The following is a 288,358-nucleotide window of genomic DNA, read 5'->3' as shown; positions in this document are numbered from 1 at the left end:
ACAAGAGGAGACACTTGATTACCAAGATCCACTTGTCCTACCATACACCATATCGCCTCAAAACTGCTTACTTTATAGGACTTTAGAATGGCTTCTTAAAGATACTGTTAAGGCACAGATTAGAAATGATGGTCTGTGGGGACAGTGCTCCATTCTTCAGGTTAATGTATGTACTTTTCTGTGAACCAGTAGACATCGTGTAGTGGTGTGCCCCCAAGAAGTAGAACACATGGATCCAGGAACCAAGTGTCAAAATAGGAGTAGACCCCTCTTACCATCATGTTCAGTGCACTCGGGAAATTTCTGCTTCCATCCTTGCGATGTTAGGTTTAGTGTGTCTAGAGGCCATGGATACTGGGTTGAGGGTTAGGGGGAGAACATTTCCATCAGGGAAACAACAAGGGCTCCCCTAAACCTAAAGCTACAACTTTTAGGTCATTTTGGACCCCCTACTGCCAGCTGACAGATAAAGTAAGGAGTTGTTCCGGGGTCATGATCCTGATTATAAAAGGAAGGTAGAGTTGCTGCTACCTGAAGAGGCAGGAAGGTCATCTGGAACTCGGAGAATCCTCCTGGGCATTCCCTGATGGTCGTTTGCACAGTGTCAACCACAAACAGACAACTGGAGCAAAGGCAGAGTAATTGCGTCCCATTCCCCATGGGGATGCATATCTAGATCACCCACGAGGCTAGCCACCAGAGCTGCAGCAGTGTAGCCAAGGGTAGGGTAAGCTAGAATGGTTGGGATAGGAAGTGGGTCATTAATCTCCATCTACATCAGGAGAGGCTTTAGCTCATCCCACTAAACTTCCTCTTGAATGCCTCTTTTTTTTAATTTTCCTTAGGAACTATGATCAACCCTATCCTGAAGAATCTATGGAGTAAGATTAATGTGAAGCATGGGTAAATCTGTATGGCAGACGAATAGACTGAAACATATGCCATGAGTGCTCCATCCGTATCCCTTAGCATGCCTTCATCACTTTCATGCATAATGACTCCCAGTGTGCTCCCACCCCAACAGCTAGCATCCACGTCTCTTTGCCTGGCTGCTGCCCTCAGGCTGTGAAAACCCACTTAGTCTGCTGGCTAAGAGCCTGAATGGCCTAGGAATTTCTGTCTCCCCTGGGTGGCAGCCTTTAACCAAAGACTGATGGAAACGGAGTACAAAACATATCAGCTCCTCAGCCCCCTGATGGGGATACCCCCGCAGTCTTTCTCAACCAGGGCTCCTCATCTGAACCACAGAACACAAACATAATTTGAGCGACTATTTTCTCAATTCTTCCAAAGGTAGAACGCAATGGATACCATCCTAGATCAAGGGAGAAAAATTAATTCATTAAATTCAGTGGAAATTAGGACTTCTCTCTCAAAATTGTTGATAAAGTTTGTCTGAGGTGTGCCCTTCACTGATTTCAGACCTCCCCTGAGTAACTGAGCCAAAGTTATTTTCTGTGGGATGTTAGAAAGATGTTATACCCTCCTTCATCCTCCTTTCTTTCCTGGTCCCATCTCCTCCACTCCCCTACCAGGTTTTCCTGGAAACAGTTCCTAACAAATAACTTTTACATGGACCCTCATCATAAGATCTGCTTATGGGGAACCCAACTTGAGATGTTAACTTTCTAAGCCTCAATGTGGTTGTTGAAACAAAAATATATGCATAGCTGGAGCCCAGGAAGTGGCTTCTGTGCTTAAAGATGGCTAAACTTTCAGGAGTTAGCATAGTGGGACGCAGGAGAGGGTGGTTCTCTTTGTGAGTGCAGAAACTGAGGTGTACGGAGAGAGAGCCTGATTAAATATTGCTTAGAGTTACAGAATCTAAACTCAACACAAATCAGTTTTCTAAAGTAGCCCACAATGAAAAATTTGTCAGCAGTAAATTGCATAAAAGTAAAGGTGGCTAGTACAATATCAGTGTTAATTACAATCCAGTTAATGATCCAATTTAAAAATTTCCACTAGCAGCTTAAGCACTTGGTTTTCAACTTTTTTGTTCCTTTCCCCATTAATACACTGGATTGTTAATTTTGTGAGTTAACACTTAATAAGAATAGATTAATAAATAACAGTGAAATAGTACAAGGAAGGAAACTTTGCTTTCTTTTAACAAGTTCTGTTAACTTGTGGTTTTCTCCCAGAATGCTCAAAAATGCCAAAGGTTTACCTTTAAAGTACCAGAGTAAGAGTTTAATACAGACACTACAAAAAAAAAAAATCTTTGTATTTTTTGTATTAATCTTTTGAATTTTTTTTTTTTTTGGATTAAGAGTATAATACAAAGTTGTTTTTTTTTTTTTTGTAGTGTCTGTATTAAATTCTTATTTTCGGACTGTCTTACATCCAAGATCACGTTCTCACATCCATCTTGTGCCAGAGACTGGCATCTAGAGGTCCTTCATAAACAACAGTTCAGTAAATGAATAGATGATCCGACAGCAATAAAGAGGGAAAAAATCTGCCTATAGCAGATATGTCAATCCATGAATTTAGTTGTACAAGAAATAAACTGTCCTTATCTGTCTATATATCTTAATCTCTGTTTCAAGCCCCTCATTCCACTGGGTTTTTGAAAACTGAATGCTATTTTGGTTTGGGGCTCTCCTCTTCCTGAGGTCATGCTAAGTTCCGGCAGAGCATTGATGGGAGAGGGGAGAGAGGCAGTGCTCATGCTGTCTGTCTCCCCAGCATTTGCTGGCATATTCCTCATTCGTGGTCCTTGTGCTCAATCTTTATATATATCTGCTCCAGCAATGTTCTCATCTGCACTCCATATTCCTCTCTTATGGGGTTCCTCACCACTCCCAGGCCTTTCTCCGGAGTGAGGACATGGCAGCGCTCTTCCCATGCTACACTGAGGTCAGGACATTTTCTTGATGAAACTGTGTTAGGCCCCATCTGACACACACCTGACATTTCCCCCCAAGCCTTTGATACCAAGGAGCTTAAACCAAAAAATGAAAGGTGCTTCTGCTCTTAGATTCTACAGAATAGTCTGACCTTCCCGGCACTCAGACTGAGAGCCCTGGGGCTCAGGTCTCAAGTCTCTCTCCTCCCCTCACCCCCCGATCCCGACTCTCCCCGCAACCTTCTCTTTCCCCACCTCTCCCCCTACCCTGCCCAAGGCCCATGGGAATTTTTCTGGCAAGTATGTTTGAGGTGGCAGAGAGGTGTTAGGGTTAGGAAGAGGAGGTAATTTTGGAAACCTCTCATTCTTGGAGTGCTTTGTTTTTAAGAGCCAGATTCTGAAAATCAGAAACCAGGAGGAGATTCCTTTTTTCTTCTTTCTGTTAATACAACCTTTCCATGAAACATCAGCACAGAGTGCCCTAGATTAAGGATGGGGAGGTGAGAGACTAGGTTAGAAAACATCAGGAAGGAAAATCAATTAATATTGTTCAAATATTACTCCTCATCCTTCAAAGTCAGACAGAGATAGCACCACCTCTGAAGGCTTCTCCCTTTTTTCCTTCCAATCAAAATTATCCCTGCTTCTTTATTCTGTCCCTTTTGTGGCTCTTCTCCATCATGCTCCCTGCTAAACTCATTTGTTCTTTTATCTTCTGTAGTCCAGGAACTCTCAGAAGGAAGGGTCAAATCTTACTCATCTTTCAATTCCCAAGGCAAAAAATAAATGTTGGTTGAATGAGGAACATAACTTGTCTTTAAGTTTAGCAGAAGTATATTTCTAATCATAGCACAATGATTAGGTAGTGAAAACCCGCAGTGGTGGTCCATTGTACGTACTGGTGCTCATATGAAGTGCTGGTTCTTATTCCTGGCTTCACCTCTTCCTGTCTCAGGTCCTCATCTTTAAGAGCAGAGACGCTGGAGCCAGACTGCTGAATCTCAACATGGCTTCTCCCACGTTTGAGCCATGTGACTTTGGTGTGTGATTTATCCTCTCTGCACCTGTGATCCCCGACCTTTGCAGTGGGCATGACGATGGTACCCTCTCCTAACTGTGTGATGCAGATTACACACGTTTGTGTTTATACAGTGTTTACAACAATACCTAGTACATAGAAAATACCATTTAAAGTTATTGGTACATAAGTAAAATAAGCAGCTTTGGTTGATATTATTTCAGTCCCAATCTACGTATTTGGAAATTGATTAGTACATGAGTTTGTGAGGGTAGAAGAGGTCAAGGAGCTCTTGTGATCATTTGAAATCTATTGAGGAAAGGGGAAGAATGTATTTTAATCTATATTTAATGGGTATTTTAATCTATATTTAATGCTAAAGAATATGTGTGCCAATAATAGAGGCTAATTCATGGAGATTAATTGTATACTCAGCATGTACATAGATTTACAAGCATCAATTGCCTAAAACATTTATATTGGTTATCTAAGAAGTAAGAGTCAAGTATTATATGCTTCACATTACTCTTAAATAAGGAACTCTTCACGGTCTTACACTCTGACCTTTTGCCAGTCAGCATCCATAATAGACAATTTCCTAACTTGTAGTGCTAGCTAGAGGCTTTTGGGATTTAAGCCCAGGCTAAATGTAAAAGTCTGTATGTAGTATCGTGCTGGGGTATTAGAAACTGGGAGAAAATGTCAGCTTGGTTTTGCCAGGGAGAGGGGTTGCAACTCAGTTGCTCCCAGGAAACAAATCAATATAGAAATGAGTACAGTGGCATGTCCCCAGCAATTAAAAAAAAAATCAGAAACACAGCAGAAAGATAATTAGGTATGATCAGGTGGTGGCCATTGGCAGTGAGACGGATATTTCCATGAAATGAATTAATTACCTCTGTAGGGAGCTATTTAAATCATCCCATCTCTCTTATTGGGCTCCCTTGTGTTTGGGACCCCCACAAGGCACATAACCTATGTGAGCTTTCATCTAATCTCACCTCATCTCTCTGTCACTTTGCAGAAAGCTGTGTTTTTAGCAGTGAACTTTTCTGATGTATCTTCTTTACTTAATAGCATGTTTCTTCTCACTATGGAAGACAGTCATGTTACAATGGAAAGCCACCTTCTAAGGTGGAAAGGGCTTTAGTACAGGAATCAGGAAATTTTGGTCCTAGCCCCGGTTCGGCTGTTCACAAACTGTGTGACCTTGAAAAATTCACTTCATGTCTCTGGGCCTCAGACTCTTTCCCCACCTGATCTTTTTGCTTCCTTCCACCCTTAAGGGGCTATAATTCCACTCCAAGATTATTATGAGTATAGTAATAATAATAGTGGTAATAATAATAATAATCCACCATTTACCATTTTTTCAGTGTTTACTGCATGACACACACTATACCAAGTGTTCTGCACCGATTAACCAATTTACAGTCTCTAATATGCAGAGCCTCCTCGAGGCCGAGTCTCTTTGAATGGCCTATCCCAGGTCACACTGCTGCTAAGTGGATGGCAGAGAAATGATTTAAACCAGTGTCTGCTGAACTCCAAAGCTGATACTGAGTAGTGCTGTCTGGGAAGGATAGATGATGATATCAAAAAAAAAGAGAGATTGTCTAGTTTCAATAATTATGTTTCTCTCCAGAGGGCTAACAAGTTCTAGCCTGAGGCCACCAAAGAACAATACTAGGTGAATCACTCATTAGCCAATCAAGTAGTCCATCAGTAATGGAATTCAGTAATTTGTACAATGTGTTAACGAGGTCAAAGCCAAGGTCAGAAGGTGTGCAGAGCCCACAGAGTCAGAGCCTGTACTGAGCCCAATTTCAGGGTCAGGGAGAATGTGGGTTGCGTGGTCCCTACCCTCCAAAGTGCTGGTACCCTAACTTCAGGTACCCACGAAATGCATAAGGACAAGTGTAAGTGGGTTCCACGCAAACCTAGTCAACTCAGATTAGAGGACAGGAATCTAGGCTTCTGAAATAATTTTTTTTCATTAAAAAAAAAAACTTATATACATCTAGGGCAAAACATACCTGTAAATACTACCCCAAAAATGTGGCCCTTCAGCAGTTGCTGACATCCCAGCACAGTGAGCTGAACATATCAAGTATTATGGAAACTGGAAGAAGTTATCAAACAAGATTGGGTTTTGTCTCTTTTTTATTAGCCTTTAACATAAAAAAAATACTAGGATAAACATGTCAATGTGGGAGATTTGTTTTTCATTCACTGGGTTTGTAATTCTTTCCTGCATCTCTTCATAAAATTAGCATGGATTGGGTAACAGTTTCATTAACAATGTCCTTATTAGATTTTTGGGATGCCCCACCCAGAATGTGTAACTGGAGTCTGTGTATCTAAACCAGTCTACACAAAGAAGTCAGAAAATTATGAATTTTTAAATGTAATTAATCAGTATTTGAAAATGGCAAGGCATTCATTAGGGAACAATTAAGCTATGATGCAAGAAGATAATTAGTAAATTGGGGACAACATGGGTTCATTCATTACTTTAAAACTTAAATAATGCTGTTTCTGTTTTCCTATAACAGTGGCATTTTAAAAATTAACATTGAGATTTAAATAACCACATATTCTCTTTCTGTGCATGTCCATATGTAGCCCTTAGTTCATCTAGGAATAAATGTGATTGTTTTTATTTCTCCTAACCATCAACTTTCCCCACCCCTACATCTTTTCATCATGTTAGGATGTTTTTCTCAGAAAATAGAAGTGTTTTATATAGAGTAGGTACATGTTAAGTTGTAGCTTCTACCATGTTTTAGTCCTATTATTGTTGTTATTGTCTTTGTTATATTTAAGATTACCAATAAATAGTCCTTTGTTTCAGAGGACTGGACCTCAGCCAGGTAGCTTGTCTATTCTTCTATATTGAACACATTTTGTTTAGCTAAAAATACATGCCCTGAGTTGTAGAAGGCTAAGACTTTTAAAATTCAAAAGCCAAGGCCCTGATAAAAATAAAAATAAAAATAAAAGGCAAACAACCCAATAGAACAGTGGGCAAAAGACTTGAACAGAATCTTCAAAGAGGATATTATTCAAGTGGTCAATAAATATAGAAAAAGTTGATCGACTTCACAAGTCATCAGGGAAATGCAAAGCTATTGCATCCTCACTAGCATGGCCATTGGAGAAAAATAGTACTAAGTGTTGATGAGAACATATAAAAACTTAAACTCCTATATTCTGTTGATAGTCGTATAAATTGGTACAACCACTTGGAAAATTGATGATACCTATTAAGCTGAACCTATATTATCACCCTATGACCCAAAATTCCAGGTATAAATCTTCCTAGACCACAGATGTATGTTTACCAAAAAACATGTACAGGAATATTAACAGCAGCACTATTTATAATAGCCCCAAACTGAAAACGACCCAAACATCCATTTGCAGGGGAATGGATGTTATAGCATATATGTACCATGGCATGCTCCACAGCCATGAGAATGAGCAAACTGAAACCAAACCCAACATGGATAATTCTAACCAGTGTTAATATCGAACTGGTTACAAAAGGTACATTATATATGTTTTTACTGACATAAACTAATATGCAAAACTAATCTGTGGTGTTAGAAGTCATTATAACGAGTACCCTTGGGAAGGTGGGGGATGAAGGCGGCTTCTGAGGAGCTAGGGGTATTCTACTTCCTGATCTCGGTGCTACTTACGATGGTGTGTTTCCTTTATGAAAAATTTATGATTTGTACATATATATGTGTGTGTGTGTGTATATATATATTTCAATGAAATTCTATATAAAAAGAAGTCCAGGCTTCTGCAAATGAAGAGCCCTAGATTTTGAAATTCAAAAGTCTTTTGCTTTGCTGTTCTGCTGTCAGCATCTCCTGGAAGATAGTGATGCTGCTGGTAAGGGGGCCACATGTGAGAGCTACTGTTTTCAAGTTCATCTACCCTGGCTCTCACCACTTTCTCATTCCCCTTGATCCATACATACCATCTTCCATTCTCAAAACACTACTGAAACTGTCTTCTCCATGTACCCATGAGCCAGTTTCAAAAACCCTTTTCAGTTTTTCCCCCATTGACCTCCCTATATAGCATTTGACCATATGAAACCTCTTTGAAACCTTTCCCCTAGTTCCTGTGTTCAGGCTTTCCTAGTTTTGCCCCTACTTTTATGAACTCTTTCTTGCAGATTTTTCTTTATCCTCCACTAAATGTTGGTATTTCCCAATGCTTTCTTCTAAACCACCACTCTCTTCTTCCTGGTGATTTCACCCTCTTCCTTAACATTAATTACCACCTCTGTGCTGATGACTCTCAGTCTGAAACTTTAATTCACATTCTCCTCTGAGTTCTGGCCCCATATCCGTAAGTCTTCTGGACAGTTCTTCTTAGATATCCCTCACACACCTCAAGTTCATCATTTACATCCCCCTTTTCATGGCTCTCTGTCACTCAGGTACGATTTCTGCGTGTCATCCTAGTCTCCTCAATCTGCCCCACTCTCAAACCAGCATATTTTACAATTCTACTTCCCACCTCTGTATTCCACTGCCATAATTCAGCCTCTGCTCCTGTCCTGCCTAGGATATGGCAGCGGACTTTTCAACCAGTTCATTCCCACAGCCTATCCATCTGCAGTTCCTTTACACGGCAGCTGCCAACTCTTCTAAAACCTGAATATGATAACTTTAATCCTTTGCTTGAAGTGCAATGGGGTCCTCTTTATATATAGAGTAAAACCCAAACTCTAGTATCTGACCATTATACTCCCATTTTGGGGCACCTAGAAGCTTCTCAAACATCAAATTTCATATGAATGAAGAGTAAAGGGATCTTGTTAAAATAGAGATTTCTGGCGGTAGGTCTAGGGTGGGACCCCAAATTCTGCACTCTAACAAGCTCCCAGGTGATACTAACGCTGCTGGTGGGCCAGTGCAGACCACACTTGGAATAACAAGGCCCTCCACGCCCTCTTCCCTTCAGCTGCAATCATTTACTTACAGCTTCTCAGCCTGAGCTGTGGCTTCACAATCTCTCTGCTTTAAGCCTGTGGTCCTCTCTGCTTGTAATGCTCTTCCTCCCTTTCCAAGCTACCTAGTGTCACATTATGCTTCAAAACACAACTAAAACAGAAAGCCTGCCTCATCTTCCTTTCCCCCAGGCTAATTGCATACCTACATCTTTGTCCTTGTATCAATCAGCACCACCTTTACATTCAGACAAGCAGGCTCACATCCCAGGCCCTGTGCCTCTAGGGGCTTGAACTTTGTAGTGCCTTCCTTAAAATTTTCCAAATCACCTTCCAGCACCTGGAATGAGCTAGGGCCAGTAATATCATCTAGATGTGATGCCCTGAGGCTCGAGTTGGGTGTACAAAGTCCTTTGTCCCCATTTTTTTCTCTCCAAGTCACTCTCCCACCCACTGTCCCACAGATGGAGTTGACCACATGCCCTAAAGAACTCTGGAGTGCCCCTTGGCTGGGGCAGGAAGGAGGACTAGTGCAGAATGCTCCTGTTGACCAGTGCACTATTTCTTTCTCAAGATACCATGCAATTTAGCAGCCAGAATGCTGACATAATGATTTGGGGTGACTCTCACGCATATGGAAGCTACGACAATTTCAGGGGTCTGGAATTTTGACGATCCACCACCAACCCATGTGCTTTAGCCCTCTGTGTAGGCTCTTGTTTCTGTTGGCACTTATCTGTATTATAACCATGGTGGTGCCCCTGGTCTGTAGCACCTGAGGGTGGTAGAGGTGGCAGTAGGCATCCTTTATTCCATGTGCCACTTCCCAGCTACAGGCACCTAAGGAGTCACCTCACCCCCAAAACTTTATACCATGTGTCAGATAGTCCTCCAAGACCTAGCTCCTCTGTGGGCTTTCTTTGCTTCACAATATAAACATGTCCTCCTCATCAATGTTCACTCTTGCCTCTGATCAGTGTGTTGATGTCATGGTGTTTTGGGTCTTCTTAAAGTTGCTGAATGGGGAACATGAGAAACAGATATTCCTTGTGCCAATAGGATCATTCTTTTCTCTTACCTATGGGCCCCTTGCTCCTTTTATTCCACTATGTTTATACTATGAAAATCCTGAACAATAAATTTAAGATGATCAGAAAATGAATTATTATTCACATTTTTCTGCAAACTCTTGGTAATACTTGAACTTGCTGTTATCAGCAGTGAGTCACAGTAACAGCTTTTGGAAAGTAAGTCTTCATGGATGACATGGTAGTTGACAGAGCATCATGGTTACTGTTGTAACCAGCGTTAAATAATTTTACAAAAGTGGAGAAGCCAAAAAAAATCTATATTGTTTTAATACAAACAGCCCCTAACAGCCATGGCATTGTGAGTAATAACAATGTAGCTATCTATCTTTCCTCATTGTGGGACTATCAAATTAGTCAGAAATGGCACCTTTGACGATTAAAAAAACATCAAGAAATGGTGCCTGGACACTACAGGAATCCTCAAGTGCGCCGACTGGACACAAAACAAACACCTAAGTACTTCTCTTTCTGTTATTCTAGATCTTCACCGTAAGTCATATACCTCATATGGGCCCATGATTTTGTAATATAATTTTAATTAAATTATAATTGATCTGCAAAATCATGTTAGTTCCAGGTGTACAACATAGCGAGTTGATGTTTCTATACATTACAAAATGATCACACTGTACTACATTTTTTAGTCGAATTGTTTCTGTGGACTGGGTTCCCTGAACAAATATGTCCGTGGGGCCCTGGACATCCTGGAGTGATCCTAACCAGGTGTGCCCTGTGCAGAGTCACTGTCATAGCACACACCTCAGTCACTTCAATGGTTCATCGGCCCGCGCCTCCCCCTCCCCCTCCCCCACCCTCCCCCCGCAGCTGATTATGAGGACCCTGGAGGCAGAGGCTCATCTGTAACCCCTGTCCCTAGCATGGTGTCTAGAGCATGGGAAGTTCTCAAAATTAAGCTTGCACTGTACTACAAAAAAGTGTGCCCGTACCTTTTTAACAGAGTGATGTTGATCCATAACCATTCAAATTTAGTTAACATTGTCATCTCAGCTGGTTCATTTGTTAAGGGAAAGTCTACAAGCCCTTGTATACTTTGAACCCTTTTCATACCTGGGCCTCTACAAAGTGAAGAAGCATGGAGGAGAAATAAGCTTTGTTGTTGTTGATTTTCACAAGCAAATTCAACCACCTACACCTGGCATTCTGTGCACTGAAAGGTCAGACATTATAAAGGTTAAAAGAGAGGAAGTGGCATAGGAAGAAAGTAGGGCTGAAAAGGATATTTCACAATTTGTCAATTCGCGAATATTGGCATCCCCCTTTTGGCAGAACAAAGCACTGCCAGAAACTCTTGTCAGAAGTAAAATGTGCTGGCTCAGGCAAGATACACAAAAGACACAAGAAGTCCGTTGATTATTTTTGTTGTAAAATACACTTTTGATTTCCCTGTACTTTTTAAAAAGAGGTTTTAAACACCTTTTTTTCCCCAAAACATTCACTCTGATCCTTCTGATGCACAAAGTGGCAGCCACTAAAACTGAGGGATGATTCCAATGGAAACTTCATAGTCACGCTTAAAGCAAGAAGAATTAGTCACTTAACACAAACTCAAGAAGAGAAAATATATGGGATGTGTGCTGGCCTTTTGTCCTCGGTGACTGTCCACATGTGTAACTTTTCTGAGCTGATGTTCATGGCAAATTTGATTTAGTGATTTTATGTACTCTCACCCACTAAAGTAATACATATTTTAAATCAACTGTCAGTAACCTTCACAGAGTGAAGAGCATAAATGAGAAGGATTTAATGAAATGCTACAGTATGTATATTACTGCTCCCGAACAACATCATTTCACAAGGTATTTGCCTTGTTTTGAATGCAGAATAGGAAATTACTCTCAATAATCACTTTATGAATTTGCCCCTTAAGTGCTTCTGACCAAGGAGAGATAAAACAAGAGTTGGCAAGAGGGAAAGGGTCTTCTGTCTTGACTTTTATATAACCATTTTATGATTAAAAAGCCAGGGTAGAAATATGCTTAAAAATGGTAACTACCCTCGCTTTGATTAATGTAGAGAAAGCTTCCTGAATTCACTATTAGGTCATCAGGGAAGTATCACACAACCTCCTCCCTTTTTTTCCCCCCCAGAACGACTGCCTGCAGCAGAGGTGTTCCAGCTGCATTTCCTGGAGCCTGCTGATTCTTCTAAGCTGCCTGAGGGCCCAGGAGAGTTAAACTAAGGATTCAGCAGGCATACTGAGCTCCAAGCTTTCTGTGTACCTACCCTTCCCTGCCAGCACCTTCCCTCCAAGCTGCAGCTAGAGCCCTGTTTTCCCTTGTTTATGCATTGGGGTTCCAAGTAAGATTTCCTTCATAAGGATATTTTTGCTTCTAAATAGAAAATTTTTAAACTGCTCCCGTTTGACCGGAGAATTATTTATTTATTCATTTAATAAAAATGTATGAAACATTTACTCTGTGCAGAGAGCTCTGCTAATTCCTGAGGATTCAGAAAAGGAGGATAGTTGGGGATTGTGGAGGGGAAGGGCGAGGAAGGAACATTGTAGGCTTAGGGGACGGTAAGTGGTAAGATCCTGTGGCAGGAGGGGAGACTGTGTTCAAGGAATGTGAAGACAGCCACACATGAAAGGCTAAATAATAATATGAGACATTAAAGAAGCAAATAACAAATCAATAGTATTAACAATAAGAACATGGTAATTCCATGTTCAGTTGAAAACAATCATTTACTGTAACACACAAACTGATGCTCAGTGTGTGATGAAGTGTATTAAATACCATAATAAGGAATTTATTTATTTTTCTGTAGATAAGAGGAACCACCTAAGGTCTTTGAGTAGGATTATTGAGTGTGAGTTAAGATTGGAAAGATAGATGCCCCAGATAATAAAAGGTCTTAAATGCCATGATTAACTCAATAGGCAACAGGAAGCAATATGGGTTTTGGAATACGATTTTGAACACAATCAAACATGGGTTTTAGTTTTTAAAAACAACTCTAGCAGCAGTATGGAGAATATATTGTACATATTGGAGCCAGAGGCATCAGTTAAGAAGCCATTGCTAATAAAAAAGAAATGCTGTTTTAAGTTTCCTTTTAATGATAATAACAAAATTCTGATGAGAGAGCAGGGATCTAGGAGACTCAACCATTGTTGATGGCAGCATAAATTGCAACACCCTTTTGGAGAACACTGTAATTTATATCAAAAGCCTTAATACTTTTTAACCTATTAATGAGTTTCCTGAGGATTTATGCTTAAAATATAATCCAAAATGTACAAAAGGCAATAATAATTTTTTGTAATCTCTATAATTATTAAAATCAGAAGAAAATTGAACTCATGGTAAATCATTTCCATGTAATATTATTCAACTGTTGAAAGTCCCTATTAAGAAGAATAATGCCAGAGGCTCAAAAATTCTTAATCAGGATGAAGAGAGAGGACCAGAAGATCTGGCACTGCAGAAGCTCTGGTGACGTTTTCTCTAATGTGGCAGCCTTAGCAGCATGGTAGGAATAAAAATATTAACAAGAGGTGATGATTGGTTTGGGAACTGAGGCAGTGGTGGTGTCAGAAGACTCAAGGGAAACTTACAAGATAGAACTGATATGATATGGGCTGTGAGTGAAGAGATAATAATGATAATAAACATTCTAATGTGTGACTGGAGTGAGGGTACAGGCAGAGACTTAGAGAAAAACCGATCAATGTTGTTTTGGACATAGTAGACTTGAGGTCAATTGAAATTCCAAGTGGAGAGATTTAGCAGCCTTCTGGAAATACAGGCCCAGAATTCAGGAAACATGCAAGGCTGAAAATAGATGTTTGGTATTTGGAAACATCCAAGTTCATGAAATTATTACAAATAAGTATAAATTATTATACTAGAGATATAGTAGACACTCAGTAATTAGATATTTTAAATTAAACATAAGAAATGGGCCCATAAATGTCTACTAAAGTAATCATATTAAGTTCTCTTGCTAACCCACTAATATAAGTGACTTCCTCTTTATAAGAGGGCCACAAAATGTGGAGAAAAATAAAAAACACAAGGAGTATGTAAAGAAAATTGGAAAAGAATAATGACAAAGGCATTGACTCAAAGGAAAGAGCCGTTGGTATTAAGAAAACTACAAGAATGAAAGGGCTAGGAACTAAAAGCACAAGTCAAAAGAGGCATTTCATGCAGGAAAAATGTGAAAAGCAATGAAAAAAATCAAAAGGAATAATAAGAGAACATGGAAATAATTTGGGAAAATGTAAAAACTTGGAAGTTCTATGAACCTAAAAACATGTTCTTTTCATTATATAATACCTACAAAAATAGACTGATGAGGAAGGCTTCTAGCTGCCGCTTAGGATATAGAAAGCTAGAAAGAGTGTCACTCCCATTTTAACAACAAGAAAAAGTTGCGTAATCTAAACAAACCATAACTTGTCTTGAACTGTAAGAGAGCTGTGGTCTCAAGGTGACAAATCAGGCTGAAAATTCAGGAAAGACAGGTGCCCCTGAATAGAGCCAAGACATAGCACTGGCTGCCTGGAGTTGAGTGTGGGAGGAAAACAGGGTGCCATAGAAGGGGATAAGAAGATACCAGCTTAAAGTTTTTGATGAATCACTAAAGGTCCAGTGTAAACTAACAGGGAGGTATAGGTACAGAACCCCTGGGAGCCACGTACACAAGGGGAGTTTCATAGGGTCGTCTCCACAAACATCACTATGTGCCAATGAGAGAGAAAGGGACAGGACCAGAGAACTTCCCTCAGGGTGTATGCCGGGGAGGGAGGAGTAGCCTCTAATGCAGAAAAGGCAAAGAGCTGAGTCCAGATCCTCTTCCCTTCCTCATGTATGAAATAAAAGCCTAAGACCCTGGGGGAGAAACAGAAATCCCTGGCACCATCAGAACTTAGGTAAGGCCCATTACAGCCAGGAGAAGGAAACGGGGGAAAATCCTCCTAAGCCCTGGGGAGGGAAGAAGAGAACGTCCTGGGCCCAGAGCACTAGAAGGCCCTGCAACCAAGGGAGCGGCAGGACACTCTCCCACAAGCCCTGCCAAAGGCAGGCAGAGCGAGAACGCCACATGAAGGAGCGATAGGGCCACTGGGAAAGCACTGCTCCTGAGACCCAGGGACACAGGGCCTGTCCGAGAGTGGGACTGAAAAAGGACAACAGCAAATTCTCTTCTTACCTCAGCCCCCAACACCAGGCTAGCAAACATCAGGGATCAAAGAAAAGCATTGTGTCACTGGAGGAGAGGGCAAGAACATAGAAATCTATTTAAGATGTGCGCTCCTAGGGAAAGCCAAAAATCGAGGTAGAACATGATCATTGAGTAAAGCCTTTGAGTTCCTACAAGATAGCCCTGGAGGAATCTGAAGACTGTAGTGCAGTGAGAACACCCCAACAAAAAGCAAAAGCCAAACTCCGCTCAATTTCTGACCAGGCTGACTTAACCCACCGCACTCCAGCAATAAAAACCTAATAAAAGAGGAAGTATGACCATTTCTCAGGCATAAATATGATTCACCAGACTCTCTACTGTTCTATATATAATGTCTTTTTTCAATCCACCAAACATTATAAGATACATTTTTAAAAAATCACTGTTAAGGGACAAAGAAACAACAGAACAAGACTCAGATATGACTCACTTGTTGGAACAATCAGACAAGGAATTTTAAATAACTATTATTACATTAAAGGCTTTAGTAGAAAATGTTGACAACATGCATGAACAGATGGGAAATTTTAGCAGAGAGATGGAAACTGAAAGAAAAACATAAATGAAAGTGCTACAAATAAAAGTCACGGTAAGAAAAAAAGAATACCTTCCATCAGCTCTTCAGAGGCAGATTCCCAACCGCTGAGCACAGGAAAAAAGTGACTGCCCTTAGATTAATAGAAATTACCCAACCTGAAACATTCAAGCAAAAAAATAATGAAAACACAGAGCAAAGAACCTAAGACCTGCAGGACAATGTTGAGAGGTCTAACGCATATGCAATTGGAATCCCAGTGTAAGCAAAAAGAATGGGGTATGAGAAACATTTAATAAATAATGGCCAAGAATTTTCCCAGAATAATGAAAAACATCAAATCACAGAGCCAAGCTCAGAGAATACACTAAGTATGATATACACCACCTGCAATCCTAAAACAACGGCACACACCTGGATAAATCATATTCAGACAGCTCAAAAAAAAAAAGACAAAGAGAAAATCTTGAAATCAGTCAGAAAAAAAAAAAGATACACTACATACAAAATAAAGATAATAATTACAAAATATTTCCTGGCAGAAACTATGCAAGCTTCATAGAATGAGTTGGAAAGCATTCCCACCTCTTGTATGTTGTGGAAAGGTTTGTGTAGGATTGGTATTACTGTTTTAAATGTTTGACAGAATTCACCAGTGAAGCCGTCTGGGCCAGGAGGATCTTTAGATAAAAGGCTTTCAGTGAGTGGTTACAACTCAGTGGTGGAGCACATGCGAAGTCCTGGGTTCAATCCTCAGGACCTCCATTAAAAACAAATAAACAAACAAAAACAAGCCTCCCATCAAATTAAGATTTTTTTTTAAGGTTTTTAACTATGAACTCTATTTTTTAAAAATACATAGGACTATTCACGTTACCTATTTCTTCTTGAGTGAGCTTTGGTAATGTTTATCTATCAACAAATTTGTGCATTGCATCTAATTTGTCCAATTTATGTCCATAAAGTTCCTCATAAAATTTCTTTTTCTTCTTTAACATCTTCAAGAGCTGTAGTGTTCTTTCATTTCTGGTATTGATAATTTGATTCGTTTCTCTTTATTCATGGTCTGTCTTACTGCTTTTATTAATCTTCTCAAAACCCAGGTTTTAGATTTACTGAACCAGGATGTGTTAGAAGGGAGGGTGGAAAAGAAAGTCTACCCTGAAGAAATAACAATGAAGGTGAGACTTGAAAGAGACAGTGAGTACAAGTGTCCGAATGTAAACAGGACATAGGTGAGTTCTAGGAATAACAATTAAAAAAAACAAAACAGTGTGGTTGGAGTGTGGAAAACAGAGAGGAGGAGCCTGCTGCAATATGAAGTCTGAGAGAAAAACAGGCTGAACAACACAAAGCCAAATAGTCATAGGAAGAATTTATACGAGGACTTAAGCTAAAAGCAAATGGAAGCCGCTGGAGGCTGTTTCATCACAGAGTGACGTGGTCAATTTGTTCTGAAAAACTCCATCTGGCTGTAGTATGGAGAATAAACTGGGTCAGGGAGTCGAATCAAGAGAACAACTAGGTGATTATTACAGCAGTTCAGGTGGCAGTGAGGGCTTAGACTGGAAGATGGCAGAGAAGTGGAAAGACTAAATGATAAGTAATGAACGATTTAGAACTGATCTATTGATTGATGAATTTTTTTCTTGCTGGTAGTAAATAACACAATTATTTAGCGCTTACTATGTGCCTGCCAGGAACTAGTCTAAGCATTTTAAGAGACTTAACACAGGATCATGCAACTACTAAGAGAAAGAACAGGGTTTAAAAGCCAGACAGGGGCTGTTTTCTATGTCTTTGTTGTTGCAGAATCTTGGATGATAAGATTAAAGAAAAGAGAGGACACAAGGATAAATTCTCGATTTCTGGGTTAAACAACTGGGTACTATTTACTGAAATAAAAACATTAGAGGAAGCGTTTTGGAGAAAAATAGTGAATTCAGCTGTAGACAAAACAAAGAGAAACATATTTATCACAATCTTAGAAAGAAATCTAACTGCAGGAATAAATTAAGGAAGTCCTGTTATGGTATAATGGTAAAGGGCCCCTCCAAATTTAAAGCACATTTAGTTATGAATATATATATATTTTTTAATTTCCAAGGGTAAACTGAAGACACAAACAAAATACTTCTTTTACGTTCCAGTTCTGGTAGCTTGTATAGAACTAACCCTCTGCAGATAACAATGACCTCTGAACAAGATCTTAAAACTTTTTTGAAGGTAGTGGAGAGTGGCCAAAAGAAAACATAAATTGGAAAGAGCTTGACCCTTGAAAAAAGTGGAACCACACTGAGGGGAATATATACTTATTAGATTTATCATCTCAGGGCACTCCTCAGTTTATGCTACATGAGGGCTAGAAATAAAGCAGAGATATTCAGTTTTTTTAATATGAAGAAGTCAAGAAAAGGTGAATGGTTGGTGCTTTAAGAGCAGCTGTAAAAGATACAGGAAATCATATAAATAAGAGATAAACAGAAAGGGGAAATATAAAAATCTGCCTATAAATTTTCCTCCAATCTTGGCTGACCCCTAGTCTATGCATGCTCAGTTAAAACTCTGAGGAGTCCAAGAGGGAAACAATATCTGGAAGACTGAAAGATACGAGCAGGATTTTCACGTGCTGCCCAACACAGGGGAGACAAGGCTTAGATTCACATCATTCTAAGTGAGAGGGGCTTGGTAAACATTTCAGTCTCTCTATGGAAACCCCAGAAGGACCATGTCTTGGAATAAAAACTACTTCCCAAACTAAGATTCATTGTAAGACTAAAAAATACCAAAAACAGACCCACTTTAAAAAAAGAAAAACCTAACCTCCAAGGTAAGCTGCCAATAATTTTACTGCATACTACACCTTAACACTCTTCAGAGAACGATAGCAGCAAACAAAATCTGAATAACCCATCACGTCGAATACGCAAAAGAAAAATTGTTAAGCAGGATGATGTGAATGTAGTCCAGGGAAAAGTCAGTCAAAAGAAATTTACCAATAAATGCACAAGGAAGTTAAAATAATTATGATTAATATGTTAAAGAATGCACAGAGTATTATATAATGGGTGAAACTGTGGACATTTTCAGGAGTGATTTGAAAGTAAAACATAGGATTCTAACCCAAAAGTACAGTATCTGAAATAAAATAATTTTAAGTGGGATTAACAGCTGAACAGGATAAAAGAATGCATTAATGAACTTGAAGACAAAGCACAGAGAAAAACAAATTAGAAAAAAAAATATTGTATCGAAAGCCAATGAGAAAGTTTCAGGGAGTCTTATACATGTTATTGGAGCCAGAAAAGGAGAGGTGAGAGAGAGTCTGGGGAAGGAAAAAAAAAAAAAAAAGGAAATAATGGCAAAAAATTTGTCCACATTTGATTCATGCAAAATATCAACATACAGATTCAAAAAGCTCAAGAAATTCTAAGTGGTAAACCTCTAGCTTGAGTGCTCAAAAAAAAAAAAAAAAAAAAAGACATATCAATATCAGCAATAATAAAGATCCACCAGGTAGTAAAAAGATACTGAATAAATACTATAAACAATTTTTGCCAATAAACTCAGTAATCTAGATGAATGGAATATTTCCCAAAAAGACAAAAATTATCAAAACTGATACAAGAAAATTCAAAATATTTATTCATTTTATAATGAATAAAGATATCAAATATATAACTAAAAAGTTTTTAACAGAGAAAACTAAAGGCTCATACGGCCTCACTCATGAATTCTAATGATTAAGGAAGAAATAATACCAACGTCACACAAACTCTTTCAAAAATGAGAGAATAAGCGACCAGTTCTAAACTCATTTTATAAAGCTGCCATAATCCTTGTATCAAAACTGGACAAGGACATTACTAGAAAAGAAATTACAGACCAATATCTCTCATGAAAATTGATGCAAAAATTATTTTAAATATTATAAAATTAAATACATAAAATATACATGTGTATTGGTAGAATATTTTAAAACACTTATATGCATGTATGTTATATTTATATATAATGTACTAGATAATATTTATTAAGTAGATATATGATAATACATAATAACTGAGTAATTTAATCTGAGTGCAAGGTTGATGCAAAATTCAAAATAATTAATCATCTCAATAGATAAAAGAAAACTAACCCCAATTTTAATGCCCTTTTGTTATTAAAACTCTCAGCTAACTAGTTATAAAAGGAATTTCCTTAATCTGATAATGGGTGTCTGTGAAAAACGTACAGCTAACCCTATACTTGATGATTAAAGACTGAATACTTTTCCCCTTCTAAGATCAGAAACAAAGTAAGAATGTTCGCTTTCACTATTTCTATTCAACATTGCACTGGAGGTCATTGATAATACAATAGGGCAAGAGAAACAAATAAAATGCATAAACACTGGAATGGAAAAGGTAAAATTATCCTTATTTTGTAGGCAACATAATTGTGCATATAAGAGTTTCTAATAATAATCTAAAGAAAGCTAGAAATATACTAAGAAAACATTTATTTTCAGGATATAAAAGCAATATATAAAAATCTATTGTATTTCTATATACTAACCACAAATTAATAAAAAATATTTACTTGATGCTACGATAGTATCAAAAAACCAAAATAACATAAAACACAAAATGTAAAACACTTAGAGATAAATTGAATGACAGCTGTCTATGACATTTACATTGAAAACTACCAAACAATTATGAGAGAAAATAAATAAGTGGAGAGAGGAGCCATTTCAGTAGGTATAAACAGTATTATTAAGATGTAATTTCTCACCAAATTGGTCTTTAGATTCATACAGTTCCAATCAAAATCCTAACAGACCTCATCATTCCTTTTTCAACATCACACTGGAAGCTCTAGCTAATACAGTAAGATAAGAAAAGGAAATAAAAGTTACCTAATTTAAGGGAAAAATAAAACTGTCTTATTTGCAGATGGCATGATCATCTATATAAAAAATCTGAAAGAACCAACAACAAAAATTCCTGGAACTAATAAGCAATTATAGCAAGTTTTCAGGATACAAAATCAATATACAAAAGTCCATTGCTTTCCTACATACCAGCAATAAACAAGAGGAATTTGAAATTAAAAACACAATACCATTCATTAAACGCACCCCAATAATTGAAATATTTAGGTATAAATCTAACAAAACAGGTTCAAGATCTATTTGAGGAAAACTGCAAAACTGACAAATGAAATCAAATAAGAACTAAATAAATGGAGAGACATTCCTCGTTCATGGAGAAGAAGAATACTCAGTATTGACAAGATGTCAGTTCTTCTCAAGATGATCTATAGATCCAATGCAATCCCACTCAGAATTCCAGAAGGTTATTTTGTGGATATTAACAAACTGATTCTAAAGTTTATATGGAAGGCAAAGACCCAGAACTGCCAATGCAATATTGACAAGAACCAAGTTGGAGGACCAACAGTACCTGACTTCAAGATTTACTATAAAGTTACAGTAATCAAGACAGTGCAGTATTAGTGAAGCAACAGACAAATAGATCAATGAAATAGAATAGAGAGCCCAGAAATAGACTCATATAAATATAGTCAACTGAGTTTTGATGAAGGAGCAAAGACAGTCTTTTGAACAAATGATGCTAGGACAACTGACCATCTATATGCAAAAAAAAAAAAAAAAAATCTAAACACAGACCTTATACCTGACAAAAAAATTAACTCAAAATGAATCAAAGATCTAAATGCAAAACACATAGCTATAAAACTCCTAGAAGAAAACATAGAGAAAAATTTATGTGACTGTGGATATTTATTTTATGATCCAATGAAAGAATCCAATGAAAGAAATAATCAATAATCTGGACTTAAAGTTTAAAAACTTCTGCTCTTTGAGAAACAATGTCAAGAGAATGAGAACACAAGCCACAGATTGGGAGAAAATACCTACAAAAGACACATCAATTAAGGGCTGCTATCCAAAACATACAAAGAACACTTGAAACTCAACAATAAGAAAATAAACTACCTGATTAAAAAATGGAGGAAGAGCCTTAACAGACACCTCACCAAAGAAGACAGACAGATGGCAAATCAACATATTAAAAGATGCTCCACATCATGTCATCAGAGAAATGTATATTTAAACGAGGTACCGCTACATACCTATTAGAATGGCCAAAATTCAGAACACCAACAACATCAAATTCTGGCGGATGTGGATTACAGAAAGCCTCGTTCATTGCTGGTGGGAATACAAATAGCCACTTTGGAAGACGGTTTGGCGGTTTCTTACAAAACTAAATATACACTTAAAATATAATCCAGCAATTGTGCTCCTTGGTATTTAAGGACCTGAAAACGTATATCTACACAAAAATGTGCACACAGATGTTTATAGCAGCTTTAATTATAATTGCCAAAATTTGCTGAAGGACATCTTTGAATATTTGGCACAGAAAAAAGTTGGGGTAGGTGGCTATCAAGCCATGAAAAGACATGGAGGAACCTTAAATGCATGTTGCTAAATAGAAGAAGCTAGTCTGAAAAGGCCGCACACTGTATGATTCCAACTATATGACATTCTGGAAAAGACAGAACTATAGAGACAGGAAAATATGGTTGCCAGGGATTGGAGAGGAGGAAGAGATGAATATGCACAGCACAGGATTTTAAAGGCAGAGGAAATACTCTCTGTGATTCCATAGTGATGGATACAGCCATACATTTGTCCAAACCATGTAATGTACACCAAGAGTGAACTCCAACGTAAATTATGATTTGGGGTGAATATAATGTGTCAATGTAGGTTCATCAACTGTAATAAATGTACCACTCTGATAGGGGGTATTGATAATGGGGCAGTCTGTGCATGTGTGACCATTCTGTTAGGGGATGTTGATAATGGAGGAGCCTGCATGTGTGAAGACAGGAGTTATTGGGAAATCCCTCAATTTTTGCTGTGAATTTTAAACCACTCTTCTTGCTTTTTAAAAAATCTTATGAGGTTTTTATAGAAATTGACAAGCTGATTTTTTAAATTTATATGAAAATGACTAGAATAGGCAAAACAGTCTTGAAAAAGTAGAATAAAATTGGAGAGCTTATACTTCCTGATTTCAAGACTGACTATAAAACTATAATATCAAGTAAGTGTGGCATAAAAATAAGAATACATAATGAAACATAATAGATAGTAGACAAATACATAAGAATACATAATGGAACAGAAAACAAAGTCCAAAAATAGTCTCACAATTATACAGTAAATTGCTTTTTACAAATGTACCAAAGCAATCTATTGGTCAAACACAGGAAAGTCTTCCCTATAAATAGTGCTGAAACAACTGGATATCAGATGGGAAAAATAATTGAACCTTAACTCTTACCCCAAATTATACACACAAATTAAGTTGAGATGAATCACTGACCTAACATAAAAGGTAAAACCATAGTACTTCTAGAAAGGAAATTGCAGTATATCTTCACAAACTTAAGGCAGACAAATTTTGCCCAGGATTCAGAAACTATGAATCATAAAACAGAAAACTGATAAATAAGACATCATCAAAACTCAAATCTGCTCATCAAAAAACACCACTCATAATATAAAAAGGCCAACCACAGAAGACATTCACAACATATATGTGTATAAAAGACCATATCCAGAATATTTAAAGAACTTCTATAACTCAGTGATAAAATGGACAACCAAATAAAAATAGTAGGAAAAAGACACTTCATGTAAAAAATATAAAAATGACCAATATACATAAAGAATGCTCAATATTATTAGTTTTCAGGGAAATGCAAATTAAAACTATAAAAAGATACTACTACTCACATGCTACAATGTCTAAAATTAAAAAAGAGTTCATCCATCAAGTGTTGGTGATGATGTGGGACACTCGATACTCATGTATTGTAGGTAGGAGTGTGAAATGGTACAGCCACTTTGCAAAACTCTTTAGTATTTTCTTATAATGTCAAACATCTACAACTCTATGACCCAGCAATATCACTTCTAGGTATTTACCCAAAGGAAATAAAAACTTATTTCTACAAAGATTGTAATAGAATGTTTACAGCAACTTTATTTATAATAACCCAAACTAGAAACAACCCAAATGTCCATCAGCAAGTAAATGGTTAAACAAATTAATAAAATTCATGCAATAGAATACCACTCAGCAATAAAAAGAAACAAGTCACTGATGTGTGCAACATAGATGACTCTCAAAATTATGTTGAAAGAAAAAAGTCAAACACAAAGTAATTCCATTTATCTAAAGTTCTAGAAGAGGTAGTACAAAAGTCTGGTGATAGAATTCAGAATAACGGTTGCATGGGGTGGTTGGAAAGGAGAATGGAGAATGATGGGAAAAGGTCGTGGTGATGGAAATGTTCTAAATCATAATAGGGTTTTTTTTTAATGAGTATACATTTGTCAAAGTCTTCAAACTCTGTAATTAGTATCTGTACATTTTACTGTACGGTAAGTTATAAAAATCATAAACAACTAACATCTCTTTAAGTCACCACTAAACTGGGCCATTTTAGCCATGTTTATAATAAGTTCTGGTAACTTTTGCTAAATCTATCAGATTTACAAAAAAAAAGTCTAGAATTTACTGAACCTATTCAGACTTTCCTCTACAGTTTCAACAGAGAAAATTAATAGATGGTAGAATATAAACTTTAACTAAACAGAAGCAGCAGGACTTCAAGATCATTATGAGAAAGTACTTCCAATAAATAACTTCAATAGAACTAAATGTATATTCAGAAAAAAAAAGACTGAGATGAGTGCATCAGTTAAACAATGGCATTTCTAATCTGTCCATCAATTCTGTTATCATTTATTTATAGTATATCATGCTTTCTGTATTAATACTGTAAGAAGATTAAAATGATATGACTAGATCATTTAAATTTCTAGAAGAGCAGTTTGCTAATGAACTCTAGATGATTTGGCCAAGAGATCACTCTGCCTGTAGTCATATCTGGACAATCCAAAGAACCAATTACACCATATTTTCTTGGGTTTGCATAAAGCTGGGTTTATTTGCAACCCTCCTCCCCTCTTTCTGGGAGGTAAAGGCCAGGAAATGAAAGGTTATTTTCTGCTTGGAAGGTCTTGTAAGAAGAACTTGATAGTTTCACACAGAGGTGCCCCATTCATAATCACAACACCTAACAATGAACTGGCTGTTTAGAGCTGCTTTAAATTCAAATGGGAAGACTACCAAACATCTCCAAAGCATTTCTAACCCCCAATCTCTTTTAAAAATCAATTGTTTTCAAAACCCCTCCTTATGTTTCTATAGCAAACAGCTGCACAAGATAAACAAAGTGAAAGATCATACTGTATAGAAGCTCTGCGTGGAGCCTAGATAAAGGAAGCTACAAAATTAAAGAATTCTCTCACAATTTCTAACACACAATGCAGGAGAAGAGATTATACTGTGCGTTACACCACAAGGTCTCCTAACTGCGCAAATCATTAAAATTTGACTATAATTCCAAGGTCTTCCAGATCTTGTGATATAGGTATACCACCATATCACTCAAACTATCCTTATATATCCTATATATAAATTTTACACCATGTCCTCTTTGACAACTCATGCAAGGTATACTACAATAAATTCGAGGAACTGAATTGCAATTGAACATAACTGATACACAATTTCCTAATAAACTCAACTGAAGAGGTAATTTCCTGATATATTCTTTCTTTCTAAATCAGCAGTAAGAGAAGTCAATTTCTAATACATTCTAAATGAGGCATGTTATTACAGCTGAATTATTACGAAAGGCTTCTTTTCATGTAGTCATACTGGCTTGAGACAGCAAGGAATCTGTGGCTCACTAATAAATGCATGGTAATCGCATGTTTTCTTATTTTCTAGGTGACTTCATGGATTATTTAATTTTAAATGTCTTCTACACTTAAAGGTGATTGAAAGCCAAATACTGCAACAACCATGGAACAATGCATTCTATGGTTAATGTGCTGCGGTGACTTATAGAGGGATGTTTTGAAAGATCTGAGAAATCTAGAAAAAAGGAAACCTTAATGAAACTACGACTTCTTTAGTCTTGAAATAATCTGACCACAAAACCCAGTGCTATTTGAGGTAGTATAAGCTTAAATTGCCTTTCCCATCTCTAGTCATATAATGCCTACTTTTCTTTTTTCTTATTATTCTTTTTAACTTTTCATCTTCTACTTAATTTTGTTTAGATTTTTTAATTCATTTTTTTCTTCTTTTGTGTGTCTTAAGATTGCCTGCCTGAGAATTCTTAAGCATCATATTCTCTCTTGTGACCATCTCAACTAGAGAAGATGGTGAACTTCAAATATTTTGATCTTCTGCATCCTGATTCATTAATTCTTTTAATTCAAGTTTTCCAGCAAAACTCCACAATGACATAACAGTCATATAAAATGTAACTATTATCAGATAAATAAAATGACCTCAGTGATCTTACATAACTGGCTGTCTAGAAGGTCCAAAGGTCTAGTTGCTTGTCGATGGTCGCCGTCTTGTGTCTTCATGTGATCTTTCCTCTGTGCATCTTTAAGACAGGTTAGGTGTGTGAGTCAACTTTGCATTCCCCATATACCTCACATGGTGCCCAGCATACAGCTGTGGCAAACAAATTTATGTTAAATAAATAGATTTACACTTGTCTTGGATGCTTTTAATTTGACAGGCTCAGTAAAACCTAATAATTATTGTATCTTCCTCTTCCAGATGTTTTGTCTTTTAATTTAAAAAAATCTTCAGTTTTACCACATTGTAATTGTTAATTTGAGCTCCTTCTTTTATATCCTGTATTGACAAAGTAGTATCCATATTTTGCAAAGTCTGACAAAATTTTAAAACCTTTTCTTCTTTTTTACACACAAGTCAAATCTTTGGGTTTTTTTACTGGTGCTTTTATGTTGTTCTATTTTAGTGAGGACTCTGTTTTCATTTTTACCAAATATATACATATATTTACCAAAGATACAGATGTATGTCTAGGTATATATATGAATATTTAAAGATTGGAAGCAGTATGCAAATCTTTCTTTTCAGCATATATTGTAAATATTTGGCAGACAATATCCCAATCAGAATTCTTACATGAATTCAATAGCCATTGACCATTATAAATCCAGGACAATCATATTGTTCTATGTGCAGGTTGTTAGAAAGAGAGTTTTAACTAAGGGGCCAGGGACATTACTATGCATTTGTCTATTTAACCTTGATTCAAGCAATAAGAGCATTGTGAGCATTTCTATGGAAGCTCAACTACCCAACATAAAGCCTAGAAAGATAAGAATAAAAATCCTCATCCACCTCTACAGGCCTCTTAACACCTGCCACCCAGTGAAGATTCCTGTGGAACCCTGCTCCCAGCTTCCTCCTCACATGCCTGTTGTTACTTACGACAAGGTCCATGAACCATTCTGAAGATGCTGTCCACCCTTTAATATCCTGCACAACCCTAAATTATGCACAGCTGAGCCATCAGCAGCTAAGGGAAAGGTTCAGAGAATAGCTATTCACGGTACAGCTCAAGATACAACGTGAAAACCAAAGGGCATCAAAAGAATGAAGACTCAAAGAACAGAATGTTGGAGTGAGGCAGAGAGGCTCTTGAGAGAGAAGGAAACTTGGAGACGGCACTTTCACAAGGGGTTGAGACAAGTGACCCTGCTTACCAACCCAGAGCGCAGCGTCCTTTAATTAGTGTCTTGGCAGGAAGAATTTATGATTGAGGACATCACAAAGGGCAGGTAATATTCAGATACATCTCTTAAGCATCCTGAAAACCTTGGAGTATCCAACTAGAGAAGCAACTTTAAAAAAAAAAAAAAGAAAAAAAGAAAGAAAACCCTGACAGTTTGTCAGAGACTGACTTTCTGGCTGTTTGCATTCACTCAGAGGCAGCTGAAGTGTATTTAGGTCGTATTTTACCACATCTAGTCTGTTCCTATATTGAATACCAGGTAATATTTTGTTTTGGAGGGATACAAAGTAGTTTAATGATAATAGTATTAGAATTACACTCATCCTTCAAAAAATGTGCATGTTACACAAAACCTGAGTCTAAGTCAAGCACAGACCTAAATGTTTACGACTTGGCATGCAGTCCACTGAACACACAACTAATAGTCCCAGTGACAATAATAGGAATCTCTTTAATTTTTGTTATATTTTACAATTTAAAAAGCACTTTGAGTTTCATTTAAGCCACAATATTTGAAGAAATTTCACAAAATCTTACAATGATTACCTCTGACGATAAAAACACTTTGTAAAAAAAAAAAAAGAACGTGGATAAATTTAAATAAGATAATTAAAAGCGCTTTAATACCACACATGCAAACTGACAAAGCCGCTTGCTAAATTTCTTTTCAGATGTTCTTATAATATAAATAAGATATATGTATTATAAAACATACAGTATATACTTCGATTACCTAGTAATCCATAATAGTGAGAATTTAGACTCAATTATTTGCTACTTAGATAATACTGGGATAAACACATACTATACATCTAACTATATACCTGTCTCTGGTTATTTCTTTAGGAGTAATTTCTAGAAGTGGAAATGGGAGACTGAAAGCTATGAATATGTTTAAGTCTCTCCCAATATATTGCTGAAACAGTTGCCAAGAAATAATGGTATCAACGTACGCTTTCATCAGTAGATTATGAGCATATTCAACTTCATAGCTTCCTCAGTCTTACCAGTTTTTAAAATTTCTGCCGAGACAAGGAGCCAAAACAAAACACAACAACAACAACAACAACAAAATAGCTTGTTGTTCTCTTTGGCTTATCAGTTAAAAATTTAACAGATGTGAAAAGTAAATGATATTTGTAATTAATTTATGATGAGGTTTTTCATTTTGTTTTGTTTCATTTTGGTTTTGTGGTCTGTTTTCTCCTGTAGACTCTCAATTCTATATGGGCAGGCCATCAAGCCTGTTGGAGCTTAGCACAGGGCCTGGTACATAATTGGTGGTCAAAATGGTCCTTTAGATGCGTGAATGATTATATTTTTATTTACAGCCACTTTTGTACATCAGCATTTTTGCTTGACTTGAAATGATGAAGCTTCACTCCTTGACCGGACTCCAGTCGGGCTCCTCTGAGCCCTCTTCTTGACTAGGCCTCAACTTTGAGAATTGGGACTCTCAACACAAATTATTTCATCCATCCCTCTCCACTGACATCAAGTGACTTAAACAAACACTAAAATAGTTTCTAACAGTTCAAGGCTGCGTCCCTAGAACGATCCCACCCCCGACCCCACAAAGTACCTGCCTCAGAAAGTGCAAGGCTGCCAACAGAATTTAGTTTGTTCCAGCCAACACCTTATGGTGGGCCTCTAGCCACTTTTTCTTAGAACATTTTCCAAAAAGGGGCTTATAATTCTTAATTCTTCCTCTGTCACTTTCAGATGTGTACATTTCTCCTGTAACTCAGGAGTGTCTTTCTCAAGGATCTGAAAGCCATTCCTGTAAAATGTGATCATCAGGAAGGACAGGGCCTGTGTGTCGCAGCCTCTGTGACAGGATGGACTCCTAGCTTTAGTAGTTGCCAGCTAATACACAACTGGCCCAGTCAGCATTGACATTGGCCAACCCTCTGTAACTTTTCACTTCCCCTGCTCTGCAGGGCTCCCACTCACCCCTCTCCCTGCTCCATCATTCTCTCTCTAAAATACCCAGTCACCTCTGTACAGATCGAGTTCAGTTCCATCTGGACCCTCCTGCCTGTTGTGATAGTATATAACTGATTAAAATCTGTTCTTACCAATTTAACTAGTGTCCAGCTTCACTTATCTTTGAAGGAAGCTTATCTTTGTCTTCTCTACCATTTGAGCTAATATTAGTGAACCAAATATTCTAAGAAAATTAGTTGCAACATGTTTCTGCAGGGAGTTTTATGACAGTGGTACTAATCAACTGGCATTTTCTGTGTGGTTAGACACTTTTTTTTTTTGCTTCCATCCTACCAGAAGCATTGGGCTTATATATGATTATAATCTGAATAAAATGTTAGACAACTATTTCCAAGCACAAAATTCCATAGGCCATTAAAAGCTACAAAAATCTTTTAGCATGTGCTTAAAACTTTACTATCAGTCTTTTGGTTTGTGCCCCAAAATGTATTGTCTGTTCCAACTGAAAAAGTACCAAATCTCATGACCACATTTTTTTAAGGTTTTCCGTATTATAAATGTTTATTGTGTTCTACATCTGCCTCTGTGTTTCAGCAGTCCACGAGTAAAGTGTAATAATGGCCACCATCAGTGGGTGCTGATGGAGCATGAGGCCCTGCTCCAGATACCCTGCGGGCTTCCCCTCAAGACCTACCCACAGCACAAGGCTGACATTCTTACAGGTGAGGAAACCGAGACTCAAAGAGGTCCAACAAAGTACCAAAGATCACAGAGCCTGTAAATAGTGGAGCCATGATTTGAACCATAGACTGTTTGACTTCAAAGTCTTCTTTCTAACACACTTTACAACTTAAGTATATATAGTCCTATATGGATTTCTTTCATATTTCTCATTTTTAATAACGACATGTAGTCAAAACAAAAATAAACATGTGGGAAAATTATACCCAGAATAAATATTGTATTTATAAAGAAAGGAGAAAGAAAAAGAAGAAGACAGTCAGGCCGTGGCAAAGCAAACTCCGAGGCAATCGAGGGGCTTCTAAACCCCTCGTTTTCTTTAAAGGAGCTATATTCATTTCTCTGAAAACTCTAGCTTTGGAATGAAGGTGGCATACTGTGGGAAGACCAAGGAAATTAAACTTTTTTCATCTTATTGATTCCTATTTCTTTCATTCCATCTGTCTCCTTGGCATGGTGACGGGGGTGACGATCAACGCAGAGTAAGCTGGCTCTGTCAGTCAGAAGATGGGAACTGACAAACCAGACCCAGGCTTGGGAAGGCCTTCCACGAGGGAAGGAGTCTGTGCCAGATGACAGGACTCACGGAGAGTCTGACAAAATGTTGCAGACAATCAGAAAGTGTCTGATCCAGATTTCATAGATAATAAGCAGGCTCTTTCCCGTGTTCATGCGCATAGATTTGAATATTTCTGGTCAAGCGTTTCATTTTTGCATAGAACAGGAAGTACATCACAGTGAAAAATAAAATGAAAGAAGGCAAGAAGGGGGATCAAAAATAAAGGAAACGCGAACATCCGAGTCAGTAGTGCAGAAACCCTGAGAATTCTGAGTCCATGGAGTATAATATAATGCTGCGAGGGGAAAACGCTTCACAAGTTAATGTTTCTAATATCATTACTAGAGTGCAAATACACTGGAATTCTAGGATTTTCTATAGGTTAGAACCTTCGTTAAATCACACAGCATTCAGTTGCTGTTCCGCGGCAAAGAGGCCTATTTTGCAGTTTCTTTAAGGTTGTCTCCAACATAAGTAAACTCCAAAATAGACATAAAAATGATAATTTTTGTACGTGGAAGAATCTGAAGCAGGTCACTAGACAGTCTTGTGATTAAATTCTATTAAGAGAGATGAATCCCATTGTCCTTATTAAGAGGTTTTTGCAGGAGAGGTTTCTACTCTGGCAGAGAAAGACTAAGATGGAAAAGCAGTTCGTCAAAGGAAGCTCATTTTGTTGGGAGCCAAGAGACCCATATATGGCAAGGCTGGAAAATGAATCAATTTTACCATTTCATTGCTCTCCCCACCCCCTGCCATGAAGCTCCTATCATTCAGCAAAAAGCAAATATTTATGTCTTCATCTGCTTCTTTCTCCTGGACCTGAAGTTCTCACCAAAACCTCAGAAACTGACACATTGTAAACTGACTACAATTAAAAAAAACCCAAAAAACAGCAGTTGAGAAATGTCAAAAACTATAATCTTCTGAAAACACAAGACTGAGTTAGAAAATCCACGTGTGAAAAATTTGGTTGTAAAACCCTCTTGATTCAACCCTCAGAATTCAACTTTTATGGGTTGAGTTGTGTTCCTAAAAAAAAAAAAAAAAGAAGAAGAAGAAGTTGGCACCTCAACCCCCAGTACCTTAGAATGTAACCTTATTTGGAGATAGGGTTTTCACAAAAGTAATCAAAACGAGGTCCTCAGGGTGGGTCCTAATCTGGCATGACTGGCATCCTTATAAAAAGGAGAAACTGGGGCACAGAGAGAGGAGTCACATAGAGAAGATGCCGTATAGAGACAGAGAGTACACCAAGGAAACAGGCTTAGGAGACCTCTTTCCCTCACAGCCCTGAAGAATCAATACTGCCAGACACCTCAGTTTCAGGTTTCTGACCTTCAGAACAGTAAGAAAATAAATTTCTATTGTGTAAGCCGCCTAGTTTGTGGTACTTTGATATGACAACCCTAACAAATTAATACAGATGTTGGTATTGGGAAATGGGGTGCTGCTATAACAAATACCTTAAAATGTGGAAGTGCTTTGGAATTGGGTGTGGATGGAAGCTAGAAGACTTCTGAGGTACATGATAGAAAAAGCCAAAAATGCCTTGAAGAGAATGTTGCTAGAAATGTGATTTTTAAGAGTGCCTTTGGTGAAATCTCAGGTGGAAATGAAGAACATGTTATTGGAAACTGGAGGAAAGATGGCCCTTGTTATAAAGCAGTAGCAGACTTGGCTGAATTGTATTCTGTGTAATGGAAGGTAGAACTTAGAAGCGATGCACTTGGATATTTAGTCAGAGGTTTCCAGCCCAGCCTGGTTTCTCCTTACTGCTCTTAGTAAAATGCGAGAGGAGAGAGAGAAATTAAAGAGGCAGAAGAAACCACGACTTGAAGATTTGGAAAACACTCAGTCCATCCATGTTGCAAAAAATGAGAGCACACTCTAGAGAAAACTCCAAAGGTGTAGCTGGACAACCATTTGCTAAAGCAATTAGGCATGTGACTTGTGGATCTAGTCAACATCTCAGCAGAAACTGCCAATCTGGGCTGAAGGGGACAGAGCCATGACAAAATAAAGGAAGGCTATCAAACTTCTGGGACTCTACAGGCAGGAATCGGGCTGATAGGGTTATGTGGCTGCAAATGTGGGTTAATGTTCAAGAAAAAGAAGAATGACTGCAAAGACTGTTCAGATGCTAGTGGCCATTGCCACCATAGGCCCAGAGGACAGGCTCGGGGGGAGGGCTGTCTCGTCCTCAGTTCTGGAGGGCAGGGCCACCTCTTCCATTCAGCACGGCCTCACTGTCATTCTCAGCTCCCCACTCCTGGTTTCTCTGTTTCTATGGTCTCACTTCCAGTAACCCAAGTTCAAAATGTGTCATCAGTGACTCCTTTACTTTTACTCATATTTAATTAAGACCTGGTTCTGTTGATTCTCCCACTCTTCACAATCATTGCTGTGGCTAAGGTACGTTTTTGTACTTTTATTAACAAAAAGCATTCTTCACTAGTTTTATGATGTTATACTAAGAACTTTACATGGTTTTGCTTTTTAATATTTATAACAGTGCAATGGGAAGGCATGCTATTCATATTCATTTTACAGGTCAGGAAATTGAGGCTCAGAGAGGTACCGAATGACTATATTTGCTCGAGGACAAATAGTGATGAAGTGTCAGAGAAGGGAGTAGAACCAGATCTTCCTGAGCCCTAAACCACAGTCTTCCCTGACACGCTCCTTCCTTCAAAACATCCCAGTTTTGTTTCCTCCTTTCCATTCCCACTTTACCAACCTAGATTTCCTAATCCCTTGCTCTTTTATTATTGCAAAAATCTCCTGGCATTTCTCCCCAACTCCTCTCTCCCCTTCCAACCTTTTTCATCTCATCTAAAAACATAAAAATTGTCTAAAAGTCACTCCTCAGCTCAAAAACTTTTCTGCGATTTCTCATTGCCTGTAGGATAAAGACAAACTATCATAAATTGGCATTTCACAGTATCTTGACTCATGCTACGTGTTAAAATCTCACCCATCCTAAATGCCCCATCTCTTTGTGAAAAATGTATCTGTTAACCTTTTATCTGAGCCTTTCATTTAGAAAAATGTTTTCCCTCCTTAAAATTCTGTCTGTGATGTTCATCTAAACTGACCCCAGACTTGGTATGTCAACTACTGAGACTGGAATCATCATCTTGCCTCAAAAATTCCTCTCCCAGAGTTTGGCATTCTTTTTAAATTACACTTTGACTGTTATCACTGCTTCACTGGCATAGCTGTCTTCTCTGAACCCAGGTGGATATCTTTTCCAGCACTATCTTCTGTACAATTTAGTTCTCAAATGGCTATTAACACTACTTCTGTCTGACAGCGGCTCTGAAACAGTGGCTCCAGCCCATCATTCGTGGCTGCCCTCTGCCTCCCAGGCCCCCTCAATGGGCACCTCCAATAGCTTCTTTCTCCACATGTGTTCAACCATGCTCTTCTCCCTCTGAAGCTGCCTACCTCCCGCCTCTCAGAATCCTCTCTGTTCCTCAGAGTCTAACGGAAAGTGCCACTTTCTGATTCCCTCATCTGGAAGTGCTCTTGTTCCTTCCTTTGAACACAAACAATTCTTTTAAAAAAATATCTTTTTAACCCTGTTTCCTTTCTAATCCTCCTTGACTCAAACTGGAATATTCATCTGTCTTACCTTCTTACTAGAATGCACACAGCCCTGAAGATAAGGACCTAGGTTTGCTTATCTTGATACATCTAACCAATTATCTCACACAAGGTAGATACTCCATACATATTTACCAAAGCAAATGGCATTTATTCCCAATGGCCTTCCTTATTTTTGCCCCTAGTAGGCATTGAGATGAGTTGTCCACAAGGTTTTTGCATGAGAAAACTTCTCATGGAAAATCTTAGCCTCTTTGTTATAGATGAAGCATCAGTTAAAAAGCACAAAGTGACACAGTCTGAACCTAGAATATATCCTGAGGCCCAGACCAAAGAAAGAGACAAATTTAAAGTTGTACAAACCAACAGTGGGAGGACCATCTATACTTAGTGACTAGTCTGTCAGAGTGAAAAACCTCAAGTGGGTTGTAAATATAGGGTTGATTCTTGGGGAGACTTTTCTTCTATTTGCTGATTCAGCTCCTACAATCAAGAGATTTTGTTGTTGTTCAGTTTTACTTAAGGCAGACTAAATCAACTGATTTCATGTTTATTCCTGATTTTTTGTTTTTCTTACCTTGGCTAAACTCTGTGTTTTACAAGGCCCTTTCAGTTTCAGTGATCAGAAATATCCTTTTATCCTTTTTATTTTTTTTAAACCATTTACTTCTTTGCTTGTGTCTTCTAGGGAAAGCCAACTAACTTGCTACAAAATGTGAGTTTTTTTTTAATTTGTAGAAATCTACAGGACCCTTGACTTCCAATGTCTTGGTTGAGGATACTGATGGACTTTCTTCCAGCATTCATTAGGGCCCATTGTGAATTCATGTCTGCACAACATGTAGATCAAGGTGATTCACTATTGGGTACAAAATGGTTGTTTAACATTTTGCATTCCCAAATATACCAGTGTAACTCCTTTTGTGATTCTCGTTCTCTAGAAATAGAAGATAACATTGAAAGCATATCTTTCAAGGGACTGCTTATTTCAGAAAATCCAGACAACCCAGTGTTTACTTACTTATGATGACCTTAAATGGGGAAATTAGCAAAACAACAATGATTAAAGTTTCCCAAGCATTGATTGGGCAGAGGTTTCAAAAGGCTTTCTCCTAGAGCTACATGATATGGTCATTAGGCATTTGGGGGAATAACTAGAAGATTAGACAAAGCAGACCAGCACTACCCCACCACTCCCCACCCCCGCCAAAGTCCTCGGCGAAAAAAAGGGAGAAAAAGAAAGAGCCCTTTTGGACCCATTCTATATTAATTATCAGCAACTATGTTCTTCTTGAACAATTGCTGACTTCCCCACCTTTCATCCATCTCTCCAAATAACAGTCTTCCAAACCTAAGACTCTGGGGTTTGATAATTCATCTCCATTGTAGGCACTCACATATGGACACACATTCTCTCTCTCTCTCTCTCTCTCTCTCTCTCTCTCTCTCTCTCACACACACACACACACACACACACACACACAGACTTTTTCTTTCATATTTGGATTTGCAGAAGGGTCCAAGGCAAAGGGGAGGAAAGCCTTGGAAAAAAAAAAGAAAACTGCCAGTAAGTTTGATCTAAACAAAATGGTTATTCAAATGGGTCTCCGACTAATTTCACAAAGATGCGTGATAATATCCAACATATGGCTTTAACTACGTTTTTTTTAATATTAGAAATTGAATGCACATTTTAAGACACAAGTTTTGCTGATATGCTGTTGATAATATAGGAGAACTATTTTCCATTTGTTTCTAATTATCTTAAAGACAGCCTGGGGATCATTTACCCACGGTTTAAGAGCACTCAGATAAGTCCACAGATGCGACAGGCGGGCATGTATGTCAGCTACTGCAGTGGGGCTACGTGAGGGTGGCTTACCCAAGACTATCCTCTTATGTCTGAAACCACTAGATACGGTTCCTAAGGTCAACCAGTGCTAAAAAATAAAATCCTTTCTTTGTCAGCATTCTTAGGATGTGGGCTCTGGAGCCAGACTGCCTGGCTCCACCATTTAACTAGCTAGATGATATTGGGCAAGTTAGTTAACCTCTCCTTGCCTCAGTTTCCTCATCTGAGAAGTGGGGATGTGCCTACATCATATGGCCATCATGAAAATAAAAACATCCAGAATGGTACCCAAAACATAGAAAGTGCTTGATAATTGATCTGGCCCCAGCTTAACTCTCTGCTTCATCTCCCTCTCTGCCTTCCCAGCCCCAACTCTTTTCCCTGAATCTTGCCAGCAAGATTTCTTCCAATTCTTCCAACATGAGCTCCTTTACCACTCTGGGAACATTTCCTCCTCTTCTAGCTCACTAATGCTCTTCCTCCAGGTCTAGTGCAGACAGCACTCCCTCCAGTCTGAGTCACAGGGTCCTCACCTGTTTGCCCGCAGCTCCCTGGGTTTCCTGTTACAGGGTGAATAACATACCATTTTCATATTCACTGGTCTACCCCGACTGGACTCTAAGGTCTGAGGCAGGGACTGAATCTGTCTTGTTCATTGTTGCAATCTCACCTTGTGAAAAAAATACTTTGCCCTGGAATTAACTGGATTTTTTTCTTCGCAAAACAAACAAAAAAATCTTCCTTCAGTGTTCTCGTGTAAAATAGATAATAATGCAGAGCAGGTAGGGGAGAATGATATGCTTACTTGACAGCATTTTTAAATTTTAACCTATCTTGAGATTTGCTGAGCCCTTTCAATCTGAAAATTCAAGTGTTCTTCGGCTCAGGGATTCATTCATACACATACACACATGTATGGTCGTGTACATGCACACACTACCGTTCCTGCTTCACTTCTGTTTCTTCCTTTCTCTCCTTAGTGAATGGTTATTATTTGTTTATTAGATCTCCTGGAATTGTCTTCCTTGTTTCTTATCCCATCTTTTCACTTGAGATTTTCATTTCTTTCACTTCATTTCTTTGCTATGTGTTTGAAATTGTTCTTCCATTTGATCTTATCGGTCACTAATTTTATTTTCAGTGGTATGGATTCTCTTTTTTCTTCCACTAATGAATTATTTTTTTTTAAAGTATGATTTTACTGTTCTCATCATTTCCTAAACATTGCTAAAGCATTCTCAATTCTTTGTTTGTTTTTCAAGTTCTCTTCCACTTCTTTCTTTATCTCTTCCTCCATAGAGAAATCTCTTCTTCAAGTAATTGAGATCCCTTTGCTTTCTCCTGTCATGCTAATGTCATGGAGTGGGTCCATGAGTACCGCGCAGCTCAGACTTCTCGAGTCTGGGGCAGTGCTTGACTGGCCGGCTGTGAGTGAAAAGGTAGGGGTTCAGGGATTGGTCATGAAGTGCCAGCAGCCAGCTAGGGCCTCTGCACCCAGAGCAGGGACCCAGCCCAGCAGCTGCAGGACCCTTTCTCCTCTCCCCAGCCTCCAGCAGCAACGTGCCCCTCACCCCCTACGCGCCAGTGGCACGGGAGACATCAGCGCTCTGCACCTGCAGCCTCTCTCTGCCCTCCCTGAGGTCCTGACCTTCTTAGAGATCCCAAATCTGGGGAGATGGAGTTTCTTTCAACTTGAGTATATCCTGCAGGGTCCCCAGAGGTAGAAGGCAGTCATGGGCATGTGATCAGGCAACCATTTCCCAGTTTTCATTTTAAAATTATCTCAGGGGATGAGGGTAGTGGAAGGCTATGACAAAGCATTTTATAGTAAAGAAAAAAATTTACACTCAAAAAAGTTGAAATGCTCAAAGATAAAACAACCAATTAGTAGCAATTTCCAATTTTTGAGAGAAAACTACAAAATTAAAACTTCTCTGAAGTTTAGTAAGATATCCTGTAGGACACCCCTGTTCATATGGGAAAAATTAACCTCAAAGCTTGATGTACCCTTTGAAATACAGCATGGCTGTCCCCGAAGCACTGATAGAGTGGCAGCGTGGTGATTAAGAACATAAACTCAGGGTATGTTCCTTATCCTCATCGCCTCAGTTTCATGATCTGTAAGGGGCTTAAGATAGTAATTGCCCCATATAGTAATGTGAGGTCACTATTTGAAAAGTGCTTAGAATAGTACTGGCATATAATAAATGCTCCCAAAGTGTCTGTTACATAAAATAAAGCAAAATAAGATAAAATATAATAAGTACAAGATTAGTATTTAAAGCTGTGAACACTGTAGGAAATGTTTGGTACCCAGGATGTCATTAATTTTTTTTGGTCTTTTAAAAATATCTTTGCCACCAAACTGGGTTCGCTGCTGCCTATTCAAAAATGATCCTCTGATAGATACAGTAAGGACTATGGCACAGACAGTCCTGAAATGCCGAGTCTCCAGTGAGAGGAAAGAAGTGGAAATTTTTATTTTACAGTGTTTCCTCAAGGCGTATGTTCTGATTACTGTCCATTTTCAGCTTTATGGTAGAATAACAGTATCTCTATTATTTAGGTAACATTAGAAATGGCCTTAAGTTTCACAGTTTTAAAGATCACTCTTGAGACGCAGTGTATCTCTCAGGGTACCCATTTTTAAGCACGCTCCACACATCCATTCAGTTGCCTGTTAAATTCTAACAGAAATGTGTATGCAAATGAACCATCCGCTGTCCCCTTCCTGCTTATATAGCCACCAGGATTAGAGGAAAATGTCAGAACACTGACCAAAACACCAAAGGTCCTGGTGATTAAGTCTTCATCTAATAATAAATAATAAAAGCTTAGATTTGTCAAGGCATCTTGATTAAGCATGTTACATGTGTTATTTCCCTTGATTTTCTATTAGTTGGGGTTTAACATTTTACTTTGATTATTGCTCGGCTCTTTATTGTCTCAGGGTATCTGTATCTTTTCCATTCCTAAAAGCCAGGAAACAAAACAACTAAATCAAATTAATTTAGTTTTAATAATTTTGATGACCTAAATAACAACAAAGTTTTGGGATAAAAATGTGATTTTGATCTGTGCAGAGATGGGATGTTAAATGGCACGGCATAAATGATCGACTATGAACCACTGAATAAGCTTCAATCAGCTGTGTAATTCACGCAAAATATTCAGCTTGCTCCAGACAACCAAGGACAATGTGGGATTTATTCTCCTTGAGCCAGGGTGGAAGCACTGACTCACGACATTTATTGTCAGCCTTCTATGTTACTTAATGTCATATGGAACCCAGTTCAAAGATAGTCTTTTGGTAACATTTTTCTAAGAACAGCTGAGGCTTATGCATTCGAGAGAAAACAAATGTATGTGACACGCAGAGCCAGGGAGGAGGTCGAGTCAACCGCAAATTTGGATTTTCAAATCTACACCATTGCCCAGGTCTTGACCCTAACCTTCTGTCTCCCACTGGCAAAACCCAGAGTGTTCTGCCTCATGTAACATGAGAAGCCACTCTTCTGTGTGAAATCCCCCATCAATTTTGCAGAGGTTTTCTGCCATTATCATAGTCCAGGTAGGCAGTTGTCATGAAGCATTAGAGCTGAAAGAGGATGACAGCATAACTGCGGGCGAGCTCGGGGCTCAGCCCGGTCCAGCACCTGCCGCCTGCTCAGGCAGGAGTGTCCTCTGTCAAGACACTGCCTGGCAAGAGGCTTCAGGAATCATTTTGTATCAGTGCCCTTCATTGACAGCACGCTGGAGGGCAGCCTGTCTAGCAAAAGCAGGACAGAAACCTTTGCCAGCCACCTGCCTGCCCCCATATGGTGGCCATTTAAAAACCCGTCACTTTTATAAAGAAGCTCTCGAATTATTCATTCATCAAGTACAGTTTTTTTTTGTTTTTTTTTTTCATCAAGTACAGTTTTGACTGGCCCAACTGCTTCGCTGTATGATCACCTAATTGTGTGACTTGAAAAACTTTATTTTCATGGAACTTCATTTGGGTGAAGGAAGAGAATTATTTAAATCCTCTAAGGAAGGGATTGTTTAAATACACCTGGGTGAGCAAGTCAAGTCTATTCCCAGTGCTCCGAGGAGGGCATTCCTGGAGAGCAAGAGTGCTTTCACACCCTGGGATTCCAAACACAGCCCAGGAGCCCCCCTCCCCGCTCACAGAAGGAGGGTCTGAGAAGTCTTATAATGTCATACCTGGTTTCCTCACTCTCCAGATCCAGAGGCAGACAGTTCATAGTGGAGGAGAGATTGGGGGGTGGGGGGAATCTGTTCAGAAACAATAACAGAAAATGAAATGTACCTGAGTGTCCATCTTAGGGAATCAACAGATTCTAGAAAATTTAACCATAGAAATACACCATTAAGGGACTCAGAAATCCATTACTACTTACATGTCAAAATTCTACCAATATTTTTTCTCTTTTAAATTAGATTCATGAGTTAATAATGGCAATGTTTCAATGGGCATGCTAAAATTTTCTTCCTTATTTGTTTCTGTGTTTTCTGATGATCTCCCTTCACTAACATGTACACTCCACGAGATTAGAGGACCTTGCCAGTCTTATATACCACTAAAACTTCAGGGCCTGAACAGCGCTTCACACACGGGAGATGCTCAATTATATTTACTGGAAAAATGGACAAATAAATGCAAAACAGAATGAATGAGTGAATGAATGAATGGCATCTGGAGAAAGCACCAAATGTCTTATGACATGGCTTCCCAAATGTTTTGCAGGGGTTGTGATAGAAGAGATCGAGTTGAGTGATGAGAGTAATTAAGATTTTTTGAAAATTTTTAATTAGTTTGGTACATTTTGGTTGAAGATTTAAATTTTTTTTAAAAAATTGCTGAGGGAGGGTATAGTTCAGTGGTAGAGTCCATGCTTAGTGTGTACAAGGTCTTGAGTTCAACACCTAGTACCTCTATTAAAATAAATAAATAAATAAAACCTAACTACCCCCCCCCCAATTTTTTATAAAAATTGCAGTAATAAGGAATAAATGAACCAATCACCTGAGGGTTAGGTGAAATTCTCTGCTGTTGAACATAAGTCTGGTTGTGCATGCCCCATCCAACAAAGGAGCAGTTTGAAGAAGGCAGGTAGGTAAGAATTTATACCCTTTTTTCTAAAACCAGCCATTAATCACCAGGTTCTTTTTCCTCACTCTCTTCCTGCCAGTCTCACCATCTATTCCTCTTTCTTCACCTGACACCTGTGCTCAGAGGATCTCCATCCTGGGGCTGTCTTGTGAGAGAGGGCTCTTCTAGCTAACTGCTTCCTGGACCACTAGCTCCATATGGGGGTCCCACAGACCCTCAGATGCAACTATCCCAAACTGAACTCCTGACCGCCCTCCCACACAAGCTCTTCCTCCCCTGTCTTCTGTCTCAATGAAGAAGCACCAACATCAGCCACTCCAGAAATCCAGAGGTATCCAGGATCGCTCTCAGACTCCACCTCCCACACCATATCCAGTCAGCCACCAAGCCCAGTAGATTCTAAACCCTTAACCTCTCCCACTTCCATTCTCTCCTCTCCTTTGCTACAACCACTCACTCACTTCATGCTTTCATTATCTTCACTAGGATTACTGCAATACTCTCTCACTCGTTTCCCTGCCTCCCGTTTTGCCTGGGTGCGCTTTAAAATATGACAATATGCACATTACTCCGCCTCTCCACACAGCTTGGCTTCTAACCTCCCCATTGTCTCAGGAGATATGACTGAGCCTCTGTAGTATGGAGCTTTCATGATCTAGACATGGTCCTACTTCTCAGCGAGAACATTGCTCCCTCCCCTTCAGCCATTTGAGCGACAGAGTTTCTCAGTGGGTGGAGCTGTTTCATCCATGGGGCCTCGGTGCTCCCGGATGCATCTCACTGTAATCCAAAATTCCACCTCTGCCCCCAACACCAAACGAGTTAGGCTTTGTAAAGGGAAGGTGGCACCCCAGAACTAAATCATCTCCTCCCCTAAGGTGTTGGGATAGGAGAGGTCCTAAAAGAGAAACTTGGCCAGAATTGGGACCACTTACTAAGAAACCCCGTCTGGTACACTAATTCACAGAAGGTCTAAGTTATTCTCCTAAAATTTTTCTGTGAGAAAGTATCTGTCAGACCCTCATGACTTCTTGTTTGGACCAGCAAAATGCCTTTGAAATGTCTTCCCTTCACTCCTTCTCCTAATCCACTCTCCATACTGCTGTCAACCATCTTCCCAAACCTCAGATAAGTTCACATCACACCCCTGCTTAATGGGATATTAGCAGCTCCTAAGCTTCTAGCTGGTTCCTGAGAATGTCTTCCACATCCTTTCCCAGGGTGATACATGGCACACTCTACAACCTCCTGTTGAATGTAAGTAAGTATACCAGCCATTTTCAGACTGGTCCAACCAAATGTTTAATGTTCAAGGAAGAACAGACAGGCTTGAAACAAACAGTGAACATCAGCAAACATCAGCCTGTCAGAGGCCATCACTCTGCTGCTGGGTGTTTGGAACCTGTGGTTAAGGTCGCAAGCCTTGCTTCTTTGCCTCTCCCAACTGTGAACAGCAGGAGACAGCTAGAAAACTATAGGCTTTCAATGGTATGGACCTTGGTTCAAATCCTGGCCCCACCTACGTGAGATCACGTACAAGTGCCTTCCTCTTTGTGAGTCGTGGCTGCTCGTCTGTAGGTGGAGATCATAATTCCCGTATCATGGTAATTGTGAGGATGAGTGTTAGGTATTCCCTTTTCAAAAGAGACCTACCTCATCTTATTTAGTAATTCAATATGCCCACATGTTCTGCTTGCTTACTGCACATTTAAAAGGAATTCTAGTTTCTTTCTATTAAAAACTATTGTTAAAATGAAACAAATAAGCAAAAATAACAACAAAAATGTTCAGCCCACAACTGGAGGGAAGATTCTGAGTCTTTGAAGGATAGGCTGAGTTTTTTTTTTTTTTTTAATTTGTTTGTGTTTCCCTCTCTTGTACAGATGTTGGGTTGTGAGAGATTGGCTGAAATGGATGCTAGAAAGAGATCACGTGACAGAAGGAGTGGACTCCAAGGGAAGGAAACCCTGTTTTCAATTCTTTTAAATCCTTAAGGTCAGCTTCAAATAGGGATTCGGGATAACCTAGCCAAATTGGCAGTGACTAGGAAGTGACCCAAGCCAGGTAGCAAATTACTGGCTAATAGAACCAAGTCACCTTTATTGCGACCCCCAGCTGAGCTCCAAGTTTGTCTGCCTGCCATGGATGCATGGTGGAGAGTCTGCCCTCAGAGGGACCACCTCCCACAGAGGCCGGCTCCAGTTTAGAGTTTGAATGGAAGGTATTTAGATAAACTAATAATTGCACAGGGATGTGGTTTGCTCTGGAGAAGTCAAGACTGTGTTTAAATATCTGAAATTCCTGGTGTCGCTAATAATTGTAACCTCTGCTTCAATAAAACACACAAATAATGTTACTGAAACGTTTCCAATCACAAGGTATTATTTTTGGTCTAAAATAGATGCAGCCCTTGGTACTTAAAAGGAGGATGTCTGGATGGATTTACCTCTGCTTGAAGGGAAACAAAACTCCTGGAACTTTGGCCAAGGCCCTAAATCTGAGAAACATCTATTGGAGTGATGGCCGGTTAGCAGCGTGACTATGGTGTCATTCCCAGCACAACAAGTAAGGACCACATTGTGAGACCCATTTAAGGTGCTGGAGCCAGTAGAGCCAGTAGCTTGAAAGGAAATGAGCTGGCATTTCTGAACACTTAATAACTGTCAGGCTGGGTATTAATATAGATGATCTCATTCAGTCATCACAGCAACCCCATTTTACAGATGATGAAACTAAATCCCAGAAAGGTTAAATGATGGTCCCAAAGACACCTGCCTATTAAGAGCAGAATTGGGATTTGAACCCAGGACACACAAGGCCCATGCCTTTGCGTTCTATCTTACAGCCTGCTTAGTGAATCATAAAGAGCTAACTCCAAACAAAGGGGTACCTGGAATCAAACTGCCAGGGTTCAGATCTCTGCTCCATCACTTGCTATCTCTGTGACCAAGAAGGAGAAGGCATTTAACCTCACTTTCCTCAGAATAAAATGGGAGCAAATACTAGTATCCACCTAGTAGCGCTATGAGGCAAATGAAAAGAGGTGGCACCATAGAAGGCTCAGGACTGTGCCTTGACCATCATGCCCAATCCAGACTCTCAAACATCGAGCCAGCAGGCAAGCAAACTGGCTTCTGTCTTCAGCCCAGCCTGTTAGGCGGGACTTCTGAGTTAGCCCAGACACCACTCTCCTGAGCCTAACAGAGGACCCCCCCACCCACTAAACACCCTGCTGATGCTTCATCCACCACAGGGTAATAAGTCACCTCCCACAATTTACGTTGGGTTGTCCACCTCAGCATAGCCCGAAGAACAGTCCTCAGATGCTGCAAACTCTTAGCCCAGTTGCAGTAATTCACATTATTTCTTTATATTTCACATTGTGTTAGAGTACACCAATAAAGATTTGCTGGGCACATGTGGAAAACATTAGTTATTATGTGGATTCAGGCAAAAGGTAGTTAGTATCCAAATAAATCAGATTGATGTTTTATCTAACCACCATTAAAGCAAAGCCTGAGTGCAACATGTTCTGGCTGCGGACAAGGCTTAATATAAAAAAATAATTACCCCAACTGGCAAGAACTGAAGTCTTTAGGTATGGCAGTGCTTCCTTCTTAGCCAAAAATACATGTCACCAGTGTTGTAGAAGTTAATATCTTGCATGGGTTATATTAAACAAAGATAAGGTATATAGCAATTGTATGGAATTATGAAAAATTAGGCAGTGGAGGAAAAGAAATTCTTCCTTTTTCAAGTTAATCATTAACATTTCTCCAGGAAACAAACAACTGAGACTATTGTCTTATTTCCAAAGGTTGCCCAGGGGTGAGCAAAAAAGCTAATTTCATTAGACGCAATACATAATCTAAGGGTGGTCATACAATCATTGCATGCATATGTGCCTGACCATAAAAATACCTCAAGGACTAGGAAGTTTCAAAGTAAATGTAAAAATAAGATACACGAGGACATTTTCACACAGTGTTTAAATATGTATATGTTTCAATCAAGTGCACAAATAATGTGTTCATTGTTTAAAGACAGCCAATTGGCCATTATTCAATGCATGTCAGGTGTCATGAGGGCAGAAACTGACTTCCTTTTCAATGCTGTTTTTGGATTCTTAAAACAAGAAGTAAAGAAACTATACAAAAAATACATCAGACAAAGGAATTTTGAAGAAAGCAGCAAAGGGGGGGGGGGAAATCAAAATAAGTTTTTAAGTAAACAAGAATTTAAAAAGGGAGATCTCTCCATATTTATTCTCAGAGTTACACAGTCAATAAAGTTATGAGTTACACGTTTTCCACCACTAAATGTTATTAGATTCCATTAAATTTAACAACTCTCAGTAGAGAGCTTTTTAAGAACACTTAGCACAGTGCCTGGCACACGTAAGAACTTGTAATTATTATTAACTATTCTTCCCTTTTCCTGAAATTGATCTTAACAATAGAGTAGGTCCCAGATCTTCCTGTTCTGAATGTCTCTTCAGTGGAAAGCAAATATTAAAGGAAGATAGTTGCCTCCTTGGGCTAAATCCTAGAAAAAGAGATTCAAATCATGTGACATCATCAAGATACAGTTGACTCATGCTCAAAGGCCTTCTCTACTTTTATTTGTTGAGGTTACCAATGAAATAGAAATGCTACAACCAGATTACAAAACTTACAGTGAATTCTAAGTATTTACCTTCTGCAAATTTACATTTTTAATACACACACACACACACACACACACAAACAATGCAGTGTGCCATTCAGAACATAATGACAAGATTTACTTTTAAAAAATTGAAATGTATGGCCCTATGGTTGGAGAGAGATTTAAATTTGCCTGATAACTGTTGTCCTCCCTCACTTGCCATAATTTGATGTGTTCCTCAGAGACCCATCTAGTCTAAATAAGAGGATCCCTGGTGTTATGGGGTAAATGATGTCCCCTCATAAAAATTATTTTACCAAAGAGATGTTTCCATGTCTTGTCTATTGTAAATAATGCTGCTATGAACACTGGGGGCATGTATCTTTTTGGACTAGAGTTCCCTCTGCTTATATGCCCAGGAGTGGGATTGCTGGATCATATGCGAAGTCTATTTTTACTTTTTTAAGGAATCTCCTACTGCTTTCAATAATGGCTGCACCAAACTACATTCCCATCAACAGTGTAGGCAAGTTTCCTTTTCTCCACACCCTCTCCAACATGCACACCAGAAACTGGCATAACATTGTAAACTGACTATACTGCACTTAAAAAAAAGAAATTAAAAAGATTCATGAACTTAAAAAAAAAAGAGAGAGAGAGACAGTGAGAGATGTTGAAGCCCTCAGAATGTGGCCTTATTTAGAAACAGGGCCTTTCCAGAGATAATCAGGTTAAAACGAAGTCTCATTTGTGGGCCCCAACCCAGTATGACGGTGTCCTTGTAAAAGGGGCAAATTTGGACCTAGATACACACAGAAGGGAGACAATATGAAAAGACACAGGGAAAACGTTCTGTGAAGACAGAGAGTTAGACGATGTATCTACAAGACAAGGGACACCAAAGATTGCTGGCAAACCACCAAAACCTAGGCGGAGGCAAGTTTCAGAGGGAGAATGGCCCTGCTGACCCCTTGGGTTCAGAGCCCCGACCTCCAGAACTGTAAGACAACACACTCTGCTGTCTTAAGCCACTCAGTTTGTGGTACTTGTTACGCAGCCCTTGAAAACGAATACAATAAGGAGTAGGAGGTGTTCCTGGTGGCTGGCATGGTCTCCCGCCCCTGCTTCATTACTGACCTCAGGATTCCGCCCCTTAGACACGTGAGGTAGCATGTAAGAATTCCAGGCAATAGCCAGCCTGACTTCAGCAACTAGACTGGAATTTGTCTGCAGTGTTATAATGGTTTCTTCAGATGTGCTGTGCACCTAAGTAGAAAGACTCTCATGAGCGCATTTTTGCACGTCACAAGGTAAAGTTCCAAAAGGAAAGCAAGGAAAGGCAACAATCTGTTGCATGGTCATTTTAGTTACAGGGTTATAAGTCGTCCAGCTTTCTGTGATGATGAAACTTAACATAGTTTTCTAAGGTGACAGTAGTTGCTGGGGAAAAAAATGGCAAATGGAGAGTGTGGTCAAAAGTACAAAGGCACACATCCACGTCACAACCTGTACCAAACTAATATGCTAAGCGGGTTGGAGTATATTTTAGTATATGTTCAGCTCAGTTTTCTTCTTTTTGAATAATGTTTACATTTCCTTTTCCCTGAACGTCCTCTGCTCTAGAAAGAGTCCCTGGATCTAATCATAATAATGATTGTAACAACAATGATAATAGCTAACATGTATCCTCTGCCACCCATCGTGCCAGACCTTTAATGTACTTCACTTCATTTAAGCCTCATCCGGGTCTGTTAAAGCAGGTACTCTTATTTTGGGAGAGGAATAAACAAAATCAAAAGATATAAATAAGTTGCTCAAGATAAGAGGGTGAGAAAGAGGAACAGAGCTTGGGCCCTGGTTTGAGACCCCAAGGCCCCATGTTCTTCAGCACTGCACCATTCCCTCTCTGCTAGATGTTTCCACCTCTGGTTTAATTTTGGATAAGGCTGAATGCTGTGACAAAGATGCCTGGATACCTCCTGATTAGACTGACAGCTCTCGTTCTCAAGTCAGCCTTGAGCTCTGTGGGGTGACTAGTCAGTCCACACACATAAATACCAATAAAAATCTTGGTCGTCATTTGGTGGTGTTCATATTCTCTGCCTTGATTTGAAGTACTTCATTTTTAAACTCTTAGTGAGCCAGTCAGAAGTTATTTTCAACATCATTTGATAATTTATATATTCTTAAAAGGACCCAGATTTTGACTTCAGGCCAGCTATAGTTACTAGTCAGACTACTATTCTCCTTACGATAAAGGGCTCAAAATGAAACTTAGAACAAAAGCACATTTGCACAACAAATATCTTATGGTTCCAGGTCCCTGGTGATTCAAGACATCAGGTCAAATCTGGGTCTGTTTAACTCTGTCACACAAATACTACATCTGTTGGCAGTACAGCTTGATAAAAGATTCTTTAAATAGGAAGAAACAATTCAACAAAACAGCAGGGACACCTGGCATTGGTTGAACAGACACTCGGCCAGTGTGCCAGACCCAGTACTGGGCGCTCTGTATACAAAGCTGATCACGAGTTCCTCATTGAATGGATGAAGAACTCGATCCTGAGGTGATGTCAGTACTTGCTGGTGGCCCCACAGCCAGGAAAAAGAAGCACCAGGATTCCAGCAGAGAACAGTCTAACTCTTAACTGTTTCACTACCCTGATTCTCTAGGCACTTTGTCAGGGTGTTGACCTGGAAGGCACAAAAGAACAGTCTACTGACTTGGGCAGAGTCTGGAGTCCTGCCTCTGATTCCATTTAAATCGCTTTTTTTTGCCTGGAGACATTTTTTTTTTTTCTAGAGACAAAATGAAGAGAAGAGTTACTATCAAATTTAGCTATTCTGATTAAGTAACCCTGCCTCCAGAGAACTTGTGAGTTTTAAATCCAGATTACCCAAAAGACCAGAATGTCACTTACTTCTCCTTCATCATCTGCTGTAAACATATAGTGGAGATGGACTTTGAGGGAGTCCGGGAGCCCATCCCTTAGAAGGGGGTAACAGAAGTAGTACTTTGATGAGTCAAAAGCAAACATACTTGCTCCAAGGTGGTCTTTGGTGCTGTAATCACATACTGCGTGCTCACCAGTCATGTTGTGCGCACCACTGAACTCAGAGTCAGACTCAGTTATTCTCCTGTCAGCTGTTACTCTGGAAAAGGCCTGAGTGTCTCCGTACCCAGTCTACCAAAGGGTGATACAGTGAGAAGAGTATCTGCCTGTCAGGAGCACCAAGCAGTGCACACGATGACGCGCTAAGACCACCAGCACTTCCTTCTCCTTTTATTAGAGTCAATAGCAACATGTCCCCGGTCGTCCACCACCAAAGACTAGGACAGTTACCATCTACCTGGATATTCTCTCATTTACTTTCATGAGTAGTACCTCAATTAGAAAAACTCAGGGATCGATTTATTGTCCTGGACCCTCACCCTGAACTTGTTAGCAGCCAGCACAGCACCATCCATTAGCAATGTTCTAGCCCTACTCCTCTCTCTAGCTGGTCTACCTGGTAATACGTTCTACCTGCCATGGACACAGGATGTGTTCACACAGGGCCATTTGGGGCTTGCTAAACAATGTTATATGGCTGAATTTTAACTGCTCTTCACAGCCTCCCTGTTTCTTCCATTTAACACGACTGATGGACATTATTAATGAGAAGGAAAACCAGTTGGCTCACTTTCTGCTCAACATGTATTAAGTGCATTACAGGGTTTTTTTCACTGATAGGGTCAAATCCCTTTTGAGCCTACTTTTACTTTTTTCCCCTGTCTCTCAGATGGAAAAGTAAGAAAAGCTAGATCAGTTTCACCCTTTCACTCATCCTTCTTTACCCCAAGCAATTATTTTGGTATTGGCAACTGGCTGCCGAATATGAGGCTTATTAACCAGTTCCTTAGAACACCAGTTCTCAAGCTTGGCTGCCCATTGGCATCACTTGGAGAGCTTTAAAAATGCTAATGCCCAGATCCCATCCTCAGAAATTCTGATATAATTCATCTGGAGTGTGGCCTGAATGCTGGGATTTTTTAAAGCTCCCTGCGGGGTTCTAAATGCAGTCAAGTTTGAAAGCTACTGATTTAGAGCTTTGGGAAGGCTAGTTTGAATAGATTTAGCCAGTCAGGGGGAGAAAATTATAATAATAGGGATAAAGATATCTTGATTTCTCTTTGGTGAAGCAGACTTGCAACTGGCGATCCCTGATACACTCCAGTACACACTAGTACAAAGCGCAAGGGTTTACACTCCCTCTAGAATTTCCCTAGTAACCTCTTTCTTTTGGAGTTTACTCCTTAGCTTTCTTTGATTTTTATTTAGAGTAGAGGTATTTTTTAAAACATGACTGAAATCGATTATGATCTTTCTTTTGCAATGCCACAACTTTTAATAAAGGAGATCAACTTTCAGACAGAGTTGAAACAAACAAACCTTTCTGTTTGAAGTTGCTTAGTCAAAATTCTAAATACCAATCCCAGCAAAGTAAACAGAGAGGACAACCTGAGGGAGTGGAGATCATTTCTCCCTGAGCAGAGACTAAGTTGCTGAGTGTCAAAGTGACAAGCCAAGAAAACACCAGGTGAAGAAAGAATCCTGGTTGGTAACACGTCAGTGTGGCTAAAAAGGCAGTGTGGTCCTAAATATTTGGCCTTAATTTGGAATTTCCTTGTTTTAGTGAATTTAAATCCTTAGCCTAATATCATGCAGTTTATTTTTGTAGAGTCCATTTTCTTTCCCTTTTTGTCATGTAATATTCAAAATGATGTGAAATGTACATTCTTCATCACATAGAGAATGAATTCAGCAACAACTCAAGCACATAATTCTTCTCTGCATGGAAGATGCCGGACATCTGCTCACCCCAGACCTACAGAACAATGTGGTGCATTCACATGGAGTCACTGAGGGAGGAAGTCTCCTTTGAGGCTCTTCACGTACACCTCAAGAGAGATGCAAAAATATAAGCTTTATGAGAAGCAAGGAACCTAGAAATACCTTATTTATGAAAAAAGAAAATCTGTTTATTATTTGCTTGTCTGCCCCCTTGAGAATGAAGTCTCCATGAGACAGTATAGCCCATTCACATTGTATTCCTGAGCCTAAATAATGCCTGGCGTATAGTAGACACTCAATAAACACCTGTTAAATGAATGAAAGATTCTTCCTTCAAACACCAAAACATGAAGGTGAAGAAAAGTATAATGTATTTCCTTCTTAGTCTCAATGCAAAGAAATGGGATTAAAATGAGTGTTTTACTTTTAAACTCCATAGACAAGTTTTTGCATCTGTAAGGGCACACATTCTATCCTCTGAATACCTTCTGCAGGCATCCTCCCCAGGCCAGGCAAGCTCAACCACTCTAACGTCTCAGAGGGGTCTCGGAGCAGACAGGCACCCATGAAGAGCTCCGGCTTGTTCCTCACTCACACTGTCAGGGCGAGCCTGGCTCCAACTCTGGCTCTATTCCTTCACTCCCCATCAGTAGCCCCAGACAGTCGCTTGAGCATTAGTGCAAATCGAGATCACCTGGAAGTCTTGTTAAATTACAGTTTCTGGGACTCCACATCCACAACAGAATATACCTGTGTAATGAAAGTGCCTCTGCTTAGTTTCTTTAACTAAGCCCTGAATTTGCACTTGCATTAGGAAAACTGGGTCCTGGTTTTGAGCCTGTGGTCCTGAGTTCTTGTCAGGATAGCCTGCTTCCACTGCAGTTGCTCCCGCTTTGTTCTCCTCCTTCAGCATTGTTTTTGCTATTCTGGGTCTTTCTCCTTTCCATAAAGACTTCAGAATCAGTTTGTCAACATCTACAAAATAACTTTCTAGAATTTTGACTGGGACTGTGTTGAATCTATAGATCAGGTTGAGAAGAACTGACGTCTTGACAATATTGAACCTTCCTTGCCATGAACATGGACCATTTTTCCACTTATTGAGATCTTTTGTCTTTATTAAAAATGCTTTATTGAGATATGACTAACATCCGGGAAGCTGTACCTATTTAATGTGTACAACAGGGTGAGTTTAGAGATGTGTATACACCTGTGAAACCATCACCACAATCTATGGCAAAAATCTATCCATCACTTCCAAAAGTTTTCTCCAAAAGTTTTTCATATTATTTATGATAAGAACACCTAGCATAAGATGAACCCTCAACAAAATTTTAGGTATACAATACAGTATTGTTAACCATAGGCACTGTGCTGTACGGTAGACGTCTAGGGCTTATTCACGTTGTGTAATTGAGATTTTTGTGCCCTTTGGCTATTACCTCCTGCTTTCCCCTTTCCCACCTCCTGGCAACAATCATTCCATTCTTTGACTATTTTAGGTTCATCATATAAATATTTATAGTATTTGTCCTTCTGTGTCTGGTTTATTTCGCTCAGCATTATGCCCTCTGGGTTCATTCACGTTGCTGCAAATGGCAGGATTTCTTTCATTTTTAAGGCTGAATAATATTCCATTGTATGTTTATATTTCCTTCATTCACTCATTCACTGATGGACATTTAGGCTGCTTCCACATCTTGGCTGTTGTAAATAATGCCACAATGAGCATAGAAAAGATATATTTTTGAGATAAAGATATGGTGGTCAGGTGTGAGAGAGGGAATACATTCTATGATTTTATGATTAAATCTGCGAGTCCCTGAGGCTGTAACATTCAGAAGCATTTCTTGGCTTATTTTTCTCCCATCATGTGAGACAGGACCTTATGTTGTCTAATTACTCTTCCTCCCGGTCAGGTAAGACTCTAGAAATGTAGTTTCTCTTGAGGGGCCGGTCTCTGTTACGGAGACTGCTCTGGGCATATTTCGAAATGGCTACTTGTCCCCCCCTTCTGATGAGTGTTTAAGGGGATTTTTCCACTATCTTTACCATGAGAACCTGGTGGAGCTCTTGGATGTAAAATTCATAAAAGTGTGTGCTCTCTCTCCCAAGTCTGGGTCTCCAGGAGTTTTGAAATAATAAGCTGGTCCACACTCAGTGTCCAGCAGTTCATCAAGAACCATTCAAGTGTTCCCATCAGTTACTGGCTCTAGTTGCTTCTGTTCCTAGTAAGCTCTTCTGAGCTGTGATTTTCTGGTTTTTCCTCTCTTTCTAGTTTTTTAGTGTGGCAGTTTCTCCTGTGACCTCAATTTCCTGAGGAATCAGAAAAGTCATTGATTTTTAGTTTGTTTGGCTTTTTTTTTATTATTGTGAAGATTAGCCTGATGACTTCCAAGTTCTTTACATATTGGAGCTGAACTTGACATTTAATTCATAAGTTTATTGAGAAAACTAGATGGCATGTGTATATAAAATGCCTACCATGATGCCTATCAAGTAGCAAATAATAATAATTATGATAGTAGCTAATCATTTGCAGAAGTACTTTACATGTATTAATTCTCACAACAATCCTATAATGTAAGCAAAATTATTATTCCCATTTTACACTTGTGGAAACTGAGGTACATAGAGCTTTTATACCCCACTGAGGATTTGAACCTGAAAAGTCAAGCTCCAGGACACAGGCTGGCTTGTGCCTATCAAGCCCCCAATCCCGTCCCACCTTCACCAGACCCCGCCTTGTCCTGACCTGCTGTCCCAGGGACTGGACTCAGGCCTCTGCACCCTCTCATGGCTGAAGTCCTGCCACTGAAGCCAGATCTCCTCAACTCTGTGCAGCTTCTCAGCTGATGGATTTGGAGCCATTCAGCTATTTTAATTCACTAGTCTTTCTGGATCTGCCCATCAGGCACATCTGTCGCCGCCTAGTCTGTCTCACACCCCTGAGTGATGTTTTAGAGTTCCCATCCCGACCTCACTCAAGTTACAGACAGAAAATTTGAAGAAAGATATTGAAAAGATGAATTGTGGAATCGCTTCATGATTAACATTGTAAATCAACTATACTTCAATGAAAAAAAGAATTAAAAAAACGATGAGTTGTGGATTAACAACAACAACAAATTGTTTAACAAAAGGATACACGCCCACGCACACTCACTTAACAAAGTCTGTGAATAGTTCTCAGAGATCCCATCCTAATGAAGGGAGATGATCAGAGATTTGAAAACACTGTTCAATCACAGCTTTCCTGGGACCAGAAATGATAGAATGCGAATAAAGACAAAAAGGTAATTAATTTGACAGAGCGTTAAATTAAGAGTCTTAGTGTTCCTGTCTAGTAAAAGCCAGCTCTCCTTTCCGCAGTGAGAGGGAAGACACTCTGGTTCAGGGAGAGGCCCCAGGTGAGGGTGAGAGACCACAAGCTGCCCCCCGAGACCAGCTGCACAGATCTAATGGTTTCAGCCATTTTCTTGCTTCTGTCTGGGTGGAAAGCATGTGATTTCTCTGAATGTTTCTTTCCTGGGAACTAAGGCAGTGAATGGTGTGGAGGAACTCTGTTTGTGGTCACTCCAAACCTTCCCTGTCACCTCTCCCTGGTACATGCAGTTTTTAGGAAGAACCCTGGGAAACACAAACACAAAAACAAACACAAATCTTGATTTCCCATTAGTACCTCACCCATTGATCTAAGCAGCCCTGTTGAGGGATCAATTTACATCAGAAGATCAGTATTCTACCATTGCTGTTCATTAGAATTCATTAACAGCTAAAATCAATTTCCCATTCTGCGCATTTTACTGCCCTGAAATCATCTGTCCAGCATAGATTTTTAACATGTTTGGTTCAATTTAATAGCTACTATCCCACTTTTGCACTAACAAAAAGGATCAGCGTCCAATCAGTGGTGTACTGGTAAGTGTTTGACAACCAGCTCTTAAATACATACATACATACATACATACATACATACATACATACATACATACATAAAGGCGAGGGTGCTGATTTATAGCATTTGCCAGTTCATAGGCTACACGTACTGCCACCATGGCCAGTTTTGAGCCACCGGCTTGGCATCACCAAACGCAGAGCTGGGCAGAGATGCAGGGTAGCACGTCATTATGCAGTATTTGCATCACACACGGGTGCGAATTGCTTCAAGAGCATAAACGATAGTAAGTTGTTGGAAAATAATTACGTAGTGATAAGTTTTGAGTATTTACAATCTTTATTTTAATATAATTCACTTAATTCTAAGTTTATATGATTTAATGTTTAAAAATTAGCTCACAACATTCCCCGAAATGTAACAATCAGCAAGCTGGCTGGGGCGGGCTCCAGTAGGCTGTGGAAAGGCAGCCTGGTGGGGAAATGGAACGAGCACTGCACCCAAGATAGAGGGATTTTCGTTGAGACTGTAGGTGACCTATTGCACTTTTCCGGCTTCAGACGCTAGAGTAGGTCATCCTTAAGATACACCCTATTCGAGCTGCAGGGCTCTGATTTATTATTATTTCCATTGCCACCTCCAAGAATTCTACTCTGTTGCCCCTTGCAATTTACACTTGTAGATTCCTTTCTACCCAAACACAAGTGAAATAAATGGATAATTTTCCAATAATAACAGCTAACACTTATTGAGCACATACCACCTGCCTGGAATATATTAACTTATTAAATTCTCACAACTCAATGAAATTGATACTCTGATCATTGCCATTTCAAAGGTGTGTGAGTGAGTGCACAGAAAGGTTAAATAGTTGCTGACAGTCTCACACTTTGGCCCCTTTGCATTTAATCATTGCACTCTGAGTATAGAAACCATACATTTCCATTATAGAGGGGCCATTTTTAGGACTATTTGGAATTATGGTTTCTGAAGGAAAACCTGATAAAATGAGAAGTGTGTCTTTGGAAGCAGATATGCAAAAGAAATTTTTCCAGGGTAAAATTTTTTAATGGCTCAAATTTTGAAAAGTTTATTACAATGATGCATGGCCCCTTCCTTTTTAAATCTAATAGTGATAATAGTTCCTGACAAAGGAAAGAGTTCTTCATTAACTTTTAAAAATAGTCGCTCCCCTTGTAATGAGAAAGATGGCAGCATTCAGTAACACAAACTTCCATAAACAAATTAGATACTCCCTTACCCCCCAATAAAATCTTATAAGAAACCACCAATTACTGTGAGAATTATCTTCATTTTAACCATCTGGTTCTTCTGAATAGAGAGAGTGTATGCACATGAGCCTGAGATCAAGATAGAGAACTGCTGTTATCTTGGTGTATTGCAACATGTGAAAATAATTGCTTTCAGTGTGGTTAATACTCATATCACACACAACGTACAATACAACATTAGGGCAAAATTCTTGTCTGTGTTCCATATAAATAATTTGACTCCCACATTCAACTCTCCTTATATGTGCAAAACTGACCAGACATTCTAAGACTGATTGAATTTTGCATAAAATTTTCCAAACTAACTCAGTGACGAAAAGTCATACACAAAAAGAATAGGGAGTTAGTTTGTCTTTTCCCACGAACATGTGATCTGAGTTTTCAAGAAGATAACTGCTGGTTATTGTCTGGGTGGCCCTGGAATCTCTCCCTCCATTCTCTGCTCTGTGTCCAGGAGGCTGATCTCTTTTGTTTTCATCACCCAGCCCCCTTTGCCCTCTGGCTTCAGGTTGTTTAGGGCTAATGGGAGGAACAGAGCTGGCAGGAGATTACAATGTGGAGAGAAGAGATGGTTTTATGCCCCTATCCCGCTGTGGTTCTGAAGGACTTTGGTATTCTGAGGCCACAGATCGTGTCAAGCAGCCCCCCTTACCTTTCCGCCTCCTGGTGCCTTCCATCCTACGTGTGGTAACAGCTTCCACCGTTGCTAAATCTTTCGGTGCCCGGCATCTCTTCTTGGGTCCTTTACCACTAGCCACGCCTCCACAGACAGGCCCTTCATCAGCCTCGTTTTGGTAAACACTTTCCACCTGCCACCTGTTTCCTGCTCAGACATTCATGGAAACACCACACTTAAAAGAAATTAAATATGGATATGTTTTAGATGATGAGGCTGACTGTTTGTTACATATGATAACTTGACATACATACATATGTATATATTTCCCCCCTCAATGTTCTTTCAAACAGAGTAAGTCCTGAACTATTTGATTCAGGTAAAAGTGACTTAAAGCAACTTTTCAGGAGATACATCTGTTGTAAAAATCGAGGTATCCTGGCAATTGTCGTTTGATGCAGAAGGAAAGAAACGTTTGAGGATACCCTTGCGTGTCTAGCCGTGATTTTTGGCTACTAAATAGTGAAATCCAACAAAGTCCAGAAGAAAATAAGATCCGTTCTATTCCAAGTTGCTGGGCTTTGATTTCAGTTTCTTTTATCACCTGCAAAATCTTAATTTTGTTACCTTCTGTAATTCATACTATAGAGTCTTTTCCAGTCAAACACAAATGAAATGAATTAATAACAATTTTAATAACAATAGTACTAGCTAACATGTAATTGAGCCAAAGGTTGCACGGGGCATATGTATACTAAAATTGTCAGTTGTTTATCTGAAATTCCAATTTAACTGTATCTTGATTTTTAAATTTTGGGGGGGTTTGTTTCTGCTAAATCTGGCAGCTACACGTGTGAGGGGCGATTAGAGGACACAGATGTAGAACATTTCGATCACTGCAGAAAATTCTAATGGCGTTTTTTTTTTAGGTTATTATGAGCTCAGTTTACAGTATGTGCTGATTAGTAATGAAAACCAACAATAACGCAACTCAGCATGCTCTTGCTACCTGAAGGGCAACACATTTTGATAAAAACAGACGTTTGTGTAGTTGAAATCTTGAACCGTTACATTTATTTGTTTCCGAGGTGACAGACTGAGCCTCCTGACATGAGCTCTCAAGTTAACATTTCAGGGAGCTGGATGGTCATTTTTCCAGATAATGAACCCTTTGAGATTGAACTCCTTTTCAATATCGTACAAAGCATTGTTTTAAAAAAAACTTTTATTGCCAAATGCGATCTCCATACAGAAATGTTTAATACACATGTGTACTGTTTCAAAAACAACCGTAAGTCTTGACATCCCTTTGTTGTATGTTAGAAGTGGGTAACTTTCACGAGATCATTTCAATTTCTTCCCTTCTAATCTTCTGAATTTGGCCAGAAATATTTTTTTTTAATGTTGTAAATGCCTCTTCAATCAGCACCTGGTAAATTTGTAGTTATAATCCTCAATAAATACTTAGAAAATAAAGGACTAGATGACATTAAAGGAAGGTATTAAGAAAATTGACCTCTGTTTCTCTAATAAAAGTGGGAGAGACATCCTTACAGCCCAATCAATGCCATTAATTGGTTATTGGAGCAAATGAATGAGTCTCTTTACCTGTCCTCCTGCCGGTTTGGGGGGAAATAATCTGGGCAATTACCCTTTGGCATCACGGATTTGAAGCAATTTGGAGGAAAGCTATTTTTCATTTGCCTGGGCTCTCCTTTTGTCCCACACACTTTAAGAGAAAACTCTATCCAAGACATTCCAACAGATCCAGAAGGAAAAGTCCCGATTGCCCTGATGCTTCAGAAGTGAGAATCTCAAGCAGGCCGTGGGCCTTTATTTCTGGAGGGAGACAGCTGGAGCAAGCTCTCTCTGAGGGGCTAAGAGCATCTTGCTCTTTATGCAGCGTCTCTGATCAGGCCTTTCATTGGGCATCAGTTTACCCACTGGTAAGTGGAGTTGAATAATATATACTTACCACTCCATAGTAAATGAATATTGAAGATCTTTGGCTAAAGAGGGCTATGAATATGCAAAAGCACTGTGAATACAAATCAAGAATTCATGACTTAGTAAAAGCTCAATATGTTGATAAATCTTGAGTTTTTGCAAATGCTGAGATGTTTCGCTTTTATTCAGAATATATAACAGTCAGGGATTGAGGTTTAGCCAGCGAGGCTTTATGCAAAGGACACATATGTAACTGCATACAGTAAGAAGCTGTACAGCTGGCATGCTGGGGGAAACTGGAGGCACCAATCAGTCAAAAGTTCTGACTAACAATTTTTCATTGCTTTCGGTAGCTCTCTTATTTCTTGTCTTGGCCTCTTTACTAAGGCCTAGATGGGGGGAAAAAAAGTTGGAGATTTCACTTAGGCAAAACTGTTGTTTGCCCAGAGTCCACTGAAACAGAGATGTAGCTTGGCCTCACACTGCGCAAAGCCCAAGGCAGCCTAGGAGAGCTCCGTGTTCACAGATCGTGAGATCTTTACGTGAGGCGTTCTGACATCAGAGGAGCAAATACTGACATGGACTACATGTATGCAGATGAATTGTGCATGAGTGTGGGCAGAGACACTCCTGGCCCATTCTGCACCTTGGTGTTAATTAGAAAGAAGGACCCTGTTCAGGTCAGAAGCAGACCTCACACCAGAGCACATGATTTGGTAGCCTCCACTTGACCCATTCCCTGCACACCTGTGCTGTGAAGAATGGCACAGTCATATGAGGTGGCCTCAAAGATGAACTTGGGAGAGGCCTTTAGTTTCTTCAGAAGGATGGATTTGTCTGTGTGAAGACATTTTATTACGTTTAATTTTTAATGACTTGCTACTAAACACCCTGTACTTTCTAAACTCAGCTTTATGGGTAATTTGAAGTGCCACCTTTTTCCTGTTTAGGAGTACAGGGTTAATTCAGCAGCTATGAATACACATTAGAGTCAACTGAGCTTCCTAGTGGCCAGGGCAAAAAAAAAAAAAAAGGCAACTCAAGAAGGCCAATTGTTCTCATCAGAAAAAGTAAATAGCATACCCGTTGTCCTGGAGAGACAACGATCTTTTTTACTTGCAACTCGAAAAGAACTTTCTCAAGTGGAGTTTTGCTTGGGAGCCCCTGAGAGACATGAAAGGCAACAGCTACATCAAAAACTTAGGAGCAAATACAATAGCAAGGTCCATATGAGTGTTCCTGTAACAAACCTTGACACCAGCGGAGTGTGGTGGAGTCAGTTCTGAGAAGGCTGAGCTAAATTTGGCTTAAGTGTGGTGCTTTTTGATGTATGACTTAATCAAAAGATAGGGCTTATGATATCTGAGGAAGTAAATACCCAGCCTGATTCTCAGACCAGTGGTTCTCAAATGTCCACCAGCAGTTAACTTCTGGGCTGTGACAGTTTTCACTGCTCCCCTTGCAAAGTCTCCCTGCTGTTCCCAGTGCTAGGCCTCCTCCCTGCCATCAGGGCCTCAAGACTACCTGCAGGAAGCTACGTTAGCTGTGTGCAAGCATATTGGCACAAAATGATTGAAACCGCGTTGTTCCAATCGGAGTCTGGAGGCTTTCAGTGCTGCGTTATCTGTGGCCTGTCTTGGATGTAGAGAAGCTTCTCTTATATTTTGACCCTCCTTCTGATTACAAGCACCCCAACGTGATGTTTGCCCACCTTGGAATTAGTTACAAAATGTGTTCCCAGATAATCTAATGAGTTGGCCTGCCATCAGGAAATATTTACTAGATCCTACTAAATACAGAAAAGTGAAGAATGATTAATGGAGGTAATTGCACCTCTGACCAAGTTCACACGGAGTCACACTTATAGGAGTAAGATAGCAGGACTGAGCATGATTTCAGGCCACTCCGAGATTCTGCTAATTAAAGCAGGCATCAGTACCCTGGAGGACACTGACCTTTCCATCCACAGTAGATCTAAGTTGTTCCACCTTGGGTTTTAGTATTTTTGGGGTTTACATGTTACCTACCCACTGACATATTTTTCGTGAAGCCAAATACCATGCCTTCCACAAACATTCCCACATTTTAAAAAATTGACCACTGTGTACCAGGCTCCATCCTTGGTAATGGGGATATAAAGATACTGAGGGAAAACTATCATTTATAGACAGGCTCTGTGCTTTAGGTGTTTTAACCCTGATCCTTAAACACGAAAACAGTGAGAGGTAGGTATTATTTTCCTCTTTTTATAAAAGTGAAAACTGAGATCCAGGTTAAACAATAGCCCAAAGTCACAGAAAGCTAAACAGTGGAAGAGTCAAGCTTCGCACTAGATCTTTCTGATTTCAAACCAAACACCGTGTTGTCTGAATAAGACAGTGTCTTTCCTCAAAGGGCTCACAGTCTAGCAATCCCGTTGCTGTTGGCATCTGGCATGTTTTTGGGCCCTGAGTACCTCTGACTATTTCTCCTATGTTTAGAGAATTTCCTCCCTATGAATCCGTATTCCCCCAAGCCAGAGACAGAAGTTCCCTTTCCCAGCCCTCCTTGTGTATGACTTAGGCTACTTCTATCAGTCGCAGCTACACGGGACGTTGACTGGGAAGGAGGTGGGATGTAGGGAAATGTGCCGTGTGGATGGATCCCAGCCTGTCAAGGGCAGCAGCAGAGCCACCGGCCTTCAGGGGCAGCGTGGGTGGAGGTTCTCCTGTGTTATCCGTGGCGGGGTCAGGGGGCCGAGTCCTGATGCCTGTGGCTCGTGGGCACAGTGTGGCCTCCACTAGAGGAGTCTTAGGCCTTGATCCAAACCGTAAACGTGATTTTCTGACCCTCCCAGAAAATCCCTTTTTCTGCTTAACTGGCCAGAGTTAGTTCTGTTGTTGTCAACTAAAGATCTTCACTTTGTTTCCCTCACAGTGACGTCAATACAATAGACATTTCATGAATTTGGTTTGTTGGCTGATGAGTAAGAAAACGATTGAAAAGAATTAATTAATAGAAAATAAAGTTTCAAGGCCTTTCACCATCCTGATCACCCTCCGTCTTCTGAATATACCTCAGTGCATTTTCACAACGCGTCATCGGAACTGACAACAATGCCGCAATGCAGCCTGATTAGTTTGAAGCGGGTAGGATGATGGCTTCCCTTGACCTAGGCTGTCTCTCTGCACGCAGCCTGAACGGCATAAGCCCTCTTTGTAACTACATCCTGTAATTAATAAAAGCAACCTAAGAACTTCAGGGGTTTAGTGGTCAAAATCCAATACCAATTCAAATGTGTGAGTTACCAGACGAGCCAGTGCAGTCCTGGATGGCATCAGTGCCAGCTTAGGGACAGCAGAGCTGACCCAAGGTGGATCGGGCAGAGTTCCAAAGTCATAAGCTGCATGACAAAAGCTGCATGGCCTCCAGCCAAGGAGGCCTCCAGCCTGAAAAGGGATTTCTGCATTGAATAAGAGGATGTGCTAGACAACCAAATCCGTGGTTCAGGGCTTCTATCTCCCAAGATGGCACAGAATCCCAGACTACAAATTACCCCAGTGTGGGCTTACAGATGCCAGCCTTGGTGAGGCCTCAGGTGCCTTGGTGAGGCCTCAGGTACCTTGGTCCTGCACTAAAGAAATATTCAGATGAAGTTCATCTCTATAAAGTAAGGTAAATCCCTAATCCTGGCTGAAGGTGGGAAAACTGGAAAATCCAATGAGATGAAAACTGCTATGAAATGAAGGCCTCTTAAATATTTATTGATTAAAAAAAATTAGCCTTTGTGACCTCCTGGTGTGAGAGAGCTGACAAATAAAAACATGAAAAATAAGTAAATTACAGATGTTAGAAGCTACGGGAAAAAATTATATTGAAGTAGGGGAGGAGAAAAGGAATCCGAAGGTCAGAGTAGTTGTCCCTGAGGAGGCACCATCCGAGCAGACAGGAGGGAACGGGGGTGAGCGTGCGGCTCCCCGCGGGCAGCGCCCTCCCGGGGGGGTGAGGCGGGAGGCGAGGGAAGGCCCTCGGGCAAGAGGGAGCCTGTGCACTTCCGGGGACAGCAAGGAGGCCGGTGTGGCGGAGCCCAGCAGGCGGGCGACAGCGGAAGGGAAGGAGGTCAGAGGGGTCAGGTCAAGTAAGAGACACGGGCGGCTCTGACCAAGCTGGCAGCAGGATTGAAGGGGAGAGGCTGTAAGATAGCGAATGTATTTTTTTTTTTCCTTAGAATGTATTTTGAAGGTTGAGACAAAAGAACTTTGCTGACAGAAAAAGAATAAAGGATAAATTCAAGGTTTTAGGTCCAAGCCCCTGGAAGTTTAGAGTTGCCATCAGCTGGGTGGACCAAATCTGGGGAAGAAAAAAAAGATCATCTAGCGACACGTTCAGTGGAGGTGGTGAGTAGGCAGTAGAGCTGAACGGTTTGGAGATCTGGAAAAGGTTTGGAGATCTGGAAAAGGTCTGGGCTGCAGGTAGAAACTGGAGTGTTGTCGTTAGCACACAGGTCCACTTAGTATCACGATAGTGGATGAGGAAGGAGTGTTGGTCGGGCAAGAGGAGGACCAGAGAAGTCCCCGCAGCGCTGAGCATTCAGCCTGCAGGAGAGAAAAGAGGGGATCCAAAACACACCAGAAACGAGCAGGAATGAAAAAGGAGGAAAAGCAGAGAGTGGAGGGCATTCGTGTTGAAATGTCTAATATTGCAGACTTCAGAAGGCTGTTTTAGTAAATCATCTCTTTTTTTCCTTTCTTTCTAATTTAGAAGGAAAACCATATTATACCTCTAGACAGGAAGAAGGAAAGAGAGGAAGGGAGGGAGGGACAGAAAGAGATTGTAAGAAGAGTGGAAGAAAGAGAGGGACAAAGAGGGACAAAGAGGGACAAAGGCAGGAAACAACAGCACAGCAGCCCTTCAGACTCAAGTGCTTTCAATCATGTAAAACAACTTTCAAAAACATCAGACATAATCCTGCTCTAAAATTTATTGAAGCATTTTAAGTCCTTTATAACATTTTATTATATCCTGCTTCTCTTTCTCTCTTGAAAGGAAGGAAGAAAGGATTTATTCTAGGCGCTTCTACCTAGTTGATTTAATCATAACAACAGTTCTGAGATATATGAATTATTCACCCCATTTTATGAATAAAGAAACTGAGGATCTGAAAATAACTTAAGCTGCAAAACTGATACAAAATAGATACTAGGATAGCTCACTGCCTTCTCACAGTCAACTTGAGAGAGATTCAAGCTAGAAAGAACTTTCTCCTTAGCTTTTAATTAAGGTGGGCAAGGGTTCCTAGGACTGTACGGTGCAAAATTGCTACTGAGCCTCCCAGGACCCCCTTAGTGTGTGCTGTTTTGTGTTAAAATGGGATTATGCCTGCTAATGGGTAGTGAATAAATTATAGATCTCTCTTTAATTAATCATTTCTCTGCACTATCCAGTGCTAATGGAATATTTTTGTAATTATTTCTCCATATGTGAAGGTAACACTTTAAACCTCTTAAAATGTCACCAAAGAAGCTACTTCTAGATTCATTCTTCTGGGATGGTTTTGCTAGCAGACCATGGTGTTTTTTAAAATAGGTTTTTCCTTCAGAACCAAACTCCACTAGAAATGTCATACTCAGACAAGATTATGGAAAAGATTAAGAGAAGTCAAAAGGTCGTTTCATATAAAATATATTGGCCAATAAATTGATGTTCAGTTCATACAGTCTTTCTAGGACATTCTAGGACATAAAAAAAAGAGTTGGTGTGATACTGGGGGAAAATGTAAGCTTTGGAGTCATGCAGACTTGGCTTTAGAGGCTGGCTCTACTATCTCCCTGCAATAGAGTTGGCAGGATTCTAAGTCACCTGGACCTTGTGGCATTTCTCGTTCTTCATTTCTGTCTCTGACTCAATATGCCAGTCCTGGACATGCTCCTTCAGGGGAAACATCGTCACACCTACCTCTACCAGGCCTGTGCCACTCCCACCTGCCTACCCTGTTATTCTCTGCATGGATAGATGCAAAGATAGATTTCACACTTTCCCACTGAGCAAACACAGCAACCACAATATGCCTGCCTTGAGCATTGGGACAGCCCTGTGATGGTAGAATACTCTGGTTGCTATGTGAGCAGAGAAGGATTTGTACCCACACTGGCGGGGCAGATCAGTGGGGTTTCCCAGAAGAAATGATGTTTGGCCTGATTCTTAAAGTTAGCCAGAAAAAGGACTCAGGGTGGAGGAGGAAGAGTTGCAAGACACAGGGAGTAACAGCAGGGCAAATGTGCTGTTTCACTTATCTTCTGTCTACTATCCTCAACATCCTTCTTGATACCTTCTCTTGCAGAGGCTGTGAGTTGCCTACCAAATATCCACTTGCATTCAGGTGTAGGACTTGAGTACATCTCCATAAAAGAGATGGAGTATGCCATTCTTTACTCTTTTTCCATCCTGGTGTCTGAAAGGTGGGTGTGATGATGAGAAATCTGGCAATCATTTTAGACCACGAGGAAGAGAGAACACAGGCACACAGGAAGAATTGGAGCTGGGAAATAGAAGGAGTTTGAGTCCCTGACAACCATGTGAAGTCAGATTATCTCTACAATTTCTACTATGTAAGAAAAAGGTAAACTCTTCCCTTGTCTGGGTCATTACTACTTTGTATTATTTTTTTAAATTATATGCAGCCAGTCCTAAGTGATACACTTTTAAAGACCATTCTAGCTCACAAATAATGATAATTTCCTTCTCTAAATTATAGCACGTATTTTTACCACTCACTAAACAAATAAATATCTGCCTGGAAACAACCATTGTGTGACAATTTCACTTTTTCTAGATTTACATTATAACTTTTCAACAAGTTATTAGCTCTTGAGGGCAGAGTATCAGGTCACGCTTTTTCCTTGTCACCTCAGTTCTTAGCAAATTATCTGGCATATAGTACATGTTTACTAAATGTTTACTGTCTGATTATGCAATGATTGCCCTTTAGAAAAAAATGTGGGGACTTTCAAATCTTTTTCAAAAAGCTTTCAGAAAGGGAAATAACAGTACAAAGAAAAATATCTCCTCTAAGGAAGAAAAAGACAATGATGGTTCTGAGATGTCATGACTTAATGTATGGTCAAGACATCTCTGGCTTTGCTTTCTTAGAAATAAAAGTTGCTAGCACAGAGACCACCTTCTAGGCCTCCAATCCATCCGTGGGCAGAGCCTCCGTGAGTTTGTCACCTCCGGTAACATATGACCTCCCCAAAACACAACCTCATGCAGGTGGAAAGCACTTGTGCTAAAAGTCAGATTACCTCACACACAATTTACTTCCATGTCTTTATCCCAATGCAGAATTCCTTTACATTTGCATAACCCTCTATTGAATCTCTAATTTTTCTTTAAAAACCTTCAGCACTCTGTGTTTTGGGACTGTCTTTCTGCAAACACCCAGTTTCCACAGACTGCCCTTAAAACATATCTATACAGTCCGTGGGCTGTTAACTATCATGAGGGGAAAAAAAAAGCAAGTGAAACTGAGGAAGAAAGAAAAGAAAAGTTACATTTATATGTCTACCAAATGCAAAAAAACCAAAAAACAAAAAACAAAACCAGGAAAGACAATTTATAATATCAAAAGAAAATTAAATCACTTTTTAATTGACTTTCTCTTTGCTGGTTCTGAAACTAAGCACTTGTATTTTCCTTATTAACTTCAGTCTTTTGAGCAATTTTTTCCATTGTAAGCATTTTCTAAAAACTCATTTTCACACATTTCTCAGATACATCAATCCTTCCGGCATTCCTCTATGCACACATTATGGTACCCAGCTCTAAATATAAAAGACTTTTATTATGTCCATTAACCATGGACATATGTGCTCCAAAAGTTTCCTGACACGCAGTCATTTGTGGTTTTTTAATTATAAACAGAAAATACTCACTAGAAAAATAAGAAAGCCCATAAACATATCTTAATACATTGAGTTTTGTTTGTATACAACAAAACATTTAGATAAATGACTCCCCCAGTTCCAAGCTCCAGGATGTGAGCTTGCATATGTTTACAGACACACAGAGATGCACATGCATTCACATGTCCAGTGAAATTCTTGCACTGGACAGGACTCAAACGTCTGTAACTGCAGCTACTGCTGTCTTACTTTGTAAATCAGGGAATGGACTTTCCTTACACTCACCAGGTCTCACTCCACGTGAAAAATTAAATGGGAAAGATGGCAATGCCCAGTAAAACACCTGACAAACACAGTCACTTTTTTTGAATGCTTTTTATTTTAACAACCAAAAAATTCTAACAGCCTAACAATGCACATAAGTTAAAAATTAATTATCACTTAGTGATAACAAAGATAGTTGATTTACATGGAAAAAAGAACATTTACAATATGTTAATCCTTATTCACATTGTTGATACCGCAATAAAACACAATTTGTTTTTTCATTTCACACACAAAAAAAAAAAAAAAGGCGGGAAATTGTGCTTTGTCAAGAGGCACTACAAGAGAAAGTTTCTTCTTCCAAATAGATATTATATGACAGATATTGAATAAATAGACATATATGCATTGTAATTCGCAAAGATCTGGCAAGACCACAGGCTAAAATGCCCACAGATTCACTTAGAACCACTGCAAACTCGGCAGTGAAATTAAAAAATAAAAGGCAAGACTTAGCATTGAAAAATACCTAATAAATTTTTGGTTGAAGTGTAAAAGATACCAAATGCGGATGCCATCGATCGATGAACCACCTTGTAAGAGCTTGGCAAAATCAGTTTCCATTACGTGTACAGAGTGACCTTCAGCAACAGTGTAAGAAGACAATTTGGAAAGAGTAACTCGGAGATCAGGAAGCAGCAACCATGGACTTTCTGATTAAAGCTGCAGCATACTACAGAAATAGGAAGGATGGGCCCAGGGCTTCACTGCAAACCACCATCCTTTTGCAAAGGTATATGACGCTCATGTCAAGATAATTTTTTAAACATCGTTATTTGAAAAAGTACAGGAAAATGTCCCTTTAAAAACTCCAGAGGTTACTGAGCAGCTAGAATTAGCTTGTATTGCAACATGTCTTCTCCCTGTAAATGGTAAGTTCTGAGTTATTATCTACACATAGAGGTTTTTTTTTTTAACTCCGACCTTTTATACCTTTCAAATATATAAATAGTATTAACAGTTATATTACAATGTTTGTGTAGTAAACAGAAAATAACTTTCAAAGTGATATTGCATGAGGTCTTTGACAAGGTTGCATGAGAGCACAACTCAAAACAAAACAAAACAAAACAAAGATCCAACTGCGTGGAGTGTTTGGCAGCCACCTTGAAGCATGGATTCGGTTCTCTCGGCCAGTCCTGGAGGTGAGGTCTCCTCTTGCAATGACTAGGAGTGGATGTGGGAAGGGAGGCTACTGGTGCTCCTGCTGGGAAGCCAGGGGTGGCTGGGAGGACTATAGTAGATGTGCAGCTTTAATGCTCATTCCACTCAACAGCCAGACGGCATTAGTTCTGCTTTACGTAAGGTAATTGCTATGTAGGTAACTGGGAAAATGTTTCCGTTTATGATGAGTAGGTGATTCCACTGAAACTGCTTCGCTTACTCTATTGCCCAGAGCTGCACAATGATTCAAAACCAGGTTCCTGTTAGGGCTGCCCCTAGACCAGGGAAGGGGTGAGGCTCGTGAGAGCAGGGACCAAAAATGTCTGGTTAGGTGGATGGGAGGTGTGCGGAGAAGAGGAAGCCCAGAGTGAAACAGACATGAGAAACGTCTTTCGGGAGACGGAGGGAATGAGATTGATTTGAGAGGGAGCCCCATTAACTGGGCAGCAACTTCTTCTCTAACTTAACATTACATTGAACTATTTTCTATTAAAAAAAAAAAGAAAAAGAAAACAGCAACAATAAACAACTTTAAAATGAGCAGGCTTATTAATTTCAAGATTTGAAGCCACGAGCAGGTAAATAAATTTCACAATAAAATGTGGCTCACACTATGAATTCCATACGTCCAATGTCAAAATGTCATTTTAGCGAGACTGCACTAATGGACAAGTTTTCTCTGTACTGAATTTCAGTTTGACTCATTTGGAATTCCACAGAAATTCATCTGTTCACTACAGTAATGACAAGTTGAATAACGGACACATTGAATCATTTTAAGTGTGCATTGTGTCTTTAAGATTAATTTGACTTGTATCATTTTAAGGTGCCCTGATTTTTTTTTCACTTTACTTTCTTCTTTCTTTCATTCATTTTTTTTTTGGCAGTGTTGATTTATTTTGTTAAATACATACCTCAAAAATTACCCATCAAGCTGCCAGATAGGAAGCCATAGAATTAAAAAAAAATCAGGGACAAATACAGAAAATAAATAGGAATTCAAAAATAGTCACCCCACCCTGAGAGCAGGCCGCAGTTTATCAAAAAGCCAAAGCGACTCACTGTGAAGTGGTTTTTTTTTTAATACATAAACAAGTCTCTTCTTTAAGAACTCATTTCACAGTCTATTCTTTCGGATTGTAAAGTTCTCTGTCCCATGCAATTTAATATATATATGTAAATATATAGATATATACATATACATATACACACACACTTGTAGCTTCCTTCATTTACTTTGTAGGTCTTCTCATCCTGGAACTTGCCCGGTGTCTCTTCCATGAGTGCGAGGAAAATGAAGGCAGAGTCTCCCGTGATTTTAATTACTATGATCCAGTCAGTTGTAAAAGCGTAACACTTTAGTGTCTTTGCCAAGGCGATGTCTGATTCGGAAATACTGAACTCATTCAGTCTACAGGTGTATCCTGTGCAACAAAGAAATATCAAAAAAGGTAAGAAAAACAAAACAGACCAAAAAAAAAAAAAGACAAAAATAAAATAAAGCAAAAAAATAAGTTTTTAAAGAAACTAAAACAGAAAATCCTTGGACCGATGTATTGCTTTGCCTGGTAGGAGTTCACATTATCTCTGGTCGATCTCGGCAGGCGCGGCCTTGCTCTTCTCAGCATTTTCCTCCTCAGCCTCCACTTTGTACATCTCCTCCGAGCCTTCCTCACTGTCATTCTCCTCAGACTCCGTCAGCAGCTCCTCGTCCTTATACTCGGCCACGTCCACCGCCGAGCCCAGGTGCTCCTTGAGCTTCCCATGGTGCTTCACGTGGTACCGCTGGTTCTGGAAGAACTTGATGATGGTGTGTTTGGGGAGATCCAGCTGAGCAGAAAGCGTGTGGATCGCTTCCTGGTCGGGGTACAGGCCCACATCATGAATGAAGCTTTGGAGGATCCCGAGAGCTTCCAAAGAGATCTTTGTGCGAGACCGGGGCTTTTTGGCACAGCTGTCTTCAGTCGGCGGAGGCGGGGGAGGCGCTTCTTCTCTGGGAGGGGAGCTCTCCTTGGCTGGCTGAGACTGCTGCCGATGAAGGACCTGAGAATTAAAATTAAAAAAAAACAACACACACACACATTAACAGTTGATTCATTAGTTCACCTTTCAAAAGCCATCATCCCCCTGAAACACGTGGTATCTGTCTAGCACTGGAGTAACGCTGTACTCATTGCAAACTCAGGTCTTCTGAAAACTTAAAAGAATTTCTGGAGGCTCAGAATCCCATCTACAAAACAAGAGGTTAATAATAGTAATGTTTGCTAATGTTTCCATTCTGAAAGGTGAAGAAATTAAGTCATTTGTTGCCCAAAGTCATTCGAATTCAAAGGATCTGGCTCCAGAGTCTCCCTTGCAGTTAACCAGCATGATGCGCCACGTCTCTGAAGCCCAGTGACAAAGAAACTGGACCCAGAGGGAGTGTGCAGGCCCTACAAAAAAGATCTCATGGATTCAAGTCCAGACTCTTCCACTTAGCTGGGTGTCCTTGGGCAGGACACGAAACATCTTTAAGCCTCAGTGTCATCACCTGTGAAAGAAGGGTAGGACACTGATTTCTCAGAGATGCTCTAAGGATGAAATGACATAATGCATGTAGAAAACAGTGCTTACCTTAAATCAGAGGTTGACAAAACTTTTCAGCAAAGGTCCAGATAGGAAATATTTCAGCCTTAGCAGGGCCATACCATCTCTGTTACAATGCCTCAACTCTGCCTTTGTAGTGTGAATATAAACAAAAAGGCACGGCCATGTTCCAATAAACTTTATTTACAAAAACTGTGACCAACTGGCTTTGGCCCATGGTTTATAGTTGATTCACCTCTGGCTTAGGGTGAACATCCAATAAATGAGAGTCATTATTATGTCAGCCTCATAATTACTCAGAGTATATTTGGTCAGAAAATCAATTCTCCATAAAAATCGGAGCAACTTTTATTTTCTTTCAAGCCCCGTTCTTGATCCTTAAAAACTATTTTTTAAAAAAATACAAAAACTTCAAGTTAATTTAAAGATACACCTTCTTCTTAAATTATGAACTTTAAATGACCAGTTTATATGTAAATAAATGGACTTCCTCAATATCACTACAAACTATAAATCCTTTGTTTTGTAAAACACTTCCTATTTTTTTTTTGTTATCCTTCATGTCAAAGTCTTCTGGTTGTTGCAATTAATTTAAATTTCTCTCTCATTTTATCTATTTCTCACTCATTAAAAAAAAAAACCTCCAGTATTTAAATAAATTTCTGGACCCACGATGGAGCCACCCCTGCCTGGAGAGCCCCATCAGCAGACTGAACTTTCGTGTTGCTGTAAATGCTCTAGCTTGACCAGAAACACAGCATCCAGTCAGCCAGTCCCCAAATGCAAAGCCAGCTCTGGGCTCTATACTCATTTCCTCGTTCTTTGATTTTTCTAAGTAAGGGCAGATATGCAGTCACAACCAATCATGCTGTTTCCATGCTGCCACTTCTAATGCTCTAGAAAACCTGCCCAAAACCCTAGTGGCGAGCACCCTCTCAATCCATGGATTGTTTCCTTTGAATAAAGGACATTAGACTCATTGCTGCCCTCTTTCAGTTTTGTCATCTGACACGAGTTAGGCATGCTTATTCTTGATCTTCCTAACTGTCTCTTCCACATCATCTCTGCATGAAATAGTTTCCCATTTTAATATTTATTTATGAACATCCTCAATCTGACTAAAGGAAGAAAGCAATGCAGAGGAGATTGTCAGAACAACTTGCCCCTGTCCTCCTCTGAGGCCTCTGTGCGAAGGGCTTCTGGAGGGGGAGAGGGAGAGGGAGCAGGGACCCCGGAGAGGAACTCAGCCACTGCTCATGCCTTACACCCTCGGCGGCAGTTCTGTGTAACTAAAAGACTACTCTGAAGGGTCCCATTTACAAGTGTTACGTCAACTCTGAAGGCAAAGCCCACATTTCCTACATTCAGACCAGTGTCTAACTTCCTGGATCCTACCAAGACGTTTAAGAATAGTGAGTTCACTTTTTAAAGATCACACATTTCTCTTTAACCATTCTCTCCTATTTTATGTGGCTTTTTCCATGTTAGAGTAACAAATTAAACGTTTTCCAGAGTTCAGGGGGCAATCAGTCCATCAATGCAGAAGAAAACATGTCCAGTTACACTAAAGAATCACTGGTACCACCACTACTACCCCCACACACTACCCATATGACCCCTTTTTTTTTCTTTTTAACTGCAAAACATCAGCATCAAAGCAGGCATTTAAGGAAAAAATCTCTTTGCCATCTATCTTAGTCTCAGGGACTCTCTAATGAAAAACTAATTTCTCATCGATGTGGAAGTGTCAGTCTTTCCTGTAGAATTTAATAAACATTAGGGCAGATGAAACTGTTACTTAGGTAAGGAAGCAGAAAAGGATGAAACTTTCTAAATAATAATTCATAATGGAGTAACAATCAAAATAACAATAAAAGGATAATCAAATGCTGATAAGAAAATCCACCATAATACGCTGACGGCTGGTGGCAGAAAGAAATCTGAAACAGAGGATGGTAAAACAGTGGCACTGAGGTCCATATCATGTTGACCAATTAAAATGAATGTTCCTGGCATTTTCTTTACCACTTTCGACTACGAGTAAACTCATGTGGTCTGCCACGGTAAGCTGGCATCAGCAAAACAGTGAGAGCTCCATTACTTCAACGTCCTAATTATAGCCGGCGGGGAAAGGAGGCTGCACATGGGTCTGCCCTGCCCAGGGCAGCTTTGATGGCAGGAGGACATTTGCTCTGAGTTTGTAATCTGGGCAGCCTGAGCACTGTAATAAATGAAACTCTACGTCAACAGGTGAGGTGGTTTTTTTTTTTTTTTTTTTTTTTTTTGATGAGAGAGAGAGAAATTATGTATGGAATATGTACTCACAGAACATGTATCTTTAAGCTCCAGGACCCCCTTTTAGAGCAATTGTGTTAATTGGAAAACAAAAGAGAATTAAAATGCCCCATTTTCTAAATTATGCTTGCCTTCTGTAGTAAAAGTCAGCAGAACGGTTCCATTTAATTAAATAATTAGATTGGTTCTTAAGGGGTTTTCCATTGTGCGTTGGTTAGATTTAAAGAGATTTTCCAAAACTATACTTTGAAGTTACTACAATCTTTCTGCTTGATCAGGTCTGTTCTTTTCCTGAGGTCCCACCAATGGGCCTACTTCACCTCCCCTTCTTACTTAGAACGCAGCACTAGCAACTCATGCATACAGAGAAGCCACACGTGGAAAAGAGACAACAGTAACAGTAGCCCCCACTTACAGAACACTCACTCTGTGCCAGGCCGGCCTAGGACCTTTACATACATTAACTCATTTAATTCTCACAGTTCCTCGGGAAGGTGCTATCTGGACTAAGAACAGCCTGGAAACATAGAGCATCTCAGGAGAACTCTCAAAATCAGAAATCATAAACAGAGGGAGCTGTCAGTCTGAGAGAGTAGTTTCCAAGGATCAACAACAATGTCGCTGCCATCATAGGAGAGGAAAATGTTTCTCAGAGAAGTAACAGCAATAGAAATGATCAACAAAGTGAAACATCTTGTTTCAGGTCAAAGTTCTATAGTGAGTTGGGAGGCATGACGATATTTGCATGAGGAAGGTTAAACACTATTGCTTGCATCTTGAGCAGGTGAAGAAAGAGCAGTGCAAACAGAGAATAACAAAAGGGGCCGCTCTAGGGGGAGGGTAGAGCACATGCTTAGCATGCACGAGGTCCTGGGTTCAATCCCCAGTACCTCCATTAAAAACCAACAGCTCGTAAGTAAAACTGTCTCACAAGTTACCTACAAGGTCTGCTCGAGGTTTTTCGGCTACCCTACCGCTTTTCTTTGGCTATAATGCCCTTTCAATCACAACCTTTCAATCACAATATGCATAATATCTGAGATGAAAAGAGTCCCCAGGCTATCTGTCCCAACTATCTTCAATCCCCTGAAATGTTCTGATTACTCCCAGCAGAGAGTTTATTGTCTCTAGATAATTTTTAGCAAAAAGAACTGCATACATTTCCTCACTAGCCTACTGTACTAGCTTACTATTATGACAATCAAGGAACTCCTCTGCAGTGCAGCGCTTCTCCTGGCAGTGTGAGTACTCTGAACAGAGGCAGAGCAGATTCTGCTGCTTCTAAGACACTATTTCAGAGGCAGAGAGACCCATCCAAACCCTCTCCTAAAATCCTCCGCCTAACGGCAGGATCAAGCCGTCTTTTCTCACTTCCGCACATCTTGACTGCATAATGTCAACTCTCTTAGCCTCTTCTTCACAGCATAGGTTTCTGAAGTCCCACTGAACTGAATTTTAGTTTTTCTTGAAGTTCCTTGTTACTTAACTAGAATGACTCAAGTATGGTCCCTATTCCAAGCAAGTGCCCCTAGTAACTCCAGTATGAGGCCAAGTCACTGATTTCTGCTGGATGGACAACACGCCCTCCTGTTCCTCAGACCATCTGACAGTTCCGGCATAGATTTCTGGCTGATTGATTTTTTTTAAACCGCGAAATTTACAATGACTTCAACCAACACAGAGAACGTCCTGCCAACTGAACAGAGATACGTGCTTTCCTACCAAGTTCTTCCCACACCCAGATGACTGTTTTCTGATATTTTTTAAAAGTGTAATGGAGCAACTACCCAGATATTTATGTAAATCTGCCCAGGTCCTCAGATTTTCAGCCTCATCTTTTCCCCTCTTTTTCTAAACAGGCCCAGCAGTTGACCTTTCTGTTCAGAAGGTCCATCATCTCTCTTCACATGATTTTCCCAAATAACAGGATGTATCATTCTGCAAAGACAGCCATCCATCCATTTCCTCTTGACCTTTGTAAACTGAAGCCTGACAATTCATCCTAGCTCTGTCTTGGTTTGGATTTTCCTCCATCACAACTGAGCTGAAATTAATCTGGTCAGCAATTCATTTCTGATAATTTCTATAAAGAGAGTTTTAAAAGGTTTATTTAAGAGCCTCTTTCTTTTTGCAGCTTCTATTGTTGATTTTTCAGTATGACAATTAGGGTTCACAGCCGCGAAATATCTAAGTAGCTTCAATAATAATAATAATAATGGTATTAATATTAATAATAGGTGGTGGTATTTGTGTAAAGTTTATTATAAGCCTAACATTGACCTAAATGTTATATATTTTATTTTATTTTATTTTCACAGTAATCCTAGAGTAGGCATTTTTATCCAATTTTTTATGAGAAAACTGGGGTTCAGAGAGTGTAGGTAATTTGTTTGAAGCCACATAGCTTCTAAATAGCAAGACTGGGAATCTAAAACATATCTGTCTGATTTTAAATCCCATGCCCTTAAACATTATGTTCTCCCATCTTCTAGGAGAAGACCACATAGGAAAATGGGGCAAAGGCTCTAGCTAGAGCAGAGGAAACGGACCATAAGTATCAGGTAGTAATAAATCCTATAAGGAAAAATGGAGCAAAGCGCAAGGAGGAGAAGTGGGGGCAGAGGAAGTTGTTTCACTTGATGACCCTAAGGAGGCAGCACTCAAGCAGAGGCCTGAAGGAAGGGAGGACCAAGCCATGGGGGAGAGCATTCCAGAAAAGGGAAAAGAGCGAGCACAAAGGCCGGGAAGCAGAACACGCCGTGTTTCTGAAGACCATCAAGGAAGGCAGCACGGTAAGGGCCAAGCCACCCAATATTGCAGCTACTAGCCACATATGGCTATTCACATTTAAATTAATTAAAGCTGAAAAAAGAAAAAACTCAGTTCCCTCCATCACATGAGCCACATCTGCAACGTGGGATAACCTCACTGTGCAAGACCATGTCAGACGGCACAGATACAGCACGTTTCCACCACCATCATCATCACAGCAAGTAGTGTGGGACAGCCCTCCGCCAGACAGAGATGACAACTGAGGGGTGACCAGGCCAGAGCAGCAGGGCCTTGGCATTCTACTCTCAGGGTGGGGGCAACCTGCACAAGGACCTGCAACCATATAATCTGATCTAGCCCAAACCCTGCAGGGCTTGAAACCGCTACAATCACTAGAGAGAAGAGAAACATTCATGTATCCACATACCAAGTAAGGAAAACTCAGCTTGTAATGTATTACTGGACTTTCAAGGTAGCATCACAAACAGCAACACTATCATAAAAGCATCCAGAAGGATGCATCCGCACTCCCGTCCTCAAGAGAATGGTTAATGTACATTTAACTGATGTCTGCCCTCTTTCTCAGAAGTGCTTATCATGTCTAAAAGAAATTATGTTTAAAACAGTTGACCTTGGGTTAAAAGAGCAAAGAGAAGACAAATTCCATTTATCAAAGATTTATAGAGTGTTTATAGTAATCGGACCCATTAATTTACAAAGCTTTCTAAAAAGGAGTCCTGTTTCCAACAGTTAGGTGTTGATGAATAAGTTATGCGTAGGACATAATTAAATAGAAACTTAGAAGTTTGTTAAGTGTCTTCTTTATTTGCTGAAATCTCTTTGGGCTGAACTATGACATACATGTGTATAAATGAACACGAAGATGGAGATACAGAAAACAAAAGTAAATATATTCAAAAGAGACATCGACTTCCAAATAAAACCCAACACCTCTGTGCTCAGTGACAAAGCACAGTCATAATATGGATACATGTTGTTTCTCTGCCTTCAAAACTGAACATTTTGAAAACACAAGGACAAAATGGTACCATGACAAAAGTTGAGCCAGAAAGATAAAGCAACTCTTCTTAAACTGCTCAGTGTTCAAATAGATTTTGAAGGCTTCAATGAAAACCAGCTGGGATCCATGTGTAAAATATAATGGCTTTTGCCTGCAGGGAAGGAAGTGAGATCTTGAATGATTACGTTTAGGAAAGTATATAATTCACTGTATCATTATGGGGTGAACTGGATTACTTATAATATGCCAAGACTTTGTGGTCTTTTTTATATAGAGAAAATGAGAAATTATTAAGGAGGTGACTGTAGACGGTGGCTGATCCAGCGTGGGCATAGGTAATAGGTTAAAAGCATCTCCCCGGTGGCCGCACTCCCTCTCTCTGACGAGCCTCACCCGAGGAGCAAGCCCCACCAGAGCTTCAGGTCCTACGTGGTGCTGCACAGCGATAGGAGATGACGTTTGTCTGCATTTATTTTGAGTTAATGTCAGAATTATTTTGACTTATTTAATTTTGCCTCATCTATGACAACAGAATGTAAAATAGTTGATCCAAAGAAGGAAAGCATTCTTCCACTAAGAATTCTGACCAAATATACGTAACCGTCAATAAGCACAATTGGTTAGAACAATGGGAAAGCCCCTGTGCATAACTCAATTAGAATTTGTTACATGAATGCATAAGTGCCACTATTTTAAACATATACTATGTATAAAATATCATGTAACTGAGATATTTGTCTTAAGTTTCAATAAACCTAGCTCTCCCCTCTAATGGTAACCCCCACCTGTTTTTTTCAAAATCAGCATTTAAGACTACTAATTTCAGCTCAAAACCTCAGCGGGGGAGAACTTGGCATTAGTGGTTAATAAGTAATGTAAATACCAATGTAACTATTATATCTCTATCTCACCTATTGGACTGTGAGCTACATATTGGCACACAGCAAGTACTCAGTACATCTTTGTTCTGCTGCACTGGATTAATTTCATATTCTCTCTGCCTTTAATTTCAGACCAGTAACTATTCTTGTTCTGTGCAACTTGTTTATTCTTGCTGCTACTCATTTTTAGCAAAACTAGGTTTTAAAAGTAAAAAAGCTGTCACTCGTTATAGGAACTTACATCTAGTAGGTATCTGAGAGTAAACAGAATTTTTTTATGACTGTTTCTTGTGTTAAAAACAATTCCGGGGCATTGCCTAATCCTTAAGTTTGATTTTACATAGAAGTTGTTAGCAGGAGTTTTGGGGTCACAAAGTTCTGATTTTGAATCTAGTCCTTATCCGCCAAAGCAGCTCTGCTTCCTAGCCTTGCAACTCTGGGCAAGTTACTTTCTCAGAGCCAAAGTGTTTGTTAATCTGTAAAATCTTCCTTGCAGTTTTATGAGGATTAAGTGAGATAATGCATGCTAAGTACTCAGCAGAGTTCTTGTCATAAGTAAAGTTTCCATAAGTAGTTTCTATCATTAAAAAATGAGAGGATTTAAAAATCAGTAGTATAATGCCTCATGTAGTTTTCTATCAACTATACTTACTATAAAAATCAGCAACAAATTCAGAGATCTGTCTGTCCTTTTCACTCTAAAGATCTGCAGGTCTACAAAGAGCACGCCCACCAGTAAGGTGTCCTGTTTCTTTGACTCGTATACTGCACACATCTTTGTTCTTTCACATGGCACCGAGCACATGGAAGTCGCCTCTAAAGCATCTGTCACGTGGAATGATGCCTTATAGTCATTCATAACCCCGTTCCAGGTGACACCTTCTAAATGCACAGCCTGGGAGCCTCTTATGGGGACACCCTTTATCAATGGTTCTAGAAATGTGGATCAGGGACCCTCGGGGGAATCCTGTTGCCCTGTAAAGAGGTCCATGAATCAAAACTATTTTCACAGCAAAACTAAGGCATGAGCTGCCTTTTCAACTGTGCTAAAATTTGTACTGATGGTACAGAAGCAGTGGTGGGGGGGACCTGCTGGCCTGTTAATATAAATTAAGTCAGGGGCACCAAAGTTCACTAGCTGTTGTGTTCTTCACTGCCACATACACACAGTAAAAACGCCACTTTCACTTAAGAATGTCCTTGCAGAAGCAGTCATGCAGTGTTAATGACATGAAATCTCAGCCCACGGGGTATACCTCCTTCTAACATTCTGTGTGAGGAAATACACACATTGCACTCCTGCGGCATACACGTAAGACGGGTGTTGTGGGAAAGAGCCCTTGTGCCGCTGTTTGAGTTGAGAGCCGGGGGGAGCTAGCACCTTTGTCATGGGATAAATATCATTTTTACTTCTAAGAACAACCAATAGGCAAACTATGGTTATTCAGACTTGGGTATGTGGCAGGCATTTTCTTAAAAATGAAGTAAACCTGTCACTGAAAAAAAAAAAATCTGATAGTATTTGTTGCAAATGATTAAATTTTACCTTTCAGGGAAAACTGGAATTTTGGAAAACTTGTAGTTTCCACTAAATGCTTAATAGCTCCCCAGTACTCAAAGACTTTCCTGATGATATTGGTGGTGATTTAAGAAATTTTAAAAAAATATGACATACAATGAAATGTGTCAAGATTTGGAAGATCTGTATAACTTAATATAGCAATATTTTCCAAATGACCAATGTACAGTATTAAAAAATTATGAGTAGGTAAAAGATCCATTCAAAGTGCCAGGCAGACCAATGAACTATAATGTATGAAAGTACGAAAAGTTCATTGATATGATTTTAGATTCCACTTTGCAACTAACCTTTAAGAAACTACCACTTGGAGAGCTTTGCTCTAGTATCAAAGAAGAGTATCACAATTACCTGTAAAGACAATTAAAATATTCTTCCTTTTCTAATTCGATTTTCTTCCTTTATTTCAACCAAAACCACATAGAGTATCAGAATGAATGCAGAAGCAATTATGAGAATCCATTTGTCTTCCAGTAAGCCATTTAAAATATTTGCAAAAATACATGAAAAAAAGGGTACTCTCCTCATTTTTTTATTTTGAAGACATAGTTATTTTCACCAAAGTATGTCATTTACACATATGTACATATATTATTCATAATTATTTTCCAACTAATAAACGTTTTAAAAATTTCTCAGGATTAGTTCCCAATAAGGTAGATACTGACAGATATACACTTCCTTGGAGTCTTTAATAGTAAAAGTGAAGGGGGATCCCGACACAAAAAAGTTTGAAAAGTCTATACCACCTGAGTCACATTCAGTATACAGCCCTGCCTTTCCCCTGATGAAAACCAAGAGCTTTACTATAAAATTCAAAATGGACCTTACAATTAGAGACATCTTCACTTGATCACGTCACCTAGGAAGGTCTCAAAGAAGGGCAGGAGAAACCTCACATGTGTCATGATTCACCTCTTGACTTTATCTCTTGTAGACATTTTCACAGGCACAACATATTCGCCTAGCCAGACAACTCAGCACTATTTCTAACTTCAAATGATGTTACTTGAGTTGGCTCTTATGGTTGTAATTTCACATCCTAACATTATAAGACTTATTAAAAACCATGGTTTAGTTTTGTAGCTTTTTTTTGGATTACACAGTATCCTAAGGTCAAAACTCAGGAAATCTGTTATTAAAAATAAAAAAAAGTATCCATGAAGTGACGACAAATTGCAGACTACAGGTGTTAGATTACATTTTGACTCCAGGCAGGTTTAATATAAGTTGGTTTCCTTTTACAATTGCTCTTAGCACATACAGCTATGGGAAGGGGATTTAAAAGGGGAAAAGAGAGAGAGAATAAGAACAAAAAAGAGTAGTGTTCAATAAAAGAAGACCATGTCAGAAGAAATCAATACAAACAAGCAAAATGGTAGGAAGTCTGACATGGAAATATGTGTTCAATTTCATCCAGCCTTAGTCTGAGTTTCCTCTAATACTGTAACCAAGATGGTATTGGAACATCGTGTATGTTTTTAATGCAGTTTAATAATTGTTTCTCAAAATAAACACTTTGGTCAAAGATAAAAGCATAAAAACACTGTGACACAATAATCTGTTAAAATAAACTTGGGGGTTTGGAGGAAGCATAGTTCTTAAAACAGCCTTTGGCTTATATCATTTCCTCTTTGGTAACAAATTGAGAACAACTATACCAACAACTTTGGTATGGTTTGGGTAAAAAAAAAAAAATGTTGTAGTCATTAATTTGACGATGAGGAGGGGCCAGAATCTGCAAACTCTGAAGACATAAGCTGGGTGAGCTGCTTTTCCAATGTAAGGAGAGAAGCCAATCGTAAATTAAGCTGTGTCAAGACGAGTAACTGTATTTCAACCAAACAGACTCCATGACACTTAAGAAAAAATCGTCTCTCCTGTTAGAATGTCAGGGGGTAAAACATGGTCATATAGTGAATCTAGTGGCAATTATATCTTTCTCTTTATCAGGTTTATTTGATCATTTAGGACCTAACATGACCAAAATCATTCCACAAACAGAACAGACAGAATCCAGGAGAAGATTCAGGAAGAGGAGACCCTTCAGGATGGTCCAGGCCATGCCTGTGCGTCCTTCTGCCTAGAAGAAACCATCTCCCAGCCCATCCGCCCCAATCCCACTTGCCTGACACCCATGAGCGTTCACTGCCTCCCTGTTCCCATAAACCTCCACCTCTCGACAAGGTGTCATCTCAAAACACAAAACTGCCTAAAAATTCACAGAGAAGGCCTATCTTTTGAAGATCAGATTCAAGGTACAGATAATATTAAAGTCTTTAAAGACCTTATATTTGAGTTAAAATGAGTAAAGAGTAACATGGACATGACTGGAGCTGACAGTTACCTCTGGGATTCTGATTTCTAAGTGACTGCATGACTTGTTTCACTGATGTAGTTGAGAAAAGCGTGGCTTTTGCACAAGCATGGGTGAAAGAAGAGCTTTTAAGTCAAGTAAAGTTAAAGATAAAGAAGAGCACAAAAGGGTAGGATGATTTGAGTACCAGGAATTCATGATGGTATTAAAAGAACCAATCAGTAAATTATGTCATCAATGGCAAAAGGGTAAGAAAGATGTGCAAAGGATTCAGGATAAGAATGCTCCATTAGAATTCTTAAACAGTTAATCCAGTTGACTAACTCTCAAGTAAACTGTGAACCAAGCGAAAACAACTTCAAATGCCAGTGATACATGACCCAGTAAGTTCTGAAATTTGATTTTTCAAAACAGATCCAAGGTAAATTTAAAAGAACAGAATATGGGCACACCTTGCTTTATTGAGCTTCACTTTACTGCGCTTCTCAGATATTACCTTTTTTTTTTTTTTTTTAACAAATTGAAGTTTTGTGGCAACTGCATTGCCAGATTATGGCAGCATTTTTAGAAGTATTTTTTAATTAAGGTATGTACACTGTATTTTTAGACATAATGCTATTGCACACTTTAAATAGACTACAGTATAGTGTAAAAACATAACTTTCCTATGCACTGAAAAACCAGAAAAAGTTGTGTGACTTGCTTTATTGCTATATTCGCTTTATTGTGGTGGTTTGCAACTGAACCTGCAACGTCCCCAAGTTATGCTTGTACAGAGACTGCTTCAGATAAATTTCATCCAACAAGTTTAACCGGAGCAGAGTTTCAATTCCTTTTAAGTGAAAACATGTTAAGTTAAATAGAGGTAGGGAATATAGATACATTTTACAAGAATAGACGTAGCCAGCCAAGAACTGTGTCAGTGAAGACTTAAATGATAATCCCTAAGGTAAAGCACTAGAGTCAAAATTCAAACCACTTCCAAGTCTCTTACTATTTAGAAATCCAGTGACAAAAATAGTATTTTGAAAAGACCTCTTAAGTGAAAAAAAAAAAAAATGACTTAGTAACAAAGGTGATATGCAGAAAAAGAATATGTACAATTTAAGTCATAGGTTCTCAATAAATTATGCAAGTTTCATTGAACTAAAGCACCATTCTTTGTGATTTACACAACGATTATAGGATGTGACTTGGGGGTCATATGTGAAATTTAATTATTCAAATCTTATTAACTAGCATATATTTGAAGAGCTTTGTCATTCATCCTTTGGATTTCTTTCTTAAAAATAATAACAAACTAACCTCATAATGGCCATGGGTCCTGTGTATTTATTCTGCAGATGGGGAAATGAATACATGACATCAAGCTCTGATCCCCAAATCACAAACCGCTGAGTCTAACATGTAACAAACATCCCCTTACTGCTGTTTATTGAGAAAAATACAAAAATTGTTCTGTTTAAAAGTCTTGGGCAAAAAAAAAATCCATTTTAGTGGGAATAAACATCTTCCAATTAAAACATAAAAATAACACTAAAAATGACAGAGGATACTATTCAGTGTTTCAAATTTATGGTTAAAAGTGAAGACAAACATGTTAGGAAAAATTATAATACATTATGGAGTAAGTTCCTCTCTCAAATGTTAATTTGGAGTGGGTTATAAAGGGATTTTAACTTTTTCTATCTTTGGATACCATTAAAAAGATAATATGTCCAATTTAATCAAAAATTTGCCCACACAAAAAAGAGATGCTTTCTGACAAAGACTCAGCCAGGACTCAGTTTAAGAGGAAACACCCCCTCGTTGTGATGGCACTAGTGACACGGTAGTTATGCTGCAGTCCAGCGTCTTCAGGAAGAGGGTTTAAATTATCTGAGGAGAAAGGGCGTTTGGATTTGAGTCTTTGCTAGGGGGAAGAAAGAAGAAAGAAGGTAGCCCATGTGTTTGAGGTCTCACATGGGGCTGTTTAGAATCCCATGATAGGCCACATTTTCTGTATAATTTTTACAGCTGGGGCCCTCAGAAGTCAGAACAATCTGACAGTTATGGTTAGTGAAAATATTAGATGTTCACCAATAAAATACTACTTCAGCATATTTTTCGCTTTCTGGATGTAACCACTTAATAACAGGACTTGAGAAAACGGCACTGTGTGAATCAAACACATAAAAGTAGAAATATCCCTTTTATAGAAAGCAAGTTGTAGGCAGGACATTATAATCAACCATTCTGGTAAATGACAAAATATCTAGCATTACCACATCACGGACATATGATGGTTTATTATACCCGAGAGTCCAAACTGGGTAAACAAAGTCAAATGATCAAAGAAGGGTCTCCCCCCAGACTGTGAGGCAGAAGTCCTCCATCTCTAGGAAGTGCCAGCAAAGGTTCCTTGTGGTCTAGCAATGAAAAGGTGTCACATGAGAGCTTATCAAACATAGACGTTAGTTTTCAACTTCATTTAATTTTATCAGAGACTGGCTTCCTTGGTATTATTTTCTTTCAAGAGAAAAGAAATTAATCTTATGAAGTAAAACTTCTCAAAGGTTAATTCTAGAGTATTCTTTTCCATTTAAAACTACTTTTAATTCATTAGGAGGGTACTGGTTTTTACATTCTCCACATTAATGATGTTACTAACTGAAACCAGGCATGGAGAAACTTTTGCTTCTAAACTTTGTAGTAAGTACACCAGGTGAGGGACGGAAAGCAGACAGGGCCAGGCACTCTTATTCAGACAGTGGTTTCCTTAAGAAAAGAAATCTTTTTCTCCCAGGGTACCAACGGTGGTCACTGGGAAGAGAAATCTCAGTTCCTTATTCCCCGAGGCGAAGTAACTGTACTGACGATTCCTTTTCCCACAAGAAAGATTTCAGTCTCCCAGCTGCAGATGAACCATTATATTCCCATGAGGCCAGTCAGGCAGCATCCTTATCTACTCAGATTCACAGAGCAAGTCCAATTTTGTCTCTGCGCCACGCTGCCTTGGCTTTTCTAAGCACATTTGCTTATCCTGTGTAGGTCGTCTTCAGAAACTAGAACTGTCAAGTCATTATCCTTCCAAATGTGCATTTGCTTAGGGGTGGATTTAATTTAATAGCTGAAAACTCAGTACAAAACAAATATACTTACAAATGACATTAGCATGGGATTAATCATTAATGCTCTCAATTGCTGTTCCAGGACCCCCAGATCGCCCCTGCTAGGATCTGAGAGCTCTCACTGACTCCCTCCCCTCATCTGAACCTCACCAGCTAGCCAGTCCCATGTGCTGCTGATTATTCCTCTTAAATAGTTCTTGGATTAATTTTCCCCTCTCCACTGTACTTCCACTGCTGATACTCAGACCTGTATAATCTCTTGCCTGAATTAGTATACTTCCCAGCAGGCCTCTCTTCCACGGCCAGCAGAGCATTTTGCAAAGGCCTTCAGCGGTCTTGAGATGGGTCAAGGCCTCTCGCATGTCCGAGGGAGCTCTGCGACCTGACTGCAGCGTGTGCCCCTGTCCTGGTTGCTGCTCCTCAACTCTGCCTTTCAGACTGTGCTCCAGCACTCTAAAGTTGTGGTCCCTACCCTCATGCCATTTTGTCCCCTGATCTCAGTGCCTCTGCCCACTCTGTCCCCTCTACCCAGAAAGCTCCCCTCCTAAGGAATTCTGTGAGGGACCCTGAGCAGCACAATTTCCTGGAAGGCTTCTGGGCCCTCCATCCCACTAGCTTTTGGGCACATGCGCCCTTCTTTTGTGCTTTTCTTTCTCTGTACTTAACTTACATGCCGTATTATAGTCATCTGTCTGCACACCTGTCTCTCCATGAATCTGTGAGCTCCTCAGGGATAGATTCTTTGCTACCTTCTTCTCCATACACTCAGCACTTAGCACAGGGTCCAGCACTGCATTTCGAGTGAGTAGTTGAAATTTAAATTTATCCAAAAATTTCCAGAGTACTTCTGTATTGGTAATAACCATATTATATAGACCAACAGTCTTCTTAAAAATTAAAACATGTCTAATAAAAATTAAAACATGTCTTCCCCTGTAAGAGGGAAAAAGCAAGTTCACTTAGGCACTCTTTAAAAAGGACACCTCGTACCGAAAAGAGCTAAATTACACTGACTTATTAGATTCACACACACACACACACACACACACACACACTCTACATAGGCTAACAACACCACACAGCACCTCATGCAGTTCTTTAATTCTCCCCTAAATTATCTGACCAAAAGTTACTGACATCCAGAGACATAGGTTTAGGGTGTCCCTGTTCTCAGGGATAGAAACCGACATGTTCATCAGTTTGTTTCACTCTCCCCCTCCCTGATCTGCAGAAGTATTTCTCCTATCAACAGAATTCAAAAGGTCTGCAGCAGACAGTTTCTATGACACGAAAAGCTGCTGGAGGCAAAAAAGCAAAACAAATAACAGTGAGAGAATCCATGTAACACAAAGGAAGGGAATCTTTAAAAAATTATAAACACTAGACGTACTTGCTTAAAAATGGATCACAGGTAACACAGTAAAAGCCTGAGACAGGTATGTCTCTCATCGGAGTAAAATGTGAACGAATATGGAAAGCACTGGAGGTCTTTTCCAAAACAAATATTAAATGCTAAGTGATCATCCTTCGAGTAGAATGAATGACATTAACTCACGTGTGAGGAATCAACAAAGAAAGAAAGTTACAAAATTAATTCAGAATATGTATTTTTGCCCCCATTTTGATTCAATCACTGTAGTTCCAACACCACCCAGTCCAAAGAGGGTAAAGCTAATGGTTTAAAGTTCAAGCCAGAAACTGCCTTTGCTGCTTCCTGCATGCCTTGGTAGCTTATTTGGATTTTATTAATCTTTTAAAAAAATATTTAACTAAAATTAAATAAATCATGGGGGAAAAAATCCATGAAAAAAATCTAGAAACCAAATATAAGCCATCTCATTTATCCTTATGGAGACCAAAAAGCATTTCGGCACTAAAGAACATTTTTGTTCGAAGGTGCAGTACTTTTAAGGTATTACATAGTTACCCTTACTGAGAGTATAGTTTTTAGCTTTGTCAGGTTCTCTGTTGGATATATCATTCCAGACTGAGCAAAGAATTCTTTCCAAACTCTACTATCATATTAAAACACTTGATCGTGTGTTCCCTCAAGATTCCTAACTTTCTGTTTCTGAGAAGAGAACAGATTTAATGAGATATTTTCAGAGTAGAGCTAGTAAAGGGAATATTTGTGAAAAGCACTGCCAAAAAGACAATGCATTTAGTAGACACAGAAAAGGGAAATTTTACCATATATACTGGAGCAATGGGTATTAAATAATCATCTCTGAATAAACTCTACAGATCAATATGATCCTTTTGGTCTAAACGAAAGATGGCATTTCCTAAAGGAAATCTCTAAGGTCAACCAGTAATTAACTGAAAGGTTTTGATTGAAAATGTTATTGACTGCTTTCATATCAGACAGCTTCCTGGTTATTATACTTCACGGGCTAAGTAGGTGCCAAGACATTAAACTGTCAATAATCTATTAATACTGGATGGGTCCACTCACTCTCCTTGAATCTGCAGGCAAAGGTATTCAAGCCAAGTACTTGCTTGGAACTAATGCAAATTCCCCAACCCTGATATGGAAATCACATCTTTATCAACTCCCGGCTTAAGTGCCTAGGAGTGTTGACATAGTATAAGAAAAACATGCAGATAATAAATGCTTATTCAGATGAATTAAACTAACATTTGTGTTTTTTTAAGAAATTTCTAAAGGGATGGGGAACATGTCCTGGAATTTGACTTTCTTTCTAAGTCATATTTAACAGTTTCTAAATTGAATGTAATAAACATTTTACAAAGAAAAATGAGAAGTTACTTAAAGTGAGCCTCATAGGTCGCTGCCACTCAGTATCTGGAAAGCAGTTATACAAGTTGTGGGGTGGAGTGGGGGGTACTTTTAATGAATTTAATAGAGAAAAGCACTTTAATTAAATGCTGTCAAAGTGGATTGTATTAATGACTGTACACAGAGGAATTTAAAGCCAGCCAAGTTTATTTAGCAAATAGAAACGGGGCTTTCGAAGCCTGTGAGTATTTATGTTTCCGCAGCCGCAGTCCATCCAGAAGACGATGATGGTGCCAAATGGAACAGCTGAGTTATTAGATATGATTTTATTTATTGTGTATTATTCAAGTTTCAAAGGCCTCAGGGGAGTTAATTTCATTTTCAAAATGAAATACCACATCTGATCAGAAAGGGTTAAGGACAGAGAATATTGTCCCCCAATGCTTTCTGGGCCCTGGAATTCTGATGCAGCTGAGTGGTTAATGGGGACGACCTTTCCTAGGTCCACCCAGTCAGAATTCACATCATCACATAGCAGTGGCAAAGAGATCGATAACACTATTTCTTCTATGACTTTTTCTTCTCTTTTTTTTTCCCCCAGTGATTTGCCACTAGACATAATTCATTCTATTACACATAGCAATAAGCTGAAAAATGACCAAAGCTTCTAAAAATCTCCATGAAAATTTGCTTGCCATAACTTTTTTAATGAAAAACATGAGTAGCACTGACTTCTACAAAGGAAAAGGTATCAAATGTCTGACTTGGGGCAAATAGGGGAAAAGGGGGTCTTCCTCACTATCTTCTACTCAGAGGCTGGCCACAGAACAAACCTATTATTAGTGATAATATTTTAAAAATAAACAAAGAAAATATGAGCCTTAATGCATGAAAGCTGTAAAAGATTGAAAAGCTGGTCTGGCTGGAAACTACTATGTGTGTGTCAAAATGATTTTCTCTACCGTTTGTAAAAATGTAATTATCCATGATATGCTATTATCCATGATACGCTACAAGGGTGAGGGATTTCAAGTAAATCCACTGGAAGCTAAGGATTCGCCTTTGGTCTTCAGTCCCTGACACCACCATGCCTGTGAGATCACAAACCTCCACCATGATTTACCACGTGCTTTTTGCAGTTATATATACACTCTTTGCGTCTGTCTTTAGATTTTAATTCAAAACATGAGAAAGGGGGAGGAGAGAAATGTGAGGATGGGAGGAAAAAAAAAACAAAACAGAAAATCCAGCACCTATTTCCTAGCAAGAACAGAGACAGCAATCACAAATGGAGACATTCAACCTTCCAAATAAATAACCTAATTTTTAATTCTCCCCCTCTTCCCATCCGAGCTATTTATTAATATCATATGTTTGATCTGTGTCTTTGTAGTTCTGGAACTTACAAGCAACTCTGCTCTCCCCATCTGTGCCAAGATGTTTCAGACTAGTCTTTGAAATGCTGTAAATGCAGATGACTGTGACATAAAATAGGAACTGATTACGTACACATTCTATATGTGAGTAATGGCAACACAGAACACAGACGACATGACGTTCACAGAGTGTACTGTACAACTCTGCTTCACCTATGCAAATATGAAGCAATCATCGAAGGACAGCATGCCATCTCTAGCATATCTGTTCTAGGAGCTCAAAATAAATCGGTTGATTTCTTACAAATAATGTGACAAGAAAACTCCCCTGGTACAACAGTAGTTCTAAAATGAAGATATATCAAAGAATCATCAACTGATAGAACATACTGATGTACTTGATCCAGATTATGTTTTACAAGGAAAGAATCCGTCCATTTGCTTCTCTCCTTTCATTACTAAGGACATGACTGTATTAACTCACTACACACACCTTTCGACTATTTTAGCTCTGTCTCTCTGGGAGGCTTTCATTTCACATGAAGCACAGACTCAAATAAGGATTTCTCTCAAAAGTATACTCCTAAATTACATCTACGTGGAAATATTTGACATTTGTCGACCACAATTCCCTTTTCGCTCTTTGAGTACCACACTTTTGAGTTCACTGTTGATATGGATTGTCAAAAAACTGAAATGAGAAAAACTATATTTAAGAAATCATTTGCATGCATATACTGCACTTAAACAGTATATGTTCACTTTAGCACATTCTGTTCATTCAGATCATAATAGAAATAGGAAGACCTTTCCATATCCACATATACTTATCTTTAAGCATTCACATCATCATAGATTTTAGCTCCCTAAGTTTAGAGTACTTCTTAAAAAACAATAGACTCCTCATTTTGAAGTGCACTGTCTGGGTTCATTTTATCTTATCTAAGAAAAAACTCTGTTAAAATAACTTCCCCTGTTTTCTACACGAATCTGTTGGGTCATTGGCACTGGGAAATCACAGACTATGGACTCATTATGCTACACGGTTCTGATTCTGCAAAATAAATTTAACCAGATACATTTAAGTTAGCCTTGTATATTACATACAGAACGAAATACAAAAACAAATGTCACGAACATGAAGAAATAAATTTAAACTAAAGTAAAGTATGAAGGGGAAAGAGTGGAAACAACTACTGTTTAAACATATAACTAATTTTGATACTGGGGTGATCAAGCAATACCTATTAGCCATTCAGTTCTGGAAGCAACTAACCTTTCTTTCATACATTGGTTTTTGGCACGTCTTGATTATGAAAAATAAATTCATGGATATCCACAGAGCTTTAAAAAAAAAAGCTAATTGGAGTCTATTCAGTGTTGTGCTGGTAAATGTTTAACAACCGGCTCTCTAGAGAAAAAAGCCCCAATTGAATCATTTGCCAATTCTTGTAGTGTGGGTAATTCCACCATGGCCAGTTCCATTCTACTAACGGTGTTAACTGGCTTCCAAAATTCCTGAAACCTTAACCATCAGTTCCTGCTAGCTGGCGTAAGCTTACTCCAGCATACCCTGATCTGCTACAGAAAGTGATACATCCCTCCTAAGCTTTCCAGACTTGGCCACTGGAATTCCTTTGCCTGGCGCAACTTACCTGTCATTTTCCTAGCCCCAAAGGGATGAAGGATGACCCTGATGTGATATACAATTCCATAAGAGATTCCATATCTAAAGGTGAAGGGTTATATGATTCGCAGTGAATTAGATCTAGAAACAACTTGTGAGGAAATTGAACTTGTGACCTTAGAACTGTCAAATCTATCTAGTTTGCTTGATCTCCCATTTCTAGGGTTAAACCGAGTAATAATAAAATAAATGAATTTCAGAACTTTGGCAGTTTTCCTTTAATTGAAAGTGTGCTTTTCTATCATTACAAGGGGAAGTTCCAGACTTCAACTTAATAAAAATCAGCAGTAGTTTTCAGCTACATTAGATTTCCACACTAAACAGAAACAGCTGAGAAGCCACAGTAGGTAGGTTTGGCTGCAATAGTCTAAAACTCAGTGGCTGGCTTTCTCTTGTAATTGTCATAACTATCAATCATAAGAAAATCAACTGGATCTCTCTGAGCCCATCTAAGGTGTTCATAATCTGATATTCTATTGCCAATTTGTTTTTCCAAAATGCACTTAAACCTCCCAGGGGCAATGTGTTTTATTTATTTATTTATTTATTTTTTTGTTTTTTACATTTTCATTAAAATCTCAAATGGGGATCAGAAATAGATAAATCAACTCACAGAATGAGTGTTTCAGATAAAAAGAGTCTCTGAGATCACCTAACCCATTTTATAACAGTTACAAAACAGCAGAAGGAAACTCTAAGGGATAAAACCCCTTGTCCACGGTCACACGCCCGGTGACCAGAGTCAGTGTCACCAACAGGTCCCTTTTCTTAACCCCATCATCTTTTCTCCCATTTGGTCAAAGGTTCATTGAAAATAGAAACAGAAAGTAGTTTCTTTCTTTCTTTACAAGATGCGCTAGTTCCTGAAACACTGACTAGAAAGGCATAGGGGTTAACAAACACATACAGAAAAATTGTTAATATTTGAGAACTTTTCAACTTTTTAACTATACTCAGATTTAGGCAAATTCCAGCCATCTACTTTAAATGTGATTTAAAAAAACATAATCTGATGGCCTTGCCTTCTAAAGAAGCATTTATGTTTGCTTCTACTATCATGTAAATGAGACATCACAATTTTTCAAAATTAAAATCAAATAGTTACATTTACCAAGTTCTTAGCTTTGTGTCATTCAATCATGGAGCCACGACTTAAACATTTATTGTGAACTGCATTTTAAATAATTTGGTACCATCAACAGCAAAATTTGCAAATGTTTTACTTTTTTCCTCCTGTTTTTGCTAAATTAGAACTGATTCTATTCCTTCCACGATGACACTATTTCACTCCCCTTACCTGCATAGCTAGGAGGGAAAGAGGTAGAATTCCAGGTGGTGACACTCGGAATTGAGTCGCTTACATGAAACTCACCCATCATCATTTTCAGGACCCATTAAAGACTAAAATCTTAGCAAATTCTGCATCTTTGCTCAACCTACAAATACATTGCCTATTCTGCAAAAATCTGAATTTATTTCCCTGATAGCCTCCAAGCAACTTAAGACCAGAGAAAATTTCATTCCTCTTGTTTGAGTCCATCAAGAGGTCAGTACTGCTGATACTGTAGATGCTTATCTAACTCTGGACCAGAGAGACTCAAACATCATCACTGCATGGCATCTTGACAACTTTGGACTCTAATGAGTTGTGAAGACAGCAGAAGTCCCAGAGATTATCCAGAAGCTGAGTGGTCTTTTTGCCTTTTTGAAGCTAAAACCATCAAAAAAAAAAAAATAGTAACCCACTTTTGTCATATCCAATGGCATTTTATTATGCCCCACAGGGATTTTATTCAGAGCTGAGAAGTTCTCACTGACTTTTAAATAACTTACAGTAACTTGTAATGACTTTTCAGAGAGCTTGGAAATGTAGAAAGATCAGATGAAACCAGATAGCTCTGAGTTTCTCAATCTCAAAAAAAAATTGTACAACACATACACAAAGAGGCAAGACACACGCTCATAACTTGCCAGTTATACAATTATACGCTGATACCACCCTTGGTTTAACTCTGAGAATTATTCACTTTATCTCTAACATTAATACTAAAAATATTCAGATACTACTTATAATTTTTCAGGTGCCTTCCATGCAATCACCTTCTTATGTAAGCTTCTGTATAGATTTGAGATTATCATTATTTCCAGAAAATTTAAGTGGCCTCTGCAAGACCAGAGAGCTTTGATTGCAGGGGTGGCCCTGGAATTCCAACCCAAGTCTCCTGAAAGTCCAGTTCTTGTTCTTCTCTAGTCCTGCTCTTCCTCCTGCTTCTGGCAGAGCTACTGTCTCCATCTCCTAGAATAGCTCTTTGACAATTTATATCACTTACATTTAAAAAGGAAAGATGCAAGGTTAAAAGAAATCTAATTTTCATTTAAATATTTTACTTTCTATTGAAATATTTTTCAATCAGGCAGTCCAAAATTTTATAAAAATAGCTGTATTAATAAGTATTTGTGGATTGTCAGTTCAATCAGGTTCCCAACATGTAATCTCATTAAGTCTCAGAAAGGCAGCCAGGACCTGGCTTCCCAAGCTACCCTCATACTCTTTTTCAGCTGCAATCATCTCCCAGATTTATGAACTTGGTTGAGTGATAAGGCCTATATCAAAGTATGTGAAATTAGTATCCCTGCTCTGATCGACCAGTTGAACAATGAGAATGTCACCTATGTGGGGGAGCCCTTCTCTGCAGAGGTGCATTTCTGTTTTTTCTGCAAAGACAATGAATACCTTTCAAATCAACAATTACCTACGAATGAGAAGCATTCCAGTAGGAAATGTAAGGAGAAAATGAGAAGCAGTCTCCCATGGTCCTAGAACAACACGTATTTTTCTGCCACAACAGCTCATTATTAAGAAGGACTAGTTCACACAACTGACCCTCCAAAGGCCCCAGCTTATCAACACATGCCCAATGAACCAGGTGGTCCATTCAAGTACTAACAATGAATTAGCCCAAACCCCAGTGCCAGGTAATAAGGCTGGTGCTTAGAGAAATCACCTTGGGTGGAGAGAAAGAACACGACCAGGACAGAAAAAGAAGTGTCTGTCTGTGTGGTGAGGGTGAAATTAGGTGTGGAGTGGGCATCCTTATTATCCATCTGTTTTCCATCAAAACTGTCTTTAAAAATGTCACTCAGGTCACTAATCTACATATGCAACTCTTTGTAGAACTATGTAAATCACTTTGGAACCTTCAAATAGCCATTTTGGTAAGGTAATATCATCTCTGAGAGGCTCAACATGTTTTAAAGATACTATCCAGTACATTCTGGAAATAGCTAGAAAGACTGAAGCAAAGAGATGACACCCAAGGCCAGGATCGGAGAACCAAATGCCACCTATGGATCCCACTAAATCTTAGCCTGAATTCTAGGTGAAGGCAAGGCAGCCAGAGGGAGAATGAAGTCTGCTTAAAATTGCCATTCTATGTGAGTAAAGGGGAAAACTGCTCAATATATGTGTGAAGTTCTGTTTTATTTACTATATATACGTGGTGCCTAGAGTAGTACCTAGCCCACTAAAGGAGCTCAACCAACATTTGTTGAACAAGCAAGCAAAAATGTGAGAATAAAAACGGTCAACTCTCTCAATCTTGTTTGTAACTTGGGGCTTGAAAACATTTTTATCAATCAATTTTAATCATCTTTCCCAAAAGCCAGACTTTGCTAGGTACCTATGAAACTATAAAGGAATGTATTTTCCTTCTCACAGATGAAGTGTGATGAGACCCTTCTTTAGAACAATCATACATCAGTGTCTACAAGGGCCTTAATTTAAGTTTAAATGTATTGTTGTTGTTTTTGTGGGTGGAGGAGAAGGCAGGTGCATTGGACGCATTCTTAGTCTATTTTGCCTCTCTCTGTTTGCTCCATAATGCTCAGATTTAATCAGTTTGCCTCTCCACAAAACTTATTAGCCACTGCCCTCTGTTCTTTCAGCTTAAAAGAGTGTTTCAAATTATTGAAAAGAAAGAAAGGAGAGTGGAAGGAAGGAAGCAGGTACATAGAAAACAGCCACACTGAGTTGGCCAATGGAACAAGAAGCAAGAATATTCCCTAACAATTCCATAGCCATATATATATATATATATATATATTTTAAAGACAACCCAGCTTTATGTTCAGAAGTATTATGTTTAATCTCATTTTCCTATCATAACAGCAAGAAAAGTCCAAGGTACTAAAGGTTTTATAACATACCTACTTTCATTTAATATCACCAGAAGAAAAAGAGTATGACAATGAGGAGTACCCTGCTGTCCCAAAACTTTTAAAAGTAGACATAAAGGAACATAATTTACGTTAATGACTTTAGTGGTTCCCGAGCACTAAGCAGTACAGAAACTTGTATCAGTGAGGAGTATTTGTACTGATGTAAATGATAGCTAATTCTGTGTCTTCCCTTTACCTATAAAGTGGTGTTGGGCAAAGTGCCTTCCACGAAGTTTCAGGATCTAAAAAACATAGAGTGTTATCAGTAACCCACAGCATGAGCTGAAGGGATCGTGCTGCTTCTCAAAAAATGCAAAATATCAAAATCAGACCATTACTTAAAGAGCATAGCAATTATGGAAGAGCAAGCTACTCAAGAAACCAAAGCTCTCTCTGTTGCCCAGGACAGGAAAGACTGGGAGAGGTGGGACCCAGCTGCTTGACATTTCACTTCCAACCAATAGCTAATCCTGGATGTTTAATTTGGAAGATGGTGTGTTGTGCAGGTTTAGTTACTCACAGGCAAGCTCTGCTTGGCAAAAACACTGGAACAACCCCATGAAGGACGAGACATAGAAAGCTAACTCCAATTATTAAAATGATAAGCCTAGTAAAATGTCAAACCCACTTTAAAGCAATAAATAGGCAGACCTAGAACAGATTCCTGTAAAATTTTGAGTTTAATTTCTGTCAGGATCTAGAGCACAGTGCCAGAACACATGGACATTCAAGATAAATGTTAGAAAAGTTACAATAAAATAAAAAGGCATAATACTTTGGATACACACAAACTTAAAATCACTCTTAGGCATTCATTTCCTATTGCTTACCTGTCCACAGCACTTTATATTGAAAAGCCATATAAATCTCCCTTGATATGAAAACTTTATATCAGACTTGTTAATCACACCTGCTACCATCTGCCCTGATAAATGCAGGGTCCTAGGAGCCATGTTCTACTAAATGGCCCTAACTTTCCAGCCCAAGGACAGGCTATTCACAGGTTACCTTCATACATGTCTGCAGTCAGTTAGATTTCTATTTCCCATTCTCCTTGAGATTATTCTAACCTGGTGCCCAAGAAAGCTCTTCCTCTAAAATGCAGTGCCTTCCAAATTAAGCATTCACATTATTGGTTGGAAATTGTGTCAAGAAAGTTTGCCTTTTTGGGGATAAGGTGGACCAATCTCTCTCTTCTACAAATTTAAAGCAGTGAGTAAGGGGTGGGAAGCAGAAGCTGGATTTGATACAGGCATACAGAAAAGTTATGAGCAGGTGAATCCATGAACTGCACCTGCTGAATTCCCAGTTCCAGGTTCAGAGAAACCGAACTATATTCACAGGCCTACACTTGGATTTTCATGAAGTTCTATCACCCTCAACTTCTTTTAACATATCTCCAATAATTAAGCCAGAGTTTCCATGCCTTGCAAAAGAAAAAAAAAAAAAACCTTAAGAAACTTTAAATTTAAAAAGTAGGCAAGCAACTTGCCTAAATCTCTGGAGAAAACAAAGCCATAGTTAATCTATCACTACCAATTCTAAGGAATTTCTTCAGCTTTCTGACATCACCACCAAGAGAAATCTGTTCACTGCACTTTGGAAAAAGGGGAACCCAAAGTGGAAATGTCCATTTCTTAGAGTAAAAGGAATTAATTGTAAATGACCTCCACATCTTTCTATATTCCCAATGATAAATTAAAAAGTTTGGACGTGCTGAAAAGCTAACTGCTAACAAAGAAATGAGGAATGCTCTTCAAATTGAATAAATACATGTGGGATAACATAATATTAATATGAAAAAAAGCTAGTGTGGCTCCTCATTGACGGGCAGGGACTCCCAAAGATTTCCCGAGTGAGGACCTCTTTATACGCAACTGCTATAGTATTTCATTCAAAATGGCAAATGTCCATCTGCACACGCCCTCACGACTAGGGTAGGCTTTCAGAACTCTGGAGCCACATTCAGACAGCCATCTTTGAATGGGAACTTGGAATGAATCCAAAGTGGAAGAAATTCTAGTCACCTGGTAAGAGAATTTGCAAACATCCTTAATTGATTAATTAATTAGCTTATTTATCCTAGACGTTGTCCTTTTGGAAGCAAATTCACAAATCAAAATATACCCACAGCCGGAGCAGAAAGCCATGCTTGAATTCTCAGTGCTTACTCATAGATTTCAAATACCCTTAAACATCAGCAGTGAGAGTCACAGTCCAAGGCTATCTCAAAATGCCAAAGCAGCTCAACAAAAAGTGAAAAATTCAGTCATATCAGTTCTTTGACATCACACCAGTGAGTTACAGGTTCACTGTATTGAAAATCTTGTAAAAAAAAACCCAGAACTCACAAAACTAGATCTATTCAGTAGAATGAGTAAAAATTAAATAACATACATAAACAGCTTCACATAGTATCAGACAGCTAACAGCAAGTATCCAGGGAAGGCTGGCTCTGCATGTTTAGTGGTTCTTTCTAGCACAGAGAAAAAAGTCAGACACTGAAGGTAGACAAACATGGAGTTATAGGCTCATTCTGAACAGGTTACTTAACTTGTCTAAGCTTCAGTTTCTCATATGTGAAAGTGGATAAAAATCACCGCCCCACCTTGGTTTTTCATAAGGTTTGAGGAAGACAAGAGATGGAAAAATCTCACAGTTTGAAACCCTGGCTCCCTAAAAGGCCAGCTGCTTCCAGGGAAGAAGAAGAACCATCACCATTGTTACTGCTGTTATCATCACTGGATTTTGAACAGGAAAAACTCCGAGTCAGTCTCAGAGATACTGAAGATTCTGTATCTTATACTGTTAGGCAACCAGTAGTGTGTCTGTGGCAGCTTTCTCAGCCCCAGCACTACTGACATTGTAGAACAGGTAAGTGTTTGTTGGGATCCTGCCATGTACACGTGTTATGGGATATTTGACAGCATCCCTGGCCTCCACCGAGCAGATACCAGCAGCACCTTCAAGTTACAAGCAAAAACGTCTCCAGACACAGCCAAAGATCCCATGGGGGGGCAAAGTCACCCTTGGTTGAGGACCACTGGTTGATATCAATGACAAGGATTCAGTAGCTTAGAAAATGCTGAGAATCCCCTGAGTGGGCATCAACCCAAACGAGCCAAGGTCTAATGCTGGTGTCGGCTGTCATCCACCGGGTCTCACATTCTTACTCAGCATACGGCATGGAATTTTAAAACAAGTACTTGTCAGGAAACCACATAGCAGCAAGCTCAGAATTCCTGAACTTACAAAATAACCCATGGAAACACTGTGGTGGAAATATAATAAAGCAATAAAGCACAAACTACACAGACATGAACAATTTGGCAAATGCTCCCCAATCAGCCCCTCTCAGTGACCTAGTCATAGCATGAGCAATGTCCTTTCTCCTTTGCTGCATTAAGAGAGAAGTGTGGTCAGAGGAAAGACTGGATGCCAAAAACGCCTGTGTTTTCATTCAGCTGGCAATCCTGGCTTCAGGCAAAGCTCTACACTTCTGCTCCAGTTTTTCCAATTGTAAAATGGAGCTGGTAATAATGAATACCCTAACCTAACTAGTTTTTGATTCTAAGTTGAGGCTATCCACTCACTTCAGGGCCTTGGGTCGTAATAACCACTAGGGGGAAAATCGCTGCAACCACAAGAAACAATTTTGTCTCCAACCTTTTGGTGTGAAAACTGGAATTCATTTCATCTTTTTCATGGAATGTTTTAGTCTATCATACCATCTCATCTCACTTATGATGGTCTTCTTTGTATTATGTAGACATGCACTGGAAACTATGTATATTAGCATTTTGCAACATTTTTTTCATTATTATTCCCCAAAGGAGCCTTTTTAGGCATTTTTTCTTAATCATTTCCCCCACGTCATGCAATTTTAATATCGGATATACAGAATATCCCTTTATGTACTATGTCCCTTTGGAGGCCCATAAACAACTGGAAACTGACGATTATTATGCTCCCCAAGAATCAGTTTTTACTCCCTGGGGCAGTATGGCCCCACTGAGAATCCACAGTGTAGGCGGATCTAGTTTACAAGGTGCGTTCAGAGCCTGCAAAGTCACCTCCCAGACAGCAGGGACTTAAATGGGGGTTTCTGAAGAAGCTGAGAATACCAGAAAGAAAACTGGAGAAACCGGATAATTCAATATGGCATCAAATCTATATCAGCTGGAGAGATTTGAATTCATAAGGAAAAAAATGTGTCTTTCTTCCAGGACCCCCAAGTCTCTGCGGCTGACAATACCTCTTAGGGGCCCCAAACCCAACTATAACCTAGCTTCACCTCTGAAGGGAAATGCCTTCACGTGTGCACTTCTTGGTAAGCATGGGAAGGATTCTGTCAGGTGTTAGAATTATAAAAATAGATGGCACACAGTGGCTACCATGGAAGAAATCAGAACCACAGGGCAAAGGCATGTATGGCTTTGGTGTGGCAGCTTCGGATGCAGGAGTCTCGGGGCCAGCTGGCCTCACCAGGACAGAATGATGTGACAGGAGTGGCCTAAGTGAACTAAGTGGATGGGTGCAGAAACAGCACGTGGGGCTCTTGCAGAGGATGGCGAGTGTGTGCCTTGCACAGAGAGTGTCAGCCCCGCCGTGTGGCCCAGCGGGTCACATCTTCTGATTTTCTGGATTGTTATCTGAAATCTGGATTTTAAGCGAAATCTTCTAATTTCTAAATGTGGGCTTAAATTTTTCAAAACTTTCATGGACTTAAAAAAAGAAACATCTGCATGCAATATAAGACTACCAATTAATAAACTATTTGCAAAGAGAAGGCAAGAATAATTTCCTTCCTTGGGTGAGGAAAGAGGTTCTGACTCTAAGCGGCATCTTGACATCACAGAAAGCACCAAATGGTGAGGGGGTGATTCCAAGCTCCTTTTGTCCAGTGGAGCTGTAATTTGACAGACCGACGTGGTGGGTAATTATGTGCAAAGGTCACTGCTTCATATCTTTATACTTTAAGAAACATTGGGGAATAGTGTACCCTAACTACTTAAAGAAATTTAAATGGCACTCTTCTATGACCACAAATGGGATGGACTTCTGTGCATATACCAGAGATTCTTAATAACCACTGATTTCACCTATACTTAACAGTTTAATAATGCCGCATTTTCTGCCTTATTAGACAAAATGTAACATCACCAAACTAACATTACCAACATGCAAATTTTTAAATTCTTAAAACACATAAGCAATTACATCTTCCTAAAATTTTAGTGGATGTGAGTGCACAGTGAATCCCAACCCTGAGTCCAGAGCCTTAACTTTTGGACAGCTGCAGACGTATTTTAGTAGTCTGGGATTTTTTCTAAATACAGTCCTTCCCAAGTCACAGAGGCCGTGACAGCTCTACTCCAGTCTGATGGCTAGTTCAAGTTCTCTTCATTTTTCGTATCACAATTGTAATAAAGAATTAACCCAAAGCTTTGTATTTTACCAAGAAACATAAATGCAGCATTCAAAGGGGTATCACTGAGAGATAGGCACAATGTTTATAAAAAGAAAAAAAAAAAGGGAATGTACTGAAGAGTTTCACAGTAGTTGTGGGATCAAGGTCAATGGCTAAGACAAAGTCAATGAAGAGAAAATTACCTTATTTGTAAACTCTTTAGCTAAGAGCTGAGTGATAGAAGTAACCTTTTATAAAACAAGTGAATTCTCTTAGTGATGTCAGAAGTTAATGTTAATAGCCACAAAGTGCTTAAAACTGAAAAGGAAAATTACAGACTGACTCTTTCTTAGCCATTAAATATTGTTAGCACACTCTAGTTCTGACATACTAACATAAAAGATAATAAAAATCATAAATAAACTGGCTGTCTGCTTCTAAGATTTACTTTACTCAGACTGGTCAGTTGAAAGGCAAAATACTCAAAATACTATGTTGAACATCCTTCTAGCTCCCTAAACGCAGGGACCTCACAGAGATGAGAATTTCTGGACAAAGAGTGGAGACACAAATATACAGGAGTCATCATCCAGATGAAGGGAGGTCCTCATTTTAATGAAGAATTAGGTATTAGTATTCTTATCTCAAACTTCTCTAAATTGTCAACTCTGTCATCATCCTATAATGAAAAAGAAATGCTATTAATGTCTATAATAAATCAGCGTTTCACTTCTGCTCTGTTTCTACCTTGCCTGGATTGACTAAGATGGACCCTGAATGAAAAGTCCACACAGAGTCAGTGGTTCCCTGAAGCTAGTTGTTGGCCCTGTGTTGGTTCAACACAGAAGTTCTGACCAATTCACATCAAAATGAGAAAAACAGGGGTGATAGTGAGTTTTTTCATAGGACTGAATGTATATGTTTGCAAGACGTTTTTTTGTCTAGGTTTTCCTTTTCATTAATCTGTTTGTTATTAAAGAATATTTTATCATATGAAACATGAATAATAAATGGGAGCCTCCCTTGAATTTTTTGAATAAATTTATTTTCTAAAATAAAAGGTTGGTGAACCTATAATGGGCCCCCTTTGTAATTTTAATTTTTACTAAATCTCAAAATCCATATGACTCAGCATATGCTGACCTAATTGTCTGTAGAGAGGTGCCCTGGTGTTTGGATGTGGCCCTAGCCAGGAAAGGACAAGAGACGGAAGAGAGAGGCTGATCCTAAAGCGTAAGACTTGGGCTCACCTCTGGGAAATGAGTCACCCAAGCACTAGCCCAGAGCCAGGAGAGCGGGCTCTGCCACTTATTAACCAAGTACCCTTTGTCACCCCCACACTCTGAGTTCACTGTGTATATTATAAGAGACTCCTGGAGGTGCTTATAGCTCTACCAACTCATGAGTCTGATCTGGGTGATTCACTCTGTGACTTTGGAAAGTACCCAACGAGAGCATTGACTGAGATGTCAATATCTGGATAAAAAGTGATATAATGGACCCACTGACTTCTGACTTTTCCACCAAGGCATGTGAGGGTAGAGCAAGGGGCCAGGAGACAGGACAGCTCAAAGAGAGGATTTCACCCGTCCTTCACCACCTCTCCTGATATCTGATCAAGAAACCACGGCCCCATCCTTCCCTCATTCTCATCTCCCTTCTTCACCCTCACACGCACACAGACCTGCACTCCTGCCTCACCTTTCCTCTTCTTGCTACACAAAAGGAGATTCAGACAGGGCCCTAAAGGATCGCCCTCGGTGGCAGTTGGGATTGGTGATGTTGGGCAGTAGGACAAATTTCGTGGCCTACCGAAACAATTTGCGGCACAGCTCAAAGGGGCATAACCTTAGAAACCCTCCTTAATACTTCTTCCCTAAAGTAACTGATTTTACAGCAAGAGTCAGTAGTTAGGCTCAGTCACTCTTAGAAAGAAATATTATTTCTCTCAATGATATCAAATCTAAGCAGAATCTACACAACCCAAATGAAGACAGATTTCTAAAAGAGAGAGAATCCAAAACAGCAAGAGCTCATCTTAAAATTCTAAGACTCCATCACACTTTCTCTCAAAGGTTCAACTGAGATTCAATGGTATTCCCTAGTTCATGTGGATATTTCTTTTTCCTCAGCCTAGTGAAATATTCCTTGAGGAATATTGTATCAATTCATTGGCTACTTCAGAGTTTTTCCTTCAGAAAATGAACTGATGGGAACTATGAACTAGATTTTCTAATTGGTAGATTTAATTCTCCATGAAGTCTCTGGCTTCACAGCCCCACAAGTAAAATGCTCTCAGGAAAGCAGCTGCCTTCAGAATCGATGCCTCAGTCATTTGTGTGTGTGTGTGTGTGTGTGTGTGCACGTGCACACATGCATACATATACACACATAAACACACACACACATAAACACACACACACACACAATATGCCCACTGTGAAAACGGGGCCCTCTGTCCCTGGGGACATGGCATGAGATATCTTCTGAGGGGAGACGGTGTGGTGTGCCCCTCTGACCCTCAACAGTTGCTGGCACCAACAGCCCAGCTCAGTTTCCGAGGACAAGGGGATGCTTACCTGCACCGGCTCAGGGGGAAGCTGGACCACATGTTGCATGCGCTCACTGTGATGATGCCTTGATTCCTCCTCGTAAATCACATCCCTCTCGTGCTGGGGAAGGTTCAGGAAGCGACGGATGGTACAGAGGTTCTCCCAGAGGGTGCGGTTTTCTGGGCTGGGGTTCTCCTTCCAGCGGAGCAGTTCACACAGCCAGCCCTGGAAACAGACACGGTCACTTGAGTCAAACTGCTGAGTGCAGAGCAGCAGCAGGGGCTTCAGTGCAGTCAGGTACCATCCCAGTTTATCATATTTTTATGTCAAAATTATTCCCACCAAACTGGGGAGATACTGAGGCAGCCTGACAACTGTGAAAACAAACCAACGGCCATGCAAGTAGGTACACCAACGCCTGAGAGTCGTCAGTCTAGTGGTTATCTTGTCACCCTTCCTATTGAACATACTCTCAATTAATTTACAGTTCCTTTGTAAAAGATACTCAAGGAAGATGGTAGCTGTCCAATCCTCAGAAAAATTAATTCATGTTGGTCAGCTACAATTTTTAAAAATTACCCAATTGGATAGCAGTCTATTCCAAGACAGAGGTGAAGATGGACAAACAGGGATTACAAAGTGGTCAATTCTAAAGAAGAAGAAAAATGCCTATGTATAAACAGCACTGAATTCTCCAGGGAGGAAACAGCCTCACAGTTATCAATAACCCCTCCAGAACAACCTTAGCTAGAATGAGGAAAAGTGTCGATCTGCTCAATCTCTGAATGCCTCGGGCTCTGGGCCCTCCTAAACCATCACCTTCCCGCCACAGCCACACCTGCAGGAAGGTAGGCACTTGGACGGGTCACACCTGCAAATGTGTGCCTCCCAACTCTGGCATCCGGATGTTCTCTCGCTCGCGACTGCACGAGAAAGAAAATGTAATGCAAATAATGATGGATTATATGAAAATAATACAGAGGATGCTGTCAACATCGCTCACTGACTCATGTCAAAATATTTTACCCAGTAGCTTTCTAACCCATCATTTCCAAGCTACGTTAATTTTAAAAACAAGAACTGTCCCACATCACGCCTCCTGCAAAAACGAGTAAGAATTTTTCTAGAAAAGGTGCATAAGTAAACACAAATGACTTTGTAAAAAATAAATCCCGAACCTCAACAAATTCCGTATCATAACTTGTAAGCCAACGAAAGTTCCTGACATGCATTATAAAATCCCCTTATAATATCAGAAGCTGTTGTTTGTCTAACTCTCCACTGTGTCTTCTGCCTTTCCCCCAAAAAAGGCAAGATTTGATTATCTCCGCTGCATCAGCCAAGACAGCAACACCAGCTGTTCTCATTGTGCAGCCTCTTCCTCGCGGCCTCCATGTTAATAACCTGATCATTCCATTTTCTCCTTCAACTGCCGGCTGCAGCACCGCGAAGAGACAAAAACCCAGGCCCATCTGCAGCAGCTGTAGGCACTGAACTGTGAAGCCACTGGGGATTTATAAACTAATCTGTAACACAACACTGCCTTGTTTTTACAAGTGAGAGGCCACATTTGCGCAGACCTGATCTTTTCTTGCAATAAACTGGGAGCTGGGGAGAGTTAGAGGGTTAGGAAGAATGAAAACAAGATATCTCATCATTTGCTTGGAAATGTTTTTCTAAGTATTTTCATAGCTTTTTTTTTCCAGTTCAACTGAGAGACAGGTAATGGTTGATTTTTCAAGGTGCAAGCTATATGAAAACTGAAGATGATTGATTTTTTTTATCCCTATCAGATAGCAAATAATATTAAAAACAAAACAAAACAAAAAACTCCTAGTCCCCAAGTGTTCCCTCAAGGGTTTCTTTGTACAGAGCAAAGAATTCTTGAAATGGAAAATAAACCATCTGTGGAAAAAATAAGCTCCTATTTCTCTGTCTTTTCGCAGATCTGAATAAGTCTCCAACTGAACTCTTTCAGATGTTTCAAACAGGTATGTTTAACATCTCCCAGGGGAGGCTACAGCACGGCGGCCAATCATTTAACAGAAAATAAAAACAAAAACCTACATCTGTTAAAAGATGACGTTCTGAGCTACTCAGACCTTAAGGAGGACAGCACCTGCTGTTCCGCATGAGGAGTGAACTGCATTGTGGGAAGCCGCAGCTTGAAAGGAGACAGGTGACAGCTGAGTGGGATCTCCACGTATGAAACTCGGAATGTCTCGCACAACATGCATTGCCGCATTTGATTTATATGCGCTGTTATAATCTGCACTCATTACAATCACTTAGAACAAACTACAGGCCTCGTTATGGACTGTGTGCTGTCTGCCATCAGTCTTTAAGCAGTCTAGTGCTCAATTTGCCCACTGACATGCAGGGTCCTGACCTTGAAGCTATTAGGGAGCGGATTAGACACAAGTGTGATCATGTGTGCAGACATAAGCAAACCAAATTAATTTCTGGCACAGGGAGGTAGCCAACAAGACCCTGTTCTTAGGGCACCAGAGAACTTCCTCAAATCCCTGATGGAGCTGAGCTAATAGCATGTTTAAGGGAACCCAGTTTTGAAGCTGAAGCACATTCATGGTATTTAGAGGGTTATTAATCTAGTTTCCCCACAAAGTGTTTGCTTGGCTGATCAGATTAAGGGATGGAGCCTTCAACAGTGCACCCCCACCACAGCAGGCCCCAAGAAATCTGTGATACTTCACAGCCTTGGACATATTGCACCATGTGTACCCAGCTGCTTCAATAATTAGCTTATGAATGTATCAGCTGGTTCTGTGATTTTTATAAATAATAACTAACCTACAGAGCAGAAATATTGTCGAGAGCCTTACAGTAGCACAAAGCTGCGAGGTGCTCCTGACTCTGACTTGCTCTTCTACTAAATGCCGATATTCCCTACTAGTGGAGCTCCCATGATGTCATTTATAAATATTTATTTTGCATCTGAAACGGCAATGTATTTTTGTCAGTTTGCTTCACGGCAGCCATGATTTGCTTTCCATTCTCTCAGACTCACTTGCTCACTCCGCACATTTGTGTGCTTATCTTGCGGAAATCTATTCTTCCACCTCACTTGCCATCTCGCCCTCCATCTTTTTCTTCACATGATCCTTCCCCCAGCCCATTTGGGATGCTTATCTCTGTTTTCTCAATAGGGTCTCTTACTAGCTTGTTTGGTGGCTAATGATTGTGTGAAAAAGTGCCACGCTGTTGCATGAACACACATGCAAGGAATTGGGAGTGAACCCATCACAGAAGAGATAGAGTCCCCACACTGGGATTTTTTTCATTTATATAATTTTTGCATGCCATCCAAGAAAGTTTTGCAGTATCAGGCAAAAAAAAAAAAAAGTGTAAATGTCAAATAAAACAGTGACAGATGACAGTATTCTCTATTGAATAGCACTGTTTCTGTCGTGCATGTTCAATGGGAACTCATGAATTATTAATAAACAAATCTCCTTTTTCTGTTAAAAATCTCAAGTAGGTTTTTTGTTGTTGCTCCCTATGTGTTATGTGGAGCATTCCAGGAGAATTATTTTCATTTCAGAGGTGTTGATACAGAGGTACATCTGATTTCCAGCTGCGGCCAGCCTTGTGAGCGGGCACCAGGAACTGTGGAGTACGTACCTAGCTGTGGTTGCTTTTAGTCTGGTTCTAAGTTTTGACCAAAAGTTCCCTGAATATTCATATAGTCAGTTTAGCTTTTTTATACAGTAAAACTGAGGCTAAGTGAATTTCATGTGCTGTGCACAGTTAGGGAGCACAGAATAGTCATTTTGGGGGCCTGAAACTGAACTGCTATGCTACTGCTCTGATATTAAGTAATCTGGTGACCTGTGGATAAGTGGTTACCCTCTTGGATCTTCTGGAAGCTTAACTATAAAAGGAGGGGTTCACAAAAGATGGTCTCTAAGTTACCTTCCAGCTCCCCATTTCATGCTCTGTTACCTTGTTATTTGTCAGAAACGAGAGATAATGATTAGCTATTGGGGTCAAAGTACAAAGGAAAAACCACCTTGGCCAAGTGATCAAGGTCAACATCACCAGCGATGACATGTTCACAACCATAAACCGTGTGATATGATTTCCAGCAAAGGACACGAGATAGTATGTGAGGTAGTCTTGCCAAAAATGCATAACCTCAGGTCCAATCATGACGAACTCTAAATGAGAGATGTTCAACAACATAACCAATCAGTCCTCTTCAAAAGTGGTAAGGTCATTACAAAGACAAAAAAAAAAAAAAAAAAAAGCAGACAAGAAAGAGAAAAGACAGAGGAATGGTCAAAGAGTGCCAGAAACTAATGATCAATAACTAAATGCAGTGTGGTTCCTGGCTGGGATTCTGGCACAAAAAATGGACATTAGTGGAAATACTACTAATATTTAGTATATATTAATAAATAAATATTAGTAAAATTAGAATAAAGTTTTTAGTTTAGTTAATAGTATGAAAACAATGCTAATTTCCTGGCTTTGACCACACTATGCTGATGCAGGCGTTAGTATTAGGGGAAGCGAGGTGAGAAATACATGGAAACTGTACTGTTTCGCAACATATCTGCGAGTCTAAAATGTGTTCAAAATTAAAAGTTAAAAAAATACAGAGAATACCTGGAACTTACATAGGAAAATGTACATGGAGCCAAAGTGTAATGATGCCAAGGAATTTGTAATTAAAACTCTTTTACCTTCAAATTCTGAACCCAGAGAAGGAATATAAGTTCAAAGCCTGCATCCTTGCAATCAGTAGTTAAAGAGTTCCCAAGCACTCAGCACATAAGCAAATAAGATCTATTAACATCTCATTTTAGCCATCTCATCAGCCTCTTAAACAAATATATTTCCCTCAGTAGAAAAAACACCTCTGGCCTCCCTTTCCCAACTATGCAGGTGAGGTGACACTCACACCAGTAAAGATATAGTTTGTTTACAATCCACGGGTTCCTGAAAAGTTGCACGTCAATCTGAATTTACAAAGCAAATAATGTTTTAAATGTATTAGGAATCCTTACTACTTGAAAAAATGTACTTTTATTTCTTTTTGAAAGATGAATAATAACCCCATAGTTTATCTCTCAGTAAATTGATGGTTTTGTTGAGAATTTACTTAAATGAGACACCTTTAAGTTCAAAATTCAAGAGCATTAGAAAAGGCAACAGTAAGAACCACAATTTGCCCCCGTTTTTCCTTCATGGTTTCATCTCCCATCAGTTCCCCCAAAGACCTTGTGCTCCGGCCACTGTGAATTACTCAGTCCCGAATAGGTTTGGTGTATCTTCATGCTTTTGCTCATGTTACTCCCTTTGCTGGAAAATCTCATACTCAACCCTCTGCCCCCTCCATGCAAGCTGTTACTTCAAGGCTCAGCTGACATGGTCTCACCTGATCTCTTGTAAGAACTAGTTGCTCACTTCTGCATGATTCCACAGCACTGTGCTTATAACCCTTTCACAATTTGATGATTATTACTGCTACTGGTGGGCATGCCTGCACCCCTGTCAGAACAGTCGGCTTCTTGATTGGGGTGGAGGGAAAAGGTGGATTTCTTACTCATGTTAGCCTTTTCAGAGCAAGGTATAGTTCCTTGCACATAACAGATGATCAATAAATGCTCAATTGAATTGGAATTATTAGAGTGCACAGAAATGAGCCCAGAAGAATGTTTTACCACCTCAAATTCAGAGTCACAGTTGGAGAGGAGCACAAATTTTTAGAAACAACACTGTCAATGTTCTGAGGGTTTTTTCCCCCATCTCCAACACATGAATATGATAAAGAACATGCAGTGATCCAAGGTACCCCATTATATAAGTACAAATAGTGACAGAGGTCTCTCAGAACATTAATTTAGTTTCTAATCTTGTACTGAACATTCACCTACTATGTGCCATGCAATGTGCTGGCACATTGCATATATCATTTAGCTTTCTTTTTTTTCCCCCAATTTTTAAAAGTTGGAGGATAATTGATTTACAATGTTGTGTTAATTTCTGGTGCACAGCATAGTGATTCATTTATATTTTTCCTTAAAAATAAATGAAATAAGAGAAAACATATTATGTATATATTTCTTTTCATAGTCTTTTTCATTGTAGGCCATTACAAGGTATTAATTTTCATTATTACTTATTACTTAAAAGGCTGATTGACTGAGAACAAGGAAGTAAGCAATTCTGATCATGAAGCTCAGGGGAAGTGTCCTCACAGAGAACAGGACTTATAAGGTGGACCTTGAAAGATAAAGATGGATTGCACCAGATGGGAAGAGGAAGTGATTAGATTCACATTCCAAGCATAGGTAACATTATCAGCAAATGCATGGACTTATAAAATTATCACATTCAAGGAATCAGAAGCAACTTTATGGAGGCAAAGCACAGGCTAGAAATGGAGGTGGGAGTCATGTTATAAAGGATTTTCATCCTGATCCTATGGTCCACAGGAGTCATTGAAGGCTTCCTAATTGCTATGACAAAGAATTCTTTTCTTTCTTCTCTCCTTTCCCTTCCTTTCTTTCCTCCTTTTTAATGAGCAATTCTTGAAGAAAAGACTATGATAAAGTCAAGAACACCACTTAACCTAGCCTTGACATCTTTTTTTTTTCCATAATAAAATCATGTTGCTGGGTATTAATCAGGGCCCACAATGGCCTGCAGTGGTAAAATCCATACGTCATAACCTTCATCATCCAAGAGTTTTAATTCTTAAAACAATGACTTTTGTCATAAGCACCAAACTGTATCAGTCATTCAAAAAATCCTTTCTTGTCATTTTAACCATTTTCTTTTCTTGCGTGTGTTTGTGTGCACATGTGTCATTGTTGTTGCTCAGACGAGGAGATTTAAAGCTTTCCCAGGTTGAAAACGAATGAGGAAGGGCCGTATCTATTTCACTTATAAAAAATTTTAAAGGTTTAAAAATTTCAAGTAGACAATAGATGAGTGTCATATTCTCCAAACTACACACTAAAAGCTCTTGAGACTATTCAAATGACCAGGGAGGGCTTTCAGAAACCAACAATACAGCCCAGTGTTTGAGTTTGCAGCCCATTGGCTATGAGTTTGAATCCTGTTTAAGTGATGGGGGAGGGGAAGGAGATGGGAAGAGTGGGGTTCCTGTCCGTGGTACTGAAACATCATTGTGTACTAAGTTACTTCTTTTCCTGCCGAGGGACACTGGTAATATACTCCAACTTCTCTCAGCTCCCATATTTTTTCCCTAAAAATAAAATAAAATAAAATAAAATAAAATAAAATAAAATAAAATAAAATAAAATAAAATAAAATAAAATAAAATAAAATAAAATAAAATAAAATAAAACAAAATAAAATGTTCTTTGTTGGTGACAAATTTCCTCATTTTTATAATATTTTAGAACAAATACAAACCAGCACTCTCTAAGAAACAAATGCAAGTTCACAGCCTGGTCTGATCAACAAGAGCAAAAGAGTAAAAACTTTGTTTGTGTTAAGTAAGGTTGTACTCGCCTTGAAGGCAAGGCCTTGACACAGTCTTTACTGTTCCCTCGATGTGCCTAACACAGAGCTGAAGAGTGAATTCAATCTACAAATAGTGAGAAGCCCCACCCTCTTTGCCCATCTAGGAACTCCAGTGAATGAATAAATCAGCAAATGAACAGTTCTTCAGGAGAATGACTCAAGGCTTCTTGCAACAGAAATGTAAAAGGCCATTTACTCACCCACATCTTCAATACAGAAATGTCAGCATATGTAACCAAAAGGAAATGTTTTCTGAGTGTCTCCAAAGAAAATTCATATTATTAACCACAGACAGTTCACTTTCTAAATGGAAGCACATGAAGTCCCCAAACAAACTTTTGTAACTGTGAAAGAATTTCTCTTCAGCTGGTTGAGACTCTTCTGAAGTGTGAAATGAGCCAGATAATATTCAGCTCTTGTTTCTTAGTCACCGAATTCTCTTTTCATGAATCCAATAAGTGTCTATTAAAATAAATAAACCCCCTAATGATTCAAGATAACCTAATCAAGAAAGCTGAAATGGATAAAAGGCTAAACTGCAAGGGAGACTTGTCAAGGGCTTCAATGAGCCCCTGATGAGGAGGTCATCTAAACCTGAAAAAAGATCTGTGCTGAGCATTTGGTTACAGTTCAAGGTTAATTATTTTATACCTTGAATGTGGTAAGTAAAAATGATCTGCTTCTTTTTTTATTTTTCAAAATTTTACTCTAAATTCCAAACTGTATTTTCATGGGGACCAATTTTCAGCTGTCTCTGGGCTTGTGTCTCACATTTCTATGGATGTGTTTGTAAAGATTGAATCTGTAATTGAGAGTAATGAAAATTTTATTTCAGAACAACTCCTTAAGCTCTGTTATAAAAGGCTCAAGTCAAGAGGGGATTTCATAAAATCTTTTTGCCTTCCTTACACAGAAATAAGGGCTACACCAGAGCTATATGATAGTACAGAGATTTGGTGTGACTTTATATAAATATGCACACATATACATATAGTCATATATGGAAACATGCACCTGAAAAAGCTATCCATGTTTGTCAAAAAGAAGAATGAATCTGCAATCTTCTCCACTTAAACACCAGAAAGATATTGACAACAAAATGTACTAGGCTAAAATATCAAAGAGAAAACAACCAAAATATTTCTAGTCCCTGACTTCAGGTCCAAGCTCCAGTACACCTATGACATAAGAGATTATAATATGCACACTGCCTCAAGAACTTAAAAGTACAGCAGAAAACCAGAAATGAGACTTGTTTGGAAGACCAGGGCTGGGGCCAGAGTGAGGCAAGCAGGCAACCAATGAGCACAATTTAAGGAGTGCAGCTCTGAAAGTGTGTGCCTCCTTAAATTTTGTACCCTAAGTCCTAGCTTGCCTCACCTTTGTCTTGGCCTATGAAAGGAAGAGATTCAACAGCCTTTAAAGCAAAGAGGTAGGAAGCATTCATAGGCACCAACATTCTCCATCAGTAAGAACCATGGTTTAACTCCGTATCCTCTTCGCAAGAGGTCTGGGAGAGTTCAGACAAATGGCTTTAATATGTCAACCTGATTTGCTTCAAAGTCATAAGCAAGTGTCTACAGGTGCCAGGTCACAAACAGGCAAAATAATGCAACTCAAAGGTTTCTGCAGTAGATAAAGGTGTGCTCACAACCAGTACAGAAACCTCAGCGATGGATGAAGGTATCTGACATTTAAGAAGTGCAAATGGACTCTGAATTTCACTGGTATCTAATTAAGGGTTTCCATAAAGGCTAGTTTGAGGGCACAAAAGTTTAACATAATTAATTATGGGAGTGGTAAAAAGAACCCAATTCCTCACTATAAGATTGATGTAAAAACCGAGATCTTGAGGGAATTTCTGTTGATAATCCCTCAACAGAATTTAATCCCTTGAGTTAAGCTGAGAGAAAAGAGAAGATGAAGGGCTTAACTTGACCCTTTGGCATCCTTGTGTTGACCGCCCTCTTAGTTTGGCATGTGCGAATATTGAGAAATCTAATTTTCTCACTACTTAGCACAGTAACTTTTTTTTTCAAATGGCAATTGTAGTAGAAATGCATTGATTTTTTTTTTTCATTTGAATTGGGTGGACAGTTGACATGAATAGAAACTGCTTTTTGATAGGCTGTCAAAATGATTGTGTTCCAAAGAAACCTGCCCATCACGAAGCAGCAGCCTCTCGGGCGAGGCCACATGCCTCATTTCAGCCTGGCTTCCACACTGGATTCAAGATGGTAAAAGCAAAAGCATTTGGAGTGAGACTGAGACCACCAACTCATTTTACATGGGGCATCCATCACATGACCAGTTTTTCCCATCACACTTGTTACCAGAGAGATCAGGGTAGCCAAACATTTACTTCCAGTAGCCTGAGCTATCCCAGTCCCAATAAGGCCATCCTCATAAAGGGAACTTAATAAATAAGGCAAGTGTCAAACCACTTTTTGGGCAAAGTGGCAAAACTTTGATCCTTGCACAATATTTTCCAAAGGCTAAGAAACTAGATAAGAAGACTAAAGACACTTCATGATTTTTAAATGTACTCTCCTACATGCAAAGTTGGCCTTGAAATAACTGTAGTTTTAACTTGTCTTATAGTTCTGTGTTATACAGTATGATCCCAATTAGGATGCAAATACACATGTGAAACTCATATACACACATACACATTAGAAGGACAAACTCTAAAATGTTATTAGTAACTGTCTTTGGATTGTGGAGTTATGTGTGATTCATGGTTTTGCCTTTATACTTTTCTTCATTTTCTGAATTTTCTAAAATGAGGATGCTATTACTTAAAGTCATCAAAAATAGAAGTTATTTCTTTAAAAAAGAAATATGTACAATTAACTTGTACCTGGGACATTTTTCAGAGGAGACACAAAAGCAATATGGTAACTCATGACGGAATGAAGAAAATATGTTAGCATATATACTGAATATGATATAAACTTCGACAGCAAAAAGCAATAAAAGGAAGGAAGCAAACCAAACAATATACCGATTATTTTACGTAAAGTTGACTGTCTTTATTTTTGCTTTTAAAAGAATCTGCTGTGTATGTTTTAAATCATTTAGCCTGTTAAGCAAATTAGATCATCTATAAAGGGATATTTGACAATAAAGGAGAATGTCCATAAAATCTGAGCTTGTAACCTACATCTAAAGCTTAAGTCACCTTCTACTTAGCAATACAATTTAAGTCAGTAGGTGCGGACATGGAATACATTTTTTTGGTGAAACAGTGATAAGGAATAAGGGCCAGTCAGTATGCAAGCTCTGCTTCATCCTAATGTGCATAAAGCACAGAACATACTGAAACCCAATCCCACGAAGAAGCCAGCTCCTATGGAGGAAATGATTTCAGAAGTGTGTGCTGGAGACCAGAAACTCATCTTCCGCAGGTGCAGTGGGATCACGAATATACCTCCCTCTTTCTTGTGCAGTGGCAGTAAGGGCTCTCCCACTCCTGATCCAAGTGGGAGCTCCTGCGGCTTGTGGGCCTGGGAAGGTGTGTGTGTTGGGGAGGTGCACTCAAGGGTTGGCAGGGGTCTTTAAATCTTGGTGAGATGAGGGTCTCATCAGAGACCCTTCTGGGTCCAATCATTCCCAGATCACTCCTTCTCTTTTACTCCAGCAGGCTCTGGGGTTGTCCCTTTCATTACCAGCATCTGAGGCTTACAACCACGTTGTCTGTTTCTCCTTTTGGCAGTGTCTCAGCTTTTCTCTACCTTCCTAATATAGAAAGCAAGATTCCCCTCCACCCCCCTCACCCACCCAAAAAACAAAAAGAAAAAAGAAAGCAAACCCAGTGACCTTCTAACATTTTTGTTCATTCATCTGTTTTTACTTTTTTTTAATAGGGGCAAGATAGAACAGCCCCTTCCCATCCCTCCACCTACTCTATTTTCACCCAAACCTAGTAGGAAAAGACAGTCACGTGTAGAGTTGGGTCTTTGGGCATACAAATAATAAAGATTCACTCTCCTTGCAAAGGAAAACCAACCTCAGATCATTCTCAGTATTCCATGAGCTGAATAAGCAACAAACAAAGAGAAGAGGGCAGGATACGAGAGAAATGGCGCATTAACGCTTGGGGAAAGGGGCAACTGATGTCAAGGGAAAGAAACGTGGCTGATGATGCTGTGACAAAGCACGTGGCCAGCCCTGGAGGACTGCAGAGGGGTGCCCACAGGTCACTGTGTTTGCTCCTTTCCCCCCTAGATTTCCATTTCCCAGGTCACACATCATAAGCTGCAGTTGAGGAGGAAAGGGGACAGTAACCCTACAGAATTTGAGTAAGAGGGGTAAGAGAGATTACAAGAAGCTATCAAGGAACAAGGAGTTCCTGTGGCCATTCAGATGGCATGCTGGGGCACTCATTCCCTGGTGGTCCTTTGTATGTAAGGGCCACCCTGAAGGTGTGCAGAAAATGTCCCACATACCTTTGCACTATGGCTCCTACTAAGCACCCCACACTCCTATTTCACAGAGAACAATCACTGACCATAGTACATCATATCCCAAACTCAAAATGAATGGAAAGTAAAAGATGAAATGTATAGAAGCATACCTTTTCCTCTACCCCTACCCCACCACCTGCCTACTTTTCCGTCTTTGACTCCTCTCCCATGAAGAAAGGGGCAAAAGTCAGATAGGAGGCACTCAGTGAAATCAGGTGATGGACTGGCCTGGCCATGACAAAGGAGCTGGAGCCGAACTAAAGGAACAGATGTTCCAGCACCCGACAAATGCACCCTGATGTAACCCACACACCAAGGAAACACACACTTTTCAGCCACGTATTTTCACCAACAGGACCATAGGTACAACTGCAAAGGTCTGTCACTCTTTCAGTTCCTTTTCTGAACCCTCCTCCAATTGTGCCTGTTCCCTAAACACTTAAACAGCCTGCAAGGACCACTCTGGCCCACTGCCCTTAATTTCTAAAGTCCTCCTACTCCTCATTCAAAGCTTGCTTAATACTCAGGCAGTGTTAAACATTATTCTCAATACGGTGACAGCAACTCACACGAAGGAGTGAATGAGACTTAATGGAGGGTTCCTTTCCATTTTAAAAGATATTTAAAATGGAAGGGGAGAGGTTACCCTGCATGGCTGAACTGGGCCTTTCAGACTCCAAACCCACTCCGGTTCACAAGAGTTTCTACTCAAGGTTCTCCTAATTTCACCTCCAAGACAATGAAGCACTCTTGCTATTTATTGGCCTCCTCAGTCACTCCAAGAACTTCTGATCTCTCCAAAGGAACATAACAGAGGGAAGAGGAAAGGGAATGCAGGAGAGAAGAAAACTTTTGTTCTTCTAGCCTCCCAATCCAGCGGAGAGGGTGTGGCCACATCCCACTGCAGCTTGGAGAGGTACTTCGGCCAATGTCCCATTCTATACACACACACCCCTTACAGATACGCACCAAATGCATGTGCGAGGTACCACTTCATGCAATTGATTTCACTAAATATGCTTTTTATCAAGCAAACTCTGGTAGTACTTACAAAATACAGTGAATATCTTATGTTAAATTGCCCTTGAAACTATCAGCTAAGTTCATTTTGTTTGGCGGCACCATTTTTAAAAAAACTTAACACCTGATTTGCGAATCTAGTCAGCTATTTACAAATAAGGTCCCCTATTCATAAACGAGGATGAAATCATTGTCCCAAAGGAAAAAAGAAAAAGTGCAAAGTATCTGATCCTCATTTAGGCTCAATCTTACCCTTTAGCACATTGATTCCCAGAACTAGGTTTTCCTCCGGATTCTACAAAGACAGGGCTACTGAGTTCTTCAGGAGGCAACACAAATTCAGAGAGCTAAGTTTGGGCCGAATGGGGAACACAGTTTTCAATCAGCCACCTGAATTATTTGGGGAGGCTAGAGGCATCACTATTTCCAGCAGCCATAGTGCCAAGTCAACAGGAAGATTACAAGCGTTTTGAATCAAGTTCTCAGACTGTGGTCTTTAGTTTTTCTTGAAAGCTGCTTATAAAAGGGGGACTGAGTGAAACTTTGATATTTACGTTAAGTCACGACTCAGGGGCAGGTTTGCAAAATCAATTGTGTAGCTTTATACTTACTGCACATTTACCACATATGTCCTTTATTACACAGTGGAAAACCATTAAATGCACAGTAGTTTTGCCAAGTGGCATTATGCATTTAACAGCTTTATTCGTTTAACAGTTCCAACTCTCATTATATTTTGCCATGTGGTACATGGGATTTTATGCATTTAACAGTTTAAGAAGGCTCTATGGCATTTTCTTTTCATGTATTTCATACTATGGTTGGACATCATATCTTAGCAAACTGTACTTCAATGATTTCATTGATGAGAGAGAGAATAATCTGGAAAAACAACTACACTGAAATTGAAAAGAGAAATATTTCAATCCTCTTCGAAGCTGCTTGATATTCTACTCCTCTCCCTTTATTAACATCTGAAAAATAACTTAAGGCAGGTTACTGCAAAACTACAGGTAAGAAAGGCTATTCCCCAAACCGTATGATCAGTTTAAATACAGCATTTAACTATACTATTTAAAAACCTTAATTTTTCTTAAAAACCATCTTGCTTAATACAGTATTCAGGAACTTCCTTTATTGCACACAACAGAAGATCTGTCAGGGAGATGATGGACCATTTTACCATTTACATATGTAGGGATGAAAACATTTGTCATGCCAGGCCACAGAGGAAATCAAGCTCAGAATCAAAGGACTCTCAGAATTAAGCTTCAACTAACTTTTGTTTCCTCTACTCTGCATTGGGTAATTGTTCAACCCAGGGATGAGTAAGTGAGCACCTCATCCTAACTCATTCTAGGCCAGGGAGGTAGTTGTCCCTTTAAATGAACTGAAACAGATAGTAGATCCCATCAACTGTTGCTGCTTTCAGAAATAAAAAACCCCAGCATCTGTCTACCCTTTTCCCCGGAGCATTCCATTCCCCACAATCCCAGCACTCTGAAAAACTGCACTGGGTAAGCGTCTATGTTTTCCTGTGAAAGATTTTAGCACTCATTCTGCCCTCCCCGATGTGTGTTTTCTCCTGGAAAAACAACTGTATTCTGTATGTGAAAGAAACACCTGACATGGCAAGGTGTCTCTGGGGCCGGGGAAAAGCAGTTATCATAACAAAGTCACCCGCTCCCCTGGTGGGAAGGAGAGGCGATGAGACCTGGTGAAAACCTGGTCTCAGGAAGATGCTGTTTTGTACACGCTAAGTTGTGCCCAAATATCAAAAAAAAAAAAAAAATGTACATAGCAGGATTCAGAATTAGGAGAGAAAGCATTCAAGGCTGATTCTTTCTGAAAAAAAAATTTTTCTTTACAAGAAAAAAATCTGGGTTTTGACTTAGTCTCTATTTTGAACTCTGAGGGGAGTAAAAGCACACCGCAGAGCCAATGGCAGAACGTGACAGGTTCCCTAGGGACTATTATTGTTATTATTGTTATAGGAACAGATGTATTTTTATTGGTGGGAGGAGGAGAAGGGTCTAATTCCAGCCCTCGTTCTTGCTCTTTTAAAAACCACTCACCTGACTTTTATTTGCAGCCACTTTGGCAAACAGGGCTTGAGACACCTTGGCCCTTTTCATCTCCTGTTGGATCTCGTCATAAATGGCAGCTGTGATGTTGACGTTGGCGCCGTCCACCTTAATGGGGAGGTCTGTTGTCGGTGTCGAGGTTTTGGCCTACCAAGAGACCATGAAAATAATAATTTAAAAAGTGCTGCATTCAGCCCAGCCATCTGTGCAGAAATTATCAAAGGATTTCAGTCAGCTGATGCCAAACTGCATTAGCTACAGAGGGACACTTCCTGTCCATTATTCTAATCAGGTTAATTGTGATTGGAAATAATTGCAGTGCATTCCTATAGGACATGCAGAGTCCTGTCAGCCCTGTTCTTTCCCTCACAGTAGCCGAGACAGTTCACAGGTAGGATAGCTTCTCTGGGCACCAAACTGTAAGCCATCACCTAGCTGCAAAACGAACATGCAGAACACACACACAGTTACCTTTTTCTTTCTGAAAATGGCACACCTTGGAGGAAGAGCCAATTCTTCCAGAAAAAATGAGTAAATGGGTAGAGGTCTCTAAATAATAAATTATTACTCAATTTAATGCACTCCCCTGAGTCGCTCTCATTCTTTATTAAAGCTTTATGTGTGTCATTCGAGTATGTATGGTTTCCCATCATTATCATCATTATGCTACCCAGACAGTCACCTAATTTCACCTAGGAAATCAGTGGAAATGAAACAAAATTTCATTTCATAAAACTAGGCTTCAGAATGCCTTTGATGCGCCGTTTTCATTTTCTTAAACTCATATTGTGGTTTTATGTATTCTGCCGTGCTCGTTTTAATTGAATGATTTCCCTTCAGCTTCAGAGACAAATGAAGGACAACATGGAAGGTGTCTGTACATCTTGGGGTTAAGATAACCCTAAAACATTTGAATCTACTTGATCGAAAGACTGTCAACGTATTTGCTCTGGTGTGGAATTAAGGCGCTGGGCAGGCTTCTAGGAACCCGGGGCCACAGGACTCCGCGAAAACTCTGCTCCAACCCTTGGATTCCCGAGCACGGCCAGCTGACTTGGTTTTTTTTTTTTTTTCTTTTTGTCCCCACCCCCCTAGAATCCTAAATCACTACTTTCCCTCTATGGATGCCCTGAGCTGTTCTCCCACTGGACTGAGCCGTATGCAGGTTTGGAGAAAGAAGGGCACGCAGTGTGGACATCGTGGGATCATTCTTGAAGCCGGAGCTAATGTCCTAAGTTTCCAAGAGGACTTTGAGTTCTGCGAGCGCTCAGTGACTTCTGCCACTCTCCTCTGACCTCCTTGTCCCATACTATTTTCTAACTACTACCAAGTAACAAAAAGGAGAATTGATGCTGTACTTTCGATGTGCCAGGCACTCCAGAAATGTTTTACTTCCTTTATTTCATTTAATTCTTCTAAGAACACGAGTCAGACATTATTCTTTTCACTTTACAGATGAGGACAACTGAAAATAAAAGAGGATACTTAAGTTGTGGGGAGGACACGCAGCAGCAAGTGAAACAACCATGATCTAAACTCAAGTCTCTGAGACTCCAAAGCACAGACTCAGGAACCACTGTGTGATTCTGCCTCCAAAACCTCCAGCCGATACCGGCGCTGTTTCACATGCTTCTTCTTGCCCTCCAGTCTGGGGTCTTCCCATAATAATCCAATCCTCTGTCACCTTTTTCTAGAAACCTCTTTCTCTTCTCAAAATTTTTAGTTAAGCCACAGTGCTTTTCCATTTAAGTATGTTTTAGCATACCATTTCTGCCTTTCTCAACTCAGGTTTCTTCCTAACCTCACTGACTACCCATCTTACTTGGCTGGCCAAATCTTCTCCAGAACCCTGATGGCTAAAGTGAAAATTCTCAAGGCACTGAGATATATGGTTGGGAGCCCACGCTTTGGAATCAGAATGGCCAGAGTTCAAATTCTAGCTACCAGTCAGCCATGTAACCTTACACAAGGTATTTAACCCAACTAAACCTCAGTTTCCTCATCTACAAAATGGGAACAACAATGCAAAAAATGCAAAATGCCCACAGTACCTGATACAGTAAGTGCTCAATAAATGATCCTTCTTATCCTTGTATCATCCTGTTATTATTAAGTATATCCAGGAATACTGGACAAGTGAAGGACTGGGATGAGACTCTGGGGGTTTAATTTGAAATTTTAAATGTCTTCAATTTGTTTCAAACCAATAATAAAGTTCTGATGGGGTCTGGCAAATCATCTCCATGCACCTACGCAAGGCTGCGTGCACGCCCTGCAGTGCTGGCTCCAGCTTGAAGGCTGAGTGAGTGTGGACCCTCTGACATTTGTTCTCACACTGAAAGCCTTACTGCCTGTAGATCTTCACTATTGAGACAGTTCTGCAAGGAATTCTGAGTAAGTAGGTAATCATGAAAATTTTAAAAGACTTCAATAACTTTCTCAGTGTGTAACCAACAGAAAAAGGAAAATGTTCCAGACATTTACAAGTATCAGTGCTATGATTGTATTCTCAAAAGAGAAAAATATTTTATTATCAGAAATCTCAAAAGTGTGAAATTAAATGACCAATCTCCCTGTTATACTTGTCCTTACACGACCCGTTTATCTAGGAATTCTCTAGATGGGATTTTCTGCTGTTCAAACAGCAAAATATTGACCTTAACTTATGTGGCCTTGTAAGCTGGTCAGGCTCTGAAAGCTACCAAGTCTTGGAAAAGATGCCTCAGATACAATCTTGTTAGAAAAATAGGAAGAAGGAGCAGAAAATAAAACACACCTGTGTGATTTTTCTAACAAGTAGGAGTGACTTTTGGAGAAGAGTCACCTGGTTAAACAGCCATGCAGTGTGGTTGGACTCTCCTGTAATAGTTTAATGGGCTTCAAAAGTGGGAAAAATGTTGGTGATTTTAAAAGAAGTAAATATTAGTGCAAATTAACAACTTGCACAACTCAATAGCTCAATGGGTATTCCCCAAAATTAAAAATAAAAATAAAAAAGCTTGGTTACACTTGTCCAAAGTAAGCAGTCAAGAGACTTATTTTTGGCTTAACAGTACTAAAACTCATAATTCACTGAAGTCTAAAGTCTAAGTATCAGAATTTGGCAGTGCACGACAGAAAATGGTCTTCAATTAAAAGTCTATTGCAGAGTGCAAAAATATAAAGAGTTAAGATATGTGGAAAAAATGGATGTATTTGAAAAAGCTCAAATATTTCTACTAGAATAAAATTCTGCTTCTATGCTTAATCAGTTCCTTAGAACTTACCAGAAAACAAATTCCTAAACCCAAAACTATAATATCTAAGCAAAAACAAAACAAAACAAAACAAACAAACAAAAAACAAAACACCTCTCTGGTTTCAAAGCACCCATTTTTCTGATTTGTATGGATGTGCACCCATTAAATATTTGTTTTGAAAACTATCACTCAAGATGGAACTTGCAGACACGCTAGCAACAGTGAATGAGATGGCTTTATCATAAATCTGCTGATCAGTAAAAGTTTAGGGGAAGTAGGGAGTAGGATGAAAATGAATGGGCTCAGATCTGAATTGGAAATTCCCTTCGGTTAGGATCTCTGAAGCACACGACATTAATAGATGTGTGCATCTGCAGGAGGATCTGAGAACAGAGTGCTTTTAAAGTGTGGAGAAAGGAGGGATTGAAAGCTGAGTCACCGCATGCTGTGGGGACACCACCCTGGGAAGGAAAGTAATTGAGGCCGCCCTTCCTACTACCATGTTCTAAGGGGTCAGGGAATGCTCTCCCAGTTGTTCTGACCTAGCCGCTGCAGATGCACACTTCCGTCACACACAGGTTTCTCCCGGGTTATGTCTTATTCATACTGCATCAAGCAGGACTTGGACTACTCTATCTGTCCCCTGCCCCCAACCACCTTACCCCTATCTAAATAAATACACACTTGAAGGAAAGCAGTGTGCTTGCCATGGAAATTCAGCTTCAACACAAGGACCCTAGCTGTATGGAGACCTTCAGAGCTCACTGTCCACCCTCTCCTGCCCTCCTGCCCCAAGTGGAAGAACAGTTCTTTCCCAAAGGGACAGGAATGGCATATGAGCCCGCTCCAGAGGCTCCTGTCCTCTGACCGACATGTTCAGTGGATTAAGAAATTCTTGCATTGTGTTTTCTCTTAATTTTTGAGGGAAAACCCAGTATCAGTGAGGCAAGATATCTCCAAGGCAGAGTGCAGTCAGTGGAGCGAACACCTCACCTGAGGGGTTCGGGAGGAGCTGGGGCTGCTGGAGGCCGACGAGACCATGCTCACATTGGGGTTCATGCTCCGCTCTCGCTCGTCCTGGTATATGCGATCCCGCTCCACTTCGGGCAGATTGAGGAAATTCTGCATGGCCCGCAGGTTTACTAAAAGAGACTGAGACGCTGTCCGAGGGTCTTCTTCCTTACGCAGAATCTCAGACAACAATCCCTGATTAAATGGAAAAAAAAACTAGGTCAAGTTATATCTCCAGGTATGGGTGTGTGGTTTCCGTCTTGCACCCCTCTCCCCCTTTATTTGTTTGGTGTAACCAGCTGGCTGCGATGTCAAAAGCCTCAGTCAAATTCCTGAGGGTTCTCCAGCAGGAAGATTTTGTGGGAATGTGCTTGCCTTCGAAGAGGGGTGGGGAGACAGGGAGGGCTGTGCCTTATTTTGGACCATTCTATTCTGACACTTTATCATCACTGCAATAATCATCAGTGTACAGAGATGCCAACTAGCAAGGTAGGCGCTCGAGAAGAATTGTGAAGCTGCAATTACCACCAGGTGCCTCCTACAAGTATTTCAGGAACTGTTAGAACTCTCTCTGCTTGAAACTGGGAACACTTGGCAGTCCTGCTCAGCCTTACAAATCTGCCAAGTTTGGTAAATTTAGTTCCGACATTTAAACAGCATGGGAGATTTACATCGACTTAAAAAAAAAAAGTTTGGCTGCATTTCTGTGTGACCGGCCACTGTTTTCAATATAGATGTTTCTTATGGCAAAAAAAAAAAAGTGGGGGGACACACAAAGTGAGTGGCTGTAACTTGTGTTAACCCTCTGATAGCTTCCCAACCATACACATAATAGATTTCCTTGCCTATGTACCAGGGGGCACCCAAATCTTTTTATGAGATGCCCTCACTGGGGCTGCTCCAATCCCCCCAGTCAAGGAATGGAAGTATAGTCACATCTGGTGAGGGATCACAGCACACCTCAGAGAATGTCACAGTAGGCTCAAATATTTCCTTAAATGTGTGATTCATCCAAATAGAATGCTTTAAATAGGACATTAGTGTTTTCATGTGCTCTGCAGACAGAGAATTCACAAAGGTAAGAAAAATGCTGACGAGTCTAGAGAAAAGTAGTATGGACTCAAGAAAAAGGCTGGAGACCTGAGCTGGGACACTGCAGAACTTGAGGCAAAAGCAGGTGCACTTCCATGCTGCAGGCTTGTTAGAGCATCACACAGAGGCATCACCTTACACTCCCAGCGAACACCCCTCCCCACGGCGGTATGAGATCAGGGCCTAGGGTTATCCCCCAGAAAAAGCTGTTAACCTTGTATTTTAGAACAGATGAGGGTAACCCTGAATCGTGAAAAGTAGATGCCAAAGACATTTCCACTTAGGGGAATATTAATGCAAAGAAACACTATCAGATTTGTAATATATGGCATAAATAGGCCAAAAGGGTGTTGGATACAAGAGAAATACACCATCTCTAGTTGGCCAAACATCTTCCAGGTAAGGTAGGCAATTTTTAAAAATAAAGCAACGCATTATAATACAGTGAAGCATATGTCACCCCCAGGACTGTGCATCACACAGTTGTCAGCACTCCAGGAGTAATCACAACTCGAAACATCATGTAAGACAATCTTACAAGTAACCTGCAAGAAGTAAGCCATCTGATAGTTCAGCCAGTTTGGGTGTCGTTACTTTGATTAGAGACGTCTTTACAAATGAGAATAAAATAGGCCAGGAAATGAAGCTACGAAAAACTGTTCACAAGCGTGTCTGTGTGTGCGTGCGTGCGTGCCCAAAGAACGGCCAAGGTAGGACGTGTATGTAAAAATATCCTACTTGTAAAATGATTCTAAGAAAATCCTGCTTTCCTGTCACGCTTTATAAGCAACAAATGAGATACTTGTCTTCCAGAAAATGTTATACAATCTAGGTACTGATTCTTTTTCTGAAATTAAAAGTCATTTCTGCCTTAAGTTACCCTACTTTCCACTTGCATTAAGCAAACTGACAGATTAATTGTGAATTTGTTTCTAAGATAAAAATCTCCAAAAATAATATGTGGAGAAGGAAGAGGGATGTGGATTTAAAATCAATACCAATTTCCAATTCTCATAAGGCACATCTAAGATTGATATTTTCTGAGCCTTCTTTGATGATGAACTCTGCACAGAAAGGATGAGTTGGTACCTGCCCTCCTCTCTCTCTCTCTCTCTTTCATAAGTAACTTTAGCATTTTAATAAATCTCAAATTACCAAGTTTGGAGAAGTTTTAGAGTCTACATGGATATATTCTTATCCTGGTCATTACAATTATACGTAAGATCCCTCAAAGGTAAAGTTTGTAAACTTCCCCTTCCCTGAAATTATTTTCACTAATTGTGGAGTACATCATAGCAAAGCTCTTGCATACAAAATAGTGAAACCACAAAAAGTATTGTTCTAATGGACCAGGCTCAAAATTGTAAGTCTGTTTATTTCTAATCAATTTTTAAAAATCACTTCGAAGGATAGAGTATTTCTGTTTTTTGTTTGGCTTGGTTTACCTTTTTTCCCCTACATTGAAATTGTGGAGTTCCTTCTCCTGCATTTTTTACGTGTTGGACAACCTTACAGGGAAATGAATCCATTGCTAAGAAAAATCAAGACAAAACATCCTTGTAAACGGCTGCTCATCAGCATCATTTCTGAAGTGAATGACACACAATATTTGCATTTTAAGGGGCCGGTGGAACATACTGTTGCCTCTGTTTCATTCGCCTAATTGAAGATAAAGTCTCAAACCAACAAGGTGGCCAGTGCCGCCTCCGTGTATTGCCCCAGAGAATGAGAACACTGTTCTAAATTATTTACTTAAAGTCTCATCTGTGTAGCCATGGTCCCAAAGCAGATTCTTTCTACCTCAGACATTTTCAATAACAAGTGGCTAACTGGTGGGCCCAAGAAGAGTTTTAGTTGTTTTGTTGAGTCTTTTTTTCATTTCGGTTATTTATGTCCTTTTAACTGTTTAAACTGGGATTTTGAAAAATATAGTCAAAATTCTGCAGGCTCATAAATGTAAAGCAAGTTTATTTAGTTAGTTTAAAATCACTCTAGGGGAACAGAAAAACAGACGAAAATGTATGGCATAACTTTAATATGCCACAAATCACCCCATCTAATTATCAAGATAAGGAAATGTTTATCATATTGAAGCTGTCTTGAATAGAACATAAATTAATCATTTATCTTACATAAATATTTCTAAAGCCCTTGCCACTCTTGTCTGGCATTTTAAATATCAACTAGCCAGGCAGGAGGTGTCACTTGGACACTCCCATTATGCAGCCTGAGATAGAGAGAACGTGGCATGGCACCTGGGCACCGAGAAAAGATGTACTTTTATGAACAGAAAGGTCATGAATATTGAGAGTGTGAAAATTGAGGGAAATTAATAAATTAACTAGGAGACGGCTTATTAAAATTTCATATCAGTAATCTTATTAAAACATATTGCAAGTATAGAGTAAAGTGGTCATTAAGCATTTTCCTCATCATAGGCAACAGAGCCTTCCCAAGGGAGAGCTCACACCAGTTTCCCTCGTGGCGTTAGCTGGGGTTATATACGACCAGGAAACGTGTTGACTGGAAAGGAGTAGACGGAACCTCTGCACAGGACAGAAAGACACCTTCCGCAATAGCTCTTGGCTTACAGGTTACTGAAAAGAGAAGAGGCTCGGGCAAAATGAGCCTCAAACTGGCCTTCTCCCTAGCCTCTTAATGGAAGATTTTGTAAGCTCCATGTTATTTCCAACATCAGCAAAGGACATACAAGGTTGGCTGAAAATTCAATAAAAGCAAAATATTTCAAAGCACAAGAGAGAATATAAAGCCATCTAGCTTGGTTGCTAATACAGGCTACCTCTATAGACAAAATTAAGAATTTGGGCTAATTTTTTAAATAAAAAATTCACATGCTTATTATTTCTAATACTTTCATAATATTTATTTGCAACAACTTAAATGACCTTAGAGTTTCTGAACCTGCAATTTCTGTTGATGAGCTTTCTTATTTACGTTATTATCATTCCCACATTTTTTTTAATAATTCACATCGTTCTCCCATCTAAGTACTAACCAGGCCTGACCTTGCTTAGCTTCCAAGATCAGATAAGATCGGGCGTGTTCAGGGTGGTATGGCTGTAGACAACAATTCATATCGTTTGTTCCAAATTGTTAATGTGCAAAATACACACTGATACTCTCAGACAAGTTTGGGAAACAATGTGACTGGCTCTATAAAACTGACTTCCAAGTTTCTGCACTAGCCCTTGAGGCCTCATCTGAGATGGGTGAGAAACTGCTTTTGATGGGCTCTTAATCCTTTAAGAGAGCAAGAAGAGAACCAAAGCCTTGGCCAGGTTTTAGGAACACTGAGCCTGAGCCCATCAGACCTCCCAGGCCTCTTTGGGGCTGAGAACAACTCATAAAGTGATTACTGTCTAGATTTAACAGGTACCTGCTCTTCACAGCTCTCAGATATTTGTAATTCTCTAAGATTAGGTTATATCTCCCACTGATTATCTAGAGGGCCCCCAAATGCAATATACCTATTACCAAAGAATGACAGATCAGTCTATTAATTCATTTCTTATTTACAACTTGGTACAAAGCTCAGAAAGGAATAGGAAGATTACTAAGACATAGATTCTGCTGCCAAGGAGTTTACTATATGATGGTTCATAGAAGCACAATGTAAAAGATGACAGGTGTCATAAATTTCAGATAAAACCAGTGCCATCTCAGTTTAAGAGAGGGTGAAATTATTGCTAACTATAGGACTCAGGGAAAACGTTTTGGAAGAAGTGGGACTTAACCTGGCTGAGATTCAAAATATACATAGTACATGGATATAGGGATAGTGGTGCGACCAGGCAAAGGGGAAGGGCGAACGAGTGATCGGACAGTACTGGAACACTGGAACAAAAAGAAAGAGCATGACTAATCCAGAATACCAAGAGAAGCTTCTGCTTCCTTAAGAGCTTAAAAAAAAAAAAGAAAAAGAGTGTAAAAACCGATAAAATGGTAGAAGACTTTTTGAAGTGAAAATAATACAGTCCACATTAATATAATTCTGAACTACTGGAGTATACACAAACTAACCAACAAACATTACCTCCCAAATGAAGTGATACTAGATAATCTGTTCAGCCTTTTTGTCACCTGCAACAAATTAGGCTTTCAATATGCAAAACATCTTCCTTCCAGAAAAACAAATGATCATGATTCCATTTAATTGTAATTTAATGAGGCATAATTTATTTTTTAAAGTGATATACACCAGGTGTGTATGGAAAAAAATGGCCCAGCAAACCCAGTGTTTCTCTTTGGAAAAAGCCTCAAACTAGCCAGAGACTGTTTTCATTTTGTAATGTCTGTTCACATATTTATTGTAACATATATCTCTGAAGTAACTTACCCCTAAAATACTCATTTATCATTTATATGTATATATATATATGTGTATATATATATATATGTCATTTATATATATATATATATATATATATATATATATATATATATGTATCTCATAGCATATTATAGTTTGAAAGTGTTAGGTTCCAATCTGAACAAAAGTGGATATTAGAAATAAAGTTACATCTCTTTAAGGATGTGTGAGTTGAAACATACTTACTTTGTAGTAGTCTGAAAATATACTTTAGTTCGTAATTATATACTGCTTTAAGCAAGTGATGTCATAATCAATCAGCAAGGTTAAAAGGCACATATACCCTCATTTTACAGATTAAAATCACAGGGGGTCAGAGGTGGAAGGGACTTTGGCATCCATATGGGCCACAGAGCATGACCTGTCTATCACACAGTTCCCTCTAAAAGCACTCTCCACGTTTCAGCATCCCTTTTGCAGGCTTATCGGTCAACCTAAACTTCTACACAATTCTGAAATGTCTGGTTCCTGCTGACCTGAGAGCCAAAAATTGGTATCCTCTTAAGAAAACCAGGTGATGCCAAATTCTTAAACTAATCATACAAAGTGAACTCTCTGATTTCAGTGGTGAATGCACAGTAAGTTGAAGCTGTGAATTCAGCTGCTTGGCTGAACAGACTATTGACATCCTACCACTGAAAGCTGTCCTAACAGAATCGGTTCTCTTCTAATCTCCAATCTCATTTCCTTCTAGGCACTCCTGAGAGGCATTTTCCCCCCTGCTCACGAATATAAACAGGTTTCCCTGGGTCCCCTATTCATAATGTACAACCCCACTATGAAGCTGACTGCTGAAATTCATTTGTGCTATGCTAAAAATACCCTTTCCCCCCGTCACCCCCCACAGCACTGCTTAGCCACGAAGCCAGAGTACTTAGTCTGATTTGAATAAAAGGTATACAGGGCACAACAATGACAATTTGATTTTTATTATTAAAAATGATGTGTTAAATCCTCAAAGAAAATGTCGTTATTGCATTAGTTTAATAAAAACCTCTCTTTTATTACAATATTTCTTTATTAGGAAAGACAGCCTATCTATATAGCACCTTTGTAGAATGGGGGTGGATGGAACTGAGCATCTTAAGGGAATTAATGTCCTCTGCAAATATAAACGCATATACAAAAGTAACATTTGCAGACAAATGCTGTTGTTGTAGAGATGTATTCTGCAAAGCACTATGAGACTGTGTATATATGTGTTCATATATACACACTGCAGCCGGCAATAGTTTCTCCCTCCTTTGAACAGAGACGACACTAGTTCTAGCTCATATCTATGACGCTTACCATCTTTTACTTTGTGTGACTATAAAACCCCTTTCTCCCATCATGTAGCAAACTCCTTGGGAGCAGAATCTGCACATTTGGTGCTAAGTGATTAGTTGTGGACATACAGGAACACAGGACTCTAAAAAAGCACCAAAGGCATATGTTTCATTTTTCTGGGAAGTGGGAGCCCTATCTTTGCTCAACAGCCATGAGCAGGCCCTGACAGACCACATATTAAAAGCCTGACTCACATTATACTCAACATCTTCTCATTCAACCTATTGAAAACAATAGGTTACAATACTGAAATCTGGGGCCATGTAAACTCTACTTTAGAACAAATATTCTACATACCCCAAATTTGCAATTTATTAAATGAAACACTTCCCTCACAGACTGCTTTCTTTCTAGTATATATAATAAAACTTCCCGTGTGCCACCTGACACATCAGAACACAGCAAGCATGCAGCACAAAGTGAGTAGGTGCAACAGAACATTCCTGAAACCAAAGCAGTCTGTGCTTTCGTAACTGCAGTCCCCCTGTCCAAACCACACGTGAGCATGCACAGTGGGGGCACTCAGCCCAAACCAGATTCCTGGCAACGTTACTCTTTTCACCTACCTAATCTATGCAATGAGAGATGCAATGAGATGAACAGTCCCATCTCATTTTCCTTCTTATCCCTCCTTCCTTGTCTTTAGGAAGTCTCAGGTACTGGAATGGGGATGCTGTGCACAATTTAAGTCAAAGTTTTCTAAACACACTAGCAACGAAAAGCAAAAGCAAATACATAATCGAACAGGTTCCTTTTGGAAGCATTTACCAGTGGTGTTCTCAGCTCTGGGCACATAGATGGTTTCTACTAACACCTCAGGAACCTGGCACCATGATTGGTGCATTCGCAAAGTGCTGGGCCCTGGCTATTCCTAGTTTCCATGAGTATTCTGTGAAACAACTGTTGGCAAACTTCCCCAAAAATTTACTAGCTTTGGCTACTTTGTCAAAACATTGGCAAAAATAGTGCTTTCAAAAAACAAAACAAAACAAAAACATACATTTATTGCCTATTTATATTACAAATGTATCAAATGTATTCAGATATAAGAAAAGTAATCTATTAACATATGAGTTGACTCTGTCTTAAAACAATTATAAAACATTATTTTTTCTTGCTGAACATTTTCTGCATTAACGTCAATCACGTCCAAGGTCAAAAGCATCTGTTCTCACACAGCACATGTGATATATCACAGTACTTATTATACCACAGTGGGATTACCAGTTTAAAAGTCTGTTCACTCCTTGTACCTCCTTGAAGGAGGGGTTATGTCTTTCATCTTCTGCTCAGTGATGGCAGAAATGATTGAGAATCAAGTGTTTATGAGTAAGAGTTCTGAAGTCAGAATTGCTGGGTTCAAACTTGGGCTTCAGTAGGACAAGGATTAATTAATCTCCCTATGGCACAGTTTCCTCACCTGTAAAATTAAGATAATTAATTGCACTTCCCGCAGAGGGTTCCCTAGAGAGCTTGTCACTGTACCTGATATATGTTAATTGTTCAATAAATGTTAGCCCTCATTATAAGCCTAGCATAGTCTCTGAATTCTTAATAAATATTTGTTAAGTGAACAGATAAATACAGAACTAACATCAAAGTATAATTCTTATTTTAAATTTGCAACTTCAAATACTCAAGGTCTTCTGCTTGTATTTTGCTAAATGTCTTCCCCTACAGAAGGCAAAAAAAAAAAAAAAACGAATAAATAAATTGTAGGAAGTAGAATAATTAAAGTTATTTGAGATAGCGGAGACAGCAAAGAAAAATTTAATAACTTATATAAAGTGAAATGACCATATGGATATTCAGGATAGCAGTAAACTAAGATATTCATTTACACTTCATGAAAGTAAAACCATTTTCCTTCCATAAATAACTTTAAGAATCAGCCTTAATCTGTATCATTGTTTAAACATGGGTCATAATTATTACTGGATGATAAAATCAATTTAGCACATTATAACTAGTTTTTTTATAACACAATGCAATTAAATAGATTAGAAGTTACCACAGTGCTTCATACTTGTATTGCTTCATGAAGGTTTTTTTTTCTTTCATGAAGAATATACAGATAATGCATGACTGGGACATTGTGCTGTACACCAGAAATCGATACACTGTAACTGACGGTACTTCAATTAAAAAAAAAAAAGAAAGAAATACACAGATAGATAAAGCTATAGTTGGAAATGAGATAGAGCTCAAGACAAAATACATACATATATGCACAAATGTGTGAGTGTGTATCAGCTCATGATGTAAAAATTATTTCTTACTGAGTGTTGCAGTTAGAGAAGTTTAAAAGTCACTACTGATGTCTACAGGAATAATTTTAGGCACAAAACTTGCAGGTAGAATTTAAACAACCTTGTCATTTCCATTTGGCTTCAAACTGATTCAGTTTTATTTTTCTCACAGAATATCTGGCCTTTAAACTTAATTCACTTTATTGGAACAAACATGCACTTAATCCCACGCCAAATGGTCATCACTTCAATCAATGGCCGTGAAGGGACTCCTCTATGTATTTTTTTATTATTATTTTGCATAAGCAACGGTGAAATGTATGTAAATAACGGGATCTAAAGCTAGTGTTTCCTTATATTTCTTCCATAAAAATTCTACCTTAAGTATAAATAACACTCAGGACTTGGAGAAACTAGTTAAGTCGTGAAACAGTAGGTTTCCCCACTAAAAGTGGAGGTCTCTGCTGAGACGCTCACTGGAGGTGAAATACCTTATTTAAGACAGAGACTTCTTGTCTGTGTGAAATGAGTCAACCACTGTTGTTAGAGCAGTGACAAAAGCTTGGAAAAACCATCATCAAAAGGCAGTCTTTTTCAGTAAAAATGGAAAAACTTGAATTTTCTATGATAGTCCAATAACTAATATTTAAGGACTTTTGCACATGGGCCAGGGATGAAAGGAACAGACAGAATGATGTTTGCTTCCTCTGATTCTTTGGTACAAGTACCGTGAAGGGGACAAAGGGAGTCTTTGTATTTTTTACACAAAATTTTCTGTTTCTGTTAGATTTAGGAACAGGAATAGGGTTATACACGCTCGACAGCTACTGAGTCAACCTACTCTTTACCCAGAACACAAACAGAGCCAGCATCTCCCCCACATCTTTTGGCTGAAATTGCCTAAAAGGTGCTAATTAACAATAGTCTTTACACGCACAGGAGGGACTAAATTGAGACCACTATCTAGAGGGCCCTCCTGAAGTCATTGAGTAACTTTGAGACACTGCCATCTTGGGACATATTAATATTATTATAATCTTTAAATCTATGAATTCAAGCCAGTGATTCTGAAATGAAAGAGTGCCTATTTTATGAAGCAAGCTGGGCCATCTTTTCCTACTTTATTAATTTAATGTTGAAATCAAAAGAGGGTATATTATTTGCTTCAAAACCCAATAACATGTTCATGCCTGATCTGCAGCATTTCATATTTACAGCCCATCTTTCGGTGGGTGGACTTCCTTTTTCTCACAGGTTTCCTTGTCATTTTATAACCAGTTCACTGGACCATGGAGTCAAGCCCCCTGGATTTACATTGTCTCCTATTCCTGCAAGAACTGCTGAGTGCCTAGAAATAATGACTGAGACCAGAGGTCAGCTGAGAAAGAATTCTGAGTATCTTGGAGGTCAAGATTTCTAAAAATGTAAACTGTACATGTAATTAAATCATGCCTACCTTTGGCTAACAATATGTATAAATCAAACACTAAGTTAAAAGTTTCTCCTCCCCAGCCCCCCCCCCCAAATAACTGGTAACACACTAAAGCCAGACTTCCAAATATTTTGGTTGCTAAAATTTTCATTTTATCGTCACACATCTCTTCCTAACTGTGCCACTTCGAAATACAATGTTTAGCAAGTCCTTAGACATTTTTAACCTTAATAACATGGGTGGGCATATACTATAAACACAATGCCAATAAAGCATAAAAGCAAAATCCATGTCATTTCACACAAAGACATTTACATTACTAGCTGTTGACCTTACTGCCAATTTTTCTGATACATCATTCAATTTAATTTTCCAATCTGTTGAAAACATTCTCCAGTTGCTGAGTGGCTTCATAAATTGTATTTATGACCCTGGCTTTAAAGTTTCTTCAAATGATGTAACTTTGATAAGTAAACAGCAAAGTCGCGTAAGAAATAAAAAGTAGTCAAATAAGGACAGGTCACCCAAATGAGTTTCCCAAGGATTAAAAAAAACCCTCTCCTCTATCAGATACGACCAGGATAAACAGCTTGCTCAAAAAAGGTCTTTGACAAAAGGTTGCAAATTGTGTACCTCTGATTTTTTCACCGAACTGAAGAAGGAGCAAGATACCAAATTAGAGATCTTACTGTTACAGAAGAACAGCACATTTTGAAAAATACATACGGCTTCTGCTGAAAACACGATTTGAAGAATTGGCTCAGGAGAGCTACCTGAGAGACAAAATGAGGCTGAACTTCCTGAGTTATGGCATAACCTGCCAGAGGGAAAAGAAAAACAACTATACTATGTAAATAATGAATGTGGCAAAGGTCTCGTTTTCAAATGATACACACTTCTTATTGCCAATTCCTTGTGTAAGGATGCTTCCTGAACCCCACCTTCAAGGTAAGGGGGCTAGCGGTGCAGAGACGGGGCAAGAATCACACCTGAATTCCCTTTCCTGGCATTCTAATGCTCCCGTTCACATGCGGCAGGGATTTAGCCTAGTTTGGATCAAAGCTTCCTCTACTTCATTTAACAGATTTGCTCAGATGGAAGGTCTCAAAGGAGAAACAATGTTAGTAAGTGGGGGATTTCTGAACATATGAATATGTAGGTCATTGGATTTTTAAATAAATTAGAGAATAGTTTATCTATTAAGGAAGATTCACTGTACATATTTCATGAAACCATTCTTATTATAGGTCAGTGGACATCCCACAACCCTCCCTTGGTAATATTAAGTCTTGTAAAATACTGTCATAAACCTTTTCATACTGTCATAAGCCTCCGATTAATTTTTTAAGTCCATAAAGTGACAAGGGGTAAAAGAATGCTTAGGGTCAGGATTTATAACCAAGCTGTCAAAATGCAAAGATGTAAACACAGTAAACAGCCAAGCAACTTATTTCATGTCTATAGGACTGATAAGTGAAAGTGTGCTAACACGAAAATAAATTCACGATAGAAGCAAGGGAAAATAACTATGCAAAAAAAAAATAATCCTGACAGAGCACTGGTCCTATTACTTCCAGAAATTATCAGTCTAACAGACCCACGTGCAGCACTGACAGAGCACTGGAGATGGGGCAGAGCCTAGAAGCAGAGCTACCCTGAAACTCACATAAATCACATAATTCACCTTTGGGACTCAGTAAGGATGGCTTTCACTTGAATCAAGTCTGAAAGATCTCATAGGGCCTCATATCCGATGTCTGTTTCCATCTCTCTGTCTCTCTGTCTCTCTCCCTCATCCCTTTAAACCCTCTGACCCCATATTCAATGTCCATAACTAAATCTGGCTAATACCAGTCTCAGCCCGTTGAACTCAGGGGACTCAGTTTAAAGTAACAGTAGTGACAATATTTTCAAGAGAAAGTACTACAGTAAAAAATTCTATACTGTTTCCCTAATAATATCTTGCTCATGATTTATGAACAATACTGATAATATTTTCAAAACAAAGTAGTACAATAAAAACTTCTACACTATTCCCATAATAACATCTTGCTTTAGATTTGTGAAGGTAGTAGGCAAAAACTGAAGACACGTTTTATCCAAGCTACTGTCCTGTGACATAATCAAATGCCAATTAGACTAGCAATGACCTTGGTCTGTGATCTGTCATAAAAAGCACATCCTGAGATAAAGATTCCCGTGCAAGTGATTTATCCAGGAAGTGCTTCTGAGGGAACCATGAGGGAGTGGGAGAAGCAGGCCAGAGGAGGGAAGAAATCCAAGCAAAGTCCCAGCCTCAGCATGATCCTGCAGGGAGCTCTGGAGTGGAAGTCACACTTCAGCGCTGGCCCTGCTACAGAAGGCAGGAGGCTGGGCTTCCACCCGCCTGCACCTATCGGACATCAACTGAGCATTTCCAGCTCTCTGCCAGTGCGAGCCAAGCAAAACCCAGTAGCCTGAGGCGAACGGAGAGCCAACCAGCAGACCCGCCGGCTTTTAGAAGTCATGAGGCAGTGGGTGGGGAGGGGAGGGGAGGGTCCTGGGGGAGGAGCGGGGCTTGGAAAACGGAGCATACTTCCTAACTGCCTCAGCCCCCTCTGGTGTATTGACCATTCCAAAACTCTTTGTGACCCTAGGTAATGGCAATGCTTAGAAATGTGTCATAGGATTGCCTGAATACTAATGACCAGGTCAGAAAATACCACTTTTATCTTTTTATTCTGATAGGGTCCCCTTTGTCATAAAAGTCTTCAGAGACATGAAAAGTAGGGCTAACCATTTCTTTCCAAAGAATAGCAAGGAAGAAAGTGATGGTGCTCAGAGAATATTTTATATAAGGTCATAATGACAATAATAGGCTCCTCCCCTGCTGAGGGCGCCGGCAGGATGTGACGCTCTGCAGCCCTCCCTGCATCTGGAACTACATCGGCCTCAGGCCCCTGCTGAAGATTCAGTATTCTGACATGGCATGATCTCAGATGCGCTGTTTCCCTTGTCCAACAAATGACTTCACTTCTGTTCTTAGCTTGGACAGTATGTGTTTGTATTGGCAAACCAACAGAAAAATGTAAAAGGAAAAATTAATAAATCAGATAGGCCAAAGGCTGTCTATCTCTGACTCCGGTGGAAGTTATGACTTTGTCGTGAAGTGTGGGTGGGTGATCACTGTATCAAACAAATGTATTTTATGTCTTTAAAAGACATATTAATCAAAATAAAAATTCATTAAAAAGTAAGTTCTTGGAAATACAGCTCTATTCCCTCAATTATGTTATTTTACATCACCAACTTATACACTTTTTTTCCCCAAGTGTAACTTTTTTTTTTAATCGAAGTATAGTTGATTTACGATGTTGTGTTAGTTTCTGGTGTACAGCATAGTGATTCAATTATACATATAGATATATATTATTTTTTATATTTTTTTCGTAAAATAGGTATTACAAGATATTAAGTATAATTCCCTGTGCTGTACAGTAGGATCTTGTTGTTTCTCTATTTTATGTATAGTAGTTTGTACCTGCAAATCCTGAACTCCTATATACTTACAGTGGCAATGGATAAGACATAGAAAGTAATTTTCTTTTTGAAGAACTGTTATTTTCAAATGCTATTTATTATGAATTTGAGTTTTTCATCTGGAAGTCTTAAACATGAAAAATGAGGCTTTTTTTTTTTACAGTTCTAGATTTGTTTATGACTGTTGTACATGCGATTTTGGTTCTGCAGCACACACAGACACACACAGTAACTAACTGTTAGGTTTGTTCCTTGTCCAATCATCAAGCACAAATCCAGGAATACATACTACAGCGTGACAAATCAAACTGCTTAGTATTGAATTTGACAGTAAGTGAATAACACAGATCATGAACTATTTCTGGAAAATATTCAGTGGACTGAGGATATGCTATGTATCCGTAAAGCAACTGGGAACAAGACTTAGGTGTCCATCTAAATAAATGGTTCTGATTCTGTTTGCTTTAAGGAAAGACAAATGTTGAGATTCTTTTCTATCTAAAGATTAACAACTCATTTACATATTATCTGTAAGGTTAATTTTTATTTGTTTGCTATGGCTGGCAAATTATTGTATCACCCATACATATCTGATTCCACTCAAAAAAAGCCTAACATTTGGAATAGACATGGTTGGTTTCATGGGGCAGAGTACTCCATATTTTCCACTTAATGCTGCTGGTGAAACCCAGCTGTCCAACCTTACCATCAGTGACTACAGTATACACAGCAGAAACAATCTGACTGTTGACCTCCAGCTTAAGTTCAAACTATGTCATTCCGTCAATACCATCTACCTTGATTAGGTTGGGCTTTATACACAACAGGTTATGATCCCAGAGGGATGAAAAGCTTTCCCAAATTAAAAGCAGAAATTTAAAAGGAAATACTCATACATTCCTACGCAGTTTCCATTTGATATCCTCAAGGCTGGCCCATGAACTCAAGTTCATGTTGATTGAAAGTGAATGTTTCTTTCTGGGTGTAGCCATCTTACAAATTTAATGGCAAGAGGAAAATAGTAAAATGTGTTCCATGTTTCAATTAGACCTTTTATAACTTGGCACTTGAAAGATGGCAATGCCAAAGAAAAATCATTAATCCAAAAAAATAGACAAAAAGGATTGTGCAGAAGAAGACAGACCTCCAGGAGTCTAAGGCCCTGGCAGAGCATTTCCTCACACCAACACGGCCTGCCTCTTGTCCAGCCTCATTGTGAGTCTTATCTCATGCTTCATGCTACTTGGATAAAATGTATGCTTTACTTGAGTCTAAAATCTGAAGTAATACAACCATACTTTCAATTTTATCCTTATCCAAAGGAGCTGTATAAATAACCAGCAATAAAATGTTGGCCAGCCTTGAAATGCCTGTTCATGCACATGAATGAGAGATGAAAGAACACATACACACACACACACACACACACACACAACTGCAAAACAGACTAAAAGATGCATCCTTCCACTTTGTTTTACGATAGTATGTAACAGACTTGCTCCAAAGGACCGGAGCTTTTCATAACCCTAGTCCAGATAACTGTGGACACAAAAAGGCTGCCTGAGGACTCTGAGTCACAAGAAAAAGTGGTGGAGTGATGTTTGGAACATGTGCAGACCTCTGCGAACCTCCAAACTCATTTCCAAATGATGTAAATAGACCCTGTCAATAATAGAATGCATAAATTAGTTAAGAGTCAAGGGAGCAAGAGATTCCATCCCTCTTGGTCTCCTGCCATACCTGATCTGTCAGCACCAAACCTCAGACAACCCCGCTGTGTTTCTTCCCTGCTCCTACTCCGGCAGCTCCAGTGTGGCCGAAGACAGTTACCAAACCACAGTGGTTGGTTCCATCACTAGTTCATGCTATTTGACTTTAGCTGAGGCCCCAAACTGCCTCACAAATTCTTCTGTCTCAAACTGACTCCCTATCACTTTCAAACTGTCAACCCACTTCTGACCCTCCTTTCAACACCAAGTTTTAGAAAGAGTAATTTGCAGCCACTGTTCCTGTATTCTCATCAGTTAATCACTCCTTAACTCCTAAATTCGGGCTCCTGCCTTCACCACTCTAATGAAATTATACCCTGAAGTTTGCCAAAGGTCTCTCCCAACAATCGCCAAATTTCATAACATGGTTCTATGCTTCCCCTTCCCAGACGTCTTAGCCTCCCACACATGGACAAGTCTCCTCCGGAAACTCTCCACCCTGTCCTCTATCCTCTGGCCAGCATCGCCCTCTTCTTCTACCTCCACCTGCCCCCATCTCTCCTGGGACTCCTCTGTCTCTTTTCCCGGTGAGAGCAGTCGTGGTGGTTTCGCCCCTCATTCCCCTGTCTCTTTAAATCCCAGGCTCTGTGAATAAATGCCTAATCTCTTCCCCAACCGTGACAACTCTTCTTAGCATTAACTCTTACTTTCAATGACTGCTGCACATCTTCACTTAAGAAGTCTGCTAGTTCTTCAAAGTCAAAATAGCCCGATCCAAAATAATCACTTTAAGCTTCCTCCAACCATCGAGTTATCTTTACTCGAGGTGGTTGCACTTTCTGTCGACTGTACTCTCATGAGGCTTTTTGACTGTAATCTCCACTCCATTGCCACCAGTCTTGTTCAAAACCTCTACACATTTCAGCTGGACACTTAAGGCAGCCTCCTAAATGTTATTCCTACCCTCTTGCTATCATCAAGGGGAGGAAAATCTTCCTAAGATCCAATTCTGATTATTGGATCATAGCATATCCCTGCAAAAAAACTTCAGTGGATTCCAGTGCCTATTAAATAGAGTTCTTAAGTTCTTGGCATGGCCCTAAGACCTATTCTGATCTGTTCCCACTCCACCTTCAAGTTTTATCACTAGCTTTGCTCTCAACTACCAACTATTTCTGTATTTTTCTGACTCAACTTTTCTTATGATTTTTTCAACCTAAAATTCCCTTCTTCTCCATCTCTGACTGTTTAGTTTTATTTATCCTTCAAAGTATAACTGCCCAGTAACCTCATATTCAAGTCAGTGGTTTACATATGGACTCACCCATGATCCTTCTCATCTTTGCATCTGCACAGAGCTTGGCTTCTTGCCTTACATTTAGTAGGATGGCTAAACTTAAACCCACTGTCCTCTGAAGACTTACCATACTCATTCTTCTGTAGGTATTCCTGACCCCCAAATCCTCATGAATGCCCACTACAATCATTGCTTACTTCATCCTACGTTATTCACCTTACTTCACATTTTACTTAGTTATCTGGGTACACATTTTTTCTCACTACTACATTGTTAGCTCCTTAAGTTTAGGTACTTTTACTTGTTTATCACTCATACAGTCGGCCCTCTGTATCTGTGGATTCTGCATCCACAGATAGAGAGGATTCACTGTACTGTGCCATTTTGTGTAAGGGATTTGGACACCTGCACGTGGATTTTGGTATTTGCACCTGTGGATTTTGGTATTAGCGGGGTCCTGGAACCAATCTCTCGTGGATACCAAGGGATGACTGTGTAAGAGCTAGATTAGTGGTTCTCAGAGTCTGGCCCTAGACCAGCAGCACCAAATCACCTGGGATCTGGTCAGACATGCAAGTTTCTGTGTCCCATCCTAGACCTAGTGAATCAGAAGCTCTGGGACTAGGCCCAGCAATCTGTGTTTTAACAGCCTTCCAGGTAATTCTGATGCACACTGATGTTTAAGCACTGGTAGCAAAGAACTTCTTATTTATAAGCAGCCTTCAATAGATTAAGACATACATAAATAAACTGTTTACCTTTTTATCATTTAATATTATACTGACATATAATTCTCTTGAGTGTAACAATGAGTAAACTATGTATTACCACTATCAATATCTTAAATCTAACTTGTATATTTTGAAGGGTTTATTAAAAATTACAGAAATGATGTATAGTGCTACTCTTTTCATAAAGTTAAAAAACAAGGTAAATGATAAATTGGGCATGAATAGTTTTAGTGCTACTTAAAAAGGAAAACAAGAATGATAACCACAAAATTCAAGATCAGGGTTACATCTGGGGGAAAGCAGATGGAGAAGATGCTGAGAGGAAGAACATATAAACAGACCCAAGTTATTGGTAACATTTTGGGTCCTGTGTTGGGTGGTGGGTTCACAGACGTTCATTACAGTACTGAAACTGATTAATTACAGCCAAGCATGATCAATGGTGACAGTATTTCATGAACTAAGGATTATTAATTAATCTAATAAAATGTGTTCTGAGATCCATAAAATGTGTTTAAAGAGATAAAAAAGAACTAAGATCTGTCACAAATCTGTCCCTAGTATTATTCTTAACCACTAGTTAGGATGTTCAACGTTAACTGTACCTGTGTGCGGTTGAAAGCCACTCTTGCAAAGACAGCTTGGGACACACTAGCCCTCTTCAGCTCATCTCTGACTTGCTGGTAGATATCTGGAGACACTTCCACAGAGGAGTTGGTGGGCTCCGGCTTGACTGCTCTGGGAATGGGTGGATGGTTCAGGAACTGCTGGTTGATGGCTTGAGGATGCTGGTGGGCCAGGAGCCGGCTAACGGCAATCTGTTGGTTTATCAGATGGGCCATGGCTATTTGTTGCCTGACAAGCTGCGGACTGAGTTGGGGAGAAAGAAGACCAGGGCTCATGATGGGCTGTAACGCGGGCACTTGGTTTCGGATTGGAGTACTGTGGTGGATTTGGCTATGAGGAGATTGTTCGTTGGATTTCCCCAGGGATGCCAGCTGGTTCATATTTGGTAAATGCATTGGACGCTGGCCCAGAACACAATAGTCTGAAAGGTTTTCTCGTTCCACTCTTTCCACTGTTAAGAGATGAAAACAAGAATTCATCATTATTATCACCTGTATAATTTATTGCCGATATATGTAGCACCAAATTATATTTTTGGTATTTTAACGACATAGACTTTTTTCATACAAAGCTGGAAGTCCCAGAGCAAGCGTGAGTTACTTTACTCTGTAAAATGTTACAATAATAGATTTTTCCATAGGTAATACAAATGTAAAAATATTTACCACTTCAATCTTCTTAAATTTCTAAGATTAGGCATTTTATTGAATAGCCAAGACAGAAACCACTAACCATTACAAATTCCAAATCTTCTCATATTCCCAAGCTCAATCATCTCCCTCATCACCCTCTGTGATAAAAACACCAGCTGTTTTCATCTTCTACAGTTTGTGGTTAATGGTGTAGTTCATGGTTATCAGGAAATGACAAGGACAATATCTCCTGCCAAAGTACCAGCTACCTCCTAATAAAAATTCCACATAAATACTATTACTCGACTATGGAAACATTTATGGAAAACGACTACCACAGAGTATATTCTTTTATCTTCTCATTCGCTATCTTTTTTATAGAAATATTTCTTTAAGAAATGGATATTTTAATGATTGTGACACGGATTAGGGTAAGAAAAAAGTCTCACAAAATGAACAACCTCACCTTGATTTGCCATTAAATAAGATTCTCCCCTTCTCCAGTGTCTACCTTATTATGCTTTGTTGCACTTTAGTAAAAATTTAAGAAATAATTGAAAGGGAGGGGGAAAAAGTATCATTTATGTTCAAATATGAAGCAGATTTTTTTCTTTCTTCAAGATTATTTCTCAGGAATGAGTCACGTCACAGTCAAATCCTTACCTAATTCCTGTATTACTTTATTATGTAAAACAAGTTTGTCTGGGGAAAACACATTAGGCTGAAACAACCTCGACTCTTACTAGCTTTAAATGCTTGTAGATATAAAAATCATTTTTTAAAGCAAAAACTTCAGACAGATTTAGTCATTTTTTTCTAACAGTTGCAAATGTTGAATATGATTATGCAAAAGCCTATTAATATAACTTTAAAGAACACTTCTCTGGGTGATTACATGATGGGGAACAAAAAAGTATCCACCTATAAGACAATTTTGTAAAATAACTGCTCCCCTCCCCCACCATACACTAATAATGCTTGTAAATTGGCATATGGTTTACAGTAACAGAATCATATTTGATCAAAAAAGTACTGAGTCTCAAAAAAATTTAGGCAGAAATGATGTGTTCTGAAAAACTGGGTAAGATAATTCAAAACAGGGGATTTAGTGATGACAAAGTCCTTAGTACCAAATCACACATGAAGAATTTTAATAAAATCAGTCAATGAACTGTAAAGATGGGGAAGTGATATTTCTAAATAGTTTATGTAATATGTGATTAATACACATGTGAAGGAAATGAATATATTAACAATGTAAATAGATATCTAATTGTTTTATCTGTATGTCTGAAGGTTTTATATATTTAAAACTTCTCATTGTAAAAATAGATCAACATCCATATCTTGGAATCACCATATATTCAGACATAGACAGTATTTTTTTATTGATTTTTAAAAAAACTAAATGATTGCTTAACTTTCCTATGAACCCTTAACTAAGTCAAAAGTTTACCTCAAACTTTTTAAGAGCTCAGTTTCTAACTTAATCCTTTCAGTGTAATTCATACAGTTTATATTCACCTTTCCTTCATAAGGGTCAAGGTGAACAAATTATTTTTACCTTATCCTCTAAAGGCAAACATTTTTCAGTCATTGTAATAATTAAACTTCACAGTACACAATCTTAAAACCAAACCAAGTAAATGGTTAAGAGTCTTCGAACAAGGCAATCTAACACAGTTTCCACAGAACAGATGTTACTATGATAATTTCCTTACTGAAAAAAGAGGTAGAGACCACAGACTCCTTCCAGAGTAAAGGTGTACTTTATAGGAAGAAATATTTGCACTCAGGTATACATTTGACTCACTTTTGTTTGTTTGTTTGTTTGCTTTTTTCCAGCCAAAATAAAGGCACATTCAAATATCAAATTATGTTTTCAGGTACTTAAGAAGCAGATGTTTTATTCATTTCTTCTTCTACTCAAAAAACAGAGAAACATCCTCTGAAAGCTTGCATTCTTTGACCAAAAGTTAATTTTCCCAAAGGTCATTATTTTCATTTTTCAGTGATTTAATTACATTTGAGTGAGTTACTTTCTTAAGATATATCTAAATCACATCATTAATTAAAAAAAAAACACAAGCAAACAAATGTCAGAGCTCCATGAAACCTACATGAAATTGTTGCAATAAGAACTGGAATAAAGTCAATCTATATTCCTTTAAGATTATACATAATAATTCTCCCTTTTCTTATGAGTTTCCATATCCTTATAATTCCATACAGAACAGTGAGTGAGGAAGCATCCTTAGAGACGTATAGTAACACCACAGTGCTCACTCATCAGTCAGCCGTGATGAGGGAATTGCAAACACAAATGTCTACACACCCAGGCAGAGAACAACAGCCAGAGAGGCCAGCCACAGAGATACCAGGGGAAGGCAGAGAAGGCCTGCCCAGTCCAAAGAAAGCAGCCACTCCCATGATTCTGCCAGCTGTCTTTCTCACATTGTCATTTCTTTAGATTTTTTTTCCAAAAAAATGAAAAATCTGGATTTTTACAATATAGCCCCTAATTTTTAACCTAATTCCATTTTCAAAACACAACTAAAGCCAAACGAAACATTTATGAAAACTAGATCCTGCCCATTCATGGGCTACCGATGTTAAAATTTTGCCTATAAGACTAAAGACACCTCCTATGTTGTTAAAGAAAAAAAAAAAATCAATGATCTTTGTTAAAGATGGTAAGGCAGATCTTATTCAGGACCATTGCAATAGATACAAGGATTTCACAGTGAGGGAGAGAAAATGGACCCAACTCCAAAGACAGCATGGGCAAGCGGGAATTTATAGTCAAGGAGCAGGGTGGAGGTCAGGGGGTGGAAAATTACTAAGAGGAAACTTCAGCAGTAAGGGGGATTCTAGCGAAACCGACCCAGCAGGATTCTTTGCTGAATACAGGCCAGGGTGATCAGACATCACCTGGGGGACGGTGGAGGATGAGGAATTGATGAGAATGAGATAGCGAGGGTGATCAGATATCAAGGCTGAGGGGTTCTGGTTAAACTGACTTAGCAGGGCCCTTGTAAAACTGGACTTTACAAAGACGTGCACAGATGGGCTTAGGAGAAGGTTCAGGAGCCTGCCTAAAGTTTGGTCAAGCAAAGAATCTTTGTCAATGTTTTGCAGTCCTGGACAGCTCCATCAATAGAAGCCAAGTTTTTTACTTCCAGTAATATAGAAAAAAAAAATCATCATCCCAACTTCAAGAGTGCCTAAAAATCAAATGCTTATCAACAGAATGAATCTCTACTGACCAAGGCAATGCATGGTTTCAGGAATGGTTTGCACAGATTTTGCCAAATGTGAAAAACTTCTTCAATTTTTTTCTGCTGCCATTCATATACAAAAAATATCAGAATAATATTTTAGCCTCTTTTGTCACAGCAGGTGAAATACACATGCTCAAAACAAACAAACAAACAAACAAACAAAAACAAAACTCAGAGGGGCACCACAATGTACCAGACTCAATATGAAAACTGAGCTTGGGCGTTCATTCTTTCTTTTTCCTTTTCTTTCCGGCTTGCCTTCCTTCTTCCTCCCCTCCCCCTTCCTCCCTTTTTCTCTTTCTTTTTAAATTACTTGAAAACAATCACAGGGACTGAAATGCAGAGCTAACAGTAGTGTGTGATTTTGTGTTTTGCTTCTTCATTCTAATAGAAAATATCACGTTAAGTCTATCCTAAACTAAACCAAAACCAAAGGTTAACACCCTGGCTCTGAGGGCCCATCTTATCTCTGCAATACTCAGCCACAGATCAGAAATCCTAAGAAACCTGAAGGATAAAAGGCAGTAGGCCTCTGATGAAAGCAAGGTTCACATTCACAACAGAAAATATGCTCAATAAAGCCAAAGTGCTTACTTAGTAAAGAGACATTAAAAATACATCTGCTTGTGTATGTTCATCCTCAGCTAAAAAAAAAAAAGTACCACTCTGGTAAATAAAAATAATGACTATGCATATGTGTGGAGAGGGGGTAATGGGAAAATTCTGTACCTTCCTGTCATTTTTATTTTGTAAATCTGAAACTGCTCAAAAAAAAAGTCTTAAAAATAGGAAAACTCAGGGTAGACATTTTTGGCAAAACTTTGGTTTCGGTTATATACATATATGTGTGTGTTTGTTGGATTGTGATGATGTAAAATGTACTTTTTTAGGTAAAAAAAATTTGTTAGCCACTGTAGTTAAGTTACACTGGCAAATAAAAGCAAAAATTAACCTCAACAACAACAACAACAACAACAACAAAACAGCTTCCAGGGCTTTATATCAAAGCTGCAATTTAACTCACAATGGATTTGATTCTACTGCTGCCAAAGTCCTACCGGTAATCTGGGGAGTGGGAAGTGCCTGGGAAAGAATGCTGTCCCCAGCTTCAAGTACAAGGCCCCTAACAGAAGGTGGCTGAGGCAAACGAGACTGAAGCATTTCTACGTCTAGTAGCTGAGCAGCTTTCTTTGCTATTTCAGCCTCTGGAGAAGGGTCCCAGTCCTGGGGCCTTGTGGGTGAACAGTTCACATCTGGAGTCTGCTCAGGTTTCTGAGAAACTCACAGATTCAGAAGGATCTTGCCAATTCTTCTGAGCTTTCTGAGATTGAGTGAAAATTGCAAAGAATGGAAAACCATTCTCTAACTACTCCCCCCACCACTGAGCTTCTGGGGTTCTAAGTAACTCCAAAGTAGAAGAGGACTTTGGAGCCCTGTATTAAATCCTAGGGGCTCCTGAAGCCTTCCCAAGTTCCCAGAGTTGATGTTCTAACCAACAGCACCCTGTGACTTCAGCTATTCAATGCCCCAAACTGCTGGCAGGGTGTTCACAGACAAGAGAGTTACACTCCTCTCCAGGGATTTATCTGCATTACAGTGAAAAGATATTTGGTTCAAAAATCTAATTTTATTTCATGCAACTGTATAGTACATCCAGTAAGTATTTATTTTAATAATCACAAATCCCTGATATAGACATATATTATTTAAGGTGGTTGCAAGAACATTTTCAATACTCAAAATATTATATGTATGTAATATATATGTATAAAATATATATGTGTGTATATATACATAAAAATCTTGTCTTATGTTCCTATCTGGCACTTAATTTTTTATTGTAATTTCTTTATTGCAATTTTGGGTAAGTATCTTTTCAGCTGTTGGGAAAGATGTATGGTGTAATAGTTAAAAAGCAGAGACTTCTAAGCCAGACTGCCAGAGTTTAAATCCCAGCTCCACCACTTGGTAGATGTGTGACCTTTAAGGTTCCTTAACTTTCCTCGTATATTTAATGTGGGTTAATAATTATGCCTACTCTGAAGGATTATTGTGCGGATTAAATGAGTTAATCTATGTTAACACTTAAAACAGTACTTGGCACTATGCAACGTTTAACATTACTAGTATATGCACCTCGTGTGTGTGTGTGTGTGTGTGTGTGTGTGTGCTGACATGGAGGGATGGATGTACACAGGTCTGTGCTGTGTCAGAGATACTCAAAGTATGGTCCCTTGAACCATCAATATCCGTATTGCCTAGAAGGCTGTTAGAAATACAAATTTGGGATCTCTTCAAGTTCTAATGTATACTGAAGTTTCAAAGATTCTCATGTACACAAGTTTGAGAATCAATGCCTGTATCCTTTTTGCTTTTACTTATTGTCTTTTGAGACTATACCAGATACTTACGGCTGCCAGGTGATTTTTTATGCATGTTAAAGTTGGAGAATCACTGTTCTATATTGTCTTCACTTTTATATTCTTGTCTTTTGAGATTATACCAGACATTTATAACTGTCTTACTCCTTTTTTTTTCTAATCCCTAATGACATTAAGGAATCAATCTTACTGAATGTTCACTATGTTATAAATATATCTAAGCATTTATAAATTTTTTTCTCTATGATATATCTTTAGTTTCTGTTGTTGATTATGTTATATTGAAGAAGCATCGATTGGACTTGGTATTAGAAAACTGTATTTAAATCCATATTCTAACTCCAACTAGCTGCAGGGCCTCCTTGAGCAAGCTGTAAATTCTCTGGGTCTCAGTCTTGCCATAGGGAAAATATTATTATCTTAGAATTGCAAGAGTAAATAAAATGATCAGTAGTTACGTGAAAGATCTTTGTTAAAGTGCTACTGGAAATTTCAGAAAATGACTGTGTAATTATGATTAACAGATTAAGCTTGCCATTTCAAAATTTCCTGATTGGGACATTCTGACCAGTGTCTGTTATTTTCCAAAGGTCATCTAAAGAATTGCAACCCTTCCTTTGGTTCAAGTAACTATGCCATATTGCAACATATTACTTCTTAAAATAAATCCCTACAGTTTAAAAGAATTCATTGTTAATTTAAAATCACATGCTTCATGGTATACGCAGGCATATGTTGTATTCAGCTTCTCAATATTTTGACCCTCAAATCAGGAGACAGAGAACAGATGAGAAATAAAATGACATAGGAATGTCATCTTTAAATTTATAGGAATGCTACACAAATATAGCTTTAAGTTTCAAAAATTATTATGAATTTAAAATATAGAAAGAAAACTTAAGGAATAAAATATGCTTTAAATGTATACATGTTACATTTACATTAACCAAAAGAAAGAAGAAAAGTGTCCTCCTATAGTATTTTTTTAATTAAAATAGTTGATTTACAATATTGTGTTAGTTTCAGGTGTACAGCAAATTGATTCAGTTACACATATATATGTATATATCTACATTCTTTTTTTTCTGATTCTTTTTCATTATAGTTTTTATAAGATATTGATATAGTTCCCTGAGCTATATAGTAAATCCTTGTTGTTTATCCCACAGTATTTTTAAAAAGCAAATGTTTAATGGCTGTTTTTATTTCCCAGGGAGTGAGTAGGCATCAAAAACGTTCTAACTAAAAGAAACACACATGTTTTTCTTCTTTAGCTTAGTGCTTCTCTGTTAGATTTCATTATTTTTATTACATCTATTTGCTATATATGCTGCGTAAATTAAACCCAGTAAAATTTCAATATTCCAACTAATATACTCCAGTGACTAAGTGCCCCAAAGTATACTTTCTAAAGAGAATTTATGAGCAAGAGGTGAAGCATCTGATTGGTAGAGATGTCTGCCAATCAAAGCAAGATGGTAAAGGATAGGTGGAAAGAAGAGCAAAGTGGGACTTTTAAAGCCTGAGTGCCAACTAACTACCTGGGAGATCTTGAGATTATCTGTAAAATGAGGACAATCACCTGTCAACTGGTTTTAAAGCAACCTTCCAAGTTACTTACCTAATCGCATTTTAAAGAGTTGTGTTGCTAGGATTTTAAAAACAATTCCCTTTCTCAGAATACCTGCTTCTGCTTTTTGACTCTTTGGCAAAAATTTAAGACTTTCCTAAGACATCTCTCCTTGTGGAACCCCTATTGCAACAAGAATAATGGTAGTTTATACAGTGGCAATGGCAGCAGTTGTAGTGTGGTTCTTGCACGTTGGTCTGTCAATACTGCTTAAAAGACTGATCATTTTTTCCAGAATTATGAACTTAGCGTTTCAATGTAAACCTTAACACAACTGCCCTTGTGAAATAAGCCCTGAGGTTTACCCATAGTTATAATGAGTGGAAAGCAATGAACTAGGTAAAAGGCATTGTGCTTAAAAATTTCTGGAATTTTTGGCCTATGGATTTTTTCCTTAAACCATTAAGATGCTTATGCAAATGTAAACAGATTAGCATGAATGAGTGTTAATGGATTCTTTAATAAGATACCACTCTAGTATTCCCCAGAACTAATCCCGGAAACCCTGGATAGTAGAATATAAGCCAAATAAAAAATAAAATAAAATAAAAAGATAGTGCATTTCTCTGTGACTCCTTCAGCCTCAGAAAATACTCTGGAAGTGATTCATTCTAAAAAGGTAAGACGTAGGCTGTCCATTTGGCACTCTTGGTAGAAAAGTTCCCAATGAAACAGATCATTTTGAATGGGTACCCAAACCTTTGAGCATAGGAAGAAGATATTCTTGAGCATTTAATTGCTTTGAACTTCCAAAGCTCCACCCCAAGGTCCTTGCTCCTCCAACCCTAACCCCAAAATCTTGGGTCCCAATTTTAAGGATAATGACCCTTTCTAATACCAGAGAAGTCAGATGACTTGATCGAGGTGGAATAGCAGTCCAAAGGTAGACAAATATTTAGGAAAATTCGAACTGATTAGGGCTACTGGCTCTAGCCTCATAAGCATAATAAACAAATCACAGGGCCAGTGAAAATGAGCATTTTTTTCTCTTCTGTGTAACTCAAAGCTAAGTTCTCAGGACTTAAATGTTTCACAAGAACTTCTACTATATTTACTTTAGAGAAAAGTGTTTTTATTTTAAGCATAGAAATTTTCATACTTTTCTTGCTAATACATCTCTTAAAATGTGTTAGCGTTGCAGGTAACAACAAGCCTTCTACCATTTATGTAGTAGCTGAGGCACTGGGCCAAACCGTGTATATATCACTGCCATTCAATTCTCACACAACGATTGTGTGGCATAGATATTAGCATGCTCACTTTATTGAAGAAGCTGAAGCTCAGGAAAAAAACCCAAAAAATCAATGTCACAAACCTATTAAAGGAAGTAACAGAATTCAAACCTGTCTTTAGGGCCTTAAAACCTTTGTTCCACTGCTTATGCTAAACTGCTCAGCTTGGGGAATGTGGTTGTTAATGATTTTAGTGTTTAGAGCCAGAACGAATCAGCTTTCCCACAGGTGAGTCCTGGTTTCTATTTTATGTGTGTGTGCACATGTGGTACGGATGTGCACAGGTGATGTGCTGTGTGCACATGTGTGCACATGTGGTACGGACGTGCACAGGTGATGTGCTGTGTGGAGGAGTTATCTGAGCAGTGACAGCTCAACCTGGTTCCTCCAGTCAAGGCCCTGTCAACCTTCCTGATGTGACAGACTGCAGAAGCTGGTCAGTTCTTAAAAGTGAAGAAATGACTGATTCCTCAACAATTGAACGAGTTAATCTCTGAAACAGATTATTCACTTTGGCTGTTTTTATTGTTTTAATTTGTATGCTAAATATTTATTAATCACCTATCACGTACCAGCAATGAGGCCAGCCCTACAGAGACTGTACTGAATAATACTAGCTTGAAAGAACTCCACCTATAGTTTTGCTTCAGACAATTTAACTGTTTGATATACACAGATGGGCCTGTAACATCCACCTATGATTTTCAATGCATTTCTACTTGATGATAAAACGTAGCTCCTTTTAATCCCTATTTTGTTGTGTATTAGCAGTTCATTCCAGTCATCTGGAACACAAATTCACACTCACTATATTTTTATGAATCCTTCCATTCTTTTATTTTTCTTGCAGCCAAAAAGCTTTGTCCCCAAATGAGTGTCATCAGCGTGGATTCCCACCCAACTGATGGAAGACACGAATCACACAACTGAGAGCTTTTGTAAGTACCCTTTATAAACGCTTTAAAATATGAAGTGTTTCTTTGAAACAGGTAACCAACAAAAAATAAAATGGTGTGTGCACACTCACATAACACTAATAACCTGAAACTCTCAGGCAATCACGGTAAATCATATAAGACTGAACTACCATATGATATTGGCAACACACAATTTTGACCCACCAAAGTGGCAATTTCATATGATTCAACCTGATATTTATTTTGACTCCTCTCTCTGAACTGGGCTACATATTAACACTAAACACCCTACTGTTCACCCAAAGTCTTTCACTGAGCTAACTTCTTTTTACAATGTAAACATAACACTAATTTTCCTGACAAACCAGAACAGCATCCTGTCTGCCAATACTGAGCATGCCCAATCACTAAAAATACTTCTGATTTATTCTCTCCTGGTCAATAACTGTAGGTCCAAAGTCAGTTTGTTATATAAAAATCATTTTTCTGTTAACACAAATATAGACAGACATGATTTTAAGAGCTAAAGCCAATATTCCATATATACCAGATATAAATCCCACACCATTGGAAATTAAAAACAAAACTATAACCAGAAGAGTTCACTAAGTATAATTAAAGAAAATATTAGGAGTCTGAAAGGGCTGAAGGGCAAAAGGGGGAAAAAAAGCTAAGCGAAGTCTTTTAGGACTATGAAACCTAAAGATTTTTTTTTTCCTCTAAATTTGTTAAAGAGAATCTGTCTCTGGGTTGAGAACTTGCTTGCAAAGCCTCTGCCTAGAGCAAGATATTCAGAGCCAACTTGTTAACTCCTAATAAAACAAGGCTTGGAAGGAAAATGCTTCCAGCCCCATAAGCGAAGTATAGCAGCAGGCACTGTGATAATACCATACGACTGTTTGTTTTTTTTTTAGGTATATTTTCCCTTATTATCAACTTCCTTTTTCCATCATATCAAGATCCACAAAAGCATATATATCTATCATAAAGCAACTCGAATCTGGACACCTTTGTTTTTTGACAATGAAAGCTCATAGGACCCATTATTTTCCACAGAAAACGTGAGCATTATCCACCTTTACTGCATCTGAACATTATTGTCTCTTTTGGTTTCAAACAATGCCTTATCATAATTTTGATAACACTGATCATTTCAAATATTCCTATAATTTTCTATATAGGTTAAAACTACTTATATCTAATAATATCTTACTTTTTATTCTGTGTTTTAATCTAAAACTATAATTTCAGGGGTGAATTCAGACATGATTAAAAAAATCACATTTCAGAAACTTAATATTATTGTTCAAGAGCATGCTATGTGTATTAGTTCTTTAATTCAACCTATTAAAGAAAAGTGAATCAAGGAAACCACTCATAAATCATTCTTTTTCGTTGGCCATTCTTTCTGATTTCATAGGACTTAAATATTTGGGGTCATTATTTCAAGGAAAATACTCAATAAACTAGCTGGAAAAACTTCAAAGAGATGTTTTTCTTAGGCTACATAAATGGTCTCTAATTTTTACTTAAGGAAGCTGTTACTGTCTCTTTTAGTGGAATTGACTAACAATTGCTAAATCTTTAGTTCAATAACTAATTAACAGAATAATTTTAACCGATTACTAAATTTGCTAAGGACATTTGTAATATGAATTAAACAAGCAAAGATTTTCTTTTTTCTCTCAGTTGAGACATCCAATAGCAGATAAGATTAGTCACAATATAATATGAGCAAAAATAAAACTGTTCTAAGTACATATGTTCAAATAAGTTCATGTATATTAAATTCAATTTTATTAACATTTACTAAGTATCTACAATATTTGAAGTCCTTTGTTCATAGGGCCCTAAAGTGGATGAAGGAGGGCACAAAATAGACAAGTCCCACAGAAGCTCTTTCAAGGAATTGTTGATCTAGTAGGGAGATTATTCAAGAGTCAAAATTACTATGGAATATGCAATTTAAAAGGTGACAGCCTGAAAGGTGGAACTAGTTTGACTTGTGCTCCGGCTGATTCTAGATTTATGTTTATTTCCTTGGGAGTTTAGGAGTCCAAGGTCAGATAATCTCAAATTCTTGCAAAGGGTGAAATGAAAGCCTCACACCAGTCAGGCAAACAGCTAGTTAAACACTGTCTACCAGAGACAATTACCATGTTAGTCCTAGCAACTTACATAGTACTGGTATTTAAGAGCTTCAAGCACCTTACAAACATAAGGGCTGTTCAGCTTTTAACTTTGTAAATCCTCTGAGGAAAAACCAGTAATAGCTTTTATTTAATTGATTAAGGAACTAGAGAATTCTCTGATTTTAACCTACTGATTTCCCTCAAATAAGAGGGTGTCACCACAGTCATACCAGATTTTAAATAAATTCCCTGGTCCACCGACAAAAGCTCTCATTTTGAAACTCTAGATTCTTCATCAGGCACCACGGGGGTCTATCTTTGGTTTTGAGTTCTTAATTTTGTTTTTCGGCAAGACAAAGGGAAATCTGAAACTAAGAGAAATCTAAAGCACATGGTTAGAAACAGCTAAGAACTACGGACCTGAACCACAACCCTTAACTATGTCACCTGAGCTCAACTCCCCGCTTTTCTCACTGGTTCCCAAACATAGTTGGTCCAGAACCCACTTTAGGGGGTTTCTTCACCAAGCCCCATCCCAACCACTCTCTCCTTCACTGCTAGATAATCACGACATCCCAGCCCACCCCTACCATGGGGCATGAGTTGCCTCGTTCTTTGCCACTCACTCCACCTCCAAAACCCATCTCCTTTTCCATCTCCCTTCCTTTCCTCCAGGTTCTGAAGAAGACACAGCTATTTCTCTTTCTTTCACGGGCAAAGCATCATCTGTGCCTCAGGTTCCACCCCTTCCTAGTTTGTGAACTCTTGTTCATCACCCCTCTTCCTCTGCAGAGACTTCAGGTGGATGGATGTATGTGTTAGACTTAAACTTAATGCTGCAGCCAGCGGTTTTTCTAGCCTTTCCTCCTAAGTCAGTATCTGCTACCCCCATTTCCTTGCCACTTTCCATCTCAGATGGACATAGTTGTCACGCTAAAGGGAAATAGCTTCCTCCAATCATTCCTCCATTCATTCCTCCAAGTCATTATGGTCCCTTTTAGCCAAAGCTAAGAGCCTCCAGTCACCTCTTCTCCTCCTGTCACCCCTGATAACATTTCTCCACTGATAACCCATGTTCCTTTGGCTTCCATGAAACCTCACTTTCTACCTAATCATGTCGTCTTACCTATATCCCTCTTACCTCTCAAAGCTTTCAGCCCCCTCCTGTTCTCACTCTCTCCTTCAGAGACTCCTCCTTTAGTAGCATTTTAACTATTTCGTCCAAAAAATTGGCTCCACAATCTATTCTTCAGTCCCGTCTTTTGGTCAGCTGGCTCCGCATCTTGAATGGCCTGGTGGATATCTCTACCCAGTTCACCAACTCTCACTGAAGCATCTGCAAATTCCTCTCAGTTTATATTGTCCTATTTCTGTCAAAACCATCAAGAGTCACTTAAGCTCAGAATCTTGGATTCTGCTTTGATTTTCCTTTCTCCTCCCACACACATATCGCATTAATCATTTCTCTCTTTCTCATTCCTGCCACCAAAGCCGAGGCCTCACCTCCCTCACCATCTTCCCTTCCACATATCACTGCAATAGACTCGATCTTACCTGCATCCTCCAGGGTGTACACACATCCCCCTTCTCCCTCCCACTTGTCTCCTCTCCTGTCATAAACACATTCACATCCATCTGTAGTTTTACATGGCTTCTAGGGGATGTTTAAAAAAAACCAAACACCATTTTCATTATTTCACTCCCTTGCTGAAAAGCCTTCAATGATTTTCAAAATGTCTCAACTGGCTTTCAGAGTTCCCTAAGGTGTGATCCCTACCTTCCCAACCTTATTTTTTGTCATTATAACACAAATGATCTCCACGGTCGGGTCCCAAACATTCCTGCTCATTCACCAATATTTGATGTAACCATCAACCCCACACCCAGCCATGCTCTATCTTTTCCTTTTTACCAATGAAAAATCTTGGCCCTTCTGGGCATGTTATATTATAGTATCGTGGTAAACACACAGTCATTCTAGACATACTGAACAACCACCCAAAATTTCCTAAACACATCCTGCTTCTGAACCTCTGCATCTATACTCATGAACTTGCAAGTTGCCTGAAACATTCTTTCTTTTCCTTTTGCTATTTAGAAAACTCTATTTGTCCTTAAGATATAACTCATGTGCTACTTCTATTCAAATTAACCCCCATCTACACCAAACCTGACACCCAGCAGGTAGAATTTATGGACCTTTCCACTGCAACAGTTTATACCACTGCTATGTATTTGCCAGATATACTCATAGGGCCACCTCCCTACCAGGTCGAGGGCCACACAACCAGAGGTGGGAACCAGATCTTACATGTTTCTGAATGTCTCTCACTGCTTCTAGCACTGACTATCCTGTAGTAGAGACACTCACTAAACATTCATTTAATTAAAATTATTCACTTAATTGTGCCTGTAACCTTCTTACAAGGAGGGACTGTGTAATGATCCCTACTTAAAATCTTGCCAGGTATACACAGTAGATGTTCAACTTAATTTTTGAATGATAATAAAATTATGTTATATTATTAGTTATTTCATAGAGAATATAGGCTTTTTGAAACCAGAAGCTGTGTCTTATACTTCTTTCAAATAGTAATTACATATAATGGATGGATGGATGGATGGATGGATGGATGGGTGGGTGGGTGGGTGGGTGGATGGATGGATGGATGGGTAGATGGATGGATGGATGGGTGGACGGATGGATGGATGGGTGGGTGGGTGGACAGATGGATGGATGGATGGATGGATGGATGGGTGGATGGGTGGGGAAAGAAAGGAAGGAGTCCGAAGAGCAGATCCTTTTTTCTTTTCCATCCTTTTTTAAAAAACATATATTTAAAACGGCTTATAAAGAGTATAAATGAGAAGACTGCAAGTTTGTTTCTTTTAATCTACAAACCACATTGTTGACAAATGATTGTTTTTAATTCTGTAAACATTTAGGAATAAACACATTCAAGCTAATGAATCAGCTACCAGAACAGCTAGAATGAGCTTCTCAAGATCCGAGTAAGGACTGAGTCCACACCTGAGCTTAGGGTCCAAGGCATTCCTCACTCACCAGTCTTCACTTGCTGACACTACCAATAAGCTTCTGATCAGAAGGCCAGGTAGCGTAAGGGGATCGATTGATAAATGTACATCACTGTAAATGTACAAGGCTCTTTCAAATGTTGGAAAACCAGTAAGATGGAAAGTGCTTGGTTGTGGAAATGATGTTTCTATTTCCATGAATCTAATATTTACATAAAATTCAAGGATTTGATGTTGTCAAAGCAAGGTACAATACAGGCAGAGGGCAGACAAACTTCCTTGCCAAACACCTTCATTTTGATCCAAAGCTGAAAGCAAATTTCTTTCGTGACTTGGAAGAATTCAGGAGACATAAGTTAAGTTACTTTTACCTCATCAGAGCTAAACAACAGCAGGGGCAGAGTAAGGGCAGTTGATTAAAGGCATTGTCCTGACCACCAAGGCTAAGCAAGGGCCGCCTTATGGAACCAGGTCAGGGGACACTGATTTCTCTATTCAACTTCGAGGCACCACTTTGTAAATGACACAATCATTTTTGGGTACAAGAGGTGCTTTAAATGTGGTAACATTATATCATTTCAGCTATAATGATCATAATTACTTATTTCTTTTAATCACAACCCACTTAACCACTTTAGTACAGAGGACTAGTTCAAGGAGTTTAATTTTCATTCAACATCTAATCTTTGTGTTTACTGAAACCCTTTCACAGGCTTTGTTTACTGTCTGCTTGCTGGCCTGGACGTTTGATCTTGCAAGACTAGATCAGACAGGGTCAGATAAAGTACTGATTACTAGAACAAACCAGGCTTGGGGAAGTAACACTGGTTTTTAAAATCCTCATTTCTCCCAGCTTTTTAATATTTTGCAAAATAAGCTCAAATAAACAAATAAAATTAAGACAACTAGCAATCAGGGGGCTCGAGCAATGATTGAGAAAAGGAAAGTGATGAAGATAATTTTGCTTTCTGGCCAAAATATGGGGTTTGGTTAGGTCGATTCACCCTAGTGGTATTATTTTACGACACAAATAATTTTGTGACATCCACTAGATTTTTGTGAACTTTCACTGACCCCTTAATTCTTGTGACATATTAAATGCTTGAGACTGACCTGACCAAAGGCGACAGTTCATTTTGCTTTTGGTGCCAAATGAAAAACAGTTTAAATGTAAAATTATTTGCTTTTACTTATTAGTTTTTAATTAAGAAACATTTAAAATATACGAGCCCTTCTTTTTTATGGTACTTTCTTATTCTTATAAGATCTCCTACAAAAGTAGATTGTGTAATAGTACAATTTCTAATAGTGTTGCACATAATTGCACTTAGTTTCATAAAAATAATGGGGCAAGTTTATGTCTAAATAGACTTAACACAAAAGAAGAGTTAGGTTAAAAAAATAAGTGTTTCATTAAAATGTGTAGAACTTATGAAAGAAAAATTGACGGGTAAATATCCCACATAATCCTCCAAATTCTTGCAAGTAATTCTGTAATAACTTGTACATTTCTAGGTTCCTGTGGATTATCCTTTTGTCTAACACAAAAACTCCTACATATTAAACAACTATTAATATTGGTCTTTTTTGGGTTTTTTGCTTTTCCACAAAATGTACATTTTCTTCTTAAATCTGGGAGTTTATGAGCTCTACATTGTAAAATTTAGGCCAGACACAATTATAGTATGAGAGAAACAGCGATTAAAAAAATGCCATCTAAACCAGCCAACTACCCCATCCAACCACTTCATTTTCTTCAATATCAAAAACTGCTGGGAAGCAGGTTCATGGTTCTGGACTTTAAAACCAGAGTATACAAGCTGTCTCCCCATCTATCCTGAATTAACACTAATGTTAACTTAAATATGTCTATGTCAACTATGATTGTCTTTGAAATTAAAGAAAAAAGGTAAACAGAATGTGCTTTGCTGTGATCATTGGGGAAAATAAAGTTAACATGCTAAGCCAAACCAACGTAGGACTTTTAAAGAATAAAGTATAAATAGTTTAGCTATAATAGCAACAAATTCAAAAAATGCACATTAAAATGTTTACTTCAAAACTTAGACAATTCCATTTGTATATAGTTTTTCCATCTGTTTCTAATGATATCAAATTATTGATTATTCATTTTTCTCATATTTGTTTAAGCATTAACTATAGAATTTGCAATCTGATCTTTTTTTTTTAATCCTTCCAGTAGACTTTTATTTTTGCCAGGTTTTAGTCATATTTACTTTGATCTTTCAGAGTATATAATTATTTTACTGTTTATTTATTTCTATGAAAAGAGAAAAAAAATTGACCTAGGAGATCTATATGTGGCAATTTGTAACAGAATCACATAGCTTATGTTTAGGAAATCATGGTTTTGATTAAGAAGCAACCATTTAGTTCCCACTGTTTTATTAAAACAGACATTAGGAGATAATAAGAAACATATTTAACAATGTAGCCAGAATTTAGTTTGGAACATCACTAAGTCAGCTTGAGATTTCTTCTACACTGAGTATCAGCAATGATACGTATAAATTGGTAACTTCAGAATGGAAACAAGGTGGGGAGTGAGGAGGCAGGAAAGGACACAGAACTGGCTCCCCAGCTCTCAGGAAGAGCCCTTAGGTAGGATTCCTGCTTTGCTACTCCTCATTTCCAGATTTGAAATCCATTACTTCTTTTTTTCATTTTGAAAATGGATGGACACAAATAGAAATTCTGCAAACAAAAATCACTGCTTTCTCATGAGAAATGGATTCTACTAGATACGTACTCCCACAGCGACATCTATTCATAGCATAAAGTTTCTATCATATGAAACGTGCCTGTATCGGTCCAACATTTCCTTTTCTCTGAGGTCGAAAGTTAATAAAACGCACTTCTCTGGGGTGTTTATTTTCTGTACACCACTATACCTGTCAAGAATTCTTTGTTTTTCCTCCCACTCCCTTGGCTGATGAATCAACACCATTTGAACTGTTTTACGGCAGCTTGTGTTTACTTCACACATACCTTAACCTTCCCTTTTCTCCTCCGACTGACACACACACACACATGCACACACACACTTTCCAGCAGCAATGACTAGCTCCATCTCTTTGAACAGTATGTGTGCACAGTGTCTGGCAGCCTCTTCAGGTGGGGATCCTTGACCTCCTTGATTGAAATCAAGGTCTCAGTCTGCTTTTATGGCACTTAAAGATTTAACTGTGCATTTACTATCTTGAAGAAAAAAATAGAGCTTGGAGAACTGAATCTCTAAGAAAGAAAGGAGAAAAGTAGAAGACATAAGTGCTAATGTGTGTGTGAACAGATACACACACACACACACACACACACACACACACACACACACACACACACACACACACATCCTGTAGTGGCAATTCTGAAAACACAATAGTGAAGGGTTTCCAGTTTTTCTGAATCTGGAATTATACTCCAGCCTATTATAAAAGGACTCTCTCTTCCTTACTCTTACAACACCAAGTAAATAGGATCTAACAGATGACCTTGAAGCTGTGAAATTCTTTTGATTTTAGCCGAAGAGGATACTAGTCAAGCACTTTAACAATCTAATCTTAAAAGAAAAACTTGGAGACAACACTCACAGAAAAGAAACACTTCTGAATCACACGATCATATCTTATAGTGAGAAGGAGTTATCCATCTTATCCTGTACAAGAGTTAATATTAGTAACATCCTAAAGCAAATATCCAAACCAGAAACTGGAGGTCCTAAGAATTTTAGAATATGCTGAAAAGAAATGGATCTTAATTCAGTTTTCAGTAAACTTAATTTCTTTTGGGTAGTTCAACACCTTGACTTTCCTTATAAATTATCTATTTAGCATAAAATGTCTTCATTCCTTTGTAACCAGAAATGTGCCACCAATGCATATAAAGCTCATTTCCTCAATAGGTAACCTCGTAAACCAACTCTCAAATATTCAACAGCCAAGAGGCATTACTTAGACACTCTGTCTCCCTAGAGGAAACCGGCAGGCAGCAAAACAAATAAATTCATCCTTTACTTTTACCTGCCCACCATAAATTGTCATTTAACCCTCTCAGACGGGGCAGTGAACTATTGGCAAGGCTCTAAATACCTATAATAAAACATGATGGATGATGTCATAATCATGCAAAATATGGACTTCGGAGGATCCTCAAACATCCTGTTACGTTACAAAAAATTCCCCAAATCCCCTCAGGGGCTGGTAGCATCTGAATTGAATAGCATTTGAATTGGGGTGGCAACAGCAGAATTTCTCCAACACTGGCAAATTTGCAAAGGCAAAATATCACTGATATATTTAAAGGGCTGGATGGCCTACATAGTATGCCATTTATTACGGAAGAGAATTATACATTTAGGACCAATATAATTTCGTATATAATGTAGCACTGCTAGCAGAACTACTACTGTTAATTATTGCTACAGTAGTATAGCCATTGTTAACTAAGAGACTACTTCGTGCCAGTATTAATGCATTTAGTCCTCACAGCTACCAGTGACTTACTCTTATTGCTTCCAATTTTCAGATGAGAAGACTGAGTCTTAATGAAGTTAAATAATTTGTTCAAGCTCACACAGCTAGCAAATGGAAGACCAAGATTTGAATGCAAGGCGGCCTGACTGCAGAGTCCCTCTGCTTTAACCACTGCTCTGGAACTGTCTCCAAATAAACACAAGAATCCATTTCTGACCAGAGATGTCCCGATACCACATAGTCATTTCAATTTGTTAATTGGCACGTAAAGTGCTGATTTAACCTAGAATGACTGCCTTTAAATATTCATTAATAAATTAAGGACAATGATTTATTGATTGAGCTTTTTAAATAGATATGCCTCTCTGAAATATACCACTTTAAAATATCTTTAAAGATCCTAGCCTTCACAAACAACTCTTGTGAAAACTATAAACTTCACACATTATGCTAAGAATTTTACTTTGGTTCTAATAATGTCTTAGTTTTAAGGGGGCCTATATATATATATATATATATATATATATATATATATATATGAATATTACTCAGCCATAAAACGAATGAAATACTGCCATTTGCAGCAACATGAATAAACCTAGAGATTATCATACTGAGTGAAATAAGTTGAACAAAGAAAGACAAATACTATATGATATCATTTATATGTGGAATCTAAAAAAATAAAATAAATGAATTTCTTTGCAAAACAGAACTCACAGACAGAAAACAAACATGGTTACCAAAGGAGAAAGAGGGGAGGAGATAAATTAGGAGTCTGGAATTAACAGACACACACCACTATATATAAAATAGATAAGCAACAAGAATTTACTCTATAGCACAGGGAACTATATTAATATCTTATAACAGCCTGCAATGGTAAATAATCTAAAAAAAGTATATGTGTATAACTGAGTCACTTTGATGTACACCTGAAACTAATACATAAATCAGCTAAACTCCAATTAAAAAAGAATCCTATCTTTATAAAAAATTATACAAAAACTTTATGAAAAATTATATCTAAATTAGTATACATTTCCAAGAATCAACAACTCATTGGCCTAAGGAACTGAAAATAGGCTTCAAAATTAAAAGTCGCTTTACCTTTAATCTTCTTGTACTTCTTATACCATCTCCCAAACTCCTGGCACTTGGTTGCTGACACGTTGGCATAATATGTGCTATTTACAATGGATGAAATCATACTCTGTAAAAGAAAAAAAAAGTTATTTTTCATAAATATGAGTATTCCTTTTTAGGGGCAAGAAAAGGCACATTATAATCCACACCAATCTCCTCTGTCTTTTAAATTTGAAGTAGTCACCCTCCTGCAAACTATTAAATAACAATTACCGAAGTTTACTAGTCTTTTAACTGATACTTGTGTGATGACAATGCTTTCTCCAAAAAAAAACAACCCTCGGGCAATGTCAAGAATGGAGGGAGCCGGGTGGGGAGGGTATAGCTCGGTGGTAGCGTGCATGCCTAGCATGCATGAGGTCCTGGGTTCAATTCCCAGTAAGTACCTCCATTAAATAAATAAATAAGTAAACCTAATTACCTCTCCTCATAAATAAAAAAAAAATTAAAAAAAAAAAGATTAAAAAAAAAAAAAAAAGAATGGAGGGAGCCGGGCATACAGACTGAATGCGAAGGGAAAGAACAATTGTGATTTAGGAACCAGAGCAAAAGGTGAGATCAGATGCTCATGCATCTGTTATCCAAATAATGCCTTTCAGATGTTTCTGTTCCGCTTCCAACTGCAACAAGCTTACACAGCCAAGAATCTGAGAACATCCGTGCTACACACTGCAGAACAACATTTAGGGAAATAAGTTAAATTAATATAATTTATAGAAACGTGTGATTAGCACTTGTGTGAAAATTCACCAAATGAAAAAAAAATTAACAGTGCTATTTTAGAGCAGGGGAAACTAAACATAACACTTGTACTGGGTTTCAACCAAAAATGAATCAATGCTAAAACTTCATGAGTGCTTATGTACCTGACTACTTCCTGCTCTCCATCCTCCTCTCTTGCCTGAGCTCAACTCCCTTAGCTGATTTGTTTATAATTGCAGTTAAAAGGAAAGAGAAGGGGAGCATAGCCTGACTTAACACAGAAAGATTAACAATTATAACTGCACAACTTAAATTAAATTTCATACAGAGATATGTTTTCAGTCAATACGGCACGTGTGGACCAACATTCGTGGCAGATGTTGACTTACACCTGAATGACTGGGCTAGGACATGTGTATGTTTTATACATAGGTTGTCTTTCTGCAAATTCTGTCTAAAAACAAATGGACATAAACAAGTCAAAGGCTCCAGATGACCAACATAAGGTTTTTTTATCCTGCCTGGAAATCTCATCTTTCTTAAAAAAGGAATCCCCAGATATGGAACAGTTGAGCGAAATCTTAGAACTTCTAATGGCATTTCGACAAAGTAGTCAAGATAAAAAGGATAACAATAAATCAAAGGTATTGGCAAGTTATTTACCAGGAGGTTCAAACGCAGTCAGACAGTCCTGCGTAGACTCACATTTAAGACAGGTCCCTCTGTGAGCCCACAGACTCTCTTTTTAAGTCACTACGCAGTACTGTTGAGGGAGGGGGTACTAATTCAATTCACAGAAACCTCTTTGGCCCTTTCTGCATAGCAGGTGGCTCTCCTCCCTCCAGTTGCTGCTCTCTAAATGAAAATTCTGTTCTCTAAGGGGAGACAGTAAGGAGAGCTATTTTAATCTGAGGATCTGAACATAGCCCGGAAACACAAAGAACCTGTATCACCTGAGTGTATCACAGAACTTTCAGAGTCTTGCCTGCTGCCTGGGAGGATCCATGGAACCCTAAGCTTCCTGAGGCAGGTTCTGCTTTATCTGTTAACAGAGGAGTAAAGAAGGCTCTTGGCTCGCTGGGCTAGTTCCTTCTGTCTCAGGGCTGAGCTTTTCTCTCTGTCCCAGTCTGTGAGACCCTTGAGGACAGTGATTATGTCTGTTTGGTTTTTTTTTTTTATCTCCCTCATATCTAACACAGTTCTGATGTGGGATATCTGAGTCACTAAAATGTAACAGATGAAAAGGGACAAAGATGAAAATTTAAAATGCCAAACTGAAATGTCATAATAATGAAAAATTTAACATGAAAGCAGCCTAATAACAGATGCATCCGCCACTCTGGTGTACGTGAATAATTACAAATGTACTTGTCATCTCTCTCTGCTGTTTGTATGAATGTTAGCCTCTGGAAAGACACAGAATATATAGCCATGGCAGGAGTCAGAGCTACACCTTCTATTGCAAAGTGGTCTAGAAAGCAGATTAAAATGGAAAGTGTTTCAAGTACTGCCTGGAGCTGTCCCTCAACTCTTCCTGATCCATAAGACAAGGAACAAACCCATATCACTCTAGCCCCAGATAATCCACATTTCCCTCACTCGGTGGACTCCCTATTCTGTCTTTGTTTCAGATACATCTTCATTAACACTAACATTGTGTTAGTGGCCAGTGTCCATCTATGTGGCAAGGAAATGAATATCTGGGCTTCTATTGGCTCCATCACCAGATGATCTTATACTAGAGTCAGGTTCATACTGATTTGAAAAATAGGAGTTGGTAGATGTGGTAAATATACACAGTGGAATACTACTCAGCCATAAAAATAATTAAATGCAGCCATTTGCCACAACTGGGATGGATTTTGAGGCTGTTATGCTAAGTGAAATGAATCAGAGAAGGACAAATGCTATATGATTTCACTCATATGTGGAATCTAAAAAAAAATACCCAAAACAAACAAAAGAAAATGAAAACAAACTCACAGATACAGAGATCAGATTAGTGGTTGCCAGAGGGGAAGAGGGTTGTGGGTCAGATGAAATGAGTGAAGGGAGTCAACTGTATGGTGTTGGATGGTAACTATACTCGTCATGGTGGTCACTTTGTAGGGTACACAGATGTTGAATAGTAATGTTGTTCATCTGAAACTTACATAAAATAAAAATAATAAAAAAGATAGGGGGAAAAAGGAGGAGTTGGCTACGCAGAGACTCAATCAGATTTGTTCTCTTCCGCATATTATTATAAATGACTTTTTACCTCACTAACCACAGAACAAAAACTAAACAGGTTTAAGCTATAAACTGAGCAAAGAAACTGGGTAGCGAATAAGATAGTTTCTTTAAAAATGAGCATCTTTAGTCACCAGAAAGGTCTCTTTGAATCTGTGACACCTTTTATTCATGTTAATTCCCTGCAAGTCTTTATACTTAGTTGACCCTCAAAATAGCTTTACTGATACAAATTTTTATAATTTAACTTGAGAGCTTTAAAAACAGAAGAGGTACATCTTGGGAATACTTTAGATGAAAGGTCATGTTATGTCTTATTATTCCAGTTTCAAATACGAATTCTCTCTATCTCTAAATTAGACTGCTTTATTCCCACAGACTGAGTCTAAATCACTAGACCTCACTGGACTACTCTGGACACATTCTACAAGATCATCTTAATGTTAGTATCAATTTATTTTTAAAATATCAAAGCTTAATTCATGCCAAACAAAACTGAAAGGGGCTAACACAGTGCCAGCAGATGCTGACTTTTACTCTACAAGAAATAATGTTCTCCAGAGGCCCTGGGGCACAGAGAATCTATATTTACATTTCACCCATTTGAGGCCACATTTTTTAAATACAATTGTTCCCACCACCTCCCCCACCCAAACCCTACCCCCTACCCCCTGTATCCACTTGTTCCACATCCATAGATTCAAACTGTGAATTGAAAATACTCAGAAAAAAAAAATTCTGGAGCGCTCCAAAGGAAAACTTGAATTTGCTGCAGAGACTCCAGCATCTATTTACATAGTTCTTATCTAGAGAGAACTTAAAGCATATGTATAGGTTATATGCAAATACTCCATCATTTTATACAAAGGACTTGAGCATCTGACGATTTTGGTATCTACGGGGGTCCTGGAATCAGTCTCCTTTGGATACCAAGGGATGACCATATTTTAATGTCACTGAAATTGAGATGCACCTTACAATCAAGAGAACCTTAGATCCGATGAGACACAGTTGCTACAAAATGGGATGAGTAATGATTAAAAATCTCTCCCACCTATGACCTTGCCAAAAAAATACCTAATTTCCATTTGCTGCTTTTAAAACTATGTGTATAATTTTGTAGTCTCATTGCTCTTTCATGTTTTCCAGTCATTCTAGAGCAGCTGTACAACTGGACTTTTTAGAATGCCCATATCTTTTTGATAAATGAACGAGATCTGAGTCACTTTTTCTATTCAGAATACAACCAACTTTCATGTAGCCATGTTAATATAAAGCAATACTGATACAAATAACCCAAAAGAGATGTGTATTGTTATTTTTAACACTTAAAGTATGTTTTATTAAACACTAATATACTAATATTATAATTAAACAGACTAATATAATTTAAGTGACTGCATTTACCGAGCATGCTCCATTTCACATGGTGGTGGGTTGTGAGAATGAAAGGGGGAAGACATGTGTGCGATGGGCAACCAAGGCAGCCCCCTCAGACGCTAAGTCACAGCCGTAAACACCACCTGGACAGTGACTGTAGACAAAGTGATTTTATGAAAAATATTATGTACTAAGATAAACAGGAAGGTTTAACATGTCTTCCTAACTACCAAAAACTTTTTGCCAGTTTCAGACTCCTTTGTAATTAATCATGAAATTTTAAATATGAAGATTGCAGGTGGGGGATAAAAATCTAAGTTTCCTCATCTGCAGTCACTCTGACACATTTGCCATTTATATTGGAATGTATTTTTTTTTATTAAAATAAGGTATTTGAGGACTCAAAATATATCAGAATTAGTTACTCCGAGGTTTACTAGCTGATTTGAATTTGCTCTAAGCCAACTGTAAGAGAGTATCATGGTATTGTTATTAACACTTATTTTAGCTAAATAGAAATTACAGCTAAGAAAAGTAAGTTTTCTTTTAGCTTCCTGAGACAAATGTTAAACTCACATGTTTGTTTTTTACTAGCTCAAAGGAGAGATATCACCTGTGATTATAAGTGTGGTACAGTTTTTCAAACTGAGGGCCCAGAAGCTCAGAACAAAGAAGCATCTTGTCTAACTGCAGCAGGAAGCACCACAAAGAGACACTACCATGGGGCCACACTATTTATGGGTCTGTTAAGAAGGGAAACTAATTAACGAAAGTAAGGAAATATTCACCACCACCGCCATCAGCTAGTACAAGTTCAAAGTGGGTGCTGCAACCAATTCTTTAGAAAGAGCAAGAAACAAGGTGACAAAAATATAAAACAAAAAGTTGTGGCATCTTATATGAGTTAATTACGGAGTTTAGAGTCTGAAAAAGCTAAGGAACCCAAAAGCTATTTAAAACTTTTTAGGAAAAGCAAAACACACAGGCTAAGATGATTTGTACAAAATATTTAGAAAGACAGTGATCTGAGCATCCCCTTTCCTCTCCCAAAAAAGAGTGATAAAATAACTGAATATCTTTTACCACATTCTCTTTGGCTTAGTGAGATTTATTTGTTTGAATAGGAACATTATACTGAGTGGCTAAGTTGCAGATACACAATACACTCGCTGCAGAAAGAACATTTTAAAACCAAAGTGAACAGTTACCCGGCCTGTCAGTGAGCAGGCTCTGTCTGAGCAAGAAGTAGGGAAGGAAGCCGACATCTCGTGGCTGCCCCTTCCACTTTAACACAGAGGCCAGAGCATGATGCAGGCAATGAAGGATATGTGCATTCTTCACTTGTTTTCAGCCTTTTCATTCTGCTCTGTGATATACTAAATAACATATTGAACATGAGATTATGATACTCCAATTAAGAATACAGTAAAGAAAAAACAAATGATTTGGAGGAATTACTTTATCATGAAAAATTTATTTAATCTTACTTGGTAGCCTTCTACTATCCCTTTCCATCCCCATTTCAGAGTTGCACTACCAGGATTGAAAGCTTTTGCCATTCTGGTTGAAAGAAACATTTCCTCTGGGCTGTGGAGTCTGGGGAGACTCAATTCAAGAGCTCCTTCCCTAGGGGGCTGCCACACGACTTGCTGGTCAGACAGGGGCACCCTCATCTGTGAAAGGGGAATATTGACATCACCTCAGAGGCTGTCAGGATTCAGAGAGATGATCTGTGTAAAACGCCTGGGACACAAGATGCAGAGTCAGCGAATGCCAGCTCTCTCCCCTCCGTGCAGTCAGTTCATATGGTTGTCACAGTCATTGTGTCGGGAATTATTTTGAAGTTGTCGCTTGTGAGCCCCCTTCAACAAGAGTCCCTGAGGCTGGGCCATGAACTAAAATACCCTTGCATGAAAACAACTGAAACAGACAGCTGGCACCTGGTTAACACAAGACACGATACATCCCCAATACGTATGTGAATTTAAGATTAAATGAAATGGATGGTTGGCAACTGGTTAAGACAAAACTGGTCCATGTAGCTGATCGGCCACTTGTCTACAGATGAGCACATGATTGATTTGTTTTTTTCCTATTGACCCAACTGGCTGCTTCATTTCACTGTCTGATTATTTTAGTATACTGTACATTTAAGTTGGTCCTTTAATGATCCCCCAATGGGCAAGACTTGCTTAGAGTGACAGTTATCACTATCCTACAGTAATGTCTTTAAAATACTGTATGAACTCTACATCACCATCATACTGGAAATCTAGTAACATTTTCACAGTTCAATAACTTCCATCAGTCATGTTATCCCTCAAATATTAGACTAGAGGTATGGGACTGAGCTGCTTTGAAAACATATCTAAATGCTAAGTGAATTAAGCCAGCACAAAAGGACAAATATTCTGATTCTTCTCTTATGAGACATCTAGAATAAGCAAATTCATAGAGACGGGGAACAGAATAGAGGTTACCAGGGACTGTTAGGGGAGAGAATAATGGGTAATTATTGCTTAATGGTTAGAGATTTTCTGTTTGGGGTGATAAAAACTTTTGGAAATAGATAGAGGTGATGGCTGCACAACATTGTGAATGTAATTAGTGCCACTAAATTGTAAACTCAGAAACTGTAAACTTAAAAATTGTTAAAATGATAAATTTCATGTTATGTATTTTTACCACACAAAAAAATTTTTTAGCATGTCTCCATTCACAGAGATAATGTTGGAAGGGGGAAACGGGATCATTGGAAAATTCCTGCATTTGCAAATGATCACTCCATTTGATCATCATAATAACCAAGGAGGTGGTCAAGGTTGGTATTGTTAGCTCCTCTTATGTTAATAGAGTGAAACCATGAGGACCTGGGGTTTTGTCTTTTAACTCTTCCTCGAGTAAAAAGTAAAAAGTAAGGAAGCCACAGAAAGATGTATTCATAACGTTTTCAAATTAGAACAGTTAGAGAAGACCATTTACTAAGAGAGACCTGTGCCTAAGGTATGGTAAATTAGGACACTTGGGACAGACTATGTGGCTAAGGGAAGAGGAGGGAGTGGTGACTCAGGGGGACATCGGAGGAAAAGGAAGAGGCTGTCAGCACTTAAACACATTTTGAAAGGTGAAATCAAAAATAAATACACAGACACACAAACACAACCTACACTTTCCAAGCATCTGGCCAGACAGAGAACAGCTAAATCATGACTTCCCTCCCTTTAAATACATACGCCTCAGCCTACAATTGTTGCCCTTTTATGGACTTTTCCACTCTTTTCTTCTGCCTTCAAGGCTGCTCTTTTGAAATGTAGACCACTGGGCTGGTCAAGAAAATATACACTAGCCACTGAATCATTCCTTTATGCAACTGCCAAACTTGAGTGAGGAAATAGCTAATATGGTTTGGCTTCAGGGTAATAAGGGAGAATTATTTTAAAAACAGGCATCTTTTACTCATGAACTGAACCTATTTTAAATAGCTCAACAATCTACCATTCTCCTTTGAGGTGAGTAGCATTGGGTGCTCCATTCTCTACTTCCTGGACCAAAAGCTTAACTCTCTCTCTCATCCTCACCACTGTGCCCCAGCCCATTGTAAGGTACCTGCCTCTTAACTGGGACTCTGTAATGCTGGTGAAATACATTTTTTAGTTACAGTTTCTCCTTGTTAGAACAAAAATTCATTCTTTTTGACACTACATAGGTTGATCTTCAAAAAAAATGTATGCACCTGTTCTATGACAAGCACCACCAAGATGAGTGAGCTGATCTCCACACTGAAATGCATCCAGCCGTGCAGTGTAAATGAATAATCTGGAATGTTTAAGGTAGTAGCCACATGATTAAGGCCGCTGCCCCACTACATGTCCATGCTGGCTGAGAAAGACTAACCCAGTGAGATTTTTCCATAATCACCCAGCATACCAAAAGCCTGAATCAAATCCTCCTCAAATCTAAGCAATAGAACTGAACTCCGGTTTGACTGAAAATGTATTGGGCATCAACCATCAAAACTGTACTCACTGTTTCTAGTTTAAAACATTTTAGAGCTGCCAAGAATACTGTAAAAATAATAAAACTTTACATTTTATAGCACTTTCTAAAATTTTTTTACATTTAATTGACTAAATACATTAAAGCAGTGTTTGTCAACCAAGAATGATTTTCTTCCCCTCACAGGACACTTGGCAATGTCTGGAGACATTCTGGTTGTCATGGGGAGGATGGGGAGATGGCATGCTACCAGCATCTAGAGGGTAGAGGCCAGGGATGCTGCTAAACACCCCACAGAGGACAGACCCCCATCCACAAAGAACATCTTGCCCAAAAGGGCAATAGGGCCAAAGTTTAGAACTGTTGCATTAGAGTAACAACTACATGCAGGATATGCATCGTGCTGAATGCTGAGGATAAGAGATAAGAGATGGCCTCTGCTATTGTGAGCAGTCCCTTAAGTGATGAGAACGGGCAGATAACACTCACAACAGGCTGTGAAAAGTGCTGTGACAAGTGCTGTGACAGGGATGTGTAACAAAGGCTACTAAGAGCAGGGGAAGCAACTACTTTTGCCAGAATGTCAGGGTTCGTCACCAGCAGTAACTTTCCAGCTGAAATTTGCAGGAAGATTTCATCCAGTAGAAGAGAGCAATGCATGCTGGCCAGGAGAAAACACACAGCAAAAGCAGACTAGTGTCCAACTGGAGGGCTCCGAGGTCGGCAGCATTGTGTGCAGGGGCCACCAAAGCCAGAGATTAACATGGTACACCTCCCTTGAGGGCCAGTCTCACATGGACAGGGAAGGTTAATAATTGAACAGGTACAGTGATTTGTACAGATTTTTAAAAGTACCCAAAACACAAGTATATGGAATAGAATACATACTTCACATGATTTTTAAAAATTACACAAGAAGTTGCTTTGTTAGGCTTGCAATGCAAAGGGTACTAGTTAGGTTGTAATTAGGAATATTGTGGTGAAGTTTAAGCAACAGCAAATGTTTCAAAATAATTAATTCCATGTGTCTGGAGTACACAGTGGTTGTAGCTTGAGGGAGGAAGGTGACTGATAGGAAATCAGGATGGACAGGGTCATCTTGCTGGTTCCCATAGGCAGTCTGTACTTCCTACAGGCTGAGCAGAAGGAGTCACTGGAGGCTTGGAGACGAGGAAATGGCACGATGTTAGCGATGGAGAAGCAGGTGGCAGGGGAAAGATTATGATGCAGGATGACTTAAAATATTTCATGAGAGAGGTGATGAAAGTCTAAACAAGGCAACAGCACAAAAGAGGAAGATTTTAGATACGGAGGTGGTAGAGTCCACAGGACCAAATATGAGAGTGACAGAGAAGAAACTTTTTAGATCGGGCAACTAGGTGGACAAGCAACGAGAACAGAAAATGGGGAAGCAAAGAGGACTTTTACAGAAGGGTAAAGATGCTCTCATTTGAACCTCAAGGCAACTTTGCAAATTCTGTGAAATATGTAGATACAATGGCGCTGGGCTGACAGACAAGTTTAAAGAGGCTCTGAGAGGGGATGGGCTTGCCCAGGGCCACACATCCCACATGAAGGGACTGAGAGCAGAGCTCAGGGCTCTCAGCTCCTAATGTGGGTTCTTTCTGCTAGGATGTCTCTCTAGGTCACGTCTGATAGTCATAACCAACCCTAGTAATCGTGATAGATCAATTCTGACCAAGTTCCCACAGACCTCAAAAGCCCTGGACAAAATTCTGATTTGGTGACGTGAAGTTAGGACTCGTCCACTTCCAGGCAAAGCCCATTTTGACTTCCATGTGAATCCAAGAGAAAATTAATTGTGACTAATTGTAACATTTAAGACAAATTGAATTTTTCCTAAATTGTTCTTTATCCAGTCCCCATATATCATCAAAAGAACTCAAAATACTTATTTTTAGAACTTCATAAGCAAATCAAAATTCTAGCAACAAGTTTTAGCCCCCAGGTACACACCTACAGGTAGGCACTGAAATGGCCTGTGTGAAAGTGGTAAGCACAAGAGCAGAGTTATAACTGATAGGCAAGAAATACTAGTGTGTCTTGCTGTCTACTCCCTACCACTCAGGTGCATGACTTCTTGATTTCTTGGAAGCAAAAATATTAACAGTAGGCTCTGCCTCCCCTCAGAGGATCTACATTCCAAACACTCTCGAAGACACACATAAGAAACATCCAGTTCACACCAACAATACCATGTCTTGATAACAACGGCTGGTACCATATGGAGCAACACTGTATGCCAGGTGCCAGACCAAGGGTCTATGTGATTGATCTCATTACTCCTCATTAGATTACTTAGAACTATCACTCTCCTGGTTTTACATATAAAGATGAGGTCCTAGAGGCTTAGGAGCCAGGACGTGAACCCAGATCTAGCTGATTCCACAATCACAAAGCTCCCTGCTTCCCCCAAAGAACATAGCTCAGAACACATCAAGTTTCTATGGTTCTTGTCACCTTCCTTTGAACTTGATAGACATGTAATTAGTCTATTATCTTAAATCAAGTGTAGCAACTCACACCAGAAAATGAATTTTCACCCATGGCTTTAAATAATGTCAACCTGAGTTCATTTCACTGCACTTCTAAGCCACTGCCTATAGCCACCAAAATATTGTCTTACCATTTGAAAAAGTGGGGCCCTCACTCGGGAACACAAACGGAAGCGGAAGCTCTTTCTTCTTCTGCCGCTCCTCCCTTTGATCCTGTCAGTCTCTTGTTGTGGCTTGTTTAGTTGATGATCAGCTCAGTAAAAACGGACAACCACTTTTCTCGTGATGCATTTTCACATGGTAAATACACTACACAATCTCTCCGAATGTGTATGATGCACAGATCACCTCTCTACTAGACCCAGAAAAGGCTCCGTAAATAAATAAAATAAATTAAGATGGGTTTGGCATGGCTGACTCGTTTCATCGGCCAAGTCATGTAATAACTGGAGCCTGAGCTTTAGCAGAGGAAGTCTGGATTAGGGTCTCAACCCATCACGTGACCAGCTGAGTAAGCTTAGGCAGGTAGAGTGTTTCTCTCAACCTTGTTTTCCTGATCCATAAAATGGAGACACGGATACCGACTTCCTATGACGTATGTGAGAAGCTGAAGACTGTGAGTGTAAAACGTTTTAATATGACTCCTACTACATCCAACCTCTCACTAAGTGATGAGTTCTACTCTACAACAAAAAGCACCACAATCTCCATATTTTTTTCCACCTAAAATGTAGTGTGACTGTAAATAAGAGAGTTGTCTGAGCAGGACTGCCCCTCCTGCCAGACAGCACACCCGTGGCTTCTCCGTTTCTCCGGAAGACACTGACCTGGGAGAGAGGGCATTCTTTGGCTAATGTGCTCTGGTTCATCTCTTTGAGCAGTTCCTTTAAGGCATTGCGGACCGTGGCATGGTTCCACTGCTCCGCAGGCAAGTCTTCCAACTTCGAACAACTGGAAAACAAAGCAAGAATGAACGACGTGCAAACTTTAATAATGCCACGTGCAGCAGTCTCCCCCAGTCCTGTGCCAGCATCAGGAGAACTGCCAAGGAATGGGTCACACGTGGGCCCAAAATGAGGGAAGGAGAGCAACACTGCTTCTCTAGGTCCTTGACAGAGCCCCTTCCAGTCTCTTTAAGGTAGTTATCACGCTAGACTAAGAGAAACAGTCACTTCAGGTATGAAGAAGAGCTGATTTTTAAAAATACGATTTCTCTAATCCACTGATGGAAATGGTATGGCAGTATGATTATAAACTTCCACAATACAAATTAAATCACTGAATATTCCTACGGTTAAATGTAAACAAATGCTTCATCAGATTTGAAGGCATACTAGCTTTCACCCTCATAGAACAATCCAAAGATGTGACTTTCTTAACCAAAACATAACTAAAGAGGAGACATTAAAGCATCCCAGACAAAGACGAGAATGTTGGGTTCCTATTTAAAGTGTAAATTCTCCAAAAGGGGCAATTTCAAAACCTTTACAGTAAAGGACAATTTTCCTTAAAACACATGACTTGCAGGCACTTTGCAATACAAGACTCTGCAGAGAAACTTTAGATTCTTTAGAGGCACAACTTGTTCTGGATGCTGTATCTGAAAAAAAGAAATCATTCCCAGAACTTCTGCAGGCCACCAGAGAGGAAAGCGGAAGACGTCCAGCACCAGCGCCTTCTTGGTAAGCCTGCTCCAGGGGCACCAAACTCGCCCCTCACAACACAAGCCTGAAACAGCAGGGGTGTTTATTCTTCAAATACTATGTGCTAAGCTTTCAACCAGGGGACTCATTAAATCAGGGGCTGTGGAAAGTTCCCCTTTAAGGGCTGCAGATTTTTAATGATTTATCAAGCTTCCTCTAGGTTACCACTTCACTGCTTCTGAAAACAAAACATAAAACAGTTGGAATGTGGACTATAAAGATGCCTGGTGCCCCTCCTTCCCTCTTTTTCTTCTTTTTTCCCCTCATTTCATCCAATGTCTAGAAATTAACAAAGACAGGATGAGCTGATCTCTGCAGCTCCGAGAGTGAGGAAGGGCAGATGTTCAGAGACACCCACCTTTGTAATTGGATTTTCAACGTCACAACGTGATAGACATCTTGCAGCATGTCGGCCACTGTCGCGTCGGGTGCATCTGTCACATAACTGAGGGGGAGAGGGTTCCACCGCCCCAGCTTGATTATTCCTGCACAGGGAAGAAAAACATAATAAACACATATCTGCTATTTATTAAACCTTCCCATGTTTGTTCAATGTTAAGAAGGTCATCCAATAGTCGACACTCAAGGCCCACTCAGAGATATTTTACAACCCAGTGCAATAACCTATTTCTTTCTGGCTGACAACTGAGTTAACTATACAGGAAGATGAGAATGAAAGGATGAGGTTTAATCACAGACAATCAGAGTTTTTTATGTTTTCCTGTTTCTTAAATTACCTAGAAAACCATACGGATACTTCCTTCCCCCAAAGTCTTGTTTCACATTCTAACTTAAGACTGATGCTAAGTATACCAAACTGCTGATTTCATAGACAAAAAAAAAAAAAAAAAAAAAAAAAGAAAGAAAGAAAGAAAGAAAAAGAAGAAGAAGAAGAAGCAAGCCTTAAGTAAATACAAGATTGGAGTTCGAATTGTACAAGAAAATTCCTGTGTGTGGACTCATCCTGACTGTGGTGCGATCCCCAGTGAGAATAGCATTTGGAGCTGATGATGCAGTTAGAATTCACTTCCAGATTCACGTTTCAGCCTGCAGAGGGGTTTGTTTTCCAACGGCACAATCATTGACCACAGATCAGAATAGCAGAGATGCCTTCGACTTCCTTTTATTTTTCTTTTTTAATTCCTCAGCTCTTTTTACAGTTTACGGTAGCAGCTACCCCTTTCCCTGTGGGTTTCCTGCTACATATGGTAAACACGGATGACAATGAAGAGAGAATTAAAAATCCCAGTCAAACCTGGGCAGATTTGTGGGACAGCGTCAGGAACACATGGTGAAAATGCTAAGTTATTCGTAAGATGGACCCATCTTACTTGGTGCATAGGGCACACATAACATTGATGAAGAAAAACAAAGAGAAACCAATTTTACAAACAACACAGACTAACAAAAATTATATTTGTATGCTATGAAAAATCCAATGGTCCCTAGGATGTCAGAAATTGTCACACATCAAAAACAGCTATGTTTTACTGATAGAAGAGAAACAGTATTTTTATTTTAATTTTTGACAATAACAGGTGAGTCCAATCATGCCATTCTTTCAAAAAATATATTTTATCATCAAAGAGAGAGATCACCTGTATACCCAAGTGAACTTTTAAAAGCTTCACAGAACGCTGCCTTGATAGTTATGGGGCGAAATTCCAATAATAGGAAATGAACTTTCTGGTCAGGGCACGTCCTGTCCAAGATGAAATAAATGAATGCGCAATGCTTGACATAATGCTTGAAAACAGGGAATAAACAGAACAAAAATATTAAAATGATGCACTGTTTCAGTATTAAGATTTAACAATCTGGTGCTGAATATGCTGCAGTATAAATAGTGCCTGGACTCGGATCCAATAAAGTAACACAGCTCTCATTCATAGTACCGTATGTCTCCAGTTCTGGCTCCTTAAGTCATATTTCACTTGCCAAGAAAAGCTGTTTTCTTGTGGGGATAGTTTTCCTAACGTTCTCTCATGACAATGAAAAGTGCACAGCACACAGCATGTCATAGTCACGAAATGAACATCCCGGGCCCACTGGACGGCCAACCAGGAGAGACTGGGTCGGCTTCCTTCCTTCTATTACCCCTTTACTCCTCTGACATTTGAAAGTACTAAAAAGACACCATGTAACATGTCTAACATATTTCTTTTTTTAAAAAGAGATTATAAATTCCATTAAAATTTTTTTAATTCCTTAAAAAAATTTTTTTTAATTCCACAATTTTAAATTCCTTTAAAGAAATCATTATTGTGATAGCCTATAAGTTGAATATAAATTGACAATCTTCTCAAGATGAGATTTTATTATAAGAGATTAGAGGGAGAAAACAGGAAGGCAGCAAGCGCACACTGAGATAGGCCAGAAGCCCATTGTGTGGGTCACTTTGGTTACCAGGAATACGAAGGTAGCACGAAGCACACGAGCCCTGCAAACTTCCAACGCGCAACTCTAAAGACGACTCATTGGTGCCGTTGCGTGTCATTGCTCGTTCTTGTTTATTGTCGAGGAGTGTAAGAATATATCACGATGCAGACACAGCAGAGTATCTTTGAGTGCTTTCACTGATATAAAACACAAGAACAGGCAAGGCTAATGCATCGGAATAGAGGTCAGAATGTGGTCCCCTCCAGACGGCAGGGTCATGACTGGAAAGGGACATACAGGGGATTTTCTAGTTTTGGCTGGTGGTTGCATGGGTATAAAAATTGTCAAAATTCGTGAAACTGAACACTTAATGTGCATACATTTTACTGTATGTAAATTATGCCTCCATTTTTAAAAAAAGGGTGGTGGGGGAGGAATCTCTACAGGGAATGATAGACAAATCACTCTACTGGAAATGATTATCTCCATTTAGGTAAATTCTGTCCCCATTTTGATGAGCCGGAAGGAGACTTGTTTGGGCTGGAATTAGACACACACAGGTGTCTTCACAACACTTAATGCCGCCACAGAGAGCAGCTGCTCTAGGTTGGTTTCTGCATCTTGGAAGAGAGCTGTTGACACGTGCTATTTTCAGGCAATGGGAAGCCGCGTGTGCTTTTCTTTTCCACACCATATTGATTAACCTGCACGGTCCTAGAAGTCATGTTCTTTGCTCAGCTATCTAGCAGGGTCTGCAGGTGCAAGGTCTGCTGGGGCAGCGCTGTCCAGAAGGCTGCTCTCCTCTTGCCGGGAGGAGGAGAGTAACTCTCCTCAACAAGGCCTTCCTCCAAACATGGTCTCTGTCTCTTTGGAAATACCTTCCTGAGATACGGTCTTCCTCCCCTGACATAAAACAGACAAAAATATGCCTTGGGCTAGTATCAAGTGTTACTTGAGGAAATCAAATTGGGACGCAGTTTATCATAGTGATTAAAAATGCCAGCTTCCAAGTCAAATTGCCTCTGTTCATATCCTGGCTCCTCCACTTACTAAGCATGTAACCCTAGCAAGTGACTTCATTTCTCCATACCTCAATCCTCTCACCTGTAAAATGGAATGATAAAGGTACTGACTGCTTAGGAATATTGTGTAGATTAAATGTAAAGCTCTTAGGACAGAGTCTGGATATAATTAATCTCAAAGATTAATCATTTACAGTAATTATTTAGACATTTGCAATGCTTCTTAAAAGGAAAATAAGTCAGTAGCTCACAGAGAAAAAAATGTGACAATGAATATATGTATGTTCATGTATAACTGAAAAATTGTGCTCTACACTGGAATTTGACACAACATTGTAAAATGACTACAACTCAATAAAAAAAGTTAAAAAAAAAAGGAAGACAAGTCAATTTTTTTCAAAAAATATTCACTGAAGGATGACTTCGTTATCATTCGATCTTTAATTCAGGCAAGTGCCTGTAAAAGGCTCTCATTAATTAAATCACAAAGGAGAACCAGGCATTAATTACGTCCCTCCTTCTGTTCCACCCCGTCCCCACTCTCTTCCCCTGTTCCATTCATTTCTTACATCCTTGCTCCTCAGTACCTCCTGTCCTCTTACCTGTAAGCAGGTTCAGAGCTTCCCTACTTTAAAACTAACAAAAACATTACAACAATCCTTTTCACCTCCATGTCTCATTTTTTTGTACCACAAAATGTACTGGAAGTGCACTTCTAATTTCTCCATCAGAACTTCACCCCTAGATATCTATTTTCAACTCTTTTCATGAGGAAATAGGGTTCAGAAGACTTTGGCTATCATAATTCCACTAAGAAATAAGAAAGCCCATAAAATGACTATAACTCAATTTAAAAAATGTTAAAAAAATTGCAAAAAAAAAAAAAAAAGAAATAACAGAGCCCAGATTCACTGCAAATGCCTTGCTTTCGCCCTTCGGAATAGCCTTAAGTCACACTGGTTCAAGTGTGAAGCACATCAGAAGAGAAGACTGGAAAAAGCTTGGCTCCACATTTGGAAAGCCTTGAATGCCCAACTCAGTAGCACACTGTTGGGTCAGAGGTCAGACACGAGGCCCAGATCGAAAGGGAGTGTATATCCAGCCTCCTCTGCTTGTCAGCTGTGAGACGTGGGGTGATTTCCTAGTCTCTCCAAGTCTTGGTTTTCATTATTTGTAAAATGGGGATCATAACAATGCCTATCCTTCAAGGTTGCCATGAAGCTTAAAATAAGAATGAGAATACAGCACTGGGATAGGCACAAGATGTAAGTGTTCAGTAAATGTTAGGGGAAAATAGGTCCTTGACAGTTCTTGAATGCAGATGTAACACCATCAAAGCAAGGTTTCAGGATGATTAACCTACACTGGAATTCAGGTGGATTAAAACAGGGAAGTATTTTGAGGGGAGAAAAAAAGAGCTGAAATAATCCATATAGGAGTATAATTACAAGCATCGGAGTCTCTTTCTGGTTCCCTCTATGGCGGGACACACACACACTGCAGTGCAGTGAAGGACAAAGAAGAAAGAACAGGCCATGTGCCCACTGGGGACATCTGTCTCTCAGTGTTGGAGAAATCTCAATAAAAACAGCATAACTATAAGTACACAGGTTATTTCTAATGCTTACATTCTTTGAGTAGGTTTTATAGCCCCAATCTGAAAAATGAGAAAAACTAATGGTCATTAAAGTAGATAGAACCCCCACACAGACACCCCAAGACCCACCAGGCACATAGTACATGCTCAATAAACGGCAATTCCCAATTCCTCTCTGAATACATATCACACTCTCTCTCTGTCTGAAGTGTTGATTCCATGCATTCACTTCGAGAAATCATACACATTCTTCAAATTCTGCCCCAAGAATAATTCCAACTCTGATCAACCCAGCCTGAAGTAATTTCTTTCTTTATACAGCTGCACAATAAATACTCTTGGTTGATTTCTTATAAGAAACTTACTTTGTCACGATATCCCTTTATGTTCCTTTACAGTTTACGAAGTGTTTTTTCCCACCAATCAGTTCATCCTCATGAGGGAAGCAGGGAAAGAGTATTATAGCCGGAAGCAGGCTGAAGGTCAGAGAAGAATGAGTTTTCAAGGATACCAGTGGGTGACAGCCAGGACGAGGCCCTGGGCTTCATCTGACAAGTTTTCTAAGTACTGGACCCACACCCTTCCCACCCAGCTCTGCCCACGTGCCAACGCCCAAACACACGGGCACACGTCGCACAGAGGCTTGATATCGAACACCAAACAAAGGAGTTTCTGAGGCCAACGAGCAAACAGAGGGTCCTGAAGAGCCCGCTGCACTTGAGACTTCTCTGGAAAGAACCGTCTCCTACAACAGGGCCCTTCGGACATACACATTGTTTCCCAAATCATCTTTCCTATTTCCAAAGAATTTATCACCTGCAAACATTTACAAAATGCCTGGTGCTGAGGACTGTTAGAGATGCAGTTTCAAGCTCTCTGAGTCGCAAATTATGGGCCTTTATTTGGAGGCTGAAATTCATACAAATGTAACATGATTGAATTGAGCATAATATAAATAAAATTGTTCATATCCAGACAACTCTGTTCACTAAAATACAGAAAGTCAATCCACTCTCTGTTACACTGTGTAATGCCTTTAGACCAAATAACAAAATGCAATTGTAGGTAAATTTCCCATTAGTGACATAAAATTAGGTTGGGAAGAGAGGCAATTTTTGTCTAAAATTAAAAAGATGCAATAATGGAAACCAATTTTTTACTCTCTCCATGCAGGATTCTGCCAGAGTCAAAGAGTGGACATATCACAAAAAGAAACAGCAACAGCTGTTTGTGTTCATATGTATTTGTTATTTTTATCAGTTTATGACTTATCTCAAAGAAACCAACTACTCTTCACAGAACTCTTCATATGAACTATACTCTGCATAGTTCATATCATTAGTATTATTTACCCTCTAACTATGTGAAAACAAGAGTGGTGATAATACACATTATAGTTCATCAATATTTGAGCCAAGTTTAGACGGTTGATCATTTCTGAGAATAAAATAAAATGTGCTGATCATACAATAAAATCAATAAAATATCAAAAGGGTCTGTATTAAGCATCAATCATTCATTCATTCAACAAATGTTACTTTTGCATCTCCAGCATAAGTCACTAAGATGCAAAGATAATCCAGTACACACTATCCCTGCAATTATGGAGCTCACAACGGAGTAGAGAAGCTTATTACTGCTAAACACATAGCTAAGTGAAACCATCCTTAAAATGCCCCCTGTACCACACAGATGAGAACTAATTACTTCGTAAAGGCCTGCAACTGATCACCTGTGAAGTACAAGGGAACAGTTCTCCCCGTTTGTGACGGCATAGAGACAGATGCTGATACAATAGGCACCTACTGGGTGCATTGTCCACTAAAGCCCACAAATCATGCTGTGAGGCAGAGAGGAACCCAGCCAGATATCAGCAGTATTCCTGCAGCACAGCTCAACGAATAATTTTCTTTTATTCCAACTACATTTTAACAATCAATTTTCAAAGCAAAATGAAAACTCAGCCTGGGAAAAAATGAGACATTAGCTTCAATTTCAAAAGGCTAGGATTTGTACACTTCATAACTCCCTGGAAAAGATCTCAGCAAAAGAGTATCAGTAGGAAACTCCAGCCTCAGAGTAAGTAAGCCTTGGGGCTTCTGGTTAGCGGTATTATTCCTCCAATGCACCAACCGCCCATGAGGCCCCTTTCAAAAATAGAACTCATGACACTGATCGCATCTGTTTATCCTCCTCAGAGTGGCCGTGTCCCTACCGTATAGCATATAATTTTCTGTTGTTCAGCTTATGCTTTGTTAAAGAAATTAAAAACTGTCTGTCCTATATAATAAGCACATAGAATTATTTATCCATAAATCAGTTCACAGGAAATCACTACCCAGCAGTCTGTAATAACTCAGCCTGTGTTTCTAACCTGTGGCCTGACTGTGGTATATCATCAAATTGTAGCAGCATAAAGGCATAAATCGTAGTTATTATTGTTAAACCAGTGGTAGGAACGACTTTTCAATGAGGAAAGAGAAAAAAGACAAAACAAAGACAATTTTGGAAGTGTACATATTTTCCTTTTCAATGCAGCACTTAGCAGCACCCCAGTGCAGCTCACTGAAACTCTCCTACACCTTCTGCTTTGATTTTACACACTGCCTGTATTTCAACTGTCTTACGTTGAAGTAAAAGTAAATGGTAAACGCAGTAGCATTCTTACAGCATTTTACATTATTCAAACGCCATTGTAACTTACACAAATGAATGAAACCTCAAAACATACTTGTCTGGGAACCTTATAAGACACTTCATCCTGTATTTATAACAATACAAAAGAAAATATCAGACAAAAATAAATAACTCAACAATTGGGAATAAGTGTTGAGGCTATACTGTTAAATGAATTTATCTAAAAATACACACACACACACGGGCATGCACAGAGAGAGAGAGAGAGAGAAGGAAAGCTCCACTTGCTTTCATAATTCAAGTGTTATCAACAAACACAAACGAGGTAGGTTTTTCGAATACTAACTGTCTTAAATCATATCTGTATCAGGAGATATTGTCATCAAGAACACTACCAGTACTGAAAAACTGAACTATGAATTTTAGAGCCCTCTCTGAATAAACTACAGTGATATACAGCTGTCTCCCAATCTTTTCTTGAGCTGACTACCCCCCTTACACTACAAAAATTTTCTACTTAAATATATATATATATATATATATATATATATATATATATATATACACACACACACACACACATACAGTACCATTTGGTGCCTTGTAATTCTATACATGGTTTTTACATTTTGCAGCATAAAGATTTTGTCTCATGTAATAGATGCTGCTTCACATTTGGGAAACGTTATGTTATAACTCTGACTTTTATTAGATTATTTAATATAAGTACTAAGTAACTAGACTAAATTAATAAAGACCCTATTGAAAAAAAAAAAAAAACAGACAGAGAGAACAAAATTATTCCACAAATTAAATAAAACTTTCTGAAGCTGGTATTTTAGAAACCTTTATTTAATTTTCAAAATTCCAATTCTTCTGAAAAACAGCCAAAATATTGGTCAGGATATGAAAAAAACATGGTTGGCGTTTAGTTATTCATTTCATAAGAGTGCCATTTAAAACTATTACATGCGGGAATAAGACAAATGAGAAAGAAAAGCGTTATGAGAAATTATTTGGGATCAGTTCTAAGCTTCTGCCACTGGTTAAAAGCTATTTCATCTGGTATATATTTTCTTATTATTGTTCTCAGTTTAATCATTATCTGAAAAGCGTTTCAAATTAAATGATTAATTTTTGGCAGGTAACACAAACAAACTTCTTTCTATTCAAAAATACATTTGCACGAAGAGATTTCCCGCTAACATTTGCCACCACCACCCTCAAAGTATCTTCAACAATCAAAGACACAAGGGAAACAGTATTTTGTAAACATACTATTAAAGATAAAAGTACTTTTTTAAGCACACTTTGCTGTGTTCTAGCAGATGCTCTTCATAACATGTTTAGCCAGTGTTTCTGCATCTTCTGGGGTAAGAAGTATCCACTGAAGATCTAAAACTACAGTTACATATTTCCCATCCTAATTAATTACATGTATTCCTTTCAGATGGAAGTTCAAATGTTGCAACAAGTTTCCCCAGGACCTAGTTTTCCAGGTACCCCATCACTGGGCTCAGCATCCTTGGAAACTCTTATCAGCTGCATGTCCCCAATTACATATAACAGAATTGTCCTTCAGGCGTATTCTGTTTCCTATAATTTAAGGTTACATAATATCTGATCATAAGGGCAATATTATGAGGGCATGTTGATTATCAAAGAAAATGTTGCCATATAATACAAAGGCCAAAGTATAGTTATTTATGTTGTACATTTATTCATGTCCCAACTAACCTGATTTCGCAGTAATTTGTTAAGAAACTAGAAGACATGGAAGCAACTGTGACTATTACAAAATGGCAACTGCTGTTAGTTTGAAGTTTTTTGTTTTGTTTAATTTTTTTTTTTTTTTGATTCCTTTAAGAACGTTTCAGTAATTTTTACCTTCGGTACATCTTCATATATACTCTACTACTAAACCTAATTATGTACATGGCTTGCAGGTTTCAGATGTTTTATATTCAAAGAAGTTCTGACGGTTTCTTGATTTCCTTTTTTTTTGGAAATGTCTTATTTAAAGTCAGCAAACCAAACTTTAAAATTTGGCACTACCATATTAATGATTATAATAAAGAAGCCAAAGGCCCAATACACAGGAGATGCACTCTCATTACATAAATGTTTCTTGAATTGAATAGAAGCTAGATCTATAGTTACAACATACATGGTGATGAATAATGACAATGGTTTCTTTGAGTACCTTAAAATATTCAGCCATGTCAGAAAAATGCCATATAAATCAAAGGGCAACTGAACTGTGGTAGAGACTTAGCAATTATTCCTTACAGGATGTCTAGTTTTCCCATGGTCACTGGGATGAACAGTTAGAGATGATCTGGAGGGTAGGAGATGGTCAGAAATGGATTCTCTTTCTCCCCATTCCCAGGAATTTGCAGTTTATAGAGACTGTGCTGTTGAGAGTGGTCATACTAAGTCAGTGGGCAGAGCATCCATCAAAACCAAGTTCATCCCTAGAGCAGCTGTGAGCCCCACCGGGGCTTGTGGAACAAAAGCTCCAGGGGTGGATCCTCGGAGACGCTGAGGCTGAGCCAGGTTTGGGACGCACTGCCCGGGTGTCCAGTGAAAAAGAACGTGGAGCATAGACAAGATCAACTCACTGGCTCTCCTCAAAAGAGGTACAGGAAACCAAGAGATTCTCAGATTTCTTTTTTCCAACCCACCAGCAGATATGCTCACTATGGCCAAGGAAGATAAGCAAAGAGAAAGGAAAAGGTTACAGCACAAGAGAAAGAAAACAGGGTTAGGAGTCACTGTAACAGTTTCAGTCCTTCTTAGGTTTGTGGGATTTGGCATGGGCTGAACAGGCAATAGAGCAGAAGAAAATGGTTTCCTGCATAGGCACGAACTTTACGTTACTTAGATTATAGGCCATGTCAGTTTAACTGTTTCATGCAACCCTAGCTACAGCTCCACACACATGAGGACACCTACAATACAGTGTGTGTCTGACAGTCAGGAAACAAGAAAGCCACTTTGTCTGAAAGTACAGCAGACTGGGAATCAGGATATCCAGGTCTGGGCTTGGAGCTGTCCCCTGTTGGCTGAAGCTCTGCACCTATGGGCAACTCACTTAACCTCTCTGGGCCCCTATTTTCTCTTCCATAAAATGGGGATTTAAAAGCAAAACCAGAATACAACCACTAATAACAAAAACTCCCCTGCCTGACTCACAAAACGGTAATTATAATAAAATAATATGAGCTAAACAGCACTGAAAATTATAAATGCTGTATAAACATATACTGGCATTCATGAATTGCAAGTTAACATAAAAGAGGTAAGCATTACATTTTTAGAAATGTTTTTACTTAAACAAAAACCTGAATCTTCTGAAATGTCACTGACCAACATGGCAAGTCACCTGATGTAGTCTTTAAAGCACCTGGGCTTGGAAACTGTTCTCTCAGTGACTGGGGCAAGTCACTGAATTTCTTTGAGACTCCATTTTACCATTTTTAGACGTCTGAGAGGAAATGTCAGGAACAGCACCTCAACAATCACCCTCTGCTGCAAAGCATCCCAGAGAGTCTCTGCACTTGTAAATACTTACTACTGTCTCTATTCCTCACTAGACTGTAAATGCCCCACAATAGCATAGTTCCTGGCAGATGGCAGAGGCACATAGCTGTGAGATGGAGAAAGGGAGGGAAGAAGGGAATAAAGAAGGAGGAAGGAAGGAAGGAGGAAGAAAGAATGGAAGGAATGAAGGAAGAAAGGAGAGCGGAGGAAGGTAGGAAGATGGGTGAGGCAGGAGGGAAGAAGGAAGGAGGGGAGGAAGCAGGCAGGGAGGAAGCTGAATGGAGGAGGGGAAAGGAGGAAGGAGAGAAGGGAAGGGAGGAAGGAGGGGACCTGCCACTCTGCCAGGGCCTGAGGGCAACACTAGCTCACTTGGCAGGTTCAGCTGATGTTTTCTACCCAGACTCCATCCCCAGCATCCTGTTAGCCCCCAACAAGCAGCAAATTGAGCTCCCACACTCTGGACATCCAGGAAGACCAGCAGAAGAAAGAGTCTAGACAGCTGTGAAGGCACAGAGAAAGGCCTGAGAGGCTGAAACCCTCGGATCAAATCTGCTCAAGGAATCTGGCCACCTCCAGAGACTTGCAGCTCTGATATTCTGAATCAAAACACTGCCCGAATACTTCTGGGCCCAGTAATGGCAGCTTTGATTCCTGTCATTTAGAAAACACATTAAGCCTTCAAAACTGTGAAAATAAACTCAACATTGAATTGGTGGATTGATTTTTCTTTCATTAAAATTCGACTTTTCTATTTAAAAAAATGGCAAGCACCCAGCTTTTTGTTTCTCAAGGAGGGCTCATTTTTAAACTTTCAAAGTATAGTAAACAACTTCTAAATTCAGGATAATTGAAGGTCTGCCAGTTGGTGAGCAAAACAACAATGGCTTTCATATCAACCAAAAAAGTGAACGTGGCTCAATCAGGATTTTTTTTTTAACTGAGTATCATTCTGCCAACGGTACTTCTTACTAAAATAACAAAAGCTGCTGCCTACAGACTACTAATGGCTTACTACCTGCATAAATATAACTGTGCTCATTACCGCTTTACATTAAAATTATTAGCTAAGAATGGCTTTCCCCAGGGATCCTTTTATGTGAATGAAAGACAATAACACAATTATTAGAAAAGTAAGATACTCTCAGATCAATTTTGCATTTCCATAGCACAAAATAGAAGAAACAAAGTGTTCATATGCCCCCACAAATAAGTAATTTCCTCTCCTTAAAGATGTATTTGTATTGAACTAAGCCCCTAGCATAACCCACATCAGTAAATAAGTCTAATTCATTCAGGAAGTATGATTCTGAAAATTAAGAAGAGTAATGTACTGAAGCCTCAAAATTATCTAATTATAAATATGAAAAATTCCCTAGGAATTATTGATATACAAGACCCTCAAAATGCAGACAAGACTTATTTTTATTCAGGGTATTAAAGAATTAAAAACTGGTCAGAAAGACAAGAAGACTGGGACTAGAGGAGAGCTAATACTATACATTTCTGTTGTGTTCCATTAGAAAAAAGTCTGGAAAGAAGCCTCCAGGGGCTAGATCAGGCGGATTTTTTTCAAATTCAATCATTCTTGAAACAACTTAAGTGGTTTTGATTTGAATATCAAGCTACCATCAGCTTCCCACCTCTAAAAGGAAGAAGAATCACAAATCTTAAAAACATACTCAGTCACTCAGGTCACTAAGTCAAACATTTAAAAAAAAATCAGTTTATTTCACTTTTTGTTATTTTATTTTGCTGTTTTAACATATATATTCTACAATATATGAGTGGGGCATAGAAAGTATTCATTACATGAAGATTTTCTTCACGTCTAATCTTTTATGTACTGATGAGCAGCATGTACCTTCATGGGCCCAAATTTTCCTGATACTCATTTTTAGTTGTTCAACAGTGTGTTATCACATTCAGTTTATAATGACCCATCAAGAAAAAATGCGTCTATTTTATGTTTATCCTGGTACTGCTGTGTTGTTATACTAGAAGAAAGCAGTTAACCAAGTTATCCAGTATCACATTACAATTAATTAGTACCAGAAACAAAGAATAAGTGACTATATTTTAAGTTATGATACAGCACTTTTCCACATGATTCACAGTTAGTTAAATGTACTAAATTAAAATGCCCATGGACATTTAATTATTAACTTATAGTTTTTACACACTTGGAAACATCTCTGAACCAGTCGTAATCAGAGATGACCACATTCATCTGAGTGCCTTCACCTGATGACTGACATTTAATAGTAGCTCAAAAAAAAAAAATGCTGGCACAATAATATTCAAACATGATTACATTCTAAAAACTATGAGCCAAAAATGATGGCAAATTTCTTCCCCAATCACATCTATATGACTATTAATTTTAGCATTTAATTTGCATTTTGCCAAGTAAAATAAAGAAAGCAGAAGCAAGGGCTTCGTAATTCTTGTCCCTGCTGCTCAATTACTGGATGGCAATTATTTAATTACTCAAAATATTGCGTTGGGGTGGTACATGTAATAATGCTTATAATAAACCAGAGTAAGAGCCCTAAAAAACACATTTTTTATTCATCCATAAACCATTCCATGCGAAGCAACCCCATGTAAAGAACTTATTATGGTATTTGGGCCACAGCTACTTCTCTCTTTGCTCTACTCATGGTGATGAATATGCCAACTGTTTAATATATTTCTTGCTCCTCCACTGGCAAAAAATAATTTGGGTTGCAAAATGACTTCACAGGAGATATTGCTCACATTAAATATCCAGCAATTTTTAATATGAGCTTGATTTAGACAACTGACAAAGCTGACTCTATTTTCTGTGACTCTTTATGCACCCAGACCTGGAGATATGGCTCCAATATTTTTATCCTTGAACTTTCCAGCCCCTGTTTGGCTCATATAAATTTTTTATTTTTTTTCTCCATAAAATGCAATCATTAATAGCAAAATGTTTTTTTTAAATCTGCTCTAATAAAATCATAAGATGCTTGAGATTTCCATATTTGCTGTCTCTTATCTTTTTGGAAGATAATTAATGCTTCACCCTGAGGCACTGGAAATAACTGTTGCAATAATCCAAAAACTCGATTGCCCAGAGTGGGTATACTTCAGCAGTCATTCTGGACAATTTAAGGTATTTTGCTTTTGCAAATATAAGGCCTACAGATGTGTTTTACCAAACAAAACAAAACAAAACAAAACAAAAACCAAAAAACATTTTGCATTTAGAATGCAAAAGAAAATGACCTTTCAAAGCCACCATAGCATGGTGAGAGGGTATAGCTCAATGGTACAGTGTGTGTCTAGGATGCACGAGGTCCTGGGCTCAAACCCCACTACCTCTGTTAAAAATAAATAGTTGAATAAATTACCTAATTACCTCCCTCTCCCCCCCAAAACAAAAGTATTTGGAAAAAAAAAAAAACAGTATTAAACAGAAAAACAAAGTCACTATGGCACTAAGGGAAGTCACGGTCCCACTAGTCTCTGGAAACCTCCAAGTCCTCCAGGAGTAGAAGCCAAGTGAGAGTGGAGGAAATTATAAACGCCCAGGCTAGTTTGCTTCATCTCCACTGAGAAACTGTCCAACTGTAATCTGACCCATGGTTGTCAGTAAAAGCATCACCTCTGTTGTTAACTTATTCCCAGCAAATACATTTCTATTTCAATGGAAAGGAAGATCTGGGTTCACACTAATCAGACCCAACTGGAAGGCCATATTAGCAATTTGGCAGGTGCCTGAGGGCCATACCTAATCTGCATAAAATGGAGCAGATTGCAACCGCCCTCATCTTTTTTATTTTTAAACTGGTTTTTGAAGCCGAGCATACATAAAATCTCAGAGGGAGAGACAAGGAGATGGTACTGCATACATTTTCCTTCATGCCTGTATTTTCATTCTTTTTGTACAAACCATCTTCCTGAATGGTTATTTACTGAAACAGAGATAACAAAATAAAAGGTGCTAGGAAAAGGAGTGGGTAGGGATCACAAACACTAAAAAAAAGTCTTATATCTTATAATAGATCTTCACAACCCTTATAGTATAATTTTAAATCAGTTTCAATTTGAATATAGCATTTTTATATTTTGTAAAGACATGCTAAATGGAAATATACCCTGACTGTGGGAAACAAGTTGCAGCTAGCAGAGATTCTAAGACTAATAATAATTTGTAAACCTATGATCTGCCTAATAGAGAAAAACATTATATTAAGTGTCACCATTATCATCTCAACACTGGTTTCTGCTGCTTGTAGAATAATTTAAAGTGACAGTGTTCTTTATAGCCTAAGAACTTAAAATCTAAGTCAATCAGTTCAAGTCTGAGTGAATCTGAAAAATGACTCTAGCAATAATGAATGGTGAGTAATGTAAACCAAACAAGATCCAGAAAAGAAGAATAAACCCACAAAGGTAAGTGTATCAGATTTTTTTTTTTTTTTACTAGAGTCAATGTTGACATGGAAGCCCCAAAAGAGAGCCATCATAGAAGAATTTGATTTCTGTGGTTTTAGAAAGACATATGGAAGGTGCTCAGCAGGGTGCTGAGGAGCCCACAGATGTTACAAGAAAAACGGCTCCACTGCAGAAAAGCCACATCTTAAGTACACTCCATATCTCAACAAGATGGTGGAATTAAGGTCAAGAAATGGAGAATGATGGGTGGTTTCAAGGGAGAAGATAAGAGGATCTTGAAGATGCTTCACAGGGCAATTCGAAGCCACTGTAGAGCATTAAGAAATGATGGAGAAATACCAATCTATCAATATCAACAAAAGGCAGGCAAAAGTCTTCCTAGAGCTACAGAATCTAGGTCATAGGAAATTGCTGCAAAACCCAGGTCATACAGAACTAAACAAGATGGCTGCAGTCTAAGGAAAAAGGAGGATGAATGCTGGCAACCTTAGAAGGAATACTGGAATCTGTAGACAGGCAAAACAGAAAAGCAGATATGGTGTCAAGTTAAAAGTACTGGATTAGAATCAGAAGACCAAGGCACTTACCTCTCGGAGCCTCTCCATCTGCCCCCCTGTAAATGAGATTATAATGGCCTCCATCTCAAGGGTTGTTGAGAGCACTAAACCAGGTAATATGAATTCAGGTTCTCTGTAAAGTCTAAACTGCTAACCAAAGTAAGCGGCCATTGTTGTTGGTGTTATAAAGAGTAAACACAATGACAAAGAGTTTAAAATTACTGATTCTTATTTAGACTCCTAGAGGAAGGAGGAAGTATTTTCTCTGACAGTGGGTAAGAGTGAAACCCCTAAAGAGCCAACAAACTGAGTTGGAAGTGGTGATGAACAGCCAATCTTTGAACTTTTAAAGACAAAGATATAAAAAAGATTTAACCAAATGAAAGAAATTCATGTTTGATCAGGTAAAGACATATAACTATGGGCTCTTGGGAGTGAAGATCATTTTGCAACTTCCTGTATATAGAAAAGAGGACAAAATTCCAAGCGACTGCAAGAATCCATATTTACAAGTCCTCCCTATGAGCTAGACATTTTCTCATTATATGAATTTTCATGAAAATCCTGTGACATAAATATGAGTGGCTCCATTTTTGTTTGTCTAAATTAATTTTTTTTGGAGGGGGGTAATTAGGTTTACTTATTCATGTATTTTTAGAGGAAGTACTGGGGATTGAACCCAGGACCTCATGCATGCTAAGCATGTACTCTACCACTTGAGCTATACCCTCCTCCTGAGTGGTTCCATTTTTAGATTAGGCTATTTAACTTGCCTAACATCACAAAGATGTTCAATAGCAAAGACTGGAGGCCAGGAATTACCTGACTCAAAAGCCCGTATTTTTCCCCAATTGTGGCACCTCTTACCTTTTGGAGAACTCTTGCTTAGCCTTTGAGATCCAACTGAAATACCTCCAGAGAGAATAGCACTTCTTCTACCTCCTCTAAGATAATTTGACTGCACTGTATTTATTGATGAGGTAAATTACTAAACAGTTTATGTGAAATTCCCTTTCCCCATCTGACTATAGGCTACTTAATGAAGCTTCATCTTAGTCACCTTTGTAGCTCCAGCACTGAGCTGAGTGAGCACCAGGCATAAAACAGACATCCAATAAATTTGTACTGAATGGATCAACAGAATTTAAAGACTCTAAACTGCCACTAATAACTTGATCCCAACTCTTTTATGCTATTATTTTTACTAACTACCCTTATCCATTTATTGAGAGTCAACTATGAGCCAGGTGGGATTGTTCTAGGTGTCCTACATCAATTCACTCGTACATTATATAATTTAATCCTTGAATTATTCCTACAAAGTAAGAATGATTCCCATTTTACAGATTAAGAAATAGTAGCAGAAAAAGATTAAGGAACTTGCTAGGGGCACATGGCTTCTAATAATAATAGTGATAATAATAATATCACAAATTAAGTGCCTATTTTGTGGGAAGCACAGTGGGGAGATTTAACATATATTACCTTCTTTGATCTTCACAACAAACCAATAAGGTAGATGTTATCACCACATTTTGTAGATGAGAACACCAGGGGACAAAAAGGTTAAGTAGTTTCCCAAGATTACACAGCTAACAAACAGCATAAGTACTATTTAAACGCAAGTTTTTATGACTCCAAAGCCCACATTCTTTCCATTATATCTAGATCACTTCTGCTATATTATGTTGCCTGAATCTTTCTATTTTAAATAACTGTGATAAGCACTTGAGATAAAATAAATCTCTAATGGGATATTTAAATCTAAATTGGTCACATTTAATAAATGGGTGAGTCAGAATTAAAAATAATATATTTACGCAAGCAAAAGGAGGTCTAGGAATGTAGGTCTGATTCAATGAACTGAATTAGTTGTATTTTGTTGAACCCAAAATAACACATATTACTTTTGAACATGAAAAGCTCTTTAATATTAATATTCTTTCCAAATGCATTAAAGTTTTTCATTCAATTTAACATTTATGGAGTAGAAGTATAGAGTGGTAACCAAGATAGGCATGGTGCCTATACTCAGGAAACTTGAAGTTCACTGGGTCTAACCAACAAGCAAAGACATAATCAAAAATTTTACAAGTGCCAAGCACAAAATAAAAGGATGCTACGAGAAAGAATTATCAGATAGGGAAAACGGCTGAGGGATGAAAAGGAAAATTTTCACCAAAGAGTGGTGAAAACTGGGTACTGAGCAAAAGACAGGGAAAGAATATTTGATGGTCATGGAGCAGGAAAGGTTTAGCGTGGCCTTCCGTAAAGAAGGCCCGCGTGGCTGAGAGCAGAAATGTGGAGAGCAAGTGGTTAAGGCTGGAGGCCAGGACAGATTAGAAAGAGCTTTGCAGGTCACAGTAAGTATTTGAATTTTACTCTAATTTAAACAGAAAACAGGGGAAAGGCTTTAGGCAGATGAATGGCATTATTCAGTTTTTGTATTTAAGCCATCACTCTGGCTTGGGGGAGGGGGTGGCGACTAGGGAGAGTGTTGAGGCCTTGAACTGAAATGCATAAGAAACGAAAGGCAGAGAAGCCAGTTTGGCGGCTGTTGCAACAGGTTAGGTGAAAAGGGAGGGTAGCCTGGACCAGGTGGAAGCAGTGGAAATAGAAAAAAAATCAGACGTTTAGAAATCTCAACCCAGTATCACGGGGGAAAAGCCACTACCACAAACAAACACAAACACCAGTTATACTGAGGAGGACATGAAGAAGTTTCAGACATACCGGGAATGTCCTATTTCCAAAGCAGAATGGTGAGTACAAGGGTGCTTGTTTTATCATTTACTCTTTGGTGTTGAGCATATACATGACATATTCTTGTGTAAGCATGGAATATTTCATAAGAAAACATTTAAAGATTACGAATGCTACACATTTTAAATGACATATCTTAGGACACTCAGATATAGCTGTCTTGTCATTTCAGGCATGCTTTATAAACTCTTCAGTTTGACCCTTAAATTAGGACAGTAAAGCACTACATCAGCTCAAATTCTACTGAAAGTATTTTCTAACTCCAGGTTATCTGTAATAACAACAAAACTTGTTAAATTTAAAGTCTAAAGTTTGATAATTTAGCATCTTAAATATCAGTGAAAATTAATCATGAATTTGTCACCTGGGAATATAGTCGAGGTTTTTAAAAAATTGTTGTCCATGAACCCAATTAGTCATAAACATAGAATGACAGCAAATACAAAAGAATCTATTAAAGAGTTATCTGTAAAAATATAAAAACTCTGAACAACCTAAATGCCTAAAACAAATGAGATGGTAAAGTAAATTATGGAATACCCAACATCACCAACCATTAGGAAGTCATTAAAAATGAATGCCATGGAAAATGTTCGCTATATTAAGTGAAAACAGTGTTATATAGATAAAGCACAGGGTCTATGAGGAGGGAAAGAAAAACAAACTAGGAGGGATGTAGAAAAGTCTTTATCAGCAAAATTTTTAAGGTAAGAAGGATATTGGATCACAGGTGACACCAAAGGGGAATTGGACTTTTATCTTTCATTCTGTTTTACATTTTTCAAACTTTCTAACAATGGGTGAATTTATTACTGTAAAAATGCTGTGCTTTCCTTGCAAATTATTAAGCAAAACAACCTACACACAAAAGGAAGCTATTTGCATTCAGAAATCTCTGTTCTATTACAAATTCTTGACTATTTTCAGATGAGAAACCCTTCAATTTAGAAACCTTTAGAAAGAAACATGAACAGCTCTGATGTTGCCTAAAAAGATACTAAGCAAGAAAGCCCTGATAGTCAAAGTGGCTGTGTAGGAACACCAACAAGTTAAACCAGTCTGGTCAGTTAGCAGGAATTAAATCCTCTCCAATCCTTCATCATCTATCCAGCCAGCATGTACGCAGTGCCTTCTAGGATGGCAGGATACCAAACCACAGCGGGGCACAGGGAGTCAGAAGACCACCTCTGTCAACAAGGGGCTTCTTATCACCTGGCTAGAGAAAGAGCAGGTAAGGCAAGGACACCAGGAACAAATGAGCAAGTAAATGAGCCCTCTGCAGACGCCGAGGGACGGCAAAGTGAGGGAAAGACCGGCCCCTGAGTGCTGGGCTGAGAAGCTGTGCTGGATGAGTAAGACCTTCCCTTCTGACATACTAAACAGGATTGCCAAACAGGACAAGCAGCCAAGGCCTACTCAGTGGAGGCCATGGTAAGACCATGACAAGGAAGGAGATCAGAACTTTCATACAAAAACAACCATCTTAAAGGCTAGAACTCCTGACTCCCGATGTGGACCTGCTCGCTCTGATATAGCTCACTTCCCTTTGTGCGCCGCCTAAAAAATGATTATTATGTTAAAGATAGCAGACAAAATGTAAGTGGCAGCTCTAACAGACATAACCAATAATTCTCAGTTGATGGTTACTTACCTTAATTAAAATAGTGCACATTATTTAGAAGAAAGTTTTAAAATACCATGGCAAACAGCAATACAGGATATAAAGTGGCTCAGTATAATTTGAGGTGAAACCACAAAAGAAAAATATGTCATTTAAGCCAGAGATTATTAATTTACCATGTATACTTAGCATAAAGAAAGTATATTCATTTAAGAAATACAAACACTGTGAATAGTGCTTTAATGCTATGTGAGTCTTTCTAGGCCTCCCAAAATAAATAACATTTATAAAAACACTCCTTTAAGCTAAAAGACATTTTAAATAAAATCATGCAAATCCCAAACATGTATTTTTTTAAAAAGTAATCCGGCATTGTTTATTTTTGCCTTTGAAGTATTATATTTCATCTACTAGAATATCGGACTATCCTTTTTTTTTCCCACCTTTTTGGTTATGCCCTTAAAATAACTGTGATGCTCGCATAGTTCAGAGCTTTAAACTTGTAAATAACCCCTCCCAGAAGCCCAAATCTCCATATCTTAATATCATGAAAGCTGGAACTGTAAAATAAAATCTGTTAGCAGCTGAAATCTTAATGAGGTTCTACAAAGAAGCGGCTTTTCTGCAATGACTCAATGCATGGAAACAGTTGAGTGATTATAAATGCATGGGCTGAATGTGAGTTGGCAAATATAATACCACAGAATGTACCCAGAACTAGGGTTGTCCCAGTTCAAATGAGACTATATTCCTTTACCAGTGCAGGCACACGACTAACCTGAAATGTCTTTGGCTGAGAGATAGGTGTGAGCCCATAAAATTATGTCCCTTGACACCCCATTTACATGGTGACAATCTGTTCTGGCCCACCAGCAGCCTGTTCTTCAACAACAAAGCACTTCAGAAGGAACACTGCATAATGTGGGTTTCATCCGACATAATAGAAGCCAGCGACAATTGGACTGGAGAGGTGGTTCTCAAAACTTAAGGACATGAGACCCCCCCAATCAAAAACAAAGAATTGAGGAAGATTCTGGGGTCTGCCACCACAGGATAGGATGCACCAGGTTGGGAGATACCCAGGAATCTGTACTTGAAGAAGTGGCTCGCAGCCAAGCAGGCCTCTCAGGGAAATACTAGCTGAGAGTGTGTCTCCCCAGGGAAAAGCGGAGGGAAAATGCAAATGGCAGGTGGGAGAGGGGGGCCACATTTTTTTAAAGTATTCCATCACTATCATTTTTTCAGGGAAAACGAAAGGAGTTTCCTCAAAAGTATTCTCTGAACCTTCGCACATATAACTGCAAACTTAGAACATGTCCTAGAAATATTTCAGTACAATTATTCATGGTAAAGAAATTAAACTCCACATGCTTATTTCTATATATAAATATATATTCTTAAAAAGGAAAAAAGAAGAAAAAAGCTCTCAGGGCCAAACACTCTCAAATCCATTCTTACTTAGGAATTCCAGAAATTTAGGAATGCTTAATTATATGAATATCGCATGGTCTGTGGTAAGTACTATTATTATTTATTCTCTGCATACTACAGATAAAAAGTAGGCAGAAGTCTATACAATTAACACACCTAACAAGGTAGGAAGCTAAAACGTAAACACGGTGAAACCCTGTATTTTCGTAATTATGTCTCCACAATTCTCACTTATTTTTCCCTAAGCCCATTAAATTCCAAGCCCTATATGCTAATAGTATGTTTAGTTTTCAGCATGTGCAGTCCTTTGTGAGAAAACTCAGGGAAATAACATCTTTGGCTAACAACCTGCCCCCCTTGAAGAACAGAGGTTTCCACAGTCTTCATAGTGCTTAGTTATCTTAAGAGCCGTGGGCTGCTCCCGTAAGTAAGTGGCTCATGGTACCCACCACAGAAAGTATATGGAACATCTTTATGAAGCTGAACTATGCTGAGCTGAAATCAAAAGAATGAACTTGAGAGATATAACATCATAGAAGTCTACAGGTACAAAAGTCCACATCTCCTACAACTAAGAAAGCAATGGCATTCTTAGAAGAGATACTTAGAAAAGCAGACATCAAAAAGTTGAAAGAAAATATGGGTGTGATTCTGCACATAGCACTGTTTTGAGGGAGATGGTTTAAAAAAGATGTGAGGCTGTAAAAATGCGAGGCTGTAAAAAATTGGTAAAGAATATGAGTGGATAATCAGCATGAGAAATAAGAGTAACATTGAGTATGATGCTACTTACTGGTCATTAAAATAGTATCTCACTTAATTCTTAAAACTGTCCTAAAGTAAGGAGGGCTTTTAACCCATTTTAGAGATGAAATGTAGAGAATTTAAAGAACTCTCCTAAGGTCTAGTAAGAAATGAGACCAGGATCTGAACACTATACTAAAAAGCCTTCTGTGTGACTGCTTAGGAAGTTCTCCAATGAGCCTAAAATGTTTATCATTTAATTATTTTATTTTGGCAGGGGCAGGGGAGGTAATTAGGTTTATTTATTTTTAGAGGAGGGACTGGGGATTGAACCCAGGACCTCATGCACTAAGCATGCACTCTACCACTTAAGCCATACCCTTCCCTCCTCCAACGAGCTTAAAATTCTAAGACTACCAAAAAAGTGTGGAAAGTAAAGTGAAGAAATCAGTGGGAATCTCTAGAAGAATCTTAACCAGGAACTCACAGTCCAGAAAGACTTGACACAAGTGAAACCTGCTAACTTTCACGAAGGTGTTAAGTGAAGTCAGGGGCCAAATAATGATCTAAGAAAAGGCAGGACAACTGTTTAAAGGAGATGACGTCATATAAAGATTGGGGGCAATACTACCCAATTACCCAATGGAGTAATTACAATTACTCCATTTCACCTGCTAAAGCAAAGGAAGCTTCAAACTGGAAATGCTAGAACAATGGCTGAGAAGGCCCTGAAAGCGAATACAGGAAACAAAGTCATAAAGAATACCGGGCAGCTGTAAATGAGTGTAAGTTTCCTGGCCCAGAGAATTCACATCCCAGGGTATAGCAGGAATTCGTAGAAGTGATATCCAATCATAAAAATAAATAAATACATACATACATAAATCATGAAGAAATAGAGGAATTACAAAGACTATGAAAAGGAATATGTGTGTATATATATATATATATATATGTATATATATATATATATATGCACACACACACACATATGTATAACTGAATCACTATGCTATACACCAAAAATTAACAGCATTGTAAATCAACTATACATCAATTAAATAAAAAATCCAGAACAAGTCAAATTGTTAACTCAAAATTCAAAATTACATTAAAAAAAAGTTCAGTTCAAAAATTAAAAAAAAAAAAAAATTCAGTCCACAAAGAAAGTATAAAGCCAAACTAAAATCATGTCCTTTGACCAGGCATACAGGAATGGCAGAAATATTTGAGAAAATCTTTCATGATACCTTAGAGGACCTGACAGACAGTGCAGTTAGGTAGTCTGCGCCTTGCTGAATAGTAATTAGTCTCCAAGTAAATAGCCATCTTTGAAGGTGTTCTTCAGGGCTATGACCCAGCACTATGTGTCTGGCCCTGCCCACTCAACATTTTGCCAATGATGTGGATGAAGATGCTTATCAAATGTTTAGATTTCACAAAGCCAATACAATGGATAACATAATTTAGACAAAAAGTTATCTCAATGGGCCATTAACACTTGAATAGATAAAGCAAAATGAAATTTACCAAGAAGGAGTACATTAATGTCTTTATTGTCTTTATATATATAAAATATATAAAATAATTGGCCCTTGATTATGTTAAGGTGATTTAATGAGCCACGACTGTGAACACCTGCCAAAAATAAGGCATCTATAGAAAGTCAAGATCACACGTGAAGTAATGAAGTGAGTTCATTTCAAAGGGATATGGACAACTAGAGAGCAACCAGACACAAGAAAATACAGAGAAAGGACAGAAAAGGGACCAAACGTGTGCGCAGACTTCTGTGGTTGCTTAACCTACAAAAGAGAAGGCTTAGAGACGGGACGATCATTACTTTTCAAGTATCTGAGCTCTCCCACAAACAAAGGAAGTAGTATTAGTGTACACTGTCTGAAGACTATTTCCTTCTTTCTTTTACAATCTTCAGAATGATAAAACTAGAGGAACTGGTGACAGACATCGATAGCCTCGAAAAGAAGTGAGTTCCCGGTCCCTGGAAGCAGCCAAGCACAGGCTAGATAATGCTGCCCCAGAGAAGTCCTGGAGGAGATTCCTGAATGTGGCGGGGGGGTAGGGGTGGGAAGAGATGATCTCTAGTCATGCTTTATGACTCAGCTGCAATCCTAATAGTCCGTTCCAGTTTGTTTCTTTCCATAGCCAGCCCTATACAATACTCAGCAACGTTATTTTAATAGGATCTACACTGCACTGGAAGGGAGAGAATTTATAGTAGATTTATTGATGTACAAAAGGAATTGAATAAAATAATAGGTAGTAGGCGGAATTTATATCATGTGTAAACTTTCAACATTTTACAGAGCAATATTTGGCTGTAAGACATTGCATAGTTACTATCACTTCCCTGAAGAATAGATTTTTCCATGGACAAGATGGTGAATTAACACATTTATTATGGCTAAATTAATCGGTGCCCTACAACTCTGCCTACTTTATATTTTCAATACCTTACTTTAAAAATCAAGACTAGATTTTTCTATACCATGGTGTCATAACACCACCTGCAACAAATGTCAAGTTTTATAAAGGAGGAATCTCTGCTTAGAATATGCATGCTGTTCAGCATTGTTTTGTTTTTAAAAGTCTGGCCACTGCAGTGCAAATGTTCTTTCTACTGCAGGCGGTAATGTTAGGAAATTCAGCTTCAAAAGAGTCTCCAGCTCATCTTCACAATGTAATGATACTGCTGCTAAGTCTGGATTTAATCACGGGAGCGCAGGAGTGCAAAGAATGAGGGAGAGAGGAAGTTTGTCAGCACGGCTCCCCCTCTCCATCACTGCCACCCTCCTTCACTGACTTTTTTCTTTTTGGTTTGTACACACTCTATAGGCCAGAGTCATTAATAACCTGTGCAAACAGACTATTATAGAGATTATGAACTGCCTCTTTCTGTGCGTGTTAGTTTAGCAGTTAAGGGTATTTGAGGGATTTTAAAAGCCCTGTAGAACAAAACCTTTGTTTGAAAAAGTATCAAGAGCAGGTTGTCTTCCCTGCTCCCTGAAACTTAACCAGGACTCCTTGAACTCTGACCTGAAAAGACACTTGGTCAGCCAGACCTAATCCCAGGCTCTGAGATTAGTTTAATGATGTTTGAGACAGCGAGGACCAACCACGCTGAATTTTGTGGCCACTTTGTAACATGAGCCATTGTTCCTCGGGCAGAGTACCCTCATCCCACTTGGTATTTGAGTTAAACTGCTATCACTGGTCACCCATTCCTCAGTGCAAATAACTTGACAATTGGAACAGGACCATATTCATGCCTCAACAATCGGAATTCAGTATTTTGCAGTATTATCATCTTCCCCCCAAAATTGTACAAAAGATGCTGGGAATTATAATCTTTACCCATTTCCAATCTGGAAGGGAGATTACAACTCTGAAAAACTGACCTCCTAGCGCACATTGCTACGGCTTTAACTACGGAGTATTTCAGGCTGCAGTTCAAGAAGAATGAATGCTCCATTATTTTAACCGACTGCTCAGGGTGGTCACTTACTTTTTTAATGCAATGTACTACACAAGAATGACATCATAGGGCTATCATAAAAGCAAGTGTTAAAACCTATGATGAATTTTCCTACTATAACTAAGCAGTTAATAAGTGTAAAAGTAGATCAAAACAAACACTCAGGGCCTGGTAAAACATTTACATTCACCTTTGTAAATACAAAAATAAAAAGTTTTTTAAAAAGTCATAAAAGTCCTTTGTGCCCCTTACTTCTAAAGCTCTCTGAGTGATCTTACATGCCTGGAGGCTTTTTCTAATTAAAGAAGCCCAAATGGTAATTGATAGTAAATGGCATTTACCAGTCATGTGCAGTTTCTTTCTTCTTATGATAAAGATCTCATCCTTACTGAGCAGAGGGTCACCCAGAAGCTCACGAAGGAATATGTATGTGTGACAACCCCCCTTTTCCTTGCTTATATTCACATTCAAACAAAAAAGTGAAAGAGAAGGTAGACTGTATTACCACCAAATCAGTATCGTCCTATTTATTGATATATTTTTTAACAAATATTCTTTAAATATGAATACCTATCATGCTAAGAACATTACTTGGATGTCTTATCCTCACAACGAGAGTAGATACTATTTTTACTGACAGATAAACGAGTTGAAGTTCACGAAGGTTTTCTCATTTTTCAATGTCCCAAAGCAAGCAAACGGCAGTTGACACACGAAATCTGGCAGTGTGACTGCAAAGCCAGTGTTTTAGCAATGAAAGTGGTTCTCGTGTAGTATGGACTGTACGGAAAGCAGTGGGTGTGGACAGGACATGGTCTCTAGACTAGAATCTCTCACAGATCAGGGAAGAAAAGATAAGTAAACAGATAAACTATAATCCATTGTATTAACTGCTGTTGGTGCTACAGGAACATGGAGAAGAAAGCCACTGGTGCCATCTGGATGATCCTCCCAGGATGATAACTACACTTGTAATGAGTCTTAAGTGTAGCGGGTAAACTGGACAGAGGGCAGGCATTTCAGACAACGCATAAAGACAAAGATTTAGGAAAGAACATGGTGCATCTGAGGAACAATGAGAAATTCAGCTCCAAATGAGGGCAGAAAATGCAAGTAGTCCTGTGATTGGAGGGGTCTGTAAAAGAAGGCTTAAATCAGACTGTAGGACCCCTCAGTTTGGTGATTAGAAAAGCACTGTTGATCTGAGAGTGAAAAAGCAACTTGAGATGGATGGGAGCTAGACATAAGAATGGAGTGATGTACACTTTGAATATATTTAACAAGGAAAAGATAAAATATGGTAGCAGTCTGAGTCAGGGAACAAACACTGAGAATCTCCGTTTCAGTTTGGGGCGGTGTTGGCTGAGCATTTCTGTAGACCAAACAGAATGAGCTGATGTGAAGGGAGAAACTGAAGCTTCAAGAACTCTGAGGACAATTGATGAAGCAATGTCCCCAAAAAGGTGAGAGTCAGCAAGTGAGGGAGCCAGGAGAGGACCCCTCCTCTAGCTGCAGCCCCCACTGACACTCCAGAGACCACAGCACCTGCCCCAGCACCTCATCTGTTTGTCTTTTGTGCTGTTCTGTTTGCTCTGTGAGTCTTTGTCCTCTCTTGCCAACTAAGTAATAAATTCCCCAAGGGTAGGGGTCAGACTTTCTATTTCTTTGTATCTCCCTCCATCCTTAAAACAATGTGGACACATCTGAGCCAGGCATATGTGCCTTGTCATGGTGGGTCGAGGAAGAAATCAGGGATGGAGCCAAAGAGACAACAAGGGGAACAAGTCACAGATGAAAAATAGAAACTGTGCATCTCCGCTTTGTATGGTATGAGCTGCCCCAGATGGAACTGTAAAATACATGGAGAATGTAATTGAGCTATTTATCAGGAAAAGACCGTGTAATAAATTGTCACATTATAAATAATCCTGTTAGAGCAGGGGCTTGAGAGAGAATCTGTTATCTCCTACTTCCCTTACAGTAACTAAATGCAAGTATAGTTGATAACAGAAAACACCAGTGCCAAGGAATATTACAGAGTGTTGTTTTAAAAAATGTATTTTAAATTAATACATGAAATACTTTTGCTAGCTCTTTGGTTCCTCAAATTAGGAGAAAACATTTCTAAACAAAATTTATATCTTCTTATAATCTGTATGTTTATTTTTATAACTTACTCAGTGTTTACTCAGAAAATAATATTCAAAAGCACATATGCAATCGTTTCTTAGCATCATAGGTTTTGGCTCACAGGTTTTGAAGTCCTCAATCTTATAGATTAAAAAAACTGAGGTTCAGAAAAGTGACTTCTTTAAACACGTACATGATTAATAATGATGCTGGATTTAAAGCCTAGTTTTCCTAACGCATTGCCCCATAGTCTGTCATTAAACAAACCTAAAATTGAAACTGAACTCTGAAGTTATTCTTTCTGAATCTAATCAGAAATCTTTGCTGGCACGAGTAGCTTTCTGCTCCTCTGCTCTCTGTCTTCCCTGATTTCCCACGATAGATTCACAGACAAGCTGCGGCCAACACTGCTACTTATCTACCCAATATCCACTCTCCCTTTCTTTCTTCCTAAAGAATCCCCCTTTTTTTTTCTTCTGAGAAGCATTGTGGCAAATAAAAAACTTGATTTCCCAGGCTCTCTAGACCTGAAATGGAGTTAAATGACAAAGTCCTAGGGGATGAAATCCCTTCCAGAATAATAAAGACAGACCTTCATGAGGAGAGGCATTTGGCCTTTTGCCCTTCTTTCCTCCCCCCTCTTCCTGCCTGGAATCTGCACTGGATGTCTGGAGGTACAGCAGCCATTTTGTAGCCATAAGAAGAGAAACCAGGAAGAGACCAGAGCCTGTGTCCCTGGCAGCATGGGGAAATACTGCATTATCCTGGCTTAGTTACTGTGTAAGACAAATAAAGCCCTTATCTGGTTAAACCATCACTGTAGAGTTTCTGCTACATGCAGTCACTTGCAATCCTAATTGACTAATACCTGAACCTTACCATGCACTGACATAATCCTAAAATATTACTGCCCATACTCAAAAACCTTTCCGTGGAGGTCTCAAGCAGGACACCACTGAGGAAAACATTAACTCTTTAACCTGGCATCCAAAGCTCTTTACGATAGATTCTTGAGTCCTGATACCTCCCCTAAACACATCCTGCCTACCAGCTAAACAGAACTCCCTGCCAACTGTCTCTCTCACCTCATCTCTGCCCATCAAAATCCTGCAGTCTTGTCAAGGCCCCTCTCACACTTCACTCCCCTCATTAGTCTAACGGGATCCCTCCATCCCTCCAACATGGAGAGATTCTCCCTCTCCTGAACTCTGGAAGTACTTCTGTTTCCCTGCGTTGAGGTTACTCTGCGACAGCCACCACACTAGTTTGCTCTCCGAGGCAAGAGGCACCTTGAGGGCAGGACCTTGTCACTCCAGTGCAGAAGCCCTGACTCCCCACCCCGGCCCAGAGCCTGACACACAGCAGATGATTAATAGCTCCTCTTAAATTGAATTAATAAACACTTCTGCCTCTCCTAATGCAGCTCTGACTGCTCCCGGAAAGGGTCCACGCCAACACTCTAATGACTTCTGAGGGAGCATGTGTGACAGCAGGAGTGAGCCTGAGCTGCACTTCAAACTGCGGTATTGTTTTGACACCAGAGCAAGTGATAATGGGCTGTTACTCGGTGTGTCAAAGCGCTCACTCAAGACTCCTGCGCCAGCCTCTCCTGCCTGTCACAAACCGCAGCCTGCAAAAGCCTTTCCACTCGAAACACCATGTGGCTTCTGCTGAAGAAAAGCCTCTGGCTGGTCACTCCTTTCCCCGTGGATCACAAATAAAACAGGATGATTCCTGCAGGAGCCGGGACTCGGTGGGCTCCGTCAGCACACACCTGTCCCTCCAGAAGCAAGCCCTGGCAGCAAGGGAGGGGCGAAGAGCAGGACGCGGTGGCAGGCACCCAGCCACAGCAGCAGAGCAGCGCGTCCTGACTCAGGCACGGCTACCGCGCGGCAGTGCCGAGGAAGCGCTCAGTTCAGGTGGCAAACAGTCGGGAACAATGAAAGGAGGAAAAATCTACAGGATGAGAGTCTGTGCAGTTTGAATACAATCTAAAAAACAAAATAGCTCAAATAAGAATGAGAGCCATAGCATTTACATATTAAAATACAGGGCCTGAAGTGGGAAACACACGGTCCACCCTCCCAGTACAGGGTTATAACTCCTACCAGCTCCCGGACCACAAGTCCCGAAAGAAACTGTCATCTTCAGTAACAGACTACTTCCGTCTGCCATCCGCCCAATGGCCAAGGTCGCAAATAAAGAAGCGTTCAAGATAACCTAAAACAAAACGACTGCTACATACACAGTTAATTGGAATGGAGACGAAGTCAATATTACTGTAAATCCCTGAGAAAAGATGCTAATCATTAGCCATATGAATCACTGACAGTGCTGTACAGTATTGTTTTAACTTAATAGAGACTCTGTACACTATAATTAAATGTGATAGTGCTTTAACAAGCATTTAATACTAATGATGCAGGCTGGTTAAAAAAATAACTGAGTGAACATTAGTAACAAACATTGATATTGAAACTGCATTAAAATGCTGTACATAAGTTATTTGACTTGAGGGGAAGGTGACTCCTGCATTGATGAGAAATTTGATTAAATGAATTCATCCCTCACTCCCCAAATGAAATTGGGCTTGTTAGGTGCTCAGTGACCCATTACTTCTTTAAAGCCTCCCCACACAGGTGTAAACCTTCATGGTTAGAAGCTGGTCCCATGGCACCTGCACTGTGCCCCTCCTGGTCTAGCCTGTCTCCTTCCCAACGTGATGCTCCATCCTACTCTCCACGGCCTCTGAGGGCAGCCTCCAGGCCCAGCACCACTCTCTGTGAGCTGTCCTTCTCTGCAGGGCTGCTCCCAGTGTCACCAAGCCTGTCTGCCTGCCCCCTGGTAGCATCACCATTCTCCCACTGCCCTGCAAATGGCCACGGGGTAAAGAGGTAGCTGTCATATACACAGGCCTCAGCAGGGGTGAGCCCTGGGGAAAGTTTAAAATAGAACAACTGGATCCAGAAGGGAGTGGGCACCAGGACTTGGCAGGAGTCACATCATAATATTTGGCAGAAGAAACATTATATTTCTATTTTAGTGTGTTTCAGTTATTTCGATATAGGTGTGGTTCTATTATACCAAAATGGGTTATTTTGCCTCAAATCTAGTGGATTATACTTTGTGGGAAATTGAATGAATTTTTAAAATATGCCATTTTAAAAACACTACCTTATGTATAAATCTATGAATGGATAATTATCAAATAGGAGACTATCCACTAATAATTATATTTGACTTTGAGGTACACCATGCAATTTTTGATACAGATTTACCTTCATAATTATACTTTTCTTAGAGTATTATTAGCTTTCAGTTGGTAATTCTAATATTAAAATAAACACATACCAAAACACAGTGGGACCACACATCTACTAGCTGGCAGGAAAAAGGTCTTCAAATGCTGTGTTTCCCCACAGGTAATTTATGCTTAATTTTTTTCTTTCAATAATAGAATATTGCTCAAAAAAGGGCACTGGGGAGACAGGAATATTTTAAATACTAAGAAAAGGGAGAGACATAGTGAGAATGGAAGACGACAAAGGTGAGAGGAAAGAAATTAATAAATTAAAATAAATTAAAACTGCTACTTTAGAGTTCACTGCTGTATCATTTCTCATTGCCCTTGTTTACAAGCTAACTGCATTATGCTACAATGTAACTGAATATAACACAACGTGACCTAATGTCTTCATCTAGTTGGATTTCTCCTCTTTAGTCACATAATATCACTATTTACTTTTTTTTTCCCCTTAATCTGTGATCATTTAGTCCAGGTAAAAGTGTACCAAAGTGAAGCTCTCTCCTGTGAGCTGCTCCAGGAAGGAGAATAAAAAGAAGAAGGAGCTGTGATTCAAAGGTGACATGACATTCAAATTTTCTGGGACACAAATACCTATTGACAATGTGTCCCCAGGGAAGACATTTACGTTCCTTCCACTCCACACGGCCCCAGATTTGCTTTGAGGCAGTTCCAGAAGTGGAACCACATCAGGAGAAGAGAAAAGATGTGAACAATCATTTTGGAAGAGGAATGAGAGGGAAAATAGCCTGTTTCTCAAAACAATTGTGGAAAAGTTGTGTTAAACTAAACGGCTTCACTGTAGTCAAGTTGCACTTATATTTAGGTAACTTGTTATTTAGAACTCCATAGAAGGAGAAGACTGAACAGATGCAAAGTGTTTGTCACCTGACTAAAAAACTAGCTCATTTGATTACAAAGCTGTTAGTGAAATTTTTAATTTTCATCTGTTATTAATAAAGACTATTTCATTTTTTAATACACAATTTCAACCAGATATGGGGAAGCAGATTTTATTACATTGTCAGTGTATATAAAATATATATTAAATGCTTTGAAAAAAAGTAGAGTCAATGTAGTATAGAACACTTTGTCTACAAAAAAAGGAATCAACTCTTTCCAAATTGTTGCAGAGCCATGAAATATGATTTTGTTGATCAAAATACAACGAATATCAGAGGATTTATTCTTCCTATACTGTAAGAAAATCAAAACGATTAAGGAAATAATATTGGTAGTTCACATCCAGTATCTCAGCATGAGGGACTATTTGTGAATGGAGACCACAGAAAACAAAAGAAATTAATGCTATTATATCTAGCTTCTGCTTTGTAAAGTAATAATAGCAACAACTGTAATTGTAACAACAACAAACATGTACAGCCCTTACACTGCATAAAGCACCTGATCTGGATTGTTTCATTTAATCTTCCTACCCTGCCCCATTAAGGAGGAGATTATTGCCACAGATGGGGACACTGAGGCAGAGTCACAGAGCTGGGATGTGGTAGCACCAAGATTAAAAGCCCAGCAGTCATATTTCCGAGTCCACCACACCTAACCACCACACTCTATTACCCCGTCCTCAACAAAAACAGGGCTGTGGAAGACAGAACAAGGGACCCAAGGCCCTGCCCCACCATGTTAAGTAGAGTTCAGCTGGTCTGACAGGAGATGGGCTAAGCCAGCATGATCAACTGCTCACCACGAGCCATTCCTAACAACGTCCTAGAGAAAAGAAACCAGCAAATCCACATGCTTTTAACCATTGACGTTCCTTATGTTGGAAATTAAATATTTTTTTAAACTCAATTACAACTGCGAAATATCATCAGTGACTTTGACTTTCAAGACAGCCTGGTTTACTTGTAAATCCTCACAATGTTTTACAATACTATTTGTTGTTCAGTTTGGTTTGTTTAATAAACTCTAACATCTAAATTGAATAACCATTTTCAACCAACTTTTTGTTACACATAATAGAAAATGTATCTAAAAAGAAAACATTAAATAAAGCATCTAATAAAATCCCAGGGATACAGAATAACATCTCCTGTCCATCTGAATTCATCCATAACCTGGAATCTGATACAAAATAGACCAAGATCTTCCTTACAGAGTTCTGATTTTTGTCTTTGACCCAAAGATCTGATCTCCCCTCCTGTTCCTGCCCACCCATCACAAATCAGCTGTCATGGATCACAAAAGGGACCAGGTGAGTGATTCTGGCAGACTCAGTGAAAAATCCAACACCGCCTCACAAAACCAATGCGAGGATCCAATGCTCCTGGCAATCAACCCGTATCGATCCCTCCCACACAGAAGACAACATTCTTATTTTCCCAGAATCCCTAGTACTACAGACAGAACTATTTTGGCTCCACACATTTCAAAGCCTTTTTTAAATTCTGGACAAACAAATGACTGTGGCAGCTTGGGGACACAGGTCCTTTGAGAAGCGCTTAAATTCATAACATCCATATTTTGAGTTTTTAGCCTTTCACCACCACAGAGACCTACAACACACTCTGTTTTTAGTCCAGTGGGAAGAAAAAAAATTCTTACTCAGTCTTACTATGAATAAATTACCCTCCAGAAGAAGTCAACACATACCTTCCAGGAAACTATTAAATGCACTTAAGGGAGAATTTTCTAAATGCCACCCCCCTCCCAGTGCCCTGAAAATGGTCCCTTCTCTTCACAGGATAAAACAACTTATTTCTGAAGAGTAAATTAATGTTAAAGAAGGTCAATTAGAAAGATATATCCGCATTCCACGACTTTAGAAGTTCCACCTGTGCTTTGTCTGGCAATGTGTTTTTAAAAAAATGTTTAGCATGGGTTGTAAATTACACCGGGATGCCCGTGTGAAAGCAGTGCCGCCTGGGAACGGCTCCTGTCTCATCGCAGCACCCCCGGCTGCTCCAGCCCCGCGAACGGCACTTGTCATGAAAACACTGCTATATATCTTGATTTGTCAGAGAACAAATCAGTTTTATCTGTTCATTTTGTGGTTTAGTGTCATAGGTATTTTAGAAAACATAATTTATAATTCCTCATGCAATTATATATGAAATTAAATCATCTCACTTTTCCAGAAGCATCAAAATATTTCAGATTAAGTAGAACACAGTCGTAATGTCTTTGAGGTTCTTCTCCCCCCATCTACTACAAGAAGAAAAGATAAATAAATAAAGGAAAAGAGGGGGGCGGTGGGCAGCATTTTTAGTGAGCTAGTCTAGTTGTCTTAGCTCAGGCCTCAGAGAGGCTTTTATTTACATTCACTGTCACAACAGTGTCTAATCATGCGTAGAGAGGCAGGGTGTAGGGACGAAGCCACTGCCTCAAGAAGCAGAAGGCCTGGGTTTGAACATTCAAATCTTGGCTCCATCAGTTACTTGCTGGGTGTCCTGGGGTTAACTCACTTAACCTTTCTGTGCCTTAGTTTCCTCAGCAGTAAAATGTAGATAATCATACCTAGGCCACACATGGTTTGTGAGCATTAAATAAGTCACCATATGCCTGGCACAGAGTAAGCTCTGTGTTCGCTAGCACTGTAATGAGCAACAATATGCACATGACTTTTTTTAAGGACTAAACATACATGAAAACATAACAAGACTATGTCTTATTGACTAATACTGAGGTATTCCAATGAAAGACACGAGAAAAATATCCTACTGGTGTGTCCTTGTTGGGGTGATGAATTGGTTATTTTAGTAAACTTCTAGACAATGCAGCCTAGATCCCTATCGAGTACTGAAGGACACCTCAATTTCTTGAGAACGCACCACACCCACAGCTGTTTTAATCCCCCTGATTTAAAACAGAGTTGGGCTATTCTTTTTGATTTACCTGGATGAATTAGTATCTGCTGAGAGACTCAAATTTGTGATGTTAGTATTAGTCACAACAGGAAATGTCCCTTTAATAGGTGAGACAAAAGAGCCGTTATTGGTATTAATTGTGTTAGTTTAAACTGCAAATGGCACATTTTAATATCCACTACAGGTTATAAGTAAAAAAAGAACATAGTAGCAAATTACAACTTAATGTGTTATATAAGATATCTCATGATAAAACACTGGTTTTTATCATTAAAACTCTTTGTTCATATGAATTGATATTTTTGGTCACGTGAGTACATTTTAACAGATAATTTGAGTTACATAAATCCTGACCAATCCTTGCTACACCCATTATGAAAACCCACCTAACTATTTATCAAAAGCAAATATTTCTATCCACGGATCACCAACGCAATCACACAGAAAGAGCGTGATCCCTCTGGGGACAGACCTCAGTGTGCGCTGAATGACTCCAGAAAAGCACACAGAAGGGAGATGATCAGAATGGCACCAATGGCGCTGTTAGGAAAAAGCGCAGTGTAGGTGGCCAAGTACATCCGACTTCTAACTAGGACCGTCCCATACTTGCTAAGCTCCAGTGAGGACTATGAAAAGAAGTTGGGTCAATCTTACTACTTTAAACTACAGAAGGGAGACGGAGAGACGTTCATCCCTTTCCCACGCCCAGCAGGATCCGAGGTCCCCGAGAAACAAACCACCAAAAAGGGATTACAACTCACTGCGCCTGCAAGCCTGGGAGCTTTCATAATTTGCCTGACAAATTCCCTACCTCTAATAGTGGGCTGTGATCAGTCAATTCAAACACAGGAAAAACCTTCCCTAAGAGTTTCCTCCAATGGCTCTTTCAGAAAATCTCCATCCGACTGCACACAGCAAAAACCAGAGGCTAAAAAACAGACAAACTGTCATCAGTTATTAATCCCTGGGCCAAGGGATATCTTTAACATAGAACTGTCATTGTGAAACTAGTAAGCACTCAGTAACTAACCCACACAATGCTACGTGTGTGTTTTTTAAAGAGGAGAAAGACCAAAATGCAGTAAGAACAAGACTATTGTAAAAACAAAATATGCAATCAATTAAAGTTTCCTGAATGACACAATGTCTTTTAACTCTTCTCTCACATTAAGAAAGTTAACTCTTTAGCAGAGGTAAGAAAGAAAGCAGGTCAATGCCAAAATTATTTTTTAAATAACTGGCCTTTCACCATCAATGAACTAAATGAGAAGGAACTTATTTTCTAAGGATAACTACATTCTCACATGAGTCAGTCACTCCGATCGTCTGTCATGGGCTGTCAGCACAGCATCTGTACTTAACACGTCCTAATTTACTGACCACTCCTAAGTCCTTCTAGATCATCAAAAGAAAACTAATCCTTCACATTTGATTTGAAAGCCAAAAACTTGAGTATTATGTAATATTAGAAATAATAATAAAGAATATGTAAATTATACATTATAATGTTAAGTAAAAAACCACAGATGAAAATACTGTATACATAACCTCAATTATGTAACAGAATGCCTAGCACTGTAACTAAAGAGAAATGAATGCCTTAAAATGCCACCTCTACACGTCTTCCCAGGCAGGTTGGTCCATGGAGGGGGAGGTTGTCTTCTTTCTACTTTTTCTCTGTTTTTTAGTTTTCTATCATTAACAAACATTGGCTTATTACTGGAAAAAGTTGTTTTTTAATGTATAAGTTTACAAGGAACTTAGATATACAAAAATGTGGGGTCTCATAAAATAAGTTCTCATAAAATGCCATCCCAAGACAGCAAGTTCAATTTTGTTATTTAAACTCAAAATAAGCTCCCCACTCAATTTAAACATATATATATGTTCAGTTGCCAATTCCAAAATGTCAATCTTTGGTTTATGCCTGTAAAATATAGTTACTATTAATTCGAATTTCAGGCTAAATTGACAGACATATATAAAGCGACTGAATGGGATATTGGTTAAATTTGCATTCTTTGGAGCCAGTTTTTGGTGTCGGCCAAGCTATTTATCTCTTTGAATCTGTTTCCTCACTGGTAAAATGTGGACAATTACATCATGTACTATGAGGAGTGAATGAGTGACTACATGTGAAGCACCTAGAACAGTACCTGGTGTATAAGAAGCACAAAATAAATATTAGTGCTTAATATTGTTAATTATTAATATTATCTTTATTAAATTTATTCACAACATGTTTATTATGAAAAATTTTTTCCCTCACTAAAACCAAACCTTGGTTTAATCTAAGCTAATTCTGACAACGTTACATTTATTCTATTCTAAACATGAAATAGTCCAAATAGGTAAATTTTTCAGAAAACTGAGGCTTACCCTGTAAAGTACCTACATCATTTCATTTTTAATCCTCAAACCCCATTCAAAACCTTCCATTTTGTTCAGGTTAAATGGCTCCTTTCCAGAACCCTAAATTTGCCAAAACCTCCTTCTAGACAAGTTGGAGAGAACAGGGTCAACATAAGCATAGTTTATTGCCAGGTCCTACCTGACATTCTGTTACATAATTATAATTTATTTTCCATCTCCCCTGCAGCAATGTATCTGGAGGGCAGGGTTATTATATGCTGGGTTCTTTGCTTTGTCCCCAACACCTAGAACAAAGCCTGGGACATAACAGGCACTCAAAAAATAGTTGTTAAGTGAGTGAATGATGTCATAGTGTGGGAGAGAACTAGAGAATTACGGTATAATCTTTAAAAGTGTCTCTGTAGTGTTCCTCTCCATAAAAAGGGGACAGTAAAACTAAACCACATTTCCTCCACTGATGCTCCAAAAGACTAAAGATCTTAATAGAGTACTTTCTTTCCAAATAATGCTCATACTTCTTCATTGTAGCATATCTAAAGCAGACCCCCATTCAAAGAAGCCTCCTCCTCCCATGAGGAACCACTGTATTCATAACAATAATAAAGCATGACACTTAGAATTGTTATTTATGACTCCAGAACCACCATCTTAAGTTGGTAAACCTGGTCAGAGCTTTTGATAAAGAACAGATGGATTGTGCTCTTATCTTGGCTCCCAGGATGGTGGGCCCAGTTTTGACCTGGGAGATTATCAGGCCTCATACAACCAAATCATAGAGGACAGAGGTTTGACTGTGCTATGAGTTCCCAGCATCTCATTCTTTGATTTACAAAACTGACAGAAAAAATATGTTGGCTGTATTTCTCTGCCGAGCTCGCTGGAAGCTGAGAGAAACCTCGGGCACTGCCTATTTGCATATAGCCTGCAGCGGTCTTTTCCAACCTGAGTAATGAGCTTGTAAAACAGGAGCGCAGATTTGCTGTTCTGTCCTGGGTGATATTTCTTCAAACCAAAAAGGGGCAGACAGATAGGGAAAAGCCTTTGTGTTTTCTCTCATTGACATAAAAAAAATTTTGCCAGTTACTGCTTCTGAGCAGCAGAACCTTGACGTAAGACCCTTCGGAGCTCTCAAAGCTACAGTCCAAGAAACAAAAATGGCTTTTCAAAGCACTGCTCATCACAATCCTGTGAAATCTATCTGGCATCTCGGAAACCAAACCAAGGTGCCTGCGAGTGACCAGCCAGCTGAATGCTCACTGTGCAAGCATGCAGTCTCCACCTCCCACAACCAACGCTAAGCCCTGACACACCACAGACAGAGAGGTCCCTGACACTGCAGGGCTCCCCTTCATGTGCCAAGCTACCTCAATAAGTCATAAATAAACTGCCCACTAACCGACACTCTGCAGGTGAAGGAATTATTATGGAGTTGATATCTCATAAAATATTTAAAATATAATAACATTGTATCTGAGAAAATTTGGACAAAGTATAAATGTAAAACGTCTACTAAGATCAGAAGTTAAAGATCTACAATTCTGAAATTTTATAACTTGGCAAAGAATTAACTGAAATTATAAGATTTAAGTGACAGAGCTCTTATCCATTTAAAAAAAGGAAAAAAAAAAAGAAGAAGAAGAAGCAGGGAGTTTTTAAAAAGCATTTTAACATTACAACATGCTCTATGGCCAGGAATGATTTACTGTCTATCATGAGTGTCAAAATAGACTATTCAGAGTTGGAATATGACTGGTACAGCACCAAGACTTAGAGTTGTATCAATGGGGAGCTTTAAGCGTAAAAAAATCTACCTAAAAGGTAACAGCACTGTCCACGGCAGCATTTATGAAGATGCTTTTTACCCAATGTGTTCCTTTAATGGAATCTCTACTGCATCTTCTTAAAGCACAAAAAGACCTGGGTCTTCAGCAAATGACTCTATTCTGCATTTAAAATCTATACATTAGTAAAAGACAGTTATACTTTTGCAGGGAATAGAATAAAAAATTTATCACAATATAAATTGTATCAGAGTATCACCAATTTTAGATGGTAGGTTTCCTAGTCATAACTCCTCAAAAGCTATATATTTTTAATGGACATACTTTAATTATTAAATAAAAGTTGTATATCACTGTGGGTCAATCTGTTTAACCTGGATCATTTTACACGAATGCCAAAAAGCAGAACTCAGCTCATTAGTCCCCTCCAGGTCATGGGCATTAATGCCTAAACTCCAAAAAGAAGGATTTTAAGCAGTTTAAAAACTACACCAAAGCTAATGGCCACCACAGCCAATTGCCCCAAACAAAATAGATAACTGTAAATGTCGCTAAAGACTCCCCTCATTATAGAAAAAATAATGAGCTAGTTTTTTTGTAATGAATTATTTCCACTGATAGGATTTTTTTCAACTGGATGTTCAGGTAGAAATTGTAAGGTTAAGTGCAAAGTGAGATCAAATTTTTTTCTTTTTTTAATTCACTGCCCTGAACACTTTTTATCAAGTACTTCCTACTTAACTGCTAGGCATCCTGCTAACAAACTGGATAGGGTCTTCATCCTCTACATACAGACAATAATTCCATCAGTTGGCCTTCATGTGAGCTATAATTACATACCAATATATTTTAAATAACACATATTTATGACAATATAAACAAAAATAAGGAATACAGAACTATAAACATTTCTATTAGCTATTCATTTTTAAGTATATATTAGACAAAGAAATAAGATGAGCAGTATTTTTCCCCTGGCATTCAGTTAAAAAGCAGTGTTTCAGATTTTGCTGTGTGTGAGTGAACAAATATATGTGCACACATACACATATGAACATTTAATTTTATATAGCAGAGGAGAGAAGAGTATGGGGGGCTTGTTAGAGATTTGTGTCAGCCCAGCCAGTGTTTTACATTTTGGCCCATCCAGCTCTAATGAGGGTTGAAACATGGTTAACAGCAATTTGGGGTAGCTTTTTTAGCTCTCTTTTGAGAGCCACAGAATTTTGTTAAAAGTAGCTTGTTTGTTAAAAGTTTGCTCCAAGGCCTAAAATTTCTAAATATGCACCTTTTTTTTACATTGCCCTTATAAAGAAAAAACTTCTGAGAGTCTCTCAAACATGAGAGTTTAATTAAAGAATAAAAAGTGGGGGAAAAAAGAGAAAGAACCAAAGAAAGAAACTAAGAAAGCAAGACAAGGCAAGAGATCATTTTAAACATTTTCAACAGGGACAATGCCAAACTTTCAGAGCATGAAAAACCTTTCAGCTCCAGACAACATATGTCGTTCAATCATCCTCTCTCAAAGAAAAAAAAGTGTGATTTTTCTGAATTTCTTTCCAAGGTTATGATTGAGCTTGTTAATTGTTTATTTTAAATCATAGTATCTGCAGGCTTTTATAGGATGAGGATTTTCATTAAGTTTAGCAAAACAAAAATAATTCTGAATTAAAGCAACAAATGTAAGTTTCAGAATTGTTTTAAATTTAAGAGGGTGGCAAACCCATAAATTCAAAGATAAGAGACATATCAACTGAAGTGCCATATATAGATTTGTATGGCTCCTGATCTGAATCAATGAACACACACATATATATATATGAAATAATTAGGAAAATTTGAAACTTGACTGGATATTTTATGATATTAAGGAATTATATTTTGTAGGAGCCCTGCTGATATTGTGGTTATGTTTCTAAAATAGTCTTAAGAGACACTTAGTAAAATATTTGTGAATTAAATATGAGGTCTAGGATATGCTTTTAAATGATCCAGTGAGTGAGAAGTGAGAAGTGGGTAGAGGCAGAGTTGAAACAAGATCGACTGTGAATTGCTCACTGCTGATCCTACATGATGAGTTCATGAGTATTTAATATGCTAATCCCTCTACTCTGTATATATTACATGTTCCCATAATAAAATATTTTAGAGAACTAATTTAAGAACAGAGAATTTCAAGCACTGAATTACTTAAAAAGAAAGTGTATTTATTTCTAATGTTGAAATTTATCTTAAAAGTAGCTCCTAGGTAAAATTCGTCCCAATATGTGGTATGGTATAGAGCTAGTCCACTGGAAATTATGTGATAATAAATAAATGAATAGAATATAAAACAATGATAAATAAATAATAAAGCCATTGCATTCCTTTGTATATAAATATTATCACTACTTTAGTTTTAAATCTTACTCTATTTATCCTTATCATTGTAGCTAGTTCACAGACCGAAATTATTCTCCCTACATACAATGCCTTCGAACAGATGAGCACTGACACAATATCTCTAAGGTTTGATCAGAAGAATTTGGATCCCAGCAATCCCCTAAGTTCCCTTTGAATAACTACCTCTTTGAGTCTAGAAGTTATTATTGGAGTGGTTTGCCACCATGGGCTTAGCCAAAACATCACTGACTGTGGAATGATGACATGGGATAATCTGGAAATGGTGATATCTGATCAACAAGGAGTCACATTATATTTCACTTCTGGTAAAAATAGCTAATTAATGAATGGGAGCCAATGTCACAGTGCTCCACAAAGAAAAAACAATTCTTCATGGATAAAGTTTAGCAAAAATGTACCTTAAAAACTATTTTCATTTAGTCAACATTTATTGAATTCCTGTAGAATTCACATTGCGCTGTTGTACCACTTAGTTATAGGGAGCAAATAGTTTCCTGCTCATGATTCTAAATCTAATCATTAAAGACAGTAAACTGGCAATTTTTAGGAATATTTCTCCATATTTCTCCAGGGTAATAAATATCTTCAGGTTCATTTGTTCATCCTGCTAACATTGACTAAACGCCCACAAGTGCCACCCTTGTGTTCTGAAGAAATGGGCCTCTGACAGCAGAGGAGTTTCACTAATAAAAATCAGAGCCAATGTCAGGGCCAGTTTTAAAATGGAGGCAACAGTGGACAGAAGTGGCAAATAAATAGCTTTCCTTTAATGAGGCAAAGCAAGGATATCCTAGAAATTTAAACCCATATTTCCCATCTTGTCATCTCCTGCTTAAAGCTAATAAGAGGAAGAGAAATTTTCGAGCGCTTTTCAGGAATAAAATGAACAGTTAGTCATAAATCAGCACCAAACTTGTCAACAAATTTTGTATGCATTTCTACTCTCTGAGACTCAATATTTGATGTTTCTGAGCTCTGAGTGCAAAAATCAACTAATAATCCACATTCTAAACTTTTCTGTGTAAACTCCATGAAAGCAAGATTTTTTTTCCCAGTTCTTCATCCCAGGACCTAGAACGGTTACTGACACACAGTAGGCATTTAATACTACTGAATTAATTAATTTGAAGATGAGAATTGCTAAGGAATATGCCTTATTTGCATATCAGGAATCATTTTGGCTTCATAAGCAAGAACTGTATATTTGAATTATTCAACCTACTATAGGCCCTCTTTTTAGTTTTGGGAGTTGGCTTCAATTAACAATTCTGTGAGGCTTGTCTTTTGTTTTTAATGAATTCTGTCTCAGGTACTTAAAAAAAAATCTCTATATATTTCATCATGGAAATGAAATATGTCTAATTTATCATTATTGAATTGAATATATATAATCATTATCAAATAAATAAAATCATTATGTATTTAGTAAGCACCAAATCCAAAAAAGTCCTGCCTTTTAGAGCTTCAGTCAAAAAATAAGAGAGCAAGCATTAAATAAGAATTGACTCCTACCCCAACTCTAAACTCCCGGTGATGAGGTCTGTCACAGAAGAGCCCTGTGCTTAATGACCCTGAATCTGGAGGCAGAAAACAAGGCTTCAGATCCCAGCTCCTCCACCCACCAGCCCTGTGCACCTGGGAAGATTCCTTCCTCCTCTTTATTTGCCTCAGTTTCCTCATCTATGAAAGGGGAAACATGTAACATCATGTTGTTACGAGAGCTGTTACGAGAATTAAATGAGTCAGTACATGTAAATCTCAGAATAGTTTCTGGCAGGTAGTAATTGTTCAATTAATACTACCTAGCACTATTAAAACTCTTATACATCAACTATACTTCAATTTTTTAAAACTCTAAGAAATCCCTTGGTTTATACATCACAGAGGCTCACTAATAACTTTTTTTAAATCTTAAACTGAAAAAACAACAGAAATGCATCTGTATCATGTACAAGATTTCATATTTACGGATAAACTTAGGGACAAAGTGAACTGCTTATCAAAATTGGGTAATAAGGTAGAAATAACAACTTCCCACTCATTCAGAGAATTCATGGGGGAGGCAGAATTTCATGCTTATACATTTTTTTTCGATTAGAAAAAGAAGAAAATTCCACATAATCCCACCACCCAGGCTGTTGGCATTTTAATATATTTCTTTTGTCTTTTTTTCAGTGCATATGTGTAGATTCTTAGATAATTGAGACTGTATTTGGCACTCTGCTTGATTCACATAACACTGTATTATTAAATGCATTTTGTGTCACTTTTTAAAAATATCATCTTAAATGACTGCATAAATTTAATTATTCTAATACAAATAAGAAAAAGTGGTGACTAATACACCTCGTTTTGAACCCATAATTTCTACATACTCATGACCCCCAAAATAACCAGCCAGAAATGACTTTTGGCTTATTTATTGTTCAGCATGTTTGTTTTTAAATAAAATTTTCTGGTCAAAAATAAATTTTAATATAAATTAAAAAAATTTTTTTTTTTTTGGTGGGAGAGGTAATTAGGTTTATTTATTTATTCTTAGAGGAAGTACTGGGGATTGAACCCAGGACCTCATGCATGCTAAGCATGTACTCTACCACTTGAACTATACCCTCCCCCCATAGAATAAATTTTTTATAGGAGGCTGAAGAGAGACAGGATGTCCACCTCCAAATTAAGTCCAATGTACACAGGGAGGAATCACATTGCCGTCACTGCCACCTCCCAAAGTCCACCCCAACCTTGGCCAGTACAACCAGCTACCTAATCAGTGGGATAAAGAGCTCTCGACAATGTGGAGGGGCCAATGGCTATTACCAAAAGTTTTCTAGGGCAAAACTGAAAGGATGAAAAGGAAGGAAGAAAGATGAATAAATGAGTGTAAAGGTGGGGTGGGGACTGTTACTGCACAGCAGTTCCCTAGGTTAACACTCCTCTTCCAAAAAGACTAGAAGACTTGTGATCCAGAGAGACTGACTCATAGTTCAACACATAAAGTAAAACATGCTTGTTGTTCATTAGACTTAGGCTAACTATTCTGGGAAAAGCAAAGAGCCTGTAATCTTTAGGCTTTTTGCATATGCAAAACAGCAGGTCAGATGAATGCTGCATCTCATATCTGAGAGAATCACAGAGAGTTAATGGTATGTGTTCTGGGAAATGGAGGGTTTGGGTCAGTTAAAAGCATAATGCTCGTGATTTATGACATTATCTTATACACTTTATCCTCTCTTGGTTCCCAATATCTGGCTTCAAATAAAGAAGGTTACTGTAAAATGTCAGGGGAGGGGGTAGAGGGGGATTGGAAATCCCTAAATTCCAATTTAGTGGAATTTCTATCATCTTTCTTAATGAAATCTCTTCAGCTCACCTGGAAGGAATGCCCTCTCAGAAAAGGAAATTGACTATCCTATGCTCACGAGAGCATGGGTATGCTGCCTTGTCATTGGAACGTGAGTACCACTCCAAAATAACGACATTGCTCATGTATTTTCTCTTTTAAAGGCAATCTGAACGCTATTCCAATTCAATTATTGAAGCTCTTTTCTGGTCATGTCAAAATGAAAAATCACATTTCAAGAGCCTCGATTTTCAAAATAGGCTCAAGAAACCAGCTATCCTTTCAGTTTAGTTTGGCCCAACTTTTCCAACACAGGAAGAAGAGATTCCAAAACACTCAGTTTCTCTGTTGCAAATGCATTTGCTAGGAGGTCACCCAATGATTTCCCCATTTGGGGGAATTATCTAAACAAACAAACAAAACCAAAACTAAAAAGAAAACTAAACACATAAAACCTCAGGCCTCGAATATGCAGTCACACTGTGTTCTGTTTCCTTTCCTAGCTTTCTCCCGCTCTGCTGTCTGTCCAACACGTGAATGACCTGTCTTATCACGCGTTCTGTTTGGTCTATAATAAACATGCAGCAAATTGCACACGTGTGATGATCCGAATGACAACAAAGATCTAATACATTCATTTCAAAATAAACAATTCTAAGTTTTCCACTTACCCAAAACAGGTCTGCAATCTAATTTAAAACAAAACAAACAAACTGATTTTTTCCTCCCTCTATGAAATTACAGTACAGGATCTAGTGATAAAACCTTTGTTTATCTACAAAATAAAATATATCTGTGATCTAGAGCACCTTCAGAATGTTGATTCAACTTTTTAAAAGTGTAATGCTTAGTCATTTTTAACCACAGTCTTCGAAAACCTAGGGGAAGAAAATATTCGCTTTCAACTTTTCTCCTGTCCAATCCACCACTGTAGACTACATTTCTTGCTAGTGGATCTCACCTTGGTGAGAACTCTCAGTCCACACAACTGAATGGAACAGTGTGGCTCCCTCGGGCACATTTCCTGAGAGCCCCTTCTCTGAGCATGTGCCAAGAATCAAATCTTGGCCACTTAGTGCTCTGGGCTCCACATGTGAGCTCACGGCGCGTTGAGCAGCAGTGCTAACTGAGATGGATAGCCCTGTCAAACAGGAAGCTGGCACACCAGGATGCAAGCAGTGGGATACAATGACCTTTACATTCAGAGGAAAATATCCCTAAAATGGCATGAAAAGTTTATGGAGGGGAATGGGGAGGAATTCTTTTATTTCATTTAGGCACATAGCATGAAATAAAAGCAATGGTGCCCAGTATGCAATTTGCTAGAGACCAAATCTTGAATCCCTCGCACAGAAGGGAAGTGGTAGGAGAAAGGAAATGAATCATCCTTTATCATGCTGCTTTGAAAGCAGCGGACTCTACGCGATTTAGCTGTATGTATTACTGCACCCGGCAGGCTGGGCGCTCTGATTCAGACTGCACTACAGCTCATAATAATCCATGGCTCTGGGTAAACATTCTTGACCCCCTGGTTCCAGATGGGTTGCTATCTTGGTAGAGCTAAGATATAATTTAAATACTTAATTAAAACATCTTTTAAAAAGTAATAATCCGCTTATAAGATCAGAATTAAGAGCTTGGGAATTTAATACCCATGTTCTTCATCAGCATATTTGTAACTTTGTATAAACTGCTTAACCTCTCATAGTTTCCTTATCTGAATATATAGAGGCTCTGACTGATAGTTCTTAGTAAGTATATGAAGAGGACTTCATTAAAAAAAAGTAGCAAAAATCCATGGCACATACACAAATGTTAAGCAAGGAGACTAATATAGGAAATTAACATATGGCACAAGACCTGGAAGCCACGTCTTTCTGTCCTTTAGTTATAACCATTATCATAAAATATACAATCCAATCATTTCAGCTAAAAAACAAAAGTAATCATTCCATTGGGTCAAAGATCTATTTTTCCATTCTTTGAGGTTTGAGGGTATTTTTGTTATTTGTTTTTCAGTTCTTTGGCGTGAAAGGACAATGAGCTGTGCTTCAGAGCGAAGCAACACAAGCTCACAGTGGGTTCCCCAGAGCCGTACCACACAGACTGAAATAATGATGCAACGTTAATATTCAGTTAAACAGGTAAAATGAACTGATCACAAAGACAATGAGCATTTTTTTTAATGAATGGACTACATCAAAACTACAGAGCAGTTTTCAAAGATACAAAAGTACAGTATGTTAAGAGGTCTACATTTTTTTCTATTTAACTAAAAGCTGATCATAAAGTGCAGAAGCTACAGGGCCAAAGCAATAAATAATTTAGAAAACTGAAAGCTTATGAATCATGCACTCGAGTTTGGGTAAGTTAGGAGTCAAATGTCTCAGCACTCTGAGAACACTGATTTGGGGACTTAAATAACAGAGTTATCAACGCAAAAAAACCTGTGATGATTACTTTGAAATGTAAGTTGATTTTGGTGGCTCTAGAGGTGCTGGTCAAATGCTTCCCAAAGCAACCAGAAAACAAGACTCTCCACGAAACATTCTGCTGCTCACTGTTTGGAAAAGATGCTAAATCTGACCATTCTCCTCCAATCCTTGTTTGGAGAAGTATTTCGGGGAACACATTCTTCCTCAAGTCATGACACACTCACGAGGCACAGGGAGGAGAGGGGGGGACGCATGAATACCTTGTGCTTGCGCCGCGGAGCTGTGGGAGTACCCCAGGGCCAGAAGCGCGGTCTCCACCAGCTGGCTGAAAAGCACGTCTTTTCGAACCAGGACAAACTCAGCATGTTCTTCCCTGTTGTCATATTCAAGAGAACCGTCCAACTGCTCCACCACACAAAAGACAGGAATCATCAAACCTGGAGGGACAAAATTCAAGAGCGAAACACAAACATTATAAAGCAAATCTCAGTCACCATGATGAGAAGGGAAGAGACAGTTATAAAAGTCATTCATCTGTGATCGACAGTGGTTTAGATAAAACAAGCCTCTTAGTCGGATGGGCCTAATGGGAAAGCTGTGGATTTTTTTTCCCCTCCATGATTACTATCAGACTGCAGCAGAATCGCCCCAAGCAGTGGCAGAAGCTCTCAGATTCCAGTCATCAAAAAGTTAGGGCACCAATCAGGGATGCCCTAACTGAGAGACCTCAAGTTCAAAGCCAGCACAGAGGTGAGATCAAAGTGACCTTCTAGACCCTTGTATCCTTGTGTCCATGGTTTTATCATTACCTGTTAATCAGGACTAGTATTTTCAGATCAGATCTGCTTTTGTCTAGAAATGTTGTAAGACACATAGTAGGAAGGCCTATTTGATTATTATGTGACTATGTACAAGAAAATCAGTAGGAATTTAAAAGGAGCCCCTCTTATACCTTTCATTGCTCTAAATCCTGGTAAATAGGTCATCAATTAACCTGAAAATGCCCTGCTCATGAAAGTCTTAACTTATGTTTATGTCAAAATACACATACAAATACAAAACTTTGTCTTTTAAAAATTTATTACTTTATGCATTAACAGCAGTTACCACTGGAAAGGAGTAGCTCTACTTATGTTTTCAAAGAAAAGAAGTAAACTGCCCCAAAAAACAAAGCAAATTAGTTGAGTTGAGAATCTGCTGAAATCTGTTGTCACTGAAATATTTCTCTGCTTTGTTTCAAAGTGTGAAAAGCTAAAAAATGTTTAATTCACCGAAGATTTTTTATAAACTAACTGTTTTTCATTTTTTAAAAAAGTCATACAGACATTTAAATCTAAACATAGCCACAGCAAAAGAAGATCAAAGTTTTACCAACATACAAGTAATAAACATGGACTCTGCCCTACGTAATTCACACAAATTAGTATGTTATGGAATAAGGATCTGCTCTGGGTCTTCTCTTTGTGCAAGAAAAATCAAAAGTTATAAAGGATGAGTGGGCCGGTGGAGAGATGGAGGAGGTGGAAGATGAGCTGGTCGTGATGATGACACTTCACAGTTTAACATGACATATGGGAGTATGGCCTCTGACACACACGCTGCACAGAGGTTTTCTACAAGCCCCTCCCTGTCGCCAGACCCTAGAAGCCTCCTGACTCACTCTGATCTGGAAAGCAGAGGGTGGGAGCAGACATCCTACAAACTACCAGGTCACAGATTCAGATTTTTGTTCTAAAGATAATACAATGGTGCAACTGGTTCCCATGTGCTAATTATTATTATTAAAGATAATAAGTATTGGGTGTAATTATTAAATATAATCATTATTAACAATAATAATACTCATTAAGAATTGTTATCATTAAAGATCATGATAATTATTATTAAGTCTGCACAACAGACTAACAAGTCACACCGTGCCGTACCCGGGACAACTATTAACTCAAGGTTCACGCTTAAGAGCAACAAAGCAGCATTACTGTCCATCACACACACTATCCATAGTAGAGATTTATGAAACATAGGAAATGCGGGTGGAGCAGACTGATTGGTTTAGACAAAGAAGAGAATTGAGCCTGGCCACATGGTACCATACAAAATACTTTAAAAAAAAAAAATTATGACCAGCACTGGCATATCAAATCCTGATTTATTTATGTCCAGTTTACTGCCAAATGCATGTGAGACATGCAATGAAAAATATAAACTAGATTTCCTCCAAATTATCTCTGTAGTCATTCATTTCTCCATCTTTTATTCCCTGAACACCTACTGTGTGCCTGGTATTCCCCATGGTTCCAGTGATACAGATGAAAACAAGTCTGAAGTTGCTCCTGCCCGCAATACAGTTGACAAGTGTTGTAAAGCCTTCTTCAGCGAGCATAATGGCATTTATAAGACTCGTTCACAAGAGTCCTGACCAGTGGGGAATAGACCCCGTTTAGACCTTTAAACTCTTACATACTGGTGTGTGATCTCTGTCCGAGGAAGCAGGTTGATGTCTGTTTTTAATGATTTCAGCGTACGCACGCACAGGGCCAGGTAGTCAGTGGTGCCATAAGCTCCTTCGCCACTAATACCTGTGTGTACATAAGTTTCAATGCTGAAAACCCATGTGCAGTTCCTAATGTCAACATCTGAGTGTCACACATCTGGGAATCACAGATAAGACCTTTAAATGAATCCAGTTGCTCCACAGGCTATCATGTATTCATTACTTAGGAGCCATAAATCTTCCTCAAGTCTATGATTAACTGAGAAAACTTAAGACCCCTGTAATTTTTTTAAAAAAACAATATTAAAAGTTCAATGAATTAAAGATGAAATACATTATTAAAGCACAAGGGTCTGTATCATGTAGGAATTTATGTTTTGAAAAATGCCAATGGCTGAAATATTTCCTAAACATTTTAGTTCAGTGATTAAAGGAAGCAATTGTTATCTGATATAACAGCAATTACTCCTCATAATCAAAAAGCAAGCACCCATCCCTCATAGGCATCGCCTACTTTCAAAAAAAAGAGGGAAAAAAGGACTTTAATGTCATTTATAAAATAAAACAGTAATAAATCAGAAGTGTGTGATAATAAAATTTGTTCTGAAGAACATATATATGAGATACCAAAGACTGTCATAAATAGATTACATTTACCCACCAGAAAACTGTACCTTTTCAATAGAATTTGATCAATCTAAACAATTATGAAATTTTTACAATGAAATGCAATTTTTACAAAAGAAGGGGAAGGCAGGAAAAATAGATGCAGTTACTAATGACAATGACAAGAGAAATGAAAACTAGTAAAATTGAGGTCAAGTCTAGGGAAGAAAATTAAAGCACAGAGTTTAAAGCCTTTAAACACAGCAAAACCCTGGGAAAGAAAACTACAAAATGGTAAATAGAGGTATACCTCAAAGATATTTACCCTTTTGGTCCCCACATTCTCTCCAAGCAAAAGAGGAAAAAAAAGAAAAAGAAAAAAGTGAAAATGGATGGAAGGATAGGGAAAGTGTTTGAAAAGCACTCAAAAAGTAAATTAAGAATTGGAAGAATTAAAAGATAAGTTCCAATAAACGAATAGCAAGATAAAACTAAAATGCATTCACAACAAAATCTGGAAATGATAAAGAAGAAAAAAGAAAGACACTCTCGTTTTAGCCCTATATCTAGATCTCATGGTAGTATTTTTCTTTTATTGTCACACAGACCCATCTCCAGATGATCAAGTAGAGAACTTTGAACCTTTTGATTATAAGCCTCACTAAGCCTTTTACAATTGCAGGAGGTAAGCAAGTGGTTTAATCTAGAGGACAGGCACACAGCTCCAGCCATTTGCTAAAAATTAAGAGCTGTTCTGACAATTGGGATAAATGGTAAATTCTATTGTCAGAGAGGTAAAATAAGCAATAGGACTCTCTCTACTAGAAAAGCGCATTTTCCCACTTGTCATTAGTTGCGATGCTCAAATTGTCATTTTCATTATGACATTATTTCTGAGTAAGTGTGCATAATTATAAAGAGTTAACCTGATCTTCACCACCACAGCCATGCAGACAGACACGTGTAGGGAGATGGTTAAATGTGGTGGTGACTAGCTCTCCGTCAGGAGATAGGCAACTCTTAGATGGAGTCCTGGCACTGTCATTACTAACATGTGCGAGTGACCTTGGATAATTTATTTGACCTCTATGAGGCTCAAATTCCTCCTAGCTAAAATGTAAATAATAACATCTGCATCCTAGAGTGGTCGTGAGGATTAAACAATGTAATAGTTAAATTGTCTGACAGCCCTCAAACATGAAACCCATTTGTATCGGTTTTCTTTTTTTTTTTCTTTACAAAATCAGTATTAATACCATTTTACACAGGGGAAAAAAAAGAGAGACCAATAATTTTTTTCCAGGTCCATAATCAATGCTCATGATACTTACTAGGAAGCATTACTTCAGAATAAAAATTATACTAATAATCATTGAATGGTCTAATTACTTAAGATGCAAATAATAAAGGTTTAAAATGTTCAGCGTGCCCCACAGGAAAAGGGTGAAAGTGTTAAAAGCACCACATTTTATATTCTAAAATTGCCTGTCCAGGAGGGGAAGGTTAGCTCAATGGTAGAGCACGTGCTTTGGCATGTATGAGGTCCTGGGTTCAATCCCCAGTGTCTCTGTTAAAGGAAAATGACAAAAAATTTTTTTTTAATTTTAAAAAATAAAAATAAATAAAAATAAAATTGCCGGTCCAACACAGTAGCCACTAGCTACATGTGGTGACCGAGCACTTGAATGCTGACTAGTCCTGAACTGAGATGTGCTGTGAGTATGACACACACATTCAATTTCAACAATACCAAAAAATAGTAAATAAAAATAAATACAACATGAAAAAAAAATTAACTGCATGTAGACATAATATTTTGGATACATTGATTTAAACAAAATGTATTATTAAAATTAATTTTATCTATTTCTTCACTTTTTTAAACACAGCTATAAGAAAATTTTAAATTATACACGTGACTCTTACTACATTTCTATCAGACAAAGCAGCTCTAAGCAATCTGCCAAAGACCAACATACACACAGGTTCTTCTGGCCCAGGATAGATACACCACAAACTGATAACCAGGACAATAGTGTGATTGTCCTGAGCATTTCTCAGATGCCCCTCACTTATCTTTCCTCTGTGTTCCAGATCTTGAGATCTGGATGTACTGAGGACAGATGTACTCTTGGTTAAACTCTAATATTTAACATGGTATCTTCTCTGCATCATGGAGCAAATGGTAGGCTATTGTTTTATTCCTAACTATATTAATCTGACTTCTTTAATAAAAGAAAGGCTTTTTTCCCTTTCCCTTCATTTTAAAGAACAACTACAGTGTTCAGGAGATGCCAAAGCAGTGGCATGAATGTGACCCAAGGAACAAGGACTCTTTAATGCAGTGGATGTCTAACTGTCAAAGATGAAGGAGGGTCCAGAGGCAGGGGTCTAGATGACAGGGTTCTACCACCTGCTGTCAAAGCCGGGACACAACACAACCCTCTCATTTGCACAGCCCCTCCTAACTCAGCACGTGCTCTAACACATGGGTACCTTTGTTTTCTCCCCACAATGACCCTGTGGGAGGGTTATTATTCTCATTTAGTAAATGAGGAAACTGAAACTATAGGAAAATAAGATGTTCAAGGAAACCAAGAGAGGCAACAGACAGCAGGTCACGGTAGCCAACTTGAAATCCCAAGCATGCAGCTTTCTTAGGGGAGGAAAACAACACTCCAAAACCCACATGCACAGAACGCTTAAAGACGTGGTCTTTTAGTAAAGAGCCCTTCACTTGCTATACCCAATGTGCGTCCTGCGTTGCATGTCAGTGAATTCACCTTGGGACGGCCTACCACGTGTCAGGCACTGTGCTGGGCACAGAGGAGGAATCACACACAGGTCGTGCCCTCCAGTCACTCAGACAAAGAAAGGCTCGATAACGGGTCCTTCCCTGGAGTGGGTGAGCCTGGCTCCAACCTCCTCTCCAGCCCCTTTGCCTCCAGGATCCACCCTCATTCCTGGTCCTGCCCCCTGAATGACAGGAGCCAGTCTGAGATGATAGGAGGCCAGCCTTTCCCCTCCCCTCTTTCAAAGCCTCTGTTTCCAGAAGAAGCAACTACGGGTCCACTCCCATCCCTGGGGCCGGCTGTAGATCTGGTTCTATTATCTGGGAAGGTCCCTGGGCTAATTGAAGATTGCAAAGGCTTGAGGGCAGAGCCTCTCATATCTGTTCTTTGTATAAAACTGAACCTGGAATAAAGCAACCACCACAATCAATAAATTACAGAACCCCGGAAACACTGAAACTAACTCTACCGTGGAAACTGAGTGAATACACTGTCTTCCAGAGGACTGGGAGAGAAAGAAGTCAGGGGTGGCAATTCTCTTACTGAAAATTTAGTAGAAAAACAAAACCATGTGCTTGCTCTACAAGCTCATACTCTCTCCTTCTCCATCTGTGTTCATCTCTCACACATGCACAAGCACACAGTCACACACACACCCTAAGTCAGAGACAAGAATAGAAGGAACTAGACGATCCTAACCTCTTGATGCTTCCTCCCATCCTAAAACAATAAAAGGAAGTTTGTGTGCCAAGAATTGCAACCAGAAACAGAAAGAAAAGATGGGGTGCCCCCCACCTCCTTCTTGGGGTCCCAGGCAAAATTTCAAAATGTATCAATCGTGTCTTTCCTACTCTCCTCTCTTCCGCCCCTGCAGGCCACTCCCAGGCACCAACCTCAGGAGCACTGGTAGCCCCAGGCTGCACATACCACTCCAGCCTCCCGGGCCCCCAGGGGCTGAGCTCAAAAATTCCAAAGAGATTCATAGATAAAAAGATGCTACACTTTGCTGTTGGAATGGTTTGGTAGTCCCTTAATCTCCTTAGCTATATTCTCATTGTAAAAGAAGTACACTGCATCCCACATTAACTTCTAATGGAAAGAATTTCAGGTACTGCGATTAAAAAAAAAAAATTAAAAGAATAAAAAAGGTTTTCACCAGTCTTGGGGCAGAGGGAGAGCAAAAACATTTGGGGATTCGGGGGGCAAGGGAGCTGCCCACAGGTGGTTCAGGGGTTCTCCAGGCTCCCCTAAACTGCTCTACTTTCTTAAGTTCTTTTCTGTCCTTTGCTTGTGAACTACAGATTCTCAAAAGGATTAATCTGTTTGTTTTGTTTTTTGTTGTTGTTGTTGGTTTTGTTTTTAACTCTTCCTGAAGTGGCAGCAGGAGCTGAGACAGAGGTGGGACAGCTGAAAAGTCCTGGGTCATTCACAGGTGGAGAAACAGTCAACCCTACAATTATGGGAAAGGCAAAATGCACTTCATAATTACTGTAAGGACAAACTAAGTCACATATGCAGACATCGGATTTCATGTTCATCCATGACCCAGTTGTTGAGAACTCGGAAGGAGACCTCCAGGTAAAGTTTCAACAATATAGCTCCCTGATGCCTCTTCCTCTCTAGGGAGGTGTTGGGGGTGTGTGTGTGGGGGTAAGATTATCAAGAAATGTTTTATTTTCAGAATTCTAAAACCAGACACTACTTTGCAGCCCCTGGGGCAGATCTTAACTTTGGAAGATAAGACAAATATGGGCCAGGGGTAGAGATGGCCGAGGAAAACTCTGGTCCCCTCTCACTTATCACCTCAAAGGCTCAAACTGGGTTTAAAAGTGGTAGGAAAGGGAGATGGGTTCTGGTCCTCCAGACCTCTGATTCCAGGCCTGTCCCCAAACTGAGAGGTCACAATTCAACCTGAAGTTGGATCCGAAGGCTGAAGGATAAACTCCAGGTCTCTCAATAGTCTTCAATCACAGAAATGCAGTGGCAGGATCCAGGCGGCCCGGCAGCTTGCAAAACAGGATTTCACAGGCACATAGGAGGCACAGTGTGGCTACTCATCTAAACAAAAAAGCCAGAGCTACACCTGGGAACTTAGCCATAGCAAGCCTGACCCAAGGAACTAAATTCCCAGATGTCAGGAATGTCTAGTTAGAGTGAACGAGAGGCTGGTCTTTTCCTTCGCCAACAGGGACGGGACTTAGGTAAGTTTTCACTCTTCCACTCCCTTTCTACCCCCAGGCTAACCTAGAGCAGGCCCCAAACTAATGTTCGTTTATTTTAATAAAATGCTCTTTACGCCTAAACATTAATAACCACCATTAATTGGCAGTGTCAGCTCTGGAAGTCCTGTGACTCCCCCGCTGCCTAACTTGTCCGCATCACTTTGGCCCTACGGCATGGCATTCAGCGTCGGCAGACAAGGAAAGCTTTCGAGGAAAGGATCCACAGAAGTGGATTCAGGCCCACACTCCATGTTCTCTGAGGGAAGTGCACCAGACCACTGGGCCCTGCACGATCACTGTTGGCAGAAATTGTTGGTTTATCTCCACGAAGGCATCACAGTCGATGTGCTCTGTGACTATACACACCCTGGAACCCTGGGCGTCTTATCTGCAGTCCTACCCACGTCCTGCACTAAAGGACTGCAGCATCTTTTCCAAATTTAGCAACTGCAGGGAGACAAAATGTTTACTGATCCCAGAGTCAAAAAAAATTTTTTTTAAAGGAAAAAGAAAAGAATGTGCAAGTTTGTGCATCACAGAAGAGTTCAAACATATGTCACATTGTGTAAGTAACCCCCAGCTCAGAACTGAATTCTTGAGGTTCTTTTCACAGTAGGTTGGAAATGCACATGCTGGTAAGCCTTGAGAATCAATGGCATGCTAAAATGACTACACCCTAATTCGTTAACATCAGGATTTCTGTCCTCCATTAGGTAAAACTTTATTCTAGGTTTCTGGGAGGATACTTTTTAAAGTAGTATTTAAGTAGAGATTTATTTGCAATTCCCTTCATTCTCATTATCCTCTCTGGAAAAGTGATTTGCAACTCAGAGCCCCTGGAGTCAAAAAAGGAGTCAATGAAAATTATCTTTATACTAACATTTGCTTCGTCATCTCAGGTTTTGAGCTCTGCCTAAATGTTATTTTACCTAATTTAACAACTAAAATAAAAACCCTTGATTAATTTCTCCAGTGTAGTGTTAAGGAAAGGTTAACTGTACTGAGGTTCTCTAGCAAGGAATTAATAAAGGAATCAAGCACTCGGCTCTCAATAAGACAAGACTACCCAGATTTCTAGTGGGAATATTTCACAGCACAAGCATGTTTTCTTTGGGGAGTTTAACTCACCAAAATTATTAAAAATTGAGATCAAACACTGGTGCAAAGCCCCAAAGGAAATCATACTAGAGTGGAGAGATTTTTATCAAATAAAAACCTGAAAAGGTGAAGTTTTTATAGTGAAAAATAGAAGGCTTCTCCCTCACAAGAGGAAATCCTACTGTCTATGTTTAGGGTTCAAACAGCAAAACGCATGGATATATAATAGATGTGTAAAAATTATCACTGTGAAATGAATGCAGACTCCACAAAGCCACGCTTAAACAGACATGCAGCCATTATTTCCTTTCCGACCACCAAAAGCCACTCTCATTCTTGTACCCAACAAATGCCTCCACGGAGATGTAATAGCAACCAGGTCCTTGAAATGGCTAACACTGGGAGGAGAAAAAGAAAAGAACAGGAGGAAAGAGCAAGAAAGTCAAAATCATACCGTGCATTCTGCAGTTCCCTGAGGGGACACTGAGATCTCTGGATTGCAATACATAGGATATTATTATTGTGACTGAGATGAAGTTAATAAAACCCAGCACACAGACTGGGGAAACTCGGGTCCCCACTGATAGAATACTTTCCAGACAAGACATTTTAAGCATATATGTACCTGTGTAATTTATAGCAATTACTTAAATAAGAAAAACAGAACAGAGAAAACTACTATATTATTTTTCACATTATGATTCTAAGACACCCTCTTTATAATTTATATTATTTCCAAAAGATAATATTAAATTTGATATTAAAAAAATCTAAGAGATCATTTCAGCCATGACCTGCAAATCTACTGAAACTCTTATTCACATTCTTAATATTATCCAAAGGATACATCCAACCAAAGGAGGAATGTTATTCCACTTCTGTCTTTAAGAAGTATCACTAAAGCCCAAAGTGATTTGTTTCTCGAGAAAAAAAAAAGTGATACATCTTTATCCTAAAGAAAATATGTTTCTACCTTCCTTACAGCACAAAAACCCTGCAAGAGCACCACATCGTTTTAAATTTGGGATAATCCCAGATATGAAATATCTCACCTCAGAAAGATTTCATTCTCCCTAGATTCTTAAGTTCTTTAACTCTAGAATAATTTCTGAGCCACAAAATGAAGCATATTAGTGTAGTTTCTCCCCGTCCCCCAAGAGGCCACAGCTTCAAAATTGTTCTAATCTCACAAGCTCAACACAAGATAACAGAAAGACAAGTCAAAGCCCGAATTAAAGGAGAAAGGGGCTCCTTTTGGGGTTAACCCAGAGGTGTAGTTTTCGGCTTGTGGATGAACTCCAGTGTGGCCAAGGAGGCCGTACTTGCCTGCCACGCTGACAGCGGCTGTTTTATCTAAACGCCATCACTGCCCAGATCTAGATGAAGATGATAAAAGAAACTATACCTAACAGTTTCCAGGAATATAAGTTCACTTCTTTATTTTGCTAACAGAAGTAGGATCGACAAGCAGATATGTTTTCAGAGAGCAAGCCTGTGTTTATTATATAGCTGAGAGGCTGGCTGTGAGAAAGACAACTTCACTGAGTCATATCAGAGGAAGAAAAGAGCTGCATCTCAGAAGCTTTCCTTGGTTAAAAAACTGTCTCCCTCAAACTGGCTTTCAAGCTATACATCAATCTTCAATATAATTATGTTTGACAGAATATAAGCTCTCGGCAGTTAACTTGTTTACAATAAATGCTTAGTTTGGGTACATGGACTTCATTTCAGTCTTATAAATATCAAACGCAAACCTACAACAGTCCCATTATGGGGCTGAGAATTATTTTGCTATAAATCTTTTTATTGGGGGGCTGAGGGAATTACTTTGCAGCTTGTTTTCCACTAACCACTTGGAACAGTGTGAAAAGAGGTGCATTTATACCCTGGCCCTTTGCTAATTGGAATTCTATACATTTCCACGGGAGACCGTGCGGTATCAATCCTGAAACAGGAAGGTCAGTCCCCAGACAGCTTTGCCATGGTGGCAAAAAAAATAGTTCTTACTAAAGTCACGGCATTTTCCTCCAGTTCTTTTTCTCCTCCAAGTCTCTTGGGAACTAACGACCATTTGTGACAGCATTGGCTAGCTTTCCACGGTAAGCTCCAGTTTGGGGGTGGTTTATAAGTTAGCTGTAAAAATATACTGAAGGCTCAAACTTACTATATGAATGGGCCTGTAAACGGAGTGAGTTTTGCTGAACGTTACCTGGAGATTCATTTGAGAAGGGGAAAAATCAGGATCGCCTTGTTTACCCTTGTAAAATGCCTTACTTGGGTCCTAAATGTATAATAACTTCCCTTTCAGTGAACAACTTGCTCCTCTCGTACTCTCTCCATAATGAAGGGTTTTGGTCCTTTAATACCGTATTGCCCAAATCTACAGGACAAAATCTTACTTATCTGCACAGAGCCTGGGAAGCTGAGAGCCGGCAAAGCCTCAGGAGGACCCTGGCTTAGCCCCATCTCCTCCACGAGCAGTCTCTCTGGGCATGCATTCTCCCTAGCGTTCTGAATACCTTCTGGTTTTCAGGTCTTGACAACTGATCGTCACAGGGTTTCCTCACTTGTTTCTTAATTTCACAGCTGCCTTGTAACCAGATTCCAATAATAGCTCAACTTTAACATAGCATTAATATACAGAAAAGATCATTTTAAGAATTCCAGTTTAAGTGCATTTTCCAAAGTAACTAACACAGGAAATTTAGTCCCTTTATTAATTTTAATAGTGAGATTTGTACTTCTTTCCTTCTAGTCAATGTTAAAATTTCAGGTGACATAAACGAAAGAATTTTTTGTCTCTCAGTTTCTAATAAAGGAGAAAAGTAACTGATTTATATGTTTCAAGGGCCCTCAAGTATGATTTTATTTTTAAAAAAGTTGCCACATGACTTTAGTATGAGAGAGAGAAAGGAGAAAAATATTTTCATTGCATTATCAGCCTCACGGATCTTTTTTTTATCAATATCAGAAGCACTAGTTCGCAATGTGAACTAATGGAAAATTGCTAAATTCACCTAAAATAATCACTTCTTTTTTTGAATTAAATAACCTCTTTTAAAACCTTGACCATTTAACTGCTGTTTACTTAGGGGAGGGGAGACATGGAGAAGGTGACTGTATGAAAAAAATAAGTTGTTTTTTTTTTTTATTGTACAACAAAAATTCCCTCCGAGGCAAAAAGATATTATGCCAAGTTCCACCCAGAATTAATGTTTAGATTTAAATTATAAAGCCCAGAAAAAACGGAACCACTAACAGACCCTTAAAGCTTGTGGCATTCGTCAATGATGTTAGGTTATGTAAATATTAAAACTGAAAAACCCTTTGCTGACAAAAGTATTTTAATGAAGGCACCATTAACTAGACTCTCTAAACTGAACTTTTTAAAAAAGCCTTTTGAGCTGTATGACATAAATTCCACTCTGAAAGGGATGCTGCATGGGACAGTTCTGGGATTATGAGACCTCCGCCAGGAAGGGTTTACTGCCTCTCCTGTTCTTTTCATTCTGCCACTCTCAGAAAGGTTTTTAAATACTGAACCCAAGAAAACTCTTAGCTACCGATCAAAGAAACATTCTCTAACTCTGTCAACTGAGTCCACCCTTGGACTCCAGCTGCTCTGACAGCCAACATTACTCGCGGTCTGACTATCCCCACAATGAACAGGGGTTAACTCCACTGTCTGGGCTAACTGTACTGTCATCACCCAAGTTTCCAGGGGCACACAATGCTGTGAATAGAGTAAGAAACACAGCCTAGAGTGAAAGAACACTAGCCACTGATTTCAGCTGCTGCCAACCGACTCGCTCCAAGTTGCTGAAAGCTCTGCCCTGGGGACTGAGGGCTGGAGTCTCTGCAGTGTGGAGGATTATCGATTCATTGGTTCCAGTGATCACAGATGGAGGCCAGAGCCTATGGTCTCAGCTGTCATTCTATGTCACCTAAGTGAACGTCAGGTGATGTGTCCATGTGGAACCTCAGGGTCCCCCATACCCCACGTGTGCTGAGAAAAAATAAGGGTGCTCATTATTCACCCTCAACTCTCTCCCTCCCCTTCAGCCAGAAGAGAAAGAACACCAGGCCCAGGGGCCAGACCTAACCCTTGCTGGGTAGGGTTTTGTAACAAGAGGAACATTCATTACTTTTGACTTCCATTTACGCAGGTGAAAAAAAGAGACAGAGTGAGAGAGAAGGTAGAATATAAGAAAATGTGATTTCCCTTCTTAAACCGTATACACGAAGACAAATCACTGAGCACTTTTAGTATCTCCTGAGCAACCACTTCCCAGGGGCTCCTCTTTGAACTTCCCAGGGAGGAGCAAGAACCAAATGGTCTCTCCCCAAAACAGATTTCAGCTAATAAACATGACAAAGTAAGTGAAAAGCACTTCAGTCATTCTGCATCTTCTCCAAGACTAAAAATTTGTACATTGTGTGACAGGTCCACCTCATTTTTCTTAATGATGTTTTTATTATTCTTTCACTCAATTAAAGCAGAAATGGATATTGCATCTTCTGACTGTATAATTGTTATTGTAATCTGTTTTCGATCACTGCTTGGGAAATGGGTCCAAAACAACATAAACTCTCCACTGCCTCAGAAGGCAAGTCATTTTCTTTTACTACGACACTTAAACAGACATTTATCATGCTGCTCTGTTAGCATCTTTGGGTTATGACTAAAGAAAGTTCTTGTTCTGTTAACCAAAACAATAATGTTTTGAAAACACTGCTATTTGAAGAGCTTTGATAAGAGTGCATTTTACTAATAAGCTATCAATTTTTCCTTTTCTTATAAATAATTGCAATAAATGCAATAGAAACACAATTTAAATACAGGGAACAATCAGGAAATTTAAAAGTCGATCTTATTCAGTTATAAAAGAACAGATGCATTTGCTTTCTAGACAAATTGAAAAAAAACAGTAAAAATATTTTTTAAAAGAATTAAAAGATATCTGTGTTTAATGTATGAAGTTTAAATTGTTACTACGAAAAAAATGTAAATCATCCCTGTCGGATCTTATTCTTTGGAAAACATTTGCTCTAACTAGAGTCTCTTATTAATTTTGCTCATATCGATGCAAGTCTTTAACAAAACAAAGAAAGTCACTGAGCTGCTGTACACATTCAGTAACTATGTCACCATCAGCAGGCACTGAATAGTTACTCTGGTGTGAAATGCACCCCTTTTCATAAATGGTAGCTTGCAGTGTTTCCCCGCAACTTTTTGATCTTTTTTGTTATATTATGCTGCAGTTTAACTGTCCACTGAGCTAAGATAAAACTCCATTCCAAAGATAAGGCAACTAGTTAAGGTTAGAACCAAATCTGCTTCGCACACTAGCAAATAGTAATAATACTGGGAGCAATTAAAATTGAAATATACATTCCCCAGAGAGTTTTACTATCCTAATGCATCGTAAACACAAATAAAGAATATTCTTACTATAATAATTTGCTCATAACTTTATTGCAAGTTTCAAATTCTTAAAATTTCTATTAATGCTTTTTTCTTCAAATGTTTGTCAAACTAGTAACTATAATATTAATTGGTTTATTTTTTAAAATGTTAAAGGCATATATACACAGCACTTAAAAATGGGAAAAATATACACCATAAGCCCAACTGCCGTAATACTATATATCTAAGGCACATTTACTCCATAATAGGTTATTTTTACCTAGTTAATAAAAAATCTGGAATAAGTAAAACTTTGCAAATGAGAAGCAAAAGACACAAGTTGTAGAAGACAATTTCTGATGCAGTCTTTCACTGCCTCTTGATTATACTGGTTCTACCACAATTTTTAAATCACTTGCTATTAAACAGCAAACAATTCTGTTAATTGAAAACAAAAAAAATTATATGTATAGATAAGAGTTCCATGAATTTGAAAACTCCACCATAGAACATTTTTACATAAACATTATGTAGCATGAAGGGCTTGTGGGGGTTGTTTCATGTAAAAGAAGAAAATAAATGTTTGGTTGGTCACTGACTTCAGAAATATAGAAAATAACACACTGTAAGGGCCTCATCTGTACTTTTTTTTTTTCAAATCTGTAAGTCCGAAACTGGCTTTTGCTTTAACTCATTCCTCAATTCCACTTAGGACTGTCTACTTTGACTTTGAAATATCTATTACGTTACCCGAAAGTAATAGGATGATGAATCCTTTGTATATAAAAATCCATTTTTAACACACAGACATTTCCAAACCACTACTGCACTTTAAAAGAAAAGGAATTCTGTCTCTCCACACTGGCACCCTAAATTAATGCTGGAGAGCAGTGGTGATTGGAAGTGAGCGAGGCCCAATACAAAGTCAGTAGAAGGAAATCACTCATTTTAAAATTGCTACAAAGAAAAGAATAGAAACAAAAAGGCAAACTCTCTCAATTTTTGAGCTAAGCATAAAGGTCTCCTACTTGAAACCATTTTATGTTCTTTCCCTTTCTTTCTTTCTTCCTTTCTTCTTTCTCTTCTTTCTTTTTTTCCAAAAAAATAATGAGTTAAAACGTATGGGTTAGTTCCAACATTTCACTGCTGTTCTTATTCTTGGGGAGTTAGTGGGGAGGAGGAACTTGCTGCCAAAGCTTCTTAAGAGTTTGGGCTGCTAATTTTCCGTTCACAAAATCTAAATTCCCCTTATGCATCTCACACAACTCATGAAATAATATGAAACAGTATTATATCACTGCAAATTGAGACATTTTTATCAAAATAAAGAGTGATGATGCCAACATTTCATTTGTCATTTCCCACTTGTCACTTTTCACTGACAAACTGTTACACATACAACTTTTGTCAAAAGCTCCATCCTTAAATATGTTCCAAAATGCCATTGTGTCTCAGCATTCATGTAAGGAAGATAGTAAAAACTACTGTGTTGCCACACATTAGTTATATAGGTTTAAAAAAAAAAGGCTACTTATTAGATAAAAAGAGTATCAATAACTTTTTATTTACTTACATGCTACACAAGATAAAGTTCGGCTTTCTAAAATAAAACTGTGCATATTTTATGTACCTAATGGGAAATTATTAATTATAAAAAAAATTTTTAATGGTGAGAAATTAGATCATTTTTATTTCAACAGAAAGCTAAAAATTCTAAAAAGATCAAAGAAAATAACACAATTTGAAATTCGTCCAACCCTATCAATTTGTCTTTTTTTATATACCATATAAACTGTCTCTAATTTGAATCTTTAAAAAAAAATAAGAGTTTTAAATTATCAAAGTAGAACCAACAAACTTGACTGCTTATCAGATATACCTTGCTAGATATACCAAATAATTACTGTGTCTTGCCTGGAATAAAATTGATTCCCATATTCTTAAAATAACTCATTCATAATCTTACATATCTAACAAATGATGATTAGTCTGTTTCCCTCCCAACAGAGATAGATGGGCAAAATACATACACATATTCACAAAAGGAGAGAAGAATTAACACAGGATATCGAAGATGTACAGGCAGATACTGTTAGTCACAACCCACTGGGAAAGATATTTCCTGCAGGGGTTAAAAAACAGATGCCTTAAGGGACATCCATGTAGTTCCAATACACACACATACACACATTTCACTGCAGATGATCTTGAATATATAATGGTCAGTGGGTTTCTGCTGATGGAATATAAGGCTTCCAAAATTACTCAAAACATCAAATTATGCTCAGGACTTTGAGGGGTGGATACCCTATGTTCTGTTTAATGTGTATGTTCCATTGCATATATTTTTTTTTAACCAAGTATATCTTTATTTTAATAACAGGCCAAGGACTAAAAACACTTTAGAGAGGGCTATTTTTCTACCTCAGCAAAACTACAGAGGACACGCTAGATTGTTGGATGACCCTAAAGCCTAAGTTCATTCTATTTAAAAGATCTTAAACCCTTAAAAAAAAAAAAAAAAAGTGGAGTGGAAGAGGGAAATACAATCTTTTCTCTTTTAAAGAAATAATGAATCTTCCATACAAGCATAATGGTGTTCATCCTTGGCTAAAATGAATTAAATGAGTTTTCTCCATTTTGCCCAAGTTGACAATATATTTCAAATTTCTAAACATTTTATACATTTCAATAGGTCAACACTTATACTCCTTCCTATCTGCACTTCTTTCACAAAGTAAAACATCTCTCGACAACTGCTAATACGGTGACAATACCTGACCTGAACTGCATTTCTTTTACTCTTAATCTAAATGTTCTACTTGCAGACAATTAAACTAACTGTTGTTGTAGACAATGTTCTGCTCTAAATGAGGCCCTGAACAATTATGATCACATTTGCTTCCCTATTTGAGTACATCAGTGTGTATTGCATGATTTTTTACCCCTTGCAATAAGACAGTTACGTTCTTGAAAGGGCTGCCTGGTGGCCGGAAGACTAGGTCTACTTTAGGTCAACTCGTTATAAGAAAACTTCAACAGACAATTCTTCAACAAAATTAAATTGTTATTTTAAAGGCTAATTCTTCTTCCAAAAAGGGCAAATTTTTTTTCAGAAAAAAAGTAAGACATCCCCAGTGTTTAAACGTTTTCCCCTGAACTCTTGAACATTTAAGACCAAAAAGAAAAAAATCAAAATTCATAGGAAAATGAAAAATATCAAAAAGATTTCTGATGTTTAATGCTTCCTATCAGCAAATACACCATCTGGTATACTCAAGCGCTGTTCATTCAGTTTAAATAAAGCTGTCTAAAAGTTCTTCTTTAAGCCAAACATTAAAAAATGAAAATGCTTATGTTAACAATGAATGAAGCAGAGTAATTTATTGCTATTAGAGCACAACTGGCCAGCGCCTTTCAGCAGTCCAGGAGAAAAGCAGGACGCCTTGCTTCTTTTGGAAACTTGATTGGCATCACTTTCATTTTATGCTGTAGGTTGCGTGGCTGAGGCATTACATACAGCAGAACATTTTAGGTACTTATGCTAATGGTGATAAAAGGATCATCTGATTCTTATTTTCATCATCCTTAATAATCTTTTCTTCTAATCTTCAAATAGATCTGTAAGTTTTAATCAACAATTTCACAAATATAAATTTCCCCACCATTAATCATCCTTTTTCAAAATCCTTATGGAGTGAATTACTAGCTGAGAGGGGATGCCAATTCTAGTAAGTGAATGTTACCCAGCAGGGATATAAAGCTGTCAACACCATGGTGCTCTTGCTTGCTCTAAACTCTCTCCCAGCCTTCATATGTTTTTTAAAGAGATATTAGCCTTTTTTTTTTCCTGACGACCTTCTATAAAAGCTGACTGTCATACACATCTGAGCACTTACATTTTATTACATACATGCTTTAAAACACACTGCTTAGATAAGAGCAAAATATCCTAGAAAGTGTTAGAAATACAAAGCAAAACTGATCTACTTTCTAATAATCGTCTAAAGCTAACCACATTGTAAACAACACACTAACTTTTAAGTCCCCTATTAAAAACACAACCCTGAAGACTGTGATAGTGTTTCTATCAACCTCAACTAGTTAAATCCAGACACTAAAAATAATATATTTTTTAATGAAAAAAAAAAACCTTTCTCTCCCCAAAAAAGCAGAACGGCAGCAACAGAATTACTACTGCAACCAATGCATTTAGAAACATTTATTCACCTACTTATCAAAAGCAGTAAGATAAATTGTCACTTTATTGGGCAACCAATTAACTTAATGATTCCCCCTATTTTAGGGGGAAAGCACTTAAAGAGAATCACTACAGAGTGACAAATACATCCTCCCAAATTTTGAGCTCTGTTTTTAAAATATATATTATAATAGCCATCTTTACAACATTGACAATACTGTGATATATCTGAAAATGGTAATAAATGATGCAGAGCTATAAATATTTTTGTAGTTATCTATGCATATCATATTGCTTCATAAAGAAAATTTAAACAAAAGGAGTTAGGGTAATAGAAATATGATCTATTTTATATTTACTCTATGTTACAAAAAAATTTCTTTCAATTATAAAAGGGTCACTAAATAGAAATATACTTTAAATTTAGAATGTGCATTTTTAAAAGGCTTTCCTTTCTCCAATCTATACACATGATTAAAAGAAAAAAAAATTAACATCTCAACATACATTTGGAAACTATATAAACTTAAACCCATAAAATAATCATTAACATTCAATATGAAAATTTGTACTAGCGAAATTTTATGTTCTTAGTTGTTATATTTTAAAGCTTTCTAAATTAAAATCTTTCCAAACAATCTAATACATTCTATAGAGTAAAACCTTTCTTTAAAAAAAATCTTTAAAAGTCCACCATATGTAAACTATTTTAACCACTTTATTACTAACCATTATAAAGGGTACTTACTGAGACAAAATAATGTCACCTTCATTTCCAGTTTGGGAAGCAGCTAATAAGACCTTTGATATTACTAAATTAAGTTAAAGCTTAGAAAAAATGACTAAACCAGCTTGTTGAAACAAATTTATTATTCCTCACCAAGACTTAATAATATTTGTCTATATCAAATTTACAGTAAGTGGTCAAGTGTTAATTATATTCTCAGAAAATATGAAAAGCAACTGTTTTACACTGAAAGTGTCCCTTGTCAAGAAAATTAGGCAGTTTCTTTCATAATTCTATACGGTATAGGGGGAAAAAAACCTTGTTTTAGGAAAGTACAATTGCTAACTATTACATCCTAAAACATTTAGGGACTTATTTCAATTTAGTGAGTTTTATGAGGTCCTCAGAAAGAAACCAAAATTTCAGTCCAGTTTTGTTCTTAATGCATAAGGCCAGTTTGAGAACATGTCCTCTCCAAGGATTTCCAAAAGTTTTTCAATCCAATATTACCAGCACTTATCATATCATCTCACATTTGGTTCCACCTTATTCACCACATATTTTTCTTTCTTATATGTATATGCCAAAAAATGATATGAAAAGTCCAAGGTTACTGCTTTAGTCTTGAGACAAGATACTAATAAACATCATTTCTAAAAAGTGGGTCACAGAACTACCAAGTTCTTTTGCTTTATTAAAGTATATCTTCAAGTCCCTAAAATGGAAGATATATAAGCCACAGTCTACAGCTAAATAATTTTGTTAAAGCTTTAAAATACTACGAGAATGAATGCTTCTCAAGGGAGATGATTAATGTAAGGGACTAAGGCAAACCATCCTCTGTGTCTATCATGAAGAAATAGTAATAGCAAAGTAAGTAAAAATAAAAACCTATTCTTTTGTAAAGTGTCCGCTGTCTATTTATAAAATGCTTTTACAAGGGAGTGGATATTTCGAGTTAAGACTTTACTTCAAAATACATTCTATGGCTATTTAGAACCTGGAATTGGAGCTGATCACTAACTTTTGCCAGGGCTTTGTTTCATCTCAGGCAGGCTAATATAAGAATTAAATTAAATAGTCTGTTAGTGAGAATATTAGGGAAAAAAAACCTTTAGAAGTCAAAGAAAATTAAACTAGTAATTTATCTCAAGCACACAAAAAAACTACATGCCATGTAGAACTGTGCATTTTTTATGTCAAAACAACTAAGCAAATTGCATGTAAACCTCAAAAATATTTTAATAAGGTTTACATTTCTTGCATATCTTTATTTTATAAAATTACTTTTCCTAGCCACTTTAAAAGAAAGTGATTTTTTAAGTAGTAAAAACTACAAGAGATTTTCTTTAAGTAATATTAAATTCCTGGAAAGGGAATCAGCATGTAGCCAGTAAGACCACTACACTACTTTTACCTGTAGTGCTATAATCCAAAACAAAGCTACGAATGCATATGACTTTAAGCTTTATTTTTTTTTTAAAGGTAGCCTTAAAGCCTCTAAGGCCCTGACAGATTCGTGGTGATTCTTAATTTCCCACTTGAAATGTGGCTGGAAATATTCTCAGTTGTTAATCATTTGTCTCGAAGCACTGTCCCAACTACAAAGTAACACCAACACTCTTTTGCTCCAGTACTAGGCTGAGCATTAAACATCAGTCCACAAAAGCGAACGCACCTAAACTTCATCCCTACAACAGATACTCTGAGGCAAGGCAAAATAGTTAAATCACTGAAAAGCTCTCTAGGAAAATCTAAAAACAGTTAGCTGGCTGTGACATAAACCTGCCAACACCTCAGCACACAGTGGCAAAGTGCCCAAAAAATGCCACCCTCCGGGTAAACCGCTTTCTTGTTTTAACTCGGGATGAAGCTACCAGTTGCAGATGAGAGGCGACGGGGGCATTATTTGGCAACCTGGAATTCACTTCCTGTAATCCTACACCGCGACAGCGACTAATCAACCTGAACCCTGACACCCGGCCTTTATCACCCGGCCGCGGGCTGCGCGCGCCTCCCTGCTCCGGGCTGTTACCTCCCACGGCCTTGGCCACGGCGCCGTTGGGCCTCCCGCGGGCTCCCATGGGGCTGCCGTTCTGCTCCAGCCGGGCCACCTTCACCGGGGGAGGCCCCTTGACGTCGGGGCTGCCGCTCCGCCGGTCGGGGCTGTCCCGCAGACACGGGCTCTCGCTCCGCCGCTCCATGCTGCTCCGACTCGGAGACAAAGTTCCCACCGGCAGGTCGCAATAAAACGCGCAGGGACCTAGGGAGGGGGCGGGGGGGGAGGGAAGGGGGAGGGAAAAAAAGAGGGAAAACCGCTCACACACGTGATAGACGTTCAGGCCAGTGGCAGAGCGCTACACCACTGCCACACAAACTTCCTCCCACGCTGCCCGAGGGGCCCGAACCGCGAAGCGGTCCCAATCTTACACTGGGCGGCTCAAAGGAAGCCCAGAACTTGGGGTGTTGAGACTCTGCCCATTCGCTGCTCCCCAAGAGAGCCCTCGGTGACGACGTCCGGCCTCTCGCCCGGGGCGCCCAGAAGTAGTCCATTCATTGGGACAGGGTTGGCATAAACCATTCTCGGGTACAACGGCCTTGCTGTCTAGGGGTCAGGGTTGCGGCAGAGAGAACTTTGTAAGAAGACATCTCATCCACTCGAGATGGGATGTACACAACTCGGTAAGAAATCGAATTAACCACGTGATAAATGCGCTGTGAATCGCGGGGCAGGAGGCAAAGGCCTGGCAAGAAGACCCCTTGAATCCCCGCTTTTTACCTTTACCAAGCACACACTGGGACACACAGACACTTTGCACAAAATCAATCCTAATTCCACATTAAATAGAATCCAGAAACACTTGGAAGTATTCATCAGAATAACCTCCAGAATAACCTTCCACAAGGGCGGGGGCTACAAGCGTTATTATTTTGGAACGTTCTTATCTTCATCCAATCTTAAGTGATTTTTTTTAAAAGCTCATCATCTCAAAACACAAAAGCAAAAGCATTTAAAATTATTAGGTGCAGGAGAAGCCTTCGTCAACCCCAAATTTTAAAATCTCTCCAAAAGTTTTCCTCTGGGTCGTTTGGCGGACAGCGCGCACCTCACGGAACCCGCAGATCTCGGCACCCTGGATTTTTGGGGGGTAGAGGAGGGGGAAACACCTGATGAAACGGCACTCACATTGTCACTGACATCCCTGAGAAGCAGGAACCCGGCACAACAAAGTGCGCTGGGAATCCTCGTGGGCGCTCTCGCTGTGGGAGAAGCCGCGTCGCCACGGGCCCAAGGCGACAAGGTGGGGGTGGCAGAGAAGAGGTGAGTAGAGAGATGTAAAGACGGAGCGGGAGGGCTGCGGGTGAAGGTTCTGCCCGCACTCCCTCGGCTGCGCTGTCCGAGAGGGCGAGAGCTGCAGGGAGGGAACTTAGCCGGACCCGGGGCTTCCCCGAACTCCCGAGCTTGGCGCGGGCGCCTTCGCCCTGCGTACTTACTGCTCACGGTTTTTCTGTAACTTGGCTGGCTGGGGCTCTGTCCATGGAGCAAAAGTAGAGAATCCAGGGTGGAAAGTTTCTGGTGCTTTGCCTTGCAGTGTTCTCCTAGTCTTCCTTTCTCTTTACTCCTTTCCCTTTCCTCTTCCCCAGGTCCTAACGTTTAAGGTCCTGGGTCAGGGTGTCTTCTTAGTGCGGAGATGGTTGTTATGATGATGATGGGGGGGGGGGGTAGGGGGAGGAGGAGGAGAGGAAAAGGAGGGCTCCTCTAAAGGGGCACCCGAGCGAGCGGGGGAGGAGGCGGCGGAGGAGGGGAGAAGAGAGAAGGAGGGCTGAAAAGCCTTTTCACACCTTCGGGAAGGAGACGGGTTCTGGAGAGAAAGGGCTGAGAACTGGGAGGCGGCAGAGGCGGGTCGGGGCTGCAGCTTCGCAGGGCTGCTAGCTCGCGAGGAAGCGCGGCCGGAGCCGTAGGGCCGGTGCCACCGAGAGTCGAGAAGGCGCAGGGACCTGGGACCGCACGCGGGATGAAAGCGTCGGCCGCCCAAGCCGTCACCTCCAGCCTCTCCCCTCTCGGCCGCCGCTGCTAGCAGCCGAGCCGGACTCACTGACAAGCCGCAGAGAGAGACACAGTGAGAGGGAGATGATTATTAGTTGCGTTGAGTCATCAGGCAAAGTGAGTCCTTTTGGGTTGTCCTCGGTTTCCGATTTCTCCCCCTCCCCCTTTCTGTCCCCAGATCTAGCGCCTTCAAAATAATAATTTGGGGTGGGGGTAGGGGAAGTCTCTGGGTTATTTCGGGATGGGGGTTGGGGGGGAAAGATCTAAACCCGAGCCAGACTGGTCCACCGCATTGAAGGGGGAGAGTGGGGAGCGGGGAGGAGGACTGGGGAGGTTGCGGGGGGAGGGGGGCCCCGCCTGGCAGGAAATTAAACATCAATCAATCAATCGCTGTGAGCCCGGCGACCCAACAGCGGCAGGGCTGCAGAGGAGGCAGAGGGACTGGCGAGGGGAGGGTGGGAAGCAGGGAGGAGGGAGGAAAAGGAAGAGGACAGTCGGCAGTGGGAGATCGGTGTGGCGAGGACCGCGCGCGCGGGGCGGCGGAGGACGGATGGCAAAGAACCGAGTGCCGCGCGAGGCGGTGGCTGCGGCTGGCAGATGGGTGCGCCCGGGAGCAGGCGGGCGCCGGGACCCGAGGTCTCGTCCTCCTCCTAGTGTCGGGTCCAGGGCGCGGCCGCCTCGCCCAGCCCCGAGGCGCACTCTTCTCGGCGCGGTGGCGGTGGCGACACGGCAGGCGCTGGTTGCCTGATCTCCCAGCGAAGGTGCAGACCCATACGCAGGAGGCAACCACGGTTGCCTCGGCTCCGGGTTCTGCTAACTGTGAGGAGTACTTTCGACTTTGGAGATAGGAGGGCTATCGCCTCCCCCACCCACCGCCTCCGCCCACCACCCACCGCCTCCGCCCCTCCGAACAACTTTTCCCGGTGCCTGCGAGCTCCCCCTCCGCACGGAGCCTGCCGTCCGGGCCCGCCGCGCCGCAGCAGTCCGGGGAAGGCCGTTTCTCCCTCAGAGCCGGCACGGCCGTGGGTCCAGAACAATAGGCCGGGCGTCCCGAATGGCAGGAGCACCAGCACTGTCCGCCGGGCTGCGGGTGGCACAGGAGAGGGGACTGCAGGGGGGGGCGAGGGGCGGGGGGCATCCCTGGACGACGTCCCTGGAGCGCTTGCAGCGCCGGCGACATCTCGAGCAGCGCAGCCCGGGCTGCCGGCAGGCCGTGACGCGGTGGCAGCGAGGGGCGGTAGGGCTGTCTGTCCTCTGGTTGCGTGGCTGGGACTCCTGGGACCCCAAGCCGCTCTGGCCCTGGACTGCGAGCGTGGGCAGAAATGTGCGGTGAGGACCTGGCCTCCCCGTCCCGGGGGGAGGCCGTGCGGGGGGGCGTCCCCAGCAGATCCCGCGAAGGCGTAACTGAGCCACAAACTTTTGCCGACTCCCGCGGCCGCGGCTGCAGCCGCCCGTAGCCCGGCTCCAGCCGCGGTGCTCATTTAAGGTGGCGCGGGCACTAGCGGAGCAGGCCAGGTTCTAGCCGCGCTTTTGTCCCTAAGATCCCTCTGGGACGCGGGGCCTCCTTAAAGAAAGCACGTGGGCAGGGGCCGCGGCCCCCGCGAGACGCCTAGGGAGCGGGCTGACATTCGTGGTCTTGACCTGCGGCGGGAAAATGCAGGCGCGTCCACGCCGCTCTTGAGTCCAGTGAAGTCCCCCTCAGCTAGCGGCACCTCTTGTCCCTCTCGCACACCTCGTTCTCCTCCCTAAGCCTCCGGACCCTGAAGACTCCCCACCAACTCGCCGCCTAAGCCGCCGGGTCCCCCTTAAGAAGCGTTGACTCTACGGCGGCGCCAGAAGGCCAAACTAAATTCAGTTTCGGGAAACGCACTCGGGGGGCAATTATGGAAATCCTGGTCTGGTGCACCCCAGGTGGGAAGCCGCGTCAGCCTAGTAGTGTACCCCGGCTAGGCCGCCATCCACGCGCCGCACCTAACCGATGGGCGGCGTGCGCGAGGCCATCCCCTCAAAGCAGGGGACTGGGAGGCGACGGAGGCTCTGGAAGAGAAAGGGTCCCAGAAGCGAAACCTGTCCCCGGCCTAAATCTCAGAACCCGGATCCCGGAGAACCCCGCACCCAGGCGCCGCCCACCAAGTTCCAAAGGAGCCCTAGGCGACCCGGGACGCGGTCGAAGCGGAGCCGGGAAAGGAAGCGAGAAGGATAGAAAACCTTCGGGGAGCCACCCTGGGAGTTTTAGGTAGCATTTCCTTTTCCCTGTTTTTTTTTTTTTTTCCTCCCCTTACAAACCCCATCCTCTCCTCACCATCTTCCCCCCAAATGAAAGAGTTAGAGAAAACGCACAACTTGAAGTCTGTGAGAACAAAGTGATTCAAGTAAACCAACTCGAGGTGATAGCTAAAAGGTTTGGGGCTGCAAAGAAACAAACTGTAAGTTCGATCGACAAACTTTTTTTTTAATCTGTAATATCAAGTTGGAATGAGAAGGAAGTGTTGCAAAAAACCAACTACTACCACTGTCCAAGTTTGAGCCCGTTTACAATATGGGGAAAGGCGCATTTCTTATTAATATCTTAACGATAATAATGCTGTTTCTTTCCTTACCTTGGTGTTGAACTGCAGAATCCTCCTACGGATCAATGTCCAGGAACTTAGAAGAATTGGTGATATTAGGACTTCAGTACTGCTGGAAAAAAATGCAAATGGTTTAGCCAGGATCTTTCCTGTCTGATTCGTCACTATTATTATATCTGATGATGTGAATGGTTGGAGCGATTCAATCTTAAGTCATTAATGAGCTATTTTATAAACACCACTGTCTGAAGATCTTCATTTACATTTTGCGAAGGATCACTTCGCTAACCTCACAGGCTTATGTCAACAGCATGATTACGGGACTTCAGTTACACTGTTATAAACAACACAGCCGTATTGTTAATCGGTTAATATTTTATAAAGTGTAAATATTTTATTATGTTTTGAAGGGAACTATTGATTCTAAATTATTAAACCCCTCAGAAGAGCGATTTAAATAAAGTTTAGAATTAAGTGCAATTAAATGTACATTATGGCTAGTTTTCAGATTTTGCACACTTTTAAATTCGTTGATTTTCTCTTTACTGGAGTTTACTCTTGTTCATATTTGATAGTGAACAAATATATCATTTTGGGCAAAAGAATGCAGAAATTTTAAATTGCATTTAACATAGAAGAAAATGTCAAATCTGTGAGTTATTACCGGAAATGTATTTTGAATGCTTGTGGATTTGTGTTTAGAGATTTTACACATTTATTTTGATTTAAAAAAAGGGAATTCTAGGAAGTTTTGTGATATATACCCGTTATGTTTTTTTCCTTACGTTTTTGTCCCTAATAAAGGCCTTTTCTGTTTCAAATTACATAAGCTTTTTACTGTGCAGTTTTTGTATTGACCTTATTTCAACTGAAGTGAGCAATTATTTCCAGCATGTTTAATTTTGACAATAAAATTTTAAATAACATTTTTACCTTTTGCTAGGATATTCGACTTTAAAACAAGAAATAAATTATGATTCGAAAGTTTTGTTTGGTTTTATTTTGTATTCCTCAAGTGGTTTACTTCCAAACATTTTAAAAACAAAATCACACTCAAGAAAAGAATTGGTTTTAATTACTTTTTTCCAAAATAATTTGATCCAAAACGTATTTTTGCACATTACGTGACAGTTTGCTCCAGTGGTCAAAGCATAAAGTTCACACTGGGGGACATTTTTATCCTTCAGATTGCTTCTCATTGACGTTTTTGTCGGGAATCTTCTCAGACTTTTCCCCCCTTCCTCCCCTACAACCAATTTTTTTTCATATGTTATTTAGTCAAAGGTCGCCTGTCTTTCATAATCACACTGAGATTTGTTATTTTAAAAATCAACGAGTCTTTATACGCTGGGCTTAAACATGCATGTTTTTCTCTTATTTCCACGTTCTCCCTTTTTCTCTCTTTTGTCAGGCCTTTCTTCTCCTTTCTTTATGGCCTGCACTTTTTAAGGACAACATTTCTTGATTTCTGCGTCTCACACCAAGTTTTGCTCTGTGCTGGCTACTCTGGCCAACCTTCCTCCCCCAATGCCCGTGCGGGATGTCCTAGGCCCCACTGCCCGGGATTGGGGTGTCGGGTGCGGGGCGTGGGATTCTGGCTCTGGGCCCGACCTCAGTGGCCTCTGAAGGCCCAGCAACTATCGCCAGGCTCCCAGGATTTCACGTCCGTCGGGTCACCCAAGCAAAGAGGCCCTCCTGGCCGTGCGCTGTCTCGTAGAGAACATGAGAAAGTTGTGCCGCGTTTTCCTTCCACTCCCGCAATCACAGGGAAAATTCAAAGGGAATTGCCAGCGTCTAAAGCCTTCGACGGCTCCTAGGAACCCACGCGGGCCTGCCTCTCCCCCACCCCCCGCCCGGGGCTTGCTCTGCTGGGGGTGAGAGGAGGCGGGAGGGAATCGTTCCTTTCACATGAAGCCCACACCAACTCTGAAGCCAATTTCCGCAGCTGACTGTCCGAGGAGAGTTGGGCGACAAACATTTTCGCGGACCGCATAAATGCCCGGGGCTTGGATTGGAAATTGGATGCGCAGAGGGGACAAGGGCCTGGGGCCAGAACGCCCCTTGAGGAACGCGCCTAGAAGGACCGATCAACTAGGGTGGGCTCCTGCCTTTTTCCCAGACTGCCCCGGGGCGTTTGGGGACTGGCCGGAGTGCAGGGGCGGGGGACACTTACTTAGTTATCCGCACGCCGCCTTGTTGGCATCAGAGCCGGACAAATCTCAACCCGCGCCAGGCAAAGATAAATTCCTCCTGGCTCCAGGGGCCTGGGCGGGGGCGGAACGGTGAGGAAGCCGTCGGGCCACCTAAGGTAGGGGGCAGTGGAGGTCCTGTTCCCACCCTCTAATGAACGAGTCCCTGCGGCCTGGACAGAGAGATGCGCCCCGGGAGACGGCTGACTGGGGAAAGGTGGTGGGCGACTAGCCCACCTAGCAGGCCAGAGGGCTGGGGGTCAGGGGAACGGACAATGCAGAGCCCCAGAGGGCGGGAGGGGGACTCAGGAAGGTCGGCCCAGGAGTTGCCTCAGGCGAAGACGGGGAGCTTTAGTCACCAGGGTCCCAAATGTAGGGGATGGGAGAGGGCATCGGGGGTGAGGCTGGCTGCCCCGAGCGAGGAAAGCGAGGAGATAGGTTTCCAAGCCAAGAAAAGTCTTTGGGTGGAAAGGTTTGGGCGTGCTTTTGCCGCGGCGCGGGCTGGGAGGCCTGGGAGGGCGGAAGGCCTGCGGGCTCTGAGCACTACTCTAGGGACACAAGACAACGCCCCCAGGGCTCCCAGATCCCACCATTCTTTTTCAGAGTCAAGAGCTTAATAGCTGGATCTCCTTCTACAGCCACGCAGCTAGAGGTTGACTGCCCTGCTAAGCTATTTATTTTTATTTGTTTGTTTGTTTTAATAGAAATCGACTTTCAGCCACGGGTAACAAGGCAAAGGGGGAAGAAAACGAAACGCCAAAGGAGCCGCCACTACCTCCCAGCCCCCACCCTGGGGGGCGGGGATTGGAGCCGAGAGTCGCGCTCCCGGACCTGCTGCTTTTTCTGTTGGGAAACATCGAACCAGGAAGAGAGGGGGCGATTTCATCTGCAAACCCCGGGCCCAAGGTGGCGGCTAAGAACCCCGCGGCCTCGACTTGTTATCACGGCCCCGTCACCCTCAAGCCCGGGTCACAGCCCGTGTCCCAGACAGGAGCTGAGGCGTCCTCTCCCGACAGCGCCACCTCGTGGGCTGCGGCTCGAACCTGCGGCGCTGCTTCAAACCGCCGCGTTCGGGAGCCGGTCTTCCGCGTTTGTCCCAAGTCCTGGGGTTCAGGATGCTTCGGGGAGGCGCAGGTCTCCGGCTCGGGGCACAACCGGACCACCCAACACTAAAGCGCGCCTCGCAGACAAATCATCGGCCCTCTCAGTTTGCCCCAACCCCTTATAATGAGAAGTAAACCTGGAAAGCCCAGGTCACGGCGCCCCACCTGCACCCCAAACTCCAGGCAGGCCGACCGGCACAGTCGAGCGCTGCGTCACCAGTAGCAAGGGCGCGAAATCCCAGGAAGCCGGGTCCGAGGCGGCCCTAGTACTAGTGGCTCCCTGAGCCTTTTGAGGTTCTGGGCCCGCGCCCGTCTCAAACCGCGCCCAAGAAAGCGAGAACGCCTACTATGGGACCCAAGGTCCCAGGCACTTACTGGGACCGAGGACCAAGCGAGTGTCGTTCTATTCGGCGGTCCAAAGCCGTCCGGAGTGGCGTGGAACCTGGAGGGCTTTCTGGACTGGCGACTCGCCTGTTCTCTTGATCTCACGAAGCCCAACTAACACCCTCTCAGTTCTCCCAGGCTTGACCCCCAGCTAAGGCTCAGGTGGCGTTGACACAGTGTCCTGGGGCTAAGTTCTTCCCCACCCGCGGTACCTTGCCTCCGAGCCCAGCGGCCAAGCCCCGCTGAGCTGGGCATCACCTGGCGCTGCCCCCGCTCCACATCAGGACTCGAGAGCCCCCATGTCGGCTTAGAGGACTTCAGTGGGTAGGTTGGGTCTTATTTTAAACAAATTCAACTGTCCCCCGTCGCGCGCACACGCACACACACATACACGTATTTTGGAACTGTCAGCTATGGAAAGGGACAATGAGGCAGAAAGGTGGAAATTCACCTGGTGCCCACCCAATTACGAAGCTCCCAGCCCCATACAGAACTGGAGAGAGCCCTGAACGCCCAAGCAGCCGCACAGCGGGCGGCCAGCAGCCGCACTTTCTCAGGGCGCCCGGCCAGCCGCGCCTGCTCGCGCTCTCCCGCCCGGCCGGTGCCCAGCGGCTCCCGAGGGGAACGGCGCGGGCTGGGCAGCCGAGTTCTGGCCCTCGGCGTCGGTCTGGCCTGCTCATCCACGCCTTATCACGGGCTGCGACCTGGCTCTAAATTCTAATTTCTTAATTCTAATCCCCGTAGGCCACGCGGAGCTGTCTCCGAGCGGGCCAGGCCCGGCAACCCTGCCAAGTGGCTCACCTCTGCTCGCGTCGCCTGCCTTTGCCCCCGGTGCCAAGGACCGAGCGAGGGGGCGGCGGGGTCAGGGCGCGGATGCCGTCTGCTCTCCTCCAGGAGCCGACAGCGGGTGCCTGCGGCGTCGCTCGTCCAGCCCTGGGGCTGATTTAAATAACTAATAAGCTCAGAGAAATTTTATGAGGGGAACTTTTCCTTTTAGTATCAATAAAGCCTAGTAATTGGGTTTGTTGGTTACCTAAGCTCGAGTTTCGCAGTCTCTCTCTCGCTCCCTCTTTTCCCTCTCTCTCTCTCTCTCTCTCTCTCTCTCTCTCTCTCTCTTTCTCTCCCCCCCCCCCCCTTCTCTCTCATTCAGAAGCTACGTTTTAAAAAACCAGCAACTGCGGGTGCCACGGTGCGTTTGTGCCGGGAGTGTGTGTGTGAAAGTTGTTTCAAAAGTCCTTCGCCTGGAGAACAATCATCATTGTCGCTCTGTGGTGAAGAGTTTTGAAGGGTGAACTGTTGTTATTTCAGAGAAGAAAAATGTTAACAACAATTCAAGTCTCATAATACAAGTGTAATATAAGGGAAGGGGGGTCCTTAAGATTTTTCCCTTTGGATGTGACAAAGACATTTGCAGTGCTTCCTTAATAGTTTGCATTTTAATTAAGTCTCACTATATTTTAACTTCAACTCCTAGATTGTAGTGATAGCTTTTGTTTTCAGTAAAAAAAACTTCTATACTATAATGCCTTCTAATTTTTTGTTTTGATTTTCTAATCTTTTTGAAAGCATGTTCTTAGTCATAAAGAATTTTTGCACCTGGGAACTATGCCTCAATTAAAAAATATAAAAGACCCTTCATGAATAATTGCAAATAGCCCATTCGTTCGTGTCCACAGTTGTTGGCACCTATACAAAATCTCAGAAATTTAAAGGCAATTTAAGCATGTTTCTCTACAATCACAGTGATATATAGTTTTTCATCTCAGTTGTATGGAAGTAAAAAAACATATATATTTTAAAGTACTTTAAAGAAAAGCGTTATGCTAAAATTTACCTGAACTTATATTCCCTACCAGATATAACATAGCTTGTGTCTGCCAATGTCAGCCTAACGAAATGAAGAGTATTTCTGAATCAGATTATTGTTGGGGGTCAGAAGCTGGTCAATGAAAAGCGATGAAAATTCAAGTTTGCAAACCAAGAGGGTGGGGGAGGGGGGATCAGCTCCTGAAGTTCCCAGGAACACACCTAAACCTGTGCACTCATATCTTCAGTGTTTACATATTGAGGAGAACTTTTCCTTTCCACTTTTAGTTTAAAAATTGATGCACTTTCCTTAGCTCGGCTTGTTTTAGTCTGTGAGACTCTAAGTCAGCCGAGGATTGCTTCTGCCAGGTAACTTCCGGAGGCCCAGAGTTATTTGTAGATAGAGCCCTTTGCATGTTCCCAGCAGAGATGGTGTCTTGCCGACCCTTCTCAGTGCTGCCACTTCCCCAGCTTCTCCTCCCTACCCATAGGTTTAGGGCATCAGAGCGTCCGACCCTCTTTTCCCTTTTCCAAATTACGCCCCAGTGTGCGCTTGGCTGCCAAGGGAGCGTACCTTGAGCTGTGGGTGTATACACCCCGTTCCTGCTTTCCCAGAGGGTTATAGTCAACTTTCCGTACCATCTGCTCCAGGCTAGGCTCCTGTTCCCACCCACCCTTCCCAAAGTTGCTAACTCCAAGCTCCTCATGCTCCTGCCACAGCGGCCAAGTTTTCAAGGCACTCACCCAGGTGGCCCATTGTCCCCCAAGCTGGTCATGTTAGGGAAGGACATGTTCTCTTGGTGCTAGCCTCTGAGTGACAGGGAGTCAAAAACAGTATCAGAGAAAGATGTAATGATTGGGAAGGAAACTGCAGGGCTAAATAATGTAGTTAAAACTCAGAGCCTTGTCAATGGGCAACTCAACCTCCCCAAAAAGCCTGGGGCCTCTCCTTCCCTACCCTCCCTTTCCTTGCACTCAGGTCCCACCCTGAGCTGCAGTACCCCTACAGAGCTGCTCTGTGAACCTAGGTTATCCCTAGGCTTTTAACTACCATAGTCCCATTACTTCCCTACAAGCCTGTGTTTTGGTTTCAGTTATGCTGTTTTCTGAGGTCGTGGAAACTCCGCTTTTTTCTTTTCTCTTTGACTCATTCACACTCTTTTTTTTAAAGAGCATCCCCCAATCCTGGCTCCTGCCAGACCCTGTGCCACCTCCTAGAGCTCTATGTCCAAGAGGAGAAGTGATTTGTCTGTTTATAGCAGGTTTAATTAAGATAGTTATATGCCATGAACTCTTTGGGCCCCAATCAATGCATTTTGATTTGGAAAGTCAAATAGAATCACATCTTACACTCCTGGGGCCCAGGTTGGGCCCCACCCAGGCTGGAGACAGACGTTGTTGTCTGTCTACACTAGCCTCATAGGACTTGGATGAGTCCCCCACAGCTTGTTACCCTGTTTGTCCCTGTGACTTCCAGTTGGGTTTTCCCACAAGATTGAGGCCTTTCTGGCAAGGATGTGAAAAGCTGAATACCCAGAGCACTCCTGGTGGCCCTTGGCTAAGGAGCCAGGAGCCTGACTTCTGTGGATCTGGCTTTCCAGCTGCAGAATTGCCTCCCCAGCCCCAGGCCTTAGTCCTCTGCCCTCCCTTGCCCCAACCCTGCAGTTTTAGGGATAGAGAAGCCAGAGAGGGCAAGTATCTCCTTTTTCTCCCAGTTCTGCATCTAGTAATATCCCTCCCCCGAACTCTCAGACTTAAGTGCTGAGCTGCAGCCGAAGTGTTTTTCTAATTTGTCATCATGGGAAACCTCAGACAACTGCAGTGTAAAACTTCAAGGGCTTCCAGGGATACGCTGACTTCAGACACTCAGTGGAAGGGGTGGGGGTGGGGGTGAGGGTCTGGGACAGGGAAGCCCACGACAGACATCCCAGCCTTCTCAGCTGGACTTTCCTCCCTCTGTAGCCCAGCTGCACCCGTGCACGCACTTGTCCACCCTTTCTTCCCTTCTACCGGGCCTTCAGAGGCATCCCTGCTACTTCTTCGGCCCTCAGAGAGGAAAGAGACTGATCGCCTCAAGGTGTCTCAGCCTGTTCCTTTACCCCAACTTTGTCCTGAAACCCAGAACTCAAGGGCCAGGGCTATGCTGCCTGAGGTGTTCCTTACGACGCCTCCTGCAGTGTGTGCACCTCTACTGTTCCTCTCAGACTTCCACTTACAGCCCCCAAGGCCAGCGCCCATATCCCCACCGCCCCTGCTCATCTGACCCCCGGAAGCTGCAGATCTGCCAGTAATTTCATCATACCATCTATAGTCGATTCTCTCGGTTTTTAGTAGATTTGAAATTTAACAAGGGTAACCTTATCTTTTATTTTAAGATTTCAGGCGCTTGAACAATTCTGAGCATGCCTGCAGGAGGTCTCAGAGGAGTTGTTCTGAAAGCTGCTGGGACAGCCACCTTGGCCTGACAGCTTCGGGTCTGGAGGACTGTGCGCGTTGTGGCTTCCGGGGCCTCTCCAGTCCCCACCTCACCCCCGCCCCTCCGTGGCCTCCGGCAACCGCGGTAGGAGGGTTGGGTTGGAGAATAGAGTTAGGGGAGCTCTCTTTTTTTTTAATCTGTCTTTATTTCTGTGGAGGACTAATCCCTGAACTATAAGGGTGCAGTACTTGGCCCCAAAGCGCCCTGTGACTCGCCCCTCCCCCGCGTGTCAGGCAGCAAGGAGTGACAGTCTGGCAGTAGCTCTGAGCACGCAGCCTGGCAGGGCATTGGGCCTCGGCGTCCAACTGAGGCCCAGTAGCCCTGCTCCCATGTGCATCTTGCCTGGGGTGTTTGTGCGTTGGTGTGGGTGTTGGGGAGAAGCTGGGCTGGTGCGGTACCCAGCCTCTCACCGCCTTCCCGCGGGGGCTCCAGTATGAATGCAGTGAATGAATTCATGAATCAGCTCCACAGCGGAGGGGTCGGAGGAACAGCCTTCTCGATTAAACGGGCTGTGGGCAGCTGTGGTCGTCTGCCCCCTCCTCTCCTTCGAGCAGGCGTGAGGTGGCCCGGGAGCCCCGCCAGCAGCCCCCGCCCCTCAGGCGGAGCTCGGGCCCTGGCAATCTCTGCACTTTGTCATCACGCCCGAGTATTTGACATTCGCAATTATCTGCAAATACCCTGATCGGTTTGTATATGAAACACTTTTTTTCCTGCCTAAAGTTTGGAATCTGGTAAGTTTCAGACAAGTGGTTGCGGGGGAGGTGACCCGGGGGACCGCGGGGGACCGGCCCGGTGAACCCTGCTTCGCGAGGTGGGCGACGAGAAGGGACGGCCCTGCGCACCACCCCCTCCTCTCCCAGCCCCGCTCAGAGGACAGGCCGCTCGGAGGTAAGGAAGGGCCCGTTCGCGACCCTTGGGTCCTCGTTTGAAAGGAGCGCCCCCTAATCCGTGTGAGGGGGAAGCTGACAGGGGAGCGGAGATCCCACCAGAGGCAAGGCCCGGCGGTTAAACATCTTGATAACCGGAAAGGGCGCTGCCCGGCCTGGTTGCCATCACCCAGAGTGTCAGTCACCTGCTCTCGACCCCGCCGCAGAATTACCTGCTCAAAGAGCCATCCCAGAGAGCCCTCTTCTCTGAGCTCTTCCCTGCGCCGTCTGGGGGAAGTAAACCGCGTCCTCGTTCAAAAGAAGCGGATGTTCCTTTGACCCTCCTCCGCCCCTAGACGATTCCTAAATCCAGAGGGCAATGCCAACCCCGGGATCGCTCACCACTCCTACGTCGCAGCTTCGGGCTACCTGCCTATTGCACAGCCCGTCTACAAAAAGAAAAAAAGAAAAGTGGTGGGGCGGGGGGAGGCGGGGGAGGATAAAGAAGCGAGATCACTTGTCTGATTCATCTGCTGCCTTAGGAACCTGATCCTGGCCCCTGGCTGAGCCTAGGGGCCTCGAGCCCGGGGACTGGACGGCCAGACCGTGCCCTGGAGAGGTGCACACAGCCACCTCACCCCACCCACCCCGGGGCTCGAGTTTTACTCGCCAACAAGCGGAACTCCTTTGCAAGCCATGTATCAGCAACTTTAGAAAGAACCATCTAACCTTTCGTTGAAGCCCCCTCCCCACTCACTAAGTTTGTGGCTGTGCTACACACACTGGGCTGAGCTGCCTTTCACACGTATTACTCACATTTTCTGCGAAAGTGGGAGGAGGAGCAGGTTAGAGAAAAGTGTGTGTGTGTGTGTGTGTGTGTGTGTGTGTGTGTGTGTGTGTGTGTGTGTGTGTGTCCTGGGGAGGTGGTGGATGTATTGCAACACCTTCAAGAAAAACTGGGAGGGGAAGGGGAGTTTAGAAAGTCTGTCTTCAGTAACAGCCCAACCGCCAAATCGCTGGCTTATTCTGAGAAGGAAGAGAGAAGAGAGAAACAGGCGGGAAACGAATCCCTTCCCCCTCCCCGCGGGCTCCCTCCCAGCGCCCTCAGCCTAGGTTCCCTGGGCTGAGAAACGAGTGTGTCCTGGGAAGGCCGTCAGCTCTCCCGGCTCTAGCTCGGCCCCAGGTGGGCAAGAAAGCGCGGGGGGGCTGGAGAAGGTCTTTACAGTCTCCCGTGGCGCCTCTGACACGTGGAAGCCCCACGCAGATAAGGTGGTTGAGGCGACTTCTCCACTCACCGCTCACGCGTTGAAGCCCCTGTCTGAGATTCCCCCAGCGGCAGCCCGCAGTGCCTGGAGTTTGAGCTTCCTTTCCCCAGACTCCTTGGAGCTTGGCCTGTCGTTTGAGTCGGGCAGCCGACACCCACCCAGGGCCTCGCTTCGGCAGGGGGATGCCTAGATGGGGTACAGGAACCCTTGGCTGCCCTGAGACTGGCGGGTTCCTGCCTGGATGGGGGGGTGGGGGTGGGCGGGGGGTCGCAATCTCAGCGCCACCGGGCGCGGTCCTGGGGACATTCACTGCACCTCGTGCTGCCTCCAGGGAGACCCTTGCTAGGCCAGCGGAGGGGACAAGGGCAAAATGACCCGTGCCGAGTGACACTTTCACCACTGTATTTCGTGTTGTTTTTTCATGTCCCTATCTTTGTTAGATAGGTGTGTGACTGCTATATTCCACCGGCTTACACATTATCCTACATAAAATGCCCCAACGATTGGGCTATGCTTTGCAAATCTGGCTTCCCAGGTGACCAGTCTTCTAGATTCTGTTCTCTACCCACCCACCTCGCCCTTGGGTACCCAGAGCAGCCCCCATTTTGGCAGAGTTGATGGCTGTTCTGGTCCAGCCGAGGGCGCATCGCTCAAATCTGTGCATCCGAAATGCACCTTCGCCGGAGCTCCCGCACCGCGCGGCTCCTAAACCAGCTGGCCTTCCCGAGCACGTGCAAGCATTCTCCCTCTTTGAAACGAGTTCGCCCCCTCGTCTTTCACTCCAAAAGGCTTTGCCTTCTGGGCGCTACTAGAACCCAAGACCCAAAAGAGAAGTACTGAAGGCGAGGGCCGGAGCTCGGGGACTCCTTTGCTCACCTGAACTTGAGACATTCGAAGGCCCCAGTTAACTACCGGTTGTATCAGGGCCGACGAGTGCAAAGTGTCTGCACCCCGGCGGAGGCCCTCGATCCCGAGGTCCGGGTCTCCGAGGGGATCTGGGGTCGGGATGGGCGGTGCTGACTAACTGCAGCGCTCGCGGATCCCAGGCCGGAGAAAAGGGCGCCGTGTAATGAGAACAGTCGGTTACCTCTCCAGGGATGGCCCTGGCTTAGTAATTTAAGAAGTGCCTCTGAACTCAGGGAGCGCGTGTTGGGGTACCTCCCTGCACACGCGTACACACACACACACAAACACACACACACACACACACACACACACACACACACACACACACACACACACCCCACACGCACGCACCTCCTTCCCGGGCCTCGCGTCTTTCCCTCCACTCTGCTGGCCTACGCCCTCCCCGCCTCCGTCCGCCCACCGCGGCCACACCAGTGAGAGGCGCAGGGCAGTCACTTGGTTTACAGAGCCATCGTTTCAGATGTTTATTCGCAGCTAATTGCTGATGCAGGAAAATGCTCGTTACCCGGGCCGAACGCTTCCGCCCTGCGCGGGCGGACCCAGCTGGCGGCAGCTCGATGATCCCACCCGCGAAGGCATGAAGGAGCCGGCTTCAGGGAGGCGGTTATGCCACCCTGGGCCCGGCCACCGGCGCTGCTCCAGATTCCCGGTAGAGGGAGCCGCCGCGGGCGCCAGGCCAGCCCGGGTCCAGGCCTCAACTTGGCCCTGCTGCCAGTGGCAAAACTAACGCGGAGCGCGTGCAGCCTTCTCACCTGCCCTCCAGGTGCGCGCTGCCAGCAGAGAAAGGATCACGGGGCCGAGCCACTAATCCCCGGTTGTTGCACAGCAAAGAACATAGGCGAGGCGGAAGTATATTCTTTAGGTCCAAATAGAGTTAAGGAACTTCGTAAGCGAGAAGATCACCTCCTTTGCCCATATCCGGTGAGAAATACACCCAATATATTTATTCCACCACCACTACCCGCCTGTCCCCTGCCAGTGGTTAAGAACTGCCCTTAGTTCCACAAATTTTGAGTCTTATTTTAGAAATTTTATGTGATCTAATCCCTTCTCATTGTTTCCAAGTCCTTTCCAGGAGCTTTAGACTGTCCCCGCACAAACTAGGAACTCAGAGGAGACCAGCTGGTTTTGCTGCAGTAATATCACAAGAGATTCTCTTTCATTCTGACTCCACATGCTTAAGTAAGGGTTTGGAAGCTTTCATTTTAAGACACGACCAATATTTAGAGAACAATCCTAATCTAGGGGCAAGCAGAAAGCAGTTAGCTGGACTGTGAACCCACAGACCACCCTACTGTGCCCAGTGTGGTTGCACACCAGTGCTACGGGGCCAGACTTCCTGGTCAATACTCCCACAGATAAAAACCTGCAAGCTCTTCTTTCACAAAAATCCATCCTTCCCACAGGAACCCACAACTCATAAGAGCTCTCCTAATGTCAGGTCCTCAAAGTCTCTTCAGAGAATCACAATAGCAAAGAATTTCACACTAATAAGGAAACTTAAAGACTGTCTATTCTAACAGCTGTAGTATACTGGTGAATACAGGCAAAGGATCAGAAGTCAGGTGAGGAAGCCCAAATGCCCAGTGGTGACTTCTGACCCTCAGTCCAGTACACTTTTGACTACAAGTCACTAGATACACATTTTACTGTTGTCATTATCCGTGTAATTATTATGTTCCCACATATTTTAGGGTTCTTAGGAAGGCATACTCCTTTAATAATATTATAATAGTAACAAAATCTACAAGTTCTGTGTGAAAAGAGAATTGGCTCAAAAGGAGGCTGAATTTTAGAAATGAAGTTACACATAGCTTTGAAGCGTTTGGGGAAAGACTAAACAAAAATAGTTGTATTGTTTTATCCCAATTTAAGAATATTTGATATGTTCAAATATATGTCTAAATGAATAAAACAACAAAAAAATGGGATTGTTGGTATTATAAAGGCATTCTTTCAAGTTGTATAGTTTTTCTCCAAAAATCAGAGCTAATTTAGTGCATTTAAGTGTTTGTTTATAGATTTTTAAATGTTACATTCTGGTGTCATTTTTAAGGACCAAGAGGAAAGAATATACATATTTCTAAAATCAGATTTGAAAATAAAAATCTAATTTCTAAGTTGCTTTAGCCACAGTAGGGAAATTTCTTGAATGAAATATTATCAGATAAGCCTACAGAAAACACTCCCAACTATTTTTATAATAAACCCTGAGATATAAATGATATTTTTATCACTTTCCATGATTACCCTCTTATTATTTTTTGATAAGGTCATTACAAAAATTATTATTTACAAGGACAGGCCACTATTCCTTTTTGTCTCTGGTTCACAAAGGCAAAAAGATGCATTATCAAATGGAAATGTCTCGGTCTCTTTCCGTAACTAATGTCGGATCTTTAGCAAATGGCGCTGTGATGTCATTGAAATGGGTATTGGACAAGGTACTAATTGATTTATTGATTTCCCTTCTTCAATGTCCTTTGGGAATTGGGGAGAAGAAGGAAAAGCATAGGTTGGCTGAGATGTGCAATACTTATTCTATCACATACATACACAAAAATTATATTTGGCTGATAAAATTGACAATTCAGAAGTATTGCTTATAGAAATTCATAATGGAATGACATTGAGGCTACTCAAGCTCATCAACCTGCTTCTCCCCACCGCCCCCCCCTCCGGCCATTTTATTTGCCCTCCCGAAGGCAACCGTTTAGAAGTCCAAAAGCACCAAGTTTTCGAGCAGCCTACATACAACAATGGGAGCAAGAGAAAAACAGGAGATTCTCTAGGAAAGAAACAGAATTGACATGTTTGCTTTCAAACACACAACCCCTGCTCTGGTTAGTCCTGCTCCAGGGCCCTGTGAGCTCCACCGGATCTCTGAAGACTGACACTCGCTGTGACTCTCACAAGGGGTCTCCGTGGTCCGTGGGCTGGAGTAACTTCCCACCTGGGGGGTCTGAGAGCTTCCTGTGGCCTAAACCTCTGATGGTTCACAGCAGACTCATGGCAGTAAAGAAAATAAGGCTGCTCTGATTGTCTTTGGTTTTGTAGAAGAGGATTTCAAAGCCAGACTTCTTTCAACCTCAATCACTGAACCGGTTTTTGAGGAGAAAGACTTTTAATCCAAGTCCTGTTAAAAATGCCAACTAAACCGCCTGGAGAAACTCTACATTGTAACATCTGCCTAGGAATTACCACACACAACAGTATCTACAGCAAAGCTGAAAATATATGAATAAAAACAAACCTCAGACTTCCTCTCCCTTGGCACTCCGTATGGGTGAGCTGCATTGAGTAACAGGGAAGATTTACTATGATGCATTCTCATCACAACTGCATATTACTTTGTTTTGCCTGCTCCCTCCCTTTATGCAAAGAAGAATTGAAACTCTGCCTTCCAGAGCTTTCTGTTCATTTAGCTCAGTTCTCTGGGTTTAGCACCATGATCTAGGAAATCCCTACACACTGAGTCCAATTTTCTCCACCTGTATCTGTGGGAGTGGGCAGAAAGCTATGGTGAAGAGAGTTTCTCTCTCCCGCCCCCTAGTAGAGGGGTGTGCTTCCAGAACAGGTGGTTCATTTCACGCCAGTCAGGCCCCTCTCTCCCTTCCTGAGGCTGGATTTTAGGCCTTCTCCAAGGGAAATTGGATGGGGATAAAGAAGGATCTGGAACACTTCCTGCACTCCTCTCCTCACCTGGAAGACTGGAGATGAATAAGATGTTGAGTAGGGAGTATGATGGAAAAGAAAGGAGAACTGAGATCATTCTTAGGGAGGTTAAGCCTGTGTGTGCCAGGAGCTAGTGCAAGAAGCAATTCTTTTTAAAAAGATTAAATGTACTTAAATAATAGTACCCATCTTCCTGCAATGGTAACCTTAATAACTATTATAAATTCTTAATATTAATGTAAATATTGGGAGTGGGGAGTGAAGCACTATGCTTCAGAATCTTAAATCTACAGTGTTCATCAATTCTGTCTTTGCCACCTAACTAGCAATGTAAACCTGGGGAAGTTAACTTACCTCTCCAAGCCTCATTTTTTAAAATTTTTCTTTTTTTTTTTTAATTGAAGTATAGTCAGTTTACAATGTTGTGTCAATTTCTGGGATACAGCATAATGTTTCTGTCATACATATAATACATATATTCCTTTTCATTATGGGTTACTACAAGATACTGAATATAGTTCCCTGTGCTCCACAGTATAAACTTGCTTTTTAAACTGTTTGTTTTTTTTTATTTGTTTTTGTTTGTTTGTTGGGGGAGAGGTAATTAAGTGTATTTATTTATTTATTAATGGAGGTACTAGGGTTTGAACCCAGGACCCAGTGCATGCTAAGCATGCAGTCTACCACTGCACCTCAGCTCCAAGCCTCATTTTCGTATCGATCAAATGGACATGATATCAACAGCTATCTCATAAAGTTGAGAGGATTAAATGAAGTATTATATGTAAGTTGTTTAAAACTGTTTTGGAAACATAGTAAACACTGAAAATATTCACTATATTATTATGGTATGGAAATTGCTAATCCAATTCATCCCCTCTCTTTTTCTCTCAATTCATACTGAAAAATCACTGAAAGTGAGTGAACAAGGAGTTGAAAGTTGAATCAGATTGTTCTCTTAGATCGATTTGTTTTAAAAGACAGACTAATGCAGAAGACCTTATACCACTTCATCACCAATGCAGTTTTTTCTGAATTTTATTGAGCATCTGTCTAGATCCTTTTCCTCGGCTGTTTTTGTACTCTTTCTTCTGCTACACCAGCTGCACCTCAGCTAGGCAAGATGGGCAGAGATAGCAGGACCATCTGCCGAGAGGTCATTTTAAAGTGTCCCATAGAGGACTATGCTCTGACAGGTCGGACTTTTCATCATACGGCCCCAGAGATGTGACGTTTTGTATTGGTTCAGGGGACAGAAAAAGAAACGCAAGAAACCATGTCTTTGATTCTTGCTACAGGGACACAGGGTATCATACAAAACGATGAGAAGACTTGAGAAACATCTCTTTCATCCTTCTGCATTAAATTTGCCCAGGGACCAAAACGGTTTTGTCTGGTGTTGAGAAAGAAAGAAAATATTGCCATTTTCCTTTCCATTACAATCATCTTGTTTTATAAAAGAAAATGGTTATATCATATTGGGTTGGGCAGAATTCTCCATCTAGTTTATAAATTCCTATACTGTTCTCACTGTGGTCAGATTCTTCTCCAGGTTGCTACGCTGAGACCACTGACAGCCCCAGAAGGGGGCAGTGAAAAAGCAGAGTACTCAGGAGCAGCAGTGCTAAGTCATTCTCCTCACTTACCTGAAAGACCAAGCACAAAACCGTGGGGACCATGCTTGAAGCCTCAAAGGAGCTGCCTCTCTGGCCTTTCTCAAAAGCCGAGCAGGTTGCAGGAGCTACCGCCAAAGACCTACTTCCTTCCTCCTGTGGCTTTATGTCTCTTTTCTTGAAGATTTCCTGAAGTCCAAACACTAGGCCAAATCAGCTTTCGGCAGGACAGGTTGGTTAGACACCTGGTCTACCACTGACTTGGCATGTAGGTGTTAAAATGCAGAGACAGAGCCGTGAAGCGCAGGAAGAGGCTTTCAGAAGGGAAACACCCATAACGCTGTTCTGGCTGGTTCTCTCTTGGATTTAATGTTTTGTCCTTTGTGAGCTCTGTCTAGATATTTACATCAGTTTGAAACATTCATACAATAAAATTTCAATGACCTTCCAGACGTTGATCCCTCCCACAAACCAAACACAAATGGATTGCTTTTTACCAGTCAATTCTCTACTGCAGCTTAAAGGAAGACACCACTTACACACTGGGAACCCTCGTCCAAAGATGAAAACCCTCAGGCTATTTGGAGTGGTTGAGTTATGATAAACCAAAGCCCAACTATGGAGCCTGAGGTAGCAACTCTCACTCTTTCCCTCCCCATCTGCATAACAGCCATTTGTTTTTATTGCTTCTTCATTGTTTCTCTTGTCAGTCCTGTCAGTCTTTTGATACAGTCACTAAACTACATTGGCTGAAAAGCTCAGGCCTCTGCTGACTTCAAAACACAGGACTCAGAACCATTTCAATTCAACAAATATACTGAGAAGCTACGGATTTGGACATTCTACTGCTCAGCTGTCTTCTCTCTCAAGGAATTATGGAAATGACTACAAAAACAGTAGCTATGAATGTTATTAGGCACTTTACGTGCATTATCTCATTTAATCCTTAAAACAATACCGTGAGATGGGTACTATTATCATCCGTATTTCACTTTCAAAAGAAAGGGGTGAAATAAATGGTACAAGGTCACGCTGCTAACAGTGGGGTTTACCTTGCAGCTCTGAGCTACTTAGACTTTCTATTTGGTTCTGTCATCAGCCTAGGAGTGAGAATTCAGACATGAGTTTTTACGCAGGTGACCTTGTTTAAAGGTACCACGTAACAATCATTTGGAAGGGTATTTTCAGGCCAGGAAATGCCTCAGGCGTGTTAAAAAATACATCACGTGAGCTCTCTAAGAACTGACAATCTAAGATCAATAATTAATAGAGCCACATCCTGCTTGACCCCGAGGATGATGGACAAAATAACTGGGTAAGCAAACAGATTTTACAGCCAAATGTACAGTGACACAAGTTCCTGCTTTTGAGTGACAACTGCAGAGGAGTACCTTATTTAGAAATTCAGGCTTACAGGAGGTGTGATCACTGATAGCATTTAAAGCCTGCTTCTTGGAGAAAGGGGCACTTCAGATGCTGATGGAATTGAGAAAAATGAGCCAACTCGTCCATATGGTGGGGGCAGGAACTTGTTGTAGACAGTGAAGTTCACAATCTGCTGAGGACATAAGATTGTCTCATCAGGGCAGTGGTCAGAACAGCCAAGAGTCACGTGGAGAGTGATTGGATTGCAAGTTAGGGCAAAGGTGATGTTTTCCAAGGCCACATAGTCACGCTGTTACTGATACCCCAAATCCCCCCATTAGCTTTTTATTCTTTTGTATTTGTGGTTACCGTCCCTATGAAATCCTCCTTCAAATATTTTGTGGGAAGTGGTCTGACACATGTTAAATCATTTAGCTAAGATGTGAATAAAGTTCTCAAAATATAATTATCAATGGATTACCTATTATGTATTTAGAACTATGCCAGATGGTGTGAGGAAAGCAAGGAGTTTACAAGAGCTCACCCTCGTCCTCACAGAACTTGGAATTCATATGGGAGACAAATGCAGGTAAAATAGTTGGCAACAATTAAAAGGGCATCTCCAATTTTCTACAGAGTGTGGGACAGGAACAAATAAAATGGCAAAGAAGTGATAGATAAGTTTTAGAATTAAAATAGTCCAGGAAGGTGAGATTTTAACTAGCTCTGTGGTCTGACCTTAAGTGGGCTGAGAAGACAGAGTTTGACAGTATAACATGAGGAAAGAATAACAGCCTATATTGAAGAACTGGGAGAGAGTATGTGTAGTAGCTAGAGTAGGACCACTTATGGAGGCCCCAAATGGTGCCCCAAAGAATATAGACTTGATAAATAAGAAATGAATGCCACAGTAGCTTCCAACTGCCCTCTTCTCAACTTTAAAAACAATTTTTTTCCCAGGCCTTTTTTCGGGGGGGAGTAATTAGGTTTATTTGTTTGTTTGTTTGTTTGTTTAATGGAGATACTGGGGATTAAACCCAGGACCTCATACATGCTAAGCATGCACTCTACCACTAGGCTATACCCACTACCCCCTTTTCCCAACTTTTGAGGCATTTAAAACTGACTTTGTCTTTTCATTATTACAAAAATTATACGTTTATTATAAAAGTACATGTAAAAAAAACTCCAGCTCAACAACAACAACAAAAGAACAGAGACAGAGAATGATGAAACAACCCTAATAACTCCTCCACTTGGTAAATTCTAAGTTACAGAAGGCTTATAACGAAAAGGATTTTACAGAATTATCATGGCAACAATATGCAGGTTGGCTTTGAGGAATGAAGGCTGAGCAGCAAGGAGACAAGTTAGACAGGATAACAAGCCTGTCACAGAATCCCGAGGGCCGAGCCTAGAGCACCAGCAGAGGGAATGGGGAGGAAAGGCTGAATCTGAGAGACCTTCCAGAGGAGGTCACCATCAGGCATTCTTCTGATAACTGAAATGGCACAGCAAGTCCCCCCGAGCCTATTAGAGGCCCAGCCCCAGGGCATAGCCTCTGGAATCCTTGCCTGGATTTTCCCATCTCAATCATTTTCTTCCAGAGCCTGAATCACCAAGCATCTCACAAACTGCTCTGTTCCTGGTTAGGTGGCCCCAAAGCAGGTCAAAAGGGTGTTTACGTTCTAGAAATCATCTGCTTGCGAGAGATATTGGAAACTATTATCTAGCATTTCAGAAAAATTTTCCTGGATCCAGACTCCTAGACTGGCCTCCAGAAGCCTTCTCCAGACTAAGCAGGTGTAGAAGGGGAATTGCTCTGGGTCGGCCATGCACTGGATGGGCACCTCCTTCCCAGAATAGAACGTAATCCTCTAACGGTTAAAGCAGCATCCGTATTTCATAACACAGCACATCACTTCCTTGTTTGTTCTCTCCTGCTCCAACAGCAAAACACATTTCTTGGTTGCTTCATGGCTTTTCCACTCCTTTTCCAGCTCTCCTTTACATTAGTAATCCTTTATCACTCTTTCTAGAACCACCAGCAAGTGCCTTGCTTCTAAATTACCTTTTGATCACAAACCAAGAATCAAACGATTTTGAGAGAAGAGACTTTCCTAGGCTCTGCTGTGAAAAGTAGGGTGGATAGATCTTCAGAGATATCAGCCCTTATTTCAGCAGCAATTTCCCTGGCTACAACAGTAAGGACCTTGGGACAAACTTCAGGTTTTAGCCTAATATTGTTCTTTTTCTCTATTACATTATTGCCCAGCAGAAGCCTCTATTTCCCAGCTACCCTTGCCATTAGGTGTGATCATGTGACTGAGTTTTGGGCATTTAAATGACAGAAGTGAGATGTTGGGGAGGATGTGGAGAAAAGGGAACCCTTGTGCACTGTTGGTAGGAATGAAATTTGGGGCAACCACTATAGAAAACAGTATGGAAGTTCCTCAAAAAACTAAAAATAGAACTACCTACCATATGACCTAGCATTTCCACTCCCTGAGTATATATCAAAAAAAAAAAAAGAAAAAGAAAAGAAAACCCTAATTCAAAAAGACACACACACCCTACTGTTCATAGCAGCACTGTTTACAATAGCCAAGATGTGGAAGCAACCTAAATGTCCATCAACAGACAAATAGATTAAAAAACAGTGGTATATACATAAATGGAATATTACTCAGCCATAAAAAGAATGAAATTCTGCTATTTGCAGCAACATGGGTGAACCTGGAGAATATTATGCTTAGTGAAATCAGACAGAGAAATACAAATGCTGTATGAGGTCACTTATACGTGGAATCTAAAAAATAATACAAATGAATATATATAGCAAAACAGAAACAGACTCACAGATACAGAGAAAAAACTAGTGGTTACCAGTGGGGAGAGGGGGGAGGGGAGGGGAAAGATAGGGGTAGGGGATTAGCAGATACAAACTACTATGTATAAAATAGATAAGCAACAAGGATGTATTATATAAGCACAGGGAATTATAGCCATTATCTTGTAATAATTCTTAACACAGTAAAAACTTAAAAACACTGAATCACTATGTTGCACACCTGAAACTAATAAAATATTGTAAATCAACTACATTTCAATAAAAAAATAAATGAGAGAAGTGGTGGGTGCTACTCCTGGTCATAATTTTGAAAGGATCAGGCAAATACCTTCTGGTCCCATTTGCCTGAGAAAATGTAAGAACTGGAGAAATCACTTTAAACCTAAAGATGAGATTCAAGTGTTGAGAATGGCAGACCATCCTACCAGTCCTGTATTGCCTACCTCTGGTGTGTTACATGAAGGAGAAACAAGCTCCTATCCTGCTTAAGCTACTCAGTTTGGGGGTCTTTTTGTTATATCATCTGACCTGAGCCCGTATGGTTTTCTCTTATTTTGTATATAAGGAAACTGTGAAGTCAAATAACTTCCTTAATATCATTCATACAATCTTCTACGAAGATGTCACAGCAGACATGTATAATCACTCCAAAGACTTGAGGAAGATTCTGGGAGTCTTCCTAATAAAGAGTGAATTCTGGCCTGAAAGTCATTAAAACTGATTATTATTAAATTAATATTATCCATAACCATTTATTGAATGTTTGCAAGGAGCACATACTATGTAAATACTTCACGTTTATTATACCACTTAATACCTTTGAGGTAGATACTTTTTTTAAAATCCTTATTGTTCAGATGAAGAAACTAAGATCAGAAAAGTTATATAACTTGCCAAATTACAGAACAAATAATTGTCAGATCCCAGATTTGAAGCCAGATCTGATTCTACAGCCTGCATTCCTGACCGTAATGTTGATACTTCACCGTGTCTAGTTCTCATTCAAGGTCACTACTAGCTATGCGACCTTCGGCAAGTTATTTCCCATCTCTGGATCTCATTTTCTTAATTATAAAATGAAGGCAATGGACATCACTTGGGTCCCTTTTGATTCCATCACTCTGTTGAATAACTGTGGTTCCAAGTTTGATTGTGCAATGATTTGTGAGGATCTGGATAAGTGGCTGAAACTATTTGCCCACCATGGAGCATGTCAGTGCTCATCGTGATCTCTAAAAATATCACAAAGGTGCAGTCAAGACCAGTGAAATAATCTGAGGCATTGACACAGGGATCATTTCTACTATTCCCCTCAGCTTTCTGATTCCATAACTTCTCTGCCTCACATTTCCTGGTGTTGTTGGCTGCCATCCTAGGACCAAGTGCTTTAACTCAAACACATGGTAGAAACTGAGTACTTGTTCCAGACCCCCTAACATTTTCAAGTCACACCACACCCAGGTGAATCCTGGCCACTACTTACATCATCATCATCATCACTACTATCACCATCGCTCTACTGGATAGAAAAGCTCTTATACCCATTGTTTCCTTAAGTTCTCTCCTCTTCCAGCATCCACCTCTGCAAAGTGGGCAGTTCTCGCGCCTTGTCTCACCCTGAAGCAGTAAGCTCTCAGCACCCTCTGCTGGGCTCTGCCTGCAGCTCAGAACCTCTCTCTGCAGAGGAACCAGCTAGGCCTTCTGGAGTGCTACCAGGGAGGTCGCCTGAGGGAATTAAACAGAGGCACTGACTTCAAAGGCATTCCTGCTGAGTGGAAGGCTGCGCTCCAATTAGGCTCCTTCCCTGGATTCCAAATGGCATCTTTCCAAATCTTGACGTGCAGGCTCTGTAAATTACTTTCCTGATCTTTAAGGGGGCAGAATTGCTTGAATTCAGGAAGCTGTCTACTACTCATGCCCTGGCCCACCTCAGTGGTCCTCTGTACACCAGGAGAAGCCACTTAAGTCCAGAAGCCAAGGTTTTCAATGAGGTCACCCATAGTCCATTCCTAACTCTGTCATTTAACAGCTTTCAAATGCTGGTCAAGGCAACCTTTTTTTTTTTTTTTTTTTGGTTTCTTAGCTATAACATATGGATAAAAATCTATACATGCCTTGCCTGCTTCACAAGATGTTGTGACAATAAAAAGTGATAATTTGCTGAAAAGGACATTCAAAACTGTAAACCACTATGAAAAATCCAGTTACTCCTGCTTGGATATCAATGTCTATGCACTGATCTGCAAAGTCAGTTTAGGAAAACAGTAAAAACAAGTCCTTATGATTAAAATATATTATTTGAAATTTTTAAATCAGTCGAATTATTGGTTTTCCCAAGCCTGATGGAAATATCAAGCTCGTAACTAACATTTCAGTAACCTACATGTAGAACCCAGAATCAGAAGGTAATCACCCCAGAGGCTAGTCCCAAGCCAAATCTGTTTAGAACCATAGCAATCAGCCCCTCCTTCTTACTCCATTCCCTGACTTAGGAGAGAAATCAGCCAACTGATTTAACGACTTTGGGATGGGAAGGGATGGAGAGAGTCCCTGTGTGCTTAGCCAGGCTGTCAACCAGATACACGCGAGTCTTTGTTCCTCCCCCTGCGTTGAGGCCACCCTTTCCCCCTAGTGACATTTCTGCCTTTGCAGGGCCTCATTCCACTGGCTCCTCTGCCCATGCACCGGACTTTAGCGCCCTCTAGAGTGGGTCTTTCCTTCTAGCCACTAGAGTGGTGCTGTTCATAGCAATACAATACCACGTATATCATTTTAAAATTTCCAGTAGCCATCTTTAAGAAAATAAAAAGAAACAGGTAGAATTACTTTAATAATAGATTTCATTTAGCCCATCTAGCCAAAGTACTTTCATCTCAGCATGTAATCAATATAAAAAATGACTAATGAGATATTTTATGTCCCCCCCCCCCCCATGCTAAGTCTTTGAAAACTGGTGTCCTTTTTATATTTACAGCACATCTCAAGTTGGACTACCGGAATTCTAAGGGCTGGTGGCTACCGGGTTAGGCAGTGCAGGACTCAAGTGCACCACCAGTGCCATTTGCTTTTTTTATGTCCACACAGCCAAGTTTCCAAGGCTTCCAAAGTGCTAATGAGATAACCTGACAGAAATAGTCTGTGGCTCAATGGTAATAAAAGGAATTAGAGACACCCAGCCTCCCCACTCTTCCTTTCCCTTAATAACCACCACACACCACACACGTGCATCCCTCCACATGTTTGAACCACATGTCCCTCCCACCCCTCCTAGTAATGTATTTGAATGGGAACAGTGGCTTAACCCCTCAAAGTGGTATTAGCTGAGACTTTCAGGTCAAGTTGGGGCGAGATGTTCTGGGAGTATGGGCAGCCCTTGTAGGGCTCCTTAGAACAAAAGGTATGGGCAGCCACCAACCTCTTTTGAGTGCAGTGGCCACGACAAGGACTGAGGGTTCTGGGCATTTCAGGACGGCCGAGTTGGGGAATATAATCACCTCCAGTGTTTCTTGGCTCTCAGTTTAATTCAACAAGCATGTGTTAAGTATTTACCAAGTATCCTGCTAGACAGTGAAATCTCTGAAAATAGGGCCATCTTTTCCTCATATCCTTATGGTCAACGTCTCAACTGGTGAGTTTGTGTAATTTCAGCCAAAAGCAAAAGATGTTTGATGTTTTCATTTTCCTGCGCAGCTTTATTTCAGATAACTAAACATTTGGGAGGCTTTCTGAAACATGAAATCCATTAGTGGACCCTTCATGCCTATATGGAGCTCTTCTGAGTGTGTGGGGAAGGGAATTCCAGGGTGAAGACCACAACTCAACCTCCATTGTCTAACAAAGGAGCAAACTGAGGTCATCAGATCTGGAATGTTCCTATAAAGAGATTTCTACAATCAGGTCATTTTCTTGGGGAGAAGGTGGGAGGGGGCAGTAGTGAGGCAATTGCTAGAATTTCAACAGAGCTTAGTTCACTACATCTTTAAAGATCCCAAGCAGAGCTCCAGGCTGGGCTGCAGGGGAGAGTAAGAGAAAAGGAGAAAATGAAGACCACCAACAACGCCCAGCAGGAGAACCTGGGGGGTTTACAGCCCAAGTGGCCAACGGGAATGTCTGTACTCTTAGAAATGCACGTTGAGCTTTCAATCCTTGCAAGCTGCCAAATTTCATGGGTCATTTTGTAAACTACAAAGTCACCAGCTTACAAAACAACATAATTTAGCCAGGCCAATCAAGAAGGCACCCCACATCCACAGAACGATGTAGCTTACTACAGAGTGACCTGGAAGAAAACACTCTCTGACCTGGGACACTTCCCAGGGAATCACAAACTGGAACTTCCTCGGAAAACAGAAACGTCTGGTCGTCTCATACGTGGTGCACGTGAACAGCGTTTAGTCGAGAATGGATCATACTCCAGACGTTCATCTGTGAATCCACTGCTGGAAACCCCAAAGTGTTTTCTCATAGAAACAGTATAACTGATTAGGCCCCCAGCCTACCCTGCAAAGACTGTTTAGCCCACAGTGCTGCTGAAATATGATACTTTAATGATGAAAAATAGTAAGGTGCAATGTCATTGCCACACTAGAAATCAAACACTAGAGGAAAATGAATTAATTGAAGACAAGCTTGAAATTCAGAATAAAACTGAGGTCAGAGAGAAAGCCCAGCTATCGCCTGCCTCCTCATCTCCACAGCAGGGTGTCTGTGACCCGGAGGCCCCGCCCCACTGAGTGCTTGGGTCCCTCCAGGCCCTCACTGCCTTTCGTCTCCTCCCCCAGATGGCAGAAGAATTTTCCCCCGTGTTTGCCACCTGACAAACGCTGTCCCTTCCCTAATACTGCCCCCTCCTGGAGAAGGGAGCTCTCTCCCCAAAGTGCTGTCCAAGTTGAACTTGCCTCCTTCCTGAAGAGGAGCAGAAAGGAACCCCCTTGGAAAGCCCCCTCCCCAAAAAGCCAGGGAAGGGAAAAAGGAAATTTCTGAATGAATCTCTTCCCTGAACGTGGGAAGGACAAGCCAAGAGGGCTGGCTCTGGTCCCTCCCCTAGGTCAGGGAGAGAACTCAGGAGAATTGCAGGGTGCTCGATAGGAAACATTTATGAATACTAAGTCCGCTATCACTGAAGTCAACACATGCTACATTTTATAATTATTTAGTAAATCTGTGTTTAACTCAATATTCTGTTTTTCTTTTCATATCTTGAAGCAATCAATTTTCTCAGATCTCAAACCTTTTGGCAGCCCCAGAAAAGCTATCAAGCCCTAAGAATGGTGCCTGGGGCCCAGGGTTCCTAGCCTTCTGGGCTCCTGCACAGCTGACAGCATGAGTGTTGGGCTTGTCCCCGGACTGATGTCGGCCTCAGCAAGAATCCTGTTAGGATATAACTGACATTACAGTCTCAGGAAGGTTTCTCTGGAAGCACTTAATAAGATGGAAAAGGAAAACTGGCAGCCTCCAGCAAAATTAAAATGGAATACCTTTAGGACTGCCCACCAATTCTACTTCCAGGTATCCACATTAGAGAAACATTTGCAAATGTACACAAAATAGAGTGTACAAAGATATTCATTGTAGCACTGTTTATAATCTTGCAAACTTGGAAGCAACCTATGAATCCGTGAGAAGGGGAATGATTAAATGACAAATATATACATCTCTGCCATGGAACACTATTCAGTAGTTTGAAAAGAAAGAAGCAGATTTATATTTACTGATGTGAAAACCTTTGAAGACACATATTTAAGTGAAAAAGTTTGCAATATAATCTGAGCCCAAATATAGCATACAAAACCATATATTATTTCTATATGTATATATGTATGTATGTATGTGTGTGTATATATATGGGGTGTGTGTGTGTGTGTGTGTGTGTATGTGTAATAAAGGACTGAAAAGAGACACATCTTACTCCGAAGAGGGGGAGTGTACTTTTTAAAATTTTTCAGTGAAAAGGAGCTCTCAAGTCTTTGTGTACTTCTGTATTGTCTGCATTTTTTAATAATGGGAAAGTATTCATGTATTACTTGTATGATTTAAAAATTGCATAAAATAATAACAGAGGTTCAATATTAAACACGTACTTTGAGTGGGTCTAAGCTCAAGCTTATGTCTTACCCACGTTGGGATTTGGCATGTCTGAGCACGTCTTGTGGGGCAGATTGCTTGGAATCTATTTTCCAGAGAAAGAGCCACCTGGGAGAGGTTTTGTCTCAAGGGAAGAGAGAGGCAGGCACACATGTATGACCTAACAACTGAGGCTCAGTGGGTGGAAGGGAGGAGCAGGGCTGGGGCCAGCCCTGTGCTGTTTGCTGCAAAACAGGGGCAGCTGGGCACCCCCACTAACTGGATGGCTGGAAAGTAACAAATGACTGCTGAGGGGCTTGGAGAGGAGGAACACTGGGCAGACGTGGGTGACAACTATTTCTTTTCCTTACTCCCCAAACTTGGGTTTCCTTCCAAGTTCCTTACCAGGATAAATGTCACCAAGTGGCTCAAATTTAAAAGCTTGTTCCCCTCTATCCCTTGTCCCCCATATCTAGGTCACCAAGACCCCCTCCATGCTCTCTCCAAATGCACCCCCGTAACCATCATTCCTGGCTAGGAGAACAGCAAAGCTTTCCTGCCTCACACTATCCACCACACAGCGGCCAAGAAACTGTGAACCACTGAAGATTATTTCATCTTCTTCAACTCCAGTGGCTCCTCCAAGTTCCTTGGAAAGTCATTTCTGGCTCTGAGCTGATCAATTCACCTCTGCCACTCTCTTTTCACATTTCCCTCTGCCACATGTTTGCACATTCTGCTTTCCAGGCACAATGAAACCACTAGCTTCCCCCCATGTTACGTTTTCACATCCAAGCCTTTGCATCCACTATTTCTTCTGCTTGAAATATCCTCTGCAGTCTTCTCCATCTGATGAACCCTTACTCATCCTTCAAGATCCAGGTGAAAAAACTCTGGCCCTGCCCTCCCTAAGCAGTCAGTGACTCAGTCCTCCCTGCTCCACAAATACCATGCACACGCAACTGTCACAGAGTAATCACATCGCATGCCCATGGCTGTATCCACGTTTGTCTTCCAGTGTAGATCCGAGCTCTGCCAGGATAGGTGCTCATTCATTCATGCATGCATTCACTCAACAAACACTTATTGAATATTTACTCTGGGGCAGGCAGTGTTCTAGGCATTGGGATGATTACAGTTAAAATTGACAAAGCTCTTGGAGTTTCATTTCAGTGAGGAAGGAAAACAAAGACAAAGATAAAGAGTTAATGTGAAGGGCTAGGAAGACAAAAAAAAATTCAGGGTAAGAGGACAGGGTGAGGAGATGGGAGTTTCTCCTGTTTTAGCTATGATATTTTAGGTCAGGGAAGGTCTCTCTGAGGAAGTGACATCTGAGTAGAGATCCAAATCCAGTGAATGTCTGGGGGCGGGACAAGTGGAGGAAGTTTCCAGGCAGAAGAAATAGCAGTGCAAAAGACCCAAACTGAACATGAACTAGGAGTGTTCAAAGTACAGCGATCTGGAGTGAACTAGCAGAAAGCAGGAGAGGTGAGGTAGGAGAGAGGCAGAGGTCTCGACCATGGTTAGGAGTTGGGACTTCATTCTGAGTGCTGGAGGAGCTATCTGATTTCATTTTTAAGGACACCCTGGCTGCTGAGAATAGACAGTATGGGGTGGGGTGGGGTGGAGTGGGGTAGAAGAAGGAAGAACGGCTAGGAGGCTCCTGCTCTAGTCCATGGCAGAGATGGTGGTGGCCTGGACCAGGAAGGCAGCTCAGGAGTTGGTGGGGTGCATCCAGATGCATCTGGATTAAACATATTCGGAATGATCGATTTTACAGCACTTACCTGCGGCTTTGAAAAGAAAGAAGCCAAACGGGAATTTAGGTTTTGGGCCCCAGCAACTGTGTAATAAGAAGTGAATTATCTTCTTTCTTTTCATACATCCTCCTCATATGTCCTCATATGGTGCTTAATATATAGCTTGTCAAGAAATTTTTGTTGAAATTTGGTCTGTGACTCATAAGACGTTAAGACTTTCATCTCAATAGTGCTACTAATTCAGGCAATCTTATAGAGCATTTTTTGTGAACGCTTTTATCTTGATATGGAGTTTTATGTCAGAAATCTGGTGCTGGGACTTAGCCTTCATCGGTGGCACTTGAGTTCTGAGTGGTAAGTTGTGTGTGTGTGTGTGTGTGTGTGTGTGTGTGTGCACGCGCTCGCGCCCATGTGTGTGTGCACATGTGTGTGGTTTTATTTCCACAGAGGATGTGGTTGGAGGAAAAGTCAATATCTTAGCTTCAGTTGTAAATGGGATTTGGTGTCTTTGCAGTGTTCTTGTGTTTCGAAAAGTACTTAACAAAAGGGTGATGAGGGGGCAAGTAGGCACAGAAAGAATTCAACAGACCTTCTGAATGACAGATTGGCCAGCCTCTCTCTCTCTCTCACAGACACACACACATACACGCGCACACACACACAAATTCCTCTGGGCATTATGCCAACTGAAGGCTTTACATGACTTCAGCTAAATTTCCATGTGATTCTCCATCATGCCACACGTATAACAAAGTGCTAAATGACTAAAACAGAAACAACAATAATCTGAAAAATCACTTTCCCAATTGCACCTTGAAGTCAATCTCCATCTTCTTCACAGAAGATCAGTTTTTATTACTGCCTCTTCTTGGCAGTTTCTGCTTGAAGAATGAGTCTTGTTTGATGTAACAATGCACTTCTGCATTGGGATCAAAGGTTAAAATAAGAAATTGGGGCTTCTTAAGAAATGCTGAGTCTAAGCTGAGGCTCGAAACACTCAGTTAAAACCCTAGGATGGTAAGCACACATATTTACAGGTGTTTCTGCTGTAATGGGGTGTATGCGATATATGTATTCCTGAAAATGCTGAGTTCTGTGAAATCTCGTACTCAAAACAACAAAGTTTGTGGACAAAATACAGTTGGCATAAACCATTCAAAATCTATAGACCTTGATAATTAGAGCACCACCAAAATAAATAACTAGCCCAATTAAAAAAGACATGGCAAATTCCTAATAAAAGGACTACAGTAAATATGGGATTAAAACAAGTCAAACTATTTTGATGAAAAGGACTTTTGATAAAATATGGTCACAGTTTTTTTTGTTATTCCTCCCATTGAGAAGTAGAATCTAGCTCCCTGTCCTTGAATCTCAGCTGGCCCTAGTAACTTGCTTGACCAACAGAATGCAGCAAAAGGGATGTTCTAGTACTTCTGAGGTTAGATCATAAGAAAACTTGGGGCTTCCACCACAGACTTTGGGAATGCAGCGGTTGAGAGACGTCAACTGCTCTGTATGAAGTTCCACCACCTTGAGATTAACATGCTATGAGGAAGCCTGAGCTATTCACATGGACAGAAAAGAGAGAAACAAAAAGAGTGAGAAATAGAGAAACCCCGCCAGTCCTCAGCTCTTCCAGCCCCCAGTCCACTGGAGTCATCTGAATTGAGGTCCCAGATACTGTGAGGCAGAGAGGAGATGTTCCTTCTAAGCCCCACCAAAATCACCAGAACAATGGCAAATTACATATTTATGTTGTTTTAAACCACTGAGTTTTGGGGTGGTTTGTTATTGCAGCAATAGATAAATGAAACATAGCTGAAAGGAAGACTTGTGATTGTTGAATTATGGCAAAGAATGCAAAATCCACAGTGATGGGGAGAAGCAGCCAATCAGATAAATGGAGCCAAGGAGAAGACTTTGGGAGGATTGTATCCACACCCATAGCTTTGCTGTCTTCCGCTATATTAAGTGTTTTACTTTCAGTTGATGTTACTTGTTGGCACAAAATATTAAAATGATAGGAAAAAAATCACATTTAACTGAACACAACTTCTGCATTATATTGATATCCTTGCTCTAATTACTAACAGTATATAAGCTACTTTCATCACACAGACCCCGCATGCTACCCCTTGATAGCCACAGCCACCATTCTCCTCCACTCTCCTGAAAGCTTGACAACCACGAATCTGTTCTGTATCTATAATTTTCTCATTTTGAGAATGTCATATAAATGGAGTCATGTAACTGTTTGAAACTGGCTTTTTTTTTTTGATTTAGCATAATTCCCTTGATATACACCAGAGTTGCTGCATGTATCAATAGTTTGCTCCTTTTTGCCTTTTTGTTGCTGAGCAGTATTCAATGGTATGAATTTACCGCAACTGGTTTAATCACTCACTTGCTGAAGAACATTTGAATTGTTTCCAGTTTTTGGAACATTTGGGCATGGGTTTTTGTATAAACATAAGCTTTCATTTCTGACCCATATAAATTATGAGATAATAAATGTTTGTTGTTTTGGCTACTAAGTTTTGGAGTAATCTTTTATACAATAATAGATAATTGTCTTTGTTAGTTTGGGCGGCTATAACAAAGATACTGTAGACAAGATGGCTAAAACAATAAATTTATTTCTCACAGTTTTGGGGGCTGAGAATTCCTGAGATCAAGGTGCCAGCAGATTTGGCATCTGGTGAGGGCCACTCCCTGTTGGCCATCTTCTTGCTATGTCCTCACATGGCAGAGAGAGAGAGAGACTGTGTGTGTGTGTGTGTGTGTGTGTGTGTGTGTGTGTGTGTGTGTGTGTGCGCTCTGGGCTCTTCCTTTTATTACAAGGGAACCAATTCCATCATGGGGCTCCACCCTCATGATCTCACCCAATCCTAAATACCTTCCATAGCCCCATCTCCAAATACTTTCACATTAGGGATTAGGCTTCAATATGTGAAGGGGGAAGCACCATTCAGTCCATAGCAGTAATTAATACTACTAGTTACACATTTCTCTAGGACATACTATACAGTATAATCAAATGGCTTTTTTCAGCAAATGGGCAATATGAGAGAGTTAAGCAGAAAATGATTTAAGTAACTTTTTCTGAAGCTACTAGGATGTATACCATATACATAGCTATTATTATTCCAGGTGCATAGGCGAGAAGGTGATTCATTAGGCACAATGGATGTCCTAGAGCACTAGGGTTTGATTCTCTCAGTGAACCCTGGGTGAGAAGAGCTGGAAAGTGCTTAATTGCACAGAAACTGGAGCTAGATTTTATAGGTTCAAATCCAGGCTTTACCTGTACTTCCTAAAAAACCAGGGACAAAGCACTTGCTCTTTCTGTGCCTTGGTTTCCTCATCTGTAACAGGGGACAGTAACATTACTTACCCTCTTCTTAAGAGTTGTTCTGAGAACCAAATGAGTTAATAGAGATAAGGCATAATGTCCAACCCATAGTAAATGTTATTTGAATGTAAGTTATTATTACTATAAAAAATTAACTATTAAAATGTTAAGTCTTTGTTAACAGATCACCTAAACCATCTTGCATTATATTAGTGTATATTCCAAACTAACCGAGGTGATAAATGACTCCCTTTCCCATGCTACTTCCCTTGACTGAGGTTCTTCAAAAAGCTGTGTTAAATCTTTTAAGCTGCTGGAACAAAAATCAATTAGAAACTGCCCCTGCCTAGGAAGAGCCTTAGTAACTGCCATCCCCCAAGCCTGCAGGGGTGAGTGGGGAGAATAATGGGTTCGCAACGGGCAGCGAGGAAGGGGGACCATAAGAGAGCTTGGTGCCTAGAATTTCTCACCGACCCCCACATGAGCTCTTGGGAGGAAAAACAGCATAAAATGTCTACCTCTTTCTGTCTCCATTTTTCCTTAGCACTGCTTCCAAACTTTAAATTAAATAGAAGTTAAACTCCAAACTGAATTGACCTTCTAAACTTCCAAGTTTATAGCGCAAGTTCATTGTAAGCTTGAAAGAGATACTAGTGCATTGTTGAGAGCCTGACTCCTGGAGGGCAATTTTATACACAGGGGGACTCTGGCCCAGGGCCCTAATATAATAACGATTATACATTAACTGTACCTAGTTATCTGTAATATAAGAATAATCCTATGATTTAACTCTGATAATACTTGTTTTGTGGATGGGAGCCATGTTACAACTGTGTTTGCAAAGAATTTTAAACGAACCCTACTGTGGGCAGGGCCCTTGGTGGGCGCTTGAGTGCTAGTTTGAAGGGAAAAAATGTGTGTAAGAAGCATGTGATGTTTTTGCAGTGGTTTGAGGGCTGGGTTTGGTAATTATACTCTCCAATGCGAAAATCCAATGTGGCATAATGAAAAACACACCTCTGTTCTGCTTCCAAAACTAATTCCAAATACAGGACAGTCTTCACGCAGGCTGATTGTATTCCATAAAGTGTGCATTTGCTCCATTTCTGTGTCTATAAGAGCACAGGGACAAAAATGAGATGCCACAAAAACGGGTACCATCTCCTCCCTTCGATTCTTGTTAACTCTCTTCCTCTGAGCTACCCTCTTCATCACTCTTATTGCTCAATCGACTTATTTGAAAAACACATGCAAAACCACTTTTAATAGAAGGAAAAGTAGTCATGTGGGTAGCAAATCAACTGTGCAGTTCAAATCATTATTACAATAAAATATTGTTTATTAAGTATCCTGCAGAGTTATAAAAAGGATAGTTTGAACTGGGTAGGAATAAAAGCCAGCAAGGTAGGGGGAGTATATAGATCAAGTGGTAGAGCACATGCTTAGCATGCACGAGGTCCTGGGTTCAATCCCCAGTACCTCCGTTAAAAACAAACATAAATATGTATCCCCCTCACTGACAAAAAATAATAAAATACTGCAATAATAAAAACCAGCAAGGAATTACACAGTTTAATGTGAAAGTCTTTTTTTTTTTTTTTTTTTTTTTTTTTTTTTGCTATAAAATTCTTGTCCAAGCTCGCTCTGCAACATTGAAAATTTTGCTACAGGAATTCAAAGGAACACAAATTTGTCTCATGGACTTTGAACCAAATGTTATGAACATTTATAACATCTATTTTCCCTTATCTAATAGGATTTGTTAATCAAGAAATGGAAGACATTTTCAATGCTTTTTGTACAAGAATCAATGGGTATAAAAATATCAATAACTCCCCTTAGCTGCCTACACAGAGGGCTCATATTGTTCACTGTTTATATGTTGCTGAGGGTCTTATCAACTAGGTTATAGGGCATTATTGTCTTAATGGTTACTCAGTGGAGAAATTTCTCTCAGAACTCAGTATCAGGAGTGATTGAAAAAAAGTGTTTCACTCTTTTTTTAAAAAAAAAATGTTGGGGGAAGGAGGTAATTAGGTTTATGTATTTATTTTTAGAGGAGGTACTGGGGATTGAATCCAGGACCTCATGCATGCTAAGCATACACTCCACCACTTGAGCTATACCCTCCCCTCTGGTTTTACTCTTTTTGCTTTTGATGCTAGGCAGCTCAAATTCCTGGCCTTATTTCACAACTTGTACTGAATTCTTGAGTATGAATTTTGTGTAATAAAATTATCCCTAGTTTTATCTTATTCGTCCTACTCTAATTTTTCCTTTTCCATAATTTCTTCATCTACTCTTTTTATCTTGCACTACATTTTTGCACGCAAGCAATCTCCAATCCATGGCTTGAATTTCTAAATAATGTGTCTAGAAAAAGAAATGACTGTTATTTCTTCAGCAGTTATGCTGACCAGAGAACAACCATTCACTGCTTTCTTCACCATGTGACACCCTGCAGAAGATATCAGTGTGGTGTCCTGAAATTCCCACTAATGCTAGGCAGTCAATGAGACTGACAGGCTGCTACATCTGCTTTCTTGACACTGCATGACACAGACCCCAGGATTTAAGTCACCATGGCTGGAACCTACCCTGGCTTCAGTGCCTAACGAAGACTATCATATGGTATAGGTGAGCAAAAGGTAGATACAATCAAAACAACATCCTGGATGTATTTCGGTTTATCTTTTTTTGCCTCAACAACTATTGCCATTTATTGAATTCTTACTGTGGTCCAAATACTTTTTTCCCCCAAAATATGGAACGCTTCACGAATTTGCACATCATCTTTGAACATGGGCCATGCTAATCTTCTCTATCTCGTTCCAATTTTAGTATACATGCTGCTGAAGCAAGCACTATTTTGGTTTATCTTAAACATTCCAAGTAGGTTCTAACATCAAAAATTTGTTTTACAAATACAGTTGCCTTTGGTTTGGTTGGTTACTTTCTTCCCTGATATGCCTTGATAGGATTAATGTTTCTTTTAACCCTAGTCTCCCTGTATCCTATTTCCCTTACCTCTTAATAAATCATTGAATTAGAAGAATTTTTGCTCTTCTTAAGTATTACCTCCAAAACAAAACCATAAAAAGGAAGCTATAAGGCCAAAACCAAACCAAACCAAACAGCAAATAGCAAACCCAAATTCCCCTGTCACCACCAGCAGCACCATCATAAGCCAAGTTAAAAGACAAATAATAAAATGAGAAAAATATCTGCAATATTAGAACACAGGTCAATTTTGTTAATATACAAATATTTAAGAGTCAATAAGAAAAAAAATCCCAGAAGAAAAATAAATTAAAGGCGTGAAATGGCAGTTGACTAAGAATACAAATGAACAAAAACATATGAAAAAATATTTAATTTTGCTAGCTATTTTTATTTTTAATTTTTTTTAGTTATTTTTAATTACAAATTAAGATGTATTGAGAGTTTTCTTGCTTGTCAGAATGGGGGAAAAATTAAAAGAATTCTAAAATTTTAGTAAACAGGAGTCCTATAAAAGGGATAAGGTCAAACGCAATAATCATTTCATTCTTGCAGATCCATACAGTGTAGACTCTCCCTGAGGACACTTCTCTTGCTACTCGTACTCCAGGACTGGCCTGTTTCAGTATCTACCTTCCTCCCTTTCCTGTTCTCATCTCCTTTGTCACAGTGCCTCCCCTGCACTCCTTCCTTCACCTCTTGCTTTGCCTCTCCTTGCACTTTCTTTCTTGTTTCTCTGGCTTCTCTCTTGATTTCTTAAATTTTCCTTCCTTACCCTTGGCTCTTTTCTTCACGTGCTCTTCCCCGCATCTCCCTTCCAACCTTGGTGCTTTTTGGCAGACAGATCCTTGCCTGATCCCTCATACAATCTCTGCCTAACCCTGGGCTCTTATCTCAGAACCTGGAACCCCATCACCCAGCAATCCACTTCCCTTGTTAGGATATAAAGACAGGCAGTTTGTTCCCTTAATGAGAGGGATTTGGGGCATTAGAGGACGAAGCAGTTTGGCAGACAAGCTTTTCAATCTCCACGTGAGTACTGTGAACAGGGATGGGAAAGCACGGGTTTTAGCACTCAGGACTCTGTCTTGTGGCTGAGACAGGATGGTTCATTGTTCACTTCTTCTGCTTAGCTTCCTGTCTGGGACTTGTGGCTAGGCTGCTCAGGGTAATCTGCTTCTCCATGAAAAGAAGCAGCTCTGCATTCATTCAGGCCTTTAGCAAAAATGTATCTAGTGCCCACTGCGAACTGAGCTGTTAGGGGTGGTACAGGATAACCGCGCAGTCCTTTGAGCAGCTCAAAGCTCTCTGTGTTTCACGGAAAAAGAGAATGGGGTTGCCTCTCCCTCAGTCCAATGAAATAAGCCTGGTGCAGAGAATGATGCCTTCCAACTTGCAGCGATGAAAACACCTTCTCCCTGGATGTCTCAGCCAAGAGAAGGGAGCATGTGGACTCCACGTGGGGACTAAGTCTGAGGTCTTCAGAAGAACTTCCAGCACCAGTTAGTTCCCTGTCTTCCTCCCTATTCTCAGTTGATCCTGAAAATGCTAGGTTTGGCTTTTTAAAAGACTCAGTGCTGTCCTTTACATGCACTGCTTATGCATTTATATCAAACTAGCATGCAGGACAAAGATGATTATGCACACCATTAAATACGTGCCAAACTAACCTTGTTTATACGTTATATTTTATTTCATCTCTCAGCTATATTCTCCTACGCTCAATCATTAGACTTTTTACTCATGTAGTGTGTTTTGTACTCAAATTTGAACAATTAGAAGAGACAATAGTCTACTGTGCATTAGATCAAATAGATTTCAGGAATAGTAACCACAGAATAGTATATTTTATATTCTTGGTTTGGTTCTCTGAAAAGAGACTCTTTTACGATTTATGTCAAAAGAATGAATATATAAACTATTCCTTCTACAGTTTCATCACCTTTGCCAAATTGTCAAATGCATGCCCTGGATAATGTGGATAACTTAGTCAACAAGTTTCATTATGCTTCTAAATGGAAATGTTCTGGAAAAAAAATTAAAAAGAAAATCTACTCCTTCTAGGTACAATTTATTTGCGTGGGCATTTAATAGAATACCTGCTCTCATAGATAAAGAATCACTAAATGATTTGAGTATATGTAATTATACACTATACACATATATGTATAAAGAAAAGAGAAAGGAATGTACCAAAACCCAGTTGCTACCACAACTGTATATGACCTAAACTTTCTTGAGTCTTGAATATTTATCCTCAAACCTAGTCTTTACATTTGAACATGTAACTACTTCCGTTTCTCTATGGTTGTGGAAGAATTTTAAAACATATGTTTAATCACTAGACTCTATTACACAGGATTTTTAGATATTGTGAAAAAATTTTCCTATTTCTCTTTCACATAACTGAATTTTTGTTTGCTTGTCACTTAGTAAAATGCGGGGACAAGATAAGTTGAGGGTTTATTTTTTAAATTTATTTTTTTATTTTTAACAGAGGTACTGGGGATTGGACCCAGGACCTCGTGCAAGCGAAGCACGTAGTCTGCCACTGAGCTATACCCATCCCCCAGGCTGAGGGCTTAGTCTCTGCTGGAGATCTATTGTGCTTCTTAAGATGTGTTGTATGTTTGGTGAAGTATTTTGGAACGTTTATACAACTATGGCTATAAAGTTCCTGGGGCCAAGGACTGGACCCTCAGTGCATAGCCCCTGGGCCCAACATACAAAAGTAGTTCAGGATATATTTCTTGAATGAAAATTCTATATAGTGATTCATTCACTCATGTAGCCAACCAAACCAGCTTACTCAGTCAATGTCATTGATTTTGTTGCCTTAATTAAATATAATTTATATTTGCAGATACTACTATATATGAAATAGACAAACAACAAGTTTCTACTGTGTAACACAGGGAGCTATAATCAATATCTTGTAGTAACCTATAATGAAAAAGAATTTGAAAAGGAATATATGTATATATATATGTATGACTGAAACATTATGCTGTACGCCAGAAATTGACACATTGTAAATAGACTATACTTCAACTAAAAAAAGCAATAAATAAAAGACTAAATATAATCTATAAAGTGGAAAGTCAAAATGAGGGAAGGGATAGAAAGATTATCACTGTTGAATTGTAGTGAAAAGATAAAAACTTTTGGTACTATGAAGAGCACGCTTTCTAAACTTTTGAATCCCTGAATAGCAGCAAGGAGGGGTAGGTGGGTGGAAACTCCAAAGACAATAATTTTAAAACAAAAAACAAACTAGTCCTTTAATTATAGCATAATCACCAGATTTCAAACTGTGAATTCACTTTTACTTTGGTCTTTTAAATAAATCACGCATGTTTTCTATATGGGGACCCACACCAAAACTCCTTTTTAATCTGGGAAAACATTCCCAAAATCCAAGTTAGTATCCAAGCTCTGGGATATTAATTTGATTTTGGATTCCTCCCTAAACTTTCCATGTTTAGCAATCTTTTTGAACTGTCCCTTGGGAAACACATGTTTGTATTACACATATTCCATGTCTTTTAATAGTAACATTTAGAAATTCAGTAGGAAAAAAATAATGCCCTTGTAAATTTGATCTCTTTTGCAAACATCAGAACATGAAATGTTCATTGGCTTACCCCCCTCTAGGTTTACATTAATAAACCATCAATTGTAAGCCCAACCCCCCAATTCCAAAGAAACTTCCAACTTTAATATTATATGCTGTTTTATTCTGTTGTACATTTAACAAAGGATTAAGGCATAATGCATTTTTAATTAACTGAAATAGTAAAGGCAAAAGGCTTTTAAGAGACAAATTTTAAAGAATTACTCATCATAAACATGGTTTCAATACAATTTGTTTATAAAGCTGGTAGAGAACAAGGAATGGATAATTATAACTTTTAAAAAAAGTTTTCCTTTTATATGAAATGGTTAACTCATAGATAACAGCAAGAAATGTGGGAATACTCTTGGGTCTATGTACTAATTCACAAGCACTGAGATTTTCTACTTTTTCCCCAAGTTTTTGTGAAACGGCTTATATTAAACATGTAGAGACTGGATCGTGTTTCGCCAACCAGACTCCTTAACGGGCCACATGTCACCACCATAAATGCCTCCCTCAGTAACCACTAGGAATCCTGAAGCTAATGAGCTCGTGAAGAGTAATGGACCTGAAACACAGCACTGACCTATCCAGTGCTGTCTTGCTCCACTGTCTACACAAAACAAGGTCAAGATTTTACGCTTTGTCCTTAATAGTATTTCAACGCTGACAACGGACTAATTTTCATGGCTTTGAAAATTTTGAAGCTAATTAATCCAATTAGGGTTATGTTTGGCTAAATTTAACAGAAAACGACCAAAAGTGGCTTAAGCAATAAAGTTTTGTTTCTCAAATAAATTAGACATCCAGAAGGAAGCACTACAGACATTAAAGAAGTCATCAAAGATTGAGGTTCCTTCTAGTCTTCTGCTCCATCTTCCATGGTGTTTGATTTCCATGATGACAAGATGGTCGCCCCATCTGTAGATGGAGCCTCACGTCTGAGGTCTTACCTGGAGGAAGGACATACATAGGACCAGTGTGCATGCCAGCTAAGTCTGCCCCTTGTTTAACAAGGAAAACACAGCATTCCTAGAAGCTCCGCCAGTAGAATTCTGCTTGTATCTCAATGGCTGGAACTTTCTCATGTGGGCCACCACTAGTTGAAAGGGTAGTTTGGAAAATCAACTTCCTTTTTGTTGAGTACTTTGCTTCCCCCAATAAAATCAACTCTCCATTGGTAAGGAGAAAGTGAGGAAGAAGAATATTGGGTAAACAAGTAGGAGTGGTTGAAACACCTGATGGGGCTTGTTATGGTGACCAAATAAATGACCTGTTTACCCCATGTTGTATAGATTCAGCCTCAAATGTGCCCTCCTACGGGCATATTTGGGTTAGAAGATCCAAAAATATTTCATATGACAACAACAAGCTTTAGCTCTCAGATCCTTCACTTTCCTGCAGGCCTAGCCAGAGCCTCAGGGTCTTCCCATGTGCTTCCCATGGTGTTAACACATGGGCAGAGCTTGGTGGAGGGGGTCAAAAGGATGGCCTTGGCTCATTTGTCTTAGTCATTCTTTTCACTCATGTAGACTGAATCCCATGCCATTTTGGCACAAAAAACTGAGAGCTGACAACCACACCCTCCTAATTTCTAGCCTACTTCTATTTCTGCATTACATCAGAAAATCCTTCTTTATCCCTCAATATTTCTACATCAGGTAAGTCCACAATACTCATGTGATAATGAATGACCTAGGTTAGGAGTCTGTCCACAGTCAAATCTGACCAGCTGCATTTTTGTAAATAAAGTTTTCTTAGCACATAGCTGTGCTGGCTCCTTTATGTATTATAGTTGGCTGCTTTCACGCAGCTGGAGCAAAGCTGAGTAGTTGCAACAGAGACCATCTGGCTTGCAAAGCCTAAAATATTTACTATGTGGCCCTTTACTGAAAGAGTTTGCTGATCCCTGATCCAGAGAGTCAATATATAAAAATGAGCAAATATTTGTACTGTGTGAGGATCACTTCCTCCTAAATCTGTAACAAATTCTTTTTCTTTCTGTTTTGTCCCTGAGCCTTAACCCAGGAGTGAAGGCAAAGGACTCTGCTGCAGAAATCTTTGAAGGAATTGATAAAAATAATGGGAAATAAAACACAGGAATTAATTAGTTAGAGAGTTTTGAATGTGTGAAGCAATAAAGTGAGAAGATTTGAAAAGCTGGGCCTACCCATATCAATCACTAGAGTATTGCTGTCAATCCTCATTTATACATTAGGAATATAATTCAGAGGTTAAGTCATTTTTCAGGATAAAGATCTGATTTTTAGGATAATAATATCAAAATAAAATTCTCCTGAAGAGAAATAATTTAGCTTTTCCCTAAAATTCCAAGCAAAATTAAGTATTTTTTTCATTGGGCTCCTAGAAGACTTTGGTGGATTGTATTGGAATTATTTGTCTCAACATCTGTGTCTCCCTAGTTCATTAAGCGAGGTACTGGCTTAGTAAATTTTTTTACCTCCACTGCCCATCAGGGTGCATGGATCATAGTAAGTGCTAAAAACATAATTTTCATCAGAGAAATTAATTAATTATTAATTAATTTTGAATGTGAGATACTCATATTTACT

General features: G+C 39.8%; 1 protein-coding gene, 1 long non-coding RNA gene and 1 other non-coding gene across 4 annotated transcripts; 1 reads left to right on the top strand and 2 right to left on the bottom strand.

Moving 5' to 3' along the window:
• Window positions 1–67,537: 67,537 nt before the first annotated feature.
• Window positions 67,538–244,820, bottom strand: SATB2 (SATB homeobox 2). 2 transcript variants are annotated; one of them, XM_031452061.2, is made up of 12 exons: window positions 244,697–244,820; window positions 244,349–244,501; window positions 242,889–243,116; window positions 221,567–221,743; window positions 173,857–173,983; window positions 172,623–172,746; window positions 160,934–161,036; window positions 140,071–140,543; window positions 121,700–121,912; window positions 117,459–117,614; window positions 102,407–102,604; window positions 67,538–69,878 (listed from the first exon to the last, which is right to left on the bottom strand). In XM_031452061.2, exons 3-12 carry the CDS (start codon window positions 243,055–243,057, stop codon window positions 69,417–69,419), a joined length of 2,202 nt encoding a protein of 733 aa, XP_031307921.1. In that variant the 5' UTR covers window positions 243,058–243,116; window positions 244,349–244,501; window positions 244,697–244,820; the 3' UTR covers window positions 67,538–69,416. The 2 variants fall into 2 exon arrangements, with proteins under 2 accessions (XP_031307921.1, XP_064341191.1); XM_064485121.1 differs by adding an exon at window positions 243,284–243,458 and having other exon boundaries at window positions 244,349–244,757.
• Window positions 244,821–246,089: 1,269 nt separating this feature from the next.
• On the top strand, window positions 246,090–248,300 carry LOC135321154 (uncharacterized). Its single transcript, XR_010380675.1, has 2 exons — window positions 246,090–247,137; window positions 247,520–248,300. It is a non-coding gene; the product is annotated as an uncharacterized LOC135321154 (long non-coding RNA).
• Window positions 248,301–281,927: 33,627 nt separating this feature from the next.
• On the bottom strand, window positions 281,928–282,034 carry LOC116153207 (U6 spliceosomal RNA). Its single transcript, XR_004136995.1, has one exon. It is a non-coding gene; the product is annotated as a U6 spliceosomal RNA (small nuclear RNA).
• Window positions 282,035–288,358: the final 6,324 nt, after the last annotated feature.

This window comes from Camelus dromedarius, chromosome 4 (genome assembly GCF_036321535.1).
Source record: "Camelus dromedarius isolate mCamDro1 chromosome 4, mCamDro1.pat, whole genome shotgun sequence".
In the NCBI taxonomy this organism is placed as follows: Eukaryota; Metazoa; Chordata; class Mammalia; order Artiodactyla; family Camelidae; genus Camelus; species Camelus dromedarius.
The sequence above is the reverse complement of the archived record's forward strand: the minus strand, read 5'-3'. Positions and strand labels throughout refer to the sequence as shown.

Excerpts from the sequence above, each read along its gene's own strand:
- SATB2 (XM_031452061.2), bottom strand. The coding sequence starts at position 243,057 with ATGGAGCGGCGGAGCGAGAGCCCGTGTCTGCGGGACAGCCCCGACCGG. Across the intron at positions 172,747-173,856 it reads TTGAAAATCCAATTACAAAG|TTGTTCGAAGTTGGAAGACT; the intron begins GTGGGTGTCTCT and ends TTTGTTTTCCAG. Across the intron at positions 69,879-102,406 it reads TTCCCCCTGAGCCGGTGCAG|GTCCTTCATCGGCAGCAGTC; the intron begins GTAAGCATCCCC and ends TTTAATTCTCAG.